This window comes from Neovison vison, chromosome 7 (assembly GCF_020171115.1).
Source record: "Neovison vison isolate M4711 chromosome 7, ASM_NN_V1, whole genome shotgun sequence".
NCBI classification, from domain to species: domain Eukaryota; kingdom Metazoa; phylum Chordata; class Mammalia; order Carnivora; family Mustelidae; genus Neogale; species Neogale vison.
Genome location: NC_058097.1, coordinates 51,126,875 through 51,366,863, shown reverse-complemented (window position 1 = coordinate 51,366,863; position 239,989 = coordinate 51,126,875). Strand labels below are relative to the sequence as shown.

Genomic DNA, 239,989 nt, shown 5'->3' with positions numbered 1-239,989 from the left:
AGATGAAGCGAATAAGAGAAGCTAAGTCACTCGCCAAAAAGCCCACAGCTAGTAAATGTCCGGGCTGGGACTGGAACCCTGGTCCGCCGGACCCAGTTCATGCGAAGTTCTTTTTGGCACTGAATCGGTGCTGAAAATTTTCTGGTGAATGAATTAATGGGGGGCGCCTGGGTGGCTCAATCAGTAGAGCGTGGGACGCTTGATCTCAGGGCCACAAGTCCAAGCCCCAAGTAGAGTGTAGCGCTTAATCTGAAACAAACAAACTAATGAGTGCACACTTTGCTCCCTGCCTGGCGTGCTCGCTGTCCACTCATCCATTCTGTGGTTGTGACCTTTAATTTCCTAAGGGTTTTCCTAACACTTGGATATGACTCTATTGATCAAAACGCTGCTGTCTTCACCTTCACACTCTATCACCCACACAGGAGCTCCTCAACCCTGCCCAAGGGGTCCAGTTGATCCTTCTAGGTTTATCTTTCACATTCTCCCCCACTCCCAACCTGGGTTCCAGACTGACTTCTTTTCTTTTTTTAAGTAAGCTCTGTGCCCGAACTTGGACCTCGAACTCAAGACCCTGGCAGTTCAAGTGGAAAATCTGTTTCCTTGCTTTTCCAGCTTCTGCTGGCACCTGCATCTGCATTCCTGGCCTAATGACCCCTTCCTCCAGCTTCAAAGCCAGCAGCACAGAATTTTCAAATCCCCTGCCCTGTTTTGAGGTCCCTCTGCTTGGGTTGAGTATCCTGCTTTCCTCTCCTTAGGTCTTCTGTAATTGCAACGAGTCCACCACAGAATCCGGGAAAAGCTCCCCATCTCAAGAGCCTTCCCAGTGATACCTGCAAAGTCCGTTTTATTAGGTCAGGTCGCATGGTCATAGATTCCGGTGATTACAGCAGGGACGTCTGGGAGGGAGTGATTACTGTGCCTGCCACAGGTTGTGTCTCTTTCGCCCACTAGAGGGCGGCAGAGAGCAAAGAGGTTGAACCTGGACATCACCCAGCACACGACCAAGTCAAAAGTAAAAATGTTTGCTCAGTGAATATGTGAGTCATGACAGTTAGATCTTTGTTGTCTCCTGCTGAAAACCCTTCCACGTCTTCTCCAAACCGTTGCTGACCCCTCCCCAGCCCCATCTTCCATCCCACTGACCCAACCATGCTGGCCTGTTCTGGGTTCTTAGAACATAACAAAGCACTGCAAGCCGACATGAGAGCAGAGAAAGTATCTCTGTCTCATTTCTGATGTGTCCTCGGGACCTAGAACAAATGAGATGCTCAGTAAATATCCGTGTTCTGCCTGGGAGGACAATCTGTGGAATGACCCCAGAGGCGCTTTCTGGAATTCCTGGCTAGAAGCTGACTGGCACAGGGTCTTCCTCTTTTGCCATGATTTCAACGTCCTCCAAGGTCTGCCTACAGTGTTTCCTGCAAGTTCTGGAAAGTGCTGGTGCCCAAGCTTAGACTGGCTTTGCCACGCTTCCAGCACCATTGTCTTGCTTGTCTCCACAAAGAGAGTAAGAGCTAGGAAGCAGGTGTGTTTCTCAGGTTACAGACCCCACGCCCCGTGGCCACTTGAGCCCAGTGAGGTAGCCCTTGCCAGCAGACATCAAGAGAATATATATTCACTGATGTTCTACCTATAAATTCTACATTGTCTTATGCCCTTTGTTAATCCCTTGGCTCTCACTCCAGGTCCCAGAAAGGCTATCATCTGCTTACCAGCTGGCGGTCCACCCCTAGTTCCTTATCAGACCTTTGGCACACAGGATTCTTGTCCCAGGGCAGTGATTTTCCTAACTTGATTATGAATTAAACACAGCCATCACAGTTCAGTGTTTGTACTGTACCCCACTGAAAGTTTACGTTTTTGAGATTTGGTGTATACATAGTGTGGAGTTAGTTCACCCATTTTTCTTGCTGTGTGGTACCCTGTTGTTAGAATTCACCACCGTTTGCTCATGGGTCCTTCTACTGATGGCTCTTCCCAATTTTGAGCTATCACGGCCAATGTTGCAATAATACATACACCCTCCCAGGCACACATCGGACAGTTTCTCAAGGGTATGTGACTTCTGCCCACAGTGGAAATTGCTGGATCATGAGGCACCCTCCTTTTCTCCTTTACCAGATATTGCAAAATGATTCCTCTGGGTACAGGGACTCGCTGCCAACAATTTTAAGTCATAGCATTTCATCCTGAAACTGTTTAAAAACTTACAAAAATAGTACAGAGAGCTCCCCTTGTACCCGACAGGTAGCGTCCCCCAACCCTGCAACCCACCCTGTGATGATATCTTAGGTAAATATAGTGCATTGTCAAAGCCAGGAACTGACATTGCTACCTTATTTAATCAGCTGGTCTGTTTGTTTTCTTTTTTAATATTTTATTTATTTGAGAGAGAGCACAAGCTAGGGGGCAGGTGGGGGGAGAGGGAGAGGGAGAAGTAGACTCCCTCGCTGAGCAGGGAGCCTGATGCCGGATCCTCAGATCACGACCTGAGCCATAAGCAGTCACTTAACCGACTGAGCCATACAGGAGCCCCTGAAACTCAGACCTTAACTGAATGTCTACAAGGAAAGAGAAGTGCACAGATTTGCCATGAGTGAAGTTGGTCAGCCCTTTGCCAATTGACTTAGAGAATAATCACTTGATATATTTTACATTGTAGACTCTGGAGCTCAGTTAATCCTCTTCAACAGGTAGATGCCATTGTGACTTCAGTTTTCGAACGGGAAGGTGAAACTCTGATAGGGAAACCCTTTGCGCAAAGCAGTACAGCCAGGCAGTGGCAAGGATGACCTGGGACCAGTCAACCTGGCACCTGGGCTCTTAAGAAACAAACAGACTGGTTTCTAAGACTTAACGGTCTTTGGAAACAGCCAGTTTGCACGTCTTCACATCCTGGCTGCGAGCCTTCCAAAAAATGACCATGGCTTTCTGGGATTGTTCCTCCTTCTGTAAACAGCGAGCGACAGAACCCAGTTCGCAGATCTGTGGTGAGAAATTGGAAGGGAGGAAAGTAAAGCACGGAGCTGGGGGCCTGGCCACGACAGGCGTTCTAAAAATATTAGTAATGTTTATATTTGCTATTACTATCTTGCCCCCTCCCCCCCCAACCTAGGCAATTCCTAAGAGTGCCCAGCTTTTGGGGCGAAAGAGTTAGGGGAAGGAGGAAGGGCGCCAGCTCCGAAGGTGACAAGGGAGGAAGCCTCCCCACCCACTCCTGCAGGGCCTGGCTAGCGTGTGGGTAGAGCGTGCAACTCTTGTTGTCGGTGGGGACTTCAACCCCAATGTTGCCCGTAGAGATGCAAAAGGAAAAAAAAATTCACGTGGTTAGAAGTCCCCATCGGCGACTCCTGGAGAATTTCTGGTCCCACCCCCTCATAAAGCAGAGCCAATGGTGAGCTGCTAGATTTAAATAACCTTCTCCTTTGCGTCCGGACTGGAGGGGTGTGCAGGCCTAGTGGCCAATGAGAAGTGGCGTAGGTGCAAGTGGCCGAGAAATAACCACGCCTCCGGATAGGCGGGGCACCAGGTTTTTAAATTCTAGGCGCAGGTGGCAAGACCTTGCGACCCCAGGTTTTGACGATGGCGGTGCGCTGGGGCATCGTGTCAGTCGGTTTTATCTCCAGCGACTTCACGACCGTGCTGCGAACGCTGCCTCGCTCCGAGCACCAGGTCCACCCTCTCTCTGGAATCCTCTGGAAGAGCAGGCTTGGGGACCGGGACTCCTGGGTCTGAGGGAGGAGGGAGCCAGGGTACCCTACTCCTTTCTCCCTACTTCTGTCCCGTGAACTCGACTTTCGTCAAGTTCGGGAGGGGTTTGTTCTGAACTACTGCGAAGAAAACAAATTTAGGTATTAGGGGTTTTAATAACCGCTTGCGCCAGATCTCTCTTTTCCAGGACCCGTGTCCAACCCCCGTCACGTCCTCCCCCGGGACCCCTTCTCTTCGCATCCTGGGGGATGTAATTTTCTTATCCCGGGCCCTTCTCCATCAACCTCCCTCCCATCCACCTGTCGCAGCCTCCCAAGTCTGACCCCTAGCGTCCTTCCAGGTGGTGGCGGTAGCAGCCCGAGACCTGAGCCGGGCGGAGGAGTTTGCGAGGAAACATGACATCCCCAAGGCCTATGGGTCCTATGAGGAGCTGGCCAAAGACCCGAATGTGGGTGAGTGACATATGCAACCGAAGCCACCAGGGCGCTGGCTTTAAGCTGCCCCGTAGGATAAACAAGGCTTTGCGGGATGGCCCAAACCCTGTGTGCTTCTGAAGGGTCTGGGGCTGGGGGGACAGAAGTGTAGGAACGGGTTGGGTCTGCGATTAACAGTCTAGCAAGAAATTGCGTTTGTTAACAAGGTGTCCGTGGTTTGGAAGGGGACTGAATTTGTGAGCCTCTTAAGACTTTTTTTTTCTTTTTAAGATTTTTATTTATTTATTTTATTCATTCACTCATTCACTCATTCATTCATTTGAGAGAGAAAGAGTGTAGCAGAGCTCAAGCAGGGTGAGCTGCAGAGGGAAAGGGAGAAGCAGGCTCCCCACTGAGCGGGGAACCCCATACTGGCTCAATCCCAGAACCCAGGGATCATGACCTGAGCAGAAGGCAGACGCTGAACCCAGGGATCATGACCTGAGCAGAAGGCAGACGCTTAACCAGTTGGGCCACCCAGGCACCCCAGGCACCCCTCCCCTGTTCAGGCTTTTTTTTTTTTTTTTAAGATTTTATTTATTTATTTATTTAAAAATTTTATTTATTCATTTGAGAGACAGAGATCACAATCAGGCAGAGAGGCAGGCACTGGGCGGGGCGGGCAGGGGTGTGGCGGGGTGGAGAAGCAGGATCCTGGCCTAGCAGAAAGCCCGATGCGGCTCTCAATCGCAGGACCCTGGGATCATGACCAGAGCGAAAGGCAGAGGCTTTAACCCACTGAGCCACCCAGGCACCCTTGTTCGGGCTTTAAGTAAGCTGTGTGGCCTGGGCTCCTATATTCTGGAGCGGCCTGGATAGTGGGAGGCAGGACGGTAGAGCTGGACAGCAACCTGACTGGAGTTAGGCTGCCGAAACTGGCATTTTGCTCTTCTGCTTGCCCTTCTCAGTTTCCTCATTTGTAAAACAGGCGAAATAAGAGTATCTGCCTCTTGGTGGTATCGTGACAAATGACTTCATGATCATTTTGGAAGGTTGGAAATAATCTGAAGAAAATGAGTTATAGAAGAGAATGGTTAGCTCCTTCCTAATGGGACACGAGGCTTGACCCCTAGGGTGGGACTGACCGTCCTTGGTTGGTGGGACCCCAGTTCCTAGCTTGCTGGGGTCGGGGCCTCGACATTAGGGGCAGGTCCAGGACGTCTGGGGTGGCCAGGGCTACTAATGTCTCTCCCTCCTTCCTTCCAATCCAGAGGTGGCCTACATCGGCACCCAGCAGGTCCAGCACAAGGCGGCAGTGCTGCTATGTCTGGCAGCGGGCAAGGCCCTTCTGTGCGAGAAGCCCATGGGCACGAACTCTGCAGAAGTTCGCGAAATGGTTGCTGAAGCCCGATCTCGAGGCCTCTTTCTCATGGAGGTGAGGGTGAAGGGGACATTCCAACCTCCCAACAGAGTGCTTCTTGCCATTATTAAACATGGCCGCCAGTGGACTTTTTTGGAGGAGCACAACAGAAGGGTTTGTCAAGAACAAAGACGGCCACAAAGGGAACTGTTGTTGGTGTGTTTTCCAGAATGTAGTTGAGCTGGGCCATGAACTCTACTAGCAACATCTGTCAGGAGGGAGAGCCCTTGCTTAGCAAACATCAGCCCCCTGAGCGGTATTTTGTCAGCTTTTTGGAGAAAAAGTGGCACAGAACAGCAACAGGTTGAGTTTGGGGGAATTTCCAAGGATATTGATCAGAAGGAGCAGGGCACCTCCACCTTACCAACTCTCAAGGTCAACCTGTCTTTGCTTTTGCCCTTATCAGACATGGCTACCTCTATGGGACCTTTGACAGTTTGCAGAGTGCCAGTAATTAAAATGGTTGCCCAATGGCACTAGATAGCACCAGCAGTTAAGATGGCTACCAAATGACCTTTAGGAGCTATTTTCACATTAAGGAATATCCTGGTTCTTAAATGCTGCCTTGCCATAGGTTCTGCCAGTAGTAGCAACAGCTATCTCTTACTTCCCCATGTCCTAGCAAGCTGTCTGGTGCCCACTACTGCTCCCAGTCTTCAAAGTTCTCTATGCACAAGGAGGAGATAGTCCAGATTTACTCTGGTTCCTTGGTGCTTCTGGTTCTCACTGTGGCTCGGCAGTGCCAAAGTGCTGAATTTATTGCTTCCTTGTTTTTTGTTTTGTTTTGTTTTTTATTTTTTTTAAAGATTTTATTTATTTATTTGACAGAGAGAGATCACAAGTAGGCAGAGAGGCAGGCAGAGAGAGAGAGGAGGAAGCAGGCTCCCTGCTGAGCAGAGAGCCCGATGCGGGACTCAATCCCGGGACCCCGAGATCATGACCTGAGCTAAAGGCAGCAGCTTAACCCACTGAGCCACTCAGGCGCCCCGCTTCCTTGTTTTTATTGGCTCCAGTTGTGTTCCAGATCCAACCCTAGGAACTCTGAATTCATAATGGGTTAAGACACAGACTCAGTTTTCAATGAGCTCAAGGTCGGCCATGGTCACAGAAATGGGCTATCACGATGCCCAGTTGCACAGACTTTTGTAGATTCAGTACCAGGCAGTTGACAGAACCCAGAGGCATCAGCCCAGCATGGGGGATAGTCAAGGAAGTTACCCGCGGGTAGGGACTGACCCAAGCCGTAAAGGAAAAGTACAGTGCCCGGGTAAACAGGCCAGAGAGGGAAAGCAGAGTTAAGACTTCCAGAAAATAAGAGTGGGCAGATTTCATGTCTTTAGTTTATTTATTTGACAGAGAGAGATCACAAGTAGGCAGAGAGGCAGGCAGATAGAGAGAGGAGGAAGCAGGCTCCCCGCTGAGCAGAGAGCCCGATGCGGGACTCGATCCCAGGACCCTGAGATCATGACCGGAGCCGAAGGCAGCGGCTTAACCCACTGAGCCACCCAGGCGCCCCAGATTTCATGTCTTTAGTTGAACTTGACCTTGGACAGGCTTTAGAGTCAGAGGAGACTCTAGATTCCATCTCACTGGTTCCTAGCTCTGTGATCTTGGGTGGGGCAAGTAATTTGAGACAGGGCCAACTCGGAGTGGAAAAGCTGCCTCCGGGACCACGTGGAGGGTGGTCTGGAGTGGGGAGACCCTGTGTATTCGGTTGCCAGGGCTGCGATCACAAAGTACCACCAAAGAATGGGGGACTTCAACAACAGAGACTTATTTTCTCCTACTTCTGGAAGCTAGAAGTCTGCGATCAAGGTGCTGGTTTCTCCTAAGGCCTCCGTCCTTGACTTGGAGAGTGCACTCTTCTCCCTGTGTCTCAGGTGGTCCTTCCTCAGTGTCAGTGTCCTCATCTCTTCCTGTTGGATAAGGGCCTGCCACAATGACTTCATTTTAACCTAATTACCTCTTTAAATACCCCATCTCCACACTGGGAGGTCCTGGGCGGAGGGGAGCCAGTTTGGACCTCACCCTGAATTTGGTGGCGACACAATTGAGCCCATAACTTTTGGGAGACTGGGGGAATGGTCCAGCTAGAAAGGACAAGGCCCGAGTTGGGGCCCTGGAAATGGAGAGGAGAGGAGAGGGGCAGAGAGGCTCAGGGACAGGACACAACCTGGGGACTGATGAAGGCTTTGGAAGGGAGAGGGAGGGCTCTTGAGAGGACAGTGGGGAGCAGCAGGGAGTCCCTCATGCTTGGGTTCCACAAGGGAGAGGAACTGTTGGTTAACTCATGGGTTCTGACGTCTTTCCTTCCTTTTCCATTGTCCTGCTTTCTCCCGTCTGTGGTGTGCAGGGCATCTGGACACGCTTCTTTCCTGCTATAGAAGCTCTGAGGTCGGCTGTGTCTCAGGGAACTCTGGGAGATCTCCGGGTGGCTCGGGCAGAATTTGGGAAGGACCTCACCAGCATACCCCGGATCATAGACAAGGCCCAGGCTGGCAGTGCCCTGTTGGACTTTGGTATCTACTGTGTCCAGTTCATCTCCATGGTCTTTAGTGGGCAGAAACCCGAGAAGATTTCAGCCATAGGCAGGCTCTATGAAACAGGTACGGTCTATCCTGGACTGTATGAGCACGATAAGGGTGATCCTCCCTCACTGGGAGCACTGAACTGGGGATGAGCCTCCTAGACCCTAAGAATCGGGTTAGACAGCTGTAGGAACTTCCTACCCAAAGTCAAAGAGGATCAGAGTGGAGAGTGTGGGCAGGCTCTGTCCTGGGATTTGCTGTGTGGTTTTAGCCAAGGCACTTAACATCTCTGAAGCCTAGTTACTGGTAAAATGTCAATAATAAGGTGGTCAGAAGGGAACCGGGCTGGCTCAGTCAGTAGAGCATGTGGGCTCTTGATCTTGGCGTTGAAAGTTTGAGCCCCACATTGGGAGTAAAGAGAGACAAAGAAAGAAAAGGGAACTGAGGTTGTCATAAAGTTAATGAAGTCAATCTCTTTTTTTTTTGGTCTGGCTAGTGTGGCCTCATTCACATGGTGGGCTCAGTTTCAAGTCCAGTAAAAAGCAGGCCCCAGTATGCAAGCTTTTTTCTTTTAAGATTTTATTCATTCATTTGACAAAGGGAGAGATCACAAGCAAGCAGAGCAGGAGGGAAAGGGAGAAGCAGATTTTCCGCTGAGCAGGGAACCCAGTGAGGGACCTGATATCAGGAACCTGGGGTCATGACCTGAGCCGAAGGCAGATGCCTAACCGACTGAGCCACCCAGGTGCACCCCCCTTTTTTTTCAGCATACATTGATTTTGGTAACAGCTTTACTGAGATATAATTCACATACTGTACAGTTTATTTATTCAAAGTGTACAATCCCATGGCCTGAAATTATTCTCCCATTTCCCAAACCCCTGAGCCCTCCACAGCCACACTCATCTCTTCTCTGGCTCTGGGGATTTGCCAGATATGAGACACTTCACACAAGCGGCATTCGACAATACGCAGCCTTTCCGGTCTGCTTCTTTCACTTAGCATATGTGTTTTTTTGTGATTGTTGTTGTTTTAAAAAATTTTTAAATATTTATTTATTTTGGGGGGGAGGGAGAGAGCATGTATTATGGGGGGAGGAGCAGAGGGAAAGGAAGAGGGAGAGAAGCTGATTCCCTGCTGAGTAGGGAGTCTGACTTTGGGTTCGATTTCAGGATCCTGGGATCGCAACCTGAGCCGAAACCAAGAGTCCAACACACAACCGGCTGAGCCAGGTGTCCAGCATGTGTGTTTTTAGTGCCTCATTCTTTTTTCACTGTTGTGTTAGAGGTGAGGTCTCCTTTTTTTTTTTTTTTTTTAGATTTTTAAAATTTATTTGTCAGAGAGAGAGCGAGAGCACAAGCAGGCAGAGTGGCAAGGAGAGGCAGAGAGAGAAGCAGGCTTCCCGCCGAGCAAGGAGCCTGATATGGGACTCAATCCCAGGATCCTGGGATCGTGACCCAAGCTGAAGGGAGAGGCCCAACCCACTGAACCACTCAGGTGCCCTCCCCTTTTTTAAAGATTTTATTTATTTGACAGAGAGACACAGTGAGAGAGAGAACATAAGCAGGGGGAGTGGGAGAGGATGAAGCAGACTTCCCGCCAAGCAGGGAGCCCGATGCGGGGCTCAATCCCAGGACCCCGGGATCATGACCTGAGTCAAAAGACAGACGCCCAATGATTGAGCCACCTAGGTGCCCCAGTGTTCTATAGGCGGGATTTGAGACCAGGACTTCTCCTGTCCTGTGCCTTCCCCAGGTGTGGATGATACGGTCACCGTGCTCCTCCAGTACCCAGGAGAGCTCCAGGCCAGCTTTACCTGCAGCATCTGTGCTCTGCTCTCCAATACGGCCTCAGTGAGTGGCACCAAGGGCATGGCCCAGGTGAGATGCGACTGACCAAGCTGGGAACTGGGGCCCCTCCCAACAGGAGTGGGCCAGTTGTGGTTGCTGGACCCAACTGGGGGCTGAATCAGCCTCTTCCCCAGCATTGCTAAGGAAGGCATCCTCGACCACCAGGCCATGGGATGGGTTTGGACCTCTAGGCTCCTTCCTGAAGGTGAATTTCCTGGCCTGTCAAAAATCCTTGAGACTGAGGAGAAACTAGTTCTTATCAACCACGCTTAGAGGGCTGATGTGGCCTGTGGAATTGCTTCCAGGATTGGGTCCAGGCATTACCAAAGATTGGCCTCATTGGGCTTCCTGGGGCTCTGTTGCTAAAAAGAAATTCTGTTCTTAGCAGAAGAATTTGGACCTTGCCTGGGCACATTTCTGTCTCCAGTTTGGCCTAGACTTGGTAATGGGAATATTGTTGGCTTCCCGGGGCTCTGGGGCCAAAAAATCAAGTCTCCTAGTAAATAAGAAGATGCTGGATTGTCTAAGTCTCCTCCTTGCAAAGGAGAATCACACACATGTGGAGATAAGCCGTCTTCGAGGCCTAAGCATCCTGTTAGAGAGGGGTTTGCCCCTGGGGAGATGAACAGACAGTTTTCTATTGTGACAGTTCTGTGGCTGAGATGCAAATCTCCAGCATTGGGGAAGAGGGGGACAAGCTGAGGGAGGCCCCCTGAATATCCTTAGGCTGGAGCCCACAGTAGCCACCTCTTCTCTCCCCACCAGGTCCTCGAGCCCTGCTGGTGCCCAACAGAGCTGGTGGTGAAGGGAGAGCATAAGGAGTTCCCGCTGCCCCCAACCCCAGGCAAGGAGCTCAATTTTCCAAATGGAGCGGGCATGGTTTATGAGGCCAAGCATGTCCGGGAGTGCTTGCGAAAGGGTAAGGATGTGAAGGATGGGTGAGAGGGTGGCAGGTGGAGGGGCAAACCTGGTAGGAAAAGCAGGCTGCTCCCCAACCCTCAGCTTCTCTAAGTAGCTGTCTAGAACTACAATTCCCAGGATCCCCTGGGGGCATCGGTTGGCCAGTACCATGTATGACTGTGCCTCACAGGATTCAGGGAATGGTAGTTCTTTTGATCTTAAAGGCATGACTCAGAAGGGTCCCTAGGTTTCCTTCCAGGTCTGAAGGAAAGTCCTGTGATGCCCCTAGTGGAAAGTGAACTCCTGGCTGACATCCTTGAAGAAGTGAGGAAGGCCATTGGAGTCAACTTCCCCTAAGACAATTCAGCACACGTCCTGAATAAAAAAGACGTGGCTCCCACAGAGATTGTGGCAATGGTGGTTTGGTGGGAGCTGGAGCAAAGGGGTTGCCAGAGGGGCCACTAGAGAATAAATTGGTAGAAGGATGTGGGGAAGGGGAGGAAGACAGGGTCAGGACCACATTTTTTAAAAAGATTTTATTTCTTTATTTGAGGGAGAGAGAGAGAGAGAGCAATAGGCAGAGGGAGAAGCAGACTCCCTGCTGAGCAGAGAGCCTGATGTAGGACCCAATCCCAGGACCCTGGGATCATTACCTGAGCTGAAGGTGGAAGCTTAACTGACTGAGCCACCCAGGCATCCCAAGACCACATTTTTCACAAGCTCTTAGAGCAGACCCCTGTGGGCAGAGCTTGGTTTGCCTACCATACCCTGTGTGACCTGGGCAAGGACTCGCCTGTGGGTAGGAGGTGTGTCCCTAAGTGCACTCTCCTGCAGCCTCTCCCTGTCCCTGTCTCCTCCTCAGTAAAGAAAAGACACAGTACTGACCACCCTCTGGTGAGGGTTAAATGAGATGGTATATGAACAGCCCCTGGAGGCAGGGTAGATTCTCAACAAATGTTAACTGATGGCCCTTTGCTTTGAGATCAGGCTTCTTCCAAACCAGTGTCTAGAAACTCCAGGCCTCCATTATGTTACAAAAAGTCATTTTAACAGGAAAGAAGGGATTTACCTTCCATTTCTTCCTTTTTATTTTTTTTTTAAGAACATGAGAGAGAGCACAAGCAGGGAGGAAGCAGGAGAGGGAGAGGCAGGCTCCCTGCTCAGCATGGGGGTTGGTAGCCCAGGACCCCAGGATCATGAACTGAGCCAAACACAGACGCTTAACTGACTGAGCCACCCAGGTGCCCCTTGCCTTCAGTTTCAGTGGCCTTATTGGCAAAGCCTGGGTCATAGGCCCCTCTGTGTAGCAGGTTTAGGATGTCCGTCCTACTAACATTACAAGCAGTTGGTCGGGGGCTATGTGTGGGTGGCTGATCAGCCAATTAGGGTTAACTCTGTGCTCTAAGCAAGGTCTAACTTTCCTATTTTTCTGTAATAGTTTGTGTCAGTTCGGTGATGTTGCAGTAACACCTCCCAGATCTCAACTTAGTAAACAGGTGTATGTCTCACTGGTGTTATGTATTAGCTGAGGGTTCTGGTCTGTATACGTCTGGTATCTAGGCTAACAGGACCGCTAGCATCTGGAATCCCGCCAGTCACTGTGGCCAAGGAAAGAAAGTTCTGGAGGCTTTGGTACCAAAATTTAAATGCCCTAACACATAAACAACATACATAACCTCTTGTAATTCATTGGCAAAAGCTAGTCACACGACCTTGACAAGCCAGAGAGAGCCCAGGAAGTCCAACTCTACCAGGCTCTAGAAGATGGAGGTGGATACCTTGGGTTTACACTAGCAATTCCAACTTGGAGCAAATAAGAGAGACCAGACATCAATCAAATGAGTTTTCTATTATTTTCTATTCCAAGTCCCCTTATACATTGTTCAGCTATCACTACACTGGTTTCAGCCCTCTGCTTGCTTGGTTTCCATCTTTTGTGTGGCAAACATGGCTAACATCACTGTAATCCCTCACTTAGATGATGGGAAAGTATTCGCTGGACATATGGCTGCTGGGCTAAAGACTACATTTCCCAGGATCCCTTGCAACTAGGTCTTGCCACATGGGTAGGTGCTGGCCAATGGGATGTATGCAGCGTCTGAGTTCCAGCCTTTTTTAAGCAAAGAGGATGGTCTCCCTTTCAACCTCTCCCTGATACTGGAGTAGAGATGTGTTGTTGGGCATTGGTGTGTCAGTCTTACACCATAAGACAGAAGCCACGTTTGCAGGTGGTGGAGCCACAAGCTAGAAAGCTAGAAGAAAGACACACAATAGAAGTGGTCAGGTCCTGAGGCTGCAGCGAGAGCTGGCAAGCCAGAGACCCAGGGGAATTGATGTTTAAGTTCCAGTATCAAGTCCAAAGGCTGGAATACCAGGTGCACGTCTCCTCAGGAGGCCTGCAGCTTGAGATGCAAGAAGAACTGATGTTTCAGCGTGAGCCCGAAGGCAGGAGGAAGGCTGGTGTCCCAGTTCAGAGGCAGTCAGGCAGAAAGAATTCTTTCTTACTCTGAGGAGGGTCTGCCTTTTGGTTCTAGTCAGGCCTTCTCCTGATTGGATGGTCTCACCCACAGGAAGGAACTTTTAGTTTGCTTTACTAAGTCACCAATGTAAATGTTAATGTCACCCAAAATACCCTCACAGAAACACCCCGAAAATATAAGGCCAGATTTCTGGATATTCTGTGGCCCAGCCAAGCAGATAGAAAGTTAAACACACACTCCCTGACCTTGGAACTTCCCTCCCTATGTTCATATAACATGGGATGGCATCTTCTTGGACTTCCCATGAGAGGTCGATAAGCTTCATTGATGTTTAAGTCACTGTCACATTAGCCTTTCCTAAAGCTGAATTAGTGGGCTGCCTTGCATTTTCCTGAGGTCTCTCCTGTCCCACTCATTTCCCCTCTCGCTGGAGTTCCTCTTGTTCCTCTTCCCTTGAAACTGAATGTGCTCATGACTCAGCCATAGTCACCGCAACATGGCAGAAAGTCAACCCCCACAACTTGTGCAGTTGTCAGGAAAGGCCATGCAACATCTTCCTTGCGAGCTGAAATGCTCTTGAAACCTTCAGCCATAATGCCCGAAGCCCAGCCATCCTGAAGCCACCAAGCCACGACAAAGCCCGAACTAACCCACACAGAAACCATGCAGAAAGCCTGGAGACTCCGTGAGGAAGGAGATTCTCAGCCAGTGGGTTCCAGCTGCCACGGACTCTACTGTTCTAGCCCCACTGTTGCCTGACTAAAAACACTGAGTGGCCCCAAGCTGGAACTTCCCAGCTAAGCCTTTCCTGATTCCATCACCCACGGGCCTATGCAAGATAATAAGATGATTCCTGCGGTCTGAAGCGAAGCTCTGGGATGATTTGTCATGCAGCAGTAGCTGACCGGAACACCTGATACCACAGCTTTTAGAACATGAGAGATGGATTCATTTTCAGTACGTCGAAGCAAAACAGAACCCCCAAATCCTACCCAGTAGTCCCCACCCTGCAAAATTTCCTAGGTCAGCCACCAGGGCCCACTGCTCCTGAATAACTTTGCACCCACAACATAAAGGGCTCCTCATCTCCCGGTGCTGGTTTCTATGGTAGATTTCAGTGACCTCTACTTCCTGGTCTTATGTCCTTGTGTCTCCCCCTCCTGTGGGTGTGCTGGATCTAGTGATCTGCTAAAGGCCAGGGGGGGTGGGATGTCCCTTCTGAGACTAAGTGATAGTAGATGGACGTCAACCCTCCTTACACTCCTGTTTGCTCACTGTGATGCCGTGTTGTGAAGAGGTCCCATGACAAGGAAATAAGGATAGTCTGTGGCCAGCAGCCAGCAAGGAATGGAGGCCTCAGCCCAACCTATCTCCAGGAACTGAGTCTTCCCAATAACCATGCAAGCATGGTTGGAAATGGGGGTGCCTGGGTGGCTTAATTTTTTTTTTTTTTTTTTTTAGATTTTATTTATTTATTTGACAGAGAGAGATCACAGTAGACAGAGAGGCAGGCAGAGAGAGAGGAAGGGAAGCAGACCCCCCGCTGAGCAGAGAGCCCGATGCGGGACTCGATCCCAGGACCCTGAGATCATGACCTGAGCCGAAGGCAGCGGCTTAACCCACTGAGCCACCCAGGCACCCACCTGGGTGGCTTAATTGGTTGGGCATCTGCCTTTGGCTCGAATCATGATCCCGAGACTCTGGAATTGAGCCCCACATTAGGCTCCCTGCTCAGAGGGGAGTCTGCTTCTGCTTCTCCGTCTCCCACTCCCCTTGCTCATATTCTCTCTCTCTTAAATAAGTCCATACAATCTTTAAAAAAAAAAAATAGTTGGATATGGATCCTTCCCCAGCTGAAACTTTGGATGAGACCAGAACCCCAGCTGACCCCTGTTTGATAGCCTTGGGAGATAATGTGAAGCAGGGGCCCCAGGGAAGCCACACCCAGATTCCACCTATCATTTATGTCTTGTAATATAAATCTATAACTTTAAAATATCTGTACATTAGGGACACCTGGGTGGCTCAGTTGGTTAAGCAGCTGCCTTCGGCTCAGGTCATGATCCCAGCGTCCTGGGATCGAGTCCCACATCGGGCTCCTTGCTCGGCAGGGAGCCTGCTTCTCCCTCTGCCTCTGCCTGCCTGCCATTCTGTCTGCCTGTGCTCGCTCTCTCCCCCTCTCTCTCTCTGATAAATAAATAAAATAAAAAAATTAAAAAAAAATATCTGTACATTATATTTTTCTTTGTTAGAAAAGTCTTAAAATACCAGTTTCTCTCCTCTTTGGATGTACTGTAAGTAACAGATCCTATTAGCTTCATTGTCCTTTTTTTTGTTTTATTAATTGAGAAAGAGCAGGGGTGGGAGAGGCAGAAGGAGAGGGAGAAACAGACACCCCGCTGAGCAGGGAGCCCCCACCCAGGGCTCAATCCCAGGATGCCAGAATAATGACCCACGCCAAAGGCAGATGCTTAAACCACTGAACCACCCAGGTGCCCCAGCTTCATTGCCTTGTAATAACGTGTAAGAGAGGGGCACCTGGGTGGCTCAGTCAGTTAAGCAGCTAACTCTTAGTTTCAACTCAGGTCATGATATCAGGGTTCTGGGATGGAGCCCTGTGTTGGATTCCCTGCTCAGTGAGGCATCTGCTTGAAGATTCTCCCTCTCCCTCCCTCTGCCCATGCTATTTCTCTCTCCCCCTCTCTCCGAAATAAATAAATAAATATTTTTAAAAAAAACATGTAAGAGATTTTTCATTACCAGGGAGCCATGGGAGGGCTGCGAGCAAGGGAAGGCCATGGTCAGCTCTGGGTATATAGTAAGACCCTTCGAAGTCCATGTGGGGGATGCACTAGAGGGGAAGGACTGGAGGCTGGGAGGACATGGAAGAGGCTGGGTAAGAAAGCTCTTGTCCAAATGACACAGCTGTCAAGCTGAACACCTGAGAGCACCCACGAGAACTCCTGTGCAACCCTAGAAAGTTCAGCTCCGGGCGCCTGGGTGGCTCAGTGGGTTAAGCCGCTGCCTTTGGCTCAGGTCATGATCTCAGGGTCCTGGGATCGAGTCCCGCATCGGGCTCTCTGCTCAGCAGGAACCTGCTTCCCTTCCTCTCTCTCTGCCTGCTTCTCTGCCTACTTGTGATCTCTCTCTGTCAAATAAATAAAATCTTTAAAAAAAAAAAAAAAAAAGAAAGTTCAGCTCCTTCTCTGGGGCTCAGTTTCCTCATCTGTAAATAGGCCTTTGTTGTCCGAGATGACTTAGTCATCTATCACTGTGAAATGAATCACTCCCAAACGTTCAGGCTTAAAAGAGCAATAAATATTATCTCACACCATTCCTGGAGGTTGGAAATCCACACGTGCCTTAGCTGGGTGCTTCAGGTTCAGGGTCTCAATCAGGACACTGGTAAGGGGAGAGAAGGGAACAGAAGAACACTGGCTGAGTGCAAAGCAGAAGCCAACACCCTGCAACCCCGCCACCCCTCTCACCCTCCACTCCCCCCACCCTCCTCCCCCCCCATCCCCTACTTCTCCACCCCTTACAATCCCACCTCACCCTCACCCCTACCCCTCCCACCCCCCCACCCATCCCTACCCTTCCCCCCTCCACCCCCCCCCCCCCCGCCCCGCTGTGGGACACGTGTGACACTCTTCCAGGAATCTCCCAACGATCTTAATGTTAATGCCTTGTTAGAGGGAAAAACAACCTGAACTTGACAGTGGCAAGGGCTCAAGTTGCTTGTAGGTCCTCTTTAGCATATGAAAGTTCTTTTGAAAACTCCTTTTTTCCTACTTCCCCCTCCCAACTTGTAGGTTTATAACGGGCCACCCCTCGTGACTCTAGTGGAGTACTTTCTCCCCAGGGGTGTTCTCTGCTTGCTGGTGACCTTTTTGCACCAAAGATGTCTCAAGAACTCTTTTTGGGCCATCGGCTTCCAACCCTAACCCTAAGGTCTAACAACATTCGGCAACCATGAAGGGACTTCGAGCTTCAGTGCAAACTTGGTGAGTACTTTCTCTCCTCTTCCTTCAATCTCATTTCAGGGGTCTTTAAAGGAGTACGGTCTTACTGGAACGTTTCCCTGCCAGTTGCTTAGGTCGCTATCCTCTAGCCTGTGGCTTCTGTACGGGGAGGAGAAAGTCTGCCTTTTGGCTGGAAGTTAGTACGCTGGCCGGGACGGTAATAAGACCCAGCAACTTGATGCCCTTTCTTCATTCCTGTCCTTAATACAAAGTCGTCTGTCCAGGGCATGGGACAGCCACCTGAGTCATTAGGACAGCTGCCAGTGTTAAGACTCCCACATGAGGTTTCCTCCCGACTGATCTAATGCAATCCCCTCCATGTCCCTGGTCCAGCGGCTTCTGGCGGAGCGATGGTCACTGGAATCCTGCCAAAACCAGTGCCCGATGGAATTAAAACCCAACCAGGGACCATTTCCTAGGGAAGTTGGCTGGAAGGACAGCGTATGTTGGAATTTCGCTTAGACCATGGTGGATGTCCATCTTTACTGTTTTCTGTCAATGTTCTCTACTAACTACTTAAAACAACTAAATTGGGTCATTTCCCCTTGTAAAACTTCTCTAGTATTTTCCATGGGTTAAAATGGCAGGGCAGTATGCAGCCTCCAGGGACACACGATAGCAGGGCACGGGTGTTTATGTCCCTTCACCAGGCCTCCATAAGCAGCCTGGGATACTGGCATCCCTCCTATGGGCCTTTTAGGGCGGAATGCCTTCATGGGAAAGCCAGATTGTGATTAATAGTGATGTCTTGTTTGAGGGATGCCTCAGGTCGCTTTTGACACACGGGAACTTCTGACATAACCCTGCGTAGGAGGGGGGTGGGGGGAATGTGGTAATGGACATTCTTTATTTTTCTGGAAGCATGGTCTCTGTAGGCTTCTCCTTTGGTTCCCAAGAACTTTCCCTTGGGGAGTCTTTAACACACTGGAAACAATTCGGATTGCAAAACTGAGGAAAGGACAGGGCTCCTATAACACCACATGGTCTCAGTGGGATCTGTCAGAGAGATCTCTTTTGTAGGAAATAGGGCAGAACGGGTCGGCTAGTAAACTCCCTCCTGACATATCGGGTGATAATTATCCAACCTCCTCCAAATAAACCCAGGCTGCTGGAGGGAGAGTGGGAGAGGGAGAAGCAGGCTCCCCGCTGAGTGGGGCTCAATGTGGGAGTCGATCCCAGGACCCCGGAATCATGACCCGAGTCGAAGACAGATGCTTAACTGAGCCACCCAGGCGTCCCCGGGTTGCTGGAGGGAAACACAGACCCTCTCTAGCAAAGGAGACCCTGACTCTCCTCCTCTCTGTTCCTCCTAACAGATGTGGGGGCTTCTCCCTCACTCATTCCCTGGTTAATGGCGAAAACAGGAGCCAGGTATGTTTAGTCTCCCTCGGGACGGGGACTTCAAGGAATATTCCCAGGCAGCTACTGAAACTCCCTTCGTTTTGGGAAATTCCCTGTGTTCTCCGGCCAGACATGGACTGCCTGTTCCCCACTTGTTGGCAGCGAAACATGGCATCTGCTTCTCTGTTGGAGCTGAGGAGCTCTAGGACGGGGAACACTTCTCTCTGCCTTCTGCCAGCACTTTGCCTCTTCTCCCACTGTTTCTGTACCACCTTGGGTGTGGCCTGTAAACCTGGGTTCACGACCATCCTCGATGCTTCCAGCACTGTGGGCTCCTCCTCTTACCCTCACTGTCCAGAAGTGAGAAGAGCACTTCCTGGACTTAACACGGCCTAGTCCAGATTTCCCCACCCACGTCTCAGCTAAAAACTGACAGGGAGGATAATTCAGTATTTAAACTAAGTTAAGTTGGTTGTTTTAATTAAGATAGACATGTCTCGGGGCACCTGGGTGGCTCAGTGGGTTAAGCCTCTGCCTTCGGCTCAGGTCATGATCCCAGGGTCCTGGCATCGAGCCCCGAATCAGGCTCTCTGCTCAGCGGGGAGCATGCCCCCCACCCCCCTGCCTGCCTCTTTGCCTGCTTGTGATCTCTGTCAAATAAATACATAAAATCTTAAAAAAAAAAAAAAAAGATAGACAACGTCTCAGGTTACCAGCAGTAAACGTGAAACTCTTACTCTGTCAAAGTTTACTGAAGGTCAGAAACTCGTGTTATCTCTGTTGCCAGTTGTTAGTAAAAAGATGACTTGAGGGTGCCTGGGTGGCTCAGTGGGTTAAGCCGCTGCCTTCGGCTCAGGTCATGATCTCAGAGTCCTGGGATCGAGTCCCGCATCGGGCTCTCTGCTCAGCAGGGAGCCTGCTTCCTCCTCCCTCTCTCTCTGCCTGCCTCTCTGCCTACTTGTGATCTCTCTCTGTCAAATAAATAAATAAAATCTTTAAAAAAAAATGACTTGAAATGATGAATTGTCTGTCTCATCGTAGTTTTCATGGTTAATTGCTACAATATATTTCAGAGGCTTTGGTATCCTGAAACTTGAAAGTTTTGCTTGGATGATAAATGGGATGAAACTCTTTGGACATCTGGGCCTTTTCCAAATCGGATAAAGTGCTAAATCATTGATACCTGGTCATAGGTTTTGTGCTTTTGACTTCTTACGGCAAAGAAACTTGAGGACGTTTAAATCTGTTGGTAAACACGTTTGTGCTTAATTTTGCCATCCAAAGAACACTGTTTTAACAGGTCACAACTGGTGACTACTTGGTCATCATTGGGGACTACCATGTTTGTAAGAGTGCAAAATTCTGCTAAGTGTGATTAAGACTTACGGAAATAAGGGAAACAACTCTAGAATAAAGTAGAAGATATGTAAGAAAGATACAAGGAATGGGAATGCATTTTTGTTGATGGTAAAAGAAGGTACTTTTGTCCTAAATGAGATTGGTTGTTTGGAAAGAAATGACGTTGGACAAAATCTGATTGCAAAGGAAAGTTGTAGGACATTTAGGAAAGGAAAACTTCAGAACAGAATTTTAGGTGTGGTCAGGACAGATTAAGATCGAAATGAATGGATTTTAAAAGTACATTGGTGGGCGCCTGGGTGGCTCAGTGGGTTAAGCCGCTGCCTTCGGCTCAGGTCATGATCTCAGAGTCCTGGGATCGAGTTCCACATCAGGCTCTCTGCTCAGCGGGGAGCCTGCTTCCCCCTCCCCTCTCTCTGCCTCTCCATCTACTTGTGATTTCTCTCTGTCAAATAAATAAATAAAATCTTTAAAAAAAAAATAAAAGTACACTGGTATAACACTGAAAAGTCTGCTTTTTCTCGGTTCAAACAGTTTTTTCTCCAATTGTTGGTACGCTCTTGATTAAGAAAATGTAAATAATTGTTTCCTTTTTGCCCGCCCAGAAAAATACAGTTTCTGTGTTTTGCCTTTATCAGATCTTCAATATCCTGAATCCCATTTAGGCATGTGCTTTAAAAGTTTCTGAGGGTTTTGTTTAAAGATTTTATTTATTTCAGGCAGAGAGAAAGAGAGAAAGGGCAAGGGAGAGGGGCAGAGAAACAGGCTCTCCACTGGGCAGGGGCCAATCCCAGGACTCTGGGATCACGACCCGAGCCAAGGCAGACGCTCAGCCGACTGAAACTCCCAGGTGCCCCACAAAGTTCTAACGTTTCAGCAAACTTCCCCAAGATTTAAATCATGAACAAAGTCTTGTTGATTGATGAGGCTTATTTGTGTGATATGTTACCTTCTCGTTCTGGTTATTGAGTGTTAAGTGTCAGAATAACTTGAGTTTCCTTGTCAGTCATATCATAGTGAACTCTGATATCAGAATCATTAACACTGTCCGTTTTGGGGTTTTTTGGTTTTGTTTGTCATTTGTAATTGTTCTTACTATCTTGCAAAATGAGTTTCATCTTCAGGGAGGTTCATATAAAAGACTTAGGACAATACAGGCATTCAGTATCTTTAAGATCAGAACTGAAATGAGTAAGAATTTCCAGAACTAACCAAAAGCTGCATTCGAACTGAACAAGAATCAGTGACATGGGACTAAATGAACTAAAAAGATGATTATAATTCTTGTGGCTCTTGTCTGAAACATTGCTGGTTTTCTAATGTTCACTCTTCCAGATTAAGAATTCTTTTTCTTAAGATAACTGTGACTCAATAAAAACGTGTTCAAGTATTCATTTGTAAACAGATCTCTACCTGTACCCTCTAAGATTCAAAAGGTCTCAGTAAGTATTCTTTCCTCCATGGCAGTCATATTCATTTCTTAAGTTCCGTAAGAATCTGTTCTCCTTATAAGAGGACACTATTGGAAACATTGGTTATTTTACCAAGACTTTGGCTGGAATGTCGTATTTGAGAAGGATGTCCATAGACTCCGAAAGGACCAGACAGCTTAAGGTGGAGCCATAAAGCCCCTTGGAAACATTGGACTGGTACTTTGCTTACAGAGTTCCCAGCAGCCCGAATGTCCCTTCCTGGCAGGTACAGGACCCTCAAGACACCTTGGGGACCTCGTGAAGAGGAATTCATCCAAATCTACAGATAACTGCCAACATGCCTGGTAGTAAGCGCTTGGCTTGGCTTCTGGGCCTAGAGAGGCTACTAAAAGTTTAACCTAGAGATTCCTTACAAAAAATTCTGACGGGCACCTGGGTGGCTCAGTGGTTAAGCCTCTGCCTTTGGCTCTCAGGTCATGATCCCAGGGTCCTGGGATCAAGCCCAATATCAGGCTCTCTGTTTGGCGGGGAGCCTGCTTCCCCCTTTCTCTCTGCCTGCCTCTCTGCCTACTTGTGATCTCTCTCTGTCAAATAAATACAAATTTAAAAAAATTTTCCAGCAAATCAGATGCTAAAAGAGCTATATGACCACTCACTGTTCTTGCTGAGTGTATATAAATAATTAGGCCAAGTTTGTTAAAATTGGACTCGTTTTGCAAACAAATTAGTCCTAATTCGGCTATCTCTGGAAGTGAGGGTTATTTTAGAGAAAGGAATTGTTTAAATAACCCACTTTGTGGATGTTAAATTCTAGACCTTGACTGTCTTCAAATGTTTGTCATTTGCCTTAGCTAGACAGCTTGAGGGAAACTTAAGAGAAAAGCACAATAGCTCGTTTAGACAATCTTCCTGCTTTCTCTTCTGTGGGGATAATAACAGCCCCTCATGGGCACACGATTACTTAAACAACTGGAGAATGGGATAGATTCCCCAACAATTGTACTGCTCAGCTATGACTTTGGCCAGTTCCCCATGGCTGGGATGACAAAAATCCTTTCCTAAAAGCCAGAGTATGCCCCACTCCATGGGGTTAACTGTGGACTTACCGGAGATAACGGATGACTCCACTTTCTTTACGATCGGATTGCATAATGTGCTTGGGAATGCCCTTATCTCTTAGTTAAGTCTTCCCCCATTTGCCAGTGATTCCTTGTATTTAGGATATTAACACTTTACCCCAAAGAGGTCTTCTTTATAGTCGTATTTATCCTAGAAGCCACCTCTCTTGCAAGAAGAGTTGCAAGCAAAGGTGTTAGCCAAGTACATACAAAAGAGCCTCAAAGCTCACTATGGGACGGTCCGTGACTGTAATGACTTCACATCAGGTCCAGAGTGTCTTTGAAACCAAAGGCCACCAACGGATGATGGAGGCAGACTTATGCTTTTTTTTTTTTAAGATTTTATTTATTTGATACGGAGAGAGAGATCACAAGCAGGCAGAGAGGCAGGCAGAGAGAGAAAGCAGGCTCCCTGCCAAGCAGAGAGCCCGATGCGGGGCTCGATCCCAGAACCCTGGGATCATGACCTGAGCCAAAGGCAGAGGCTTTAACCCACTGATCCACCCAGGTGCCCCCAGACTTATGCTTTATATAGATCCCCCTGAAATAATCCTTGACCTGTCAGACTTTAAACCCAGCTACCCATGCTTGGACCTGACCATCGTCCTTCTGTAGAGCATAACTGTTAAGAGGTTATTCATCTTGCTGATGCTAGTCAGCCAGATTTTAAAGATGCCCACATTGAAAAGACAGATGACCCTTGGTTTACTGATGTCAGTAGTTTTATGGAAAAGAGACTAAGAAAAGCTGCGTATGTGTGCTGCCTACTTTATGGTTTTAGGGTATGTGTGGTGCTTTGCAATTGCCAAAGCCTTAAAAATTAATACTAATACTAACTCTAGATGTGCTTTCCTAGTCCTACATGTCTGTGGAGCAGTTTGGAAGAAAGGGGGGTTATTATCAAGCTGTAACTCCCCAATCAAATAGGGGCTGGAAATATTACTCTTCTTTTTTTTTTTTTAATATATATATATATTTATTTATTTATTTGATAGAGAGAGAGATCACAAGTAGGCAGAAGGCAGGCAGAGAGAGAGGGGGAAGCAGGCTCCCCGCTGAGCAGAGAGCCCAATGTGGGGCTCGATCCCAGAACCCTAAGATCATGAACTGAGCTGAAGGCAGAGGCTTAAACCACTGAGCCACCCAGGCGCCCCGGAAATATTACTCTTCTTAAGGCTGGTACACACCTGCCTAAGGAGATAGCTGTAATTCACTGCAAAGGACATCAAAGGATATGACCTTGGGGTGCCTGGGTGGCTCAGTAGGTTAAGCCTCTGCCGTTGGTTCAGGTCATGATCTCAGGGTCCTGGGATCGAGCCCTGCATTGGGCTCTCTGCTTGGCAGGGAGCCTGCTTTCTCCTCTCTCTCTCTCTCTCTGCCTGCCTCTCTGCCTACTTGTGATCTCTCTGTCAAATAAATAAATTTTTTTTTTTTAAAAAGGATATGACCTTAGGAATCAGTGGAAAGGAATACAGGGTTTTACACCAGGCCACTGATGTGGGTAAAAGGCCTTAGAGGTGACAGAAACTTAGCAAAGAAAAACTGTCCCTATATTTGGACTCCCTTCATCCGTACAAAGTAACAGCAGACTGCCTTTTATTATACATTCAAAAGATGGCTCTCCAAAACTCAACAGTCCTAGATGTCTTGGCTGTAGTTCCAGAAACCCAGAACTACAGGACTGTCTTCTAACAGGACCCAGTGGCTCTGTAGCCCTAACTTGTGTCCATAGCTTTCCCCAAGCTAGACAGGCCACTGTATTCTGGGTTTTGCCTGGACGCACAGACGCATTATTAAAACCATCACCAACCCAGCCAGCCTTGCAAATACAAAACAATGGTGGACACGGTTTGTATTACGTTAGTATAGCCTCCGAGCGGCCATCTTTGTTCCCTGTTTGAGACCTGAAGATGTTGCTTGGTTCATGGAAGTTCTTAAGTACATAGGAAAGGCCCTGAACGATCCCCACGATAGCATTTGTCTGCTACACGCTGAGATGACACAAATGTGTAAAGCTAGTTCTGCAAAATAGAATGGCATTAGATGTTTCAACTGTTACACAAGGTGAAACTTGGGCTAGCATAAAAACAGAATGCTGTGGGAGCGCCTGGGTGGCTCTCATTGGGTTAATAGCCTCTGCCTTCGGCTCAGGTTGTGATGGCAGAGTCCTGGGATCAAGCTGCTTCCTCCTCTCGCTCTGCCAGCCTTTCTGCCTACTTGTGATCTCTGCCTGTCAAATAAATAAATAAAATCTTAAAAAAAATGCTGTGTATTCAGTCTAGATAACCACAAAATACTTCTGGGTTTCTCCCTGATGTAAATACTAAAATTGGCACTTTAAATAATCCCTCTCTTTCCTTTAATGATTGATTAAATACCTGGACTGGGAAGGATTTTTGTCAACTACCAAAGAACTCTTATTTGAGCATCTTTCTTTATTTTTTAAAGATTTTTATTTATTTATTTGATAGAGATTACAAGTAGGCAGAGAGGCAGGCAGAGGTGTGGGGGGGAAGCAGTCCTCCTGCTCAGCAGATAGCCTGATGTGGGGCTAATCCCAGGACCCTGGGACCATGACCTGAGCCAGAGGCAGAGGCTTTAACCCACTAAGCCACCCAGGCACCCCTTATTTGAGCATCTTTTTCTTTTTGTTTCACTAACCACGTTTTGCCATTTTCTCCCATGTCTTTCCACTGGATATTGACTGCTTTGCTGACATAACGTCACGTCAACTGATGAGCCTTTCCACTCATCAGTTTCCTTGAGTAGTTTCCCTGGACTCAGCTGCCTCTGCCTTTTGCAGCTCCCCTGTACATTCCCCTGGACTCAGCTGCCTCTGCCTTTTGCAACTCCCCTGTACATTCCCCTGGACTCAGCTGCCTCTGCCTTTTGCAGCTCCCCTGTACATTCCCCAGCTAACCAGTATTGATGCATAGAGAGGGACTTCTCTAGGCCCCTATTCAGCAGGAAGAAATTACAGAAGATGAGACCTTCCACCTACAACAAACTTAAAGGCTGAAGGATCAAAATTTTCAAGGGGGGAAATAATGAGGCTACAGAAGGCTGGCTGAAGACGGAGCAGAAGTTCACACCACGTGATCCCATCCTGCTACTGGGTGGGCCCCGGGTGACACTCTTCAGGAAACTCCCAACTATCTTTCTTCTTCTTTTTTTAATGTTTATTTATTTATTTATTAAAAAATATTTTTATTTATTTATTTGACAGAGATCACAAGCAGCAGAGAGACCGGCAGAGAGAGAGGAGAAAGCAGGCTCCCTGCTGAGCAGAGAGCCCGATGCAGGGCTCCATCCCAAGACCCTGGGATCATGACCTGAGCCAAAGGCAGAGGTTTTAACCCATTGAGCCACCCAGGCGCCCCATCTTCTTCTTCTTTTTTTTTTTTAAATTAACATTTAATGTGTTATTGCCCCGGGGGTACAGGTCTGCAAATCATCAGGCTTACACATTTCACAGCACTCACCTTATCACATACCCTCCCGAGTGTCCATAACCCTACCACCCTCTCCCTACCTCCCTCCCCCCAGCAACCCTCAGTTTGTTTTGTGAGATTAAGAGTCTCTTACAGTTTGTCTTTCTCCTGATCCCATCTTGTTTCATTTTTTCCTTCCTTACCCCCCCAACAGCCACCTGCCTGCCTCTCAAATTCCTCCTACCAGAGAGATTATATGATAATTGTCTTTCTGTGATTGACTAATTTTGCTCAGCACAATACCCTCTAGTTCCATCTGCATCATTGCAAATGGCAAGATTTCATTTCTTCTGATGGCTGCATAGTATTCCGTTGTATATATATACCACACCTTCTCTATCCATTCATCTGTGGATGGACATGTAGGTTCTTTCCATAGTTTGGCTCTTATGGACATTGCTGCTATGAACATTCGGGTGCACGAGTCCCTTTGGATCACTGTATTTGTATCTTTAGGGTAAATACTGAGTAGTGTGATTGCTGGGTCATAGGGTAGCTCTATTTTCAGCTTTTTGAGGAAACTCCATGCTGTTTTCCAGAGTGGCTGCACCATCTTGCATTCCCACCAACACTGTAGGAGGGTTCCCCTTTGTCCGCACCCTCCCCAACATCTGTCATTTGCTGACTGGTTAATTTTAACCATTCTGACTGCTGTGAGGTGGTATCTCAGTGTGAGTTTGATTTGTATTTCCAGGATGCCAAGAGATGTAGGAATCTCCCAACTATCTTAACGTTAATGCCTTGCTAGAGGGGAAACACAACCTCAACTTGACAGTGGCAAGGCCTCCAGTATCTTGTAGGTCCTCTTTAGCATATGAAAGTTCTTTTGAAACCTTCGTTTTTCCTTACCTTCCCCCCCAACTTGTAGGAGCCCCTATCAGGCTCCCTGCTCGACAGGAAGCCTTATTCTCAAACTAACACTCCCCCTGCCCCCTGCTTGTGTTCCCGCTCTGTCAGGTAAAATCTTTAAAAAATAATAATAAATTGAGTGATCTGAGAGAGAGCACGACAGAAGTTGCAGTAACTTTTATGACCTAACTTTGGAAGTCACACTCTGTTATTTCCACAGTATCATACTGATCACGTTGCTCAGCCCTATTCAGTGTGGGAGGGGACCGAACGGGACGTGAATACCTGGGGAGTAAAATCATCAGGAGCTATCTTGGAGGTGGGCTTCAAAGTTCCAGTGTGGCATCTTCATTGTTACTTCAGAACTAAGAAGTTTTCTCCCCACTACTCAATGGCTGTACTGTTCAGTGGTCTGTAGCTACTTTGTTAAGGAAAAGGGAAGGCTAATTTACTGGGCTGGAATAATAGGCACAGATAACATTAGCTTCAAATAGGAAACACTATTTCCTCCAAGGATATGCTGTCATTCAGGAGACTTTGTTCCCTAAAATCATAAAGTATTGAAATTTTTATCAGTAAAAATGAAACATCCCACTTTTCCCTGTAGTCATTTGAAACAAAGTAGCAGCCTAGATTTCCAGTCTAGGTGCAGAGCTTCACATAAAGGGTTTCTGGACCCAGTACTCCACATCTGGATTGACCTTGTAGTTTCCAGGGGGTAGAAGACCCTGGTTCCATTTCACAGTTTGTGCCTGATGTTGACCCTGCCTTGAGCCCATCATTTAGTTGTCACCTAAGTTCTACCCTTCTGGCAAGTCCTGTAGTAACTCTACCATTTCCTTTGTCAAGATGCTCCATGGTTTCTCTCTGTGTGATCTCCGTCATCACAGTGGGTCAGTAAACTTGACTTTGTCAGGCTGTGTTCTGGTGGTGGTGGTAGGCTGATGTATTCAGATTCTTACGATCTTACTGCTATGGCTCCCACCCACCTTAGGACCTAGATACCTTCTCTTATATGCTCCAACGTTCATTATCTGACCCCAGTCTATTTTCTAATGTTTTTCTTCTTTGTCAAAGGAGATACAATTTCCATGTGGTAAAGTGCACATTTCGTATGTGCAGCTCCCTGAATTTTTCAGCATGTTTACCCAAGTAATCATCACCTAGATCAAGATAAAGCTCATTTTTCAGGTCCCCCCAGGTGCCTGACTTGGGGTCCTTCCCCTTTCATACCCTTCCAGTCCCTCTGCATAGATTAGTTTTGCCACTTTTTGAACTTCACATTCCTTTTGTTTTCACAAAAACAACTCAGAATCATCTGAAACGTCCTGCTTCAGAGGATGATAACTTTGGCCTCCGGTGTTCTTCTGTTCTGGCGAGAGCTCAGATCCCACCTGAAACTTCCAAAAATACTGCAAAGAGGAATGAATGAAAGTTCACAGCTGCCTTGGAACAGGTGGCCGGTAGAACAGCGCCACCGGCAGTTCCTATAGGGAAGTGAGGATTTCGCGGTCACGTGATCGGGGCCCGCGCTCCCCCAGCAGGTGAGGCAGGTGTGTTCACGTGACCGGACGGGCCTGCGGGGCGCAGAGCGTGGCCGCCATTTTGCGGGGCGATCACGTGAGGAGGCACGCTCAGCGGGGCGGTCACGTGACCAGGGGCGTGCTGCGGCCGCCCGGGCGGACCCGGCGAGAGGCGGCGGCGGGAGCGGCGGTGATGGACGGGTCCGGGGAGCAACCCAGAGGCGGGGGTGAGGCAGGAGGCAGACGGGCGGGAGGAGGGCGAGCCCCCTCGCTGGCTGGCCCCAGGATCCCTCCTGCCGGTCTGGGGCCGTGCGATCTCCAAGCACTCCGGGGCAGAAACTCCCGGATCGGGCGCTGCCAGCGTCCAACCCCCTCCCTTCCCGGGGGTTCCCGGCTCTCTGGCCTCTGTACCCCGATTCCTTCCTGCCTGGTGCTCTCGGACTCCCGAGAAGCTGGAGACCCCAAAATCCAAGCCCCTGGGGCAGGCCCGGGCTTGTCGCCGGCACCACTTCCTGGTGGGAGGGGCGGGTTTCTCCTCTGCCCCTTCAGGCCAGGGGTCTGGATGCATGAAGCGTTCCCTCAGCCGCCTCCACCGGAAGAACGTAGGATACAGGCCTAGGCTCCCAGCCTTTTTCTCCATCAGGGACTCAGTTGTCCGGGCCCCTAAGTACGGTATCTACTAGGAACCCAGAAGTACAGGACCTCCTAGTGTTGTCCTCCCTCAGAGATCATAAGCTACCCTAGTCCCTGGATCCCCTAGAATCCAGCAGTCCAGGCACCTCTTCCCTCCTTTCTCCTCTAGGGCCCACCAGCTCTGAGCAGATCATGAAGACAGGGGCCCTTTTGCTTCAGGGGTGAGTTTGAGGTGTGATTATTGCTGAGCGGATTTGAGGAGTGATGCCCCATTCTGATTTTGCACCCCCCAAACTCCATTCCCACTCTAGTTTCATCCAAGATCGAGCAGGGCGAATGGGGGGAGAGACACCCGAGCTGGCCCTTGAGCAGGCGCCACAAGATGCATCCACCAAGAAGCTGAGCGAGTGTCTCAAGCGCATCGGAGATGAACTGGACAGTAACATGGAGTTACAGAGGTGTGGCCCCGGGGGCCCCAGGAGTCCAGCCACTGGTCCTCTTCTCCCTCAGAACCCTGGAGTCCTGGCTCTCAGGCCCCCCTTCTCCTAGGAGTCTGGAGTTCAGACCGGCAGCCTCCTATTCTCTCAGACCCAGGGGCCCAGCCCCCCTCCCCACACCTTCTAGCACCCTGGACACTCAGCCATTCCCTCTTTCAGAATATTGAAACCCTCCCTCAGTCATTTTCCCCACAGTCCTAAGTGTCTGTCTCATTCCTTTCCCCCATGTTGGCCCCTTCTTTTTCACATCAGCTTGGCTTGAGCCTCAGTGTCCTTGTCTTTGGTATGAGGTGGATGTCAGGGTCTCTACACTATGCCTGATCTTTTCTCCCCAGCTCTGGCTTTCCTTTTTCCCTGCAGGATGATCGCAGCTGTGGACACAGACTCCCCCCGCGAGGTCTTTTTCCGAGTGGCAGCTGAAATGTTTTCTGATGGCAACTTCAACTGGGGTCGGGTCGTTGCCCTCTTCTACTTTGCCAGCAAACTGGTGCTCAAGGTGGGCGGCTGCAGGGCATGAGCCCCGGGAAGCTCCACTCAGACCTAGGAGGACCTGGGGGTTCTGAGGGCAACAAGCCCTGGGAAGCCCGTTTACCAGAGGGAATGGAGAGAGCTATGGGCTGGTTGTTTGCACCTTCATTTATTCATAGAGCAAACATTTCTTGGGCCTACTATGTGCCTGACCTGTACTCGGCACCCGAGCTGCAGTGCCAAACAGAACAGGCTAGGTCCCTGCTCTCTTGGAGCTCACATTGTCCAATGGGGCCAAAAGAAGTAAGCGAGGATGATGTAATGCAAAGTGGTTGGAACATTCTAAGAGCGACTGACATTAAAGCCAAAGTTGTGGTGATCTAAGAAGATCGGGGGCGGGGGAGGCATCCTGGGGCCACAGCAAGCGCAAAGGTCGTGAGGCAGGCCAAGGGGCTGATGCATTGAGGGAAGACTTGAAGGGGTCTTGTGAGGGCCCTCATAGTCGATGTTAAAGATGTTAACTTTGCTGTAAGCAAAAGGGGAGGGACTGGCTGGTTTTGAAACAGGAGAGTGAGGTGACCTGGTTTGTAAATTTCAAGGATTGTTCTAGCAAGCAAAATGGTAATTGTACAATCTCAGCGGCAGGTATATGGCTGTTCACTGTGAAATCCTTTTAACTTCAAGATATATCGGGAGTGGAAGCCCAACAATTTTGGGGGGCTGTTTTGGGTAGAAGAGAGTATGGGGTAAAAGCTGGAAAGCTGTGAGGGGGGTACCTGTAGTAATCCTGGTTGATGACTGACTGACCTGGCATCCACTGGTAGCAGTGGAGGTAGGGAGTAGATTTCTTAATGTGTTTGCCAGATTCAGCTGGTAGGGCTTGAATGTTGGAGGTGAGGGGGAGAGCGGTCAAAATGTTGATGGAGCTGTGTAAGGTATTGTGGGGACAATAGGGAGGAAGCAGCCAGATACATAAAGGGTGGGAAGGGGAAAGTTCAGGGAGTTAGAAAGTCATCGGCAGGTATGTCTGGTCCTACCTAGTTTGAAGGTCAGGAAAGCTCTCTCTAGAGAAGTGACATTAGACCTGACATGAGAGCTTTGAGGGAGGAGTAAAAATTTGCTTGGTTGAAGCCTATTTAGATAGAAGAATCAGCATGTGCAAAGGTCCTGAGGCAGGGAAGAGTTGGTGGGAACGAAGATATGGGAGAAGGTAAATGACACAGAAAAGAAGTCAAGTCAGAGCCTTCATACTGGCCGTGTGGGCTGAGGGAGGCATTTTGGTCTTTACTGTCTGGGAAGCCACGGAAGGTGTGTGAGCAGTTAACTGATAACAAGATCCAGTTGACAATTCATGAGGCTCATTCTGAGTAGGAGTGGAAGTAGACTGCAGCAGGGTACGAGGGGAGGCAGAGGTGAGAAAGGAGGCTTGGGGCCATTGTTCCCATACAGTGGGGACAAGGCTCAGTCCCTAAGGCCCACCCTACTTCCTGTAGGCCCTGTGTACCAAGGTGCCCGAGTTGATCAGGACCATCATGGGCTGGACACTGGACTTCCTTCGAGAGCGACTGCTGGGCTGGATCCAGGACCAGGGTGGTTGGGTGAGGCCCCCTAACCCCCTCCCCAACTCCTCGGGTCTTCCCAAGCCTACTAGTGTTGCTCTCTCTGACTCTGGGTCATCAAACGGGGTCTGTAATGCCTTTCCTCACAGGTCTGATCAACTCCTCTAATTTGTCTGGTATCCACTGACCTGTTGGTAATCCCTGACCTCCATATGACCTCTGACCTATCAGTGACCTCTGACCTCACTAGTACCTTCTGTCCTTCCTGGTGCCTCCACTTCCTGTGGCTTCCCTCTAGTTTTTTGATGACCCTTTGACCCCATTATCCATTCATCTTAGGCTTTTGCCCCCACTCATGCCCTATGACCACCTCCCTCCCTGATTCCTCATGTGCTGGCCCAAGGGCTGCTCCTTGACCCAGCTGCTGAAGTGACTGATGTCCCTGTCCACAGGATGGCCTCCTCTCCTACTTTGGGACACCTACGTGGCAGACAGTGACCATCTTTGTGGCTGGAGTGCTCACTGCATCACTCACCATCTGGAAAAAGATGGGCTGAGGCCACCAGCTGCCTTGGACTGTGTCTTTTCTGCATAAATTATGGCATTTTTCCGGGAGGGGTGGGATTGGGGGTCATGGGCATTTTTCTTACTTTTGTAATTATTGGGGTGGGGGGCATGGGGAGGAGTGGTCTGGGGGGGCAATAAACCTCTTTCAGGCCACACTTTGGAGTCTGAATCACTGAGCCCACTTGCTGTCTAAGGAGACCTGTGTGCTGACAAACCTTTTTTGAAGGAGCCTGGTGCCCTCTGGGTTAGTGATGAGTTAGTCTCAGCTCTGCCCTCCAGGAGCTTGGGGTCCTGAGGGAATTGAAGATGACTTGTGTGGAAGCCTAGGGTGTTGTGCTGGAGGCAGCAGTGGGCAAGGCCAAGCCAGGCAGTGGAGCCTGAGGCTTTAGGAAAAGAGAACAGGGCAAGAGGCCCTGGAGAACTAGGGCATGGAAGCTTCTGCCATATGGATGGGAGGAAGTTGCACTTAACTGAGGTGGAGAATTGGGGCGGGGGTGGGGGGGGCAGTGGAGAGGCCTTGGGAGGAGGACTTACTGGAGCAGGAGAGGGCTCTAGAGCCCTGTGGAGAAGCTAAGTGGTTGGAATGCTGGAATCAGGTTCTGAGAGAGACAGGACAAGGCCTGCACCTGTGGTGTGTGGTCCAAGGGGACGGGCTGGCCCAGTACCTGGGTGGGGCCCTCCAGGAGAGCTGCCTTGTAGATTAGACACGGAAAAAGATAACAGAGATAAAGATCACTTGGTCATAGGGTCTGTTGTACCTTCTCTCTGGGTCTCTTCTCCAATCTCTCGGTCTTCCCTCTGTCTCTCTGGGCCTCTTGTTTTCCCCCCTCCAGTGATCTACCCCTCACCCCACCCTCAAGATCTCAGTCCTTCAGATCATCTTTGTCTCCAAACTTACTCTCTCTCCACCAGTGAGCACTTCTGAAGCCAGCTCACGGTAGGTGGGGGCCTGCTGGAGGCTAAAGGTCTTTAGGCTGAGGTATGAAATTTGGTGAATGAGTAACTCAGGCCCCATTGTGACTGTGTGCCTGGGGCAACTGCCCCTCCCCCAGAGACTCTCCCCAGAGACACCAGGTCAGGGGAGAGCTGTAGGATGAGACAGCCATGAGGGGAGACTGAGTCAACTGCCCATAAAGAGGGGACACTATGACCACAGGCAGGAGCCCAGGAAAAACATCAAGGCAGCTAAAAAGACTATAAGATTCGGAGACCAAGCACACTCGCCTCTTGGGAGAGTGGGCCAGACCTGGTTCCCAGCCAGGCCTAGTTCTCAGGGTCCCAGCCACTTTGCAGTCTGCCGCGGACATGAGGTCAGTCAGTGGCCCCACCCCGCCTCTGCCCGAGACCCTTCCCGCTGAGTTCAGCATGACTCAGCACTGCTGCTTCCCTGGCCACTGGCCCAGGCACCCCTTGAGGACCCCAGATAACAGCCTGGTCCAGCATCCTCTAGGTCAGGAAACACCCCCTCTGCCTGGGCTGTTTGGGGTCCCCCGCCCCACCACCTGCAAAGCAGGCCTCAAGGGCTTCAGCTCCCCTGCCCAACCTGCTGGCTACCCCTTAGGGCACTGAAAACAGGGTCAAGTTCCTGTCTGTCTCCTTTCCCCCCTCTACGACATGGGGAATTTTTTCAGGGCAGGGTCCTGGTTTGAGCCAGCTTTGCTTCCCAGACACCAGCCCGCAACTGATAGACTTAAAAAAATGTACACTGGTTAGAGACCCATCCCATCCACAGGTCCCTAGACCTTGTTTCCCCAGGACCCAGGGCTTCTCTTTGAGACCTTCGAGAAGCATGTGTTAGGGCAAGACAGAGACTGCTTCAGAGCCAAAGAGAATTGCAAGTCTCGCTGCCCTCAGAATAGTGTCCAGGAAAAGTAACCTCAGAGAGACCCTAAAGCTTGAGTGTCACTTCACCCTACACGTGGCAGCTTCCGGAAAAACAACAGGCCCCTGAAATAGCCCCAGGGTATTCCAAATGCCCCAATCTTTCAAAGGCTCCAAAGACCTCCTACCACTTAGAAAAGCCCCTAGGAGGCTTCCAGAAATATCCCCTATGGGGGGGGGGGGGCACAGGAGGACCCCCAAGGCTCTAGAACTGTTCTTTTAATGTTGAAGATCACTTCATGAGTCTAAAGACACACACCACCACCACCCCTCTCCCAGGGGAAGATTCCAGAAAATAAGGACTTCATCGTGAACTCGAGTGCTACAGAAATTCCCAATCTTTGAGTGAACCCCAGGGCTCCAGGTCCCCCCTTTCAATCCATCTATCAGATCCCAAAGATTGCAGAAATACCTCACCGCACCGCCTTCCAAACTTCTTAATGATCCAGGGACCCCTTATCTTCCAGAGCAAACCCCAGTCATCTGGAGGTCTCCACACCTCTGAGAAACTTCCAGGGCGCCAGAAAGGTCCATGCACTAAGAGACAACCCAGAATCCAACCTACTTTCCTGAGACACCCCCAAGACCCCAAAGTCATAATTTTCCAGGGCTCCCAGTGTCCTCATTAACCTTTCACCTACCAGGGAGATCCCCACAACTCCCTGAGGTCCCAGAATCAGCCCCAGGACCCTTGCACCCCGCAACCCACCCCCACCTCCGCTTCTCCGTTTCACAACAGCCTCGCGCTACTGGCGCGTGACTTCCCCACTTCTGGGCGGGGGGCCTGGGATTGCTATCAGCTCAGATTGGTCAATAGGGGCCCTAAGCCCCGCCTCCCAGCACCGCGGATTGGCCGATCGCTTTCCCTGAACGCCCCACCTCCGAGGGCCCGCGCGCTATAAAAGAAGCCGCCTTGGCCGCAGCCTCTCGCAGTGCGCCCGGCGGTCCTGCGGATCTGTCTCTTGCTTCAACAGTGTTTGGACGGAACAGACCCAGGGACGCCCCTGCAACCAGCCAACGACCACCCTCCAACCTCTTTTCCAGTCGCAACTTTGGGAGCCATCTTCTTGGCCGCCCGCTGCCTCCGGGACCAGCCCACAGCCAATTTCGGGCTTACCTCCTGATCTTCAATCAACCATGAGCTCCCAGATTCGTCAGAATTATTCCACCGAGGTGGAGGCCGCCGTCAACCGTCTGGTCAACATGCATCTGCGGGCCTCCTACACCTACCTCTCTCTGGTGAGGGTCCCTAGGACGCCCCCAGTCCCAAGTTTCCCCCAAGTGCGCAGGCGCTGGCTGCCTTTGTCCCGTAGGGTAGTCGGAGGGCGGAGTCCGGGCTTCTGGCCGGCCTTTCTTCCCGCTAACCATTTTTCGCGCCTCCCTTCCCGCAGGGCTTCTATTTCGACCGTGACGATGTGGCTCTGGAAGGTGTGGGGCACTTCTTCCGCGAGTTGGCTGAGGAGAAGCGCGAGGGTGCCGAGCGTCTCTTGAAGATGCAAAACCAGCGCGGCGGCCGCGCCCTCTTCCAGGACGTCCAGGTAAATAGTGTGTGGGCCTCGGACTACATGTCCCAGTAGCCCTTGCGCGCGCCGAGCGCCTTGATTGTAGCTCTGTAGGCCCCGCGCGGGCATCTGGACGATTGTGTTCACTCTTGGGCGGCGCAAAATGGAGGCGCGCGCCCTTCCGCGAAGACACTGCAACGGGGTCTCCTGGGACGGGTGATTGTCGGAGCCTGGAGGTGATTGATGCAAGCTCTTAGACATTTTAGCGGACGATGTATCTAGTCCTGAGCGCTCTGCCCTCTCTACAGAAGCCCTCCCAAGATGAGTGGGGGAAAACCCTGGACGCCATGGAAGCTGCCCTGGTTCTGGAGAAGAGCCTGAACCAGGCTCTTCTGGATCTGCACGCCCTGGGTTCTGCCCGCACAGACCCACATGTAAGTATCCCCTTCATCCACATTTAATTGGGCACATTTCCCTTTGAGCCGGGTTTCTCCGTCTGTCACACTGTCGATGGATAAGTGGCAATGTGGTTTCTCCTGTCGCTCAGCTCTGTGACTTCCTGGAGAACCACTTCCTGGATGAGGAGGTGAAGCTCATCAAGAAGATGGGCGACCACCTGACGAACCTCCGCAGGCTGGCCGGCCCCCAGGCTGGGCTGGGCGAGTATCTCTTCGAGAGGCTCACCCTCAAGCACGACTAGGAGCTCCGGAGACCAGCAGCATCCTTTGAGGGGGCCTCGCTGACATCCGTGCCTCCGCCTCTCCCTGCAGCTAGAGGCAGCTTTGTAACCACCCTGGAGCCCTCTCCCAAGCCCTGGACCAAATGGAAACAATAAAGCTTTTTGCAGCAGCTGGCGCTTTGGGTTGTGTTGGTGTTGCGCTTGTGTGTGTGGTGTGGGAACTGAGGGGGGATTCACTTCCACAAGGCTTACAGCTGGACTGCCCTGGCGGGGAGACAGGTATTGGCCCTGCAGACGATCTCTGGGGTTCTCTAAACCTTTAGTCTTAATTTAGGGGTGGGGTGGGGTGGAGTAGCAGATTCCCTGCTGGGCCAGGCTGTTCAGCTACCCCCTTGCAAGGCAGAGAGGAAACTCCCAAGGAGAGTCCAGTAGGACCTAGCTTGGTGGCTGGAAGCAGGCACTGTTAAAAATAACAAACTGTAACCAGAAATGGGCTCTGATGAGTAACTTTGTAAAGCAAGAGCGCGTGACAAGAGACGCTGAGCTAGGGGTTTGGGATGCAGCACAGAAACAGGATGTGAAACTTGGGAACTAGGTTCTCCAAATGGGAACTGAAGGGTTAGCAGGCAGCTGCTGGGCCCAAGCTATGAAACTGAACTCTGACCCCCTGCACCCTCTGGTTTTGGTCAAAGAATCTAGGAGGAAGTGGTTCCTGGACACCCAGCACCTGCTGTTTTCACCACACTTTGGTGGCCATTCAGGGTTCTGGAGGGGAGGTGTGTCCATCACTAACAGTTAACAGGGATGGTCACACATGCAAATCCAGTTTTCTGTTCCCCTGAAACATTATTGGTTTGGGGACGCACTCTAGAACTGAAAAGAGGCGCCTGGGTGGCTCAGTGAAGCATCTACCTTCAGCTCAGGTCATGATCCCAGGCTCCTGAGCTCGAGCTCTGCATCAGGCTGACTGCTTCTCCCTCTCCCACTCCCCCTGCTTGTGTTCCCTCTCTTGCTCTGTCTCTGTCAAAATCTTTAAAAAAAAAGTTTCCCTGGAAAACAGCTATTCAGGACACGGTAGGGCTAAAGTCCAGAGGCCAGTGTCCTCGAAACATGTTCTAAGCTAGTGTTGTCCAATAGAACTTTTTGCAATGATGAAAATATTCCCGGGGCGCCTGAGTGGCTCAGCCAGTTAAGCTGCCCACTGCTCAGGTCATGATCCCGGGGTCCTGGGGTCCAGTCCCCGCTGCTGGCTTCCCGCTCAACGGGGAGTCTGCTTCACCCTCTGCCCCTCCCCCTCAAGCGCTCTCTCAAATAACATCTTAAGAAAATAAATATGTATTTGCGCTGTTCAGTTGTGTACCTATAAGCTTCATGTGGCTACAAGTGGCTATAGGTCGTTTGCCTGTGTCTAGAGCTACTGAGGAATCTGGTTCATTTAAATTTAAATAGCCTCACCCAGCTGTGGCTAAGGTTTTGTTTTGTTTTCAGGTGACAAAGCCCCTTTCTGCCAAAGAGGCTGAGCCCACTCTTTCGCCTGCTTGCAAGTCCCAACTAAACAGGGGTGCCTTCTCTTGAAATAAAACTAGAATCGAGAACAGCAATCCAAGTTGCTCAGAGACATCAGGGTATCAGGGACTCCAGGGTAGGCAGAGGAGAGGGGGAAGAATACAGGAGGTAAAGAGGTAGAGAAGCCAAGGGGAGGGAGGGGCCAGGAGCAAGGCCCAGCAAGCCCTCACAGTGGACCAAACCTGAGATTCTTAAATATAGATGTATTTTTCATCTCTGGACACACATCAATCACACCCCCTCTCCCCTCCCCTTCTCAACTGCAAACCGAGTGGATCAGACACAGCACAGCACACACAGAAGGGCCCCTCCCTTTCACCAAAGCTGGGGGCAGGGCAGTTTAAGGATGGAAGAGCCTCGAGGTAAATATGAAAAGTTCTAGAACCTAGAGTTCTGGGTTCAGTTCTAGACCAGGGGGAAGGGACCAGGAAGCGGCACAGTGGTAAGGTTCTGGATTGTAGCCAGGACCTAGAACCCAGTGGTTTTGTGGTGGGCCTAGGGCTTGGGGCTTGTGGCAGGGGAAGACAGGTCCAAGACATTCAGGTCCTCGGCTGGGGGAGTCCCTGGAGGGAACAGGAATCTCAACATAGGGAGGAGAGATTAGACTCAGGGAACAAAAGGAGGTTCTGGTTCAGAAATGGCCAGAAAAGCATCTAGACCAAGACTGCATATTCTCCAACAGGAATGAGAAGCCAAGTGGTTCTGCACCACCACCACCACCACCCCCCATTGGCCAAAGGACAGAGAAAGAGAACACCAGGGGTGGACGGGCCCTCCAGGCAGAGCCAAACACCCCAGGAAGGGCCAGATCAGAGTAAACAGGGGAGAGCCCTGGTCTGGAGCCTGAGTCCTGGAGTTGAAATGGAGGACGTTCTGCATTCAGTTAAGTCCCTGAAAGTGCCCCAGCTTTGGACTTGATTGTCCCATTAGCAGGGAAACCACATGGTTTCCAGAGCCTGCTGGCCCTCAGGCCAGGTCTGAGCATGGCATGGCCTGTGGGCTATAAAAAGGGCTCTAGGAGCCCCTGCCTGGAAGGCAACAGACCAGGTTTCCTAGAACCTCCTGCACCACTGCAGGGAAATGGCAGGTTCCTGGCCCCTGGCCCCCAGGCCAGGTCCGAAGGATTCCAGGGCACAAAGTATGCATTCTGGAACCCAGGAAAGGCACGGCGTTGTGGATTCTGGAGTGTCGGGGATTCCAAGAGCGGAGCTAGAGGGGCTGGAGTGTATGGCGGAGGGGGCAGGGCTGTGGACCCCCAAGAGGATTAGGGATCTGGAGTGGGATTTAAGAACAGCGCCATTCTGGTCTCGTCCACCCTCTAGACAAGGGCTACAGGATGGACCGAGAGTGTGGGGCACGGGACTTAGTTGCGCTCCTCGCCCAGAGAGCTGGCAGGGCTGAGGGGCTCGCTGGGAGTGCTGAGCGAGCTGGAAGGCGCTGTGTCCACCGAGCTGCGCTTGCTCCCGCTGGTGGAAGAGGCGCAGGAGGCGCGGCGCGGCCAATCAGGGGCGCGGATGTTGCGCCGGTCCTTGGCTGCCTCCTCGTCCTCGTCGTAGCGCTCCCCGTCTACATCCGGCAGCCCGTCCCGGGGCTCGTCCTCGTCCTCACTCTGGTGCGGGCTCGAGTGTCGCGACAGTGAGGGCGATGGTGGCACGGAGGCCGGCCGTGGGTAGCGGTAGCCCTGAGCCTGCGTTCCGGGGTGTGTGGGCACAAACCCGAGAGTAAGCAGAGGCCCCTACGGTCCTCCCCTCACCCCCGGTCCCCGCCTGGCCCTTCTCACTCCAGACGCGCCCCCACCCCAGCCCTCTAGCTCCAAGCCCATCAGAGAGATCGGAGTCCACTCACCGCGTCAGCCTCGTGGGGCTCATAGGTGAAGTGCTCTGGAAAGGCCTTGGCCAGCGCCATGTGGCGTGCAGACATATAGTACTTGGGGAAAAGAACGGGACCGGGTGTCAAGGGACGGGAGCCAGACCCCGCCCCCGGCAGAGGTAGAAGGGGGCGGACCCCAACCACGCTCCTTACGCTGCTGAGCACACCCCGGCGCCTTCCGGACGGCCCCTGCTCCAATCATCCATCTTTCTGGCTCCACTCCCTAAATAGATAGTTACCTCTTCCGCCACACTGCGGTCTACCTGCAAAAGCTGGTTAATTTCTTAAAGGGACCGCGGCTGTTTACAAGTGGAAAGCTGCTGTCTTCCGCACCAGCCTTGGAAGCTGAGGAATCAGAGACCCCGGGCCGGAAACGGCCGATTCACCAGCAGAGGACGTGGGAGGGAGTCCTACCCGGCCTAGGTATTTCCAGTCCAGAAGGTCTGAGAGGCGCTCCGTGCGGTTTCGCTGGATGATGCGCTGCCGCCGGCTCTGCTGGCAGAAGCTGTAGAGGAAGGAGGTGAGCTGCGAGCAGGAATCATCCAGACTGCGGAACCGCCGGTCCAGAATGTAGATGCCTGTGGAGGCCAGGACGGGGGCTCAGAAATCAGACTAAGGAAACTTTCATTCTTCCAGGGACTCTCCGGCGCCAGGACGATGCCGCCTCCTCCCCCGGGGACCCAGGAGCCCACCCCTTCCTGGGCACCGACCGTAAGCTGAGGGGTCTGCAATGTGTTCCTCCATGAAGCAGCCGAAGCCGGAGAGGTTGGTGGAGATACTGGGGATGCCCATAACCGTGCACTCAGCTGCAGGAAGGCGTGAGAAGGGCGGACCACTTAGCTTTTGCCTTTGCAGCCTCTTACATCGCAATAAAGCCCCAACAGCGCCCTCTACTGACACCTTGAGCAAATCACTGAGCCCACAAAACCAGGCTGTCCATTAGACTCTCATAGTGTCTCAGAGGGGAAGCTAGGAGGCTTGGAAAAGGAAATTCACTTCTCTCAAGGCTTCAGGATGACGAAGAGTCTACAGTCAGGCGATAGGATGCTGAATTATTAAGTACGGACTCTGTGCCAATGTCTACCGTTTTACTTAATCCACACAACCTGGAAGATAGTTTCTAGTCCCAGAGTGTGCTGGTTAATCATAGCTTTGGTCGTTTTTTTTTTCTTAAGATTTTATTTATTTATTTGACAGACAGAGATCACAAGCAGGCAAGAGGTGGACAGAGAGAAAGGGAAGCAGGCTCCCCTCCGAGCAGAGCCCAAGGCCGGGCTAGATCCCAGGACCCTGGGATTATGACCTGAGCAGAAGGCAGAGGCTTTAACCCACTGAGCCACCCAAGTGCCCCTGGTCTGTTTTTTGTTTTTTTTTTGTTTAAGATTTATATATTTACTTAGGGGGCTGCAGTGGTGAGGGATAGTGGAAGAGGGAGAAAGAGTCCCACACAGACTCTGCACTAGGTGCAAAGCCTGATGCCGGGCTTGATCTCACGACCCTGCGATCAGGGCTGGAGATGAAACCAAGTTGGTCAAGTAACCGACTCAGCCATCCAGGTGCCCCAGCTTCAGTCTATTTTGACAGGAGGTAAGAGAAGGGCTCTCACTACTGCCTCGTTTGATACCCTAAATAAGCCTGAGAAATGCTTCAAGCAGTTTGTTATAATTCAAATGTAAGTGTTCCTAAAAAACCACATAACCTGCAAACACAGGCTCCAGAGGTAACAGGGCTTATGGGGAAAAACAGGGTTGGGGCCAAGCACACAAAACCTCAGCATCACTGAAACCACGACAGAAATAAAGCTAGTAAAATCATCATCCTAATTCTCATGCAAGCATGGTTTGAGAGATTTGTTAAATTACTCATAAATTAATAAATACTACAGCAAATGTGATTATTTCCTTAGCTTGAAAAACACGAAGGTAGCTTGATTGAAAAGTTACGAGGCAGGGTTGAGTTTGGGGCTACACCAGAATGTCCAGAAGTGAGGGAGAACTGCAAATAAGGTCTAAGTTCAAGACCGTGTCTCTAGGGGTTCCTGGGTGGCTCAGTGTGTTAAAGCCTCTGCTTTCGGCTCAGGTCGTGATCCCAGGGTTCTGGGATCGAGCCCCGCATCGGACTCTCTGCTTGGTGGGGAGCCTGCTTTCCCCACCCCCCCGCCTGCCTCTCTGCCTACTTGTGATCTCCGTCTGTCAAATAAATAAATAAATAATCTTAAAAAAAAAAAAAAAAGACCGTGTCTCTAAACGGAGCCAACCCCTACCTCAAGGTGGAAGGTGAAGCTGACCGGCCCTGGAGTCAGGGCCTCTTCCTCTCTCAGGGAGAGCCCTGACCACATTCCATGGGTGAACTATGCATTCAGCTGTTGCTTTCTGGGGGGCCAAACATCAGCCAATGTAGGGAGATCACATGTGACCTCTAATTACGTATCACATGAGCTACTGTGTCCCCAAAACACATTCTGTAGCTTAAGAGACTGTTACTATTGTCCCTGTTTTGCACAGAATGGGGCAAGTACCTCCATCATTCATGCCTGATCGGACCAGAAGCCCACCAGCATGCCACACTCACCCGGTGTGTAGCCCCAAGGCTCATAGTAGGAGGGGAAGACCCCAAGATGGCAGCCACGGACAAATTCCTCATAATCCACGGGGAGCAGGGGGCTCGTGGAGGAGAGGAACTCTGGGTGGAAAATCACCTACCAGCGAGAAAAGAAGAGCTCAGCCCAAGTGCCTTACTTGGCTGCTTCCTGGGATCCTGGAGTGGCCCGGAGAGTGAAAAACTTGTCTAAAGTCACACAAGTCAGTGGGATGACAAAGCTCTGAATCTAAGTGTGTCTGCTTAAAGAGCTAAGGTCCTTTCTAAATACAGCAATCCTTGGACAAACTAGGGGAAAGGGGGAATGGGAGGTCCAGGCTCCCCTATCCCCACCCCACCCCACCATGCTTAACCCACCCTGACCATTGCCCTTACCTTGACCCTGTCGGCACTACTATTGAAGAGCCCGATTCGGCGGATGGTGGTCAGGATAGGGTCTGAAGAGTCGTCCAGCATGTTGTGGGTGCACACAGGGGGGAAAGACTGCCGCTGCAGGGACCACAAGTGGGATGGGGGTCAGAGAAGGGACGGGGGCTCCCAAGGTTCCTATGAGCCATGCTGACCCTGGGGAGACCACAGTTCCCGCCAGGCTGTGGGAACCACAAGGCCAAGGAATGAGGAGTCGTAGATTTCCTATCTGGCCCTATCTGCAAAGGTCTGCTTTTCCCTTTAATCACCATAAGCTGGAAATAAACTAAAACTACCAGCTGCCTTTGGGGCGAAGTCAGCGTTCACACGCCTCACGGACTGTGGGAGTTGTAGTTACTCTGTCCTGCACTGTCATCAAAGAAACCCAAAGGCAGTAAAACTCCCAAGACTTTGCCAATATGGTAACAAGCTCCAGGGGCTGCTGGAAGTTGCAGGGGTTTTTTGTTTTGGTTTTGTTTGTTTTGAGAGAGAGAGAAAGAGGGAGAGAGTGTGTGTCTCAAGCAGGCTCCATGCCCACCACAGAGCCCGATGCAGGGCTCAATCTCACAACCCTGAGATCGTGACCTGAGCTGGAATCAAGACACACAACTGACTGAGGCATCCAGGCACCTTTCGTTATAGTTTTGTTGTGAAAATCTGGCTCACCTTCTCTCCAAGTTCTCTTTACTCTCTATCCTGTACTTCCCTCCATCCCCACTCCCAACCGAGGCCCAGAAAAACCACAATTCCAGAGTCACTGGGAGAGGCCAGAGCGAGGAACTTCCATGGGGTACTGGTACAGATAGTTATGGGTCTCTCTTCCATCTCATGAAAAGTTCTACTCACCTTCAGTTGTCCTCCAGAGGCTGCAAGAAACTATGACTCCCAGCAGCCCCACGGCATATACATCCTCAGGGAGGCCAACTGCCTTAGGACTATTGGAAACTATAGTCTGGCCAAAAGCACATGACACCGTATTTTGGCTTACCTAGGTTTTCATTCCCCAGGAAATGGTTCACCAACCCTGAGCGCAGGTACCAAAGATTCTTGACTCCAGAGAAGAAAAGAACTCTACCTCCCCAAAGCCTCTGGGGCTAGGGAAGACTCTATGAAGAAGGGGCTGCTGGGAGTTGTAGTTCTCATTCTGTTCCCTGGTACATTCTACTACTGTTTCACATTTGCCTAATTGCATTAACCTCAGGAATCTAAAGAAGAAAGAACTCCCAGTCTGGGGACAAAGACACAGCCAGTGGGATGAGAAAAGCAGGGGATGCTGAGAGCTTTCAGTGTTCTCCCAGTAATGACAAGCATTTTAGCCAGACTGTCGGGCTCTAATGGGTATGCCACTGGAGTGCCCAAGACGCGGGGACAGCAGGAACTTGTAGTTCTCCTTCTGTGGCTGGGTTGGCTTATCCTTTGACCCCAGGGACTCAAAGAAAGTAAAACTCAAAAAAAGAAAGCAAAACAAAATCCAAAACCAAAAAAAAAAAAAAGGAGAGAGAGAGAAAGGAAGGAAAGAAGGATGGAAAGAAGGAAGAGGGGCATCTGGGTGGCTCAGTGGGTTAAACCTCTGCCTTCGACTCAGGTCATGATCTCAGGGTCCTGGGATCGAGCCCCGTATCAGGCTCTCTGTTCGGCAGGGAGCCTGCTTCCCCCTCTCTCTCTGCCCACCTCTCTGCCTACTTGTAATCTCTCTCTCTGTCAAGTAAATAAATTAAATTAAATAAATAAAATAAAATAAAATAAATAAATAGAAAGAAAGAAAGAAAACTTCAAATCCCAGAACTGTAGCAGAGTAAGCCATGAGAAAACAGGCTGCCCTCAGGAAACTGAAGGCCTACCAGTTAGCTCCCACCTTCGGTGGACTTGAGAATGGATTCCCCCAACAGGGCTGCCAGCTCTGGGTTGAGGGGTCCCAACCATACCTGCGTGGCAAAGATGGCTCTCTTCATCATGGTGAAGTCCTCCTTGTCCAGCATCTTGTTCATGTCTGGGAGGCTCCCCCTACAAGGTGAGCAGCACATGCATCTGGGAATCAGGGCTGAGGAGGGCAGTTGAGAGCCCAGAGGATGCAGGGCTGGGGGTGGGGCACTCACACCAGCAAGGATTCGTAAAGCTTCCTTCCAAACTTCTCTTTCACGGTGTTGGCCGTATCCCTGGAAGGAGCAAAGCCACAGCGTCACATGCGCACATATCAGCTGCTTATGTTGTTAGGTCTCTGGGGCGGCTGGAAAACCAAGGTCTGAGCAGAGAGGCCCTGGGGATTCTGACTGGAGGATGGGGGGCTGGGAAACGGGCCCTGGATGGCTTGAATCCCTTGTGCCTTCCATCAGCTGTGTGGCCAGGGACAGGTGGCCTTCCCTCTCTGACTTTAGTGACTCAGACCGGGATAAAAATAGAACCAACCTCATAGGTTTGCAGTGAAAACTTGATGAACTCATGACAAAAAGCACACAGTGCCTGGCACATGGTGAGCCTTCCAGAAATGTCAGCTATTTTTAGGACTTGCACTAGTCCAGGCGGTGGTAATGCTAAGCCCCATTTTATAAAGTGGGAAAATAATGTTCTGAGAGAGGAAACCTGAGGTACACGAGGGAAGCTAGCAATTAATGACACCTTACAGCCTCACACATTCCTCGGCTCCTAATCCTCTCATAGCTCAGGCCTCATTTCCTACCCCATCTCCCTACAGCACACTGCTCTAGCGCCACTGGTCTCCTTGTGGTTTCTCAAATACACCACAGGGCCTTTGTATCTGCTATTCCTCTGCCTGAAATGCTATTCCCCAAACACACGCAGGGCTCCCTCCCTCATTTCCTATTGGTCTCTACCCAATGGCACTTTGTCAGTGTGGCCTGTCCTGACAACTCCGTGTGCTGTCTCATATTCCAGTCCTGCTTTATTTTCTTGCCAGAGTACTTTTTTTTTTTTACTCCCACTTTTCTTTTTGAAAGATTTTAAGTTATCTCTACACCTCATATGGGGTTTTAACTCACAACCCCAAGATCGAGTCACATGCTCTAGTGACTGAGCCAGCCAGGCACCCCAGGGCACTTTCTATAGAACTTTCTAGAATGTGAGCTTGGTGGCGAGGACAGGCATTTGTATCTTTCGTATTCTTCTCTTTCTCATCCAAGCTGTGTCCCCAGGGCCTGGAACAGTACCTGGTACGTGGTAGGTGTGCAACGAATACCTGATGGCCGATGAATGGGTTTTGCACTTCAGGAAACTGAGGCTGGGAGAGGCAAAATTATTTGCCTAAAGTCACAAGGCCAGCAAAGGGCAGTGGCACAAGGGGGACCTTGCCAGAGCCCTGGTTGTGTGGTCACACTCGTCCTCCCTGAAACTCCTTACTGGCCCTGAACTGGGGGCCTCTCAAGCAAGCGGCTTTCCTAAGAACTGGTGAGGTGAGCTGCTCGTGCTCCAAAGAACAAAACTGAGCTTCCTGAAGCACAAAACTGGGAGTGGAAATGGCAGGGCTCCTGGGCCCAGGGCTGCTGACCAGAGTTGCTTGCGCACAGCCTGGCCCTTGAGGGTTTCCACATTGAAATTGTTGGTCCGAGCCGGCATGATGAAGAAGGCGACCACTGTCTGCTCGCTGCCATTCACCTGGGCAGAGGAAAAGTAGGGGTAGGGGAAGGGGGTCAGGATCACCTGGGAGAAGGCTGAGGCCACCTATCCTTTACCTACCCCATCAAGACCACTCTGGCCCCACCATGCCCCTTCCTGTCCAGGAACCTGAAGTTACCATCCCCAAGGGGACTCCGGTCTGCCCTCTGGGTCTTGACACTTCCCCTCCATACATGGGTTTCTCCCGTCCCCCCAACCAGTTATGTCCTGATTTCCTCGTCCTCTTTCCGTGTCCTCACACACAGCCCAGGCCTTACTCTGAGCAGATAGTTGAGTCGGGCCAAGGCCTCTAGGAAGATGTCGGCCCCCTTATTAGAGAATTCATAGCGGCCAGCAATAAAGAAATACAAGGTCTTGTCCAAGTTGAAGTCCAGGTGCCTAAAAAAGCCACAAGGCAGGGTGAAGCCAAAGGTGGGGACCCTCTAGCCCTGACCTTAAAACTACAAACCCCAGCAGCTACAGGGGCAAAGAGCCTCTTAGTCAGAACAGAGGCATCGGGGCGCCTGGGTGGCTCAGTGGGTTAAAGCCTCTGCCTTCAGCTCAGGTCATGATCCCAGGGTTCTGGGATCGAGCCCCACATCAGGCTCTCTGCTCAGGGGGGAGCCTGCTTCCTCCTCTCTCTCTGCCTGCCTCTCTGCCTACTTGTGATCTCTGCCTGTCAAATAAATAAATAAAATCTTTAAAAAAAAAAAAAAAAAAAGAACAGAGGCATCATGGGGATTCCTGAGAATTGTGGTTCTCCTCTGCTTGGATGGGGGCCAATCCCTCAATACTTAGCCACTGTTCTAGAGCTCAGGAGCTCAAGAGGCTGATCCGCCAGCTGTACACTCAGGATATGGGCTCCCAACCCTCTCCTCTCTCAAGACCTGGGTATCTGGTCCACATACCCATAAAAATGGCCCCGCACAAACTCCTGGATCCGAGCCTTGCTCTGAGCATGGAGGTTCTGGAACTCATGCATGGCGGAGAACTTCTTCACATTCAGCCCATTGGGCGTCACAATATCTGGGGTGAGGGGAGAAGGTCCACGTTTTAGATCTTCATTTATTCATTCTGATCAGCTGGCTGAATCAATAAACAAAGGAAAGACTCCTTTTCCTGAACAATGTCTCTGCTTTAGTAGCTCCTCTGGGAGCTCCCATGGTGACCCAGCTGCCCTGCCACTTGGGATGGCTTCTTGCCCAAAGTTACTTGCATAGGTTCACAAGCACAACTACAAATCCCAGCAATCCCCTGCAAATGGCTAAGACCCCACAGAGAAATGATCCACCTTGGGGTCTCTGGGAGTTGTAGTAATTTTGTTGCCCCTAGTCCACCCTGCTCTGAGAATGATTTAAACATTCCCATTCCTACTTCTCCAGAACATATCTTCAACCTTCAAGCCTTTCTTAGGGTCCCAACCATTTCCTATCCTCATAGAAATTAAAGCATGTCAATGAAAAATTATAACCTCCACCTGCTCCTGGTGCAAAATTTCAGAAGGCTCAGGAGCTGACTAGCCTAGTGCCTTCTGAGAATTGTAGTTCTCACAATACACCCATTGAGAATGGGTACCATAACTCAGGAAGATTAACTGGTCCCAACACTGCTATTCTCAAAATCCAAACCCAGTGAAACCCCCTTCCCTGTCAGAAGACTGATATCTACATTAGCCAATAAAACAACTTTACCATTTTGAAATTCATGTCAAAGAAACAACACCTCCCATTAATCTCTAGGGCGTTGGGTGAGGCAGCTTCATACTCGGGTTACCAATTTAGTGTCCTCTGGGAGGTGTAGTTCTTTGCTCTCTACAGTTAAGAAAAATTGGTCCAGGCCTTAGCACAGACCACCTCATTCATGTCTAGGGACCCCAGCCTATACCCTACCTGGTTTCCTCTTGAGTAGGTGCTGAGCCTCGATGGCGGTAATCTGGGACACAGTAGTAAAGACGTGGGCACAGTGGGCCGCTGCCCGCTCCATGCAGTAGCGGTGATAGATCTGCCTCTCACCTGCTTCCTTGTCCACATTGAACTAGATGGGAAGGGAGGGCAGTGAGGGCACAAGAACTGGGGAGAAGACTGGAGGTTAGACTCTGGGGTAGTTGAGGCCAGAAGGTGAACTCCTCCTGGGTCTGAGGGGGGTCGGGGCTGAGGACTCGGACTCCAGAAAGGAGTCCCCCTGGACTCCTTGATCCCCCTGGGCCGTCCTGAAACACTGGGAGCCCCCTTGTGCCACAGTCCCGGCTCACGTTCTCCAGGTTGTTGTAGAAGTCCACGGCACCCGCACACAGGTATCGTCCCAGGAGCGTGGCGTGGGTGGTGAAGATTGTCGCCACAGGCAGCCGCCGGGCCCGGCACAGGCAGAGTCCGATGCCTGCCAGCCACTCGTGGAAGTGTGCAACCACATGTGGCTTCTCCTCGTTCTGGGCCAGGAACTATGGGGCAACAGGAACGGGGCCACTGTGTCTCCATATGTGCCATGTAGGCAATTGACAATCCCCCAAGGTGGACGAGGAAGCAGGGGAGAGCTATCACCACTCCTGCACAGGATGGATGGTCACCCACTGCCATCCCCCTAGAATAAGGAACTGTAAATCCTTGAGACAGACCAGCTGACCCCATCCCCAAAGGCTGAAGGGAGTTTGGGGTGGGGGTTGGCCAACCTTCTAAGTCCCAGCAGGGCTGAATTGGAAAGCAGCCCCAAGTCCTGGATGCAATTCCTGGACTCTTTATCTCAGTCAAGAGTAGAACTGTACCCAGTAAGGACTAAAGGACTACAACTCCCAGAATCCCAGAATGCCCTAGGAGTAACCAGTTCCTAGACTTTTTACCCTGGGGCATGAGAAGTGAAGTTTCTGGAGCCTTTTAAAACCTAAAACGGGGGGTGCCTGGGTGGCTCCGTGGGTTAAAGCCTCTGCCTTCGGCTCAGGTCATGGTCCCGGGGTCCTGGGATCAAGCCCCGCGTTGGGCTCTCTGCTCAGTGGGGAGCCTGCTTCCTCCTCTCTCTGACTGCCTCTCTGCCTACTTGTGATCTCTGTCTGTCAAATAAATAAATAAAAATCTTAAAAAAAAAAAAAAAACACCTAAAACGGGGTCAGAACCAGCATTCCTGGTTCTCATATAGGCTGGAGATCCCCCAAAACATCCAGGGTCCCATCTGAGAGCTAAGTGCAGCCACTATCAGACTAGAACTACAACTCCCAGAATTCCCTGGTAAAAACCCTCTAGAGGGACCCAACGGGGACCCCCTAAAGCTAACAGCTCAAAAAAATCCCGCACCCAGGCACCCCCTGGCCAGGGGCTGATGACCATTGTAGTCTGGGGCCAGAGTCAGAAGGAGTGACTTGGGGACAGGAAATGGGACCTACCTCACCCAGGAACCAGGTGGTGAGGAAGCCAAAAAGGACAGCATCGTTGGCCTCCCGGTCGTACCAGGGCACCCCAATGTTGCAGGTGTCCCAGAGCTCCCCCTTCCAGCGCTCCAGGGCCCAGGCTGAGGCCCCCACATCCAGGAGCACCACCAGGGGGCTCCCCTCGATCAGCCAGCGACCGAAGTACACCTGGGGGTGGGATGGGGGGTGGGGGTAGGGGTCAAGGGAAGGCTCAGAGCTGCGGCCAGAGGTCACTGGGCTCAGCACCTGTGGCTCTCCCATCCACAGCTCCTCCACCCTGTCTCTGTATCTGCTGCTGATTTCTAACCCGCTGCCTCATTTCTGTATGTGCTTAGTTACTCCCACCATGATTTTCCATCTGTTACACTTACCCTGTTCCTTGCTTAGTTTCTATAACCACTACCCTGCTCCTATCCACTGCCACCTTTCTCTACCTACAACCGTGCATTTTACACCTCCTTCCTCTGTGCCTCCACTGCCTTGTTTTTCCACTTTTATTATGTCTCCAACCTGCTGCCTTGTTTCCATGTTTCCTGACACTTCTCTCTTGCCTCCCCTCACATTGCTCTCTCCCGTGATCTTTTTCTTCGGCTGCAAATTCCTTCCACTGGATGCTTCTTTTCCTGTCCTCCCCACCCTCTTTCTTCCGCCCGCTGCCTGGCATCTGAGCCTGTCACCCTAAGCTTGTCACCTGCTGCCTCCTTACTCTGCCCTGAGGCCTGTTTCGTACTCTGCCAGCCGCCCTTTCTAACATCAGGTGCCCTCTTTCCTCCCCCAGGGGCTGCATTTTTCTACCCACTGCCTTGTTTCCAAACTATGCCATCAGTTTTGTTCTGCCCCCGCCAGGCTGCTCAGGTCGGCGGCTGCTTTTCCTCCCGAGATGACGGCCTAGGTTCTGGGCCTGCTGCCATGGCCCTGTGCAGGCCAGCAAGCAGTCAGATACCTCCCCAACCTGGCTTTTCCCAGCCTGGGGAGCCGGACTCTGATGCCCTGCACCTCCCCCTGCCAGCTGTTGCCTGCCCTTTCACTGGGGTGGGGGGGCTATTCTTAGGCCCCCAGCACGTGGGGAGCAGCTGCCATGGGGGATGGCTAGGCTGTCCTAGGGTTCCTTAGGGACACGGCCCGGCCTGACTGGACTCCAGACCCCACCCCAAGCCAGAGGCTGCGAATGAATGCAGGCACCACTGTACTTCTTCCCTCCCACACTCCAACCTGTCATGAGATTGAGACCGGCTATGTCTTGGGCATCTCTGCGGAAGGCGGCCATCTCCCTGTGCTCATTCTTCAGTCCTCATCCAGGATGCTGGGAAGAGATCTCCCCTCCTAGCTTTAATTCCTGGCTTTGCCCCCTCTGAATTGGCTGCCCCGCCTCTACCCTCCTGGGTCTGCTCACCTAGCTCTCTTTTCTCTTTGCTAGTATTCCATCTTCTTTTCCCTTCCAAGTCCTTCTCCCTGAACCGTCCACGGGCTGTTTTTCTTCTTCTTTCTCCTTATTGCTCTAGCCCCTGGCGCTATCACCACCTTTTGGGACGCTCAGTCTCTCTCCCTTGGTCCACCTCTCCACCTCATCGCAAGTTTGACTGTTTATAGTAATAATGACAATGACAACGATCGTCTCGATCACAGTATCTCATAACACAGAAGCCAGGAACTGGCCTGAAGACTCTATTAACTACTGCATCCTCCCCAAAACCGTACAAGGTAGGTGCTATTAGCATGTTTATTAGCCAAGGTCACGGAGGCAGAGGGTAGAGAACGTGACTTTGAACTTCAGGCTCCCCTACTCTGGCACTCCTGCCTCACCCCACGCCCACCTGCCCTGGGTTCTACCTGACCAGCTGTCTTTCTACCTGGCTCTTTTTCTCTCTGTGGGTCTGATGATCTTGGCCTCTAGGAACTGTCTCTCAGTCTATCTTGTACCTGCTGTCTGTCTGTCCGTTCACCAATGTCTTATAGTTTGGAGCTCACCAAGCCATTTCACAGCATCCTGCATCTGTCTGAGTGTCTGTTAACCTTCCCTTCTTTATGTCTTCCTGAGAAAGTACTGGGTCATCCTTGTTTCTGTCCATGCCTCTCTCTCCCCCGATCAGGGGCGATCCTCCCTCCCCAGCCATCCCTTCACCATCCACAGCGCCTGCCCTAACTCTGGGTGCCCACCTCCCTACCCTTAGCCAGGCCATGTCCTACCTTGCAGCCCTTGCTGTTCATGGAGTCCAGTGTCCTCTTCAGGGCCAGGGTTGGGGGGTCAAGCAGCTCCACCTGGGTCCTCACGCCCTGCTCCGTGTAAGGTCCCACCAGGTAGTAGTTGTCACCCCACTCGTCCCCCGTCACCTTCGCCTTCGTCTGCAGCACCGTGTAGATGCCACCCACTGTGGGCCCAAGTGTGTGAAGACCCAGCCGAGGTCCACAAGTCTGGGACCTGGGGTGGGGGACATGGGGCGTGCTGGGGCCCCGGACTTCCTTAGAGACTTAGAGAGAGGAAGGGACTAGAAGCCCATATTTCTGAGTCAGAGAGAATGCGATAGGAGTTCGAGGGCAGTACTCCCGGGCTGAAGGGAGAACGGGGCTCAGGCCATACTTCTGAGTCAGACAGGAAAGGGCTAGGGACCCGGGCTCCTGGGTCCTGAGGTAATTAGGGGCTGGGGTCCCAAGGATGACAGGAGCTGACAAGGATTAGCAAGACCCAGGTTCCCGAGTTCCCAGCTTACAGGAGCTGGATTTAAATTCTCAAGTCAGTCTCTAGGTCACAGCAGGGGAGACTCTCTCTTCATGACCCTATTCAGATTCCCACAGTTGCCTAAAAGAAGGCTGAATTGTCATTCCGTGCCCCCCAGGGGGGGCTCTGCTGACCTGTCCCCCAGTCTTCTCTCCCCAACTGAGGACACGCATGCAGGGCTCTGCGCCTCCCATGACCACTCCAGACCCAAGAGCCTGGGCCCTGGTGATACATGGCTCCCAGTTTGAGGGCTGCCTGCCATGGTGTAAGACCAGGTCCCATTCTCTCCCAAGACGGGACAAAGCCAAACCCTAGCTTCCTCCAGCCCAGCTGGTTTTCCAAACTCAGAACTTCAGGCCCTGCAGAAATCTAGGCCCCCAGCCACTCCCATCCTTGGGCCCAGCCCCTGACCAACTTAGGACTTCCCAGCCTTCCCTCATCCCAGTACGCATGTGTCTGAGGCCCCAGGCTCCTCTACTCACACCCTATAGCTCACACCCTCTGCTCCCTTCAGAGCCTAGGCATTCAGACCCCAACACTCTCCCACCCTAAAACCTAAGAATTAGAGTCTGTAGCCCCTCTCATCTTTACTCTCAAGTGCCACCAGGCCTCCTGCATCCGATCTGCCAGTTGGCTCTCTCTCAAATCCAGAGTTATACCCCCAGACTCCTCTCCCCCGGGACGCGGGTCTGAAACCCAGCCACCTCCCCGGTTTGCACTAGGAAGTGCCAACCAGCACCCCACCCCCATCTCCTTCCCTGTTCAGGACCCAGATATTTCCCTCCAGGATCTAGGAATCTTTCATTTTAGCCCCCTCTTCCCTAGGACCCTTTCGTTTTAACAGTGAGGCGGCACATCCCTACCCCGCCAGGGTCCAGAAGACATACCCCGGCCTCTCCCCAAGGGCACAGGAGTCATAGGCTCCAGAACCCAGAACCCAGAGTCGTGCCATGTAGTCTTGTTCCCCTATTACTCAAGAGTTTCAGCCACCATCCCCGACTGCCACGACCCACCGCCTGGCGTGCTCACCCTTGTTGGCCACCTCCCAGGCCACCTCGAAGAGCACTGTGTTCTCCAGGTCGAATTCATCTTCCCAATCTTCCAGTCCTGGCAGGGAGGACATGGACAAAGTGCGACTTAGAGGCATGGCTGACGCGTGAAGGGGGCTCCAGGGGCCACAGGTGGGGGCTCCAGAGGTGTCTGGGAAATGCAAAGGGCAGGGCGCGGGGCCAGGTTGCTACTGCCCAACGGGAAGATTGCAACGCCCTCGGCTTCCTATTGCACGACCGCACCCCCGCCCGGGAGCTCACGGCCCTAGGGAGGAGGCGGCCGCAGCGTCACTGAGGCTGATGGGGCCCCTGCAGTGAAATCTTGCGGCCGCGAGGAGGCGGGGCCCGCCCCCGGGCCAGAACCATTGGCCCGTGTCTGGGGGAGGGGGCTGCCACGTCTCCTCATTGGTGAACAAGGCAGGGTTTGCTCTGCCCCGCCACCTTAGCGGCCAATGAGAGCCTGGGGGGCGTGGCTGCCCGCCGCGCTTGCCGACTGGCCCTCAACTCTGTCAATCCTAATCTTGAGGCCCCAGAGTTAGCAGGGAGAAAAGAGGGTGTAATAGGGAGCAAAAGGAGCGTGGGGGACGTGTGGTGGCCCAAAGAAGTCTTAAGAATTTTGCAATCAGCCTCAGCAAAGAAGCCTGGGTAAAGGGAGGGGCCAGGAGGCGTTGGGAACCGACCCAGTAGTTCCGGGAAACCCTTTACCATCTCAGTCTGCAGAGGAGCGGGGCCTAAAAAGTGACGCCACACCCCCACAAGGAGAGTTTGCATATTTATGAGGAAACGTCGAGATCTTTGGAGGACCTAGCCATCTAGAAGGACCAGAACGCCTCGTTTCTAGCGCGTTTCCGTTTCCGCTAGGATATTGGCGGTTGGTGAGCATCATGGCAACCGTGGTAAGTACCGGCGTGGGGATTGCTGAGGAGCGAACCCTCACTCCCGAGTCTGAGCGGGAACGGTGCTGGGGACCCGGGCCCCTGGGTCTGAGGGAGAAGGCCTAAGGTCCAGGATTCCCAGTTATGAGGGAGGAGAAGGTCTGGGGGCCAGGACTCCCGGGTCTGAGGGAGGACAGAACTCCCGGGTCTGGAAGAGGAGAGGGCATGGGAGCCAGCACCCTTGTCTGAGGAAGGAGGTGGCTGGAGGTCTGGACTCCTGGGTCTGAGGGAGGAGGGGGCTGGGGGCCTGGGCTCCTGCATCTGAGGGAGGTAGAGTCTGGGGCCTGCACCCCTGGGTCTGAGGGAGGTGGAGGAGCTGTGGGCAGGACTTCTGAGTCTGAGGGAGAAGGCTGCTGGGGCCTGGGCTCCTGTGTGAGGGAGGAGGAGGCTGGGGCCTGGGCTCCTGTGTCTGAGGGAGGAGGAGGCTGGGGCCAGGACTCCCGGGTCTGAGAGAGGAGAGGGCCTGGGGCGCCAGGACTCCCAGGTCTGGGGAAGGAGAGGCCCTGGGAGCCAGCACTCTCTTGTCTGAGGAAGAAGGTGACTGGGGGTCTGGACTCCTGGGTCTGAGCGAGGAGGGGGCTGGGGACCTGAGCTCCTGCATCTGAGGGAGGAGGAGGCTGGGGGCCTGCATCCCTGGGTCTGAGGGAGGAGGAGGAGCTGGGGTCAGGACTCCTGGGTCTGAGGGAGGTGGAGGAGCTGTGGGCAGGACTTCTGAGTCTGAGGGAGAAGGCTGCTGGGGCCTGGGCTCCTGTGTCTGAGGTAGGAGGAGTCTGGGGGCCAGGACTCCTGGGTCTGAGGAGGAGTAAGGGGGTGGTATCCTAGAATCCTGGATTCAAGTGTTATTCAAGGTCTCAGTGGTCCGATCTGACCCTGTCATGTTATGGGAACTCCCAACTTCTAGTCCTCTGGGTGCAATCAGCAGATAGTTCTGCAAACTTTGCCCTAAAGTTTGATGAGGGTTGTAGTATCTTGGGCTTCAAGCCATTCAGAAGCCTTGGGTTGTTGATGGTATGAATGGCACCTGAGTACAGGAGGAGGCTCAGGTGGGGACTTGTCCTGTGTGCTTAAGAGTGAGGAGTTGCGGGGCGCCTGGGTGGCTCAGTGGGTTAGGCCTCTGCCTTCGGCTCAGGTCATGATCCCAGAGTCCTGGGATCGAGCCCCGCATCGGGCTCTCTGCTCAGCAGGGAGCCTGCTTCCTCCTCTCTCTGACTGCTTCTCTGCCTACTTGTGATCTCTCCCTCTCTGTCAAATAAATAAATAAAATTTAAAAAAAAAATGAGGAGTTGCTTAACCTTGAGCCACAAGAATGTTGAGGACCTGGAGGGTATCCGTGGGGAAGGGGACACAGCTGGGGGTGCAGAGGCTGGGGATCTTGTCATGGGATTGTGTGGGCCATTTTCATATTTCGGCACCTCATACTCGGGGCTGATGCTCAGTAGGTTATCACTTGAAAAATTTTTTTTTAAATTTTATTTATTTGACAGAGAGAGGGAGAGATGGAACACAAGCAGGGGGAGTGGGAGAGGGAGAAGCAGGCTTCCTGCAAAGCAGGGAGCCCGATGCGGGCTCGACCCCAGGACCCCAAGATCATGACCCGAGCCAAAGGCAGAGGCCTAACGACTGAGCCACCCAGGCGCCCCTCACTTGAATTTTTTTAAAAGATTTTATTTATTCATTTGCAAGAGAGCCAAAAAGGGCACAGTCAGGGGGCGAGGGAAAAGGAGAAGCAGACTCCCGGCTGAGCTGGAATCCTGAGGCAGGGCTTGATCCCAGGACCTGGAGATCATGACCTGAGCCGAAGGCAGATGCTTAACCATCTGAGTCACCCAGGTGCCCCTCCAGGGGCTCTTGAATTGTCCCAGGGGGCACTTACTCATCTCTCTCCCCTATAGAGAAGGAATGGTGGCTGGGGGCTCTTTTCAGAGAGCTGGAGACACCAGAGGACCCAGTACCTGCTTGTCAAATCAGCTCAGACTTTAGTATATCATTAATCCAAACCCCAAGGGTTGAACCCCAAGTGAACAAGCAAGATGTGGGCTGTGCCCTTCATGGGACTCCCATCCGCTGGAGCCAAGAACATTGATTGGACAGTCTCCCTTCTAAATGTGAGATTACACAGGGAGATTGGGCTCCCAAGGGAGACCTCACATTCTGCCCAGACATCTGGAGACCCTGGAACAAGTTAGGCTGGGGCAGAGGTCGGGGAGGGCCTCCTTTCATTCACTACATCTAATTCACTGGGGGAGCTGGGGAGAGCAGGCTGGACCCTGGGACTTGTGCGTGCAAAGGCCTGGTGACAGATTTGGGTAGCAAGGTACAAAGGGGCTGGGCGATCGACCCAGCTTGCTACTCCATTTGGTGTCTGTCCTTCTGGTTGTGGGAGTGGAGAAAACTTCTTCCTTCACCATAACATTCCAGGACACCACGTACTGTGCCAGGTCCTGGGGACAGAGCTATGAATGAGACAGACACGGTCCTTATTGTTCTGGGACTTGGTGTACTGGGGTCAACCAACCAGCATTTGTTGGTGACAGACGAGAAGGGTGGGAGTGACAGATGTTGGGGCTGTTGGCCTGCCCTACGTAGGGAAGAGGAATGAAAAGGACTGCCTCCTGGATGCGGGCGGGAGGGACGGAGGAGGTAGTGAAAACTGGGATCATCTGACTCTTCAGACGTGTCTTCCTCTGCTCCCAGACGGCCACAACCAAGGTCCCAGAGATCCGAGATGTGACGAGGATTGAGCGTATCGGTGAGTGAGCATAGCCACCCGTGCCTGCCCCCTGAGACAGAGCCAGCCTGCCCAGGGACCCTGAGAGGGAAGTGGGCTGAGTGCCAGAGTGGACTCAGATGGCACAGGGGCACCGTGCTGGGAACCACTTCCATTGCAAGAGGCTGATTGCTCTCGGCCTCAGTGTCCTTATCTGCAGAACGGAGCAGAGGTAGTTCCCCTCTTCAACAGATAGAAGATTCCATAAGGTCAGGCACATAGAGCCCTTAATGTGCAGGGGCCAACATTGTTTCAGCTCTTAGAGGGCCAGGCGCTGTTGGAGCAAAAGACCCAGTACCTTCTCCACAGGGTGCTTACAATCTGGGGCTGGGGTCAGCAAATCTTTTCTTAAAGAGCCAGATATAACTCTCTTCTCTTTGGCAAATATTCAGTTCTCCTGCTGCAGTGCAAAAGCAGCCACAGGCCCTGTGTAAGGGAACGGCCGTGGTGCTGTGCCAATAAAACTTTATTTACAAAAACAAGAAGCCTGGTCCACAGGCTCTAGCTTGTGCAGCCTTGGTCCAGTGTGAAACATTGAAATCCCACATCTGTGTCTCTCACTGGGCTGTGTGGTCTTGGCCAAGGGGACTAACCTTTCTGGGCTCCTTCCTTAACTTCATGGTGGTGAGGGCCTGAGGAGGTTGTTGAACCCCAGAAGCACTCTGGGGTGGTAGTAGCTGTGACTCTGTTTCTCAGGGTTATGTGGAATGAGATAAGAATCTGTAGGGCCACTTAGGGTATAAATGTAATGTAATTGTGATCGTCAGCCATTCCAGTTAGAGTGTGATCTGATGGTGTGGTAAGCCAGGTCTTGGTGATTCTGGCCCACTGTGCTGTAGCTTAAGGGCAGTTCTAGTTTATTAAGCCTTTACCCCGAGCAGCTCTCCTCCCCGTGAGGTAGAGACTCAGACCCCCCTATCTGACCAAGGAGGAAACCAGGGCTCAGAGACGAAGACCCTTTTCTCAGGCCATACATTATCCCGAGCTGACTGGTGACTGTGTCTTCTGGTTCTTTTCCCTGATGCAGGTGCACACTCGCACATCCGGGGGCTGGGGCTGGATGATGCCTTGGAGCCACGGCAGGTAGAGCTGAGGGTGGTGAGGTGGGGAGGCTGATCCCTGGAGGTCCCAGGCACGGGGGGTCTCCCTGTTAGGGTCTCCCAGACCTCTGGCCACCTATCTATAAAATGTAGCCACGTGTAGAGTTCTATTAATTTTTAAAAATTGGGGTGGAAAAGGTTTTTTCAGATTTTTCCCGAAGTCCTAGCCAACAGCATGCCCTTTTGTCTCCCTGGCCTGGAGGTGGTGGAAATGGGGTGGCAGCCCAGTGGGAAGTCACCTGGTGTGCTCTTGCCTTCCACCCCATAGGCTTCCCAGGGCATGGTGGGGCAACTGGCAGCCCGGCGGGCGGCTGGCGTTGTGCTGGAGATGATCAGGGAAGGGAAGATCGCCGGGCGGGCAGTGCTCATTGCTGGCCAGCCGGGCACCGGGAAGACGGCCATTGCCATGGGTAAGAATGCTCTCAGGGCAGGAGCTCTTCGGGTCTCTGCCAAATAATCCTTACTGTATAAATCCGGCTTGGCTTCAGCCACATTTAACAGGCCGCCCAAAATGGCAGGAACGTAAACACTCTGGCTCATTCTCTCACGTAGAAGAATCTGCCTTCCCACCTCAACATCCTCTGTACTTGCTTCCGTGTCAGGGTCACCTCCTGTTCCAAGAGGGTTGCCTAAGCTCCAGCTTTCCCATCCATACTTCCACATAGGAGGAAGAAGAAAGAGATCTTGCAGTGATTATGTACCTCCCTCCCTTTAAAGGTAGCTCCCTTTAAGCAGCTGTCTTGCGACTCCCACACGGTTTTACTTACATCTTATTGACCAGAACTTAATCATATCATCACATTTACTGCGACATGATGAGACATGAGCACATCTCTTGTTTTAATGTGGACCATTGCTTCCTTAGTAAAGTGGGGGTCCTGGGCCAGACACTGGGGACACTTAGATGAGGAAGGGCAAAGCCTTGACTTTAGGGAGTTTCTGGTCTTGGGGACACAGTTCCTTCCAGGGTGATGGATGCTGTAATGGACAGAGGCAAGTCCTGACCCTAATGAGGGAGCAGGGAAGGACGCGGTGGCAGTTACCAGGAGAGCCTTCCCAGAGAAGTCAGACCCTGAGCCAAGACTTGCAGAGTGTCTGGACAGTAAAGAACAGGATAGCCAGGCACAGAGTGTGGCACATCTCTGAAAAGGGGACCAGGAAGGGTCCCCACCTCCCACTGGTGAGAAGGGTTCAGTGACTTCCTGACTTTGGAACTCAGCGTGGTGCTTGGAGTGACTGCAAGATCAGCCCCACTGGCCACCAGCCAACCCCAGGCCAGAGAGAAGACCTGTTCCCCGGCTTGTCCCCGGTCATGTGATGGGTTCATGGTTGGACACCAGTGCCCAACTGTCGCCCCCAGGTCGCTTTTCTGCAGGGTGCCTTCCCTACTAGTGGTCCCTGTTCTACAGAGAGGCAAACAGGCTCGAAGCAGACAAGACTACTCAGGATCACGTGGTGCTAAGCGATCGGGCCAGGATTCAACCTAGGCAGTCTGGCTCCAGAGCCATTACCCTTAACTGTTTCACCCTCTTTGGGCCTCTACTCCTGTGCATTGCCCCTGAGCCTGGAGGCTAAACAGCTCCTAGAGGTTGAGAGATGGGCTTGGCAAGAAGATAAGGTCATGAAGTTGGCCCTCTGGTCAGCATCGGGTTCAAACCATGCCTCCGTGTGCAGCCTGCCGTCCCTGGCTTTCTCCATGTCTCCCTGTCTGCCCCCGGCGCTGAGCCCGTCTCAACTATGCTCCTTCCTGAGCATGGAGAGAGCTGGTTTGACACAAGGTAGGTGGTGCCTGCTGCTAGGTTGCACCCCCCCTACCCAGACCACCTCTTTCTTAGGCATGGCACAGGCCCTGGGTCCTGACACCCCGTTCACAGCCATCGCGGGCAGCGAGATCTTCTCCCTGGAAATGAGCAAGACAGAGGCGCTGACGCAGGCCTTTCGGAGGTCTATTGGTGTTCGCATCAAGTAAGCACAGGACCCAGGGCTGGGGATGGAGCCAGCTCGCAGAGCCTCGGGATGACCCTGTCCTGTTCGACTTGTTCTGTGCCCAAGGGCTCGTGGGAGTTAGCCATTCCCAAGGGCCCAGGCATTGAGCTCTCTGCTCATACCGGTTCTCTGCCTAGGGAAGAGACCGAGATCATCGAAGGGGAGGTGGTGGAGATCCAGATTGACCGGCCAGCGACAGGGACGGTGAGTTTGCTATCAGCCTAGGCCACCTCCAGGGATGGAGGGTGGGGCGACGGAATCCATAGAATGTTTGATCTGCAGGTTGGAGCCCTCTCCGGGTGCCTACGGTTGGGGGTCAGTTTATCCCCTGGTGAGCAGCACCGTGAGCAGTTAATACCAAATAGTGTCATGACAGAGAAAGTCTGGAAGTTTCTCATAGTTAATTTTTTTTTTTTAAGTTTTATTTATTGAAGTAATCTCTACCCCCAACATGGGGCTCGAACTCACAACTCCAAGACCAAGAGTTGCGTGCTCTTTTGACTGAACCAGCTGGGGGGCCTTCTCATAGTTTGTTTGTTTTTTTTGTTTTTTGTTTTTTGTTTTTTTTGGTGCAAAATGGTGGTTTTCTCAAAGGACGGGGACAGGACCTGTGGGCAGAAGGAGCTGCTGCACTCTCTCATGACTGATTCTTTATTTATTTATTTGTTTGTTTGTTTGTTTGACAGGCAGAGATTACAAGTAGGCTGAGAGGCAGGCAGAGAGAGAGAAGGAAGAAGCAGGCAGAGGCTTTAACCCACTGAACCACCCAGGCGCCCCTCTCATGATTGATTCTTAATGGTCAGGCTTAAGAACCTGTTCTTTGAGATTTTATGCAGCTTAGCACTTGAAAGCATTTCCTATCCAGGTTGTTGTGATTCCCTCCCTTTTTTTTTATTTTTTTTTTTTAAAGTTGAGAATGATAACGTTATTGTTGTAAAATGAAACACGTAAGGAAGCACATAAAGTAATCATGTGGTTAGTAAGTTATTATAAAGCAAATCCCCTTAGGACCACCAGCAAGATAAGAAACTAGAACTTCAGGGCGCCTGGGTGGCTCAGTGGTTTAAGCCTCTGCCTTTGCCTTGGGTCATGATCTCGGGGTCCTGGGATCAAGCCCTGCATCAGGCTCTCTGCTCAGTGGGGAGCCTGCTTCCCCCTCTCTCTCTACCTGCCTCTCTGTCTACTTGTGATCTCTCTCTCTATCAAATAAATAAATCACATCTTTAAAGAAAAAACCTAGAACTTTGCTGGCTCCCGACCCCTGGCAGCCATGGATCCACTTCTGGTCTCTGTGGATTTGCCAGTTTGGGGCCGTTCTTACACACAGGGTCCTGTGGCAGGTGACTTGCCATGGCTGGCTTCTCTTCCTCTGTCTGTAATTCTCTCGTACATGTTCAGTTGTAGTTGCTGGTAACATGCCAAATGGAAAGTTTAGACATGCTTCAGGCCTCTTGACCTCGCACCGAGTCACCTTCCGTTCCTGTGTCTTGTCCCGTGGACACTGTACTCTTCTTTCATTTGCTCGTCGTTCTTAGTCGTTCTCAGTGGAAATAGGTTTCAGAAGCACAATTCCATTGACTTGCAATTTCTTTTTTTTTTTCTTTTTTTAAAGATTTTATTTATTTATTTGACAGAGAGAGACAAAGCAAGAGAGGGAACATAAGCAAGGGTAGTGGGAGAGGGAGAAGCAGGCTCCCTGCTGAGCAGGGAGCCCAATGTAGGACTGGATCCCAGGACCTGAGCTGAAGGCAGATACCTAATGACTGAGACACCCAGGCACCCTGCAATTTCTTTTTTTAAAAAGATTTTATTCCTTTATTTGAGAGAAAGAATGAGCAAGGGGAGCGACAGAGGGAGAGGGAGAAGCTGACACTCCGTAGAGAAGGGAGCCCGACACCGGGCTTGATCCCAGGACCCTAGGATCATGACCTGAGTGGGAGGTAGATACCCAACTAACTGAGCCCCTCAGGTGCCCCTCAACTTGCATATTTAACCCCTGTTTCTAACTCCCTAGTTAGTCTCATCCATTGGCAATTACCTTTTGAATTTTAAAGATTTTATTTATTTATTTGACAGAGATCACAAGTAGGCAGAGAGGCAGGCAGAGAGAGGGGGAAGCAGGTTCTCTGCTGAGCAGAGAGCCCACAGTGGGGCTCCATTCCAGGACCCTGAGATCATGATCTGAGCTGAAGGCAGAGGCTCAACCCACTGAGCCACCCAGGTGCCCCTACCTTTTGAATTTTAAAAATGTGGCAGGGGGGGCGCCTGGGTGGCTCAGTGGGTTAAAGCCGCTGCTTTCGGCTCAGGTCATGATCCCAGGGTCCTGGGATCGAGCCCTGAATCGGGCTCTCTGCTGCGTGGGGAGCCTGCTTCCTCCTCTCTCTCTGCCTGCCTCTCTGCCTACTTGTGATCTCTGTCTGTCAGATAAATAAATAAAAAATCTTAAAAATGTGGTAGGAGAATATTTAAACAGAAAGAAAGCCATCCCCAAGATAGTTCTTCTATTTAGTTTTTAATTTTTAAAATTTTTTATTTTTTTAAAAGATTTTATTTATTGTTTATTTGACAGAGGGAGACACAGTGAGAGAAAAAGCACAAGCAGGGGGAGTGGGAGAAAGAGAAGCAGGCTTCCTGCCGAACAGGGAGGCTTATGCGAGGCTCAATCCCAGGATCTGGGATCATCACCTGAGCCAAAGGCAAACAATTAACCAGCTGAGCCACCCATGCACCCCTTGTTTTTATTTATTTTTTTATTTTAAAGTAAACTCTACCCCCAACATGGGGCTGGAACTCAACAGCCCTCAAATCAGGAGTCTCATGCTCCCCCGACTGAGTCAGTCAGGTGTCCACCCCCCACAAAATGTTTTTATTTTATTTTTATTTATCTTTTGATTAGTAAGGATCCACGCCCAACCTGGAGCCCAGTGGGGGTCTTGAACTCACAACCCTGAGATCAAAACCTGAGCTGAGATCAAAAGTCAGACACATAACTGACTGAGCCACCCAGGTGCCCCACAAAATAGTTCTTTAAGTTAGATTTTTGTCACAGAAGACATTCATGGATGCACCCTCCCTTTAAAAATGTAAAACTGGGGCGCCTGGGTGGCTCAGTGGGTTAAGCCACTGCCTTCGGCTCAGATCATGATCTCAGGGTCCTGGGATCGAGTCCCGCATCGGGCTCTCTGCTCAGAGGGGAGCCTGCTTCCTCCTCTCTCTCTCTCTGCCTGCCTCTTTGCCTGCTTGTGATCTCTCTCTGTCAAATAAATAAATAAAATCTTTAAAAAAAAAAAAATGTAAAACTGGAGGCGCCTGGCTGACTCAGGCAGTAGAGTGTGTGACTTGCTTTCTGAGGTCATGAGTTCGAGCTTCATGGTGGGTATAGAGATGCTTAAATAAATATTTTGGGGCGCCTGGGTGGCTCAGTGTGTTAAGCCTCTGCCTTCGGCTCGGGTTGTGATCTCAGGGTCCTGGGATTGAGCCCCACATTGAGTCCCATATCGGGCTCTCTGCTCAGCAGGGAGCCTGCTTCCTCCTCTCTCTCTGCCTGCCTCTCTGCCTACTTGTGATCTTTGTCTGTCAAATAAATAAATAAAATCTTAAAAAAAAAAAAATGTAAAGCCAAAACCATCTTTCTCTCCCTTCCAAATCTTGGCTCTTTCTTTCCGCCACCTGTCCCTACAGAAAGAACCGCTCCCTAGAAACAAGACTGACAGCTATGCACTGATCTGCTTACCTTATGGGAGGGAGAGTGGCATTTTTGTTTTCTTAGCTGTGTTTAGCTTAGCTCTGGGTCATTTGGGTTTGTGAACGGTAAAAAAGTTACCTGGATAGAAAATGAAGAATGTGGGATTGGATCCCACCCCTGCCATGTCATGGACTGCTAATCCGTGTTGCTGTTCTTAAAAACTTAACCTTTGGGGCACCTGGGTGGCTCAGTGGGTTAAAGCTCTGCCTTCAGCTCTGGTCATGATCCCAGTGTCCTGGGATTGAGCCCCACATCAGGCTTTCTGCTCCGCGGCGAGCCTGCTTCCCTTCCTCTCTCTGCCTGCCTCTCTGCCTACTTGTGATCTCTGTTAAAATAAATAATAAATTGGGGTGCCTGGGTGGCTCAGTGGGTTAGGCCGCTGCCTTCGGCTCAGGTCATGATCTCAGGGTCCTGGGATCGAGTCCCGCATCGGGCTCTCTGCTCAGCAGGGAGCCTGCTTCCCTCTCTCTCTCTCTCTGCCTGCCTCTCCGTCTGCTTGTGATTTCTCTCTGTCAAATAAATACATAAAATCTTTTTAAAAAAAAAAATAAATAAATAATAAATTTAAAAAAAATTTTTAACCTTTTAGGCAAGTTATTGTTTGCTTGCTCTGGTTTTAGTAATCAGTTAGTTAAGAAGTTGACAAACAATAAGCTGTATATGTTGAAGGTTGACATACGTGTGAGGCCGTCACCATGGTCGTGACAGTGAATATATCCATGAGCCTCTAAGGCATCCCTGTGTCATGCCCATTTCAAAGCCTTGTTGGGGAGATAGCGGGCCCGCTCTGAACTGCTTGCCTGGCATGTCACCCCTTTCAGGGCTCTAAGGTAGGCAAGCTGACCCTCAAGACCACAGAGATGGAGACCATCTACGACCTGGGCACCAAGATGATTGAGTCCCTGACCAAAGACAAGGTCCAGGCCGGGTGAGTGGCAGGGGGCCACACTGGGTGGCCAGGGTGGGGGATCTTGGGCCCTTTTTTGTCCTCACTCCCACCCTCCTTCCCCCACTCCCCCACAGGGATGTGATCACCATTGACAAGGCCACGGGCAAGATCTCCAAGCTGGGCCGCTCCTTCACACGCGCTCGTGACTATGACGCTATGGGCTCCCAGGTGGGCCAGGGCTCTGGTGGTCCCCTTGCTCCAGACACCAGGATGTTTGTGTCTCCACCAACACCTCCATGGCCCAGAGGGTCTGGGTCCTCCAGTCACCCCAGCCCTGGCACTCTTGGTTTTTCCCTGTTACCTCTAGGGCAGCCAAGACCTTTTATCTTGGCCCTTGCTGGTGGTTTCCAAGGTCCTCCGGGAACTCCCCATCCTTCAGTGCTCTTGAATCCCCTAGTGGTGACTACTCTTGGACCTGGGTTTTCCAGATTCTCAGCTCTGTTCTGAGGAGTCCGGAGTCCGAACTCCCCCTGCACAGGCCCCTCTGAGCCTCCTTTCTTGCTCTTCTCTGCCGATGTCTCTCCCTCCCCTTCCCTGGACCCTATAGACCAAGTTCGTGCAGTGTCCAGACGGGGAGCTCCAGAAACGCAAGGAGGTGGTCCACACCGTGTCCCTGCATGAAATTGACGTCATCAACTCCCGCACCCAGGGCTTCCTCGCTCTCTTCTCAGGTGGGGCGCCTTAGACTGGCCCTGCTCTGTGCAACCCCCCTTCCCCACCCTCCAGCATATTCCCCTGGTTTGTCCATCCCACCCTGTTGCCGTCTGTCCCTCTCTTGGGTGGTCCAGTGGGAGCTTGCGTGTCCTGCCCTCTCTTCTTCGCAGGTTCTCTGTCTCCGGTCCTCCTCCTCTCTGGGACATTTAGAACTCCCACGCCTTCTGTCCCTTTGCCACTCCAGTTTTGGCCTGTCTTCCCTCTGTCCTTGGTGTCCCGTCCTTCTCTGTCTTCATCCACCCTCCGGCTCTGGGTCCCTGTCTCCTCTCTGACCCTCCCCGCACTACCCCTGCCTCCCAAGGTGACACAGGGGAGATCAAGTCAGAAGTCCGAGAACAGATCAATGCCAAGGTAGCTGAGTGGCGTGAGGAAGGCAAGGCAGAGATCATCCCCGGGGTGAGTATCGGGGCCCAGCCAGGGCAGGCGGCTTGCGGTGGTGGGAAATGGGAGGAGAGAGGCTTGGGTGGTGGATTTGACATACCTCCCAACGGCTCCCAGGTGCTGTTTATCGACGAGGTCCACATGCTGGACATTGAAAGCTTCTCCTTTCTTAATCGGGCCCTGGAGAGTGACATGGCGCCAGTCCTCATCATGGCCACCAACCGTGGCATCACCCGGTGAGCCAGCTGCTGGCCCCCTCAAAGGCCTCTGGGAGAAGGGGGTGCTCCAGGCAGTGGGTATAGGCCCAGGGTAAGCAGAGCACGTTTGCTGAGCTTGGAACGAGACCCCACAAGTACCAGGTCCCAGATGGAAAGATGTGCTTCCCTCAGACAAGGGAGGCAGGTACTCTGCTCTGCTTCACAAGGAAGCTGAGGGACCACGTTCTTTCTGTCTTTGTTCCTGTAGCCCTTGAGGCTGCAGTTCTCAAACAGTGTGCCGAGGCATCCCAGGGTGCTACAGAACACACACAGAGGGCTGTGGGATGGCTTAAGTCTCTGAGGGGTGCATAGAGATGTGTGTTGGAAACTGCGTAAATCACTATGCTTAGCTCACTTTGCCCTGACCACTTTACAGAACAGAGCTGGACATTACTTTTGGCCTGGGAAACCTTCCTGAGCCATGAATACCCCAGGTTCTGGAAAAGCTTGAGAACCTCTGCCCTAGGGTGTTGCCTGCACCGCTCACTCTGTCGTCCCAGCTGGCCGCCTTCTCTGCCTCATCTGTATTGGCGGACAGGGAGGTGGAAGCAGGGGGTAAACGGCCCCCAGGAAGCTGGGACCCCATCATCGCTGCTGGGGACAAATGGGCAGATTGTCCCTGGCTTGTGTCCCTGGTGAACTGCTTGGACCCTAAAGCTGGGGAGGAAGGGAGTGCCTGGGTGGCTCAGTGGGTTAAGCCTCTGCCTTCAGCTCAGGTCATGATTTCGGGGTCCTGGGATCGAGCCCCGAGTTGGGCTTTCTGCTCAGCAGGGAGCCTGCTTCCCCCTCTCTCTCTGCCTGCCTCTCTCTGTCTGTCTATTAGATAGATAAGATCTTTAAAAAAAAAAAAGAAGAAGCTCAGGAGGTGGATATTGTCTCAGCCCCACATTACAGGTGAGGACAGCAAGGCCCCGTGACGGATCCTGAGGTCACAGGGAGAAGGGGTCAGGGCCAGAGCCAATCTCTGAACAGGGATGGGAGGAGACTGGCCAAGAGCAGGGCGCCAACCCAAGTCCCTCATTTTTCTGCACATTGTGTATTTGGGAGTCCGCATCCTCTCACTAACATTGATTTGTCCCCACCCCCCACACCAGTACCTGTGACACTCCAGTGCCCTGGGGCAGATGTGCGTAGAGAGGCCACACATTTGAGTCGCTCTCTAGGGATGCTCCAAACCAAGCTCCAACAGGGTGCCACCCTGCCTGCCTTCTGGTTTCGGCTCACCTGCCCCAAAAGCATGTCCTTTTCCTGAATGGCTCAGCGCCGCATTTGCTGCATTTTATGCTTTTTATGGGGATTTCATGTCTAAAGGGGCCTGTCACTTCCCAGTGTCCCCAACCACAAGGCTGGAGTGCATGCATCTCATAGAGAGAGTCTGTGTGTGTTGGGTGAGCTCCATTCGGGCCTGATGGAAAGTGTTAGCCGTTAGCCGTGAGTTCAAGGGCAGTGGGGTGATGACATATGTTACAAAAGATGTCTTTAAACAGAAGCACAGGGGCGCCTGGGTGGCTCAGTGGGTTAAGCCGCTGCCTTCGGCTCAGGTCATGATCTCAGGGTCCTGGGATCGAGTCCCGCATCGGGCTCTCTGCTCAGCAGGGAGCCTGCTTCCCTCTCTCTCTCTCTGCCTGCCTCTCCGTCTGCTTGTGATTTCTCTCTGTCAAATAAATAAATAAAATCTTTAAAAAAAAAGAAAAAACAGAAGCACACAGAACCAGGTTATATGTCAGTCGGTTGACAGCAATATTGTGACCAGAGGTTCACAAGAACCTAACCACGTGCGTCCCCAAGAAGCAGCGGTGTGACACTTGCCACTGAGCATTCGCCCCATTTTACAGAATATAGCTCCCATGAGTAACAGGAACCCACAGTGTCTCCTGGGCCCTATGCTGGGCCTGGTACAGCAGGGAGTAGGACCGGCCATCTCTTCCCTGTGGAGCTCTACGTCACGCAGAGGAGTGGGACCTTGACTCAGTAATCCCGGATAAAGATACCTAGCTAAAATCAGCCCATCCCTGAGGAGGGGGGGACTCAGCTGGGGGCCAGCTGCACCTTCGGTGGTGACAGCAGCCAGGAGCTGAAGGTTAAGTGGTATTTGCCCAGTGAGTGGGCTGTAGTGGCGTTGGGGAAAGGGGGGGGCGGTATTCCAAGGAGAGGAAATGGAGAGCCGGGTCCTAGGAGCGTAGCCCTGACAGCCCTCCCTTCCCCCTCCTCCCCAGGATCCGGGGTACCAGCTACCAGAGCCCCCACGGCATCCCCATCGACCTACTGGACCGACTGCTCATCGTCTCCACCTCTCCCTACAGTGAGAAGGACACGAAGCAGATCCTCCGCATCCGGTATGGGCCAGGCCACCTGCTGTCCCGGGTTGGGGCTAGGCTGTAAGCTTGAACAGCATGGCAGCACCCATCATGCTTGGCAAGTGGGGGCAGGGAGGTGTAAGGGGGAAGGTGGCTGGGCCTGCAGGAGGTAGGGCAGGGCTGGGCTGGGCATCCAAGCAGTGGCCTCCGATCTGGGGGTAGGGAAGGAGCGGAAGGGCGGGGCTTGATTGGGGGGTCGAGGGGGGATCCCAGGCTGCAGGCCCAGCCGTGCCTCTGAGGCTCTTCTTGCTACACGTTCTGTGGTTCTGAGATCAACTCTGCACATCCCCCAGGATGTCCCACAGCGCCCGTGGGGGATGGGCTGGCTGGGGGGCGGGCATTCACTGCAGTTGGAACCCGGGCCCTGGCTCACCACCCCCACCACCACCTGCCCACAGGTGTGAGGAGGAAGACGTAGAAATGAGTGAGGACGCCTACACGGTGCTGACGCGCATCGGGCTGGAGACCTCGCTGCGCTACGCCATCCAGCTCATCACGGCGGCCAGTCTCGTGTGCCGGAAGCGCAAGGTCAGGCCAACAGTAAGCCCCCTGGGGCCGGCCTGATGGCTGGTGAGGCCCCGCTTGCCTCTCCAAGGGCTTGGTGTGCATTTTTGGATTTAGTTCTGAACCAGGGTTTTTCAAAGGCCGGAAACATGGGTCTGTGGAGTTCGTACCTGTATCTCCCAGCCTGACACAGAGCAGGTGCTCGCGGATGTCTGGGAGCTCCAAGTTAACACCGTCAAGTCCATCTTCCAGATGAAGCCACCCAGGAAGGGAGGGTTTGGGCCCACCGCTGGGCGGGATTTGAACCCAGACCCCAGAGTTTTCACCCTGACCTGCCAGGGCCCCCACTGAGGTGTTGCCGTCCCCCGGCAGGGCACGGAAGTGCAGGTAGATGACATCAAACGGGTCTACTCTCTCTTTCTGGATGAGTCGCGCTCCACACAGTACATGAAGGAATACCAGGACGCCTTTCTCTTCAACGAGCTTAGTGAGTGTCCCCTGCTATGCCTGTCCCCAGGGTCACCCGCCAGAGGGCAGGCGGGTATCTGATCTGGAGACCTCAGTGCCCGCTCCCAGCCCACACTGACCACCTGGCCTTCCTTCTCCCCACAGAAGGCGAAACCATGGACACCTCCTGAGCTGATGTCACCCTCGCCCTTTCCGCCCCAGCCCACCCTGTTTTCTACTAGAGTTCTGACACTGTTACTTTGTATAAAATGGATCTGAAACTGGACCTATTCCCCCCTCTCTCTTTTTTTTTTTTTTTTTTTTAGAGAGAGAGCTCATGGGGCAGGGGGTGGCAGTGGGGCAGAAGGTGAGTGAAAGAGAGATTTAAGATTTTAAGATTTTTAAAATTTATTTGACTGAGACATAGTGAGAGAGGGAACACAAGCAGAGGGAGTGGGAGAGGGAGAAGCAGGCCTCCCACCTAGCAGGGAGCCCAATGCAGGGCTCGATCCCGGGACCCTGGGATCATGACCTGAGTTGAAGGCAGACCCTTAACCCACTGAGCCACCCAGGCGCCCCCGAGAGAGAGACTCTTAAGCAGACTCCAGGATACCCAGTGTGAAGTCCATTGTGGGGCTCCTTCCCATGACCTTGATATCATTACCTGAGCTGAAATCAAGAATCAGACACTCAACCAGCAGCCACCCAGCTGCCCTGAAACTGAACCCATTTTGAGTGTGTGTGTGTTTACACACGTACATGCACCCTGAGTCTGACAAAAGACAACCTGAGTGCAGTTTGAGAAGCCTTTATTAGGAGGGGAGGAAAGAAGCATCTGCTGGCTTCAGGAGTTGGGGTAGGGGGGGATCCTTAGAGGAACAGGAGGCCTGGGAGCGAGGGGCGGTCACAGGCCAAGGGCTGGGCCCTGGGACCCCCACAGTCGGAGCTGCTGAGGCGGCAGGGCCCGCAGCGACAGCTGAGGGCCACGGGGAAGGAGACCGTGGGGTCCACTCCAGGTGGGCATCCGGGAAGCTGGATGGAGGCAAAGCGCAGCTCGTGGTAGGTGCACACTGGCTGGGGCATAGGTGGCAGGATGGCTGGCAGCACTCGAACCTGTAGGCCGGGGTAGGGGGTGGGGGCATGGTCCACCTCTGGTCAGACTCTTCCCTGAGCTCCCCGGCTGCCCCCCACAGGTCTCAGACTCAGGTGTCCAGCAGACCCCCTGTGCTGTCACTCCCACGTGCCCAGCTTGCCCTCCCAATTCCCCAGCCCCTGCCCAGGGGGCAGGCCACCCTTCCATCCCCAATCCAGCAGGGCTGGCCCCGGGCACACCCCCCCCGCCCCCTGCTGCTCACCATGCTGGGGCAGTAGCCGGCACAGATGCTGGTGGTGAAGGTGACGCAGACCGGGCAGGCCTCGTTCTCAGCAGCCAGGGTGGCATTGATGGGCCGGCAGAGTGGCCGTAGTGGCCCCCTGGATGCCCACACCCCACCCACGTTCAGCAGCAGCCACAGCAGCAGCCCCTGGGACAAGGCCAGTGTCTCAGAGCCAGCTGGACCCCTCTACCCTGAGCCCTTACCTTCCCATCCCCTACCTGGCATCTTCTATTCGGGACCCAACCCTCCCACTGTGATTCCCCGTTCCATACTTGGGAACCCCAGATACTCCCCAACTTCTCATATTCCCCCCTTCAGGCCATGGTTCACCTGCTTCCCTCCTGGTGGGAAGCCTGTTGGCCATCCACACCCTTCTAGAAGGAAGCCTCCTTCATCGGGTCACAGAACTCTCCCTCTTTGTACCAGCTATGGCCGGTTGGACCTGCAGGCCGGTTGGACTTGCAAGGTGCCCAGGGGCTCTGCAGTCTTACCTGGAGCGTCTCCATTCTCAGTGCCTTCCCTGTGAGGTTTACCTGGTCTTATATTTGGAGGCTGTGGAGGCGGCAAGGCCACTGGGGGTGGCGGCATGATGGGGTAACCTGGACACTAATCTTTCCGGGGGCGAGAAGCAGAAAAGGTCAGGGAGGTGTGCAGGAGTGGTTCCTTGGAGTACCCCTTCCCCCCGCTCCCTGAGTGGCTCCCACACGAAGAAGAAGCGGGACACGCCCACGGGGAAGCTGACTTCACGGCCTCAATCCTCCGGGGCTGGCAAAGTCCTGTACGGGTCCTAGGTAATAGGCCAGAGGGAGCACTTGGCCTTGCCCCCGGCGGTGTAGCCTGGCCTGTGCCCCTTATGGTGGGCACCAAGGCAGGCTGAAGGTCAGCCCCTTCCAAGGGCCCTCAACTGGCTGAGACGTCAGCCCCTCTCCACCTGCCATAGACTGAAAGCCATTCCTGTACCACCGTCTAAACCCTAAGAGGGGCGTGGCTTCAGTATTGGATTCTGTGGCCACCCGCAGGCAGATGCGCCTTCCTTCCGCAAGGGATTCAGCTGGAGCCCCGTTTCCCCACAAACCCAGGCTCCCAGAGCCGACACCAGCAATGGGCATGGTTTAGGCTATTTAACTCTGTAGTTGACTAAGAAGCTCCGCCCCCTCTGTCGCAGAGGGCGTGTCCCGCCCGCGAGCCTACAGCCCCAAAGTTCATTTTTCTCGCTCAGCTCCCACCTCCCTGCCCCGTCTCCCCAGCCCCCGTCAGCAGTGTGGTCAAGTGTAGACAGTCGCCCCGCCCACAACTCAGTGGGCGGGTCCTGGTCTCACTCCCACGTAATGGGCGGGGTTCCCGATATTAGCCCCGCCTAATATGCTACCAGTCGCGGTCCTTTAGCTCCGCGCTCGGGGAGGGGGGGCGTGTCCAGGGCGGGGCTGGCGCTGTGGGCTCAGACCCCGGCTGGCTTCATGCTGCCGTAGGTGGAGTTCTCAGTGCGGTAGGCTTGCGGCAGGCTGTAGATCCCCGACATTGGCTTCCAGTGGGGGCCGCCCCAGGGCAGCTCCAGCGAGCAGAAACGGTCGAGCCCGAGGAGGGGGTGCAGTGGGGGTCTGTAGGACTCCTGAGCCAGAGACAACGCCCCGCGATGTGGCACTACAGTCGTCACCGTGTGGACGTGGGGCACGCGGATCCCTGGCGGCCGAGAGGGGCGCGGACAGGGTGGCCTCTGTGGGTCATGGCCCCAGGCCTGAGGCGTCTTGTCAAAGCTCCAGGAGGTCAGCGAGTCCTTGCCGGGATATCTAGATAACTCCTTCCTGTTGGTGAGAGAGGCAGGAGAGGGAAGGCACAGTTGGTTCCTAGGGACAAAGCTGAGGTTCAGACCTCGCGTTCTGCGGAACCTGTAGACCTGAACTCCTGTGCTTCGAGGCAAGGACACATTTGTAGGATTCGGGGACCCCTCAGGAAGGATAGGGGCTGGGGACCTCCAGCCTGGATTCCTGGGTCCTGGAGGTCCTTAAGGGCCTGGGATCTGGAGTTTTCGAATCCAAGGGAAGGAGTATCTGGGAACCAAAACAGGCCCCGCCCTGGACCCTCAGGGTCCCGCCCCTGGTCCCGAACCCCTTCTTGGGCAAGTGGCAGGTTTCGTATTCCTGAGAGTTGACACTAAGGAAACCAGGGCGCTAAAAAAGATAGGGGCTGGGGTCTGAACTTCGGTTTCTTGAGCGTGCGGGAGCTGAAGTCTGAGGCACCTGAGTCGGACAAGGGGGAGCTGACACACGGATTCGGCGTCCCGCCGGCCCACGCTGGGGGGCGGCGCAGAGCGAGGACCCAGGCTCACTTCGGGTAGGTCCGGAAGTCCTTGGCCGAGGTGGTCAGATAGAGCTGACGGCGGTCCAAGATGCCCTGGTCAGACACTGTGAAAGGCCGGCCGGCCAGCTCGGGGTTCTTTGTCCAAGGGATTAAAGCCTGAGGAGGATCCAGGGAGGAGGGATGAACAAGAAAGGTTTCATACCGCATTCAAGGCCCTGGGTCGCTAGACTCAGGATTCCGCTTCGACCCAACAGACCCTCACACCCGCCCCGAGAATCCTCCTTCCTGACCAATCGCAAGCTAGCGCACTTTAGCTTCGCTTATTAGGGTTACTCCAAAATCCAAACACTTGCGGGTCATCGAACACAAAGCCCAGGCCCCAACCACAAAAAAACCTTCCCAGCTCCGCCCCCAGACTCCTGGCTTCCACCTCCCGCCACTGGAATTCAGCCGCACCTCGGGCCACCTTTCCTCAGTGCAGGTCGGCTCCGGGAAAGGCTAGCCCCGCCTCCCGACCTTGGCTCGGAAAGTTCAAGACCCGCCCCCACGTACCGTCCGCCTCCGCGCCCGGACCCTGCGCCTCCAAACTCCCTGCTAGACAAGCCCCCGCCCACTCGGGATTTACTTGCGGTGGCCTCAGCCTCAGAGCTGGGATTTCGGTCTCCAGGCCCCTCCTCCTCCTGACCCTACCTCAAAAGGTCCAAGCTACACACCCATACTCTGTAACCTGATTCCGTTCCAGACCTTTTGCCCACGACCCCAGACTCAAAATTCTCCACCCCAGGGTCTGCTAGCCTGGTCCCCAGCCGCAGAACCCCTCCGACCCCGCCCCAGGCGCTACAAGCTCTTTCCCGCGGTGGCAACGGGTGTTCTCCTTTACCTGGGAAGGGCCTCCGCGAAGGTGCTCCGCAAGCTCCAGGGGCTGGGGCCCGACGTAGAAGGTGGGGCGCTGCTGATCCGGGTCGGGCCAGCCCGTGTACTGCGCCCGCATCTCACTGCACTGGTGCTTCGTGATCAGCGGGAGGCGCCAGCCACGGTGTCTGAGCTGCGGGAAGGCGACGCGGAGATCCAACGTGAGGGTGCGCGGTATTCCAGTGCCATCCCCAGCCCTGTCCCCTGGGACCTCTGCATCCCAGAACGTTACCTTTTCGTCTAAATCCTTGATCCCCACAGTTCTCGTGGGGTCCGAAGGCTCTGGGGCCCTGGGCTGTGCGTAGGGCCCGCCGTGCTGCTTAGGCACGTAAGCCGAGCCAGAGGTTGTCTCCCATCTGCTGATGACCTCATCAAAATCCCAGATGTGCAAATCCTGCTTGGCGGCCGGCGGCAGGGGCTCCGCTACCGTGTACTGGGAAGAAGGACGTCAGCTAAAAGAGTTCAAGTCCGGCCCGCGAGCCCTGACCTCTCCTAGTCGGTCCCCAACCCTTTCCTCCCCCCAGTCCCAGGCATCCAGGTTCCCTGGACCCTCTTTTAAATTTTTTTTTTAATTTTAAGATTTTATTTATTTATTTGACAGAGAGAAATCACAAGTAGATGGAGAGGCAGGCAGAGAGAGAGAGGGAAGCAGGCTCCCTGCTGAGCAGAGAGCCCGATGTGGGACTCGAACCCAGGACCCTGAGATCATGACCTGAGCCGAAAGCAGCAGCTTAACCCACTGAGCCACCCAGGCGCCCCCTCTGGACCCTCTTTTTTCAGATCCAGGACTCGGGGACACTCCTGCTTCAGTCAGAGAGGAGCTCACGCCCCCAATCCCCTTTTCTCTCGGCAGGTGTCTGGACCCCCAGACCTCTCCTTCAGACACAGGAACCTGGGTCTCCGGTCTCCTGGCCAGGAACCTAGGGTCCTCTCACCTGCACAGTGGGCGGGGGAAAGGAAACAGGCGGGATAACGTGGTGGGCGACACCACTGCTGGTGAGATGCCAGTTGGGCCAGGATCCAGGCACCTCGGTCCCAGAGATTGGGGACCATGGGGGACCGTAGCGCAGAGCTAGGGTCCGACCAGCCATGGTCCCACCCCTGCGGGGGAGCCACGCCAGGGCAGGCTTGTTGTTCCTGTTGCCCCAGGTAACAGAACCCGCCCACCCTGAGCTCAGCCAATGGAAGGCCTGCAGGTGTGTAAATGGTTGGACGGAGTTAGAAAGAGACCCAGGCTCAGAGCGACTGGGACTTTGAGGGAAGGGCACAGAAACTCAGAGAAATGGGGGAGGGGAGTTCCAGAGAGAGAGTGAAGGGTTGAAAGGGGGAGGAGGAAGGAAGGGGGAATAGCTCAAATTGTAGGGAATTTTAGAGACACAGAGAACCCGGCCTGGGGGAGACGGAGACCCGGAGGGGGAGGAGGACGGAGACCACCCACTGCCATCAGGGAATCCATGAGAAGCAGTCCCCTTTCCTACGGGGTCCCAACTCTCTCAGCCCCCTCCTCCCTCTGCCAGGCCTGCCTACCTCAGGGGTAACGATTTCCAGACTTCCCCAGGGCTCTCCCTCCCTCCCTGTGTGTGCTGGAGGCGTCAGCCCAGGGCTTGGCCTTCGTCTGCCCTGCCTGCCTTTGATTTTGTTGAAAACTTCCACCTGGATATGGGGGTGGGTGACGAGAGAGAGACCCACAGACACAGACACAGGGAAATACTTAGCAAGAAGAGAGGGGAGAGGATGTGGAAAGAACTTTGATGAGAAAGAAACACAGGCAAGAATGGATGAGAAACAGTGAATGAGAAACAGAGACAGAGAGCTACTGACCCAGACAAAAGAGACAGAGAGGGAGGTGACAAAAAGGAGACTGGGAACCACAGACCTAGAAACACAGAGATGTAGAAATAGAGGCAGCCGGAACCGCTCACCCTTACCCTTCCCAGGGGCCCAGTCTGTGTTGGCGGAGGAATGGGGGGGGGTGTCTATGGTCTCAGTCCTTAGCCTAAAGCTGGTTCTAAAAGATTGTGTGTGTGTGTTGGCAACAGGCTTAAGGTATGGACTGGTGATACATGAAGGGGGTATCCTGAAGGTGTGGGGTCTACTCCTGACTTCCCTTGTCACTTCCTCACTTTAAAGACCTTTTGGTCAAGGGCTCTGGCTTCTCAGCTCCCAGTAGCTCATCCCACTAACCCATTCTTCAGATGGGGAAAACTGAGGCTATCTTCTGCAACCTGACCCCAGGTCCCAATGAACCCCTCGTTCAGGCCCCTGAGGCTACTTCTTCTTTTGGATTTTATTGGACCACTCGAAGCCTACCACTGTCCACATGACCCCTGATCCTAGCCAGGAGTCAGGTCAATTGGTCCAAATTTTATACCATACTCAAGCTAGATTATTCAAAGGTCTATTTCTTTCCCAAGATGGGGTAAAAGTTCGGACAGAAACTCCCCAACAGGGTTAAACTCTCCAGCATCCTGACCTCTTATCATTCAACCTTGCTTGTGCTCCTACTGGGATGGCTAGCTTACTGCCTTAAGACAGAACATTCTAAGCCAACACTCTCCCCATGTGACCAAGTAAGATTTCTCATTCAAGCCCCAGCTCCCAGCTGGTTGCTTATGTGCCCGCTTTTATACTCCCCCACCATTTCTGGTTGTGTCACTTCCTTGTCACTCTCTCCAGGGTGAGCAAGATGTCCTCCGAGATCAAGCAGTTAGCAACTTAGAAGCTGAGGTTCCTCCGATGGTTAAATCCACCAGAGTTGATCTGACAAATTGTGTATTAGCACTGATAAACGGTAGACACTCAGAAAGTATTGGATATCATCATCATCATCATCATCACCCTCAAGTTCATCCAGAAGAACTCCTCTTCATCCTTCAAAACCCCATTTGGTTTCACTGTCTTGCATGGCTTGAGCTCTCCAACTCGGAAAGCTGTGATTTTGTGACCATTTCACAAGTTCCCAAACTGAGGCCCAGAGCAGTCAGGCCATCCCTGAGGTCCCTCAGCATCCAGCTATCTTCTTCCTCTGCCTGCCCAATTCCTGAGCAGGGGCCTCAGGCCCGACCAGTCCGGCTGAGGAGTGTGCAGACGCAGGCAGTGTCAATTCGAATCCATCGCCAGCCTACACGGCCCTGGGCATCAGCGGTCAATGCCCGCACATAGGACTGCTTGGCCTTACACTCAGACACCCAGTGCCTCCGGTCCACACCCCGGCAGCCTCCCCCACCCCCACCAGGGCCACTTTCCTCAGCAGTGCTGTCAGCCTTGCAGCGGGTCTCAAAGAAGTACTGGCGGAGAGGGCTGCCTCCAGCCGCAGGAACCTCGCCCAGCACCTCCACCTCACGCCCACGCAGGTCCACGGCTGTCCGGCGGTCCGTCACCCAGCCGCTGACCGCATCACACACAGCCAGCTCTCCCCGGCGACTTGCTGGTGCTGTCTCGCTCACCCCTCGCCTACTGCGGTTGGCGGGGCTGCCTGCTGACTCCCCAAAGGCCCCGGCCTCCAGCAGGAATAGCAGAGGGGGTCCAGCGGGGGTGCCCCTGGACAGGACTACTCGGGGGGACAGGAGGTCCCATTCAGGGGCTAGAAATGGGGGCAGTGGTAAGGGTGGAGGATGGGACTCCATTGGGACACTGGGGAGGAGGAAAAGGAGGAGGATGGGGAGGGAGCAGGAGGGGCTGGGGAGCATCTCGCTGAGCACCTGAGGATAGAGAGGGAAGCTGGGGTTAGAGATGAGGATAAAAACTTAGTGGGGGAGGGGGTAGAGGTTGGGAACTCCAGGGGTACCTGAATGCCAGAACTATGGGAAGCTCTTGTTCTAGAACCTTGGGAGGACCTTATATTCTAGGACTTAGATAAAACCCAACTTCTGGATTAATCATAATTATTCTACTACTATTGCCAATAATAGCCAACAAATCAGCAAATGGAGAAATACAGGCTCAGAGAGGTGAGTGACTGATACCAGATCACACAGCCAGCAAACGCCAGAAGTAGGAGCCCCATCAGAGCAACTCTGCCCTGAATCCTACCCTTACCTACAGCCTTGTGGGACCCTAAGTCCTGCAGCCTAGAGGAAGTTTGAGGTTCCAAATTCTAAGAAAAACCATGTTCTGGGATCCTAGTAAGACCCAAGTTCAGCTCAACATTGCCACTGAGAAGGTAAGACATTTCCTCTCCCGTGTGGGGCCTCAGTTTCCCTATCCAAGAAATGAACCGGGGGAACACCTGAGTGGCTCAGTTGGTTAAGCATCTGCCTTTGGCTCAGATCATGATCCCAAGGTCCTGGGATCAACTCAGGCTCCTTGCTCAGTGGGAGCCTGCTTCTCCCTCTGCCTGCCGCTCTCCCTGCTTGTGTGAGCTCTCTCTCTGACAAGTAAATAAAATCTTAAAAAAAAAAAAAAAGAGGAAGGAAGGAAGGAACCAGGGGCTGGGAGATAGGGGTGAGGGCGTGGACCCTACAGTTTCTCTGCAATATTCTGGAAGTCTGTGGTTCTGGGAAAGTGGTGTGGAGAGAAGTAGGAAGCAGCAGGTGGTTACCAGACCTGTCAGCACCTCGTCCACCTCCAGGCTCCAGTGCTGGGGGCCCCCAGGCTCTGGGGGGCCCCTGTAGGGGACACAGGTGGTCCCCTCTTTCCTGACATCTCAGGAGAGGGAAGGGGCAGCCACCTAGGGGAAGAAGGGAACAGGCAGGTTGTGTGAGCAAGTGGGGGAGGAGGCCTGAGCACTCCCCTTCCCAGCGTTCCTCTTAAAGTGCAGGGTACCCAAGAGTCAATGCCGCGCCCCCTTCCCAGAGGCCCCTTCCCTGACCAGGTGATGGCTCCTGGCTGGGATGGGAAGCAGATGGGGGAGGTGAGGGGAGAGGCGGGGGTTGGGAGGGTGGGGGCGGAGGGGGGAGGATAGAGGAGGCTGGAAAAGATTACATCTTCCACGGCCCATTCATCTCCCAGACAGGGCGGGGGTGGCGCTGGTCTGGACACCCGGGTCCCTGAGGCCCACACTCAAGAAGCCCTGGGTTCCTGAGGCTGCTTCCTGGAATGTTCTATCCTCACAGGACAGGCCGGGGCCCGTCCAAGACGTCTACCGCACATACCTGGAGTGGCTGCCTGCCTTGGCTCCGAGATGGGGAAATGGAAAGAAGGGTGTGAAGAGACCCAACGATGCCGATCCAACCAGCACCAGAAGTCAGCTACCTCCTCACTCAGACCAGAAGTCCCAGTTCCCGGCCGCCACCTCACTCAGACCCGAAAGTCCTGGTTCCCCGCCTCCTCCTCCTTCAGGAGTCTAGATATCCAGCTCCCTCTCTCACGTGCTGGCGTCCAGGAGCCCAGCACCCTCCTCCCTGAAAGCCCGAGCAGTCCAGACCTCCAGCGCCCTCCTCCCTCAGACCTGGGAGCTCTGGAGTTCAGGGCTCTCTTCCCCAGGTATCCAGAATTACGTACTCCCAAAGCCCTCCTCCCAAAGAAGATCTGAGCTGGGGGAATGGTCTCCTGAGACCCCTCTGGGGGTAACCGGCGGCATATCTGGAGGACTTTGCTCCTGCCTCAGTTTCCTCCGCCAAGCCCCGCCCCCTCTGGCCCCGCCCCCGTCCCTCCCTACCCGGGGGCAGGGCGACCCAGCCGCCGGAATCCCGGGGGAGGAGGCGCGGAGGCTCTTACCTGGGGCGCCCTCTTCGGCTTCTCCGCTGCCCCTAGCGCGGCGCGGCTCCTCCTCCCGCTCGTCGGCTGCAGGGACGCCCGCTCGCCCGCCGGCTCCTCGCCGCACACTCTCCCGCTGGCCCGGACGGGGGCAGGGGCGGGGGCGGGGGCGGGGCGGGGCCCGACGGCGGAGGAGGGGCCGGGGGATCCCGCCTTCCAGACGCGTGCCGGCACCTCGGAAGGCCGGCCTGGCTCGCTCAGCAACTGGCCCGTCTCAGCTCCGGGAGGCCAGGCGCCAGCCCCCTGCTCCCTCAGACCCAGGAGTTCTGACCCCCAGCCCCTCCTCCCTCAGACCCAGGAGTTCTCATCCCCAGCCCCTCCTCCCTCAGAATCAGGAGTCTGGGCACCCCAGTCCCTTCCTCCTTCAGACCCAGGAGTCGGGATCCCCAGTCCCCTCCTCCCTCAGACCCTGGAGTCAGGATCCGACCCCAGCCCCTCCTTCTTCAGACTCCGGAGTTCTCACCCCAAGCCCCTCCTCCCTCAGACCCAGGAGTTTGCTTCCCGCCCCAACCCTCTCCTCCCTCAGACCCTGGAGTCCTTACCAGGCCCTCCTCCCTCAGACCCAGGAGTCAGGACCCCCAACCCCCTCCTCCCTCAGACCCAGGAGTCCTGACAGCAGCTCCCTCTTTTCCTTAGAGCCGGGAGTCTGGGCCTGAGATTTCTTTGCGTTCTGTTGCCAATTAAGTGTCAATCTCTGGGCAGATTCCCACCCTCTGCTCTCATCCCCACTTTCCCAGGAGCTCTAGGCCAGACATTAACCAGCTGGACTTGGGCAGCGATAAGGCCCCAGGCCTGGGAGACAGTGGATATGGTGTTGGGGGTGTTCTCCGACAGAGTCCCCTCTGCTGGAATTTCCTGGGTGGGGACTGGGGAGAGGGTCTGTCCTGAACTCAGATAAGAGAAGTTCAAGGTATTATAGGACTCAGAGATAGACAAGGATTTGATGTGGGAACACAACGACCTGCTTGGAGGAAAAAAAAAAAAAATGAGTGACAAAGGGAGATGGGAAAGGCACAGAAATGGAGAGAAAGGGGGGGACAAAAACCTAGAGAGAGGAAAGACACTTGACACTCGAGAGAAGGGGACACAATCCCAGAAGGGGGACAGAGACCCCGTGAGAAGAGAGAGATCCTCAGACAGACTGAGGTCAGATGGAATTAGAGTCCCAGGCCCTCCACCCCTCCCCCAGAGCTATTTTAGGAGGAAAGCTGATATCCATCTTGGGAGGGGCAGGGGTCATCCCATACCCCTCCATCAGCCTAAATATAGCATGGCAAGGTGGCAGGAAGGGTGTCCCCGGATTAGGGTGTTCCCCTCTCCTTTTCCCAATCCCTGCCAAGGCAACGTAGGAGGCTGTGGAAGGTAGCTGTGGGTTGTTTACTGAGGGTGGAGGAGGGGCACTTCCCAGTCTGAGTGTCCCCTGGGGTTACTTCCCTGACCTCTCCACACTTCCCCCCCACCCCATCCCTAAGCACCCAACAGGTCCCACTCCCTACCGAGACACTCTATGTGACTTCTGGTCTCTGATGGGGTCACACAGGTAAGTTTTCAAAGAAAAGTAGACCAGTCTCTGTCCCCTCTCCCTCTCTGTCTGGGCCTCTAGCCCCGCTCCCTCTCTCTGGATCTCTGACCTCTCCTCTCTGGTTGGCTTCCCAGCTTCTGTGGATCTCTGGAGGAGGTCTCTGACTCCCTCCTCCTAGGTCACTGCCCTCCTGCTCTCCCTTTGCCCCTTCAGTGTCATCTCTCCAGGTCTTGGTCCCTCTCTGCATGTGTCTCCTCCTCTTCGGGTCTCTGCTGGGACCCAGACTCTGCCTTGTGTCTGTCACCGTGAGGGGGTCTATCTCCATTTCTGTCTCCAGATGTGACTTTCCATTTCAGAGGGAAGGGACCACCTACAGATTCTATGGCTTTCAACCTTGATCAAACTCTTCCCACCATCTGTCCCTTCTACCGTCACTCTGTATAAAAAAGGGAGTTGGATTAAATCACGGGTTTCCAGACTGAATTCCGTAGCTGAATTCTGAGTCACCAAGAAGGACTCCATGGACGTGTGTGTCCCTCAGACCAGGTCCCCTCTGAGGAACCACACCGCATCAAAGTGAGATTTCACTGGACCCAAAAAGGGAGGGGCCAATAGCTGAAAATAAAAACACCACCACTCTGTAAACCACTGGTTTTAATAAATTAATAAAAGTAAAGGACTTCAGATGATGTTTTGGCACGTAGGAAGCCCTATATGTGTTCGTGATTGAGGCATCCTCCTCTCCTCCTCCAAATGCCCTTTTGGTAACTGAAAGCCGTCTGAAAACGTTTGGCTTCCTGCCTTGGATCCCACCCTCCCCTCTGAGCCTCAGTTTCTTGGTTCTAGAGAAACTCAGCTGGAGGACACCTGCAGGCTGATGGGACAGGGGGAGTCGGACAGCCTGCCATAAACCCCAGCTCCTGGGAAGTGCCATGAGACCCAAGGAAGCTACTCCCGTGCCCTAAGACTCTAGTTTCTCCCCTGGAAAATAGAGCTCCCAAGTTTACCTGACATTCTTCCTGAGCTGTGGGGGGGGGGGTTCCCTGATTTGGGATCCCTTTGTGATTCATTCGGTGGAAGAAAGACTCTGTATATCTCTTGGGTTCAGAGGCACAGATTTTTTCTCTCTATTCCTTTTTTGGTTCTCTTTCTTGGGGGTGCACTGGTTTGGCTCCAGCTCTGGTGCCTGTCCCTCTCCAGGTGTCTGACACACACACCCCCATTTCCATGTCCCACTCTTGGTCTCTATCTCTCTTTCTCCTTGGAGTTTCTGACCCCCCTCCTCTGGGTCTCCATCTCCCCATCACTTTGGGTCTTTGTCCTTGTTTCCTTCTCCCTAAATTTCTCATCCTCCCTCTTTGGGTCTTTGCTCCCTCTCTTCTGGGTTTCTATCTCTCTCTTTCTCTGAGTCTTTATCACTTCCAGGTCTCTGTCCCCTCATTTGGGTTTTTGTCCCCTTCTCTTCCATCATGCCTGTACAAAGTACAGATTCTTCCCCTTTCCCCTTCCCTTGCGGCTCTGAGCTCCATGGTTAGAAGAAAAACTGTAGGGGAGGACAGATAGAGAGGGTATGAATGGCAAAATGAAGCGGGTGTAGAGTAAATGGAAGGACTGTCTACATCTTCCTAGCTCACCCGGAGGCCCTCTGCACAAACAACTAAATCTGGGGGTTCAGCACTCAGCCCCACCCCTTACAGTAAATGACACTGGGCAAGTCAGTTGTTTGTCTTGCAGAGTCCCTAACGCCACACTTTCTCCCTGATACATGATTCTTCCCCAGTGTTGTTATTCTTGGGTCCTGGTGCTACCACTAAATGCAAAACAAACCAACATGGCCCAGTGGAGCCCATACGCACAGTCCAGTTCAACCTAACATTCCTACAGGACTCACAATGACACAACCTGGGGTAATTCACTTCAGCATACCCCTATGAGACTCATATGGTTATATAGTTTGATATCATTCAGCTCAGTGTAGCCCGCCAAAACTTCCAGCTACATTACTCTACACAATTCAACCCAACAGAACCCTGAAAGACTCAGACCATCATACATTCCAACACAGCTTACCCTAACATGACCTAGAAAGCTCACATTCAATCACTTGACTCTTTGTATTTCTACGTGACTCACAAGTTCACAGAACCTAAAAAAACATCGCCCTAGAAGAATCACAAAGCCACACAATTTCCAACATGTCTCAACTCAACTCCACAACACCATGCATGAACACGCACTCAGTCCCAACAATGCCGTGGGTGACCACCTAACTTGATCCAAAATGGCCCTAGGGGACTCATAAAACTACAGAATCCTGCACAATGCAATTGGACAAGACTCACCCAACTCAACAACACAGCCCAGCCCAACAAGGACCTAAAAAACAAAACTATGTGACCAAATCTGTCTCAACACTTACCACGAAAGGCTCCGTAAGTCTTGCACAACCCAATGTAGTACAAACCAAAGGAGCCTCCCCATTAACTCATTATAACTCATGGCCATTCACCGTCAATTAAGGAAGTACCCACGGGAGCTACCAAACCACAGCTCAAGACCCAACAAGACTCAGTGTTCCCCAACTCATTACCACTTAACCTAGTTCTTCCTAAACCCAACCCCCTCCCCCTAACCTTCCCTTCTACCCCTCCCTCCCTCCCTCCAAGGAAACGTGAGGTCCTGCAGACCTCAACTGTCCCTCACACTTCAGTGACCAAGTGTTTCCCAGGGGGGGCCCAGAGTGGAGGTGGTAGCTCAGGCATCTCCCCATCCATCAACCCCCCATTGACCTTGCCGTCCAGTGGGCCACACGGCTGCGTGTCCACATGGCTGTACATCCCAGCCTCTTCACCCTCTGTCTCCCGGTGGTAAAAGTAGCTGAAGTTGGAGACAATGACCGGCACGGGAAGGGAAATGGTCAACACTCCAGCGATGGCGCACAGGGAGCCCACTATTTTGCCACCCACAGTGACGGGTGCCATGTCTCCATAGCCAACTGTGGTCATGGTGACCACCGCCCACCAAAAGGACTCGGGGATGCTGGTGAAATGGGAGTCTTCCCGGTCGACCTCAGCGAAGTAGACTGCGCTGGAGAAGAGGACCACACCGATGAAGAGGAAGAAGATGAGGAGACCCAGCTCACGCATGGAGGCCCGTAGTGTCTGGCCCAAGATCTGCAGGCCCTTTGAGTGCCGGGACAACTTGAAGATTCGGAAGACACGTACTAGACGGATGACTCGTAGGATGGCCAGGGACATGGCCGGCTGGCCTACACCCCGCTGCCTGGCTAGCTCGGTGCCTAGTGCCACAAAGTAGGGTAGGATGGCCACAAAATCGATGAGGTTCATCACGTTCTTGAAAAAGGCCGCCTTGCTCGGGCAGGCCACCAGGCGCACCAGTAGCTCGAAGGAGAACCAACAGATACACAATGTCTCCACCACAAAGAACGGGTCATCGAAGGGCATGCGAGACAGGGGTCCGGGCACTGGGCTGGAGCCATTCAGCCGAGCGGGGAACTGCAGGGAGGAAGGGGTTCAGAGAGGACCACACCAGGGCTGGGACACACAGGAACAGCCACATTTGTGATTTAAATGTGCAACTACTTCCGTACAAATTGGTCAGCAGTCATTGCCCCCAGACCTCCAGTGACCCAGCTGTCCTAGATACCTTTCCAGAGCTCTAGGGATCATGCCTGTGCGGCTGACCTTATATGGTCCCTGATCCTTCACTGGGGGGGGGGGGGGCTCCTGAAAGTGAGGTCTCCTGAGTGAGGCTCCATCCAAAGTCCCATCCCCAGCTTTGATTTTCCAGATGGGGAGGGTCACCACCCAGGTCATGCTTCCTTGTGCTCTGCCCTCCCTAACGAGGCCCTAGAAGCCCAGACTACAATGGCTAAACACCTTGTTTGCACACCAAGCCCTGGGGCCCTGGCTCTCAGGGCCCTCTCAGCCCCACTTTGTGACTGATTCCTCGCACCTGGGTCCTCTGTCTCCACTCCCTCAAGCTCCACTCTCACCACCTCCAGCCCATCTTTCTATTGGTTACTGCCAGCCGCACAGACCCCTGATTTTTAGGTCTCTCAGCCCTCAGCTTCATTTCTTAATGTAGGGGTCTTCCTGCCCTCCCGCCCGTGTCTCAACCCTGCCCTGTGATTGGCAGGTTCGCCTGCTTAGATCCTCGGGCCCCGCCCCCATGAGGCTATCCCTTCCCCGCCCCCAGCCCGCCTTTAAAAGATTGATTCCTCTGGTCAGGCCCTGTCCCTGGGTTGCACACCTCTCGAGCCCCTCGCCCCACCCATCACGGTCAGGTATAGTGACAAGCCCCTCGGTGCCCGCCCACCCACAGTGGGGCCCCCTCCTTCCCCCGCCTCCCCGTACCCCACCGCGGCTCGGCTCCTCCCAAGCTCCGCCTTTCCCCACCCAGGCCCCGCCCCCTCACCGGGCCGGCAGCCGCTACCGCAGCGAGCCCCGGGTTGTAGCGGTCATCGCGGAAGTCGGGCAGCGTCTCGAGGCAAAAGACGACGATGGAGACGAGGATGACTAGCACGGAGACGACGGCGAGAACGCGCGCGGCCTGCGAACTCTCGGGGAACTCGAAGAGCAGCCAGAGCTGGCGCGCGAAGGCGCGGCGGGGCAGGGGGCGCTCTGGCTGCATGGGGCAGCCCTCGTCCTCACGCAGGCGCGCCAGCGCCGCGGTGCCCAGCCCGTAAAAGGCCACCTCCTCCAGGAAGACGTCGAGCGGCACGTGCGCGGGCCGCCGCAGCCTCCCGCCCGACTGGTAATAGTAGAGCACGGCGTCGAAGCTGGGCCGGTGCCGGTCAAAGAAGTACTCGCGGCGCGCGCCGTCGTAGAAGCGGCCGCGGCGCGCCGGGTCCCCTAGCAGCGTGTCCGGGAAGCGGCCCAGGGTGCGTGCCCGCGTCTCGAAACGCATCCCGGCCACGTTGAGCACCACCCGCTCGCAGCAGCCGCACGGCGGCGGGCAACGCGGCTCCATGGCGCGCGCAGCCCCGGCGACCCGCGGACGGACGTGTGGCCCCGACGCCCGACCCGGCCCGGCCCGGCCCCGCCTCGGCCGCCGCCGCCGCCGCCCCAGTCTGGTGTCCGGTGTCCACGCGTAAAAATAGCCCGGCCGTCCGGCCAGGGCGCGGGGGAGGGGGCGCCTGACCCCGGCGGGGCAGAGGGCGGCTGCGCGCCCTCTGCCGGGGTGCCCTCCCCTTCCCCCCAGCCGCAGTTCCCCGCGCCCATCAGGCTCTCCAGTCCCCTTTCCCTTGGCCCCGCGTCTTTCCGGGTTTCCCATGTGTCTCTCGTGTCTTTTTTACGAATATCTGAGCCCCTCTGTTGGAGTCACAAACTTCCACGTCTTTCTAGTCATCTTGTATGTCTCTGCGGCTGTCTATGTCTTCATTTTGAGTCTCTGTCAAGGGCTGTTTCTCTGGGTTATCTCTATCTGTCAGTTATCTCTGAGTTTTGCCATTCTAGAGGACTCCCTATTGGGGGGGTGTGTGTCTCTGTCAGTTGTCTGTGCCTTGGTCCCTGGATCTCCGCCTTTGACTCTTTCTTAGGGGCTTATCTCAGTTTATCTGTCTCCCTTGGTCTCTATCTCTCCCCTCTGCCGGGATCTCTTTTCATTATCTCTTAGCACTCTGTGGCTCTGTCCCTGGGTTTCCCTGAGGCTCCCCTTGGGTCTCTTTCCCTGTATTCCTGAAGTATTGCGAGTTTCTCTCTCAGAGGCGCTGGAAGACTCAGGGTCTCTCGAGTTGTATCTCTGGATCTCTTTCTGACCGTAACTGTAGGTGGCTCTGCCACTGCCCTGGTGGTTGTCCCGTCCTGGAGACCCCACAGCAGCTGCAAGCCATGATCATGTGTGCCCCACACCCCGTTCCCTCGCCAAGGTCTTGTCCACCTGTATTCTCGGTAAGAATTCGGAGACCCAGCGAAGCCTGAGCTAGAGCCCTGGGTAGCGGAGAAGGAGGCCGGGCCTGCCAGGAACAGGTGGGGGTGGGGTGGGCTGGGGAGATGACGCAGGGTCACTCGAAGGGACCAAAGGACAGACAGACGATGGCCTTCCAGCCACCGGTGTCCTATGACACCGCGCAAAAATAGCCCCATCTGATGGGCTTGGGGGGTAGTGGTGGGGATTAACGGTTACCGGGACTCAAAGGAATGGGGGGCCCGAGCGCCCTCTGCTGGGCAAGTGCAGAGAAACACGAAGGTTATGACTCCCTGTGAATGCTGGCACTCTTTCTCTTCCATCTGCAATTTCTGGGAAGCTGTGTCACCATCCCTCTGGATTTCTGAGTCCCTTTCTCTGGGTCTCGCTCCTCCCTTTGTCAATGTCTATGTTTCTGTCATTCTCAGAGACCACAGAGAGACCCCTCTCCTTGTGGGTCTCTGAACTCTGTGTGAACTGGTCCCTCCTTCTTGCTGCCTTGTCTTACACCCTCCTATCTGCAATGGCTGCTCCTCCTTGCCACTTCCAGACCATCCATTCTTCCTCCCTTAGCAACTCTGACTTTTTTTTTTTTTTAATTAAGTAAGCTCTACGCCCAAAGTTGCATGCTCTACGGCGCCCCATCCCTCAGCTCTTTTGAAGCTCAAGCTACCCACGCACACTTCCCCTCCTTCCCTACTGAATTTACCCCTTTCCCTCTGGCCACTCCTGCTCTTTCATGGAAGATTTTAGATCCAGGCTCTCTATCCTTCATTCTAAAGCTACTGTCCTAATCCCTAGTAATTTCTTTTTTCTTTTCTTTTTTTTTTTTTTTAAGATTTTATTTATTCACCTGACAGACAGATCACAAGCAGGCAGAGAGGCAGGCAGAGAGAGAGGAAGGGAAGCAAGCTCCCTGCTGAGCCTGATGTGGGGCTCGATCCCAGGACCCTGGGATCATGACCTGAGCTGAAGGCAGAGGCTTTAACCCACTGAGCCACCCAGGCTCCCCCAAATTTGTAGTAATTTGTTACAGCAACAACGGGAAACAGTTTCTCCCATTCCTCTGTATCATTCCTTTCATTCCCATGTTGTAACAACATCTTCATTTGTCACTTTAAAAAAAAAAGTTTTGGGGACGCCCCTCTGTTGGGGTGAGGAGGGGCAGAGGGAAGGGAGAAGCAGACTCCTCACTGAGCAGGGAGACCAATGCGGGGCTCAATCCTAGGACCCCAGGATCATGACCTGAGCCAAAGGTACACGCTTAACTGTCTGAACCCCCCCAGGCGCCCCACAACCTCAGCATTTTTGAAGAATTCTGGTCATTTATGTTGTAGACTGCACCTCTGTTTATCTGGTGTTTTATCTTGACTAGAGATTATAGAGGTTTTTTTTTTTTTTTGGAGTGGAGGATACCACAGAGGTGAAATTCCCTTCTCATCCTGTCATATGGGAGGCATGTGATACGTCTCACTGCAGGCAATGGAAACTTGGATCACTTGGTTAGGGTAGTGTCTGCTGGGTTTCTCCACTGTAGAGTTATTGTCTGCCTATAATTAATGAACATTTGGGGGAGCCAACTTTCTTGTTCTGTCACATTTATTGAGCTTGAGTTGACACACAATAAAATTTACCCTTCATGGGGTACACTTCTGCGTTCCGGCCAACATCTACATGGTCACATCACTGTGAGTGCAAATCAAAACATAGGAAAGTTCTAGCACTCCTTGAAAGTTGCCTCCCGCCCTTCGTAGTCAACTGCTTCCCTTCTTCCAGCTCCTGGAAACCACTGCTCTCTTTTCTACTCCCACCCCCGTCCCTGCAGTTTTACTTTTCCTAAAATGTCAAATAAATGAAATCACCCAGTCCGGAGTCTGTCACTTAGCATAATGCATTGAAGGTTCATTCTTACTGTGTTGGTGGGTACTATTCCAAGCCATGGACCGATGGTCATTTGTTGTTCCGTTCATTTGAGTTCTATTTCATTTTTTGGTGATTATGAATAAAGCTGTAATAAAAATCCATGTACAGGGGCGCCTGGATGGCTCAGTGGGTTAAAGCCTCTGCCTTCGGCTCAGGTCATGATCCCAGCGTCCTGGGATCGAGCCCCGCATCGGGCTCTCTGCTCTGTGGGGAGCCTGCTTCCTCCTCTCTCTCTGCCTGCCTCTCTGCCTACTTGTGATCTCTGTCTGTCAAAAAAAAAAAAAATCCATGTACATGGTTTTGTATGAACATGTTTTCAGTTTTCCTAAATAATTAGCTAAGAATGGGCTTGGTGGGTTGTGTGATAAGTGGATGGGTGGAAGGGTGTCCTTTTTTTTTTTTCCATCAGGAGACAATTGTGTCAGAAGACTCTTTACTTTAATATCTTTTTTTAAAAGATTTTATTTATTTGGGGGTGCCTAGGTGGCTCAGAGGGTTAAGTCTCTGCCTTCAGCTCAGGTCATGATCTCAGGGTCCTGGGATCGAGCCCAGGATCTGGCTCTCTGCTCAGCAGGGAGCCTGCTCCCCACCCCCCTCGCCTGCCTCTCTGCCTGCTTGTGATCTCTTTTTTTATTTAAAAGATTTTATTTATTTATTTGACAGAGAGAGATTACTCTCTGATTACTCCTGAGCAGGGAGCCCGATGCAGGACTGGATCCCAGGACCCCAGGATCATGACCTGAGCTGAAGGCAGACACTTAACTGAGTCACCCAAGCATCCCTAGCAAAGCCATAATTTTGAATGTATCCGAATTTCCAGTTCATATACTCAGCAAGGTCACAAGCTGATTTGCATAATGTGGCTTTCTAGACAATCATCTCAAAAATATTTATTGAAACAGAGCCACTGTTCTTTATGGAGCCATAATTTTGACCAAACAACAAATAAGTAATTGTTTTCACAGGAGAACATTTTAAAAAAGATTTTATTTATTCATATGAGAGAGAGAGACAGCACAAGCAGGGGGAGAGGCAGAGAGAGAGAGAGAGAAGCAGACTCCCCAGTGAGCTGGGATCCTGACTTGGGGCTTGATCCCAGGACCTGGAGATCGTGACCTGAGCCGAAGGCAGACACTTAACCGACTGAGCCACCCAGGTGCCCAAGTGTCTTTCTTTCTTTCTTTTTAAATTTTATTTATTTATTTGACACACAGAGAGAGCGATCACAAGCGGGCAGAGAGGCAGGCAGAGAGAGAGAGGGAAGCAGGCCCCCCGCTGAGCAGAGAGCCCGATGCGGGGCTCGATCCCAGGACTCTGGGATGATGACCTGAGCCAAAGGCAGACGCTTAACCCACTGAGCCACCCAGGCGCCCCGTGTCTTTCTTTTTAACAACATTTTCTAATTTCAGTTATTGGCGAAGAGTTCTGGCATCAGTTAATGGCAGCAACACTGTGGCGAGCATCTGCATTGTGCCGAGACGGTAGATCAGGACTTAATCCTTTATTTAATAATAAGCGAATGTTAAAATGTTCAAATGTGGCATTTTTAACTAATTTCAGACTTACAGAAAAGTTGCAAATATTGCACAGAGTCCTCATATATCCTTCACAAAAATCTGCAAAAGTCTTTTTCCATAACCATAGTACCATTATTTGTTAGGAAATTAACACTGATACAATACTATTAACCAATCATCCCACAAACTTTAGTTGAATTTCACAGATTTTACACGACTGTTCTTTTTCTGCTTCGTTGTCTAATCCAGGATCCCATGTTGCATTTATTCGTCTCCTTAATTTACTCTAGGAGTTTTTTGGTTTGGTTTCTTTTGTTTTCTTAAGTAAGCTGTATACCTAAGGTGGGGCTTGAACTCACCATCTGAAAATCAAGTCTCATGCTCTAGCAATTGAGACAGTCCAGTGTCCCATCTGGGAGTTATTTTTTTTTTAAGATTTTATTATTGGGGCCCCTGGGTGGCTCAGTGGGTTATAGCCTCTATCTTCAGCTCAGGTCATGATCCCAGGGTTCTGGGATTGAGCCCCACATTGGTCCCTCTGCTCAGCAGGGAGCCTGCTTCCCTTCCTCTCTCTCTGCCTGCCTCTCTGCCTACTTGTGATCTCTGTTAAATAAATAAATAAGTAAATCTTAAATTAAAAAATTTTATTATTTATTTGAGAGAGAGAGAGAGAGAGAGAAAGGAGGGGAGGGGGAGGGGGGAGGGAGAGGAAGAGAGAAAGAATCAAGCAGACTGTGCTGAGCAGGGAGCCTGATGTGGGGCTCAATTCCACAACCCAAGTTGATGACGTGAGCCCAAACCAGGAGTCAGATACTCAATTGACTGAGCCACCCAGGTGACCTTAGGAGTTATTTTTACTGGGTGAGCTCCACCTTCACAATATATCCCTAATCCCAACACTTCTTTCCACCCCACTGCTACCATCTCAGTCCAAAACACCATCCCTTCCCTGGAAAATGCAGCCTCCTAACCATCTCCCTGTTTTTCTTCAGTCCTTTCCCTACATTCTTTCTGTCCATAGCCCATGAAGCAATCTCTTAAAAATGTTTTTAAAATGTTTGTCCTCCTGATCAAAACCCTTTAATTACTTCCTCTTTCATTTTTTTAAAATATTTTATTCATTTATTTATTTGACACACAGATCACAAGTAGGCAGAGAGGCAGGCAGAGAGAGAGGAGGAAGCAGGCTTCCCACTGAGCAGAGAGCCCAATGCGGTGCTTGATCCCAGGACCCTGAGATCATGACCTGAGCTGAAGGCAGAGGCTTTAACCCACTGAGCCACCCAGGTACCCCTCCTCTTTCATTTCAAATAAAATCTGCCTCTCTCATGTAGTACTCAGCTGCAGGCAAGGATGACCAATGGCTAGTGAGACAGGCTGGGGAACAGAGTGTTTGCATGGTGGCAAAGTTTTACCACCCAGATTACCAAGGGAACAATGTACCCTTAGAAAGAGAGATCTGGTAGTTAGGTCCTTGACCAAGTGGCCAAACTCAGCATCAGAACAGTGGGACCATCTCATGTTTTGGACCTTCAAGTGTGATGCAAGATAAAGTTCACAGAATTACTAGGGAAATGTTCTTGACAAAAATGCTTAACTTCAACCTATTCAAAACTTCAGATTCAATTTCCATTTTACAGGCGAAACAGGGTTAGTGGAACAAACTAAACACCATGAGGAGACAATGAGACAAATCCAGAATGTGGGACATTCTACTGAAAACCGGTCCAGACTCTGGGAAAACCCAAGAACAACAACAAAAAAGGTGTCTCTGTGTGTGCGTGTGTGTATCCAATATTAAAAGAGAGCAATGCGAATATTCTTGGGTCATTTGGTAAAATCTGAATATGGGCTGGAAAATTTCCTAGCCGTTAAAATAATTTTGTGGTTATGCAGAAGATCCTTATTCTTAGGAGGCACCCACTGACACATTCAGAGGTAATGTGCCACAGTAATTCCTTGCGCATGGTACGGGGGAAAAATACATAAAAATAAAGCAGGCTTAGCTTCATTTTCCTTAAACTTTTTGTTTTGAAATAATTTTAGAATCACAGAAAAGATCCAAAAAATATGGCAGCGTTCCACATACGTACATAAATAAATGTCAAGATATTTTTAAAGTATGTGCTTTCATGTTACATGTTTCTTGAACTATGAAATTAGTTAAATTTTGTAATAACTGCCATAGTTTTATTTTTTAAATTTATTTAACAGACAGAGATCACAAGTAGGCAGAGAGGCAGGTAGAGAGAGCAGGCTCCCTGCTGAGCAGAGAGCCCGATGTGGGGCTCGATCCCAGGATCCTGACATCATGACCTGAGCCGAAGGCAGAGGCTTAACCCTCTGAGCCACCCAGGCGCCCCTGCCGTAGTTTTATTAAACAAGCCATTGCATCTATCTGAAAAACTTCTACAACACTTAACTCCTTACTGGTCTACAGGGTCCCAAGTAACACGGCTGCCAGCTCTCAGATCTCACGGCCAACAACTTGGGATTCCTGCCAACTGTCCCAAATCAGGGCCTTTGCACTTGCTGCTCACTCGTCTAGATCTCCCTTCCATCCGAATCGGATTTCACCTCTCCAGACGAACCTTCCATTATCTCCTTTCTAAAACAGTCCCACTCTCACTGCCCAAGCCCCTCTCCGAAATTCATTCCTTTTAAATGCTTTATCGTCTCCCCCAGTAAAATGTAAGCTCCAAGAGGAAAAAGACCGCCTTAGTCACGTACTACATCTGCACAGCCCAAACAGTGCCCAGCATACACTAGCCGCCGGAAGACCAGTTACTGATTTAGCAGGTTGGACTTAAACGTCATGACACCATTCACATAGGGACTCTTTGCCAGGCGGCGGAGGGGTATTTTACCGTACAAGACAACACAGACATGCGTACAAGATCCGGGAAGTGTGTTAGGTGAAAGGGGCGGAGCATCGAGGAGTCTCGCGCTTAGAGGCGGTTGGAGCCGTGAGCACAAGATGGACAGTGCTCCTGCTGGGTGCGCTACCCGCGTGCGCACTGCAGCCTGCAGCCCTCCGGGGTACAGGAGTTTAAGGCGCCCGGGGGGGGGGGCGGGGAAGTGACCCGGCGCGTGCGCAGTACCCGCGCCGGCGCCAGGTTCCTGTGTGTGTGGGTTGTACTTAATCGAGCGGCGCGTGCGCAGCGCGGACGGCGGAGGGATTTCCACCCCTTGCTCCTGTCGCCAGCCGAGGCCGCGCGGGCTCGTGAGCAGCGGCCTGGTGCGCGCGCTGGGCGGGCGACGGAGGTAGACGGACGCGGACGCCGGTGGAGTCGAAGCCAGAGCAGGAGTCTCTGCTGCTGAGGGGCCGCCGCAGCCGCCGCGAGCCCCCGGACCGTCGCCAGGCCGAGGAGGGCGCCGCGCGGCGGGTGAGTGTGACTGAGTGGCCTCATCGGGTGCGGAGCCGCTACCCACAACTCCCTGCGGTGGGCCCCAGTCTTCTCCCCGCGGCCGGGCCTCTTTCCCGCGCCACCGCACCTTTCTGCACCTCTTACCCAGAGTCCTCTGGGCACCTGGGCCCTCTTCCCGCAGCTCTCCCGCGGTCCCTTACCCACAGGCCCTTGCGGCGTGTTGCCTTTTTCTCCCTCTCCTCTTCGGCAGCCTGGACCCTTACCCACAATTCCTTTCGTCTGTGGGGGGGCCTGGATCTATTACCCACAAGCCCCTGGCTCGAGGGGCTTGTTGCCTCTGAGCCTCTTCCTAGACCTGGGATTCCTGCGATTCCCGCCCCCATAACCTGTTCTCCAGGGTGGGGAGGGGGCCCTCCCTTGTAAGGATCCTTGATCCTCCCCCGCCCCGGCACGCTCACAGGGAACCTCTCAGCCTCACGGCCCCTTGCTCGGGGCTCTTGATACTTAACTCCTCAGAAACTCTTTTTCAGTCTTTGTTTCCATGAGCGGCTTTACCCCGCCTTCACACAGCTTTCCCCACCCCCCCCCCCAACCTGGTTTCTTTTTCAGACTGGGCCTTAGGATCACTCCCGTGTTCTTACAAAACCTTTTTTATACTGAGACCTTGCTCCTGGATCTCTCTTTTCTTGGGAGTCAGGGGACGGTAGGGACCTCATCAGTACCGGGTCACCCTAACTTAAGCCTGTCCTGCTTCTGCTCTCAGACTTGGCAAGATGACCCAGTTCCTGCCACCCAACCTTCTGGCCCTCTTTGCTCCCCGTGACCCTATCCCATACCTGCCACCCTTGGAGAAACTGCCACATGAAAAACACCACAACCAACCTTACTGTGGCATTGCGCCCTACATTCGAGAGTTTGAGGTGAGTTCACTGAGCAGACTTGGAATGGTTTGGGTTCAGGGGGCTGCAGAGCTGGATTTGGGAGTCCGGTTTCTGGCCATTTTCTAGCCGTGCGATTTAGGCAGGGGACTCACTTTTTCCAATCCTGTCTTAAATAGTGTTGATACTGTATTCCTTGTAGGGTTTGTTTTGTTTCTGTTTTTTTTTTTGTTTTGTTTTGTTTTGTTTTTGAAAATTCAGGAACTAGCAGTTGAGGATTCAGGCTTTGGAGTCAGGCCATCTTCGGCTCACACGATTTATCAGTTGTGTGACCTTGGGCGAGTGGTATGTTCTCTTAGTTGATGTCTTCATTTTTAGGAAGGGGTAGTAATATTTTTCTCACAATATTGGCAGGGAGTTAACTGCAAAACTTGGTACAGGGCTTGACTTCAAGTAGTCAGCAATCATCGATGTTACCATGGTCACCAGTTTTATTATTAATAGAATGATGTTCATATGGGCTTGAGATTTTCAGCTCTGCAACTGCAGGGTAAACACAAATACGTGGCTTGGGCTTCTGGGCCTCCTTCCCGTCTTTTCATTTGTAAACTGCGGGTGACAACATCAGAGGTGGGTCAGAGCACACGTGAGAAGGGCTGGCACACAGCCAGAAGTCAGAGGAGGCCAGTTCTGGTGTCAAGTAAGAACGGGCCGCTGAAGGTAGAGGAGAGAGAACAGGAGACTGGTTCTTCAGTAGGATTTGCCACCCTTGGTGAACCGGTCCTAGGGAAATGTTGTTTTTTTTTTTAAAGATTTTTTATTTATTTGACAGACAGAGATCACAAGCAGGCAGAGAGGCAGGCAGAGAGTGAGGAGGAGGCAGGCTCCCTGCTGAGCAGAGAGCCCGATGCGGGGCTCGATCCCAGGATCCTGAGATCATGACCTGAGCCGAAGGCAGCGGCTCAACCCACTGAGCCACCCAGGTGCCCCCTAGGGAAATGTTATTAGCTAATTAAACTAATTTAGTGGCTGCAGGCCTGTGGCACCCTAGATGACGTAGGTTATGTGGCAGAGTTTAATGAGCAGTTGGTGAGCCCTTCGAGAACTACCCTGACCATCAGAAGGTGTCCAGGTATTGCTTCTGGACTGCACTGTCAGCTCCTTTTGCTTGGACCCTGGTCCTGATCGCCTTCTGTGATAAAGGACAAATCTTTTGCAGGGTGATGTTTATGTTTACAATGGAATGATTTTGATTTTCCTGTACCTTTAAAGAAAGACTACAGAATAAAAGATAGAAAAAATTTTTTTTAAAGATTTATTTATTTATTTGACAGACAGAGATCACAAGTAGGCAGAGCGGCAGGCGGGGGGGGGGGGGAAGCAGGCTCCCCTCTGAACAGAGAGCCCGATACAGGGCTCGATCCCAGGACCTTGGGATCATGACCTGAGCCAAAGGCAGAGGCTTTAACCCACTGAGCCAGCCAGGCGCCCCAAAAGATCAAATTTTTATTAAGCTCGGTGGGTATAAAGCTGCTCTATCTGGTTACTGTAGAAGTTTCTGAATTCTTCCAGTTTCTGTACTTCTCTTGTCACAGACCAGCAGAGTTTTGTGGATAGCATTTGTCCACAGACCCGTGTTTTTGATCTTTGCCACCCCCTCACTTCCACTGGCCTGGGAACTGTCCCATGTTTGCTTGTGTGGAGGGGGCAGTGAGTGGCTGAGGTGTCTATTGTTTTCTGGATCGGTGTCCCTTGCAACCTCTGTCCCTCCCACCCTGTCACCTCTCTTCTTGTTCCCAGGACCCTCGAGATGCTCCTCCCCCGACTCGAGCAGAAACTCGGGAGGAACGCATGGAGAGAAAGGTAGGTCATTTTGGCCTGTTGTCCCCACATCTTTTTTTCCTACTTTCTCCAGGATGTTTCCTGACATCAGGGCACTTCTGTCTGCATTCATTTGTCCCCCTTTCTCCTGACAGAGACGAGAAAAGATTGAGCGGCGACAGCAGGAAGTGGAGACAGAGCTAAAAATGTGTAAGTGTCTCTTTCTCTCCCATCTCTTCTTCAAACGCTCTTGCATTTGTCTCCCACTGATCCACCCCAGGACTCTAATACGGGAAGGTGGGATGGTTCACTTTTTTAGTTCACAAAGTTGGCCAAACACTGGTTTAGTATGGGGTCTGGGTTGGCAGGAAGGGAGCCTTGAGACCTTGGGCTGGGCTCCCTCAACTGGGGAGTGCACATGGAGGGGCTGCCACGGTGTCATGGGCTGAAGCAGTGAGGCAGTTACAGCCCCACTTCTGGTCCTTGACTGTGGGAGTTTTCCATCCCTTGCAGGTATAGGAGGAATTGGGACACAGAACCAGATACACTGTAGCCATTAACCAGACTTCACAAGAAGGGCACATCAGCATCAGATGGTTCTGTCAGAGAAGGGCCTTACAGTCAGAAGACTTGGGCTTTCCTTCTACACCTGTGAGGCTGGTGAAGCATGTCTCTTTGGACCTTATTTCCTTATGTTTCTTCATGGCAATTATGCAGATGCCTAACTTTTTTTTTTGTAAGATTTTGTTTATTTGGGGCGCCTGGGTAGCTCAGTGGGTTAAGCTTCAGCCTTTGGTTCAGGTCATGATCTTGGGGTCCTAGGATCAAGCCCTGCATTGGGTTCTCTGCTCAGCAGGGAGCCTGCTTCCCCCTCTCTCTCTGCCTGACTCTCTATGATCTCTCTCTCTCTCTCTCTCTCTCTCTCGCTGTGTCCAAAAAAAGGTTTACTTAGAGAGAGCATAAGCAGGGGGAGCAGCAGGCAGAGGAAGAAACAGGTTCCCTGCTGAGCAAGGAGCCCAATGTGGGACTTGATCCTAGGACCCTAGGATCACGACCCGAGCCAAAGGCAGCGTCTTAACCCACTGAGCCACCCAGTCGCCCATCCTCCAACTTAAAAAATATATATATATTTAATTTTAGAGAGAGAGCGGGTATGAACTGAGGGGAGGGGCAAAGTGAGAGAATTGAAAGCAGAACCCAGCTGAGCATAGAGCCTCACGCAGGGCTCAATTTCACAACCCCGAGATATGCCCTGAGCTGAAACCAAGAGTCGCACGCCTAACCTACTGAGCTCCCCCAGAGGCCTAACATCTGTAGACATGGATATCGGCTGAGCACACTCTGAGCTGTGACTCACTGCAGTTTCTTTCTTGCCATTCTCAGACGCCTCGAAGGTATCTAAGACTCAGTGTCCAAACCGCATTCAGATTTTCCTCCTCCCACCCACCTGGTCTCCTTGGATGTTTTCTTCAATGGAACATGGCTGTGTGGCCTTGCAAGTCATGATTTCTTTTGTGGGTCGCCCATTGCTTTTAATACTTTTTTTTCCTCCTTTCCCCACCCTGTCACTGCAGCTTGTCCCTGTTGCTCTCTGTCTCACATCTGACCCTTCTCTCCATGTCTGCTACCACCCAAGTGCCCTCCTGTCCACACACCCAGTAACAGTCTAACTGGTTTCCCTACATCTCTGTCTCCACCAGGTTCTTTGGGTCTTTTAAGTATGACTCTGCTTTTTTCTTTTCTTTTTTTAAGATTTTATTTATTTAGAGAGAGACAGAGTGCAAGCACAAGCAGGCAAACTGGCAGGCAGAGGCAGAGAGAGAAGAAGGCTCCTTGCTGAGCAGGGATTCCCAGTGCGGAGGTCGATCCCAGGATGCTGGGATCATGACCTGAGCTGAAGGCAATGGCTTAACCCACTGAGCCACCTAGGTGTCCATTCTCTACCTTTTTCTAACAGTTTCCTTTTGCTCTTGGTATAAAGACCAAAGTCTCTCCTGCCCACTGTTTCAGACACGTTGGGTACCATGCTCCCCTCGGGCTCTAGCCATAGCTGCCTCTTCTTTGCCTCATTCTTGCTGGAAGGGCTTGGGCTTTTTTTGCCCAGACTCTTCCCCCAGTCTGTAATGTCACTATGGTTTATTTGTAGCAGCCTTTGGTATCCCTGTTCAGCTATGACTTCCTCAAGGAAGCCTTCCGTGACTTCCTTGCTCAGGTGGAGTCCCTGTGTGTGCTGAAAGCCCCAAGACCCACCGCAGGTTGGTCACTTTGTTCTGCGTGGGGGATTTGAAGGGGATCTTTCTTCACCGGAGTTGCCCTACTGCCCCAAGAGAGCAGGGTTCGGATGGGATTTGCTCACTTCCATGGCCCCAGCCTGGCACAGGACCTGGCACACGGAACTGTTGGCCCCAGTTAGTCTGGGAGTCTTTTCGCTCAATTGTTAAGGCATAGGCCTTGCAGTCTAACCCACTGCGCTTTAACCCCAATTCTGTCCCTTGCAGCCAAGTGACCTTGGGTAAATCACTTGTCCCCCTGGAAGTTATTTTCCCCCCTTTAAGAATGGGATCTTGTTGTGTTAAATGACACCACCACCACAGAGGTGCAGTCAGCCAAATTCAGATTGTGTGAAATTATAGACAACAAACTTGTAACACAGTTTCTTTAACCAGTTAAATGACAAGGGAGCCTGGCAGGGAGCCAGACCCTATGGATTAAGGAATCAAAAGCTCTGTCAGCCATGTGGTGTGGGTGGAACTTGTTTGGATCTGGATTTAAATGAGCTAACTCTAAAAATCCAGTATTGAAACAATTGGCATTTGAGTACTGGGTCTTCAGTTAAGGAAGTAACGGGTTAAGGTGCCGCAACAGTGTGGTGGTTCTGGTTTCTTAAAAGTCTCTGTTAGAGGCAGAAATGGTATATCTGGGGTTTGATTTAAAATACTAAAGTGAGGGGCGCCTGGGTGGCTCAGTGGTAAGCCGCTGCCTTCGGCTCAGGTCATGATCCTCAGGGTCCTGGGATCGAGTCCCGCATCTGGCTCTCTGCTCAGCAGGGAGCCTGCTTCCCTCTCTCTCTCTCTGCCTGCCTCTCCGTCTACTTGTGATTTCTCTCTGTCAAATAAATAAATAAAATCTTTAAAAAAATAAAATACTTCAGTGAGGGGTGTCTGGGTGGCTCAGTGGGTTGGTTAAGCGTCTGCCTTTGGCTCAGGTCATGATCCCAGGGTTCTGGGATCAAGCCCCGCATCAAGCTTCCTGCTCGACAGGAAGCCTGCTTCTCCCTCTCCCACTTCTCCTACTTGTGTTCCTTCTCTCCCTGTGTCTCTGTCAAATAATAAAAACCCCTTTTTTAAAAAAATAAATACCTCAGTGGGATTGGGGTGCACTTGAAACGGATAGCCAAGGTTGATAATTGAAGCTGATTTCTATGGTTCGTTGTATCGTTTTCTGCAGTCCTACATGTTTGGACTTTTGCATAATTGAAAAGAAAAAAGCATGCATCAAGTACATTCAGGTTTTTATGCGTCTCTCTGAGAGCCTCTGTTCCCACTGCTGAAGCATGCTGTGTCTCATCGCAGTAAACGGCTGCCCTTCAAGGGGACCTTGTCCTTTCTAAAGCAGTTGGTCTGCGTTCTATGATTGATTTCTCACAGCTTCAAGGCGTGGCAGAGGTTATTACTCATATTTTTAAGACAAAGAAAATCGAGGATTGTTGAGGCCTAGTATGCTTACTGAGAGTTCTTTTTTTTTTTTTTTTTAAGATTTTATTTATTTATTTGACAGATCACAAGTAGGCAGAGAGAGAGGGGGAAGCAGGCTCCCCGCTGAGCAGAGAGCCCAATTCAGGGCTCGATCCCAGGACCCTGAGATCATGACCTGAGCTGAAGGCAGAGGATTAACCCACTGAGCCACCCAGGCGCCCCCTTACTGTAGTTCTGAAATACTCCCCCACCCCCAACCCAAAAGTCTCATGAGGTTTCCCCACCACACAGTACAGTTCTTTGAGCCCCTGCTCAAGGTTCTACCTCGATCAGCCCTTTAGCCAAGGATTTCCCAAAGGCAGAATTTCTCTGCCAGCATGATGGAGCGCTCACTGGTGACCTGCTGACCAGCTCTAGTTCTCTGCCACGGTCATTGTGCTGACATGTTCTTTTTTCAGGTATAGGGGTGCTCTTGGCTGGCTGCACTAGCTTTTGCCTTTAGTCACATTCATGGGCCCCTAGCTGAAGCAGGAACCACAGAGCCTGCCGCAGTGTACCTGTGGTGCTGCTGGGCACTTCCACGCTGCCCGCCGGGAATTCCACTCCCCCAGGCAGCAGTCGGCCGTCCGTCCCTCTGCTGCATTCCTTCTGCACCTGTTCGACCACCTACTGCCTGGTGTTGGCAGATGCATTTCTTGTTGCTGCCCTGAGACTTCCAGGTCTTCGGTCAGGTGCCTCATCCCACTGAGGTCTTTCCTGATTTTCCACTTAAAGCTCTCCTGCCTGGGTCTGTCACTGTCTGATAGAACTAAATAGTTGCCTTACCTTGTTGATGGTCAGCCTCCCTGCATTTGTGTCTGATCTCCAAGACGGCACAGCTCTCTTGGTCTGGTTTGCTGTGAAATCCTGGACACTTAACGACGGCTCCAGGCAGTCACTAGTCCTTAATGGGTACCTGTTAAATGAGTGGATGAGAGCGTCGTGGTGCAGACCTAGAGACCAGGGCACAGAAAATGACAGCGCAGAGGGGTGACATAGGGTGAGCAGCTTAAGGGGGCAGGCGCAAAGATGGGGTTGTCTTCAAAGTCTGCCATCAGTTTCTAGGTAGTTATTCCTTTAAAATGTGGGCTCAGTCTGTTGGTTTTTAGTAAATTCTCTGAAGTCACCTTGCACTTTGCAGTATAGCCGTCTCACAGGAAACAGATCTGGAACTTTATTTCACTGGTTTTTGCAACACCTGGACTATCTTCCTGAGAAGCCGGTGTCTGGACATTCATCGTGGAGCCTGGTAGTTAGAACCCCCGGCCTGTGATGTCAGGCTGAGGTGTAAAGCCGGGCTTGGCCTCTTCGCTGCTCTGATGCTTCTTCCTCTTCCACGCATCAGGGGTTGGCTTTGTTTCCATTTGCCAGGTGACGAATCCTCAGCATTCAGCACAGTGTCGGGGCCTGATTATATGTGCAATGAATTATTAATGTTTCTTTTCTCCTGTTCCCCTACAACATGGCAGGTTGTTCCTGAGGGTGGTACCGTGTCATGGAGGAACCGCCTCCGCTGGGCACTGGGCAGGGTGCCTCTGGGGCCCTGGCGGGAGTCGAGGGCCGTCGTGGGGGGTTGGATTACCATAGTCTGAAAAGGATTTCTTCCCGGGCCTGAGCCTTCAGAATCCCTTCCGGAATGTAGTAGATTTTGGCTCCTGTCTGCAGAGATGGTTATTCCTCCGTGGCCTTGTGGGCGGAGAATCTGATCAGCATCTTGTGCCCTGGCTTTCTCCCTGAGGCACAGAGGCACAGAGGCCAAAGCTCATAGGGAAGAAAGCAAGGCTCTGCCTCTCTGGGGCCCTCTCCTGGCCTTTGAGCTAAGGTTTTCCCACGGGCTGTAGTTGCAAGCTGTGCCATCGGGTGGCAGTGGGGCCCTGCATGTGAGGGAGGAAAGCTCCCCCGCTTCCCCCTCCACACACACCAGTGGCTATCTGGCTGCCTCCACAGAGGTGCCCCGTCTAACCCTGGAAGGGACTGGAGCCTTCGCATGTATAGGTCTGAATGGCACTTAGGGTGGTCCTGCCCAGTCAGCTTGAGGTCAGCCTCCCTCCTTCCCCTGTCAGCCTAAACTGACTACTCACAGAAAGGCCACCGTGCTCTAAGGCAGCTGGAGAGAGGAGCATGCCCAAGGTCTCCAGGTCACCAGCGGTTTTCCTCTATCTAACGGGCCTCTGCCCATCTGTGTGTGTCTGTCTTGCTGGGTGAGGCTGTGGACACTCAGTCCTTACACATTGTGTTCTTCTCACGCAGGGGACCCTCACAATGATCCCAATGCTCAGGGTGATGCCTTCAAGACTCTCTTTGTGGCTAGAGTGGTGAGTCCCCAGCTCCCCGCCCCTGGAGTGCCAGAGGAGCCTAGATCCCTGGGCCTCTAAGAGCTTGAGTGTGGGACAAAGGACAATAGACTAAGTCCTGGAATGCTCTGAGGGCGTTGGGATGGTTCACTTCTCTGTCTTAACGTTGTGTCTGTCTCCCGATAGAACTATGACACGACAGAGTCGAAGCTCCGGAGAGAGTTTGAGGTGTACGGACCCATCAAAAGAGTGAGTGAACTGGGGCTTTGGCTAGTAGATTTTGAATTGGGGCGCGATTCGGGGAGGGAGAAGGCCGGCTCCCGGCCCCAAGGATGCGTCCCGTTATTTTGGGGCTTCAGAGGCCGTGGCCTACGTTCACATTCTGAGTGCACTAACACGCAGCTGGCTTTGGGTAGCAGAAAGGGCGGCTTTCTGTTGATTTAGGGTATGAGTAGGCAAACTACAAACTTACTGTTTGTAAATATAGGCTTGTTGGTGACCAGCCGAGCCCATTTATTCACTTTTGTCTGTGGCTGCTGTTTCTGAAGGCAGAGTCCGGTAGTCAGACCCTGAGGCCCTCAGCTGAAGTACCTGCTGTCTGGCCCTTCAGAGAAAAAGTGGAAATGTGTGTGCTGGCTCCTGTTTCAGAAGAAGGCTTTATGTTTAACCAATGTGTCTTAAATTCACTGAAAAGTCCCATGAGCGCTCTGGGCCGTAGCGAGGGCTAGGGATTATTGCGCACGTACTGCCAAGCCCGGCGCTGTGAGAGCCACAGTCATTCTGGGCTCCTGAGGACAGGGAGAGAGGGTCTGAGGCCTCTGTCGCTGGCAGCACCCAGCCCAGGGCCTTGCACACAGGCTGATGATTGAAGGGGTGGGATTTCCTAGTCTGAGAACTGATTTCTACCTGCGGCCCCGCCCAGATACACATGGTCTACAGTAAGCGGTCAGGAAAGCCCCGAGGCTACGCCTTCATCGAGTACGAACATGAGCGAGACATGCACTGTGAGTACCTCCCGGCCTGAGCCCTGCGCTCTGACCCTCTCTCTCCTCTGCTGCCCAGCCCCTTCCCGTCGTCTGTCCCCACCCCCCACCCTGCCAAACCTGACATTAGCGATGTCTCTCCTCCTCCTCCCTCTGTTTCTGATATATCTTTTTTTTTTTTATATACGTGTTTTTTAAAAAACAAAAACCAAAATCCCCCACAACGTGTGTGTGTGTGTGAACCTGGGGAGGTAAGTGTCACACGTTGAACCTCAGGGGCAAGGAGGGAACTGGGTGGGGGCTGGGGCCAGCTGGAGGTGGGGGAGGGGTCGGATGTTTGGGGAGCCTCTCCCCATTCCCCCCACCAGCATTGGGGGCCGGCCAGGATGGAATGAGGACTGGCCTTTGAACCTGCCCTCTCTTTCCCTCAGCAGCGCTGGGGCTGGGCCACCCGACCCTCCGCCTCCCCACCCCTGGCCCCCCACCCTGTTCCTCAGCGGGCAGTGGGTTGGTAGGCGTGCTTAGCGCCTGCCCCCACCTCTCCAAAGCCCCCTTTGAGGCTGCGGCGGCGTCCACACGGGCAGGGATGGGTGGTGGGGGGTGGGCAGGGCTGCGGCGTGTCCAGGGGCCGCCGTATTAATTGACTGTTCTTATTGTCACTGCAGCCACCACGCAGCTGGCTTGCAGCTGATGCTTACGCTCCCCTTACAACACCTCAGTGTATGGTTGGTATAAGGGTTTGTATCATGGGTAAGATCACTCAGCACCGCACACCAGCCCAGCTTAGCCAGGCAGCTCAGGAGCAGTGAGGCATCCCTCCTCCCATTCCCAGTCGCTCCCTCAGCCTCCCCGCACCCAGAACCCTTTCCTTGTTTGGGTGCCCTTTGTCCCTCCTGCCGACCCTTCCCCCAGTCCGTATATGCTCTCTGATAGTCTTGCTGATCCCAGGAAGGGAAGGATGAGCCCTGATGGGAAAGGCAGCTAGCCTCTCCGGTTGGGCTCCACTCAACCCCCGACTTAAACTGGCTTCATGGCGTCAGCGGCAGGGTTACAGGAATACTGCAGACAGGGCACACTAGGGCGAGGGCTCCGTGGGGAACCCTTCAACCCTTTGCTCCTGGCCCCTGTGCTTTTGTGGGGCTGTCACTGTGGTGGCCCTGGAGAATCTTTTTGGTTGCTAGACTCAGGGTGCTGTGCCCCTTTTCTGTCTGCCTTATCATGGTTGAGGCTTGCCAAAGGGCTGTGGTGGCCAGCGGCTCTGCAGAGTGCATGGAATTGGGGGTTGGGGTGTGGGAGGGACCGAGTGACAGGCTGCAAGCAGCTGAAGGTGTTGCAGATTTTACTTAAGACCCTTCCACTGTCTAGAGACCTAAGAGAGGGAGAGAAAGAGAAGCCTAGAAGTACACATGTCACATGGTTTCTTTGTTGGTACTCTTGGGTTGGGCCTTTTCTGGGGTTTGGGATACTGAACCAGAGCAGGGTTCCTTTGCTTGACTGTGTTCCCAGTCCTTAAATCCCTTCTCCCCCACTACCCTCCTCTGGGTTTGGGGGCCAAATGGCCCCTCTTCCTCAAATCACGGGCAGCACTCCATCTCCTGGACCCCCCAGGCTGTCTCCTTGTGTGCCAGCCTTTTGAGTGGCAGGTGGTGGGAGGGAGTGTGGAATTTGAGGTGGAAAAGTCCTTCTATGTGCTGCGAGGGGGTGGGGCGTGTGCTTAGTTTAGTGTGGACTTTACTGGGAAAAGCTAAGGGCGGACAGGTTCGCTAAGGTCTCCCCAGCCTTCTTTTTAAAAATTCAACAAGCTAGTCCCCGGGCTTTACCAGCTCCTAGACTTGACGTTAACCCTTGTCTCCCCCGTCTTTCAAGGCCTCCATGAGGTTTCTTTGGGGTCCACCACTTCCTCTGCCTGTCTCCAGGTGGTGCAGGAGATGTGGTTCCTCTCCTTCTTTGTGGCTCCCTAGAACCCCCCCACTTCCCTTCCCTGTAGCTTTAGCTGACCCCATGGTGGTGGGTGTGGGGTCTGTGCGCGTGCTCAGGTAAGCTTGGGGGCTCCAGGTAAGCGGTCCCGTGTCCCCCCCCGGGAAGCCCGCCTCCTCGCCAGGCCCCCAGGAGTTGCCGAGCCCCCCCCATCCCGCTCGGTTTGGACACCCGCAAGGCCGGCATCGGTAAATGGCACCTTTTTCTCTTCCTCTGGTTGTTATTTGGGGGGGAGAGGGCTGGGGCGGGGCAGGGTATTGTGGTTGGTTGAGGACAACTCCCTAGGCCAGGGCTGGGGGTGGGAAAGAGACCTTTTTGGCCTTCCCGACGCCCCGTGTGAGACAGGCCCGGGATCAGGCCTGCCCATCACTGTGCCCTGCCCAAGAGCAGGAACGTGCCTCTCCCTGAATCTCCCCCTCTACTCCTCACCCATCCCGAGAGGCTCCGGCTGGGGTTGGCCTCCCAGCATGTGTTGAGCTGGGGGTGTGGAGGGAGAGATGGGATGGGGGCTGGGATTGGGTGGCAGTCAGTCGGCTCAGGTAAGGCAGGAATTGTCGGTAGCACCGCACGCCTCCCATGCCTCCCTCCACTTTCCCTCTCCCCCAGCTGCTGTAGGGGGCCCCTCCAGGCCCCCTGGGAGCACCATAACCCACCCTTCTGGTCCCTACCATCTCCTAAAGATTTCTCCCACCCTTTTCTGGTTCATTTTCTGTTCTGATGTCTGTTCCCCCCACACTCACCTCCGCCCCCCCACCCCAAAAAACACAAACAAAAAGGAAAACCGGTGTGAACTGGGGTGCAGAGCGGCCCAGCTGGGCCTCCTGCCCCAGCATGATGGTTTAGGGTGCATGCCTGGGGTTGTGGAGGAGCCCTCCCCCACAGCAGAGTCCAGCCTTAAGTTAACCTCCAGTTTCTTTGCAGCAACTTTGGCCGCCTGGGCAGGAGGGGGCTGCTCTGTCAAATGGGAGTAGGAGGGGCCTGGGTGCTCAGGGGCGTGGTGGTTGGGGTGGTCTTGCTCCCCCCCAGTAGCGATTGGGGGGTGATTAACAGGTGCCGAGATGGAGCAGGCCCCTCCTGGTTTGGGAGAGGGTTGGTCTGGCTGTCAGTTGCCTGGCTGTCTGGTGGGCGTGTGTGTGTGTGCGCAAGCGCACAGAGTGCATTGATGGGGATGTGCGGGTGGGGATGCCACAGAGCTGGGCCCTGTCCTGACTAGAGGACCCTCTGGGGACTCCTCCCCCTCCCCCCCTCCCCACGTCTGTTGCAGCCGCTTACAAGCACGCAGACGGCAAGAAGATTGATGGCAGGAGAGTCCTTGTGGATGTGGAGAGGGGCCGAACTGTGAAGGGCTGGCGGCCCCGGCGGCTAGGTGAGCACTTCCTGCCGGGACTGCACCCCGGTGGGCCTGACCCCCTTCTGCATCCCTCTGCTGCTTCCTGTCTTCCCTTCCTCTTTCGCCTTGCCTGGCTGCTCATCATACCCTCCCCCCCCTCCGGCTTCTCTTGTCACCATCATCCTTCCTGGTGGCTGTCTTCTCATTCTGGGTCATTGATGAGCAGGAGCACTGGCTTGGAGAGGCGAGTCTCGGACCAGATGTCTGCTTGTGCACTTACTAATTGGTGCATTTGCCCTTCTTCCTGCCTCATTTCCCTTGATCCTGGAAAGTCGGGGTAACTGCAGAGTTCACTGAGCTCAGCACAGGATGCCCAGTTTGGCAGTTGGCCCACGGTAGGGCTCATGAAGGTCTCGCTGTCACCCTTACAGTCTTAGCTCTCACTCCTTTGTTTATTCATCGGTTACCAGCTGTGTACTGTCAGTCCGGAGCAAGATGTGGACAGCCTCTGTCCTATCTCTGATTGTTACTCAGCCTGTCGGTCAAGGTCAGTTTGGTTGCAAGTATTAAAAGCACATTTGAGGTTTTTAAAGCACAAAGGAGCCTTGTTGGGAAAGAATCCTGGGAGTCCCTTGGAGCCCAGACATGTGTGATGGTCCTCCCGTACACCTGGCAGCTGGGCCTTAGAGCTGCCCAGAGCTGCCCCTGGCGTCCCTGCAGCCCGTGTCCACCTTGCCTGCTGTCCCCGCAGACTGGTCTCTTCTGTGCTTCCCTGCACAGGCCCCTTGCCTGCTCTGCCGTTTCCGCTTTACCCCTAGTCCTGGGTGCGTCTCTCTGCTCTGAGGTGCTTGGATCTCAGGGGCTCAGCGTGGGGCCTAGACCTGGGGCTGCCGGTCCTGCCATCCTCTCAGGCCTGTGAAGGACCTGCTCCTGTGAGGGTGAGTGACGGCTCTCCGAGAGAGGTGCCCACCTCATCCACCGCCCTGGCTGACACCTCAGGCGGGTGCAGGACTACTGCTCTTCTCTCACCTCCCTGTCATTCTTCCCATCCTGGCCTGGCCAGGGTAGCCCAGACCACGCATGCACCTGCTGAGCCTCAGACAGAAGAGAGCTTCTTACCTTCCCTCATTTCTCTGGGGTGGCGTGAGTTTTACAGAGTGTGCTGTTTGCACTTGTAGGATTCTGGAATCTCAGAGTCTTCTAGTTCAGCTGGCATTCAGACTTGGTGATAGCAGTACATCCTGACCCAATATATATCTGGAAAAATAGCATCCAGAACAAAAGTTCTGTGAACAATAATAATCTTTTTTACAGGGAATATGTACTAGTATTTTATGTTCTGTTGTTTTATTATGTTTTCTTAATATATTGGTTGCAAGCCATCCGATAGATGATGGGATCCATAGCTGGATTGTGACCTGAAAAGGGGAGACAGTAGCCCGTGCTACACCCTGCCTGTGATGTTCCAGATGCTTGGCAGTGGTCTCTCCCGCCTAGAATGGTTGCTCTTCAAGCGGTCTTTCTCCTTTTTCACTGGCATTGCTAGAAGCCATTTCCTTATATGGAACTCGGGCCTGCCTCACGGAATCTTTCTTCCAGTCCGAGTGGTGCAGAGAGGGGCACGAGAGGGGAAGTTCTGAAGTTGGCTGGGAGCCCGAGCCCGGTTCTGCACCTTCGTTGCCAAGGCCCTGTGCAAGTGACTTTGTTTTCCTGTCTGCATAAGATGCTCTCCTGCTCCTTGGAGTCGTTGGGTCAATCACCTGACTTAAGCACTAGACTTTAATCTTCTGGCTGCTCTATCACGTGCTGGTTACGGTGAGCAGAGCCAGTCAGTCCCAACCTTGACTTGATGGTGCTGAGAGTCTGCCGGGAAGTGCAGGCGCCCCTCAACTCGCACGGGTGTGTAAATGTGAGCTCCCTGAAGTTTCAGGAGGCTCATATGGCCTGTGAGTGTATGGTGGAGGGCAGCTGAGTCCGGTAGGTCAGGGCAGGCCTGAGGAAGTGCCGTTCCGGCTAAGATGGGAAGGGTGAGTAAGTTAGCTCCCCAGGGAGGGTGAGATTCTAGGGAGAGATGAGTGTTCGCAGACAGGAGACAGAGGCTGTGAGGAGATTGAAACTACCCAGAACGTAAAGAACCGGGGGCCCCCGGTTGAAAGGTGGGCAGTGCGAAGCCATTGGAGGATTTGAGGCAGGTCAGTTCAGAGGGTCACTGACTTGGGGCGCTTGGATGGCTCAGTTGGTTGAGTGTCTGCTTCGACTCAGGGCGTGATCTCTGGGTCCTGGGGTTGAGCCCCTTCCCTGCTCAGTGGGGAGTCTTATTTCTCCCTCTCTGCCCCACCCCCACTCGTGCTCTCTATCAAATAATTAAATCTTTTAAAAAAAAGAGTTACTGGCTTAGGGCGGTGTGAGGCGGCCGCTGTGTGGGAAGGGTGTGCAAGGCTCTGCGGTATCTGGAGGCTGGGGCATGCGCTTTGGAGTCTGAGTGCAGGTGTTTCCCAGCTGGCACCTTGTGAAAGTCCTCACGTGTCTGTAAAGCTTGGCTCTTGTAGTGTGGCTGCAGTCCGTCCTTTCGCTCTTCGGTGCCCATTTCCCTTTCCTCCACGCCCTGCCCAGACTGACCCTCTCTCACCTGCTCCCACCCTAGGAGGTGGCCTTGGTGGGACCAGAAGAGGCGGGGCCGACGTGAACATCCGGCATTCCGGCCGGGACGATACTTCCCGCTATGATGAGAGGTAAGATTGGGCAGCCGGTTTCCTGGGATGGGGGTGGTCACGTGGGGGAGCCCTGCCACAAACCTCTGCCCACCTCATCCAGGCCCGGCCCCTCCCCGCTGCCCCACAGGGACCGGGACCGGGACCGCGAGCGGGAGCGCAGGGAACGAAGTCGCGAGCGAGACAAGGAGCGAGAACGGCGACGCTCCCGCTCTCGGGACCGGCGGCGGCGCTCACGGAGTCGCGACAAGGAGGAGCGGAGGCGCTCCAGGGAGCGTAGCAAGGACAAGGACCGGGAACGGAAGCGGCGAAGTAGCCGGAGCCGGGAGCGGGCACGACGAGAGCGAGAGCGCAAGGAGGAGCTGCGTGGTGGTGGAGGTGGTGGTGACATGGCAGAGCCCTCTGAGGCTGGCGATGCGCCTCCTGACGATGGGCCTCCTGGGGAGCTGGGTCCTGACGGCCCTGATGGTCCAGAAGAGAAGGGCCGAGATCGTGACCGGGAACGACGTCGGAGCCACCGGAGCGAGCGGGAGCGGCGACGGGACCGTGACCGAGACCGGGATCGCGAGCACAAGCGGGGGGAGCGGGGTGGCGAACGGGGCAGGGATGAGGCCCGAGGTGGGGGTGGTGGCGGCCAGGACAACGGGCTGGAGGGTCTGGGCAATGAAAGCCGAGACATGTACATGGAATCTGAGGGAGGTGATGGGTATCTTGCTCCGGAGAACGGGTATTTGATGGAAGCCGCACCAGAGTGATGAGGGCCTCCCCCTGTTTTGTTTTGGACGTGTTCCTACCCACCCCCTGCTGTCATCCTCTCCCCTGACCTTGGCCACCACCTAAGTTTGCCAGCCAAGGGTAGGAGTCTCCTTATTTGTTCAGGCCCCTCAGATTTAAAAATAAAATTAATTTCCTGTTGATAATGAACACCTTGGTTTTTTCACTGCTCTTCCTGTCTTTCCCCCACCAAGGTCGTCACCTGACTGTTAATAGCCCCACTTTGGTTTGTGTCAGGCCCTGGGCTTTGTGATGACCTAAGGCTGGACCTACCCACACTACACCAGACCTGCTTAAAATGGGATAAGGAGGTGTTCTCTAAGGGCTCCCTCCATTAGGATTTTTGGTCCCTTTGTGATTTCCTTCCTCCTCTTTTTTTAATGTCTGCCACATATTCCCTTTGGGGCCATCCCTGTCCTCATCTTGGTGGCCAGGTGGGGCTGCAGACACTATTGCTCAGTGGGAGCTGCAGGTTTGCATGAAAGGGAAGCTGTCGTCGTAGTTGGGAAAGCAGGGAAAGGCTGAGGAAATGAACCAGGAGCATAAGCTGCAGAGGGAGAAGATGGGGTGCCACAGAGCAGTTGCACAAGGTGGGGAGTACAAAGGGCCTGTGGTTAACGATAGCAAGTTCATGAGTATTTTTACTTCTGGCTTCCAGTGCCAGTGGAGGATTAACAAGAGTCCAGCAGAGCTTCCATCAGCAGTTGAGATTGTGGCCATTTCCAGAGGGTGAGGACACGTCAGGCTGGTGACCCCTTGAGAAGGAAGCCGGTGAATCTCACAGAACCCCAGAGGGGCTTGAGACCACAGCTGCAAATACAAGTGTAGCAGACTCCAGAATCAATGCCTAGAACGGCTGTCCTCCATTTCAGCCCTTGGGATGCCTAGGAGCTGGACATTTCCTGCGTAGGCAAATACAGGACCTATTTTTGTGTCTGAGGATTTTCTGTCTATAGGTAAACTTGGCCTGATAACCCAGAGGCAGCCTGTCCGCTAGATCTGACTGACACAAGGATTATGCTTTTTAACTGCCTCATTCTACCTAAGCATGCAAAAATGACAGCCAATGGAGAAAATCCTGCAGCAGGAGACCACAAGCTAAATGAAAAAACTGGTTCTGGAAGGAAGAATTTAGGGACTAAAAGAGAACTCCGTGCCTCTAGTTAGTATACGCTCATAGATATCCCAGATACTGTACCTGCGCTTCTGGAATTGGCTGTGAAGAGCAGGGTTTGGGGCTAGCATGGCACAGGCAGGTTACACGAAGCCCGGACAAAATCTGCGGAAGGTACTGGGGAGCTTGGCTGGAGGGTGACGCCTAAGAAAAGGAAAGCACACAGGTGAACCTGTTAGCTCTCCCGTGCTCCCCGAGGGCATTTGCCACTTGAGCCTAGGGGAATAGACTCAGAAAGTGGCAGTCCGCTGAGTTGAATTCACACAGGTTAGACCGCACAGGTTGGACTTCAGGGCAGAATTTCCAGATGGGCCGCTGAGCCCCCAGTTCCATGGGCAGCCTTCCCTCAAGACATTTGCCAGCTGCTAAACTGCTTGCTGTCTGTGTAAGACCTGCCCACAAAGGGCTCATCAGAAAGCAGTAGCTGGATGCTAGCGAGCTGAGCAGAGGTGGTAGCAGCCACTTGCACACTTGCACTTGCGGTGGCCATGCAGGGCATCTCTGTGGAGATCTGAAACTGGACCCATTGGGATTACAGGTGATCTCCTTGCTGGGAGAGGACTTAGCCCTCTGGGGGAAGATCTAATTCAAGAGCCTCTGTGATTTCTAGTACACAATGCTCAGCATTTACTCAAAACCATTAGGTTTTCTAGAAAGAAGACCTGAGTTGCTGAAAACCAAGGGAGAAGTAGCCAACAGACCCAGGCATTCTGCTGTTTGGAGTTACCAGAGAGTGAAATAACACAGGTTCATGAAACAAGGAAAGGATGGAGAGCTTTGAGGAGATCTGCCATCTTTAAAAGAAATTTTTTTTCAAACTTTAGAACTGAAAATAACAAATTAAGAATTTAGGTGCATTTTGCAGTTCATATACTACATAACCCAAAATGTTTCTGTTAACAACACATTAGAAATTCTAACGGGGAAAAGAGACAAACTTTCTTGAAAGTAAGAGGAACCTCACAATCTCTTAAGGAAGTTAATGATAACATGTCACCAAAACAAAGGGTTTACAGGAGAGGAAACAGGATCCATTTCAGAGCAGTGAGGGGAAAAAACACCAGGATAGCAGTTTCTAGAGAGCGGTTAGTCCAGGCTGGAGTCAGTGCTCTGACTCAGGTTCACAAGGACTTTCAGAATAAAGAAGGTTCAGTCGCTGAATGGGTGGCATTTATCATTTCACAAGGTACATAAACCAAGCCATCGTGCTGTACGCACCCCTTAACCTGCTGCAGTGATGCATGTCAATTCCTCTGTAAACCCGGCTAAAAAGGACTGAATAAAATATGCAGTGATGGAAAGTTTGAAAAGTTGGGAATGTCGTGGAAGAAAAGCAGACTGTAATAAGCTGTTCAGGAAAGGAAATGTCATCACAGAACACTCCTAGGCCCTCTCGTAAACAGTCAGTACTTACCATGTGAGCACTTTATTGATTTTCCTAAAAACTGGTAGCATAAAACTACCATGGGAAGAGAGCGGAAAGGTTGTAAGAGCAGAAAATCAATACGTAATATATTACTAACACCTAGAATTGAGAAACAGGTTACTTAGATATATAAGCAAAACATAAGTTGTTGCCTCTTGCAGCGGGGACACTTAGGACATGCTTTTTTTTTTTTTTTAAAGATTTATTTATTTATTTATTTGACAGATCACAAGTAGACAGAGAGGCAGGCAGAGAGGGAGAGAGAGAGGGAAGCAGGCTCCCTGCTGAGCAGAGAGCCCAACGCGGGACTCGATCCCAGGACCCCGAGGTCATGACCTGAGCCGAAGGCAGTGGCTTAACCCACTGAGCCACCCAGGCACCCAGGACATACTTTTCGATATTAGCCCTTCTGTGTTTGATTTTGTTTTCATTAAACTTGTTAAAACGAGAGAAAGATACTACGGAGAGGGATAGACATAGCTGCTCTAGTCCTCTCACTTGGCAAAAGTCCTTTTCAGGATTCCATTTCCCCATCCAGCTAATCCTGCTGATAGGCAACAGTCAGCCTTCTCCACAATCTTCTCCACCTTTCCTACATTTCTCTGGCCTCTCTAGCGTATGTGATACCACTGCCCACTTCTTTTTTGAAAGCACTCTATTAACAGTTCCTCCCACCTGGTTTTCCTCCCACTTTCCTGCTATTCTTTGTCTTTTTCCTAACTTTGAAATGGTAGAAGTTTCAGGAACTCAGCCCTAGGTTCTCTTTGTTGTATATTACCTTGCCGCCAGCTAATGAACACAGCCGATCACTAAGACAGGGCCAGACATTTCCAAATCTGTCCAGCTGTCCTCCTTCCTGTCTCCTGACCTCCTCCAAGTCATCACAGGATTGCTGGGGGAGCCTTACTCGCTGGTCCCCCTGCTTCCTCTGTTGCTGCCATCCAATCCAGTCCCTACACTCTGGCTACACGGATCTTAAAATATGCATTTGAATATCACATTTAACTCTTAGGAGTTACCATGAAGTCCAAGGTCGTCATGTGTATGCTAAAAACAAGGTCGTGTATAACCTGGATCCCGCCTACCTTCTCACCCTCACAAGCCACTCTAGTTTTTACTTCGCGGGCTCTTTCTGCTGGAAAATGATTCGCGCCCCACGTCCCGATGATCTTCCCTCCAAGGACTAGTCAGTGGCCCTAGAACACCTCCTCACTCCTGATTTCTCATCATAGCCGTAGTTGGTAGTCTACCTCCCCTCCTCATAGACTAAATTCCTTAAGGGGAGTGGGCTTGTCTGCCCTGCTCACCATCGTATCCAGATGTTTAACAACGTTTGTTCGATGAACGTGGTAAAAAGAGAAAGCGGAGAGACAGGTGTGGAGGGCAGGGCAGTGAAACGGAAGGAGGTACATACAAGCTGCAAGAGGAGGGGTCGCAAAGCGGACAGAAGGTTGGCAACCGTGGGCTGGGCCGCCAGACAGGCGTGGCAGCAGGTGGGGCGGCCGCGGCGCCGGGATCCGAGCGCAAGTAGGGCCGCGCCCCCGCAGGGGGCGCCCGCCGTCTGGGGCGTGGCCTCGAGCAGCCCCGCCCTCCTCGCCGGAGACCGGGCGGGCGGGCGGCTCGCGGCGGCGGCGGCGCAGACATGGCTGCGCTGGTGGAGCCGCTGGGGCTGGAGCGGGGTAAGCGCGCCAGGGGGCCCTGCCCACCCGCCGCGGCCCGCGTCCGGGACCCCGGTCCCCGCCCCTCCACCGCGAAGCCCCGGCGGGTGGGCGGGCAGATCGAGCGGGCGTGGGCGGGGCGGGGCGCCGCTGTTTGTGGGTGTGGAAGGGTCCGTGGGCTTAGCGGGCCCAGGAGCGGCGCCCACCGCACAGCCCTTCCTGTGTGCGTTTGGGGGTCCGGGGGCGCAGGACTGCAGCCGCAGTCTCCTTTGCCCCCGGCGACTCTGCGGGTGTCCTACTGGGACTCGGCTGTCTTTCCTGGGATCTGTCAGCGCTCGCCCTTACTCGGTTTCTGGCCGCATCGCTCCGTGCTTATCCGAGTCTCTGACTCTGTCTCTGCGCCCCGCCCCCGCCCCGCAGACGTGTCCCGGGCTGTGGAGCTCCTCGAGCGGCTCCAGCGCAGCGGGGAACTGCCCCCGCAGAAGCTGCAGGCCCTCCAGCGAGTCCTTCAGAGCCGCTTCTGCTCTGCCATCCGGGAGGTGAGAACAGCGCGGCGCCGGACACAAGCGGGCGGCCGCGGTCCCAGTCGTTGCCCAGAGCCCAGGGACTACGCCTCCCAGCAGCGGCTGGGCCGGCCCGCCTTGGGGAGCCCGCGCTTCAGCTCCGGGGTTCTTCGGGAGTTGTAGTTTCCTTGGGCTCCGGGTTGCGGGGGGCGGGGCCGATCCTTGGGTGGGAGGATCTGCGGGTCTGGACTCTGCTGAAGGGAGAAGGGGAGCGAGCCCCCCCCCGGTGGTTCTCTGACACTACGGCGTCTTCACCAGGTGTATGAGCAGCTCTACGACACGTTGGACATCACGGGCAGTGCTGAGATCCGGGCCCACGCCACAGCCAAGGTAGGTGCCCCCTACGCCATCACTCATGGTATCCACCGAACCGCCTGGTCTAGCTTAGTAACTTCCTCAAGTCAGTCATGCCCGTTTCTTCCTACGTGATTTTTGCCAAAGCCGTGTACCAGCTTTTGTTACTATTATTTACTGACATTATAATCCCTTAAGTTGTACTTAAATGTCATTTAAAGGCATCTTTAGCAACTTCAAATGGAAACTATTGCCGCATACCTGACATGAAGATACCTTTTTTTTTTATTTTTAAAGATTTTATTTATTTGACAGAGATCACAAGTAGGCAGAGAGGCAGGTAGAGAGGGAGGAAGGGAAGCAGGCTTCCCGCTGAGCAGAGAGCCCGATGCGGGGCTCAATCCCAGGACCCTAAGATCATGACCTGAGCCGAAGGCAGCGGCTTTAACGCACTGAGCCACCCAGGTGCCCCTGAAGATACCTTTAACACCTACATAATGAAATAGCACGAAACACTGAAATCTTTTTTTTTTTTAAGATTTTATTTATTTATTTGACAGACAGAGATCACAAGCAGGCAGAGAGGCAGGCAAAGAGAGAGGAGGAAGCAGGCTCCCTGCTGAGCAGAGAGCCCGATGCGGGGCTCGATCCCAGGACCCTAAGATCATGACCTGAGCCGAAGGCAGCGGCTTAACCCACTGAGCCACCCAGGTGCCCCGAAACACTGAAATCTTATCAAACTCTAGTTGTATGCTGTTTCTTGCTGCTTCCTGGAGGCTCTCAGCTTCTTCCAGCCCTTGTTTTTCTCTATTAAAAATTGAGATTGGGGGCGCCTGGGTGGCTCAGTGGGTTAAAGCCTCTGCCTTCGGCCCAGGTCATGATCCCAGCGTCCTGAGATCGAGCCCCACATCGGGCTCTTTGCTCGGCAGGGAGCCTGCTTCCTCCTCCGCTCTCTCTCTTTCTGCCTGCCTCTCTGCCTAACTGTGATCTCTGTCAAATAAATTTAAAAAATTTTTTTTTAAAATTGAGATTGGCAAGAGTTGACTACTGAAGGTACACTAACACCAAATGGAGACATTCTCTTCGACATGCCTGAAGCATCCAGACTGCATTAAGAGAGACTCATTACAGTTGCAAGCTTGTTTGAACTGTGGCAGGTGTCCCCTGTGTGGGGAAAGCAATCTGATCCAAATTGCTCTCCCTGGCCCAGATCCTCCCCCCTGACCCGCCTGCCTCCCCCCCCCCCGCCCCCGCTCCAAGCCATGCAATGGCCCTCACCTCCCAATGCTTTCTCTCCCCCAGGCCACAGTGGCTGCCTTCACAGCCAGCGAGGGCCACGCACATCCCAGAGTAGTGGAGCTGCCCAAAACAGATGAGGGCCTGGGCTTCAACATCATGGGGGGCAAGGAGCAGAACTCCCCCATCTACATTTCCCGTGTCATCCCTGGAGGTGTGGCTGACCGCCATGGAGGCCTCAAGCGTGGGGACCAGCTGCTGTCAGTGAATGGTGTGGTGAGTGGGGACTGAGGCTGGGCTCACAGTCTGTTCCAGGTAGCACAGTCCCTGCTTTTCACATTCATTCAACATGCAATGATAGAGTACTGCGTGCTGGGCGCCACTACAGATCCTGAGAGAAGTTTACCTCAGCTCCTATGTTCAAGGACTCCCTTCTTGGTGAGGGAGATTGACTGGAATAGTCCTAATCTGGGGAGATCATAATGAGGAAGCACAAACCATTGCAGAAGCCCAAATGTGGCTCTCACCAGACCAGTGTAGATGAGGGAAGTTTTTGCAGGGAAAGGAACATTTGAGTTGGGTTTTGAAGGATGAGGAGGAGTTCTCCAGGCAAATAAGGTAAGGTAGAGAAGTGTATTAGCAGCTAAGGGTATTGTAGGTAGGCGCTGGGACTCTGCACTCCTCTGAGCTGAACAGAAAGGGCTTAGGTCTAGTGGAGGAGTGGAGCACGTGGTTAATTAAAATCACTGCAGTTGGAAGTAGACGGCAGCACAGCTGGATCAGTAGTGGGGGTCGGCTACGTAGGGCCGGAGGGCCAGCCTGAGAAGCTGGGACTTTGTCTCAAGGGTTCTGGGGAGCCTTGGGAAGGCTGTGAAGAGGAGATGGATAGGCTCAGCTTGGAGGTGTAGAAGGATCCCTTTGGGACTCTACAGGGGACAGATTGAAGGTAGAGACTAGAGGCCAGAAAGTTCTGGGAAGAAGGCTAGGTAAAAGTCGACCAGGGAGAGGAGGAGGCCTGAGCTGGGGCCAGGGTGGTGGGGGCAAAGAAGAGGGAAACAACAAGAGGGAGAGGGCTGGGATTAGCAGGCTTTGGGGATGGAGGGGGATAAAGATGGACCTGGAGTTCTGGCTTAGTGAGGGAGGGCAGATAGGGCTTGTCCCCGACATGACAAGGTTTTGAGGTTGGACACTGAGCCAAAAATAATTACTCTCCCCTGAGGCCACGAGGCCTTGACCTCTTGGGCTGGCACCAGGCCCACCAACAGTAGGTCCCATTTCCAGGGTTGGGGCTGGGGGAGGGTGGTAGGCCCCAGGCCCAGGTGTCTGTGCACTGCCCTGCAGAGCGTTGAGGGTGAGCAGCACGAGAAGGCAGTGGAGCTGCTGAAGGCAGCCCAGGGCTCGGTGAAGCTGGTGGTGCGTTACACGCCTCGCGTGCTGGAGGAGATGGAGGCCCGCTTCGAGAAGATGCGCTCTGCCCGCCGGCGCCAGCAGCACCAGAGCTACTCGTGAGCCCTTTGCCACCACACCCCTGGGGCTTCCGTTGCCTCCTTTATCCCCAGAATCCCAAGCCAGGCCAGTGATTTCGGGGACCTTCATGGCTACCCCCAGCCCTGGCTCCTCTCCCTGGGGTTCTGACCCTTGACCCCGACCCAGGCTCTCACAAGCCATTCTGGCTACATTCCATGGGGACTCCCAGCTCACTGTCATCTCGAGATCTGCAGCCTACTCTCTGGAATTCCTCAGTCCACTTCCCTGGGCCCTTGGCTCTGGAACCCCAGGCCTGGTTCTCTCCCAAGCCTCCCCAGGTCCCCTCCCCTGAGCTTGGCTCCCATCTCTTCACCCTCTTTGCAGGTCCTTGGAGTCTCGAGGCTGAAACCACAGTATTTGGACCCTCACCCCGCCCCCTTCCCTGTACAGTATTTATTGTCACCGGCTCCTTATTTAAAGATCTTTGATCCTCACTGAGTGTCTGTGCATCTGTCCTGCCTCCTGCGGTTAGAGTGTCTTGGGATGTGGGGGAGAGAGAGAAGCTGAAGTCTAGAGCAGGCCCGCAAGAAACGCTTTTGAGTCTGAGAGCAGAGGTAGAGACTTTCCCCCAAGGTCTGAAGCCGGAGGCTGGCCCGCTTCTTAGGCATAAGTCCAAGGCGGAGGCTAGGACCCTGTTCGGGTCCAAGTGCGGGGTCACAACCGAAGACAACGCCCCCTAGCCTTGAAGAGAAGACTGGGCGAAGGCCAAGCGCCTTCTGTAGTTGGTCTGACAGAGGAGTCCTGAGAAGCTGCAGAGCCTGTGGCGGGCTCTGTGTGGGCGGGGCGGAGCAAACCATTAGCTTCGTTCGACAGGGGAGCCCTACAGGCTCATCAGCGTGCGGGGTGGGGGGTGCCGTGTGCAGTTCCCGAGGTGGGCGCAGGGGGTGCAGAAAAAGGTGCACCCGCCAACCCGGCATTCACCCCACTTTCCAGCCTGAGCGCGTGGCTCCGGGAGCCGCCCCCGTCTTAAAATCCAACCTTTACTCCCACTTCACCGCCGGTCCTGCCCTCGCGTCCCGTGTGGCGCTAGGGCCGGCGCACGCCACCTCCGGGATCTAGGGTCGCAACTCGCATTCCACGCCGCGCGCCACTAGCTCCAGGTGACATCATCCCCTGCCGGGCTCCGCCTCCCGCCCCAGCCGCCTCACGCCGCGCACTTATTGGCCGGCGCTCCTTGAGCTCCGCCTTCCGCTCTCCGCCCGCGCGACCCCTCCCAGTCCGCGCGAAGGCGGGGTTTAGCCACCGGCCGGCTCCGACGACGTCTCCCATTGGCCATTCAGAGCCGTCTGTCAGTCTCCTGTTAAAGGGGCCACGACCGCACGGGAGCTGTTGGGGGGGGGGAGGAGGAATTTTTTTGGGGGGGAGGTGGGATTTGGGGGGCGCTGGTGGGCACCCCTGGATCTGGCGGCTGCGGTCTCGCGGGGGGGAGGCTGAACGGTGATAGGGGCAGGGGGCTATTTTAGGGTAGAGGGCTGTGAGACCGTGAGGGGGAGGGGGGGTCCCCAGCGCCCAAGCCGGAGCCAGAGACGCGGAGCCCGCGCGAGCGGCGGAGACAGGGCTCCGGAGCCACAGATCCGGGCCCCGGCCGCCGCCAGGGGCCCCGCCCGGTCCCCCCACCCCACCCCACGTCCCTCCTGCAGCCCAGCTCCGCCCGCAACCGCCGCGGACCAGGTAGGTAAGAGCCCGGCCCAGCCCGCTTGGCAGCACCCACCCCGGGGACCCCTCGCCGACCCTCCCTTTCCTTCCCGAGATCCTGGACTGCCTTCTTTATCCCCGGGGGCTCTGGAGCCCAGATTTCACAGCTCAACCCCAGAGACTCAGGCGTGCCCCTCCCGGCTCTCAGAGTCCCCAACCGAACCCTAGAATCCCAGGCGTACTGCCGCCTGGCGCCTCGTCCAGGGCCCAGGAGCTTGGATTTCCCAGTACAGCCCCGGCAGCCCCCTCTGGACCTACATCCTCCTCCTCGGCCCATTCCCGGGAGCTCCAGACACCTGCTGTGGCATGCCAGACCCCCAGCCAGGGCCAGCTGCCCCCCGTCGGGTGTGCATAGTCCCCTATTCGTGCACCCGGTCTGCCCATCTCCAGCCTCCGGCTTGAACAGCCAGCATCCTCCCTCGGTCCAGGCCGGCTCGGCAGCCGCCCTGGACTCAGGCCCGCTCTGGAGCTGTCCATGGTCAGCGCACTCGGCAGCCTCACCTCCCCCACCTCCTGCTGCTCCTGCTGCCGGGGAGGGGGCGCCTGCGGCGCCGTGGGGAATACCCCCCGCCGCGCCTTTGACCCGGAGATACCCGGGGCCCTCTCCAACCCGGGCGCCCGAGCCTCAGGGTTCTGCTGGCGAGCCTCCCGGCCCGTCCTCAGTACCCCAGGTTTCTGGGACCCCAGCTGCTTCTTAGGAGTCGGGGCTTCTGAATGTTCCTTCCTGGTCCACCTTAGGGACCTTGGCATCCAGGGATCTAGCTCCCACCTGTCTCTGGAAGCCCTGCTTGTGCTCATTCCGTCTAACTGAAGGCCCTAGCTGGTAACCCCCACCTGCTCAGGACCTGGGAATCCCGTTCCCCAGCTCTTGCCCCCTTTAGAGACCCAGTTCAACAGCCTCTGTGCCCCTCAGGCAAATATATCCAGCTTCCCCACATCCCAGTATCTGCCTGGTTAGGGATTCAGGCACCATGACACTCTCCCTTTCAGCGGCTTGGAATGCAATTCTTAATGCAATTCTCTGGCTTCTGCCCACCTTCCCCTTTGGACACCTAGATGCTTTGTCCCTGGTCCTGCATCCCCTCAGGGACCGAGTTCAGAACCCAGCTTATGTATTGCCCACCAAAGCCATCTGCCACAACCCTCCTTCCCAACAAGGACTCAGGCTCCAAGCTTTCACTGTCCTTTATCTCCACAACAATTCAGAATTCCAGGCCCCCACCAAGTATCAGCCCGTTAGCTCTTACTCTTAGGGGACCAGGTCCCCCGTCAACTTGACAACTTTAGTGTCCTTAACAAATCCCTGCCTCATCCCCATATCATCTCAGGCACTGTGCTCCCTGGGCTTTCTCTTCTCTATTCCCAGATATTCTCTCTTCTTGAGATGTTTCCAGCACCCTATCATGATGTTTGTGTCATGTTGTCCCATCCTCTGTGTATATCTTCTCAGGCTGATGAACTAAACATACACGCTTTCCTCTAAATGTGTTCTGTGACCTAGGTTCATTAGATGACCCAGAACCTACCTACTGTCTTCTGTATTTCCAGTTAAACTGTGCCCTTGCAATGTTCTAGGTTCTTTCTTAATCTTAGAATGCTCTCAGTCAGTATCTTCTGTTTTCGCCCACGGTATGTTCTCAATTCTAGGTTAGATGCTAAATTCTAGGCATGCATTTCCCCAGGGGAATTCAAATGTCTTGATAATGTCCCCAAACCAAATTCTGATCCCACCTTCTCTTCACATGTGTTCTGAATGTTTAGAAACCAGCACTTGCTTATTCTCTACTAAAATTCTATTTTAGGTGTGTTCTAGGTTCCAGCCACATCCTTGGCATTGTTCTAGATTCCATTCTCCTCCCAGGGGCAGTCTCCATTCTAGAATATGTGTGTTCCAATTATATGCTCTAGCCTTTCTCCACATTGTGCTATCAGGTTTAAAATGCACTTTCCTATTTTAGATTCCATCCACGTCTACCGTCTTAAATCTAAAGGATTCTCACTGAAATGTTGTACATCTTCCCTTTTCAGGTACTTGGTACTAGGCTTATCCATTCTGACCTTTTCTGTCCGTCTTTTCCCTAACGTGACCTTCGTTTAGAACTTATCTCCTGGAGGACTGTGGGCTTCCTCCTCCATCTGCCACTTTAGCATTCTAAGCATGCTCTAGGCTCATCTCCTCTTTTGGAGTCTTCAGCTAGAAATGTCCTCATTTCCAGAACATCTCTCCCCCTTTCCTTTGCCAGCTCAGTCCTTATGCCAGTAAATTCTCAATTCCCAGCATGCTTCTGAATCTTCCCCCAAACACTTGTAAGTTCCGGGCAAACTCCTTGCGACTTTCTAGGGTTTTTTCCCCCACGCCCAGGGCATATTCTAGAGTCTATCTTCCGCCTTCTATCTGTCATCTAGACACATGATAACACTGAGAGTGTGACCCCTGCTATATTCTTTGTTACACCTGCCTCCCTGATGGGTTCTGAGTTCTAGATGTCTCCTGACTAGGTTTGTCATGCATCTCATTAGATGTGTTCTTAGGTATCATTATGCTCCCCTCTGTGTTTGGGGTTCTTTGGTGACCCAGACCATTCTTTAATTTATTGGATTGCTTTTGACTGGTTCGGGTTCCAGACCTGGGTTCTAGACTATGCCCCTCTAGTTGGCCCTATGTAAGGAATTACCCCAAGCACACTGTACATGTGGATACATATGTCCTTTCTGCACTCTGTACTGTCTTCATGCCAATGGCCTTCTAGATCCTACACCCAGCCTTGCTAAGTTCTATTCCTTCTCAGTGAATTGGAAGTTCTAGAGTGGCTTCTCGGAAACATCTGTGTTGCACCTCCCGAGTAGGTTCTGGGTTTAGATACCATTTGGTTTGACTTGTCTCCTTATAAATATTGTCTTAAATCTGGCCTCTAAGTGCCGACATGCCGGTGTCTAGATTCCCAGGGGCACGCACCTCTTCAAAGATCCAAGGGTACAGGCATCTAGCTGCCTTCACTCCCAGTTTCCAGGGTCCGCCATCCCCTCCTATTCTCACTGAAGTCCAAGACCCCAGTTCCAGGTTTTGGACATAGTCTGCATGCTGGGTGGGGCTGGGAACTATCCACTGTCAGAACCGGTTATGCCGCTGCCTGGAGGGTGAGAAGGAAAGGAGGGAATGGAGTGAAAGTCCCTCCTGCTTTCGACCAGGCCAGCTGGACCCGTCTGACCTGATGTGTGTGGAGGGAGCGGTTCAGGAGACCTCCCTTCATCTCCGCCCACGGCTAATACAGGCAGATTCCTGGGGCCTGGGGGCCTGGACTCCTGGGTTCTGGGCGGGGTGGGGTGGGGGGAAGTGGTCTGCAGGCCAGCCAGGATTTCTGGGTCTGAGGATGGAGGTGGAAAGCTCGGATTCTTGTGTCCCTGTCTGATCCCCAGGACTGGGGAAGAGGCGGCTGGAGGCTCAGACTCCAGGGTCTAGGGGAGAGAAGGGAGCTGGGGACCCAGCCTCCTGTGACTTGAGGTAGGAGGGAGATGGATCTTGGACTCCTGGGTTGTGGGAGATGGCTAGCAAGTGAAGTGTTTTTAAGATTCTTTCTAGGAGAAAGAATTTTTTTTTTTTTTTTTTTTTTAGATATCTGGAGCTGGGGTCCAGATGTCTGGGAAATTGGCGGCAGGAGTTGGGCTGGATAGGTGACGGCCATCCCTGTGACCCTGTACTAGTACCACTGACCTAATTCTGTGGTCCCGGTTCTTTGACTTCCTGAAGGCATGGTTCTCAGCTGTGCTTGTCTTCTCACTCATGCAGTGGGCTCATGGGTATTCCCAGTAGGGTTAGAACAGGTGGACTGATTTTCCCACATTGACTGAGGCAATGGGTCACCTGGCTTTGGCTTCTCCCACGAGAGTGGTCTTAGATTTGCTGCCAGTGCCTGATGGAGTATGACCTCAGTTTCCCCAGATTCTCTCACCCACGTAGCTGGGCCTGATTTCCTGAGAGCAATGGGTTTCAGTTTATCCTGTGTCATGGTCAGAACGGATGGACCCCAGTTTCTTCTGTACAATGCCCGGGTTGCCCCACCTCAGTTTCCACTATGGAGTATCCCAGTGGCCATGCCTCAGTTTTCTCTGCCAGTGCCTCGACAAGGCCGGTCTCTGTTCCCTGCTCCCTCCCCACTCCTGCAGGCCAGCACCGCCGCCATGATGTGCGAGGTGATGCCCACCATCAGCGAGGATGGCCGGCGGGGCTCGGCGCTGGGCCCGGACGAGGCGGGCGGCGAGCTGGAGCGCCTTATGGTCACGATGCTCACGGAGCGCGAGCGCCTGCTGGAGACGCTCCGCGAGGCGCAGGACGGGCTGGCTACGGCGCAGTTGCGGCTGCGCGAGCTGGGCCACGAGAAGGACTCGCTGCAGCGTCAGCTCAGCATCGCTCTGCCCCAGGTCTGGGCGGGACCGGGGCGGGGCCTGCGGGAGGCGGGATCTCGACCGCCGGAGGCGCGGAGGGGGCGGTCCGGAAGGGGCGGGAGTTGGTGCGTGGAAGGGAGGAGTACACGGTGTGGGGGGCGGGGCCCTTGCCGGTGATGGGCGTGGCCTGAGCCGCTGGAAGGGGCGGGATTTAGCAGGGAGGGGCGGGGCCTTCAAACTTCCAGGCCCGTGTAATGAGGGACATGGGGAAAGGATTGATTTAATTGTCCCGATCCTACCCACATCTGGACAGGAGTTTGCGGCTCTGACGAAAGAACTGAACTTATGTCGGGAGCAGCTGCTGGAGCGGGAGGAAGAGATTGCAGAGCTGAAGGCGGAGCGCAACAACACGCGGGTGAGGGGTGTGGGGGCGGGGCCTAAATGGGGTGGGCGGGGCCACAAAGGTGTTGCTGCCTAATCCGTCTTTTTTTTAACCCATCTTGCTTTCCCGTCTTCTCCCTACTCCGACTTCCTGGCTGGTCTCCTCTGGTCCCTCCTTCCCTCACATCTCCTCCCTTACCTCCATAATTGTTCTTTTCCTGCACCACTCCTTCCTGGACCATGCCCCTACCTCTCATATACCTCTTTTATCCTGACTGCTCTCCTTACCTCTTTGCTTGGCTCCCTTCTTCCTCCGTGTGTCCGCCCCACATGTCTGGACTACTCTTGTCCTCGACCCTGCCTCTCTTCCCTTGCCTCTTTTTCTTGGCCCGGTGACCTAACCCTGTAGCTTCTCCTTGAACATCTGGAATGCCTGGTGTCCAGGCACGAGAGGTCACTGCGCATGACCGTGGTAAAGCGCCAGGCCCAGTCCCCCGGTGGGGTCTCTTCCGAGGTGGAGGTGCTCAAGGCTCTAAAATCCCTCTTCGAGCACCACAAGGCCCTGGATGAGAAGGTATGAGAATCCGAAGAGCCTGGATGCAGAACTTAAGCCCATGGTCGGCTGGGGCTGTCCTGGATAGGAGAGATTCCGGCTGTGATTGATTGGGGATATCCTAAGTGGGAAGAATTTTAACTGAGATCGATTGGGACGGGCGACTCAGACTGGGACCCGACTGGTTGAAAAATGAATTTCAGTGGGGGTAACGGGTGGATAGGGCTGCCTTGGTAACTGGTTGGAGCTGCACAACAATTATAGGTGAGGAATGCTAATGTTGCCCTATCAGGCCGTCCCAGGGGTGTTGGGCCTCACAGTCAAATGTCTTAGATTGTGTCTGATCCCCGTTTCACTCGGTCCTGCCCTCATCCCCAGGTCCGGGAGCGACTGCGGATGGCGCTGGAGCGGGTGGCGGTGCTAGAGGAGGAGTTGGAGCTGAGCAATCAGGAGGTGGGGGCGTGGCTAAGGAGGAGGAGGGACTAAGGGGGCTACCAATGGGGTGAAGCTGATTGAGTGGGTTGGGGCTAAGGGAAAGAACCGACTATGGAGGAAATAGTTGGATGGGGAAAATTAGGGATATAGGGGACAGCGCCACAAGGATGCTAGGCGGAAGAGTAACAGTGGACTTATTCAGGCTGAGCAGCTATGGAGATATATAATGAAGGCACAGGGTTTAAAGACGGACTGTGGGATGGGGTGGCTCCCGCAGGACCAGTGCCAGTGGGAATTAGAGCTGCTGGCTCCAGGACTCTCTTCGTCCTGATCTCCGTTTCCTGTTCCCAGACCCTGAGCCTTCGAGAGCAGCTGTCTAGGCGCCGGTCGGGGCTGGAGGAGCCCGGCAAGGATGGGGATGGGCAGGTGAGAGGCGGTAGGCCTTCGCTCCCCTGGCTCTTCAAGGATCCCCATCCCTGTGACCTCCACTCAGCCCCCTGACTTTGTGATCGTCTTTTTAATGTTTGGTGTGATCCTCACTGGCTCTATGACACCTGAAGTCCTAAGACCCTTACTGGTCTTTGACCTCTGATTCAAGTCACCTAGCTAACTTCTGCGACCTCTAGACTGACCTTTGATTAACCCCCCCCAATCCCCCATCCCCTGCATCAACTTTATCCTCGTATTCTCTCTATATCTCTGTGTTCCCCACTCTGTGTTCTGTTCCTTCTTCTCTCACTGTTCCCACTCCAGCCCCTGGCCAATGGCCTTGGTCCTGGCGGGGATTCGAACCGGCGGACCGCGGAGCTGGAGGAGGCCCTGGAGCGGCAGCGTGCGGAGGTGTGCCAGCTGCGAGAGCGCCTGGCGGTGTTGTGCCGCCAGATGAGCCAGCTGGAGGAGGAGCTGGGCACCGCCCACCGGGAGCTGGGTAAGGCCGAGGAAGCTAACGCCAAGCTCCAGCGCGACCTCAAGGAGGTGAGGCCGGAGCCCCTGGTGGGCTGCCCTCTGTCCCTCCCTCCCCCTAACCCTCCCTGTCCCCCTTTGCTCAGAGTCACAGAGCTCATGAATGGTGGAACCTGGAATTGGTCCACAAGCTGTGTGGACTCTCCTCCTCTCTGAGCCTCAGTTTGCTCACCGGTAGAATGGGATTTATGTCCCTTGCCAGGGGGTTGGCGAATGACACCTACATGGTAGGCATTCAGTAACTGGTCTGAGATAGGTTATCATTGGGAAATTCTTTTGCGGATTTTTTTTTTGTCTTTTTTTGTTTTGTTTTGTTTTTAAGATTTTATTTATTGGGCACCTGGGTGGCTCAGCAGTGAAGCGTCTGCCTTCGGCTCAGGTCATGATCTCGGGTCCTGGGATTCAGTCCCATATCCGGCTCCCTGCTCAGTGGAGAACCTGCTTCTCCCCCTCTCCCTCTGCCCCTTCCCCTGCTCGTGCTCTCTCGCTCTATCTCAAATAAATACATACAATATTTATTTATTTATAAAGATTTTATTTATTTATTTGACAGAGCGAGAGAGGGCACAAGTAGGCAGAGTGGCAGGCAGAGGGAGAAGGAGAAGCAGACTCCCCGCTAAGCAGAGGGCCCCGCATAGGGCTCCGTCCCAGGACCCTGAGATCATGACTCAAGCCAAAGGCAGACGCCCAACCGACTGAGCCACCCCGGGCGCCTCCATACAATCTTTTTAAAAAAATAATATTTTATTTATTTATTTGAGAAAGAGAGCATGAACAGGGAGGGATCTGTGGGAAGGGCCATCCCACAACCCCTGGGATCACGACCTGAACCCAAAGCAGACACTTAACCGACTGAGCCACCCAGGCAGCCTACTCTTGTGCTCCTAAGTTGAACTCCTCTGTCTGCGTTTCATCCCATCGTGGCTTAGCCCCCTTCATCCTAACTCCTATGTCCCTGGGACTGCTGGGAAATGTAGGATATGGATGTTGGAAGTCTGTGGATGAGAAAGAAGAGCGAGCACTTTGTTTTTCATCGTCCATTGGACTTTCACCTCAGATTTTAAGCCTGGATGGTCCTGTTGGGGTTCCCAGACAGAAGTCCATCTTCCATGAGACCCTGGAGTCCTGACTTAGGTTTTTCTGAGCCTGTGCTAAAATGGGCCTCTTGGGAGATGTTTGCTCCCACGTGGAAGGGACTTTTGTTTTTCATGAGACCCTAGGACACTTGCTCTGTAATTCTAAAGCTGGGCTGTGCTAGAAGTTGCTGAAAAATCTGTCCTGGATTTGTTTATTTATTTATTGATATGTTTCTTTCTTTCTTATTAGCTTCAGAGGTAGAATTTAGTGATTCATCAGTTGAATATAACTAGAATTGTTTTAAAGGTAGTTTATTATTATTATTATTATTATTAAAGATTTTATTTGCTTTATTTGACAGAGATCACTAGTAGGTAGCGAGGCAGGCAGAGAGGAGGAAGCAGGCTCCCCGCCGGAGCAGAGAGCCCAATGTGGGGCCTGATCCCAGGACTCTGGGATCATGACCTGAGCTGAAGGCAGAGGCTTTAACCCACTGAGCCACCCAGGCGCCCCAGTTTATTACTATTTTGAAGTAAACTCTACCGCTAAGGTGGGGCTTGAACTCAGCACCCCAAGATCGAGAGTCACAGGGCTTTATTGACTGAGCCAGCCAGGCGCCCCTAAGGCCTGGAGTTTTGAGGGGAGTGGGCCAAGGAGAGGGGAGATTTCCGATCCCATGGGCTTCAGGTTATCCATATGGGGAGGGTCTAAGACTGTACATCCTAGACGCTCATGGGAGGTGTGGTACCACCGTTTGAACTCTTGGGTGGTCGGGGTCCTTAAGGTTGGCTATTCCAGTTCTTGGGATGTGTGCTTCCGCCATTCTGATGCCCAGATAGTGGGAGACTTCATTTCCCAGGATACCGTGGGGTGCCTGGTCTGGGGTTCTAAGCCTACACTACCCCCACCCCGGGGCTTGCTGGGAGCTGTCGTCCACGTGACCTTCTGTGGCCTCTGCAGGCGCTTGCGCAGCGGGAGGATATGGAGGAGCGGATCACCACCCTGGAGAAGCGCTACCTGAGTGCCCAGCGAGAGGCCACGTCTCTGCACGATGCCAATGACAAGCTGGAGAATGAGTTGGCCAGCAAGGAGTCGCTGTACCGGCAGGTAGGGGCACGGCCAGGGAGGGGACATGGGGACGAGGCCGCGGCCTACGTGACCTGCTTCCTGTCCTTCCTCCTTCACCCCCCACCCCCATGTCTGCCCTCCCTCAGAGTGAGGAGAAGAGCCGTCAGCTGGCGGAGTGGTTGGACGACGCCAAGCAGAAGCTGCAGCAGACACTGCAGAAGGCGGAGACCTTGCCAGAGATAGAGGCCCAGCTGGCCCAGCGGGTGGCGGCGCTCAACAAAGTGAGGAGAGGTGTGGGGTAGAGGGATGAGGCCGGGCCTTTGGTTTGGAGGGGTAGGAGACTTGCCTCATGGATTCTGGGGAAACGGGCAGGGCCGGGGGTCTAGGAAAGGGAGGGAACTTGGAACAGAGGCAGGACCTGAAGGTTTGTGAGGGGTTGGGGGTTCTCTAGTCCTGACTGACAGGATGGCCTGGAACGCAAAAGGGACAGAACAGACCCCAGAGGAAGGGACAGGGTGAGAATCCTACTGTGGGTCCGGAGTCTCTCAGGGGAGGAGCCTGGGGCTTGGGGGGTGGAGCCTGGCCCCCAGCCTTGGAAGAGGCGGGGCCTGAACCTGACTGGGTCCTAGTGGGGCAAAGTCAGAGCCCTTGGCTTCCTGTCCACTAGGCTGAGGAACGTCACGGGAATTTTGAGGAGCGGCTTCGGCAGCTGGAGGCCCAGCTGGAGGAGAAGAACCAGGAGCTGCAGCGGGTGAGCGGGCGGACGACCGCAGAGGGGCTGGGGCTTTGAAGCTGGGGCTGGAGCTTAGATGAGGGGGTGGAGTTGGGGGCGGGGCTCCGCGCCGGGTGGGCTAGATCGTCCCTGTTTTGTTGTCCTTTGGGCAGGCGCGGCAACGGGAGAAGATGAACGATGACCACAATAAGCGGCTGTCAGAGACGGTAGACAAATTGCTGAGCGAGTCCAACGAACGGTTACAGCTGCACCTCAAGGAGCGCATGGGGGCTCTCGAGGAGAAGGTGTGCCCAGGACTTCAGTAACCTGCAATCCTAGACTGCCTCCTGCCACCATCCCAGGGCCTCAGACCTTTCCCCAAACCCTTAGCTGAAATGTCAAATCTGGGCATCTGGAATTTGAATTCAACAGATTTCTCGGGTCTGTACCTGGTCTAAACACCCCAGCAGCTGGGTGCACCCACCCCCTGAGTTCTTGGCTTTTCCCCAAGCCTCTGACCCTTTGGACCCTCACACTCTGAAGATTATTTATTTATTTTAGAGTGCGGGAGCAGGGGGCGGGGGCAGCGGGGGAGGAAGAGGGAGAGAATGGAAGAGAGGTTGATTTCAGGACCCTGAGATCATGACCACAGCCGAAACCAAGAGTTGGATGCTCAAAGGACTGAGCCACCCAGGCGTCCATGGACCCTCAGACTTTGAATCTTTTTTTTTTTTTTTAAAGATTTTATTTATTTATTTGACAGAGAACACAAGTAGGCAGAGAGGCAGGCAGAGAGAGAGAGAGAGAGAGAGAAGCAGGCTCTGCACTGAGCAGAGAGCCCAATGCGGGGCTCGATCCCAGGACCCTGGGATCATGACCTGGGCTGAAAGCAGAGGCTTTAACCCACTGAGCCACCCACGCGCCCCAGACTTTGAATCTTTATTACACAGGATGCAGGATTCTGGGACTCCCAGGCATTCCCCTCCCCAGATGCATCTTTGGCCCCATAAGCCCCATGCCTTCCAGCTCACTACTTATGCCCACCTCATTCCCCTGGAATCGCCTTTGACCAGTCTCTGGACTCTTAGAGCCCCTTCCAGGCTCCAGCCCCTTACTGCCCCGCACTGTCCTCCACAGAATTCACTGAGCGAGGAGATAGCAAACATGAAGAAGCTTCAGGATGAACTCCTGCTCAACAAGGTAAGGAGGGGGGGAGGAGAGCATATGGGGGCCTAGGACTGCAGACGTGGAGCAGACATTGCTGGCGGGGTTGGGGGGATGTTGGCATCAGCCAGGCTGGGAGGGCAATTCTTCAGGGATGGGGTGGATTCTGACCTGATACCTTCAACTTCCTCTCACCAGGAGCAGCTCTTGGCAGAGATGGAGCGGATGCAGATGGAGATCGACCAGCTTCGGGGGAGGCCACCGTCCTCCTACTCCAGGTGACACTAGTCCTTCTGCCTCACTCCCGCCCATAGGAGCCCCCTTGGCCAAGCTCATCCTTTCTGATCTCCACGTCTTCCCCACCCCCACTCCCTCTCCTCCCATGGCTTTCACTGACTCCTATTATATTTGACACCTGACTTCATGGCCTCTGCCCTCTGACTTTAGATCCCTCTCCCAGTCCTCTGACCCCAGAGCTTTTCCCATGATGCCTGACCTCTCTGCCCCTTTCCTGACCCCTTGGTCTCTCTTCATGCCCACAGGTCTCTCCCTGGAAGTGCCCTGGAGCTCCGTTACTCCCAGGCACCCACACTACCTTCTGGTGCCCACCTGGACCCCTATGGGGCTGGCAGTGGCCGGGCAGGCAAGAGGAGCCGCTGGTCAGGGGTCAAGGATGAGCCCTCCAAGGTCAGCAGCCACTTTTGGGGCCCAGACTGAATAGAGGGTGGGTAGGCAACAGTAGGAAAGAGAGTCTAATAAGCAGGGCTCTGGAAGGGGGCTGGGCTGAGAAGCAGGGTCTCGTGGACCCACGTTGTCTTTTTTCTCCTGGAACTCCATCCTCCCTCTCCACTTGCCTGATGTCTCCACGCGGATATCCTGCTACCTGGTGAGAACCTTAGCGGAATGATGAGGTGGGGAGAGGGGCGGTGAGTGGGGGATGGGCACGGTGTAAAATCCTAGAATGGGGATGCAGGATGAACAAAGGAAGTGACCTGAGTCAAGGGAAAAGGGAAATGGTGGAATCAGGAGACGAGGTAGAGGTAGAGGTTGGGGCAGTTGGTCAAGGAAAGGGACTTGTTAAGAGACAAAGCTGGGGTGGGAAAAGTGTGTGGGCTGGATCATAAGGTGAGGCCAGTCCTTGTCAAGGGACATGGGCAAGGTCATGGAAGGTGGACAAGGTCAGTAGAGGTGAGGGAAGCCCCAACACCTGACATCCTTCTGTCCCCACACAGAGACAGGAGTGGGAGCGGTCTGCCCCTGCGGGGTCCATGCCACCTCCATTCCCTGGGGAGCTGGATGGCTCAGATGAGGAGGAGGCTGAGGGGATGTTTGGGGCTGAGCTGCTCTCCCCCAGTGGACAGGCCGACGTGCAGACACTCGCCATTATGCTTCAGGAGCAGCTGGAAGCCATCAACAAGGAGATCAAGTGAGCGCTGGCCCAGTCCTCCTCCACCCTGCCCGAGCTGACCCCGTAGCTCCTCTGAAAGCCTGAGCGCATCTCCTCTCTTACTATCCTCAAGGAACTCCCCTACTCCAACACTCCCTCTAGTAACTAGGAATCCCTCAGGATATACCCAGCAGCCTCCTCTGTGCTTCCTGTCTATCTGTCCTCTCTCCAGTATTCATAATTTCCCAGCACAGCAAAGACTGCATTCCCAAAATACCCAGGTTCACAAGCCAGTACACCAAGAATCCTTCAGCACACCCTCGATGTCATGGCTTCACACAGCTAGTAGCCAGGGTCTCCCACTGCCTCAAGAATCTCAACACAGGGACGCCTGGGTGGCTCAGTTGGTTAAGCAGCTTCCTTCGGCTCAGGTCATGATCCCAGCGTCCTGGGATCGAGTCCCACATCGGGCTCCTTGCTCGGCAGGGAGCCTGCTTCTCCCTCTGCCTCTGCCTGCCTCTCTGTCTGCCTGTGCTCGCTCTCTCTCCCTCTCTCTCTGACGAATAAATTAAAAAAAAAAAAAAAAAGAATCTCAACACAACATAAGGTCCCCAGTCTCAAACACCAAGAGTCTCACCCTAATACTTCAAGAACCTCAATTCAAGATACCAAGAATTTTTGCTTAATAGAACAAGAATCCTTGATTTATCACGAATCCCCAGGTAGACATAAAGTCTACCCTGGTTTCCCAGAAATTGCCCTACTTGGCAATCCTCTAACAATGCGCTCTCCATGGGCCCCTGCAAATACACCAGCGTGACCACCACTTTCCATCCAAAGTCATTGTGAGTTGAGGCATTGACTCAGATGACTCCATGAACTTCTCAGATCCTAGGTTGACCTCAGAGTCCCTGATCTCCCCCGATCTTATTATGATATTGCTTTTTTTTCCTCCTTAGAATTGGACCTCTTTCCCTTAGTGATTTTTTTTCGTTGTTTGTTTTGTTTTTTGTTGTGTTTTTTTTTTTAAGATTTTATTTATTTATTTGACATAGAGAGAGATCATAAGTAGGCAGAGAAGCAGGCAGAGAGAGGAAGGGAAACAGGCTCCCTGCTGAGCAGAGAGCCCGATGCAGGTCTCAGTCCCAGGACCCTGAGATGATGATCTGAGCCGAAGGCAGAGGTTTAACCCACTGAGCCACCCAGGCGCCCCCCTTAGTGATTTTTTTATGATTTTATAGAACCATGTGGTTATCATCATGGAAGCCTTGATGCAGACCCTGATATTCCTGTTGTCCCTTATACCTCCATGACCTTCTGAGCCTCTCATGACCCCTTGACTGCCCTTGAACCTATGAGGCCATGAAGAATGCACCAAGACCCTCTGACCTCATTATGTATTCCTCAGAAATCTTTCCCCCTTTACCTCCAAGCCTTCCTGGCCTTTTGAAATCCCCAGTTGCTTGCCTCTGTCCCCATTGCTTGCTTCTGTTCTCTCACCCAGTCTGCCCCCTTTTCCTCCTCAGGCTTATCCAAGAGGAGAAGGAGACAACGGAACAAAGGGCAGAGGAGCTAGAGAGCCGGGTGTCTGGCTCTGGCCTTGACTCCCTGGGCCGCTACCGCAGTAGCTGCTCACTGCCCCCCTCCCTTACTACCTCTACCCTTGCCAGCCCCTCCCCTCCCAGCTCTGGCCACTCAACGCCCCGTCTGGCACCACCTAGCCCTGCCCGTGAGGGCACCGACAAAGCCGTGAGTGTTCTAAAGTCTCATTTTGGTGGGGTGGGGGGGGGGTGGTGAGATTGGAGATAAGGCTCCCCAACCAACAGCAGCAAAACCCCCTCACACCAGTGATTTCTCAAAAGCAGCCTTCACTTTCTTTACAAGATCCAACTTAGAGAATGTAGTGGGGAGGCTGAGCCATGGGGTTTCTGAACCCTAACTAGTACTTTAGTCAGATCTGGCCTGCTTTTACCTGTTTTATGCAGTACATGTCTTCTTCTTCTTTTTTTTTTTTTTAAGGTTTCTGTGACTAAACATACATTTGAGAGCTAATACTAGATCCTCAGAATGGATCTTTGAGGAGGAATAGGAAATATTAGTCCCATTTCATTGCCTTGCACCCAGTTTTCTGACTTCCAGAATGTGTAACTCATTAGCTTTCCTTGAGCCTGAGCAGATCCCACTCCTGACATCAGAAGCTGGGATACCTCAAAACCGGCCGGTCAAGCTCCAGGCCGACTCATTGCCTTTATGTTTCTGCAGCTCACCCCACCTGGTCTAGGCTGCTTTAAGAAATGGTACCCCAAACTAGGGGCATCCCGGACACCCCCTCATAGACATCCCAACTAATGAAGAGCCCCAGCATGACTCCTCTAATTTATTTCAGCCTCTCTGCCTTTCTGTCCACAGAATCATGTCCCCAAGGAGGAAGCTGGGGCTCCACGAGGGGAGGGGCCAGCCATCCCAGGAGACACCCCACCTCCCACTCCCCGTTCTGCCCGCCTTGAGAGAATGACACAGGCCTTGGCACTGCAGGCGGGATCCCTGGAAGATGGTGGGCCCTCGCGGGGAAGGTCAGCAGGGACAGTGGATGGGATGAGGGAGGGGCTTGCTTGGGAGGGTGCGTTGGGGGAAGGGGCAAGGACTTCGCAGGGGAGGAGACATCCCAGAGGGGGTGTGCCCTCACTCTGTCCTGTTCACCCAGTGAGGGCACCCCAGATTCCCTGCACAAAGCCCCCAAGAAGAAGAGCATCAAGTCATCCATAGGCCGTCTCTTTGGCAAGAAGGAGAAGGGGCGAATGGGACCACCAGGCCGGGACAGCTCTTCTCTGGGTGAGGACCCTGATGCAAACCCTGTCTCCTTTCCTCTCTCCCTTCTTTACTTCTTCTCTTCCGTCCTTCTTCCTTTTCACAAATTCACTTGACATTCATCTGAGAGTCTTCATTCATTTGGTAGTTCAAAGGATGTGAAAGGGTCAGGACTCGGCAGAGGTAAAGGGAAGGAAGAGGGACAAGGACAGGGCCCTTTGAGGCCTATCTGGGTTACTGGAGGTGGGGAGCTAAATGAATGTTATTATTGCATTTACCTATTTTTTTAAATAGAGAAAGAGAGAGGACCACCTAAAGGCAGGGCAGATGGTGTGCTGGAACCTGCTTGTACTGGCTTGTGAAAGCCAAGAGTTTAATTTTCAGGGGTTTTATGGGCTTGCCTGACCTTACATCGGTAGCCTGAAATTGGTGGGATTCTTTACATCATGGGAATCAGTGAACACCACAAATCGGGGAATATGCCCTCCCTCACTCCCTCCCGGGCAGAGAGTGGTGAAACTGTTACCAGCATCCCTCTGCCCCCTTACCGAGGCCAGCCCAGTGAACCCAGCCCTATGCTGGGCACATCTCCAGTTCCCACCCAGGAGGTGGAATCACTTCTTGCTTGGTATTATCACTCCCCTGGGGCCTCTGCTTCGCTGGCCTCCTTCTCAGCACCCCTGACCTCAGAGAGTCTCTTTCCTATTTGAGACTCTCCAAACTCCGGTCTTTCCCTGCTTTCAGCAGGAACACCCTCAGACGAGACACTGGCCACAGACCCTCTGGGGTTAGCCAAGCTGACGGGCCCAGGAGACAAGGACCGACGGAACAAGAGGAAGTGAGTGTGTGTGTGTAGGGTGGGTTGGGGGTTAGGGGAGGCCACTTACAGAGAGTCACTTTTTTTTTTTCTTTGCCCCGTAAACCTTCCACATTTTCTACCTTTCATAAAAAGTGCTTTGGGGGCTCAGTTTGGCAGCTGCTGTACTAACAGTGGAACGATCCAGAGATTAGCATGGCCTCTGGACCAGGATGCCAGGCAAATTCATGAAGCGTCCCATTGAGAAATAGAACTGTGCTTTGAAAGGGGTTTGTGGGGAAGGGCCCCATCCAGGACAGCTGGTGGGGGGGAGGTGTCTCTGTCCCTGAGAGCTCCTACCCTACTAGGCCTCTGTCCCCAGGCACGAACTTCTGGAAGAGGCCTGCCGCCAGGGCCTGCCCTTTGCTGCTTGGGATGGGCCCACCGTGGTCTCCTGGCTGGAGGTACTGGGACCCGAAATACCCCGACTCTTGATCCCCAACTCCTGTGACAGCCCTGCCACTCAGAGCCACCACGGGCCACCCAGCATCCTCCTCCTGGCCCAGGGAGGGTGGGTGCAGGGGGATGAGGCTCTGAGAGACTTTAGCCTTCCTGTTGATCTGAACGCCTTCCTCCTCCTTGTCCCCCTCCCCCTGCGCCTTTGTCCATGCCCCACTCCGTCCTGCTGTCCTGTTGGCTTTCTCTGTTTGTGTCTCCCCACATCTCTCTCACTGTCTGGGATTCTCTGGGCCTCTCTTCCCATCTGTGTTACTGTCCTTCCCCGCATTTCTTCCCACGTCTCTGGGTCTTTCCGCGTGTTTCTCCCAATGTCTTTGCTCCCTTCCCTCCCCATCCCTCTTTCCCTTCTTTCCCCAACCCCATCTGGGTGACGGTGATTGTGGCTCTGGCGACTCTGACTTACCCTCCCACTCCCCTGCCTCACCCCCCCTTTCCCCGTGTCCCCTTTGATTCCCTCTCTTCTTGTTTGCCTTGCCCCATCTCCATCGCTGCTCACTGACCACTTTCCCGCCTCTTCCATCTCCCTCTCTCCTTTGCTTTCTGTATCTCTCCTGTCTCTCTGGTGTCTCCCCCAATATTGTCTCTGTCTCTCCCTGTGTGTCTTTTCCTTCCTCTCCCTGCCTCCCGCCCTCCTTCTGTCCAGCTGTGGGTAGGCATGCCTGCATGGTATGTGGCCGCCTGCCGGGCCAACGTCAAGAGTGGGGCCATCATGGCCAACCTGTCGGACACGGAGATCCAGCGGGAGATCGGCATCAGCAACCCGCTGCACCGGCTCAAGCTGCGCCTGGCCATCCAGGAGATGGTCTCCCTCACCTCGCCCTCAGCGCCCGCCTCCTCCCGCACGGTGAGCATCCGCGGGCCAATCCCACCCCTTGCCGCCTTGGGGCCCCGCCTCTTGCCCTCAGACCAGCCAATCCTGGGCTCGCGCACTTCGGCCCTGTCTCTCAGACTCTCACCCCCTTGTGTCTCAGCCGGATTGGATTATTTTTGCAGGGCGGGGGCGGGGTGGGGGAGCCCCTTCTCAGGTCTCCCAGCCTCCCCTCTACCTCGGTCTGTCTTACATAGACAGGACCCCATCCCCATCCGGGGGAGAAATCCGAATTCATATGGTTCCTTACAAACTCGTTGATGAGCGCCCCCCACCCTCCCCTTCTCATCCTCGAGGTCTCAGCTCAAATGTCACCGCCTTCAGGAAGCCTCCCTAACTCAACGATTAAACTAGTCACTTGCCCCATCACCCCAGTACATTAACACCTAATTTCCCTCTCTAGTGTTTATGGCCTTCTAATAGTTTATCCTTTTGTTCCGTCCCCAAACATCTGCGTGCCATGCCCAATCCGGCAATTGTTAACTCCTTGCCCGAGTTGCTGTTTGCGCGTGCGCCCCTGCGTGCGTGTGTGTATCTGAGACCCTCCAGTGTAATTTGTGGACACTATTACTGGTTAGCCCGCAAAAATTACTTCATCGGGTCATCTTCGAGCAGTAAGAATGTTCTCCCCCGCAGCTACCGCGCCTTTATACCTAAGAACATGACCATTATTGTCAGTTTCAACTCTTCAGTCCATTTTCAAATTTCCCCGCCTGTGTCCCAGACCCTACAACCGTGCCTGGCTCCCATTAGGAGCTACAGAGGCGTCTGAATCCATGTGTGACATCTGAACTCATGGGGCTGTTGGGGGAAGGTGCTCAGTAAATGCGAATACACAGCCCCTTTACCACCCTCCAAACTTTTGTCCCACTCCACTGCTGTATCTGCCCCCTCGTTCTGAAAGTCACTTTACACACACCTGCGAGAGGTCAGAGAGGTGATGAGCCCAGGGCCACACAGCAAAACACCTGGGCAGGCCCTCAATTCAAACTTGAACTTGCCAGACCTCAAAGCCCATGTTCTTTTGCCTGGTACACAGCGGGTATTCAATAAATGACCATTCCGTTTCTCTTTCACTGCCTGGCCCACAGCAGTGACGGGCCTTTCTGAAGCAGAAAGCAGAATGTATGTAAGCGGACCTGGTCTGGGCCTCTAGGAACATCTCTGCCCCACCCAGAAGCCTTCTCTCAATCCCCATAACACCCCTTGCCCTTCAGTCCACAGGAAACGTGTGGATGACACACGAGGAGATGGAGTCCCTGACGGCCACGACCAAGCCTGTGAGTGACCCCTGCCGGTGGCCTTGGGGGTGGCATTGACTCTCCTGGGGAGGAGTGCGCGGGGGGACGGGCGAATCTCCGTCTGTTCGTCCGTCTGTTCGTTCCTCCCGCCCTCCGCCGGCCCCTTAACCCATCCCTTCTCTCCCCTCTTCCTACTAACGGGTCAGGAGACCAAGGAGATCAGCTGGGAGCAGGTAGGGGGCGCCGGGTGGGACGTGGACGCATGAACAGGCTGTGCACGCTGCATGCGCGCCCCTCTTTCCCGAAGCCCCGCCCCCTCGCCGGAGCGTTCTTCCATCACCGCGGGGGGGCTGCTGCGTGGAGCCGGGCTCTGGACTGTCTCACTGTGGCTTGGTGGGGGTCGGTGGAGAAGCCTGGACTAGTCCATCATTAGCGTGGGGCTCGGGCCATTCCATTATCGTGGGTTGCGGGAGCTCCAGGGGGAGACCTTTTCTCTCTGATCAAGGGGGACTGGGGCTGTTCCAGTGTCCTGAGGCAAAGGGGGGAAGCATCTTGGGGAGGGGCCGCAGGTCAGGCTGAGAAGTTGGCGGGGAAGGAAGAGCTACACTTTGTTCTCAAGAAGGGAGAGGCATGAACTCCCCTGAGGTAGCCAGCTAGGTTGGACCTGGGTCTTCCTTTCCAGTGGGGTGGGGGAAGCGCGGGGATTGTGGGTGAAGGTGTTGATTGCTTCCTTGCGCGGAGTGAAGGACTTTGGGCTGATCCAGAATACTGTCCTGGGGCAGCTATAGCATGAGACTGGTATTTTTGAACAGTGCGAGAGTGATGGATGGATCCATTATCGTGTGTTGTGGGGACAGCAACATTGAAAGAATCGGTTGTTCTTACTGGGGGAGAGGGGGAGAGCGAGGTTGGGCTGATGCATTGTTCGGAGCTGGGACTAGTGCTTCTCCCCCCCCCCCCCCCCACCGCACCGGTAGCCTGAGGCTCTGGTGGGAGAGCAGCTTCTGCTTCCCAGCAGGGGGAGGGTCTGAGATGCTGCAGTGCCGGAAGGTGCACGCACAGGTGATGGTGATCCTGTGGGTCCCAGGCCCACACTCCCAGGAGACAAGGGTCTGCTCTGTTATTAGGAAGGTGTAGGAGACCACTGGATGGGTCCATCGTCCTGAGCAGAGGTTGACCGATGTCCTAAGGTGGGGTGGTGAAAGAACGACCTTGGGTCAGGGGGTTGGAGCGCACTCTCCTACGGACATGGGAAGGGGTCAGAGGGCCTGACCCCTCCCCCCACCTGCCCATGGCCCCAGATCCTGGCATATGGTGACATGAACCACGAGTGGGTGGGGAACGACTGGCTGCCCAGCCTGGGGCTGCCCCAGTACCGCAGCTACTTCATGGAGTCGCTGGTGGACGCCCGCATGTTAGATCATCTTAACAAGAAGGAGCTCCGGGGCCAGCTCAAGATGGTGGACAGCTTCCACAGGTGGGGGCTGCCTGGCCAAGGGGGACAGTCCGAGGGGAGGCCTTCCTCCTAGAGAGTCGTTGGCCGGTGGGACTGGTGACGGGAACTATCTGTGGCCCTTTCACCCGGATTCTCAGGAAATCCCGAGTTCTGTGTCCCTTCCGCCAATAAGGCGGCCTGCTAGGAAAAGTTCACGTCCTCAGACAGCTTGGCTCGTTGACCCCACATCCTGTCCAGGTTATCCAGTAGGAACTTCCTGTTGGAAATACCCCAAGTCCTTGGAGGGTCAGCGATCCCAAAAAACTGACCCAGTAGAATAACTCCCCAACCTTTCCCAGAAGACCACAGCCAGTGGGGAGGGAAGCAGCGGCAGCCGCTGCAGTTGTGAAGGCTCCTCTGTGACCCCGCTTTTCCCTACTGCCCAGGGTGAGTCTGCATTATGGGATCATGTGCCTGAAACGGCTCAATTATGACCGGAAGGACTTGGAGCGGAGGCGGGAAGAGAGTCAGACCCAGATCCGGGGTAAGTAGAAGCATAGGAGTCTCCTCCCCTCCTCTCCCCACACCCCGTGGAGGAGTTTGGAGCAGGTGGGGAAGAGGTGTGATTAAGGGAGGGGGCGGGGCCAGAGTAGGGGGCGGGGTCCGGAAAACGGAAATGGAGGAGACCTGGGGCTTAAATTGGACCAGTCCGGCACTGAGAGTCCCTTCTGTCCCAGACGTGATGGTGTGGTCCAACGAGCGGGTCATGGGTTGGGTGTCCGGGCTGGGACTGAAGGAATTCGCCACAAACCTCACGGAGAGTGGGGTGCACGGGGCGCTGCTCGCCCTGGACGAGACCTTCGACTACTCCGACCTGGCCTTGCTCCTGCAGATCCCCACACAGAATGCGCAGGTGAGCGGCCGCTCGGCCCGGGGCACACGGGGCACCCCTCACCTCGCAGACTGCACACTGCCACGCTTCTTCCATCTCTCGTCCCCAGGCCCGGCAGCTCCTGGAGAAGGAGTTCAGCAACCTCATCTCCTTGGGCACCGACAGGAGGCTGGACGAGGTGGGCGCAGCTGCAGTCCTGAGGCTCAGACCCCGTGGAGGCTCAGCTGCTAGCGACACCTGCGGGGCCTGAGCTGAAGGATCGGGCTAGACCGCACCGGCTGGAGGCGGGGCCAGGGCAGCGGCTGGGCTAAGGGAGAGGTGTAACCCGAGGGGGGCGGAGTCAAAAGAAGGGGCTGAACTGTTGCGGGTTGCTCATCGCCGCTCCGGCCTCTATACCTAGGACAGCGCCAAGTCCTTCAGCCGCTCCCCGTCCTGGAGGAAGATGTTTCGAGAGAAGGACCTCCGAGGCGTAACCCCCGACTCAGCTGAGATGTTGCCCCCCAACTTTCGTTCGGCCGCAGCGGGGGCCCTGGGATCTCCGGGGCTCCCTCTCCGCAAGCTGCAGCCCGAAGGTGGGCGGCTCCCCAGGGCGACGGCCCCTCCTCCCTTCCCCTTGCTCGGGGTGGGAAAAGGACCAACGTTCCAGAAGCCTCCCTCCAGGTTCTGTGAAATGGCCTAGTCCTTTTCGCCCCGACACATGACGAATGGACTGCTCACCCTCCTCCGGGTGTGGAGTGGATTAACCCCCACCCCTCTCCGAAGTGGGAAATGAATCCGCCCACAGTCACCTGGGGCACCTTAGATGAATCCGCAGCTTCGGGAAGGGGAGGGAAACCGGCGGGGAGCTGGGTGTTTGTCGTCATCGCGGGAAGGGAAATCCAAGAGAGGACGCTTGGGGTTGAGGATCAGAGAAACCCTACCGTGTGTGTGTGTGTGTGTGTGTGTGTGTGTGTGTGTGTGTGTGAGTGAGAGAGAGAGAGAGAGAGAGGGAGATTGAGAGAGCGAGACACGCGTGCGCACCAGACCAAACCACTGCTCGCTCTCCCTCTAGGCCAGACTTCTGGGAGCTCCCGGGCAGACGGCGTTTCGGTCCGGACCTACTCCTGCTAGTGTAGGCCTCCAGGTGAGGACTGTCCTGGGCGATCTTGGGGGGTCGGGGCGGCACTATGGATCTTCACGGCTCCACGTACTGCCCCCGGCGTCAATGCAGGTGACCTCACTCGGATGGAAGAATCTTCCAGAGGCTGGGCTGTTCCCCCTCCTGCCCAGAGTATGGTCTCGCCGGGGAGAGCGAGCTGGGGAGCTCGCGCCGCGGACTGGACCATCTGTACAGACGAGCGGGGAGCGCGAGTCCCCGCCTCACAAAAGGACTGGGCCTGGACCAAACCACACGAACTGGACTGAGAGGGGGAACGAAGAGGGCAGGAAGAAATCCCGCCCCAAACTTCCGCCTCCCTTTTCTCTAATTTGTAATTTATTGATCAGTTTCCGATGGGAGATGGGTGCCCTTTCCCCGCGGGAAGGGAGCGGGGCTTCCCTCCCAGGCCGCATGCTAGGAGAGGCTGCCCGCTCCCCTTTCTCCTCCCCAGTCGCGGGGCCCAAGTCTTCCTTCTTCGTCCGAAAGGAGAGGAGGGGGGACTCGCTGCTACAAGCCTCGCCCCATGTGCCACTCATCCCCGCCCCCCCGCGTCAGGTCGCCGGTGCCTGGGGTCAGCTGCGGGTGGAGTCCCTTCTTCCTCCCCAGTGTCTCGTGTCCCCGGGGCCTCTCCGCCCCCGTGCTGTGGCCGTGTCCGTGCCCCGGGGGTAGGGGGTGCAGAACTGCGCTCCCGGTTCCCCTCCGGCTCCGGGGTTTGCATGGGAGAATCCTCTTTCCACGATGCCACTGGGCGACGTGGCGTGGGGGGAGGGAGGACGGTGGAGGAGCCCTCGCCCGAGACTCTTGGTCGGCCTCCCTGCCCCAGCCGTCACTCAGTGATCACGGGTAAAGAGAACTGTTTCAAAAAGCTCCCGTGTTGCCTGATTTATTTGTCAGGACCTTAGGAAAACCGACCTCCTCAGGAAACCGGGAGGCCGGACCGCCCCTCCCTCCCACCCATGAGTATAAGTCCCAAGTCTCCACCCGCGCCTTCACTGGTGCCCCGAGATCCGGACTCCACGCCTGACGACGAGGTTTCGGGGAGCATGTTTATTCATACTGCAATTCAATAAATACGGCTCATGGGAAGGGGTCGGAGGACCAGGCCGGTGCGTCTGCGCCGCGGCCGGATGGTCAGGGTTCCGGAGTTTCCAGCATGTTCGCCAGGGCTCTGGAGAGGAGGACTTGAGGTTAGCCCAAGTGCCCAAAGCTCGCCCCAGGCGCTTCGATGGGGATGTTAACCTGCCCATTTTTACCAACAGGGCAATGGAGTCCCAGGGTCGTCCAATCACTCAGCGGGACTGCGCCTCTCTAAACAGGGCCCTCAGACTGCCCCCCTCCACACACTTACTGGTACAGGGAGGAGGAGAAATAGTCGACGTAGCTTCCTGTGGGAGAAATGATAAGAGGCTTGAGCTGTACACCACAGGCGAAATTAGAGGAACCTGGAATCCAGACTAGCTCTGCCCCCCCACCCCTGCTCCCCCTTGTCCTAATTCCTTCCCTAAATTGAATTCCTTCTGTTGGGACTCCTTTCAAGGTCCTGCGCCTCTCTCCTTGCTCCTAATGTTCCCATTCTCCTGAAGCCCCTTTTTTTCCAGTTCTACCTGCTTTCGCAGGCCCATCCCCCAACCTGCCTGCCACCTCTAGCCTAAGTAGGCCTCACTATCTAGCCCCACCCCTCCCTCGGCCCAGGCCCCGCCTCTCCGCGCGCGCCCCGCCCCGCCCGCGGACTCCCAGCCTTGGCCACGCCTCCGCGCCTAGCCACGCCCTGCAGCCTCCCAGGCCTGCCTGTTGGACTGGGCTCTGCCTCCACGGAGTTTGCCTGGCTTACCCGGCGTGCAGACGGTTTCGCAGACCAGCGGGCAGAGGTAGCAGAACTGGCAGTGCTGGGGGCGGGGATGGGGAGAGACGCAAGTGTAAGACATGGTCTGGGTGGAGCCGGGTTGGGGGCGGGTGCCGGACAGGGGCCCTAGTCGGAGGTTAGAGGTGGGATCGAGTCAAGGTAGCACCAGGGATGGGGATAGAGGGTTGGGTCAGTCTGAAGGCAGCGGTGAGGATTTGGGACTGTGGGTGTCCAGGGGGCCCCCGGCCGTCCTGGGGCCTGGTGGAACCTGGGTCCCGGGAAAGTGTCACCTGGCACTGGTCGCAGTGCTCCCCCATGTTCTCCTCGTCGCAGTGACAGTTCTCACATTCAGTGCATCTCTGAGGACGGTAGGATTCAGGTTTGGGGATACCATTTAAGAGCCACCCGCCAGCCCTTCACCCTGCCCCCTGGACATTTCTCCAGCTCTCCACACTCATTACCTCCCACACTGAGCTCAGCAGCTTCCCCCCTGTTCCCCTCTTACGAGGTCCCCCTGTCGCTGTGGGCTAGACCTGTGGGTGTTTTCTTCATGCCTTCTCCCTGTTCTCCCCACAGCCTGCCAGGCCCCAGTCCCATTTCACCCACCCTCGACTCCGCCACAGACCCTCCCCTCCATCCCTGAGTTGGCAGGTACAGCTCAGGCCCCACTTCCTCCCAGACCCTTGCCCCAGCCTCCTTCTCAGCTTCCCCGCCTCCAGTCTGCCTGCTGCATGGCCCCAGAAGCATCCTTCTTCACCTGGCACTGCCCCCAGGCACCTTAGAGCCCCGGGACAAATTCCAGGGACAGCCTGGAAGATGGACGTGGGCTGGGCACTCACATTGCAGAAGGAGCAGTAGCCGCACAGGGACCCAGGCTGGTAGTTGCTGTACTCCTGGGCCCCCTGCAGATCTGTGGGGACAGGAGAGCAGCAGTGAAGCACGCTGACTCCGCTCCTCCCTGCCCCCACCTGGCCAGACCACTTACCCGCCTCCTCGCCACTCTGTTCCTCACTGGAGCCACCCCCGGCCACCTCCCTCCTGGCCATCGGGTTTGGGATGATGGTGAAGGGGAGCTCCTCTTCCTCCAGCCCATCCTCCTCCTCTTCCCCCTCCCGGTGGTCTTGGCTCAGTGGGGTCTGAACCTCAGCCCTCCCTTCCCTCTTCTCTTCCTCCTCCTCTTCCTCCTCCTCCTCCTGGCTCAGGCTGAGGCCATAACCTTCCTCCTCATCTTCTTCATCCTGCTTATCTAGGCTGCCATGGCTGGTGCCTTCTTCTCCCCGTTCTGAGCTTTCATCGTCTTCCTCGTGGGAGCTCCGGTCTTCCTCCTTTTCTCCCTCCTCAGAATCTCTCTCCCTCAAATGGCTTCTATCCTTGACCCCCATGTGTTCCAGGGGCTGGTGGCTAATCTCATCTTCCGCAGACCCTCTGTGGCCAGGCCCTTCATCTTGGTGGCCTTGTTGCTTGTGGCTGGGAGCCTGTTGACCAAGCTTGTCAGAGATGTCCTCATCTTCGTCCTTGGGGACTCCGTGGGCAGGGGCTACTGACTTATATTCATCTGGAAAGTCGTCCTCCTCCGTGCTCTCGGGGCCCGGGTGTTGGGAGCTTGCAACGTGGTGGCTGAACATGACTGTGACCTCCTCTTCCTCTTCCTCCTCGTCTCCAAGGTGAGTATGTCTGGGAATCTGGTGCCAGTGTTCGGTAGACTCATCCTCATCCCCATCTTCGTCTCCATCGCCTTGGTGTCCGTGGCTGGGGATATGGTGATGGTGTTCATCTGAGATGTCTTCGTCTTCTTCTCTCCCATGGCCTCGGTGCCTGTGGGCCTGGTGTCCATCCTCAGTGGACATGTCCTCTTCCTCATCTTCTCTGTGGCCTTGGTGTTCGTGACTGGGGCTATGATCATTGTGTTCATCTGAGAGGTCTTCATCCTCTTCCTTCCTGTGGCCTCGGTGCCTGTGGGCCTGGTGTCCGTACTCGGTGGAGATGACATCATCATCATCATCACCTTCTTCTCCATGGCCTCGGTGCCCATGGCTGGGGACATGATGGGGATGTTCATCTGAGAGGTCTTCATCCTCTTCCCTCTCATGGCCTTGGTGCCTATGGGCCTGGTGTCCGTACTCAGTGGAGACATCATCATCATCCTCATGGCCTCGGTGTCCGTGGCTGGGGATATGATGGGGATGTTCATCAGAAGCCTCTTCATCCTTTTCCCTTCCGTGGCCTCCGTGCCCATGGGCCTGGTGTCCATACTCAGTGGAGACCACCCCTTCCTCCTCATCTTCATCATCCTCTTCTCCGTGGCCTCTATGAACGTGCTTGATGGTATGATGGTGATCCTTGCTGGACTCAGTTTCATCCTCATCCTCGTCTTGGTGGCTGTGGCTTTTGTGGCTGAGGAAGTGGGGCCCGGGCTCATCTAAATCATCCACATCTTCGCTCCTGTGGCCTTTGTGCCCATCAGCCTGCCGAGCATGTTCGGTGAAGACTTCCTCATCCGGGATGTTCTCTTCTCTGACCTCGTGGACTTGGTACCTGTGGTCTCCGTGACTGTACTCCCTGGAGACATCCTCATTCTCATCTCTGTGGCCTCTGTGGCTGTGCATGGAGTGGCCAAAGTCACCAGACATGTCCTCTGAGGGCCCCACGACTCCCGCATTGTTGTTCCAGTTGCTGGGGCCCGGCCCAGCCCCTCTCAGCTGCTGGGTCATGGCGGGGGGGAGGAGCAGGCTGGCCACGGCCACCCAGAGGAGAGAAGTGTGCAGCCATGGCCCCTGGTGGCCCATGGGGACAGACAGGCAGCAGAGCTTCTCCCAGCGCTGGCTCCAGCTGCCTCTGTGGTTCTGTGGACGAATGTTGCGTTCCTTGCCCCTTTTTGGGTCCTTCTGGTTCTTTCTGCCTGTGTCTTTCCTTTGCTATGTCCCCTGTTGCCTCTGCCTGTCTGCCTTCCTTCTGGCCCTCACTGCTGGACCCCCCCTCGAGCCTGTCTCAGGAGCCCCCTCACCCCCCTCTCAGGCCCTCCCTCCCCACCTCCCAGCCAATAGGGTCTCTCTCCTCCCCTCTCTGTGGCTAAATTTACTTTCTGCCCTGAGTTATTCTGGGTCAGTCCCCGTCTGCCCCTCCCCTCCTGCTCCTCCTCCTCCCAGAGCTGGGGAAGGGGCAGGTGAAGGGGTCTTAGCCTGGTCAGGACTGGGGGCCAAGGGCTTGACTTGGCTGCCAACAAGTTCATGTTTGGTAGCAGCAAAGATAATGGGTAGACTTTTAGTGGGCCAAGTTGTGGGGAGCCTAAGACAACTGTGGGGGCTGGAGGGACCCATCCGAGAGGAGAGACCTCTGCCACGGAAGAATTGGGGATTGGATTCTGGGGAGTTTCTGGCCAGAGAGGGAGCCTTTGCCAAGAGTGTGGATGACAATATGGAGGCCCTGGACAGGGGTGGAAGGAGCTCACTCCAGCACACACACCTGTGACCTGCTGTCCCTGGAGCCAAGGGCAGGAGACCAGGCCAGGCCAGCACTATAAATACAGCGAGGGGGGGTGGGGGGCTCAGGTTACCCAGCTAGGCCGCAGCTGTCCCTGTCAAAGCTAGCAGGAGACACGTGGCCCTGCCTGTCTGTGGGTCACTATCTCCCACTCCTCACCCTGTAGTGCCCTGGCCCTCTGGGTCCCCAGCCCTCTTTATGGGACTCCCTCTCTCATTTCTGCCACCCACTGTTCCCCAGCCACAGGATTCCACTATCTTCCTGTCTGCTCTCCACCCAACTCTTTGTTTTTCTCTCTCTGAGACAGTGTACCCCCCATCTCTGTTCACCCCCTTTCTGATTCTCTGCCCCCTACCTAAGTTTTTGTGCCACCCCCCCACCATGGATTAATGTACCCCCTTCCCTACCTTTGGCATTCCATCTTGGGTCTCTGTTTCCCCCCCCCCCCCCAAACTCCGTTTCTCTCTCTCCTGTCTCTGACATTCCTTTTCTGGGTCCTGTCCTCTTCTCTCTGGTTCCTTTTCCCTCTCCCAGTTTCTTGTCCCTCCTTCTCTGGCTCTCTGGCCCCCTCTTTCTGGCTCTCTGGCCCCCTCTGGGTCTTCGACTGGCCCTTGCGACTGCCCCTTTGCCCCGCCTCTCGTTTTCGCATCCGCAGGACTCCCCGCCCCACCCCCCAGACCTGGCCCCGCCCCGGCTGGGAAGTGGCGGATCCGGTTTGTCCTGGGCGGGTCTGGAATCGGGGTTGGTGGAGGGAATGTGGGGAGCCGGGTAGGTTGCGGCGGCTGCGGCAGCATGGTGGGTCCAGAGAAGGAGCAGGTACGGCGGCCTGACTCCCGGGCTTGGCCTCCGGGTTCCCAGCGAGGGGGGTGCTGAAGACCCAGATTCTTGGTTTAGACGAAGGAAGGGGTTGGGGTGCGGGATCCCGGAGGTTAGGGGGCTCTGGACTCCTGGGTCCTTGGGGACAGATAGGAGTGGGGGGCTAGGGGAGTCCTGAGGCTGGGAGAGGAAGGCGCTAGGGTCCCAGACTCCTGGGAACGGGGAACGGTGCGGGATGGGGGACTCGTATCCATAGGACTGAGCTGGAGCCCTCCCACCCCTTGTTCTTGTCCCCAGAGCTGGATCCCCAAGATCTTCAAGAAGAAGACGTGCACGACATTCATCGTTGACCCCACAGATGCGGGGTGAGGAGTTCGCCCCTGGGATCGACCCCGGAGCGTCCCCGGCCCGCTACCCCGCCCACCTTCGCTTCCCCCGCCCTCCTGTCACTGCGGTCACTTCCAAGGGCGTGCCCTGGTGGCGCTCTCCCCAGTGGGAGGGTTTGGGGAGGGTTTGGGTCCGTGCAGACTCTTCCAATTTCCCTTTGGGCAGGGTCAGTGTTAAAGCCCCAGGCTTGGTTCTGTTTCTTTCCTTCCCTGTGTCTCTTCTCTGCGTCTTCTTACGTCACTTTCTTTTTCTTTAGGCTGTTTGTTTCATTCATTCATTCGTTTGTTCGTTCATTCATTCATTCATCCAATAAGCCTGCATTCAGTGCTCCCAAGGGAGCGTAATTATCAGGAGCACAGGCCCTGGCAGGGTTCAGATGTCACCCGGGACTAGTGCTGTGTGGCTTTGGGTAAATCCTTTCATCTCCCTGGGCCTCATCTGTCACCTGCACATAAAGCCAGGCCTTACGTCTTGAGTGGGCATTTATTATGAGGATTTAAACAAGTACCTGCTTGTGAATTTCTGGAACGGGGCCCAGCACGTGGTTGATGCTGGAAAATGCCCGCGATGACCCCTGGAAGGTAGCAGTTACTTCTGGGGGAGGCCCCGTGCTTGGGCTTGGTGGCTGGGGACACTTGCATGAGGCCCGTGCAGCATTTGCCTATCTCAGGGAGCCCCTGGCTTTCAGGGACGGTCTCTCCAGTGGATTCTGGCTTTGAAGTTGTTTTCAAGACCATCGTTGGGGGCATGGGAGATGTCACCATTCCTCACTTAGTGAGTCCTGGGAACATAGTAGTTCAGTAAGGCTTGCAATGATGCCCAAATAAACAGACGGACGTTATTGGGGGCGAGTGCTCCAGACCTTTTTACTGGTGGGGAGTGTGGCCAAGGCAGTGTAGGGACCTCTGGTCTGGTGGGACGAGGACTAAGGCAGAGAGACGGGAGCTCGGAATGACAAGCAGCTGGGCCCTCTCTGGTCTGGCTGTGGCTGAGGAGGGCACACAGGGTGTCAGAGGTGGCTTCTGGAGGAGGAGGGGCCGGTGAGGCGTCTGAAGGATGAGCTGGCAGCAGGGAGAGGAGAGCATGCATTTAAAGGCGTGAGAAGAACATGTGCAAAGTTCAAGGTGCAGGAGGTCTCCATGGAGGAGGGCAGGCCAGATGTCACTGGGCCTCAAGAACCTGGACCTTGGCCTGGGGTGCTGGGGAGCAGTGGGAGGGGCGGGATCAGCACTGAGTGTGGAAAGAGCCTCTGGGGATTGTGTGAGGATGAAGAGGAGTTCGAGAAGCCACAGGAGAGGCTGGGATGGGAAGAGGCCTGAGCCAGGCCTACCCCTGTGGGGACACAGGATGGGGATGGGGACAGGAGCTTGGGGACTGCTGGATTTGAGGAGTAAGAGGAGGGGAGGATGGGTCCTCTACATCTAGTCTGCGACCCGGGAGACAGTGGGGTTGTTCCCAGGATGGGGAATCCAGGAGGATGAGTGGGTCTGGGGAGTATTTCCAAGCTCAGCGTGGATCTTCACGTGTCAGGGGCCTTGGAGGGGACTAGGGGACACCGCAGACCTGGGTCTGTGACTTCTGTCCAGCATTCAAGAAGTCTTAGCTGAAGATGGTAACTGAAACTGTAGAAGGTGAAACATTGGGGGAGGAATATGTGCAAAGTTGGGGAAGGTGTGCTAGCAACTCTATAGCCTTTTTTTTTTTTTTTGCACAGAAGAGAACTTTTGTTTTTTGTTTTTTTATTTTTAAAGATTTTATTTATTTACTTGAGAGAGAGCGAGAGAGCACAAGCAGGGGGAGCAGCAGAGGCAGAGGGAGAAGCAGGCTCCCTACTGAGCAGGGCACAGGGCTCAATCCTAGACTTAGAGATCATGCCCCGAGCCAGAGGCAGATGCTAAGCTGACTGAGTCACCCGGGCACTCCCCCACCTGATGCTTCTTTCCCCTAAATTACTTTCTTGGCCCCTGGGGCATCAACTTTGAGATCCATGCAGGGGAGCAGGCGAGCCCTGCCAAGGGACAGAAAAGGTTTCTTAGAATCAATCTTTGACCTGTGACCAGTGCCATTTTATGATTGTCACACGAGACCTGAATAGAGGCCGTTGTGTTTGGGGATATGCTGGTCCTTGCTGATGTTATCAAGAACAGTGTCATCTTCAGCGGCCACATAGAAAAAGAGGGGTAGGAGGTGAGAAGTGCAGAGTGGGGATTCTGCCAGTTCTGTCCACCAGAACTTTCTGCAATGGGGGAAATGTTCTATATCCATGTCCAGTATGGCAGCCACTGGCCCCATGTGGCTCCCAAGCACTTGAAATGTGGCCAGAGTGACCTAGCAACTGTATTCTTAATTGTATTTAACTTTAATTTATTTAAATGTAATGAGCCACATGTGGCTAAAGTCAACTAGACTAGACAGCTTAAGTTCTGGAACATTCCATGCAGAAGTTTTATCTACAAGGACTAGTGGGAAATAGATGGAAGGTAATGAATGGGTCTAGGGATGGGACCGAGATAGGTGAAAGGACCAAGAGGGTCACCTGAGGCATGCTGGGTCCCTGGAGATGGACTCAGAAATGAGAAAGTATGTGTCCTTCACTGTACACACTGCGCCAAGAGCCGGGCTGTGCTCCGTCCATCCCAGGTGTAGATTGATAGCCGTTGTTTCAGCGTCTTTACAGCTTTTAACAGATCCGTGTACCCCCAGTGGTATTCTGTGAAATTGGTCCTTAAGTCAAAGCTCACTCTGCTTTTGTAGATTGGGGTCTCCTCTGCTATCTGCAGTCCCGTCTGGAATCAGGACCAAAGAGATGTAGATACATTTTCAGCTGAATTCTTCATTCCCCAAACCTATGTTGCTTGCTCTTGAAAACTCTGAGGCCCATCGCTTGTCCACTTATTTAAGGGACGCAAGGACTACTTGTGCATTTAAGGGAAACATTAGTTTCGTCTCTGATAACCATAAATGAAAAAACTTCCATTTGCTGCAAAGAGAAAGAAAGAAGCCACAGAAGACCATCACGATGAGAAGCAAATGAAAGTATTTTCCTTCTAACTGGATGGTGTTGGCAGACCAATTTTCGGAGACTTCTCTCTGTTTAAAAAAAAAAAAAAAAAGGTGGAAGCAGGGCAGCAGGGCTCCTGGCTGGCTCAGTTGGTGGGAGCAGGCAGCTCTGGATCTCTAGGCTGTGGGTTCAAGCCCCATGTCGGGTGTAGAGAGTACTTAAATAAGTAAACTTAAAAAACAAAAACAACTCAGAACAGACAAAAGAGTAGCGAAGGGTTAGGCCTTGCAGACATTCTAGCATCCGGGAAGCCTCCCCCCTGGACAGTGATGCGGCACCAATAAGGCAAGGTTGTGTGAAGCTCCGCCCCCCTTGGGGTCAGTGGTTTCTCCACGCAGCCTTCTGTTTAGTTCGCACTGTGTGATTTCACCGCCTTACTGTTGTCTGGATCTGAGGAGGAAATGGGGGCTCAGGGAGGTGAACCCTAATGTCCCACAGCTGCCCCCGCCTCTGAGTGCTCTCTGAAACCTCTGGCTTTTCTTTCTCGAGGGTTCTCTCTTGTTTGGATTGGGGGCAGCAGGCTGGCCCCTGATGGTTTGTGGTGCTGGGGCAGTGCAGCACGGTGAGGGGGGCCGGGGTGCCTCCCCGCTCAGCTTCCTTGAGCCCCTGTGGCTCCCTTCTGCTGGCCTGTTTGGCTCTGGCTGTACTTTGTCCCCAGCGCTGGGCAGCGCCAGAGTCTGCACGGACTATGCGTCTACCTGTGGGGAGGGGGGCGCTTCTACAGGATCCTTAGAGTCAGGGGTGCTGAGGGACACCTCTGGGGTTCATGCTCCCCTTCCCCCTCCTCCCCAGAGGAGACTTGTGCCAGTGCGGGCGTCCCCGGAGCGCCCACCCGTCCGTGGCTGTGGAGGATGCCTTCGGGGCAGCCGTGGTGACCGTGTGGGACAGTGACTTGCACACCACAGAGAAGCCGACCGATGCCTACGGGGACCTGGATTTCCTGGGCGCCGGCCGCAAGGCCAGCAATGTGAGGCCTGCATGTTTGGGCAGGGCCGGGGTCCGCCAGCCGGGCTGCATACCCCCCACACCCCCGTCAGAGTCTGGGGTTGCTGCTGCTGAATGCTCTCCCTGTTTGCCCATCCCTGTCTTCCCTCTCCCCGAATCTCGCTCCCTCCACCCCTGTCTTTTCTAAGTCTGTTGCCTTCTCTCTGGGTCTCTGTCCTTTCCTCCTGGGTTACTGTTCCCCTCATTCTTCTCTGTCTGGATCTCTGTTCTCTGCGTCTCTGTCCCCTTCTCTGTCGGTGTCCCTTTCCCCATGTCCCTTCCTCCTGTGTGTCCGCAGTTCCTCCGGCTCTCCGACCGCACGGATCCAGCTACCGTGTATAATCTGGTCACCCGCACATGGGGCTTCCCGGCCCCGAACCTGGTGGTGTCAGTGTTGGGGGGGTCAGGGGGCCCCATCCTCCAGACCTGGCTGCAGGACCTGCTGCGTCGCGGGCTGGTGCGGGCTGCCCAGAGCACAGGTGACTGAGGCTGGGGGCTGGCTGTGCCCCCTGAGTCTGGGGCCCCTGCCCCCTACTTCTCTGGGGTGGATGCGGTCTCCCCCCAGCTGTGAGGCTATTTTGGTCTTCCTCTCTCTTCCCTCTTTCTGTCCCTGCACACCCGTGTCTCTGGACCTCACTGTCACTCTCTGGGTCTCTGTGCAGGGGCCTGGATTGTCACCGGGGGTCTGCACAGGGGCATCGGCCGGCACGTTGGTGTGGCTGTGCGCGACCACCAGACGGCCAGCACCGGGGGTACCAAGGTGGTAGCCATGGGTGTGGCCCCCTGGGGAGTGGTTCGGAATAGAGATGCCCTCACTAACCCCAAGGTGGGACCCAGAGTCTTGGAAAAGGAGGGGGTGGGAATCCTGAGTCTGTGGGAGGAAGTGGCTGGGGGCCTGGATCCCTGGATCCAAGGGAGGAGGGGTTGGGGGCCGGACCCCTGGGTCTGAGGGAGGAGGGGCTAAGGGCCTAGATCCCTGGGTCTGAGGGAGGAGGGTCTGGGGCCTCTGACCGGAGTCTGAGGGAGGAGGGGCTCCTGTCTGTCCTGGTCCTGATGGAAAAACTCTTTGGTCTGGCCAATTGTCACCCAGGGCTCATTTCCTGCGAGGTACCCGTGGCGTGGCGATCGCGAGGATGGGGTCCAGTTTCCGCTTGACTACAACTACTCGGCGTTCTTCCTGGTGGACGACGGCACCCATGGCCGCCTGGGCGGCGAGAACCGCTTTCGCCTCCGATTCGAGTCCTACGTCGCGCAGCAGAAGACTGGCGTGGGTGGTGAGTGGCTTCCTCCACAGGGGACCACGGTGTGAGGCTCAGGGTCCCCGTGGTCCAGTCTGGTTGAGGTTTGGGGATCAAGGGGCTGAGGAGTTACCTTCGGTCTAGTACCTTCTCCCACTATTTGCTCTGTTTTTAAAAAAATATTTGCCTCGAAATCTAAACGACACGAAAGCAGATGGCTCGGTAAAGTTTTAAGAAACTGAACCCATGTGTGAAACCACCACCCAGATCAAGAAACCTATCGCCGGCCCCAAGAAGCCTTTTCCTTCTGGCCACGAGGGTCCCCCCCCCGCCCTCTGGTAGCACAGGGAGGGGTTCTGGCCGCGCCTCCATGTGCGTGGACAGAATCCTACAGCACCTGCACATTCTCTAGTCTAGCTTGTTGTAGTCTGTGTTATTTCTGTGAGATTCGTTGCACAAGTTGTGGTCAGTAAATAACTCACGGGTCAAAAAAGAAAAAAAAAGCAAGAAAATATTTTGAACTGGATGGTAAGAAATGTATGACCTACAGAGCCTGTTAGGGATGCAGCCAAAGTGGTATCTAGAGGGAAATTTGTAGATTTAAATGCATATATCAAAAGGGGGGGGTGCTTAGGTGGCTCAGTGGGTTAAGCCTCTGCCTTCAGTTCAGGTCATGATCTCAGGGTCCTGGGATCAAGTCCCCCATCGGACTCTCTGCTCAGCAGGGAGCCTGCTTCACCCCTCAACCCCACCTCCCTCTCTTCCTACTTGTGATCTCTCTCTCTGTCAAATAAATAAATGGGAAAATAAATAAATAAATAATATCTTTTAAAAAAAAGAAGAAAGTCTGAAAGCCAATGTTTTATTTTTTTTTTTAAAGATTTTATTTATTTATTTGAGAGAGAGAGAGAGACAGTGAGAGAGAGCACGAGCGAGGAGAAGGTCAGAGAGCGAAGCAGACTCCCCATGGAGCTGGGAGCCCGATGCGGGACTCGATCCCGGGACTCCAGGATCACGCCCTGAGCCGAAGGCAGTCGTCCAACCAACTGAGCCACCCAGGCGTCCCTGAAAGTCAATGTTTTAACCCTCCAATTAAAAACAAAACAAAACAGGGGCACCTGGGTGGCTCAGTGGGTTAAGCCTCTGCCATCAGAGAGCCTGCTTCTCCCTCTCCCTCTGCCTGCCACTCTGCCTACTTGTGCTCTCCATCTCTCTGTCAAATAAATAAACAAAATACTAAAAAAAAAAAAAAGACCTGAGGGGCACGGGGTGCCTGGCTGGTTCAGTCAGTGGAGCCTTGGAGTCTTGATCCTGGGGTTGTGAGTTCAAGCCCCATGGGGTATAGAAATTACTTAAAAAAGGAAAAAAAAATCTTGGAAAGAAAGAGGAGCACTTGTGTGGTTCAGTTAGTTAAGCGACTGCCTTCAGCTCAGACCATGATCTCGGGGTCCTGGGATGGAGTCCCACCTAGGACTCTGCGCTGAGCAGGGAGCCTGTTTCTCCCTCCCCCCCTGCCTCTCACACTGCTTGTGCTCTCTCTCTCTCACATGCTATCCTTCTCTCTCAAATAAATAAATTAAAAAAGAAAGAAAGAAAAAAGGGAAAACACCTCCACACGCGTTTTACGCCCCCCCCCTTTCCCCAAGCTGCATTGAATTTTATGTCACTTTTTGATATTTTAACGTGGTGTTTGTTTTCCCCTTTATTTAAGCCTGGTCCTTAAGTAAGGTTTGTCAGTTTCCTCATAAAAATCTCATACCTTTCTGGATGAATTAATTCCCAGGTAATTTATCATTTTTATGAAAACATGAATAAGGGACATTATTAGTTTGGAGAAAAGTTTTTGATTTTTGTGTATTTTTTTGGTATCAATCCTCTTACCAAATTATCTTACTAATATTTATTTATCCCCCCGTATTTATTTATATTATTTTTATTATTTTTAAAATTTTTTATTTCTTTTCAGCGTAACAGTATTCATTGTTTTTGCACCACACCCAGAATATTTATTTATTTTGAGTGCAGTTTCTCCAATTTTCTGAGAATCTAAGTCAGGTTTTCTTCCAATAGATAACTTTGTATCTTCCAGCTTTCTGATTTTACTTCCTTGCGTCATTCCATTAGCTCAAAACTCCTGGATGAGTGTGAAAAGAAGTAACATTTATTTGTTATTTTACTGGGAATAGAATTAGTAGTAAACTGTCTTACATGATTTTGTTGTTAGGCTTTAGAAATGTATTATATTTAGATAGTTTATTCTTTCTTTCATTTAAAGATTTTATTTAGTTGTTTTTGAGAGAGAGAGAGCGAGCGAGAGAGAGCAGGAGGGGAGAGGGGTAAGGGGCAGAGGGAGAAGCAGGCTCCCTGCCGAGCAGGGCATCTGATGCGGGGCTCAAAGTGAGGGCTTGATGTGGGACTCAATCCCAGGACCCTGGGATCTTGGCCTGAGCCGAAGGCAGATGCTTAACCGACTTAGCCACCCAGGCACCCTCTTTCTTTTATTTTATTTTTAAGTAATCTCTACACCCAATATGGGGCCCAAACTCACAATCCCCCTCTAGAGTCATGTGCTCTACCAACGGAGCCAGCCAGGTGCCCCTAGAGCTTTCTATTTCTTATTTCCTTCGTTTCTGTTTAAACTTCCATCCTTTCTTGGCTCCTGGGCTGTTAACCAATTACAGGAGTGACTTATGCCATAAATACCTGCCTCATTTGGGAACCTAGGAGTGCAGGCCCCCAGCCCCTCCCTTCCCTGGGAAGTCAAGTATTGCTGTTCAAAATCTGGTCCTGCCTAACCTGCTTAAAGATATGACGATTCCCATGGGGCACCTGGGTGGCTCAGTGGGTTAAGCCTCTGCCTTTGACTCAGGTCATGATCCCAGGGTCCTGGGATCGAGCCCCACATCAGGCTTTCTGCTCATCGGGGAGCCTGCTTCCCTTCTTCTCTCTCTCTGCCTGCCTCTCTACTTACTTGTGATCTCTGTCATCAAATAAACAAATAACATCTTTAAAAAAATATATGATGATTCCCGTGGGCCCCAGGACACAGGATTAGGCAGGAGTCAAGTTTGTCCCAGGGACTCATGGGAAATGTGGTTCTTTCCCATCCCTGGCAAGGACTGATGGGAGGTGACGAAGCCCCCTGCTCTTTTCTCCTCAGGGACTGGAATTGACATCCCTGTCCTCCTCCTCTTGATCGATGGTGATGAGAAGATGTTAAAGGTATAGAGTCTAAGTGGAGAGACAGCTGGAGGCCCTGACTCCTGGCTTCTGAGTCTCAGGGGAGGACAGGGCTGGGGATCTGGGCTCTGGGTGCGATGAACACCTTCCTTCCCTGATCAGACTGCCCTTTTTGTCCTGTAGCGGATAGAGAATGCTACCCAGGCTCAGCTCCCCTGCCTCCTGGTGGCTGGGTCTGGGGGAGCTGCAGACTGCCTGGCAGAGATCTTGGAGGACACTGTGGCTTCAGGGAGAGGGGAGAGCAGGCGAGGTGAAGCCCGGGATCGGATTAAGTGTTTCTTCCCCAAAGGGGACCCTGAGGTCCTGCAGGCCCAGGTATGAAATTGGGGGCCCAGCTCTGAATCCTGAGATGGGAGGGAGCTAGGGACCCAGGTCCCTGGGTCTTGAGGGATGAGGATACTGAGGACTTGGGAGTTCTGGATCCCAGGGAAAAGGAGAATGGAGGCCCAGACTCAGTGATTTGAGGGTGGAGAGGCCTAGGGGCCCAGATTCCCAGGCTTTGGGAGTAGGGGGTGCTGGGGATCTAGATTACTAGGTCCTGGAGGGAATGGTCTCCTGTGACTCTGTGGAGAGGGACAGGTGGCATTGGGCAGGTGGGTACAGAACGTGGTGTTCTGCAGGTGGAGAGGATCATGACCCGGAAGGAGCTGCTGACAGTCTATTCATCTGAGGACGGCCCTGAGGAATTTGAGACCATCGTCTTGAAGGCCCTTGTCAAGGGTAAGTCTTGAACCCGCAAATTCTCCTCCTCTCTCAGCTCAACTTTGGACACCTTTCCCGGTCTGGGGACTTTATCTTCTCTAATCTAAAGTTGGACTCCTTTTTATCTCTTTCCTTTTTCTTATTTCCCTTGGAAGCATTTCTTGGTGATTTGCATGGTGCTATTTGGACAGCTTTCCCAAGATACTTTCATTATATTCCAAATTGTTTTCTTCCTGTTGGATTTATGTATGCACCTTCCATCTGTCTGTACGGTGCTCTTTCCATCTACCCGTTGTTCCACTCATCCTTCATTCTTCTCTCCGGCCAATCATCCTTCCGTCTTGCCTTCCGCTCATCCTTCCACCTGTCTGTCCACATATCCATTGACAGTTCCAACCACTCATTCTTCCATCCTCCCATTTTTGACCCATCCTTCCATCCATCCATCCATCCATCTGTCCACCCATCCATCCATCCATCCTTTCATCTATCTACCCACACTGCCCTTTCTTCCTTTCCTACATGGCTCCCATATGCTAGGCACTAAGGGGTAGGGGAGTCAGAGATGAACCAAAGTACTGTCTCCCATGGAGGAACTTCTGATATTTTACTACAGGAATGGCTGATGAAAACCAAAGTAGGCAGCAGAATGGCCACCTGGTAGAGGTTGGGGATGGGGATTATTTATCCATTTAACAAACATCACCCTAGGCTCCAGAGACTAAAGCAGGCCCATTTCTTGCTCTGAAGGACCACAGATCCTACCAGAGTTTTTTGGAAACAACCTTAAGTAAAATGGAAGACCAAAGCATGGTGAGGAAAACTGTTGTCAGTAAAGAGACAAGGACGAGGAGCTATTTATTTATTTATTTATTTTTAAAGAGTTTATTTATTTATTTGACAGACAGAGATCACAAGTAGGCAGAGACAGACAGAGAGAGGGGGAGGCAGGCTCCTTGCTGAGCAGGGAGCCTGATGTGGGGCTTGAACCCAGGACCCTGGGATCATGACCCGAGCCGAAGGCAGAGGCTTTAACCCACTAAGCCACCCAGGTGCCCCATGAGGAGCTGTTTAAATGGGTTCTGAAGAGCTAAGAATCCAGACTTAGTGAGATGGGAAGGTAGGGTAAATAAATGGTAAGGACAATTCCTAGAACTCTGTGGGGCTGAGGTGTGGGGGGAGGGGCATTTTACATGGAGTTTTTCATGGAAAACATCCACTTGGGTAAAAACTCCACGTCCCATAAAGGGCGAATGGCAGTCAGTGAGCAAACCTGATTCACTTCACAGCAGCCAACTCACCAGGCTCTTGGGAGAACAGAGGGAGGCCCTGGAAAAGGCATGGATAGTGTTATCAGTCTATTGCCTGCAGAAGTAGAAGTGATCCCGTTCCACTGGGGATATTGGAGCCGACTGGGCAGGCTCAGTGATAGCAGAGTTGACTGGGTGGGGTTTCGGCAGGTGAGGAAGGAAGTGGGGAAGGGGTGCGTGCTCCCTGTGGCATGAGCCCAGGCATGGTGCCGAGCAGTTGGCAGACCTTTGGCCCATAATCTTCCATTCCTGCTTGCAGGGTTGTGTAGGGCAGAGAGGGTTTGGGGAGGGGCTAGAGGTATGGGACTTGGGGATTGATGAGCTAGGGGATGTGAAGGAAAGGAGGGAGGGGCAGAGATGGCACGGGGAGCTGGGTGGGGGGCTGTCTCATTGACTGGGTGGACAAAGGGGCCAACCCTAAGATGCAGAACACAGGGAGGGTCGGTGCTGAGCTCCATGTGGGGCATGGTGAGCATGAAGGGTTGGGGGGAGGTCTAGGTGATAAATGGAGAGATGTGTTAAGACAGAATAGAAATGAGATATAATTTTTTTTTTCTTGTCTTGAAACTGTGAGGAAAGTCAGGGAGATCTACAGAACCTTAGAAAATCCCACCGTGAATTCACTTCTCTGGGTTTTGAAAAGAAATATAGGGGCACCTGGATGGCTCAGTCGGTTAAATGTCTGACTCTTCTCAGCTTAGGTCTCGATCTCAGGGTTGTGAGTTCAAGCCCTGCACTGGGCTCCACACCCAGCATGGAGCCTACTTATAAAATATGTATATAAAGTTATGTTGTCCTAGGCATGTGACTGCCTCTCTCTTGACCTGTCTCCTCAACCCCTTCGAGTTTCCACTGGCCCAGTGGCAGATTCCTCTCTGAAATTCCATCCCACAGTTATCACTATTAACAGTGCTGCCAAGTGGGGACCATGATTATTCCCATTTTATAGATGAGGGAGCAGAGGCTCCCAAGGTCCAGTGGCTTTCCTGAAGATGCTCACTGGTGTTGTTGGAGCTGGGATTGGAACCCAGGTCTGCCTGCCTCAGTGCCCATTGCGCATCTGCACTCCACTAGATTGCGTAGTCCCGCCATTCCAGTTTTTGGAACAACCAAAATGGCGCTCCTTTGTTTCGGAAATTGATGTGGAGCAAGTGGACACAGAAAGAAAAACTAACTCCATGGCACAGGTGCTCTGGGCGCCAGCAGTGCCTAGACTTTGCTTGACTTCTCCTTGGAACCTTTGCTGGATGCTTCCAATTTTTCTGGTCCCTTGTTGGCCATACATGTTTGGATGTGTTAATTGTTGCGTCAAAGTTTTAAAGGCCTTTGGTTTTCCTCGTTCTTCTTAATGACCTCCAGGGCCTTCCAGAGCACCGCTGAGGCTCTGATTTTTTCCCACCTCCTTTTCTGCTGCTCATTTCTCTGTCTTCTCACAAATACCCATATGTTTCTAGGAAATCAGAGTGACTCACGTTTGCTGTCCCTTCCTGCGCTTGCCTGCATGCAGACCTTAGCTCAGGCTTCTCCTGTTTCCTTGAAGTTTCTTTTCTCATCTTAGATGTGCACCTCCAAATCCCACCCATCTTTCAAAAGCCCTACCTGCATGCCGTCCTCTAGGAGGCGCCCTTGGATCACGCCACAACCCTGTGAGTGCCATCTCCCCTCATCATATTCTGTGCCCACCTGCAAGGGCACCAGTCCCCCTGGAGGGTAGTTATGTAGTTCCTGGACACACTTCTCTGGAAAGACCTCCTTCAAGGCAAGGCCTGTATCCAGTTTCTTTCTCCATCCCTCCCATTGCCTGGTCCATAATCTACATCAGTAAGTGTGAAATGGATACATGATTCCCTTTCCTTCTTCTTGAGGACTCTAGAGTGCTGGTCTGCTTTGTGCCAAGCTTAACGATCTTATGCTTGCAACAGCCTGACTTCTTAAAGACCCCAGACGCTACCCAACAACATCCCCTTCATTTGGGGTTTAATGTCACGTAATCTCCCACTGAAGCAAAGCAGACATTCATCTGAAGTTCATGCCTCCCACCCCCGACTTCTTGCCCCCTCTCCCTCTCACTCTTTCAGCTTGTGGGAGCTCAGAGGCTTCAGCTTACCTGGACGAGTTGCGTTTGGCTGTGGCTTGGAATCGTGTGGACATTGCGCAAAGTGAACTCTTCCGGGGGGACATTGAATGGCGGGTGAGGGGGCAGGCCTGGGGGGCTGTGGGTCCTGACAAGGGGAACGCACTCTCCTCCCTGTCTGACTTCTTCTGCATCTGGCTCTGTCTTCCATTATTGTTCAGCCTTCTCTTAATTGTCCATCTGTTCCCATCTTTCCTCCCATCCATTCATCCATCCATACGTTCATCCATCCATCCATCCACCCACGCACCTGTCACTCATAGCTCTGTACCCCATCTCTTGTCCTTAATGTCTGACAAGCATTCCATCTGTGTGCTCACCTCTTTCCCAATCCATCCCACTCCTGCCAGTCCATCCACTTGGAAGCCTCCCTTATGGATGCCCTCCTGAATGACCGGCCCGAGTTCGTGCGTCTGCTCATCTCCCATGGCCTCAGTGTGGGCCATTTCCTGACCCCGGCACGCCTGACCCAGCTGTACAGCGCAGCACCCCCCAACTCGCTCATCCGCAGCCTTTTGGACCAGGCGTCCCACGGCACAGGCACCAAAAGCCCAGTCTTTAAATCCTCTGTGGATCCCCGACCCCCTGACGTGGGGCAGGTGTTGCGAATGTTGCTGGGGGAGACGTGTGCACCGAGGTACAGCGCAGGGGGCGCCGGGGATCCCCACCAGGGACAATGCTGCAGGGAGAGCGTAAGGACAAGGCCCGCGAGCCTGGGGGTGGGGAGTGGGGGGGGGAGGCACTGAAGGATCTGGGGGTATGCCCCTGGATGAGGGTGGAGCTGGTGGTTGGGCAGAGTCAGGGGCTGGTCCTCACCACGCCTCCCTTGCCTGCAGGTAGGTCTGCTGTCGGACAGGGCCCCCTCTGAGCTCATGCTGGACGCCATCCTCGGGCAGGCCCCCTGGAGTGACCTGCTCCTCTGGGCGCTGCTACTAAACAGAGCTCAGATGGCCATGTACTTCTGGGAGATGGTGAGTGCTGCTTTGGTCTCGAATTCTCCTTTCTTCTGTATTCCTGTCCTTTATCCCTGCTGGACCCCAGGGCCTGAGCAGTAAGAGTCCCCGACCTCCAGCATCACTCTGGCCCCCATCCCAGCCTCCCCTCCCTGCCGATCTGTGACTCCACCTGCTACTTCTCCTTTTCACCCCCCAATATCGTGCAGTTCTCCTAACTTGTGTTTTCCGCTAGCAATGCAAATTGCGTTTCCCCTTGTTCATACCTGAGAATCAGTCACGTTCTCTCGGAATGGTTCCCTGTATGGGGAAGTTTGACGGTATCCCGGAGCTGATGGGGAGTCATTTAAACGTAGTTACACTTGCACACTAGAGGCAAGGACACCAGCTAAGAAGGTAGATCTGGAAGCTTCCAGGAAGCCAAGGTGGGGGCCTGGACTAAAAACAGATGGGATGGAGGCATTGGGACACATTTGGGAAGTTTGAGAGGAAGAAAGGTCATAGGATTTGATTGGAATTTAAGAGAGAGCCTATTTTTATGCTGTAGAACTGTCTTGATGGGGGGGATCTGGGGGATTCAGTCAGTTAAGCGTCTGCCTCCAGCTTAGGTCATGATCCCAGAGTCCTGGGATCAAGCCCCGCATCGGGCTCCCTGCTCAGTGGGGAGCCTGCTTTTCCCTCTGCCCCTCCCCCTGCTTGAGCTCTCTCTCTCTCTCCCCTGGCCTCTCAAATAAATAAAATTTAAAAAAAAGAAAAAGAAATATCTTGACAGGACTTCTTCAGCTTTGGGTTTTTTTTTTTTTTTTAAAGATTTTATTTATTTATTTGACAGAGAGAAATCACAAGTAGGCAGAGAGGCAGGCAGAGAGAGAGAGAGGGAAGCAGGCTCCCTGCCGAGCAGAGAGCCCGATGCGGGACTCGATCCCAGGACCCTGAGATCATGACCTGAGCCGAAGGCAGCGGCTTAACCCACTGAGCCACCCAGGCGCCCCAGCTTTGGGTTGTTTTTAAACCCTCAAGTCATGGGTTAAATATAGATTATCTTTCACTGAGGTAAAATTCATATAACATAAAATTCACCATTTGAACCACTTAAAATTGTACGATTCAGTAGTAGCCTTTAGCACACTCAGTGTTGTGCCATGTCTGTCTAGTTCCAGAACATTTTCGTCATCCCAAAAGGAAACCTCATATCCAATTAGCACTCAGTCCCCATTGCCTCCTCCCCCGGCCCCTGGCAATGACTAAGCTGCTCCCTCCCTATCCCTATGGACTTTGGAGTTGCCTCTTCTGGATGTTTATAGATCGGAACCTTCTCGTAGGTGGCCCTTTGCTCTTGATTTCTTATGCTCAGCATAGTGTTTCCACGGGTCATCCAAGTTGCAGGGCATATCTGTGCCTCATTCCGTTTTGTTACTGAAAATATTCCATTTGTCAACGTGTGACGTTTTGTTTCTCCCTTCACCTCTTGATGGTCGCATGGCTTGTTTGGGCTTTCCGGTTATTGTGAATAACAGTGCGAGGAACATCGGTGTGCAGGTATCTGAGTCCTTGCTTTCAGCTGTTTTAAGGACACATCGAGGAATGGGGGTGCCGGATCAGATAATAATTTTAGGTTTAAGCTGTAATGGAAACACCATACTGTCTTCCACTGTATGTGTACGTACATACAGTGTACATACTGTATGTAAAAGGCCGCACCCTTTTACATTCCCACCAGCGAGGCACAGGGGTTCCAATTTCTTCACATCTCCGCCAACACTTGGTATTTTTGGTTTTTTGTAATTGCCGTCCTCATGTGGCTTTGACCTGTTTCCTTAATGATTGGTGACATGGAGCAACTTTTCATGTGCTTATGGACCATCTGCATATCTTTTGAGGAATGTTTGTTTCAGTCCTTTGGGGGCCCTCCCCTTTTTTTGAGAGAGAGAAAGTGAGTGGGGAGGGAGAGAGGGGGAGTCTTTTTTAAGATTTTTTAAAAATTTATTTGACAGAGAGAGATCACAAGTAGGCAGAGAAGCAGGCAGAGAGAGAGGGGGAAGCAGGCTCCCTGCCGAACAGAGAGCCCAACGTGGGGCTTGATCCCAGGGCTTTGAGGCCATGACCTGAGCCAAAGGCAGAGGCTTTAACCCACTGAGCCACCCAGGTACCCCAGAGAGAGGGAATCTTAAGCAGGCTCCACACCCAGCATGAAGCCCAATGAGGGGCTCAAGCTCATGACCCTGAGATCATGACTAGAGCTGAAATCAAGAGTCAGATGTTTGACTGAGCCACTCCTGCCCCCTGCTTTGCCCATTTTAAAAATTGGTTTGTTTGTCTTATTTTCTGTGGTTGCGTTGTAGAGTTCTTTAAATGCTCTGGATATTAATCCCTTATCAGTATATGATATCAGTATATGATATCTGTATATGATGCAGATCTCTTTTCCTTTGCTGTGAGTTGTCTTTTAACTCAGTTCATAGTGTCTTTTGATTCACAAAAGTTTTAAATTTTGATCAAGTTCAACTTGTCTGTGTTTTTGTTTTTGCTTTTGGTGTCATGTCTAAGTAACCATTGCCAAATCCAAGGTCATGAAGTTTTATTCCCGTGTTATCTTCTGAGGGCTTTATAATTTTAAAATTATATATATTATCATTATTTAATCCTACTTGTTAATCTTTTTTTTTTTTTTTTTTTTGAGCACAACAGTCTACTTGTTAATCTTACTGAGATTTCTTATGTGTGATGAGTCACTTCTCTTTGGCTGGTTTCAAGATTCTCTCTTTGTTTTTGGCTTTTGACAATTTTTTAAAAAAAGATTTTGTTTATTTGACAGAGAGAAACACAGCCAGAGAGGGAGCACAAGCAGAAGGAACAGGAGAAGGAGAAGTAGGCTCCTCACTGAGCAGGGAGCCTGATGCGGGGCTTGAACCCAGGACCTTGGGGTCATGACCTGAGCCAAAGGCAGATGCTTAACAGCTGAGCCACCCAGGCACCCCCAGCTTTTGACAATTTGATGATAATGTCTATCTATCTTTCTTTTAAAGATTTTATTTATTTGTTTGACAGAGACACACACAGTGAGAGAGGGAACACAAGCAGGGGGAGTGGAAGAGGGAGAAGCAGGCTTCCTGCCAAGCAGGGAGCCCGATGTGGGATCCAAGCATGGTCCTGGGATCATGACCCAAGCTGAAGGCAGACGCTTAACAACTGAGCCACCCAGGCGCCCTGATGATAATGTTTTTCCAGTGTGAATCTCTTTGAAAATTTATCCTGCTTTGTTTTCTTTGCTGTTGGATGTGCAGATTCATGTCTTTCATCAAAACTTGGGGAGTTTTAGTCCCCAAAACTCAGAATATCTTTATATTTTGAAATATTTTTAAAATCTCAAAATATTCTTTTCTAGCCCTTTCTCCCTGTCTTCTTCTTTGGGACTCCCATTATGCATATATTGGTATGGTTTATGGTGCCCCACACGTTTCTTCAGATCTGTGTATTTTTCTTTATTCTTGGTTTTTATTTTTTTGCACCGAAACCAGATAATCTCAACTGATCTGTCTTCAACTTCATGTGTTCTTTGTTATGCCTCCTCAGAGCTGCTATTGAGGCCTGTTAGTGAATTTTTCATTTCAGTTATTGTACTTTTCACCTCCAGAATTTCTACTTGATTCCTTTTTGATAATTTCTTTCTCTCTGTTCCTATTCTTTGTTTAGTAAGCATCCTTCTCCTGGCTTTCTTTCATTTTTGTCCATGATTTCCTTCAGCTCTTTGAGCATTTGTGAAGCAATTGATTTAAAATCTTTATGCAGTTAAGTCCAAAGTCTGAGCTTGACAGAGACAGTTTCTATTGATTTTTTCTTTTCTTTTCCTTCTTTCTTTTATCTATTATTATTGTTATTATTATTATTAATTTATTCCTGGGAATATGCCATAATTTCTTGTTTCTTTGCAAGCCTTATAGTTTTTTGTTGAAAACTGGACATTTTGAATATTATAATGTGGCACCTCTGGAAACCAGCTTACCCTTTCCTCTGGGATTTGTTGTAGCTTGCTATGAGCTATTTATTGGTGGTGGCGTTTGCTTAGTGACTTTTTTGCGCTATTTGTGTAAAGGCTTTGCTTTCGTGTATGCTTTGTCATGTGTGGCCACTGAAGTCCCTGTTCTGTTAGCTAGGTAGCCAGCTAGTGACTCATCAGAGAATTCCTTAAGTGCCTAGGCTGGGTTTGGGGAGCAAAACACTGCTGGGTTGCAGACAGGCTCCAAGTCGGAGCTGTATTTCAATACTCAGGCAGGCTGTTTACAGTTCTGTCTTAGCCTTCACTTCCTGCTTTTGCTGGGGTGAAAGTTCAGCAAGAGGTAAAAGCTCAGGGTTTTCTTTGGACTTTTCTGAGCCTGCACCCAGTCTTGGTCATGCAGGTGGCCTTTCCCTGATTCACGTAGGAGCTCTTCAAGCCCCTTATTCCTCGGAGTAGCTCCTTCCTCAGCTACTTCCCTCCCCACTATCCAGTTTTTGCTGAATCTTGACTGTTATTCTTGGCTTCAGTCAGCTGAGGCTAATGCATTTGTCTCGAAATGCTTTCAAACACCATCTGGGGAGCCATTTCTGCTTGGGGAAAAGCCCCCAAAACAGTGAAATGAAGACAAACCCTTGAGCTGACCCTCCAGGGACAGCTAAGTCCACATGGGCAACCACAGTGATTTGAGAGTCAGATATGATTTGCCCCTTCTGGTAGCAACAGCTTGCACTGAGAGTGTGGGCTGTTGCCCTCCAGGCTGCCCTGGAGCTGTGGACTTGACAGCAGTAGTTCACATGTCACAGGGCTCTTTTGCTGAAACTTGTGTTTTCTCTCTTCATTGAGCTTTCTCCTATTTGTTGTAAGTTTTATGTTCTGTTCTGGAGCTCTGAGAAAGTTGCCTCTGACAGCTTTTGGCAGTTTATCTGTTGCTTTTGTGGAGAGACACAGTCTTGAAGTTCTCTATTCTGCCATTTTAGGTGATATCACCAGCCACTTCCTGACCTGTCTCTAACCTCTGATGTCATTCTAACCCTGTCTCAGCCCTTGGTCCCTGAACAACCTGCTGTGGACATTTTTCACCCGATGACCACCAGCTTCTTCCAGATTCATATACAAACACTACCTCATCCTTGGCCACTGATGACCCTGGTTAATTTCTGACTTCTGGTTCTTTCCTTTTCCTGTGATCACAGGTTTGCCCCCCTCCCCTTCCCCTTCTGTGACCCCTCTCTCTGCCTCTCCAGAGCTCTAACGCTGTGGCCTCAGCTCTTGGGGCCTGTTTGCTGCTCCGAGTGCTGGCACGCCTGGAGTCTGAGGCTGAGGAGGCAGCACGGAGGAAAGACCTAGCGGCCAAGTTTGAGGGTCTGGGTGTTGGTGAGTAAGGCATGGGGGTTGGGGGGGCGGGGGACAGGGAGCTGCCATGCAGGGGGTTGTGCATCTCCCCACTCCTCTTCTCCCAACCCTGCTCCTTCCTCCTCAATCCACTCATCTTTCCTCTCACACCATGTCCTCACTCCCTTTCTTCCCTCCCACATAAATCTCCCGGCGCCAGACCTTTTCGGTGAGTGCTACCGCAGCAGCGAGAAACGGGCCGCTCGCCTGCTCCTCCGCCGCTGCCCACTCTGGGGGGATGCCACTTGCCTCCAGCTGGCCATGCAGGCTGATGCCCGTGCCTTCTTTGCCCAGGATGGGGTACAGGTAAGCACCTGAGGCGCCAACACCCCACACAGTTCCCACCTGGAAACTTTGGGAAGTATGGAGGAGAAGCCCCTATCATCGTGGGCAGTGAATGGTCTGGACTAGCCTCCGCTCTTCCTGGAGACCACCTGTCCTCCAGAAACTCTCCCAGAAGGGCTGCGCTTCCCAGAAGAAGCCCCACCCCCTGCCACAGGAAAGCCAACCTTCCCACAGCAAAGCCCACTCTCCTAAAAAGTTCTATTCCTGAACAGAAATTCCTGGTGACCACCGGAAGTCCCATCCGTCACACAGGAAGTCCTCTCACTCCCATAGGAAATCCCATTTCTCCCAAAGGAAGCCCTAGTCATCTATAGGAAGTCCCTCCCACTTCCTTAAGGGTCCTCCCTTCCAGGTCTTGACAATTAGAATGACCTCACTGAACAATTACCTAGTGTTTTAGGCATAGACAAACTTGGCTTAGGAAGCCCACCTTTCCCATAGGAAATCCTCTCCTTCAGGAAGCCCTGCTTGCCCCCACGTCTCTCCCATCATGTCCATCCTGAAATTTAAAACTCTTCTCCATATCCTTAATGTAAATCTAATAAGGGTGTGACACTGGCTGGCTCAGTGAGTAACAGCCCACCACTGGATCTCAGGGTTCAGGTCCCACACTGGGTGTAAAGCTTAGTTAAAAAAAAAAAGAAAATAAAAAAATCTGATGGGCTCAGAGTCCCACCCTCAGTACAGGAAGTCCACTTACCCTAACAGGAAGCCCCATCCTCACTTGTCAGAATGATTTGGCTGGCATTTCACCTACTTACCCAGAGCTCTTTGTTCGAATAGTGGTTAAACTCGTGGATTCCAGCCTGGGCCTCTTGCTTAACCTCCCCGTATGCCATCCGTGAAAAGAGGAAATATCATTACTAGTTCTGGGAGTGTGGTGAGGGGGATGTGGGCTAACCTATGTGAAGGGCTAAGCCCAGTATCTAGCATGTTGTGTTAATAAATGGTGGCTGTTTAACTCTACCAGCTAAAACCTTGGGCAGGTCATCCTCACCTTTGACCTCCTGCCCCCCATCCCCAGTAGTTCTAGTTGCCTGAGCGCTTGCACTGATGCTGCAGCTGTGGCCCAGTTCTGGCTTGGGGTCTTTAGAAAGGGGCTGTGGGGTAGATTCAGGCTCCTAATCCTCCTCACACCCCACAGTCTCTGCTGACACAGAAGTGGTGGGGGGAGATGGACAGCACCACTCCCATCTGGGCCCTGGTTCTCGCCTTCTTTTGCCCCCCACTCATCTACACCAACCTCATCACCTTCAGGTCAGTCCCCTGGGATTAGAATGGCAGGAGGGGGGCACTCGGTTTCTCCTTCCTGCGTACTGCTGGCTGCCTTCCTACTTGGTCTGTCCAGTGCTTCCCCTCCCTGTTTGCTCTCTTTCCCTCCCCCAGGCTGGGGGTGTGTCTGGGAGGTGAGCTCCTGGGGGGGCTCTTTGCAGTGCCTCTGGGGAACAGTTTCTCTGCCCTCTGGCCATGGCTTTGGGAGAAGGTCTCTTTGGGCTGACTCTGGAAAGTGCCTCACTCTCTCCCTGCCAGGCCTCTGGGTGAAGAGGTTTGGGTGTCTTTCTGGAGAATTCCTCTTCCACTCACCCCTGCCCCCATTCCTCACTCTGTGCTTTTCTCCATGCCAGGAAGTCAGAGGAGGAGTCTGTACAGAAGGACGTGGCATTTGACATGGATCGGGGCCTCAACGGGGAAGGCCCTGTTGGGTGAGTGAGGTGGGGTGAAGTGAGGTGGGGCACCCTGGGCAGCTTCAGGAGCACCAGGTGCTGGCAACAAAGCCAGAGGGGAGAAGTGGAGCTTCGGGGGGTGATGGCTTCATGAAACCACTGAAGAAACCAAGGAAGTTTCCCAAATGTCAAGCTCAAGGCTTGGGTCCAGGTTTGGTTCTGCCACGAAGGAGATCCTCATTGTAAACTTGTTTACTTCATGTTACACGTTCTTCCATCTCAATGTGGCAAGTGGAATCAGGCGGATTTGCTTCATTTAGAGATCATCCATCTTTTTTTTTTTTTTTTCCTGACTCCAAGGGTCTTTGCTCTTAAATCTCTATGCTGGGGTACCCAGGCCTAAGCAGGTATCTATCAAAAGTCTGATAAGGCTGCAGAGTGGAGGTGCTGAGGGACTTGGCTATGAGCCGAACAGACCTGGGTTCAAATCTTAACTTTGACCTTAGAAGTGACCCCAAGCCTCAGGATTCTTCTCTGTAAAATGGATGTGTGTGGAAAGCTGTGCCTCTGTCAGATAGGTTGGGCAGGGTGCAAAGGAGAACAGCTAGGAGCACCTGAGCAGTGCAGTCAGTTGAGCGTCTGACTCTGGGTTTCGGCTCAGGTGATCTCAGTGTTGTGAGATCCCGCCCTGCATCGGGCCCCACGCCCCAGGTGGAGTCTGCTTGCGATTCTCTTTCTCCCTCTCTCTGCCCCTCCCACTTGTGCTCTCTCTCTCTCTCTCTAAAATAGGTAAATAAATCTGAAAAAGAAAAAGCATCCTACACTCTCAGTGACTGTCAACAACGAAGGCTTACTCCTCCTGCCCCATTTTTGGGTTGTCTGTGTCTTGGCTCCGTTCTGGTTTCCACTTTGGGATGAGGGAGCCCCTCCGAGCTGGGATGTGGCTGGTCTCATAGCAGAGGGAAAAGAGAAATGGCAAACCAGGTACTTACTCTTATAGCCTCATGTGGAAGGGACACACGTCACTTGTGCCCACATCTCATGGGCAGAAGTGAGGCATATGGTAATCCCTTGGCTCCTGGACCTCTCACCGAGAGGGAACCAGAATATTCTGTGTGGAGTAACTCAGTGTGCCCAGCGCCTGGGGGAGCAGCTGAGAGAGAATGCGGAGAATGCATCATGGCGTCTGGCATGTAGTAAGTAGTCAGTTAATGGAGTTTCTTATTGATCCATGTCTCAGTTATCTTGCTGAGTGGTGGGTATGAGCATCAGTGTCTGAAACTCTGGTAGTGGAGAAAGTGGGGAGAGGCCCCCGTTTATGTTCCTCCTTGTACCTTCCTACTTTAGTGATGTAGTAAGAAAAGGAAAGGACCCTGGCCCCCAATATTCCAGAAGAAAAATGTTTCAGGTAACTATTCAAATCGTGGTCAGAAGCCAGAAGTCTCTAAGACCCACTACATGCTTTGAGAAGCAGTCAAATTGAGATACATATATGCAAACATGTTTTTCTGAGACAACGCACAATGAATACAATATGTTTGTCAGGACAGAAGAGAAAACTGAGAAAGGAGTTGGGACCACTGAAAAAGGTTGGCTAGAAGTCCCCAGTGTCAGGACCAATCATGATGTCCCTGCCCAGGGAGTTCCCAACTTTTACATCATGATGATGATGATGACAGTGACGGTGACGACAGCCGATGCTATAGAACACTTACAGAGGGTAGCCAGTGTGCTAAATCCTTTTGAAAAACAGCTTATTTAATTTTCTCAACAACCCTATGCAGTAGAGTCTATTATCATCCCCATTTCACAGTTGAAATCACGAAGGCACTAAGTCATTTGCCTCAGCTCATGTGACTGGTAGGTGGTAGAGTTGGGATTTGAACCCAGATCTTGTTCCTGAAGCTGTGCTCTTAGCTGCTGGGGAGCGCCACCTCCATGGTGAGCTTTGTAAAAGGACAAGTTCCTGGATCCTTCCAGGATCCAGGCTGAGAGGCTGAGAGGCTGAGAGGCTCAAGATGGGCCCCGGAGTCTGTGAGGCCTGGTTGTGCCTGATTCAAGATGGCAGATGGCAGGAAGTTTTCTGACCTCACGTTCTTGTTTACAGGGCCCTGCAGAGGGTGAAACGTAAAATACCAGGTCTGTTTTCCCTCAATGTTAGGGAACTCTCTGTCCTCTCTGCATCGCACTTTCTTTAGCTTTTATAATACTCTCCTCTTGTTTTCCTGAGAACAGCTTTACTGAGATAAAATCCACATATTATTCAGTTCACCCATTTAAGGTGTTACAATTCAGTGGTTTTTAGTATATGCACAGAACTGTGCAGTTGTCACCACAATCCATCTTAACACATTTTTGTCACCATCACAAGAACCTCTGTACCCCTTCATGGTCACTCCGTATTCCTCCCCTCCCCCCGCCCTCAGTGGCCAATAACTTCTGTTAGGGAGAGTTTCGTCTCAATGAATTTCCCTGTTCCTGACGTGGAACGTATGAACGTATGAACGGAGCCACACACCGTGTGGTCCTCTATGATGGGTCTCATTAAACTAGCATCTTGCTTTCAGGATTGCTCCAAGTTGTGGCTCGCATTGGTGCGCCCTTCCTTTTCAGCGCTAAATAATATTCCGCTGAATGGATAGACCACATTTCATGGACCCATTTGGGCTGATGCACCTTTGATCAGTTGATGCAGATTTGGGTTTCCACGTTGGGGTTGTTATCTTTCTGCTTGGTTTATGAGAAGAAGATGCCTCCCCAAGCCAGTTTACTTTTCCCGTTAGCTGGTTGAGTTTGTTAACGTGTGTATTATTTATTTTGGCGTTTGAGGTCCGAATGAAGAGTCAGGATGAAATTGGGACAGAGGGTAAGAGCTTGGACAAGAAGGGTCAGAGAGGGGAGCGGACTAAGAAGGTCAGAATCCAGAAGCCAAATATGGCTGCTCGTTCTGAGATCATACAGGGAGCCTGGGCGGGACGATCTGACATCAGAATCTGTGGGGCGACGTTAATACTCAGGCAGGGGCTTTCAAACCCGAGGAGCTGAGCTCATGAAAGTGAGGGGGTCAGAGGTCGGGTGGACGGTCCAAGGTCAGATGTAGAGTCAGAGGTTGTGAAGGTGAAAGAAGAGGGGTTCGAGGGCACCTGGGTGGCTCAGTGGGTTAAGCCGCTGCCTTTGGCTCAGGTCATGATCTCAGGGTCCTGGGATCGAGTCCTGCATCGGGCTCTCTGCTCAGCGGGGAGCCTGCTTCCTCCTCTCTCTCTCTTCCTGCCTCTCTGCCTATTTGTGATCTCTCTCTGTCAAATAAATAAATAAAATCTTTAAAAAAAAAAAAAAAAAAGAAGAGGGGTTCGAAGTCAGAAGCCAGACCAGGGTCAGAGGTTATTCCAAGGCCCCAGAGTTCGGAGGGTGGAGAAGGTCAGAGGTGGAAGGTCAGCAGTCTTGCCTGAAGGAGATCTTAGAGGGCAAAGGTTAGATATAGTGGGTCAAACGTCAAGGAGATGGTTGACCCTGGATTTGGTTTCAGGTATAGGCAGGGTTAGAGGTCAGATGTGAAAGGTGAGAGGTCTTGGTGATAGTGAAGAGGGGCTCAGAGGTCAGACTGAGCCTCCTCCCTTCCCCCTCCCCCCAGGCTGGCAGAGCCCCGGGAGAAGAAGGCCGTGCGGGTGCTGGGACAGTCCAGGCGCGGCGGCTGCTGCGGGGGGTGCCCACCACGCCTGCGCCGCTGGCCGCAGTTCTGGGGGGCGCCGGTGACTGCCTTCATGGGCAACGTGGTCAGCTACCTCCTCTTCCTGCTGCTCTTCGCCTGGGTGCTGCTCGTCGACTTCCAGCCTGGCGCGCCCGGCGCCCTGGAGCTGCTGCTCTACTTCTGGGCCTTCACCCTGCTCTGCGAGGAGTTCCGCCAGGGCCTGGGCGGCGGCTGGGGCAGCCTAGCCACCAGGGGGCCCGGGCCCGGCCCCCAGCAGGCCCCGCTGCGCCGCCGGCTGAGCCTCTACCTCGCCGACACCTGGAACCAGTGCGACCTGGTGGCCCTCACCTGCTTCCTCCTGGGCGTGGGCTGTCGGTGAGTGTCCCCGCCCCCTGCCGCCCCCGCCCCCTGCTGGGCTGGAGCCAACCCTGCTTTTCCATCCCGAAACACAAACCAAAGTCCCTTCTTCATCGACAGCATCGCCTCCGGGGGGTCGACGAGCAGTTCGCTCACACCTGGGTACCGGGCTTTAGGGCCGCGGCTGCTGTTTTTCTAGATCTGCAGGTTGGCGGACTTTTCTCTGGTCCCCAGACCTGGCCCCGCGGTGGCACCCACAGAGCACAGTCTTCCCCCAGACTCCCGGCCAGGCGGGGGTGCCAGACTCAACCTTCCCCGTTCTGCCCCAGCCTCTGTCCCCGTCTCCCGCCAGGCCCTCCGCCCAGCCTCCAGGATGCCTCTGGCCTCCAGTCTGTCCTCACCAGGCTCCTTCTACTCTGAGCTGCCCGGCCTGCCTCCCAGGGCTGCCCCGCACCCCCGCACCGAGTCCTGGGGGCGCTGCCCAGTGGCGGCCTGCCCAGCTCTGCAGGCCCGCGCCGAACTCCTTTCCCTGCATCCAGGCTCCAGCTCCTCGGAGCGGATTGCAGTAATAATCCGGGTTATCCTCGTAATCATAACACTGTGACCCGACCTTTACCAGTGGGATGAGCTCTTAACCAAGGGAGGGGTTCCCAGTTTCCCCAAACTTTTTTTTTTTTTAAAGATTTTTATTGATTTATCTGACAGAGAGAGATCACAAGCAGGCAGAGAGGCAGGCAGAGAGAGAGAGGAGGAAGCAGGCTCCCTGCTGAGCAGAGAGCCCGATGCGGGACTCGATCCCAGGATCCTGAGATCATGACCTGAGCCGAAGGCAGCGGCTTAAACCACTGAGCCACCCAGGCGCCCTCCCCAAACTTCTTGAACCAGTTTTATCCCAGGGCAATGAAACTCATTTCAGTCATTTTCAGTTTGTTTTTAAAATTATTTCAACTTTGTTAATTATTATTTGGGGTAAATTGAACAACAAATATTTGGCTCTTCATTGGTGTTGTCTGTATTGAATTTTGCCAAAATCTAGGTTCTGTGTTTGCGAATTTTACATTGTGGCTTTAATGTCATTCGGGTCGTCTTCCTGGGTCAAATTTTATAGATTCACATTTTTTAAATTTTTAATATTTATTTATTTATTTTTAAAATTTATTTATTTATTTGACAGAGAGAGAGATCACAAGTAGGCAGAGAGGCAGGCAGAGAGAGAGGAGGAAACAGGCTCCCTGCTGAGCAGCGAGCCCCATACAGGGCTCGATCCCAGGATCCTGGGATCATGACCTGAGCTGAAGGTAGAGGCCTTAACCCACTGAGCCACCCAGGAGCCCCTAGATTCACATTTTTTTTAAGACTTAAAAAATCTTTTCAATCATCTCTACCCCCAAAGTGGGGCGAGACCTCACAACTATGAGATCTGGAGTTGCCAGGCTTTGCCCAGGCGGCCGCCAGGCGCTCCTACAGATTCAGGTGTCACCAGGGAAGCTTGAATGTTTTCACCTTTTAGTTCATAAAAACCTTGACTGTTTCTGCTTACTTCTTAGCTAATTTATAAAAAACAAATTGTCAGGAATTCACCTCAGATATTTCCTGTTGCCAAGATGGGGCTGTGTCATGTTAGTTCATTTCATCCGTGGCTTCCAGATCATACTGTGTGGTGCCCAGAGAGAGGGCAAAGGGCACGTCAAAACAACCTTGGAAACATGGATGTTTTGGGTCTTGGCATTCATGTCTTCGGGTCTTGCGCATGCTGTTCCCCCTTCTTGAAACACTTTTCCCCCTTCTCCTTGACCAAGCCAATACCTACACTTCCTTGAGGCCTCCGCTTTGCTGCCTCCATCTCTGGAAGTCCTCCCTTATCCTCTCCTGACTCGTGGTCCTTCCCAAATGATGCTCTCAGTACGGCTTGTGCAGTCTCTTTCCTCGAGAAAGATTCTAAACTCCTCAAGACACATCTGTCTCGGGGCACCTGAGGGCTCAGTCCATTAAGCCTCTGCCTTCGAGTCAGGTCATGATCCTGGGGTCCTGGGGTCGAGCCCCGCATTGGGCTCCCTGCTCAGCGGGGAGCCTGCTTCTCCCTCTGCCTGCTGCTCCCCCTCCTTGTGCTCTCTCTTTGACAAATAAATCACTCTTAAGAAAAAAAAGATACTTAGCTCATCTCCCAGCAACAGAAAATATCTTTGAAATATAGCCTATTACCAAAGAAATGCAGAAGTATGTCCTCAGTGAACACGATTAAAGAAATGAGGAACATACAACGGAAACCACATCTCTCCAAGACTCCCTACTTTGTCCTTTGGTGCTGAATTTGGTGCATTTTCTGCTTGTTCTTTTTCTGTGTTTTTACATGGACAGATACACATACTTTTGTAAATGAAGGACATTATATTTCATGTATTTTTCTGCAACTTTTTCCTTTTTATTTTTTTAAAGATTTTATTTATTTATTTGACACATGGAGATCACAAATAGGCAGAGAAGCAGGCAGAGAGAGGAGGAAGCAGGCTCCCTGATGAGCAGAGAGCCCAATGTGGGGCTCGATCCCAGGACCCTGGGATTATCACCTGAGCTGAAGGCAGAAGCTTTAACCCACTGAGCCACCCAGGCGCCCCTCTTTTTCCTTTTTAATATGTCCTGACGTGCTTTCCATATCAGTATTTGCAAAGATACCTTAGTCTTTGAAAATCTGGCATCAAATTCCAGAAGAAGGGGTTTCAACCATTGTTGGCTAAAGATCAGACAAGACAGACTTCTTGCCAGAATGAAAGGAATGAATGAATTCTTTTCATAAGGCAGTGAGACAAAAATTCTAAACTTCAAGAGGTAGAAATCAAGCCAAAAGTCTGTCCACAAAGTCTCATTTTCTACTCAAGGTAACATGACATTATAATCAGATACCAGCTGATGAAGTTTCTTTTCCTTTTATTTATTAACAACTATTATTATTTTTTAAAGTCCTAGCAGTTAGGACACTGTTCCTGTGAAGAGAGAAGACGAAGAGATTTGTGGACACAACCCAGTGACTATTTCCAAGGACGGAAGGGACCTGATACCCCGTTTTATAATCTGGATCATTAACAGCAGTGACTCCCTCCCTACCTGTCTCCCCTGACAGAGTCTTGCTTCCTCTGCGCTGTTAGAGATGCTACAAAGTAACTCAGCATGAATAATTTATTCCAAGAGCAAGATAAGAAAGTTTTGCAGGACGCTATGTTTCTGTTTCTCTTATATATTTTTTAAAGATTTTATTTATTTATTTGACAGACAGAGATCACAAGTAGGCAGAGAGGCAGGCAGAGAGAGAGAGAGAGAGGAGGAAACAGGCTCCCCGCTGAGCAGAGAGCCCAATGCAGGGCTCAAGCCCAGGACCCTGGGATCATGACCCGAGCCAAAGGCAGAGGCTTTAACCCACTGAGCCACCCAGGCGCCCCTGTTTCTCTTATATTTTGATTAAAGTATCTTTTGAGGGGCGCCTGGGTGGCTCAGTGGGTTAAGCCTCTGCCTTCGGCTCAGGTCATGATCTCGGGGTCCTGGGATCGAGCCCCACATTGGGCTCTCTGTTTGGCAGGGAGCCTGCTTCCCCCTCTCTCTCTGCCTGTCTCTCTTTCTTTAAAAAGAAAAAGTATCTTTTGAGATGAAAGAGCCATGTGCTATCATGCTTTAGGAATACCAGTGATATTTTATTTTATTTTTAAGATATTTATTTATTTATTTGACAGAGAGAGACAGAGCGAGAGAGGGAACACAGCAGGGGGAGTAGGAGAGGAGGGAGCAGGCTTCCTGCCAAGCAGAGAGCCTGATGTGGGGCTCGATTCCAGAACCCTGGGATCACAACCTGAGCCAAAGGCAGAGGCTTAACCCACTGAGCCACCCAGATGCCCCAAGGGTACATATATTCTTGACATGGATAGGTTTCCTTGTAGAATAGCTTCGCCCACATCCACGCCCATCATCAGGGTAAGAGGGTGCCCCTTGAGGACTCACCTGACAGACAATACCAGGTATTTTCAATCTTTAAAATTTTGTAGCTCTCAATTTAACCTTTAGATCTTTTTCTGTCTTTTTTCCATTCTGACAGGTAAAAATGACTTCTCGTTTTAAAACTTATGCGTCTCTGACTACTAGTTAGCTTGGACATCTGTTCATAGCAAATGGCCACTTGTCCCTCTGTCAATGTCTTTTCATAGGCTTGCCGCCATTTTAGAAAATACATGTTCATTTGTGTTTGTTGATCTCTTGTGTATGTGTATGGATGGGTCGGTGCTTTCTCCTAACCCTTGGTGGTTTTTTTTTTTTCTTTTTAAGATTTTATTTTTAAGTAATGTCTACATTTAACATGGGGCTCAAACTCACAACCCTGAGATCAAGAGTCACACACTCTGCCCCCTGAGCCAGTCAGGCACCCTAACCTCTTGGTGGTTTTATTTATTTATTTATTTATTTATTTATTTTAAAAAAGATTTTACTTATTTGACAGACAGAGATCACAAGTAGGCAGAGAGGTAGGTGGGGTAGGGGGGGAAGAAGGCTCCCTGCCAAGCAAAGCCCAATGCGGGGCTTGATCCCAGGATTCTGGGGATCATGACCTGAGCCGAAGGCAGAGGCTTAACCCACTGAGCCACCCAGTCGCCCCCCTTTTGGTGGCTTTGTTTTAAATACCTTCTCATTGTCTGCAGCTCATCTTTTGTATATTATCTTAAACATTTAAACTTTTGGGCGCCTGGGTGGCTCAGTGGGTTAGGCCGCTGCCTTCGGCTCAGGTCATGATCTCAGGGTCCTGGGATCGAGTCCTGCATCGGGGTCTCTGCTCAGCAGGGAGCCTGCTTCCTCCTCTCTCTCTCTCTGTCTGCCTCTCTGCCTACTTGTGATCTCTCTCAGTCAAATAAATGAATAAAATCTTTAAAAAAAAACATTTAAACTTTTGTATATTATCTTAAACATTCTTTTATTCTTTTCATTTGCATCCTGAAATAACCAGAGACTTATAAAAAATGTGGCAAAAACAGTACAAAGAATTCCTTTATACTGTTCACCCAGATCCTCAGATGTCAACATCTTCCCTTATTAAAACCAAGAGATCTTAAATTTTACCAGTTGTTCCACCAATGTCCTTTTTCTACCCTAGGAGCCAACCCAGTTCCTCGATCCTTCTTCAGTTTTATGATCTTAACACTTTTGAACAGGCCAGCCCCGTTATTTTGTAGGACTTGCCTCTGTTTGAGTCTATCTCAGGTTCCCTTGTGATCAAATTTAGGTCGTGTGTTTTTGGCAGATAGTTTTGCCTTTCTCTGTTTATCGTATTTATGTTATCTCTTGACAGACGGAAATTTTATCTTTCAGACTAGTCAAACTCATCAGTCTTTCCCTATGTTGTGGTTTTACACATTACTTGCGTAGAAGGTTTTGTTGTCTTGTGACCTCTCATCCAGTCAAGCTCATGAAGAAATTCTGTATTTTCAGATTTTCATGTTTTGCCTTTTACTCTAGGTTTTTTTTTTTTTTTAAGTACCCTTATTTTTTATTTATTTTTGAGAGAAAGAGTTGGGGGAAGGAGGGGGAGAGAGAGAAGCTTAAGCATGTGCCGCACTCAGCACAGAGCCAAAGGCGGGTGTCTTCTCAGGACCCTGAGATCATGGCCTAACCCCTACTGAGCACCCAGGCGCCCCTTGCCGTTCACTCTAGGTTTTTAATCCACTCAGGGTTCAAGTACATGATGATGCAAATAGGGATACAGTTTTATTTTCCCCATAGGGGTCACTGGTGCTGTTGGCCATCCGACCTCCCTCTGTGAACTGTGTTCTCGTTATCCACTCTCCCCGTGAGGTCATCTGTCTTCTGCTTACTCACTTGCTGGAACTCTATTTTGCCCCTTTATAGGTTGGACAAATATTCCAGCAGGTTTTCCGACTTGATTGTTACAGGGGCCTCCCCAATCTTTGCCGAGACCCTGATTTATGTAGTCATTCCTAAGCGGGTGCCAGTGAAATCTGGGTAAACCCGGGGTGAATCAGCAGGTCCTGGCTGCGGCCCCTCCGGGGTCACCCTAAGCCTGGTGTTGGGAAGACCTGGGTTTTCCTTTGCACCCCGTGACCCCTAAGTGAGCCCTGCCGCATCTCCCCGCACCGCAGGCTGACCCCCGGCCTGTATGACCTGGGCCGCACCGTCCTCTGCCTCGACTTCATGGTCTTCACGCTGCGGCTGCTGCACATCTTCACGGTCAACAAACAACTCGGGCCCAAGATCGTGATCGTGAACAAGATGGTGCGGGGGGCAGGGTCGGGTGGGCGGGTCCAGAGGAGGGAAGGGGCGGGGCATGGAGGTGTGGGCATGGGTGGGGTTAGGGGCAGGGTCATTCCAGGGGGCGGGTCCAGACTTGGTCTCTTTCCACCCCGCAGATGAAGGATGTGTTCTTCTTCCTCTTCTTCCTGGGTGTGTGGCTGGTTGCCTACGGCGTGGCCACGGAGGGCCTCCTCAGACCCCAGGATCGTGACCTCCCGAATGTCCTGCGCCGCGTCTTCTACCGGCCCTATCTGCAGATCTTTGGGCAGATCCCCCAGGAGGACATGGACGGTATGGAGGGATGAGAGGATCTGATGCCGTCCCTTCGAGTTCCCCCTCCTAAGTCTCAGCCCCCCTCTCTCTCTAGGTCTCTGAGTAGCCCCTACCCCCTTCATCTCTATGGGACTCTGTCCTCCTTTCTCTTCATATCTCTGTTCCCTGTCTCTGGGTCTCTGACACCTCCTCTGTCTCTCTCTGGGATTCTGTCTCCCTCTCTCTGGGTCTCTTTCCCCCACACACAGAAATTCAGAGAATTTCTGTTTTTCTCTGGTCTCTGTCTCCCTGGCCCATCTCTGAGTGTCTCCCTTCACAGTGGCCCTCATGGAGCATGTCAACTGCTCGTCGGAGCAGGGCTTCTGGGCTCGCCCGCCGGGGGCTCAGGCAGGCTCCTGCGTCTCGCTCTATGCCAACTGGCTAGTGGTTCTCCTCCTCATCATCTTCCTGCTGGTGGCCAACATCCTGCTGCTCAATTTGCTCATCGCCATGTTCAGGTGAGGCCCAACTACTCTCTGACCTGACCTCACCCAGCGTGACCCTTGACCTCAGTGTGACTTCCTGTCCCAGCTTGACCCAGACCCAGGCCTAATCAGTTCCGTCTTTAGTCCCAGAGTTCAGACACTGCCCGGACCTGGACTATAAACTCTGATCCTCTCTCTGAGCCCAGGCAGAACATGAAAAAAAAATGTTTTTTTTGTGGCAAAATACCTATAATTTGCCAATTTGAAGTGTACCCATTCAGTGCCATTAATTAAATTCATAATGTTTTCCAACCATTACCACTATGTACTTCCAAAAAATGTTATCACTCCAGACACACAGTGTGTACCCAATGAGCCAGTGGCAACTTCCTGCTCCCCACTGACCCGCCTGGCCCCCTGGAGCCCACTTTTTGTCTTTAGGAATTTGCTTATTCTAGAGGTTTCATATACGTGGATTCATACCATGTATATGAATACGTACGCCCCCCTAAGTCTCAGCCCCCCCTTGTTGTATGTTGATTCATACAACATTTATCGTTTTCTGTCTGGCTTATTTCACTTAGCATAAAGTTTTCAGTGTTTATCCAAGTTGCAGCACGGACCAGTACTCTTTTCATGGCTGAATAATATTCCATTGTACGAGTCTATCCCATTGTACGAGTCTATCCCGTTCCCTCATCCGTTCATCTGTTCATGGAAACTCGCTTGTTTCCATCCGTTCGCTCTTTCAAATGATGCTGCACTGAACGTTAGTGTTCATGTACCTGTTCGAGTCTGTTTTTATTTCTTTTAGATGTATTCCTAAAGTAGGATGCTGGGCACGCTGTGGCAATTCTCTTTAACTTTTTGAAACTGAACGGTTTTTGACAGCAGCAGCACCATTTTCTGTTCTCATTAGTGATGTAGGAGAGTTCGGATTTCCCCACAGCCTTGCCATGAGTTATTATTTTCCTTTTCAAAACAACGCTGCAGTCCTAGCTAGTGGGTGAACTGGTGTTTGATTTTTTTAAGAATTTTTTTCATCTTTTTTTTTTTTTTTTAAAGATTTCATTTATTTGATAGACAGAGATCACATGTAGGCAGAGAGGCAGGCAGAGAGAGAGGAGGAAGCAGGCTCCCCACTGAGCAGAGAGCCAGACGTGGGGCTTGATCCCAGGACCCCGAGACCATGACCTGAGCCGAAGGCAGGGGCTTTAACCCACTGAGCCACCCAGGCGCCCCTTTTTAAGATTTTTTTTTAAAGATTTTATTTTATTTATTTGACAGAGACCACAAGTAGGCAGAGAGGCAGGCAGAGAGAGAAGGAAGCAGGCTCCCTGCTGAGCAGAGAGCCCGATGCGGGGCTCGATCCCAGGACCCTGGGATCATGACCTGAGCCGAAGGCAGAGGCTTAACCCACTGAGCCACCCAGGTTCTCCTATCCCATTCTGTTGGTTGTCTTTTCCTGTTCTTTTTTTAAATATATTTTTATTTGACAGAGAGAAATCACAAGTAGGCAGAGAGGCAGGCAGAGAGAGAGAGGAGGAAGCAGGCTCCTCACTGAGCAGAGAGCCTGATGCAGGGCTTGATCCCAGAACACTGGGATCATGACCCGAGTAAAAGGCAGAGGCTTTAACCCACTGAACCACCCAGGTGCCCCTTTCCTGTTCTTGATAATCCCCTTTGATGCACAAAAATTTAAAAGTTTTTTATTTGGGGGCGCCTGGGTGGCTGGGCAGGGAGCCTGCTTCCTCTCTCTTCTCTCTCTACCTGCCTCTCTGCCTACTTGTGATCTCTCTCTGTCAAATAAATAAATAAAATCTTTAAAAAAAAAGTTTTTTATTTGTACTATTGGTGTCGTATCTAAGGACCCATCTCCCAATCCAAGGTAATATTCACTTCTATGTTTTATGGTTTTAGCTCTTTTTAAAGATTTTATTTTTTTTTATTTATTTGAGAGAGAGACAGTGAGAGAGAGCACGAGCGAGGAGAAGGTCAGAGAGCAAAGCAGACTCCCCATGGAGCTGGGAGCCTGATGTGGGACTCGATCCCGGGACTCCAGGATCACGCCCTGAGCTGAAGGCAGTCGTCCAACCAACTGCGCCACCCAGGCATCCCGGTTTTAGCTCTTATATTAAGTTTCTTGGTCTGTTTGACTTAATTTTGGTATATGGATGTGATGTGGGGTCCAACTTTGTTCTTTTTGCACACCGAAATCTTATTGTTCCAGGTCTCTGTGTCTAAGAGACTGTTTTATTTTTCCATATCGAATGGACTTGTCACCCAGGGACACCTGGGTGGCTCAGTTGGCTAAATGTCTGCCTTTGGCTCAGGTCATGATCCCTGGGTCCTGGGATCAAGTCCTGCATTGAGCGCCTTGCTCAGAGGGAGCCTGTTTCTCCCTCTGCCTTCTGCTCTCCCTGCTTGTGCGCACTCTCTCTCTCTCTGACAAATAAATAAATAAAATCTTAAAAAAAAATTAGTTGGCCATTAGACATTGTATTAGTTTCCTGGGGCTTCCCTAACAAAGTAACAAAAAGTGGATGGTGTTAAGTAACAGAAACTTTTCCGTTGCAGTTCTGGATGCTGTAAGTCCAAAACCAAAGTATGGGTAGGATTGGTTCCTTCTAAGGGCTGTGAAGGAGACTCTGTTCCCTGCTGGCAGACTGCTGGCAGTCCTTGGCTGGCAGACGTGGCAGTGTTCACTGCGGGTGTAGAGAAACACAACTGATTTTTGGTTGGTCATCTGGTGCCCTGCAACTTTGCTGAATTTGCTCTAGTAACTTTCTTGGGATTCTCTGGTTGGGCCGCTGCCTTTGGCTCGGGTCATGATCTCAGGGTCCTGGGATCAAGGCCCGCGTGGGGCTCTCTGCTCAGCGGGGAGCCTGCTTCCTCCTCTCTCTCTCTGCCTGCCTCTCTGCCTGCTTGTGATCTCTGTCTGTCAAATAAATAAATAAAATCTTTGAAAAAAAAAAAGAGATTTTTGATATATAGGATCGTGTCATTTGTGAGTAGAAATAGTTCTATGTCTTCCTTTCCAATTTGGATGCCTTTTATTTCTTGTTCCTGTTTAATTGCTTTGGCTAGAACTTTCAGTACAACAACAAAGAGCTGTGGTAAGAGTGGGCATCCTTGTCTTCTTCCTTATTTTAGCTGAAAGCTTTTAGTCTTTCTTCATTGAGTATGATGTTAGCCATAGGTTTTTCATAAGTACCCTCTACCCATGTTGAGGAATTTTCCTTTTAATCCTATCTGATTTTTTTTCTTTTAAACCATAAAGCATGTTGGGTTTTGTCGAATGCCTTTTTGTATCTCTGCCACTTGAGAGGATCATGTAGTTTTTTTTTTTCTTTTTGTTCTATTAAGGTGGTGTATTATATTCATTTTTGCATGTTGAGGCAACTTTGCATTACTGGGATAAGTCCCACTTGGTCATGGTATATGATCCTTTTACTATGCAGCCGAAGTAGGTCTGTTGGAATTTTGTTGGGGATATTTGCGTGTGTATCCATAAAAACTATTGGTCTGTAATTTTGTTTCCTTGTGTTACCATTATCTGGGTTGGTAATGCTGCTGGCCTCACAGAATGAGTCACAAACTGTTCTCTCCTCTTTTTTTGGAGTTTTTTGGGAGAATTTGAGAAGGATTGGTGTTATTTACTTATTTAATGTTTTGTAGAACTCATCAACAACATCTAGGCCTGGGATTTTGTTGTTGTTGGGACATTTTTAACAATTTTTTTTTTTTTTAAAGATTTTATTTATTTATTTGACAGAGAGAAATCACAAGTAGATGAAGAGGCAGGCAGAGAGAGAGAGAGAGAGGGAAGCAGGCTCCCCGCTGAGCAGAGAGCCTGATGCGGGACTCGATCCCAGGACCCTGAGATCATGACCCGAGCCGAAGGCAGCGGTTCAACCCACTGAGCCACCCAGGCGCCCAGTTGTTGGGACATTTTTGATGAGTGATTTAATCTCTTGTTATAGGTCTTTGGAGATTTTCTATTTCTTCTTGAGTCGGGTAATTTGTATGTTTCTAGGAATCTGTCCATTTATTTCATTTAGGTTATCTAATTTGTTGGTGTACAGTTGGGATAGTGTTCTCTTATAATCCTTTTTATTTCTGTAAGGTTCATAGTGATGTCTCCATTTTCATTTCTGATTTTAGCTATTTGTGTTCAGCTGACTTTTGAGCCTGTCTATAACCTCTACCCTAATTCCTGACACTATCTCCCCTTGACGCCAGACATCTCTTTGCCCCTCCTAATCCAGCTCCTAGTAAGTGCATCCTGTAATACCTCTGACCTAAATGATTCTGACATTTGCCTGCTGCCTTGGACTTAAAACATATTGTCTAATATCTAACCTTCATCTGCCCTCTTTGACCTCTGGTGACCCTTGACCTCTCCTCCCCACAGCGACACCTTCGGCAAAGTACAAGGAAACAGCGACCTCTATTGGAAGGCTCAGCGCTACAGCCTCATCCGGGAATTTCACTCTCGGCCGGCGCTGGCCCCGCCCCTTATCATCATCTCTCACGTGCGCCTCCTCATCCGGCACCTACGCAGGCGATGGTCCCGCTTGCCGCCCTCCCCGGTCATGGAACATTTTCGTGAGAGCGGGGTTTGATGCGAAAGGGAAAAGCACAGGGGTCCGGCCCTGGAGAGAAGGAAGAGCACGGACAGGCCGCGGGAAGATGTCCGGGAGCACTGAGTGGTTGGGGATTAGGTGTTGGGGGGGGGCAGGTGTTAAGTATTAGGGTGGGGCCTAGACCTGCACAGGGCGTGGTCTGAGCGGGCTCGCACGCCGGAGGCCTTGGTGGGGCTGGGCCGAGGAGGGGGCAGGCCCTCTGACTCTGCCCTCACACCCCCTCCCAGGGGTTTACCTCTCCAAGGAAGGAGAGCGGAGGCTGCTGACCTGGGAGTCGGTGCAGAAGGAGAATTTCCTGCTGGCTCGCGCGCGGGACAAGCGGGAGAGCGACTCCGAGCGTCTGAAACGCACGTCGCAAAAGTAAGGGCGGGGCTTCCTGGGGGAGAGGCGGGAAGAGGAGGGAGGAGCCAGGCTCCAAGTGGAGCCCGAGTGGGGCGGAGCCAGAGTGTTGGGGAGGAAGGCGGGCCGGCGGGCCTGCGGGCTTGGGGCTTCCGAGGTGGGCGGGGCTAGCGGGCTTCAGGAATGGGCCTGATGCCCTTGGTGGTTGTGGTTGCAGGGTGGATACAGCCTTGAAGCAGTTGAGGCGGATTCGGGAGTATGAGCAGCGTCTGAAAGGGCTGGAGCAGGAGGTGAGGACTCCCGGGCCAGGCAGGGGTGTGTGTGGCCAGGGTAGGGGGGGTGGTCTCTTACCCTCTGTCCCTCCCGCTCCCCAGGTGCAGCACTGTAGCCGCGTCCTGGGCTGGGTGGCTGACGCCCTGAGCCGCTCTGCATTGTTGCCTCCAGGGGGGCCGCCGCCACCAGCCCCGTCTTGGCCTAAAGGTCAGTACTGTGGGGTCCGTCTGTGCCTATCGCTGGCCTCTGTGGTCACCACCCCACATTCTGGGGCTTTGCTCCTCTATCTCTGAGTGATTTTCTCCCGCGCGCTGCCTTTCCCTTGTCCTGGGGTGCACTCTGTTTCCTTTGGGCTTTTCGTGCTTCCTTCTTTTTGCCAGCCGCCCATGTTTTGCGGTCTTCTCCATCCCACCACCTGTTCTCTCTTCCCTCCAGACTGAGCCCTGCTGGCAGACTTCAAGGAGTCGTCCCCACAAGGAGTGTTTGCTCCTAAAGTCCTAGCTGGTCCTTGACCCTTGCACCTCGTGGCCTTGTCTTGCACGTGGGCCCACGCTGGCGGAGGACCACGCGAGCTGCTGTCGGGACCCCCTCAGGGAGTGTTGATCCACCCGAACCATCCAGGCCCAGCTCCTCCCAGAACCGGTTCCGACTCCGGGAGGCTCAGCCTCGAGCCCAGGCACTGCTCTTCTGAAGGTGCTGCCACAGCCCGCTGGGCGGGAGAAGGCTGTGGGGTTCTGGGGTTCAGGGATCAGAGATCTCACCTGCAGCCCCCCCACACTGGGGAAATAAAGCCATTTGAGAGGAGTGAGTCCAGTGCTTGATTCCTTGAGGAAATGGTGGGTATCTAGATCCTTTTGCCACGGGGCTACATTTGAGGTCTTTGGTCAGTCTTTTGCCGTATTTTAGATAATCTCCAGGTCTGTTCTGCGCTCCCAGGTCCACTCTGCCTGTCTGATTCGGCCCAGCACCTTTCGTGTGCGCTGTTTTGGTGGTTCTCACTTCAGTGGGACAGAAATCCCAGCCGTCTGCACCCCCCGTTCCTACTTTCCAGTGGAGAAAGAACTCAGTGATAATAAGCAAATTATTTCCTGGAGTGGGGGTGGGTGGGAGCTGTGTACATCTGCTTTGGCAAGAGGGGAACAGATGATGCAGATTTGAGTAGATAACTGCAGAAATGTCTTTAAAGAGTCTAATTAGTGGGAAATTGCAGGCCACGCGCACATGGAATTGAGGCAAATGTGCATCATTATCCATGCAGTTTAACTAAACCCATAACAAAGTAAACCGGTAATGACAAGACTGAACTGACAGCAGTTATTAGTTAAATAGCAAGACAACCACCAACAACCACCACATCCAGAAATCACAACCAAAACATCCTTCCTCCAAATTGGAGGAATTCCAATTATCTGCCACTTCGGGTGCAGAGGAGGTCTGAAATACCGCCAAGCGTTGTGTGGCATCCAGATTTCTCTGGAAGATGCCGAATTAATTCTCTAACCCAAGTCATAGTAATAATAATATAAGTGACAATGGTGGCAATATTAATACTGTTTGACATTTAAAAAATTTGATTGCTTACTGCTAGTATACAGAAATACCGCTGATCTCTTACTTACTGACGTGTTCTGACTTTGCTAGACTCTATTAGTTCTAGTACAATTTTTGCAGAGTGGGGTCTTCTCTGGATACAGTCATGCTGTCCGTAAGTAGAGGCAATTTTATTTCATTGTTTCCAGTTTGTATTTTTTAAAATCATGGTAAAATATACAGGATATAAAATTCACCATTTTAATCTGTTAGAAGCATGCGAGTCCGTAGCATTTGGTACTTTCACAAAGTTGATCCGTTATGACCTCCAGGTTCCACATGGGAACCTTGTACCCACTAAGCACTCATTGCTGCTGCTTCTCTCCCCTCAACGCTGGCCTGGACCACCATTCTGTTCTCTAGCTCTCTGGATTTGACTTTTCTGGGTATTTCAAATAGATCGAATCATCACGCGTGGTCCCTTGTGTTTGACTTCTTCACTTAACAGAATGTTTTTAAGATTTATCCATGTTGTATGAGAACTTCCCTCCTGCCTAGGACTGAACACTACCCTTAGTATGGATACATCACTTTTATTTTATCCATTCATCTGTCGATGGATGTTTGGGTGGCTTCTACTTTCTGGCAATTGCGAATAATGCTGCTGTAAACGTTCACGTACAAGTTTTTGTTTGAACACTGGTTTCAGTTCTTTTGCGTCTAGACCTAGAGTGGAAATTGAGGAGCTGCCAAGCTGATTTTCACAGCGAGTGCAACATTTCATGTTCCCACCAGTGACGCAGGAGTTTCCAGTTTCCTCAAATCCTCCACAAAACTTGTTACTTTGCATTCTCTTTGGTTATCAGTATCCTGGTGGGTGTGAAGTGGTGTTTCATTTTGGGCTTGATTTACATTTCCCTAATGACTGAAGACACCGAGCTGCTTTTCCTGTGCTTCGTCCGCCATTTGTACATCTCTGGAAGGAATGATGTGTCAGTAATGGCCTCTGTCTAATCAGTCAGGTAGGAATGGGTGGGCCTTGAGGGAAGATGAAGATGAAGGCCCTGCTACCCAAGTCACCATCTGAGGACTGCCTGGGCTCAAACAGACGTTTCATAGTTTAGGAAAAACACATGGTTGGTCCCGAAGCTTCTAACTATAAAGAAGGTCCAGCACGGACCAGCCTTCATGGCCCTTACATGCGTCGCAGGTGGAAAATTTTGCTGAAGCTGATGCTTCATGACTCAAGGATGTTAGACTTCTAGGTCCATGTTCCCCAGAAGGAAAGCGCACACCTGACTTCACTGATGGAGCACACAGTGGGGGAAGGAAGTCCAAGTGACCCTGTTTGGTGGGGCCTTTGGGCTAATGCGATGTGCTGTTTTGGCTTCTTCTATTAAGTGTATAATTGTTATTTCGTGTGTCCATACTGTGAATGTCCTCCAAGTGACAGGGGATTCTCCCAGAGACTGGAGCATGCGTGGTTCTCTCTAGAACAGCGTAAAGAAACAACAGGTTCCCAAAAGGAGAAAGAAGAAACCGTTTTCCTGACTTCACGGCCACCGCAGGACCCAGGGAGGCCAGTTCCCAGTACCACAGCGCCACCTGCCGACACAACCGCCGCGAACGCCGCTTTTGCGGGAAGGCAGCTGTTGATTTCCTCTTAAGCACTCAGATAGAGGAGGCTCGACACGTGGAGGTCTCTTAAATCTCTAGCCTTACATCTTAATTTTAGGGTCCGTCAACCTGAACTTGACAAACAGTAAGGTCTGAAATGGTTAAATGTAAATGGAAGATTCGAGAGCAGAGCTACCCTGATCCTTGTGTTAATCCCTTTTGGAATCGAAAGTGACAGGAGCCTACCAGAAGGAACTGTCTCCCCCCCCCGCCCCCCCCCGCCCGCCACCAGCTCCAGGGGGCCTCCATTTACAAAGGTTCCCCTAAACGATGGCCTAGTTCGCTGTTGGGGCAAAGTTAAAGGCTGCTCATATCCACTGGGCTCCGGCCACCACCCAGCCCCAACGCCAACCCTGGAAGACAGACTGACGTTTAGGGACTTTCTATTTTCCCTACTCTCCACATGCATCTGGTATTATCGACGATCAGGTCCTCAAAAATCCACTCAGAATACATTTCTGACTATTTCTGACAACCTTTCTCACGTCCTGGTCCACACACCTTGGGCAGGAGTTTTGGTCAGCGAGTCTGGGTGTTTCCAGAGCAGCTTCATCTGGTCATTAGACTGAGGCCGAAGGGAGCAGGGAATTGCAAAGACTTATTTTGAAAATTAAGGATTCAGGCCCCTGCCAATTCTTGGGTCACCCTTCTTTCTGCTGGACTGCCTGGGTGGCAGCCTTGCCCGATGTGGCCAACTAGGGAGTCCAAACTGAATTCTGCCTTAGCCACCGGCATTTTCTTGTTGGCCTGACGTGGCCCCAGACCAGGTGTTGGCAAACCATAGCCCTTAAGAGCCTCTGACCCTTGAGCTAAGAATGACTTCTACATCTTTAAAGAGTTATAAAAAAAATAACAAAGAATATACAATAGAGACCCTGTGTCCTGCAAAGCCAAGAATACCATCTGGCCCCTTACAGGAAAGTCTGCTGACTCTGGTGTAAGCTGCAGCTACTTGCCGGCTACCCAAGCGGCTTACCTAAGCCAATGGAACGGCCATTCCAGCCAAGGTATGCGTGACCTCATTGCAGGGGGTCGGGAGGCTTCCACTCCACATCCGCCAAGACGACCAACCTCCCCCCACACAGAGGTCGCTTCAAATGTCCTTGTTTTCCTCTCCAGGCTTGTGGAAGCACCTCAGATTGGGGAATGGAGGTCACATGCCAGCACCGTAGCCACAGGGGCCAAGAAGTGGTTAACCTGGTACAGAAACGAGAAAGAAAAGGATCCCAGACTAGCAACCAGAAGACCTCAACTCTATTTCTACCTTAGTCGCGGACTGGTTATCTCAGGGCCTTTCTCTCTCTCCTCAAGCCTCCTGCGGTATCCACTCCCCAGCGGCTGAAGGAGCCCAGCAAAGGGCCTGTCTGTGCCTTGTCTAAGTGTTAACCAAGGCAAGGGGGCGGCTTGCAGCCCCTGGGACAGTGTCGCGCATGCCAGGACTCCCCACCCCTCCAACCTCACACAAAAACAATGACCTTAGAGCTAGAGCCCTGCGTGGTTTAAGACACATCATCTCGGACGCCTGGGTGGCGCAGTTGGTTAAACGACTGCCTCCGGCTCAGGGCGTGATCCTGGAGTCACGGGATCGAGTCCCACATCAGGCTCCCAGCTCCATGGGGAGTCTGCTTCTCCCTCTGACCTTCTCCTCGCTCATGCTCTCTCTCACTGTCTCTCTCTCTCAAATAAATAAAATAAAATCTTAAAAAAAAAAAAAAAAAAAAGACACATCATCTCCACTGGTCCGCAGCTCACCCGGCCAGGCTCTTCCCATACCTGGTTCAGGGCGGCCCGTCCTGCCTCTGAGAGGGAAAGTGACACAGAGGTGAGGGAGGGGAGACCAGGCCCTCTCCCTGCAGCTGGTTTCCGGAGCCCCGTCATCCCAGACCCAGCATCCCTGGAGAGTAAGGTGGAGGCAGGAAGCCAGGAGGTGCGAGCCTCAGACACGCGAAGGGCCTGCGAGCTTCTGTCTGTGACATTTTCGGGGCTCTCCAGATTGGGTTGTAGAAGCCATTACACTGGGGATGCAGGAAGAAACATTTAGAATTTCTACTTATAGCTAAACTTTTAACGGAAATAAGCAAAACGAATTAAGCTTTATGGAGATGATGTAGAACGACAGTCGTTCACGAGTAGATTTTCTACACATGTTGGGAATATTTTCTCAAAAAATTGTCACCGATAAGGGAGTGTGATAAGCAATGTTTAGAGACCTCGGAGGTAAATAAAAGGCGTGAATGGGCAGGCAGAAATTTGGGAGGTGATTTGGAGCCAGAGTGGGTGGTGATGGGAGCTGGCATTGATTCTCAAGGTCATGGTCTTTGGGGATGGGGAGTTACCCAGGAAGATACAAAGAGATGTGGCTTCTAGAAGGTGCCTCCATCTCCTCAGCTGCCTTAACTCCATTTGGTGTTTGAAGAGGCAGGGTAGTGTTACCTATTCCCGCAGACAACCCTAAGAAGCTCTGAGTTCTCTAAGACTCCTTGGTCCTGAGCCCACAGAAACCACATGACCTACCTCCCAATGCCCAAGTGGGTGAGCGACTCTACCCCAAGTCAGAATGAAACATGATAGCTAGAGGGGACCTACCCACCTGATGCAGCTCCAGGCATGCTCCCCTCTTGGCAGGAGAAGTGAGATGATAACAACGGGACACATTCAGTAGTATGGTCCCCGAACCATGTTAGATTTAAGGGTTAACACACTTTCTGGATTGAGTAATACAGATTGCTGCAAAGTTCCCCAAAGTCTTGTCTCAACTCCAGAACAAGGAGGAACATAGAAACTCCATAAACTGTGTCCCAAAGGGAGAAAGAGATTGGAGTCACCAGACCGGATTCTCAGTTCACTAGAGGTTGCTGATTTGGAGGGTATATGGGTAGGAGGAGGTTGACAGAAAGAACACGGTGCCACAGCCTGTGCATGGGGTCTCAGTGGATCAATTTATTGACTTAGCATTATTATCCCAGCCCACTCTGAGAGGGTAGCCCTGGAGAAATCAGCCCCCCCACCCCGAGATCCAGTTTGGTGGTGGAGTTTGGGGTTTGGAGGGAACACTGTCTATCTCCATGATAACTGGAAAGGCTGGGTCCTGGCCAGTGCCATGAAGCCCATCCTCATTGTGCCAACACGGTACTCCCCACTCACACGGAGAAAGGAGGAACTAGGTCCAGCTCTGCGAACGGCTGAGTTGACTTCTTGGTCTGAATTCTTTGACCTCAGAGCAGAATGTTCCACTTAGCAGAACTGGTATTATTCCAGGAGAGGAAAGAGCTCCTGAGTTGTCCATTTCTTCCCAAGGCCAAATGAGCGGTTGATGGGCATGAGTCCCATGTACCCCTCCCCCTCCTTTCCGGCAGAACCCATTATTTCTGTAGCAAAATGGGCGCTCATGCCGCCAGCTGTTGGACAGATTCACTGTCTTGGAAAGGGGGGTGGCGTCACCAGTTACCGAACAGAGTTCCCCTGCTGGTTTTCGTCGCTGGTCTTCACGTGCTGGTCACTGTTGTCTATGGGTGTTAAGGCCGGGCTCACCTGCCTTGAGACCGGAAGGCTGAAACTCCTCGTGGACAGTGTGGACAGCGAGTTCATGACAGGCAGGCTGAACCAGGAAGAGCTCTGGCTGCTCAAGGGCAAGCTGAACCGCCGCCACGAGTTCAGGTTCAGCCCCCTAGTCAAGGACAGGCTGCGCCTCTTGGAGGAGCTGTCTTTGTTTCCCTCCTGGGATTTCATGCTGTGCTTAGGCCAGGGCTTGGGGGGCACCAAAGGCATCTTTTTGGACTGTAGCTTTTCAAAGGGGTCAGAAGCAATGTGGTCCTGGAGGTACCACCAGTGTTGAAGCGGGTAGATGGGGATCGGCAGGAAGGCGAGGACGCTGAGGAAGGTGACCCAGCTCAGGGTGCCCTGCAGGTAGGGCTGTTTCACCTCCTGGCTCTGCAGGCAGAGAGAAGGGAGCGAGGTGGAGGAGGAGGGGGCTGTTAGGGGATTTCAATCCGTGTGACGCTGGCGATCAGGTTCCCTAGGGGCTGGGAAGCTGGCTAAAGGGTCCTTGGGGACGGAAGGAGCCCAGACCTAGGACGCTATGGAATGGGAGATCAGAGGAGGGGTGCCCAGAGTGGGGGCAGGAGGCCAGGGAGGGGGATCTCACCATACTGCTGTTCCAGGCAATGTAGTAGGGGGGTTCCGTCTGGTAGAGCTGCATGAGGCTGATGGTGGTCAGGGCCAGCAGCCCAGGCAGGGTCACATAGCACCACAGGACAGTGAGGAAGGACCACAGCAGGCGGCCCAGATCACCGAATATTTCTTCCCTGACCCTGGGGTGGGGGACATGGGCACAGATGTCTAGAAGGATCCCTCCTTTGGCCACCAGGGCCTAGAGCTCTGGGTCTGCCAGACCTCTGGTTCTCTCACAAGTTCTCAGCTCACAGGGGCTACCAGGTCCTGCTGGGCCCTCCCTGAGGCTGGGCCCTGGATCTGGTCTCCTCATGGGAGCCCCCTGACCCAAGTGCCAGGCTTTGGCCCTCTGCCTTCAGACTATCCCATGTGGCCCATGGTAGGGGAAATTGAGTCTCCTGCTTTCTGACTACTCTTAATGTCAGCACCCACGTGGTTGCCCTCAGATCACTCCCTCCTGCCCCCCATGCTATTAGCTAGACCCCCCCCCTTCCTATGGGACAGACAGAGCAGACCATGCCCCGCCCCCGCCCCATCCTCAGAGACCTGGGATGGGCCCCTGGCTGGGTAGATCCCAGGACTTGGACATCACCTCCTAGCTCCATAGATCCAGGCCAGGGCCACATTCTGGAAGGCCACAATGATGATGAGGGTGAGCGGGACCAGGCAATCATCAAACAAGGACATTACGTAGCTGCCAGCGTGACTGGTGAAGATGAGGCTTCCCAGAAAACCTCCCAAGCAGACAAACACTGTGGCAAAGGCAGGTTTGGCCACACTGAGGTCTATGTGCAGGGGTGGGCCAGGGGTCAAAATGAGCCCAGGAGATTGGGATGGCCTGGGGAGAAGGGTGAGAATCCATATACCTGATAGCAGCTTGGGATACCTCCTGAAGATGGAGATGGAGTTCTGGAGGGGATAAGTAATGCTTTCCAAGATCCTTATCAAGGTGTTCAGCCCTGTGATGACCAGGATCAAGAAGAAGAGGATGGCCCAGAAAGAGGCACCAGGGAACAAGGAGACGGCTTGGGAGAAGGCTGCGAATGCCAGGCCGGGGCCCTCCATGAACTGTGGAGGAGAAGGGCGCTCAGTCAGTGGTGGGTCTGGATGGGGGGAATGGTGCAGTGATCGATTAGCAATGTCTGTGTTGGGTGGGCGGACGGCAGAATGCTGAGTGTTTGCTGGGCTGTGTGAGCTTTACCTCCTAGGGCCTCAGTCTCCTCCTCTAACAGACTGGGATCCTAGGGTTGATGTGAGAATTAGAGTCAAGTGACCACTTAGCAAAGACCCTGGTACATACGCAGTGGTGGTGGAGACATGACTCTGTTGCCTGCCTTGGGCGATGCATGGGGTGGCCCCCAGAGGGCACTGGGGAAGGACACGTTTGAAAGTACCCTCCTGCCTCTGCAAACACACCTTTCCCTTCTGCGTCTTGATGCTGCAGGACGGGGAGAAGCGGATGATCTGGTTCTGGAGGTGCTGAGGGAGGTGGCTGATCCACTCCAGGTAGTCCAGGGGGGGCAGGAGCAGGATGTCCTCTGGGGGCTTGGCATCCTGAGGCAGGACGCCCCTTTTTATCAGTTTCATCATCTTTGAGACGCTCCTGAAAAGTAGCAGAGGCCAGGAAAGATGGTGACCAGGCTGCCCCCAATTGCTCTGCGCAAACTGGGGCAGCTGGGGACCGGAGAGGAAAGCGAGCGGCCCGAGGTGAGCGCAGCTGGTTAACAAGGGTCTGGAAACTCACCACGTGGACGTGGGGTGAACTGCCCTGGTTGTCCCCCTAAGGGATAGAAGCCCCTTCTGTAGTAGCTAAGATTCCTCAGTGTAACTCAGTGTTATGGGTTGAAAACTGTTCCCCTGCCCCAGCTACATTCTTATGTTCAAGACCTAACACTGTCCCACCCCCACTGCCGCTACCTGAAAATGTGAAATTACTTGGAAATAGGTTGTTACAGAAGTAATTAAAGATGAGATCATCCTGGGTGGCCCCAGATCCACTATGACTGGTGCACTTATAAAAAGGGGGAAAGTGGGGCACAAATGCACAGGGAGAAGCCACGTGCGGATGAAGGCAGACACCTACAAGCTAAGGAACACCAGATTGCCCGCAAAGCACCAGAAGAGGCACAGGACAGATTCTCCACCATCATCCTCACAAAGAACCAACTCTGCCAATACATTGATCTCAGACTTCTGCCTCAGAGCTGCAAGAGGACAGATTTTGGTTTTGGCCACGCAGTCTGTGCGACTTTGTGATGACAGCCCTAGGAAGGAATACACTCAGAATCTCTCTTTTTGGACCGCAGGTTTGGAATGCTGCGATAATCAAACCCCCTCACAATCATTCTCCTCAACCAGCAGAGAAATGTCTGTTTAAAATTTCCCTCCAAGTCTGAATTTCACTCTTTCTTTCATGTCTTCAGCTACTCTCATGTGTTTGACTAAAAACATTAAATATGGATATTTCTTTGTAAAAAAAGAAATATATGGGTTTTTATTTTAAACAACATGTGGCCTTCTTCCAATGGGTGGGAGTATAGATTTTTCTTTCCCTTTTTTTTTTTTTTAAAGATTTTATTTATTTATTTGACAGACAGAGATCACAAGCAGGCAGAGAGGCAGACAGAGAGAGAGGAAGGGAAGCAGGCTCCCTGCTGGACAGAGAGCCCAATGCGGGGCTCGATCCCAGGATCCCGGGATCATGACCCAAGCTGAAGGCAGAGACTTTAACCCACTGAGCCACCCAGGCACCCCAATATATGGGTTTAAAAAATATTTTATTTACTTATATGACAGAGAGAGAAAACACAAGGAGGGGGTGAGGCCGACAGAGAAGCATGTTCCTTGTTGAGCAGGGAGCCTGATGCAGGGACTCTATCCCAGGACCCTGGGCTCGTGACCTGAGCCGAAGGCAGATGCTCACCTGCCTGAGCCCCCAAAAATGTATGTTTTGTGTGTCATCACTTGAGTGTCACTGTGTTTTTGTTTTCTGTTTCTTACTTTTCTTCCCTCAGTTTTTCTGGCAACATCTCTATATTGCTGAGTATATGTCTGGTTTGTTGTTTCTGACTGCTGCCCTCTGCTGCATTTGCAACCTGCATTTTATACTCTATTTCCCAAATAATGACCCCACTCCCTGAGATGACAAATTGCCACAATAACCATCCATTAGGGCTTGTGTAAGGACTTCTCTAGGATACACACTTGGGAATGGGGATCACGGGGCCATAAATACTGTGCTTGCTTAATTTAAGGAAATGCTAACAGATCCTCAGCTGTCCTCTGTTCTCCTTATTAGAAAACACTAATAAAGCCTACCTCCACCCTTCCTTACCTAAAGAGAGAGTAACCTATAGTCTTGCTCCTCTAAGTAGAAGCTCTGTGGAGGGGCAGCATCACCTGGGAACTTGTTAGAAATGCAGAATCTTGGGGCGCCTGGGTGGCTCAGTCATTAAGTGGCTGCCTTTGGCTCAGGTCATGATCCCAGGGTCCTGGAATCAAGCCCCACGTCGGGCTCTCTGCTCTGCAGGGAGCCTGCTTCCTCCTCTTTCTCTCTCTGCCTGCCTCTCTGCCTACTTGTGATTTCTCTCTCTCTGTCAAATAAACAAAATCTTTAAAAAAAATCTTCAAAAAAATGCAGAATCTTGGGTTCATCCCAGACTTACTGACTTATCTAATACTAATTCATAATACTCATTGCAGTTTGACAAGCTCTATATAATGAAGGGCGAGGGGCTCATGTGGTAGTTCTTCTAGGGCTGCACTAACACAATAGCCACTAGGCACATATGGCCATGTCAACTAAAGCTAATAAAGATGATAAAAATGAGAGGGCATCTTGGTGCACCTTGGTGGCTCACCAGTTAAGCATCTGCCATCAGCTCAGGTCATGGTCCCAGGGTCCTGGGATTGACCACTGCATCAGGCTCCCTGCATGGCAGGGAGTCTGCTTCTTCCTCTCCCCCTCTCCCCACTGTGTGGTCTCTCTCAAATGGATAGGTAAAAATTTTAAAAATGATATAAATTGAAAAATTCAGGTCTTTGGTCACATTTGCATTTTTTGGCCACGTTCACCACATTTCGAGTGCTCTGGCTACTTGTGGCTGGTGTCTACAACACTGGATAGTGCAGGTATAGGAAGTTTCTGGCACCACAAAGAGTTCTACTGGACAGTGCTGCCTGAGGAGGTAATGGTTCTCATTGGAATCAACCAGAAGCTTTTTAAAAAACCAACTCAGTTCTTATTGAGCTATATCAGAGACAATAAAAAGCACAAATATTAAATATTCACTTCAGTGAGTATTGAGAAGTCACCCAGTCGAGATATAGAGTATTTCCATCACTCCACAGAATTACTTTGGGCCCCTTTCCAGGGCATTCGCTCCATTCCAGAGGCCACTACGGATTTTCATCACTGCACATTCATTTTGCCTACTCCTAGATTTCATATAGATTTATACAGTGTGTACTCTTTTCTGTCTGGCTTGTTACATTCAGTATAATGTCTGACATTCATCCATTCATCCATGTTGGTGTGTGCATCAACAGTTCATTCATTTTTATTTGTAGATAGTACTCCATTTGTTGAATGAATGTACTAAGGATTGTTATCTGCTCATCTCCCGACAGATATTTGGGTTGCCTGGAGCTGTAGCCATTACAAATAAAGCTGAAGATTTCCTGCCCTAATTCTCTCTCTTCTCCTCACCTCCTGCAACTCCAATTATACATCTATTAGTCCTCTGGGTACTCTGGGTCTATTAGTCCTCTGGGTCCTCTCTTAGTCACTGGGTCACTTCAGTTTTTCTCATTCTTCTTGTCCTTTCTGTCCTTCACTTTGTAGAACTTCTATTAACCCGGTTCTCAAATTAACTCATCCTTTATTCTGCTGGTTCCAATCTAAACTAAATACATCCAGCGAAACCTTGTCTTCATCTACTTTTGACTTCTAGAATTTCCATGTAATCCTTTTCTAGATTTTCTGTATCTTCCCTAAAATATCTCCATGGCTTCCATTGTATTCATCTTTTCTCTTAAATTCCTCAACATATTTATAATGGCTGTTTTAATGTTCTTGTCTGCTGATTCTAATGTCTGGATGGTCTTTGGGTCTTCTTTTTTCTCTTGGCTATGGATTGTATTTTCCTGGGCTTGGGAATGTCTTGAGGGTTTTAATTCCATGTTGGACACTGCATAGAGAACAACATGTTATTTGTTTTATTTTGTGTAGTCTCAATACATTTAAGCCTTTTATTCCAGGAGGCAGCTAGATGAGGGCTATTTATTTAGAGTTTTCTAAGTACTGAGGCGAGCTGGGGTGTGGGGGCAGTTTTAATTAGTTGAGTTTTTTCTCTGCCTTCAAATGGGATCAAGGAGGTCTCACTTTGCCCTCGAGCCATCCCTCCAACTTTCTGCATGACCTCCTCCTCCTGGCGAGGACTTATTTCTTTAATTTCATTATTTGGATTAGATTGGGCTGGATTGTTAGCTGTAGATGTTTTTGGTTTATCTATGCATTCAGCTCCAGTGGGCCCACAGATAGGAGCACCATGAGACCATGGATAGCTCATCTGCTTGCTAGCCCTGTCTCTGTTGCAGCTTCTGCCACTTCTCCAAAACAATTCCTAGGTATAGAGAGGAAAACTACTGGGTCAAGCAATTTATTTGTTGGGGGCTCGTTGTGATTCCAAGAACTACTGACAGTGCATACTGTGATAAAAATGCTTGCCTGATTTCTTATCTGTGCAAAGTCTCGACATCCATGACAGGCCTGTGCCCCCAGCCACGTGCCCCCAGGTCAGGCGTTTACCCCAAGGTATAAACACATTCATGGCTCTTTGCTCACTTATGATAAACTCATCACTCTCCAGTATTTAGTTCATTAAAGCTCCTTTGTGTCCACTGCTCTTCAGTAATGTTACAAGGAAAGTATTAGTGTGTTTTTTTTTTCTCATTTTTAACATTGCTGTATCAAGCTGTATCAAAGGCTTTTGCAGCCTTCAACATCCTAACTGGAAGAGAAACTCCACCTTGAGATTAAAAAAAAAAAAAAATCCCGGTGCCTGAATGTACCCCAGATCAAGTAAATCAGAATCTCTGGAAGTGAGACTCAGGTATATAAGTGTTTTCTAAGGCTCCCCAAATGAGTCCAACATGCAGCTCAGGCCAGTAACCACTGACTGTGGCTCAGAATTCTGTAACAATCTCCTTTGTGAGTTAAATAATTGATTTTGAAATCTTCTTTACACCATTTGCAATTTATGGAAGCCTTTGGACAGTCTTGCTCTGGGACTATTTTCTTACCTATAAAGTGCTGGCTATTGGAATATTATAATTTGCCAGTTTTCTCTGAGAATATGTTATTATTACAACTATCATGGTTGTTGTTGTTATCATTATTATTGGATAGGTCTGAGTCTGAAGGCCCATGAAGCTGGGGGATCGCTAAGGGAAGGAGACCCCCTGTTGGACCTACAAGGTTGTAATTACTCACTTTTCAACACAGGTGGGACCACTGGTGGTGGCCCAGAACCCCAGCACAATAAAGATGATGGATGTGACCAGCAATGAGGTCCCCAGATTGACCAGGGCCATCAAGGAGGCCACCTGGATATAGTTGTCTTCTCCAGCCTTGTAGGAGGAGAAGTTGATGGTGGTGCCCATGCCGAGGCCCAAGGAATAGAGCACATGGCCTCCGGCCTGACGCCACAGGTCCAGCGAGGCCCAGGCTGAGAGCTGTGGATGGGGATGAGAGAGAGAGAGAGAGACGTTTGGGGTTGAGCTTCGGAGTGAACCCATTGGTGAACTGGAAGAGGGATGAGCTGGGGTAAAGAGCAGAGGGATGAGGAACAGGCTGGGGGCAGAAAGGAAGATGTCAGAGAAGGAGAGTCATTGAAGGACTGGGGAGTTGGGGGAGGGACAGGGTTTGGAGACCCCAGCCTTACCTCTGTGGTCACCATATGTCTGAGGCTGGCAATGGCACCCTCCAAGAAGAGACTTTGGATGAGGAAGCAGAGGAGGATGATGCAGGGAAGGAACACCGTGAAAACCAGGATCTGGCCAGGTGGGTCAGGACAGAAACCGGAAGTCAGGAGAAGGGGTGATGGGGGTGGTTCAGAGGCAAGCATTAACAGGGAACACAGGTCAGCAGGAGGAGAGATGGGCATGAGCTGGCTTAAGGTGGTCTGGTGGAACAGGAGGGAGCTGTAGGAGGATTATTCTAGGGAGACAACCGTGTTGTTGGGGGGGAACATCCGCCAATGAGCTGCTCCAAAGTGAGGGATGAGACCCCAAGTAAAAATGGTTTTGAGTGGTGGGGCGGCTGGATGTCATTCACTCGTTGGCCTGGGTTTTCGGTCTGTGCCTGAGTTAGGGCTGCATGAAACAGCGTTGTAGGTGATGGGGGAGGAACCCCAGCTGAGCAGAGATTTTCACGCACTGAAATGAATTTTCCACGTAAGGAGAATATGATGCAGGTGCCAGGGGCACGGGCTGGAAGTATGGATTGGAAGAAAATAAATGGGAAATTCTGGACAGGAGCTGGTGCCAATCAGCTCTTTCAGGGATTAACAGGCGCTGTCAACGCGCAGGCAGGTGCGGGATGCAAGGCTCACGGGGAGAGGCCCCGGTCTGCTTTGGAAGGTGCCCACTGCTATGCCTTGGGGGTGTGGGATCGTGAGGAGCGAGCTGGGTCAGTACAAAGTCCCGTTCCGGCCACGGGCCAGAGGGAAGTAGTTCTTTGTGAGACGACTGGTGGCTGCCACAGCCTGGGGAGAGTACGGCACCTTCCTCAGGACCTGGGTGGCGAAGCCCATCATCTAGGAGTGGGGGAGGGTCATGGGGATTGGAGAAGAGGGGTCAACAGGAAGGAGTTGGACAGCGTCGGGGCAGGAAGCCGGATACTTGGATTTGCGAATGTGAAGGGGTAGAGGAGTCCGTGGTCAAGGTGGCTCACCAGCATTGAAGTCTTTAGCCCTGTGATCATGATTAAGAAGAGGATGCACCAGGCTGCAAAGATGCCCAGGGTGAGCTGCAGGACGAGGGCCTCGACCCCTTCCTCAATATGGCCTGAGGCACTCAGGGTGCTGTGGTACCAGAAGTACTGGTGGGACACCGTCCGGAGGCAAGAGAGGTCTGGGGAGCATGCAGGCGTTTAGGCACCACCTCACTCAGTGTCTTGGCCCTGCTCTTCGCTCCCTCCCTTTGGACTCTCATTCCCCGTCTCTTGCTCCCTGGTGCCCTTGCCTCCCATGGCCCTGCCGGCCTTTTCTCTCCCTCTCCTCACCAGTGACATTGATGGTCTTCCCTGGTGGGCACTGGTTCCAGGGCAGGGAGTTATCGAAGGAGTTGCCCAGGTAGGAAATGCTCCATGTGATGATGACACTGTGATACAAGCTTATCAAGATGCATACCTAGGGGTGGACACAGTGGGCCTGAGGGACAGGATGGACAGAGACGGGGGAGCTGGACACCACAAGGGCTGAGTGGGGATGCCGGTTGGCTGGGCCCCTCATTCACCAATATGCTAGCGTATCCTATGCCGCCCAGCCAGGGGACGAGCTGCTTCCAGACCCGGATGTTGTCCACACGCAGCCAATGCCCCATGATCATCTCCATGTACAAGAGGGGAATCCCGAACAAGCAGAGCATGAAGAAGTACATCAGGATAAAGTTGCCTGAAGGAGGGAGCCAGGAGCTGTGATCAGGCAGCCAGGAGTCCCGGCCCCCCTCCTCTTCATCCCCTAGAACTCTCTCCCCCACCACCCAGGACCCAGGAGTCTGGGCTCCAAGCCTTAACACTCCTTCCCCAAACTCAAGATCCGGGCCCGTGGCCTCACCTCCTCCATTCCGATGACACAGGTAGGGGAAGCGCCATACACTGCCCAGCCCAATGGAGAAGGCCATCTGCATCAAGATGTTCTTGGTTCGTTTTGTCTGAGCAAAGTAGTTTTGGGTCTTGGTGGCCAGAATCTCCCTGGCTGTGAGCTTCCAGGACGGTAATGAGGAATTTCTGGGTTGTGTGTAAGTCTTTTCTTCTGAGAGTTCAATAGACCCCATGACTTTCTTCTTACAGGCCAGCCAACTCCTGAGGGAATCTTGGGGTCACCAAGAAGAACAGACTTTAAGGTCTTTGTCTCAGAGACCAGCCTGTAAAAGTTCAGGACAGCAGGGTTTTAGAGCAAACAAAGGGCCAGAATTTAATTCTTGGTCCTTCTCACTGGTTGAACAAATAACTTCATCTCTGAGACTCAGGTTAGTTTTGTTTTTTTTCCTCATCTAACAAATAGATGAATTTCAAAATGTTTAATAACTGTTACAGTGTAAGCATCAGTCAGAAGGACATTCCAGCACTCAGGTTCCTCTCCTTTCTCTTTCTGGTCTATTTGGCCCAGCTAATGCACACAGGGCTCTGGGCCAGCAGTTCTCAAACCCATCATAACCACAAAACCTCAAAACACAGACTCCTGTCTTTCTATCTGCCAGCCTCACTCTTCCAGACTGATTCAGTAGATCTAAGGTGGGGTCTAGAGGATTAGTAGAATTCGAAAGCTTCCTTGGGGTTCCATTTCAGGACTGGCAGCATAAAGGCTCTGTGGAACCATGCCTCTGTGACCATGGCCAAGAAAGAAACATTTAAGGTCTTTGGAAATTGTCCTAAGGGCATGTAGCCAATGAAGAAACATTTATTCAAGAAAATCTGGTAAAACTCATTAAGAACAGTGAAGCGTCAGATGGCATTGGACCCGCAGCCTGCTCCCCCCCTCCTCCCTCCTGGCCTAGTGTTATGGAAACTCCACAGGGCTCCCCCTCTCCCCAGGTCACACTCAGAGGCTACAGCATTTTCCCAGAAAGGGCAGACCACCAGCATTTCGCATTTCTTTTTGGCGATGTGTTGCAGACACTAAATTTCAGGCAAGTGTGGTATAAGTAAAAGTCAGGAGCGCCCTTTTACTCTGCCCTCATTTCTGGAATGACATAACTGGGAATATGGGGGCCTTGGTCTCCCCTGACCCCAGCTCATTGGTGAGGTGGAGGTTATATGGTAAGAGGGGCAAGTCATAAGACCAGAGATTAACGCTCCACATGGCATCCTGCTCCAAAAGCACTCAGAAAGAAGCAGGCCACTGTTCCAATCCAGCTCGGAAGACCTTGTCCATGGGAGAGAGACAGGCCTTCGGAACACATGAGCCCAGAAATGTTTCCCAGAAGAACTAACTTCATTTGAAGCAGAATCTGAGGAAGTTGGAGCCTAAGGGCTAAGGGCACGCTCAAAATCAGCAGAGGTTTTGGTGGTAGCAATTGAGAGGAGGCTGGTAACTTCATGAAGACACAAGATAAACGGTTACATATGAGACAGAACTAAGAAAAGAGACAGGTAAGAAGATCCATTCTGGGGTCAGAACAAACCTCAAACATTGAGTTCAAATACTACTAGAAAGTAGACCGAATTTTTTTTTTTAATTTTTATTTATTTATTTTTATTTATTTATTTGAGAGAGAGAGACAGTGAGAGAGAGCATGAGCAAGGAGAAGGTCAGAGAACGAAGCAGACTCCCCATGGAGCTGGGAGCCTGATGTGGGACTCGATCCCGGGACTCCAGGATCACGCCCTGAGCCAAAGGCAGTCGTCCAACCAACTGCGCCACCCAGGCGTCCCGAAAGTAGACCGAATTTAATTGCATCAGATTGTGGAACAATTTGTGCATCAGATCATTGTCAAAAACAATAGAGCCATTGGCTGGAAATTCATGGGTCCTAAAAATGAAGATGCAATAAAGACAGAGTTTTGTCATCAGAAGCCCTGTGGCACAGGAAATACTACAGTGGATTCATTCCTCTGTAAGAGGGGACATTATCCTAGATGGAAGGTTAGATGTGCAGAAAGGAATCGACAGTAATGAAAATGTAAGTCTGTGGATAAAATGGAGACTTCACAGAACACAAACAGTAACATCTTGGTTTTAATTAAGTAAAGAATAAGAATTACATGACATCAAAGATTCAGAGGGTGGCAAATAGAAGAGAATTGCAAGTACTTTGTGTTTTCCAGGAAGAGGATAAAAGTACTGCAAGTAGGGATACAAGCCCCCGCTGACCCCACAATCCAGACATAGGGCTCTGAGGGGCTTCTGACCAGAGTCACAGGGCCCTTAGCTACTGTTGAAGGAACTTGTAAAACTGTCTCAGGAAGTTATCTCTTCAAGTTATCAAGTTATCTCTTGAAAAGTCTGTGGGATGCTGTTCTGCCTGAGATAACAAATCTCACGGGTGGTGTTTGCAAGAAAATACAATAATTTGCAGCTTGGCAGTAACCACAGGATGTAAAACTTCTGTCTTTGTACTCTAGAGATGACGTCACTAATGCAGTCTGCCCAGAGTGGTTTCCAGTTCCGGGGCCCTAAAGCAGAGTAACCGCGGCACAACAGCTACACTGAAACCAGACAGGAACATGCCAGAAGGGACAGGATAGTCAAGGAAGGGAATAGAGGGGCATCTGGGTGGCTCAGTCGGTTAAACATCTGCCTTCAGCTCAGGTAATGATCCCTGGGGTCCAGGGATTGAGCCCCACATCAGGCTCCCTGCTCAGAAGAAAGCCTGCTTCTCCCTCTCCCTCCTGCTCTGCCTACTTGTGCTCTCTCTCAATCTCTCTGTCAAATAAATAGATAAAATCTTTTTAAAAAAGATTTTATCTATTTATTTGACAGGCAGAGATCACAAGCAGGCAGAGAGGCAGTCAGAGAGAGAGAGGAGGAAACAGGCTCTCTGCAGAGCAGTGAGCCCGATGTGGGGATTGATCCCAGGACCCTGCGATCATGACCTGAGCCAAAGGCAGAGTGTTTAACCCACTGAGCCACCCAGGTGCCCCAATAGATAAAATCCTAAAAAAAAAAAAAAAAAAAAAAAAAAAGAAAGAAAGGGAATAGAGCTAACCCAATCTTTAATTAATCATCATGATCCAAGACCCTGAATTTTCATCCTTTAAAAACCCTTGCTTGCAATGACATCAGATAAAGGCCTAGTACCTGAAATCTATAAAGAACTTATCAAACTCAACACCCAAAGAATAATCCAATCAAGAAATGGGCAGAAGACATGAACAGATATTTCTGCAAAGATGACAGCCAAATGGCCAACAGACACATGAAAAGTACTCAACATCACTCCGCATCAGGGAAATACAAATCAAAACCCCAGGGAGATACCACCTCACACCAGTCAGCATGGATAAAATTAACAAGTCAGGAATCGACAGATGCTGGCAAGGATGCGGAGAAAGGGGAACCCTCCTACACTGTTGGTGGGAATGCAAGCTGGTGCAGCCACTCTGGAAAACAGCATGGAGGTTCCTCAGAAAGTTGAAAATAGAACTACCCTACGACCCAGCCACTGCATTACTGAGTATTTACCCTACAGATACAAATATATTGATCTAAAGGGGCACATGGACCCCAATGTTCATAGCAGCAATGTCCACAAGAGCCAAACTATGGAAAGAACCTAGATATTCATGAACAGATGAATGGATAAAGAAGATGTGGTATATATATACAATGGAATACTATGCAGCCATCAACCCCCCCCAAATCTTGCCATTTGCAACAAAATGGATGGAACTAGAGGCCATTATGCTAAGTAAAATAAGCCAATCAGAGAAAGATAATTATCATATGATCCCACTGATATGAGGCATTTGAGAAACAAGACAGTATCATAGGAGAAGGGAGGGAAAATGGAAACAACAAAACCAGAGAGGGAGACAAACCATAAGAGACTCTTAATTTTAGGAACAAATTGAGGGTTCCTGGAGGGGAGGGGTTTGGAGGGATGGGGTGGCTGGATGATGGACATTGGGGAAGGTATGTGCTATGGTGAATGTTGTGAATTGTGTAAGATGAATTGCAGACCTGTATCCCTGAAACAAGCAATACATTATATGTTAATTTAAAAAAAAAAAACCTGCTTGCAAGCTATTGGGGAGTTTGGGACTTTTCACCATTAGCTCCTGGTTCTCCTGGGTGGCACCACACCAGGAAATTCTTGGTGCCAGTTTTTATTGGCTTGTTTAGCATCAGGTGGACAAACTCTCATTTGTTTCGCTTACAGTACCAATAAACATTACCTGATAAAATGTATGCATAATTATTATCTAGGGGAACCCTTAAAAGAATAACAAAAATGTTGGGGCACCTGGGTGGCTCAGTGGTCTAAGCCTCTGCCTTCGGCTTGGGTCATGATCTCAGCGTCCTGGGATCGAGTCCCGCATTGGGCTCTCTGCTCATCAGGGAGTCTGCTTCCCCCTCTCTTTCTGCCTGCCTCTCTGCCTACTTGTGATCTCTCTGTCAAATAAATAAATAAAATCTTAAAACAAAACAAAACAAAGTTCCTATGTTTGGATATTAAAAACCACATTTAAAAATAACCAATGGTTAAAGAATTTATCATAATGGACACCAGAAAATATTTTGATGATAATGAAAATACTACATACCAAAACATGGGGGGGGGACCTCACTGGCTCAGTGGATGGAGTGAGCAACTCTTGATCTGGGGCCTACACTGGGTGTAGAGATTGCTAAAAATAAATAAATAAACAAACTTTAAAAAATGGGATGCAACTAAAGCCATATATTAGAAATTTTAAAAATATTAAAATTAGCGGAGACTCCATCCCTGGAAATTAGAAAATAATAGCAAAATAAACCCCAAAATGAAGAAGGCAGGAAATAATAAAGTTAACAGGAGAAATTAACAAGACGGAGGACAACATACAATAGAGAAGATCAACAAAATCAAAGGTTGGTTCTTTATTTTTTTAAGATTCAATTTATTTGAGAAAGAGTATGTAAGCGGGGGGGGGAGCAGAGGGAGAGGAAGAGAATCTTAAGCAGACTCCGTGCTGAGCACAAAGCCCGATGTGGCTGAATTGAAACCGAGAGTCAGAGGCTTAACTGACTGAGCCACCTACAGACCCCAAAGGTCTGTTCTTTGTGTCTTTAAGACAAATAAATTTGATAAAAATCTCTAATAGGACTTAATAAATAAAGAGAGAAAGCACAAACAACCATTGTTGGAATAAAAAAGCATCATCATCATAAATACTGTAGGTATTGAAAACATAATCAAACACTCCAGTAAAGAATTCTATGCCTGTAAGTTTTGGGAAAAATAATACTTATGCATGGAACCAGAAGAGACCACAAATCACTAAGGAAATGCTGAAAAACAAAAATAAAACTGGGGGCATCACGTTACCTGATTTCAAGCTTTACTACAAAGCTGTGATCACCAAGACAGCATGGTACTGGCATAAAAACAGACACATAGACCAGTGGAACAGAGTAGAGAACCCAGATATGGACCCTCAACTCTATGGTCAAATAATCTTTGACAAAACAGGAAAAAATATACAGTGGAAAAAAGACAGTCTCTTCAATAAATGGTGCTGGGAAAACTGGACAGCTATATCTAGAAGAATAAAACTCGACCATTCTCTTACACCGTACACAAAGATAAACTCGAAATGGATAAAAGACCTCAACGTGAGACAGGAATCCATCAGAACCCTAGAGGAGAATATAGGCAGTAACCTCTTCGATATCAGCCACAGCAACTTCTTTTAAGATATGTCTCCAGGGACGCCTGGGTGGCTCAGTTGGTTGGACGACTGCCTTCGGCTCAGGGCGTGATCCTGGAGTCCCGGGATCGAGTCCCGCATCGGGCTCCCAGCTCCATGGGGAGTCTGCTTCGCTCTCTGACCTTCTCCTCGCTCGTGCTCTCTCTCACTGTCTCTCTCTCTCAAATAAATAAATAAAATCTTTAAAAAAAAAAAAAAGATATGTCTCCAAAGGCAAAGGAAAAAAAAGCAAAAATAAACTTTTGGGACTTCATAAAAATCAAAAACAAGAAGAAATAGAAATTCTGAATTGTTCTATAGATTTTATTTAAAAAATTTTTATTTTTAAAAATATTTAGTTATTTAAGAAATCTCTCTGCCCAACATGGGGCTCGAACTCACTACCCTGAGATCAAGAGTCGCATGGCCCTATGACTAAACCAGCCAGCTGCCCCTGTTCTATAAATTTTTAATAAACTACTTCTGTAATTAGTTACTTTCCTCCAAAGAAAATTTCAGGGGCGAATGATTTCACTCATGAATTGTACTAAACATTTAAGAAATAAATACTACTAATCTTGCATAAAACCTTCCAGGATAGAAAAATTGGGGAGACCAGCATAACCTTAATACCAAAATCTAGCCAAGGGAATAATGAAAAAGAAAATCACATATCAGCGTCAATCATGAACACTGATAAAAATGTCTCAAATACTGGCAAGTCAAATCCACCAATGTATAAAGACAATTTCACAACACAACTGTGTTGAGTTTATTCCAGTAATATGGGCGGGGGGGGGTTAGAAGTAAAAAATTAATCAACGATAACATAATATAGGATAAAAATAATACAATCATTCATTTGTGGAAATATTTTACAAAACCTAGTAATAACTTTTTTCTTTTATTTAAAAGAAAAAAACAACTTGAGGAAACTAGGACTAGAAAGGAACATCTTTAATTTCATAGAGGATATTTACCAAAAAAGCTTACAGCATCCACTGTACTTAAGGATAAAATGTTAAAGGCTTTCCCTTGGAGTTTGGGAATAAGACAAGGATGCTCACTCTGGTCCCTTCTAGTCACACTGGATTTAAAGTTTAGGCTGATTGGGTGCCTGGGGAGCTCAGTTGTTAAGCCTGCCTACAGTTCAGGTCATGATCCCAGCATCCTGGGATCAAGCCTCCCAGCTCGGCAGGAAGCCTGCTTCTCCCTCTCCCAATCCCCCTGCTTATGTTCCCTCTCTCTCTCTATCAAATAAATAAAATCTTAAAAGAAAATAAATAAAGTATGGGGCACCTGGGTGGTTCAGTGGGTTAAGCCTCTGCCTTTGGCTCAGGTCATGATCTCAGGGTCCTGGGATCGAGCCCTGCATTGGGCTTCTGCTCAGTGGGGAGCCCACTTCCCCCCTCTCTCTGCCTACTTGTGATCTCTCTGTCAAATAAATAAATAAAATCTTTAAAAAAATAAAGTTTAGGTTGATTGATAGCATTCATGGTTCCAAATCTTCCGTTTTCCCTATACCCATCCCCTTTGCAATGTGATTCTGCAGTTCCTCTCACTAATGAGACCATCATCTACTTTCCTACCCTTGAATCAGGGTTGCTATTCAGAGCCTAGCCTGCAAAAGACCTTTCTTGCTGCTGCCCACTCTCTTACACTTTTGCTAACCCTATGAGGATATATCTACGCTAATTTGCTGGAAAACGAGACACGTAAATCCGAGCTGAGCTGAATCACTCCAGTGGTCCCAGCACAAGCTCGCCTAGACCAGTCAACAGCCAGCCAACTCCCTCACATACTAGTTGAGCCCAGCTTAATGGCGCTTTGAGGTATAATAATGACTCATGAGGTATAAAAATAAATTCCTGTTGTTTTAAGTCACTGGATTTTGAGGTGGCTTGTAATGCAGCATTTTGGTGGCAACAGATAATTGGTACAAGGTCCTAGCAAGTGAAATAAGATTTTTTCAAGTGTAAAGTTTGGAAAATAAGAATTAAAAATGTCATTATTTACAGATACAGTTGTGTATGTAAAAAATAAAATAGAATCTCTAAATACATTTTTAGGACTAATAAATGAGTTTAGCAAGGTAGCTGGTACCAGAGTTAATGGAATAGAATAACATTTCCAGATACTAGCAAGAAATAAATAGATAATGAAAAAAATTTAAGGTAACATTTATAATAACATTAAGATATTTCAAGTGCTCAGGATTAAATCTAACAGAAAGATGAGACTTCTATACCAAAACCTGTAAAGGATTATTACAGAGAAGAAAAAGTGTTTTAAGAGAAGTAACAGTTTTAAATAAATGGAGAGATATTTCATGTCAACTGAGAGTATTATGAAAATTACAGTGTTAAATAACTAGGATGGGCAACTGTATTTTCATATGAAAACAATGAAATTTGATCATTATCTCACATTGTACAAAAATTAATTCATGAGATTTAAAAAAGAAAGGCATATTCATAAAGCTTCTAAAGAGGTTAATAGGAGCGAGTATCTTCATGGTCTGCAGGTTAGGAAAGATATCAGAAACAGGACTTAGAAAACACTAACCATAAATGAAACAACAGGTAAACATTAGAATTCAGGACACCTGTTCATCAAGAGGCAGCATTAAAAAAGTCAAAAGCCACAGAGCAAAAAAATTTGCCACACATATAGCTAATAGACGGTTTGTATTGTTTCAAATCCAGAATCTATAAAAAGCTCCTACAAATTAGTAAGAAAAGTATAAATAACCCAGTAGAAAAATGCTCAGAAAATGTAAAGTGCAAAAAAGTGGTTCTTTCAGCAAAGTGGTTCTCCAAATGGCCAGTGAATATCTGAAAGGGTTCGAGCTATTTAAACAGAAGAGAAATGGTGATTAAAACTGCACTGAGGGGTCACTCCTCCATACCAGTCAGGCTGGCTAGAACGAAAAGACCAAGAACAGCAAATATTGACAAGAATGAGGAGCCATGGGGAATAGTACCCACTGCTGATAGGGATGGAAACTGACAAAGTTATTTTTTTGAGAGATGGGCTGGCGATTTTCTATTAAGATTAAAAGTATATCTATCCCAACAACAGCAATTTCAGTCCCAGGCATAATTGCAACAAAACTGTGTTTGCATGTGCAGCAAAGTACACATACAGGAATTTCCTTAACAGCACTGTCTGCAACAACCCTAAAAGGAAACCATCAGGAAGTCCAAATACACACACACACCACACATGCAGTGATATAAACAGTATGAAAGAATACTACACAGGGGGGTGCCTGGGTGGCTCAGTGGGTTGAGCCTCTGCCTTCAGCTTGGGTTGTGGTCTCAGGGTCCTGGGATGGAGCCCCGCATTGGGCTGTCTGCTCAGCGGGGAGCCTGCTTCCCCCTCTCTCTCTGCCTGCCTCTCTGCCTGCTTGTGATCTCTGTCTGTCAAATAAATAAATAAAATCTTTTTAAAAAATAAATAAAAAATAAAAAAAGATTACTACACAGCAAAGGGGGAAAAAAGCGAGCTACAGCTACACTTAACAACATGGATGAGTCCCCAAAACTTAATATTCAGCCAAAGAAAATATATCCTAAAGAATACGTGTCATAGGATTCTATTTATATCAAAATCCAAAAAAAAAAAAAAAAAAAGAGGCAAAACTAAAGCGTTTAGGATCACACATGGAGGTGGTAAAACCACAAATAAAAACAAAGAAGGGACAACCTTAAGTGTTAAGAGTGGGGATTCCCACCTGAGGGGCAGGAGGGGTTGGAAGAGCTGATGTTCTTTTTCTGATTAGGATAGTTGGGATGTTTGCTTTATAAGTCATTGAGTAGAGCATTTCAGTTTTATATACTTTTGTGAATATGTATAATATTTTATAATAAAAAAGAAAGGTATTTAGGTGTGCAAGAACATAATAAAGTCTCTTAAACCTACTTGTAGGTGAAAAGTCACAGAATGTCAAACGTATGATACCATTTGTATCATGTAAAAAAAAATCCATATAAAGAAAATGACACTGGGGCACCTGGGTGGCTCAGTGGGTTAAGCCGCTGCCTTCGGCTCAGGTCATGATCTCAGGGTCCTGGGATTGAGTCCCGAATTGGGCTCTCTGCTCAGCAGGGAGCCTGCTTCCCTCTCTCTCTCTCTCTGCCTGCCTGTCTACTGTGATCTCTCTCTGTCAAATAAATAAATAAAATCTTAAAAAAAAAAAAAGAAAAGAAAATGACACATTCTAAGTATTCATACATATGAACGTAAATGCATAGAGAACTCTTTCTGGGTTTTCCTTCTCACACAACATCCCCCTTCTGCCCCTTCCCATCCTCCCTCACCCAGATAACTTTTACTCATCACTGGTGTCTCCTCTCAGATCTCACGTCCTCCAGGAAGACAACCTTGATCACCTTTGCCACTTTCCTGCTGTGCTGCCCACTATGTAGCTGGAACTCCCCAGAGGTGTCTTGAGGTTTTAATACACCTTATACATAAAAACACCCTTTTGCATGTCTAGTCCAATCCCCCCAGTAGCCCCTTCTGGGGATGTCCTGATTAAAATGATTCCACGAACCCCAGGCTTTTTCTGTCACTAGAACAGCCTTTCTTTGTCAGGTACCCAGTTTCCAATTATGGGTTGGGAAATGTGTGGCCCCTCTCACAGCCCACTGCCCAGACTCCAGCCAGGGGGGCAGTCAGTTACCCTGCCCTGCAAATGCCTTCCTGTGTGGGCAGTCCTGGCACCAGCATCAGCTTCTGTACCAAAGCAGCACACGCTCCAGCTCAGTTCAGCCTGATGACTTGAGAAGAAGGCTTAGGGTCGACGCTATTCGTAAGGAAGGCCATTTGGCCTCTCCTTAAGTTTTGAGGTTTTAGTTGCAAATTCAGGTGCAAAATTTACGCAATTTTAAAAAGACACCATGATCTAAAGTGTTTGCTGTCTTTAGTCTTTCTTTCTTTTTGCTGGGATTCCCTTTAGGTTTTGGAAGGAGGCACAGCCAATTCTATAAATTGGGTATTATCATAGTATATGTATATATGAGTATTTTACACACATGTATTTCTTACAAACTGGATATTACTAATATATATTATGTACTGGATAATGTTAGCTATATATATATTAATAGATTCTCAATGAACATATGTTTAGGTATTACTTACAAATTGCAGATAAGGCATTACTTACAAATTGGGGATTATATGTAATCATATAATCATATGCAAGCAATAGATTACATATAATCTCCAATATGTCAAGAGTGTTTTCCTATGTGATAGTCTTTAAAAATATGATCTTTAGTGGGTACTTAATATTCCAGCATCACTGTATAAACCCAACCAAGTCTATCATTGGCTCAGATCTTCCTGAGGGAACTCAGCCCTGTCTAGCTTCACATCCACGGCCCTTCCTCAAGGGTGGCTCCTTCCCGCTCTTCCCAATCCCACTCTACCTGCAGCTGTGGTCATCCACTTGTCACTCTATCAAGGCTTTGTACCTGCAACTCACTCTATTGCCAATGCTCCTTCTGCCTCCACCCCCCAAAAGTGTCAGCCCAGGGACAGCACTTGCCTGGGATTAATTGTCACCAGTCCAGCCACGCCTGGATATGCACACCCAGTCTTTCTCGCCTTCTGGGCCCCCTGCACTCTCTACTCTCCGCTGGGCTCTCAGAGCATCAAAGGAGCAACAACCTGTTTGAAGACCAGCCCAGAAACTCTTTGATCCAGATGGGAGAGTCCCAGGAGTCCACGTCCAGAGCCAGTCAGTGAAGGAAGCACCTACAGCATCCCAACCCCACAAACCAGCCCAGGTGACCTGCTGGGGAAAGTTGGTGTCTCCAGGGTGGGCCCATCAGCGACCTAAGTAAGGAGAGAGAAAGGGGGAGGAGAGGGGAGCTGGGATGGGAAGTGAGGAAGGGGCAAGGTGTGCCAGCAGACTTTGGTTATACCAGCTGGTGTTTATTACCCTGCCCCTCGGCGTCAGGAGTCTAACTGGCCCCTTCCAGAGTCAGGGCATCCTGGATTCCTAAATTCCTGGAGAGAAAGGGAGATGGGAGGGGAAGCTCAGTGGTCTAAGTCCAAAGGTGGGGGTGGGTGCCTGGGGGTAACAGATGCCTGGCTCCCCGAGAGATCAGGAGCTGGGGGCAGGGACCACTGCACCCCCCACTTTACCCGCCACTGATGCGCGAGTCTGGAGAAGACCGGTCGCTTCTGCGGGCGTGATGGGGGTGGGGGGAGAGTGGCCTGGGCACGCGAGGGTCCGAAGGTCTGTGGGAACCACCGCTATTGGAGCCAGAGGCGATTTTAATATTTCGCTGCAGCCGGAAGGTGATTTAGGCAATTCACCCTGGAGATGCTCACACCCGGGCCCAGCCCGTAGGCGTGCGCACGTTGATCCATTCGTCTGGGCTCCAGATCCACAGCCCATAGACTACTGCCGACGTCTTGGCCCCATCTTCTGTAGGATGCCGTCTGCTCTGAGGTTCCCAAGGTCAGAAATCTGACCATCTGCGTGCTTAAGTGTGAAGCAAGCACCGTTCAGTTTTCCCCACCCCACCCCCATCCCTTACTGCGTGGAGCGTCTTCTCTCCGAGTTTATTCTTCCGGGAATAATCTTCTTTTCCGGGAAGATGCTGGGCTACCTGCCGGATTGGGTGGGCCGAGGTAGGTCACTGGTTGCCATGCAAATTTAGTCTGGTTGGTAGACTTCATGGTTAACACATTTTGTGGACTGAGAGAAGGGGAGAACCTAGCTGGATAGGAACACAGGGCGCCTGTTTCAGAGTTCATGCTCTTAGCCACTGTGCTATTCAACATAGAGATTCAACACAGTGTAAAGCTCCAGTATCTAAAAGGGTGGTTCTGGAGCAGACTTGCAAGTAAATTAATGGCAAAGAATACAAAGTCTAGAGGACCTGGCTACTGATGGAAATCAGGATGTGACAAAATGGGATTTAAAATTGATGGACAAAACAGGAATTATTCAGTGACTGGGTTGAAACAGTTGGCACCTGGGATAGATTATGCTCCTTACATCATAATACATTTCAGATGGGTCAAGGATCACAATGTAAAAAGTGAAAACATAATTCAGCAGGAATAAAGATAGGTGAACATTTCTATAATCTTGGCACAGGGAAGGGCTTTCAAAGAATAGCATAAAAACAAGAATCCATAAAGGAAAAGTTTGATTAAGTTCAACTATATAAAAACAAAACTTCTGTAGGGCAAAATTATAAGAAAATAAAATAGGTTAAAAGGCATCAAAGTCATAAAAATTCATTTATAACAAAGAGCTTAATTTCCCTAATATGCCAAGAACTTTTAAAATTCCACAAAAGGATCAACAACCCAATAGACAAATGGGCATACAAAATGAAGAGACAGTTCAAAAATAAAATACGGACTATCTTATGATCCAGAAACCCACCTCTGGACATATATCAAAGGGAATGAAATCATTCTCTCAAAAAGATACCCAGACACTGCTGCATTATTTGCAATAGCCAAGGTATGGAGACAACTTAAGGGTGCACCTATGGATGAATAAATAAAGAAAATATTATATGTAGACTAATGGAATGTTACTCAGCCAAGAGAAAGAAGGAAATCCTGCCATTTGTGAAAATACGGATGGACCCTGAGGGCACTATCTAAGTGAAATAATTCAGAGAAAGATAAATACTGTTGATCTCATATGTGGAATCTAAACAGATTTATCTCATAGAAATACAGTAGAATGGTGGTTACCAGGTGCTAGGGAGTAAAGGAAATCGTGAGATGTCGGTAAAAGGGTACAAACTTCCAGTATATAACATGGCCACCTCAACACACCATATTACATACTTGAAAGCTGCTAGAATAGATCTTACATGTCCTCACCACATAAAAAAAAAAAAGGTAATTATGTGAGGGGATGAAAAGTGTAAACTAACTCTATTATGGTAATCATTTTGCAATAGATCTGTATATCTAATCATCACATTACACACCTTAAATTGACATGTTATACGCCAATTATACCTCAGTAAAGCTGAAGAAATACAGTACTGGCATATGAACAACAGTGGGCCCCAAAGCAAAGAGAATAGATGGACAAGAGGCAAAAAGCAAACTAATACTAGAAATTAACATTCTCCTAAAGAAAAATCCATTTTTACAAATTTAAAGGCTTCACTGAGTTCCAGGAAGTTTTGATGAGAAAAAAATATATCTGGGCATATCCTGGTGAAATCTGTAAACTCCAGAAATTAAGAGAAAAATCTTATAGGCTTCTAGACAGAAAAAACAAATTACAAAGGAAAAAGGATCAGATTGGCATTGGCCTTCTCAGCTTTATCAGTAGAAGGCTGAAGAGTATGAGACAGCATCTACAGAGATAATAAAAGAAACTGCAACCCAAGGAACCTTTGCCCAGCCAAGATATCATGAACTCTCAGGGTGGGGGGATCTGTTTTTTAACAGGCTCTCTTGATGATTCTTAGGCATACTAAATTTAGAGAACCATTGGCTTAAACCACAGAAGAAGATGGAGAGCTCCTTATTTTACTTTATGAAGTAAAGCATCACATTTTTAAAAAGACTTTATTTATTTACTTGACAGAGAGATCACAAGTAGGCAGAGAGAGAGAGAAAGAGAAGCAGGCTCCCCGTTGAACAGAGAGAGCCCGATGCGGTGCTTGATCCCAAGACTCTGAGATCATGATCTGAGCCCAAGACAGAGGCTTAACCCACTGGGCCACCCAGGCGCCCCTAAAGCACCACTTTAATACCAAAATTTAGAAGAAGTCAGTAGGGGAAAAACCATCTGCATCAACAAGGTGAACAAACTAAATAAACACTAGCAAACGGAACCCAGCAAGTTATGGAAAGGAGGATACATCATGACTAAGAAGGACTGGCTCCACAGCACTGGTTCAGTAGGAAAAAAAAAATCAACAAGATGAAAATGCACTTGGCAAAATCCAGCAGCTCTATGAATACACTATAAAATACCGAACTGCAAAGAAGTGGCATTGTGCAAAAAGAAAATAGGCGAACTGTATGGCGTACAGATTGTATCTCGATAAAGCTATTGTAAAAGAAAATTTTAGGTCTCTGTACAAAAGGAAGCTTGGCAGGCAAACGTAGATAGCCGAGGGAATTAATGACTGGGTTTGGGGTACTCTGTGAAAAGAGGGCAGACAAAGGAGATGGGGGCATCCAACTCCTGATTCACTGTACTGCTGAGAGGTGAAGCCGGGAGGAGGAGCAGTGGGCAGGGCAAGAAAGGAGGGAAACCCAGTGGGTATCAGCAAGTAGAAGCACACCCTCCAAGTGAGCAGAAATTTTGAACTCCTCCATAACTGACCTCCTCTTACCAGCAAGAGCGAGTGAAGAAATCCAGATAAAATGGCCCCTTATACCACAGTTCTTTTCTGACGAACCACCCCAAACTTCCAATTATCACCCACCGTCCCACAACCGTCTCAAGGGAAACCCACTTGGAATTTTTAGGCAATCAGAAACCCCAGATCTCCAGGCAGAAGCTACCACTTCTTTATGTTTATTCAAAAATTTTGAGGCTGAAAGTTGTTCATTCAATTCTCTTACTGACTTTTTGGAATCTCTGCTGCATTTGTAAAAACCAGATTTTTGGGAGTTTATAGTTTTCCAGGAATGCATCCATTTCATCTAGGTTGCTTAGCTTATTGGCATATAACTGTTGATAATAACTTCTGATGATTCTTTCACCCCCAAACTACTAGAACTCATACAACAATTCAGCAACGTGGCAGGATACAAAGTCACTGTACAGAAATCAGTGGCTTTCTTATACACTAACAATGAAAATACAGAAAGTGAAATTAGAGAATTGATTCCATTTACTATAGCACCAATTGATTACATTTACTATAGCACCAAGAACCATAAGATACCTGGGAATAAACCTAACCAAAGAGGTAAAGGATCTGTACTTGAGGAATTACAGAACACTCATGAAAGAAATTGAAGAAGACACAAAAAGATGGAAGACCATTCCATGCTCTTGGATTGGAAGAATAAACATTGTTAAAATGTCTATACTGCCTAGAGCAATCTATACTTTTAATGCCATTCTGATCAAAATTCCACCGGTATTTTTCAAAGAGCTGGAGCAGATAATCCAAATATTTGTATGGAATCAGAAGAGACCCCAAATCGCTAAGGAAATTTTGAAAAACAAAAATAAAACTGGGGGCATCATGTTATCTGATTTCAAGCTTTACTACAAAGCTGTGATCACCAAGACAGCATGGTACTGGCATAAAAACAGACACATAGACCAGCGGAACAGAGTAGAGAGCCCAGATATGGACCCTCATCTCTATGGTCAAATAATCTTTGACAAAACAGGAAAAAATATACAGTGGAAAAAAGACAGTATCTTCAATAAATGGTGCTGGAAAAACTGGACAGCTATATGTAGAAGAATGAAACTCAACCATTCTCTTACACCATACACAAAGATAAACCCAAAATGGATAAAAGACCTCAACGTGAGACAGGAATCCATCAGAACCCTAGAGGAGAATATAGGCAGTAACCTCTTCGATATCAGCCACAGCAACTTCTTTCAAGATATGTCTCCAAAGGCAAAAGAAACAAAAGCGAAGATGAACTTTTGGGACTTTATCAAGATCAAAAGCTTCTGCACAGCAAAGGAAACAGTCAACAAAACAAAGAGGCAACCCACGGAATGGGAGAAGATATTTGCAAATGACAGTACAGACAAAAGGTTGATATCCAGGATCTATAAAGAACTCCTGAAACTGAACACACACAAAACAGACAATCATATAAAAAATGGGCAGAAGATATGAACAGACACTTTTCCAATGAAGACATACAAATGGCTATCAGACACATGAAAAAATGTTCGTCATCACTAGCCATCAGGGAGAGTCAAATTAAAACTACATTGAGGGGGGTTGGGAGAAGGGGGGTAGGGTTATGGACATTGGGGAGGGTATGTGCTTTTGGGTAAATTGGAAGGGGTGGTGAACCATGAGAGACAATGGACTCTGAAAAACAATCTGAGGGGTTTGAAGTGGCGGAGGGGTGGGAGGTACCAGGTGGTGGGTATTATAGAGGGCACGGCCTGCAAGGAGCACTGGGTGTGGTGAAAAAATAATGAATACTGTTTTTCTGAAAATAAATAAATTGGAAAAAAAAAACAAAACAAAACAAACAAACAAAAAAACCACATTGAGATACCACCTTACACCAGTTAGAATGGCCAAAATTAACAAGACAGGAAACAACATGTGTTGGAGAGGATGTGGAGAAAGGGGAACCCTCTTACATTGTTGGTGGGAATGCAAGTTGGTGCAACCACTTTGGAGAACAGTGTGGAGATTCCTCAAGAAATTAAAAAGAGAGCTTCCCTATGACCCTGCAATTGCACTACTGGGTATTTACCCCAAAGATACAGATGTAGTGAAAAGAAGGGCCATATGTACCCCAATGTTTATAGCAGCAATGGTCATGGTCGCCAAACTGTGGAAAGAACCAAGATGCCCTCCAACAGACGAATGGATAAGGAAGATGTGGTCCATATACACTATGGAGTATTATGCCTCCATCAGAAACAATGAATGCCCAACTTTTGTAGCAACATGGACAGGACTGGAAGAGATTATGCTGAGTGAAATAAGTCAAGCAGAGAGAGTCAATTATCATATGGTTTCACTTATTTGTGGAGCATAACCAATAGCATGGAGGATAAGGGAGTTGAGGGAAATTGGAAGGGGAGGTGAACCATGAGAGACTATGGACTCTGAAAAGCAATCTGAGGGTTTTGAAGGGATGTGCGGTGGGAGGTTGGGGGAACCAGGTGGTGTGTATTAGAGAGGGCACAGATTGCATGGAGCACTGGGTGTGGCACAAAAATAATGAATACTGTTATGCTGAAAAATAAATAAATTAATTAAAAAAAAAACAAAACCAGATTTTTGTTTTTTGAGACTCAGCTTTTGAGTTTGTCCATCCTGTTTTCTTTTGCGGGGGGGTTGTCAGTGCTGAAACCTGGGAATGAAAATTCTATTTTCTGTATCAGTATTTCTGTATCAGTAATTTCTGCTGCTTATTTTTTCCTTTTACTTTAGATTTATTGGTCTTTTTCCACCTTCTTAAATTGGATGTTTTAGCTAATCAATTTTCAGCCTTCTTTTCTAATAATTTGAAATTAATTTACCAATTTAGTGCATCCGTTTCTCCCACCAAGACTCACACAATGCAGATTTCTCCTAAATGGAAAATAGGTTTGGATGTAGGACAGGCCAAACACACACACACATGCTTACCAAATTAGCTCCCTTCCATCATTTTGATATACAGTTCTTATTGCTTACTTTTATGCAGTTTCTAATTTCTATTATGATGTAGTCCCTTACCCACAAATTTGTTTTTAAAGAGACTTTGCGTGGCTCAGTTGGTTGAACAACTGCCTTTGGCTCAGGTCATGATCCCAGGGTCCTGGGATTGAGTCCTGCATCGGGCTCCCTGTTCCATGGGGAGTCTGTTTCTCCCTCTGACCTTCTCCCCTCTCATGTTCTGTTTCTCCCTCAAAAAAATAAAATCTTTAAATAAAATAAAATAAGGAGACTTTGCTGTTTTGTTTTTAAGATTTTATTTATTCAGTTGAGAAAGAGAGAGATAGTATGGGGGAAGGGGTAGAAGGAGAGGTAGAAGCAGACTCCCCACCGAGCAGGGAGCCCTGAGATCATGATCTCAGCTAGGGGCAGATGTTTAATTGACTGAGCCACCCAGGCGCCCTGACCCATGAATTTTTTTAATGTGATTTTTAAAATGTCTAATTATATGACTTCCTTCTGTTGTATTTTCATTGTTCATATCTGACTTGGTTACATTGTGGTCATAGTACACGGTCTGTATAATGATTTGCAGTTTGTCAAGGCTTGTATTACGGGTTACTATGTGATCAATTTTATATTCTGTGTGCTTCAGAAGATACGTATTCTCTAATTATTGAATATAGTGTTCAACATATATGTCCATTATGTCAAACTTGTTAACTGTGTTCAAATGTACATAATTGGGGCACTTGGGTGGCTCAGTCATTAAGCCTCTGCATTTGGCTCAGGTCATGATCCCAATGTCCGGGGATAGAGCCCCCGCATCAGGCTCCCTGCTCAGCAGGAAGCCTGCTTCTCCCTCTCACATGCCCCTTGCCTGTGTTCCCTCTCTCGCTGCCTCTCTCCATGTCAAATAAATAAATAAAATTTTAAAACCTACATACTTACTGTTTTTCTTCTAAAATTGTGTCAGTTTTCAACAAAAATGTTGAATTTGTCAATTTCTCCTTACGGTTCCATCAGTTTTATACATTTGAACCTGTATTATTAGGTCCATGCAATTTATAACCTTTGTATCCTTCTCATAAATGTAACCTTGCAACCTCTTTATCTCAAAAAATATTTTATTGCCATAATGATTTTGTCTTTTGGTTAGTATTTGGCAGGTATGGATTCCTCCTTCCTTTTACTCTAAAATCTTACTGTGTCCTAATGTTACAGATGTGTCTCACGTCAGTTGCAGAGAGCTGGATTTAAAACGGTTCAGTCTTCAATGTTTGCCTTTTAACTAGTGTATTTAGTCCATTTGTAAATAATTGTAATACCTATTATTAGTATATGTGGATTTATAATACTTTATCTTCTTATTGTCCAACTTTTTTTACACTAATATTTTATATTTTGTTTCACATTCTCTTGATTTTTCCTTGATTTTTTTTCCCCTCTGCTGATCTGTGAATGTAGCAGAAACCACTAGTGCTTTCTAATAACTGTTCTCTGTTCTTCCAGCCTTTTTACTCTGGCCAGTGGGATGTGGACAGAAGTCATGTACTCCACTTTCAGATCTGGCTTATAACTCATTCTCTTTCCCTGTCCACCAGATCGCTGGCAAAAACTCCAAAATCTAGAGAAGGGAAGAGCACCAAGGTGAGAGAAGTCTGGATCTTTAATGACTAAATGTAGGGCACTCCCACCCTTGTTCCAACCTACACTGTAGAATATTCTGATGCCTGGTTGTATGAAGTCACTGAGATTTTGTACTGAAACTGTTAGAGAAACTATTATTATTTACCATAACTAATACATAAATTATAGATTGTTTCTGGAAAGTGTTCAGCTTTTTTCTCTTTGCAAATTGCCTCTCCCTTATTCTTCCAATGATCTCTTTCTGGAGCTCCTATTACACATATGCTGGACTTTCTCCTACTACTCTCCATGTCTCATAAACATTTAAACATTTTTAATTCAACTATAGTTAACATATGGTGTTATATTAGTTTCAGGTGTATAATATAATGATTCAAAAATTCTACACAATCCTCATCAAGGTAAGTGTAATACTGGGGCTCCTTAGTGGTACAGTCAGTTAGGCATCTGACTCTGGGTTTCAGCTCAGGTCATGATCTCAGGGTTGTGAGATCAGGCTCCGAGTTGGGCTCCATGCTCAGTGCAGAGTCTGCTTGAGATTCTCTATCTCTGCCTCTTCTCCAGCTCATGTTCCTTCTCTCCCAAATAAATAAGTAAAATCTTAAAAAAAAAAAAAAAAGATAAGTACACTCTTTTTTTTAAAAGATTTTATTTATTTATGTGACAGACAGAGATCACAAGCAGGCGGAGAGGCAGGCAGAGAGAGGGGAGGAAGCAGGCTCCCTGCTGAGCAGAGAGCCCAATGCGGGGCTCGATCCCAGGACTCTGAGATCATGACCCGAGCCGAAGGCAGCAGCTTAACCCACTGAGCCACCCAGGCGCCCCGATAAGTACACTCTTGATCCCCTTCATTTCACCCATCACCCCACTGATCTCCCTTTGGCAACCACCAGTTTCCTATCTGTATTTAAGTCTATTTTTTTGTCTGTCTGTTCATTTGTTTCTTAAATTTCACATTGGTTAATCTCATATTTTTAATACTGTAGTTTGTGCTCTATTCTGGGTAATTTTTTGGATTTTCTCTTCCTAGTTCTGTAATTGGTTGTTTAACCCATCCATTAACAAAAATAATCTTTGTTATTTTTTTTTTCATTTCTAAGAGTTCTTTTTGGTTCCTTTACGAATACCCTGATCATTTCTGAGAGGGAACACAGGAGGATTGGGAGAGGAAGAAGCAGGGTTCCAGCTACGCAGGGAGTCCAACACGGGACTCCATCCCAGGACCCCAGGATCATGACCCAAACCAAAGGCAGATGCTTAACAACTGAGCCACCCAAGCACCCCTGTCTTTAATATATATTAAACATATGTTAGCTTATATTATGCATCCGATAATTCCAGCACGTTAGGTCCTTGCAGCCGTGATTCTTGCTATTTGTTGTTTCTGCGAATCCTCCCTTGGGGTACCTTTTGCCTTACACATTTTATAATTTCTTTTTCTGAGCTCATATTCATGGAGTTCTATGAGGTTTGGCAGAGAGGTTCTGTTTCCCCCAGAGATTATTTATATTTACTAATGACCGGTGCTGGGGGGCAAACTGCTATCCACCAAGCACCTTTTATATTAATCTCAACTTGGGGTTTTCAGACTATGCATGTTGTGTGAATCTGAACCAAAATCCCACAAGAGAGTGGGGTTTGGGTACAAATTCTCAAAAAAAAAAAAAAAGAAAGAAAAAAGAAAAGAAAAGACATTAGTTGCTTGCTATTAGAGGAAGAACCAAGACATACATTTTATTGCCATCTAACCCTTTCATGGAGAGTATAACCCTTCAGGTCAATTATCCCAAAGCAATTACTAGCTTTAACACTAGCTGAATTCAAGCTTAATTAAGTTTAATTTTTGGCCTCTTAAAGATTTCCCTTAATTTCTTCAAAGTTCATCTACGCATTTACAGAGGATTGTTGAAATATATTTTATGGTATGTTTTAGGTGTCTTTTACTACCGTGTGTCTTGTTCGTCTCATTTTGTTGTCACCTTGCCCTAAATGAAGTATTCCATGGGTCTTCAAACCCTGCAGCTAACCTCTATTCTCTCTCATTCCCTGCCAAATATCCTTCCATCAGGCTCCTAGACCAACAGAGTAAAAATATATAATGTGTAAAGTTTTAAGTCCCTTGGTAGACTTGGTACAAGTAATCAACTATTCCAAGAATTTAAGAGATACATGAGGAAGTCACCAGTTATTAACTGCTTTGCCATAATTAGTGAATCTACTGCATTCTGAGAAAACTGTCTCTATCTGGTTAGGAAGGACCAGGCAGAGAGGGTCTGGGATTCCAGCATTTGAATTGAACAATTAATGGAAACCAAGAATGGGAGTTACACATTTTTTTATGACAAAAGCAAAGTTCCACTGATGCAGTTACCAGCACCATTTTTACCTTTGTTTCATAGGGATAAGACCTGCCACAGACCAGTTTCAAGAGGAAGGCCGCCTAGGAGAAGTAGGGTCAGCAGTCACCATCAACCAAATACTGGAAGTCAAAGAACACCATCATTATGTGTCTGGTGAAGGCAAGTATAGGAGATGGAGAGAATGACTGCTGTGTTAACCTCCACTGGGCCAGAAAAAACTTTCCCAATCCAGGAAAACAAAATGTCTTGGGTCCACTTACATTAGCAAGTGCACTTTTACCTCTTCGAATGTCAAGTTGCCAGCCAGGGAGTTCCACTTTGAAAAAGAAGTATTTCGCCAAATAAACCAAGTCCTTATTTCCTAGATGAATTACTCACACGGCAGAGAGGTTTTTCTGTTATTTATTCAACATATTAACCTTCTTTTGGTTTTTCCTCACCTGAAGCCATGGTTGGGACTTCAGTGAGTTCCCTTTAGCTTCCGGTGTGAAGATATCTGTTGCCCTACTGTGAATCATGGAGACTGTGAAATCCACACCAATGAGTGTGTACAAGAAGTAGGCAGGGACAGGCAAGATGGTAATGGCGATGAGGATGATGAGCAAGACTTTAGCCCATGATGGATAAACTCGGATCACCTCATTGGACTGTGGAGAAAGGGAAGATTTAGAATACCCAGGTTCTCTGAAATGGAAGGCTGTAGAGGTTCGGGGTAGGTCATGAACCAAGGCCAGAGACTAGATAAATGAATCTCTAAGGGAACCAGGGAATAAGGTGACAGAGTCCTAGAGACCAGAGCAGATTGGAACGTCCTCACCCACTCCCTAGGGGGCTCTGGGGTCTTAGACGGAGGCTCACAATGCTCGAATCCCAGGCCAAGTAGGTGATGTTCTTCAGAAGCAGATGAATCAGGGTGCTTACAAACAGGACTAGCAGGACAAACGGAGACAGAAAACACCACAGCCAACGATAGATGGGGGATATGGGGCGGCCCAACATGGTAATCAAGTCTGCAAGGAACCTGAGAGGAAGGGCCACAAGATCTTGGGGGACCTTTTCAGGCTTTATCCAGCCTTGGGGAGGGGTCAATCCAAACCCAGCCCGGGAGACAAAGTTTCGCATTTCTTAAACCTTTCTGTTCACCTCTACAACCAGTTTTCTTGCCTCTTAATTCATCACCTTTCAGTCTGATTAATGTCCCAGTCCCAAGATTTTTTAAAAAACAAAACCCCTAAACATTTCTCTCTTCCATAACCTTTAGAATCAAAGTCAATACATCTGGTTTCTAAATGTAGTTTCTTCAAGTTCACATATCTAGCTTTCTTTGGTACACCTTCTTAGCCCCAACATGGATGCACATCGGGTTTCTTTTGCCTAGAATGTCCTCCTTTCTTTCCCTTGACAAACTCCCCTTCCTGTCTAGATTCTGTTCAAGCACCCCCTCCTTGCCTTCTTTAGATAATCATTTGTGTTCCCAGAGTGCCCTTGGCTGTCTCTATCATAGGCTTACTATCCTGCCCCCAAATCTACCTAATGTTTTCTTCTTTCAACTCTGAGAGCAGAAAACTCAATGTAATTTATCCCAGTATCCTCAGCGCTCACAAGGCCTGCCTGGTGTGCCTGCTTGGGCACACCTGGGTAATATGTGAGAGTGAGTGTAGAGTCAGCAAACTGATGCCAAGAGCCACTATCGCCTAGAAACACCGCCACATTTGGATTACATGCTGTTTCTCAAATGTTAGTGTGCATACTATTTACTTGGGGGTCTTATTAAAATGCAGATACAGATTTAAAGGTTTTGGGCATAGCCTGAGGGTCTGCTTTTAAACTCCCAGGTGATGCCAATGCTACTGTTCCAGAGCACACTTAGAGAAGCAAGGGATTACATGCCCACACTACCCTGGTTAAAATTAAGGTTCAGGAGCCACTAGGACTTGATATGGACTGTCCACCACTTTTTCATTCTCCACCTGTTTTCTCCAGGAATTAGCCCATGCTTTCTCCTTCCCACCCCTGGGGGCTCTCCAAAAGCCTGGGTCAGAGGCCTGACAGTGAGAGCAGGAGGGCAGTACTCCCTAGGGGCTGTCGCTGTGTGGAGGCGTGACTGCAGATCCAGGGCTTGGGGCATCACCTCCTGGCCCCATAGATCCAGGCCATGGCTATGTTCTCCAAGATGATAATGAAGAAGAGGGGCAGAGATACCCAGTAATCATCCAGCAGGTTCACATAGTAGCTGCCCGAAGGCCTCACGAAAATGAGGCTGCCCAGGAACATAGGCACACAGACGCCCACTGAGGGAAAACATCAGATTTGGATCAAGTTCAGAATTCAAACTAGGTTGTGTAAGAGTCCCAGTAGGGTTAAGCTCAACAATGGTGTTAGGTGGGAGTGGGGTCATAGATTAGAGTACCTGTGAGCAGTTTTGTATATTTCCTGAGGGAAGAGAAAGTGTCCTGGAGTGGGGTAATGATGCCCTGCGTGATTCCGGTCATGGTGCTCAGCCCCAGGCTCACCAGCAACACGAAGGTGGTGATGGCCCAGAAGGTAGACCCGGAAAACACACGGATGATATCAGTAAATGCCACAATGGCCACACCGGGACCCTCCATAACCTGTGAGTGAAGGGAGGAAGAGCGAGGGCTCTGAGCTCATTCTGTAGAATCCTAACTGCTTTCCTGCCCCCTCTCCTAGGAAACCATCTGTAGCTCTGTTAATAGACATTGTTGAACTCATCTGGCCTTGAGGCATGAGGACTTCATCCGGCAACAGCTGCTGGTCTGGCAACTCTTTGGGATGGTATGAACAGGCTTATGTGAGCTCCAGTGCTTGGTGCTACAGAGGCTACAACTGCCTTACTGCAATAGCGTACGGTAAACCTCTGTCCTGGTTGTCCGGGATGCTGCCAAGAATTGTCTTTCTGGATTCTAGAGACATCTCTGCAGAGCTTAAGTTTCTGGTGCACTGGGGAGGGGGTTTGAAGGGAACATGAGGACCCCATCCCCAGCCCTTACCTACCTCCTTCAATTCTTGAGCTATGCTGCAAGTGGACATATAGGGTAGGACCATGTCTTTGAGTCGTTGAGGGAGGCTCTTGAGCCACCTGGAGTAGATGGAGCTTGGATGAAGATATATACTCTCTGGAGGGCTGGCCTCGACAGGCAGCACCCTGGAAGCTATCAGACCCAGCACTGTCTCAGCATTCCTGGGGACAGAGGTAGAATCACATAAAACCATTATGGCCCTTTAAGATAACTTCGCTTCTCTTCTACATGAGAAGGAAAACCGCTAGTCTAGAGTTTCTGAACTGCACTGCAACCTAGGTCTCCAGGGTCCTAGTGCTACCTGTCGGACACCTACTTTCATAAGGCGTCTGCTGAGGCCAGAGAGTTTTTCTGACTCACGTGGGGCCCTGGAGCTGGTCTTTCATACATTGTCATGGAGGGCTTTAGGACGTGTATCTCCTACTAGACAATCTCAGGACAATGTTAAATCTTCTCTACTTTCCTGACCAGCTGGCCTCTCTAGTCTCCTAAAGTATAACTCTTCACTTTCTCTACTTCGGCCACACTCAACTATTTGAGCTGCTGCAACCAGCCATGCTCTCCAGCATGCCCAGATCTTTGGCACATGACATTATCTCTGCCTAGAACCACCCACACTCTGCTCCTGCTCAGTCTCCCCCAATTCTACCACTATACTGTTCTCCATATGCAAATTCCTACAAACGCTCACTCAACTCCCTGGACTCCATTTATTGCCATGGAAAGCTATTCAAGATCTATTTCCATAAGGGCAATTCAACAAGCTGCAGGAAAGTAGTATGGTTTCATCCAGTTTTTTCAATGACATGTTTCATAGAGAAACACTTGAAAGACTACTAGTTGTGGTTATCTGTCAGGAGACACACTGAACTCGGGAGTGCCTCCAGGAGGAAGTCTTCTCTGACTGCCCCAGGTTGTTAACAGCTTGCTCTTGTGCATTTCTTATCACCCCTACTAACAGTTCTCATCTCCTTGTCATTATCTATTTAGTATCTCCTTCTTCAAAAGACTGATTTTCCTGAGGGCAGGGATAATGGTCTGCTTCACCACTGGTTGTGTTCCCAGAACCCAATACAAACACAGGGTTGCCAGACAGATGTTTTATAAATGTCTGATGAGTATGTTAGAATGAATCTCACAGGAGAAGAAAATCAGGAATGGGTTAAGGGGACTCTGGTGGGGCAGTAGCTCCTTTATTATTTTTTCTTATCTAATGATTCCACTGAAGCCATTCTCCCAATTTTCCATGGAAGACCCCAGTTAAGAATGGGGTGAACACAACTTTGAAAACCTCCAAGTTTGAGGGCTTCCCTAGTTTAGAAAGGCAGATCTGAAAGAGATAGAGTTGGAGTGATTCAGGTGTTTCAAAGCTTCAGGAGGCTCCTGTCTGAGGGTCCCATATTGACTGAGCCAATAGCCCTGAAGGATGGGGGCCTAGACTGGAATTTCTTGAGCTATTTCTCAGACTTTGGTCTTTTTGATGATCTCCTCATGAAAGATTGGTCTCACCTCATGTAACATCTTTCGGTGTTCTCTGTGGCCAAGTGGCCCATTATGGCAAATACAAATACAGTGGCAGTTAGCGAGGCAGTCAAGTTGAGAAGAGCCACAACAAAGGCATCCATGACACAGTTGTTGGCCCGAGGGATGTATGAGCTGATTGCAGTGAAGCTGCCAAAGCCAGGGCCCATGGATAAAAAGAGCTGGTTCCCTGTCCGGCGCCACACTTCCACAGAGTACAGGGCTGGCAACTGGGGAGAAGTACTGTGTGAACTGGGATATAAAGGGAAGTAAACCATGAAGGGAAGTAAACCATGGGGTAAACCATGATGCGATGGAGGATGAGAAGGCACTGAAGGAGGGAGCCTGGAGGGCCTCTATCAGAAAAACAACAATTCTGTCCCTGACATCCCCATGTGGATAAGAGGATCAAAGGGCAGGGAACACCTCACCTTGGCAGCCAACAAATTCTTGAGACCAAAATGTGCACCTTCCAGCATGAGACTCCGGATTAGGAGACAGAAAAGGATGAAGTACGGAAGGAGTACTGAGACATACAGCATCTGAGTAGGAAGTATGATTCAGAAATAGAGGTCAGCAAAGGCAGAAGCTGGGACAGTGGGATCCAAGACTACTGAGAGTCAAAGTTCATACTAGAAGGAGTTAGAAGTTGGGAGACCTACAGGCATCAAGTTAGGAGAATATAAGGGGGTCTCAGAAAGAAAGGAGTCTATCAGATTTTAAGTTAGAGGATGGCTCACCTTTCCAGTGGACTTTGGTCCCTTGATCATGGAGACGCAGATAATAAACCAGGTAACAAAGAGAGAGACACTGAGGTGCACAATGGGTAGCCCACCCACTTCAATTTCATCTGTGGCCTTCAATACATTCCGGTACCAAAAGTATGTGGTAGACGTTGTCCGCTCACATTCAGGATCTGAGGTGAACTCGCCATGGAGGAAAATGCAAGACCACAAGCCTCCCTCTTCCAGTCCTCCTCCACCCCCTCCCTCAATCTCCATCATCTTCCTGCTCATGCCTAGTCTCTCAGTGATCCTCTTCCTTCTTCATTGCTCTAACCTTTTACAGCCCTCCCACTTGCCCTTCTCTTCCCTCTCTTCTCACCAAAAGAACTGGAGTTCTTCAGTAAGGGGCACATTGACCAAGGCAGTGGAGACTGGAAAGACTGAACCAAATAGAAGAGATTCCAAGCCATGAGCACACTGTAGTACGAGCCCACGATGCAGCACACCTAGGGACCATGAAGAATTCTGGAGACAGGAGAAGAAAGGAAGGCCAGCAGAAGGGAGGGGATTTGACCAGAGGACTGTGGGACTGAAGAGACTTGACCCACAGAAGTGAAGTCATGGAACCCCTCCCAGGACAAGGAACTGTTGGGGTCGGAGTGGGGCATTAAGGGTAGGCCTGGGCAGCCCAAGACTCCTTACCATGAAGCTGCTGTACCCCACACCACCCATCCAGGGGCTGATGACCTTCCATACACCAATGCTGCCCTGACGCATCCTCTGACCGGCCGCCATCTCCAGGAATAGAAGAGGAACCCCGATCAAGTACAGCATGAGGATGTAGATGATGAGAAAACTGCCTGTGCAGGGAGTCAGGAGGGCCTCTGAGAACCACCCGGCTCCTCAGTGCCTGGACTTCCTTGGGGACTGGGAAAACACCTCCCCCCCCCCACAGTGACCTCCCTCAGAGCCACCAGCATCAGGGCTCAACTGTTTCCACATCCCTCATAGTCTCAAGTGTCCCTTGAGTCCCCAGTTCCTGGAAGACCAGATGCCCAGTTTCCACTCCCTCCCTCAATCTCAGCCTTCAGCCCCACCATCCTCACGAGCCTAAGTGTTCCAATATCCTGCTCACACCCACCTAACACGCTAGGTGTTCAGGTACCTGGCTCCAGCATTGGTGGTACAGTGGTGAGCACAGCTGCCATCCAGGTACCTGGTTTCTGCCCTAGTCAGGTTCCCAAATCCCCCCACCTCTACATATTTCAGAGACCCCAGGGTAGCTAGGATAGTCGTCTGGCTCCCCACCCCCTTCTGGGTCCATGATTACTAGTCCCCAGGCTCACCACCTCCATTGTGAAAACACAGATAAGGAAAGCGCCAGATGGTGCTCAGTCCCACAGAAAAGCCCACGTGGGCCAGCAGGTACTCAATTTTATTGGCCCAGGATGGTCGATTGGTGGGGGGTTCCTCCTTTGGCTCATCCTTGTTTATGGTCTCCAGTATTTCATCATTATCTTCATCAGACCAAATGTATGATGACACCGTGTCACACTTCTGTTCCTCTGCCATCAGTTCCTCAATAGCCAAATCAGACTTTAAGAGCTGGGAAGCTGAGGTAGTAGCAATCAGGGATTTGGGATCCGAAGGTCTAGAAATCTGGGATTTCTCATCTTGGGTCTCCGTGTTTTCACTAACAGATGTCATCCTGGGTGGACTCTAGTTCCTGCTTCTGCAGGGATGGGGCTTCCTTCTTTGTTGACCTTAAGGACATCAAGAACTACAGACTTCAGACACATGAGCTAAGGAAAGACAAGACTCATCCCATAAGAACCCCTGAGGCCTCCCAAACCCTTTCATCCTTATGTGAGAAGAACATGAAGTCTCTACTTCTGAAAACATACCAAGGACATGCATGACTCTGGAAGGTAATAATCTTAAAACAATACTATCTACAATAATACCAAAAGACATAAAATGTCTAGGAATAATTTTAACAAAAGATGAGCAAGGTCTTTAGACACACACACACACAAGTGCACACACTAAAATATTACTGAAAGAAAATAAAATGAAGAGATAGAGCATGTTTGCGAAATGGAAGTATAACAATGTCAGTTATCCCCAATTTGATCTATAAATTCAATGCAATTCTTATTGAAATCACATCAGGGTTTGGGGGAAATTGACAAGCTGACTCTAAAATATACATGAAAAGCAAAAGCCCTAGAATAGTTAATACAATCTTGACAAAAGAGAACCCAATGTAAAGACTAATTATAAAACTATAATAATTAAGAGAGTATGGTATTGGCACAGGGATCTATGGCACAAATAGGTCCATAAATCAATATCCTATACTGTTTAATACAGTAGTTACTAGGCACATATGGTTATTTAAATTAGTTAAAATTAAGTAACTTTAACAAGTTAGTTCCTCAGTCATACTAGCCATATATCAAGTGCTCAGTAGCTGTATGGCTACCTGTATGTATATCAAGTGCTCAGTAGCTGTATGGCTACCACATCGGAAGGACAGATATCAGGCATTTCCATTACCACAGAAAGTTCTGTGGATACCTCTGGGAGAGAGTTCAGAAACACACAAATATGGACACCTGATTTACAATAAAGATGGCACTGCAAAGCTGTAGAGAAAGGGCATTCTTTTCAATGAACACTGGTCATTAGAGCACTTGGAAATCTACATAGAGATAAACGAATCCTGCCCTCCCCAACTTCACATATTAAATAAAAATATATTCAGAGATTGAAGTTCTAAATGTGAAAGGTAAAACAGTAACACTTCCAGATAAAAAACTTGGAAGAATATCAAAAAGGACATAAGGGGCACCTGGGTAGCTCAGTGGGTTAAGCCGCTGTCTTCGGCTCCGGTCATGATCTCAGGGTCCTGGATCAAGCCTCATGTTAGGCTCTCTGCTCAGCAGGGAGCCTGCTTCCTCCTCTCTCTCTACCTGCCTACTTGTGTTCTCTCTCTGTCAAATAAATAAATAAAATCTTAATAAAAAAAAGAAAAGAAAACAACTGTGCTAACAAATGAAAACCAAAAATAATTTTAAAAGGACATAAAAAGCACCAATCATAAAGGAAAAGTTTGACACCGTGGATTAAATTAAAAGGAGAAAATTCTTCAATGAAAACTTTGCATTAAGTAAGTAAACAGGGGCGCCTGGGTGGCTCAGTTGGTTAAGCATCTGACTTCACTTCAGGTCAAGATCTCAGGGTCCTGGGATTGAGCCCTGTGTCAGGCTCCCTGCTCCACAGGGGGCCTGCTTCTCCCTCTCCTCCTGACTCGTGCTCTCTCTCGAAATCTCTGTCTCTCAAATAAATAAATAAATAAATAAATAAATAAAATCTTTAAAAAAAAAATAAGGGAGTAAACAGACAATCCCTGGGGCAGAGGAAGATATTTACAACGTATGTGGTAGACAGAACAATGTCCTTCTCCAAGATATCCACATCCTAATCCCTAGAACCTGTGAATATGTTACCTTGCGTGAGGAACACTTTTTAAATGTGGTTAAGTGACAGATCTTGAAATGAGATGATCCTGGATTATCTATGATGAGTGCAATGTAATTTATAGAGTCCTTTTATGGGAAAAGGGGGTAGGAGAGTAAGAATCCAAGGAGAAAATGAGATGGCAGGAGCAGAAGTTAAGTGATGCACCTTGAATGTGGAAGAAGGGGACATGACTCAAGGAATGCTAGCTGGAAAAGGCTAGGAAATAGATTTTCCCCTGGATCCTATTTAAGGAATACAAGCATGCTAATACCTTGCTTTTAGCCCAGTGAAACAGATTTCAGATTTTTTACCTCCAGAACAATACAATAATACACTTACGTTGTTTTATTTTTTAAAAAAGATTTATTTATTTATTTGACAGAGAGAGAGACAGCGAGAGAGGGAACACAGCAGGGGGAGTGGGAGAGGGAGAAGCAGGTTTCCCGCTGAGCAGGGAGCCCGACTCGGGGCTGGATCCCAGAACCCTGGGATCATGACCTGAGCGGAAGGCAGGTGTTTAATGACTGAGCCACCCTGGCATCCCACATTTATGTTGTTTTAAGTCACTAAGTTTGTAGTTATTATGAGAGCAAAAGTAGGAAACTAACAAAATATATAACCAAAAAAGGGCTGTTTCCTAAACAATATCTGTAACAAAGAAATACGTACAAATAAATAAGAAAAAGTAGACAAGTTAAAAAGTGGAGGGAAGGGCACCTGGGTGGCTCAGTGGGTTAAAGCCTCTGTCTTCAGCTCAGGTCATGATCCCAGGGTCCTGGGATGGAGCCCCACGACCCACCTGCTCTCCGCTCAGCAGGAGCCTTCTTCCCCGCCCCTCTCTGCCTGCCTCTCTGCCTACTTGTGATCTCTGTCTGTCAAATAAATGAATTTTTTAAATTAAATTAAATTAAAAAATTTTTTTAAAAGTGGAAGAGAAAGCTTGGACAAGCTTACTCATATACTAAAGAAGATATACAAATTGATAACCATTGGAAATGGTGGTCATTACTTTATAAATCTTCCAACTTTCCTGTATGCTGATTTTTTCGTAATAAAATGTTGGGAGGAAACCACAATGAGACCACTATATACCCCTAGATGAGTTAATATTTAAAAGTCTGATTAAACCAAATGATGGCACATTTGGAAACTTCTGGAATTCATACACACAGTTGGTAGAAGCATAGATTGGTATTACTTCAGAAAACTAGTTGAACAAAACTATATACCTTAAATATTTTCTTGTTTTATAATTCACTCCAAAGTGATCATCTAAGAGAAGTGTATATCTAAGTACAACAAAACCCATGTCCAAGAATGCTGACAGTTGTGCTATTAGTAACGGTCCGAATCTGGAAACGACACAGATCTCCTTCAACAGCAGAACGGACCGGAGACAGTACATTCATATAATGGGTATACAACAATGGAAAGAGTGAAATGCCGATATGCACAACAACCTGGATTAATCTCAGAAATATTACTTTGAATGAAAGAAGCTATATGAAGTTCAAGAACAGGCAAGACAAACTCATGGTATCAGAACCCAGGATAGTATACTTACACTGTGATAATTTATCTACTTATAATTATGATTTGAACATACTTCAAATGTGATACTTTAATGGCAGCTTATCTTAGGGGCGCCTGGCTGGCTCAGTTGGTAGAACATCCAACTCTTGATCTCTGGGTTGTAAGCTTAGTTAAAAGAAAGTTTATCTTAAAAATGAACATTGGGGGCACCTGGGTGGCTCAGTCAGTTAAGCGTCTGCCTTTGGCTCAGGTCACGATCCCAAGGTCCTGGGATGGAGCCCAGCTTTGGCTCCCTGCTCAGCGGGAAGCCTGCTTCTCCCTACCCCTCTGCTGCTCCCCCTGCTTGTGGGCTCACAATGTCAAAAAAATAAAATCTTAAAAAAAAAAAAAAAAGAAAGAAAGAAACACTGGAAAACAAACCAACAAAAACCCCTGGATTTCTATATAGTAATAATAAACAGAAAGAAGATTTTAAAAAAGAAAGATAGCACTCACACAGCAACAAAAACTCTATGGTATCAAGAAATAAACTGGGGCGCCTGAGTGGCTCAGTGGGTTAGGGCCTCTGCCTTCGGCTCAGGTCATGATCCCAGGTCCTGGGATCGAGCCCCACATTGGGCTCTCTGCTCAACCAGAGGCCTGCTTCCTCCTCTCTCTCTGCCTGCCTCTCTGCCTATTTGTGATCTCTGTCTGTCAAATAAACAAATAAAATCTTAAAAAAAAAAAAAGAAAGAAAGAAACTGAAACATTAAACCAAGACCTCAAATACGCAGAAAGAGTCCATGTTCATGAATATACTCAATACTGTAAAAGGATAGAATTTCTCCCCAAAATTGATTTGTAGATTCATTTGATGAATTTATAGATTGATATGATGAACTGATTGTAGATTAATGCAATTCCAATCAAAATCTCAACATAATTTTTCATGAAAGCTAACAAGATTTTACAATTTATATAGAAGAATAATGTGCTGAAAATAATGAAGAGATTGCCACTAAGTTCTCTGTCACTGGCCAAGATGGAATAACATAGTGATACACAACTAGTCTCTTCACCAATAACAGCTAAAACAGAATATAAGAAACAACAACCTGAGAGCTTTGAAAAGCAAACTGGAGAAAAAAAAAAAAGGCAGATTGGGGAATTAAGTTACAGCCTTAATAATGACTTACAAGGTGGGGGGTGAGTTTCGTATTTCTTTCCCCTCTTTTTTCCTGATACAAGAATAAGCCAAACCACATAACTGTGCAACAAGCACCAACAGCAGAAACTCCAGGAGAAGTCTCCTATTTCCAAAGGACCAGGAAAAGTAAGCTTCTATGCACCAGAGAGTGGGGGGTGGGGGAAAATACCAATTTTCCCTTCTCACCTCAGAGGCTCACCCTGAACTACACAAGCAGAACAGATGTGAAGAAGTGCAACAAGGTTGTGACAACTGAACAATATAAACCACTGCCCGAGTCATAGACTGACTCCAGGGCGGCACATGCTAATACAAAAAGCACAGCAAAGGATTTGAAGATTGAACTAACATTGTTACCAGCACCCACAGAAGATATGACAAAACCTGCTCTCTGAACCTACCCAGGCTGATTGCCTCCTAAAACAAATAAAGCAAACAAAACTCAACATCTCCACAGGATTTTTTTTTTTTTTTTTTACATTTTATTTATTTGACAGACAGAGATCACAAGCAGGCAGAGAGGCAGGCAGAAAGAGCGGAAGGGAAGCAGGCTCCCTGTTGAGCAGAGAGCCCAACTCAAGGCTCCATCCCAGGACCCCAGGATCATGACCTGAGCCAAAGGCAGAGGCTTTAACCCACTGAGACACCCAAGATGCCCCATCTCCACAGGATTTAAAAAAATTTTTTTTTCTCCACAGGATATTAACATGATCCTGAGTTCACAACATAATATTAAAAATTCCCAGGATAAAATCCAGAATTACTCATCACTTACACACACAGAACAATCTGACCATTTCTCAAGGGAAAAGACAATTAACAGATGTCAACTCTAAGATGACCCAGACGGTGGAATTTATTATTTTTAAAGACTTTATTATTTTTAGAACTGCATATATTTTTCCAGCTTCATTGAGGTATTATACACAAGAATGTATATATTTAAGGCATAATATGTAATGTTTTGATATATGTATACAGTGAGATATGTCACCCCATGAAGTTAATTAATTTATCCCTTACCTCACAGCTATTATTTGTGTGTGTGTGTTAAGAACATTTAAGATCTACTCTCCTAGCAATTTTCAATTAGACAATACATTATTATTAACTACAGTCATCATGTTACACATCAGGTCTCCAGAACTCATTCAGCTTATAATGGAAAGTTAGTACCCTCTGACCAACAGACATCTCTGCATTTTCTCCCTCCCCCCATCTCCTGGTAACCATTCTTCTACCCTGTTTCTAGGAGTTTGACTTTTTAAAAATTTCACATATAATTGAGATTAGCAGTATTTATTTGTCTTTCTGTACCTGGCTTATTTTACTTAGTATAATGTCCTTGAGGTTCACCCATGTTGTCGGAAATGGCAGGATTTCCTTCTTTTCTAAGGCTAAATAATATTCCATTGTATGTATATATACATCACATTTTCTTTATCCAATCATCTGTTGATGGGACACTTAGGTTGTTTTCAAATCTTGGCTATGGTGAATAATGCTACAATGAACATGGGAGTGCTGGTATCTCCTCAAGATACTGATGTCATTTCCTTTGGCCGTGGACTCAGAAGTGAGATTTCTGGATTATACGGTAGTTCTGTTTTTAATTATTTGAGGAACCACCATCCTGCTTTCCATAATGGTTGTACTGATTTATATTCCATTTACATTACAGTGTGTAAGTGTTCCCTGTTCTGAATACCCTTGCCAACGCTTGTTATCTTTTGACTCTTTGGTAACAGCCATCTTAAGAGTATGAGACTCATGTGGTTTTGATTTTGCATTTCGCTGATGGTTAGTGATGTTCAGCACTTTTTCATACACCTATTGGCCATTTGTATGTTTCCTTTCGAAAAAGGTCTATTTAGGTGCTTTGCTCTTTTTTTTTTTTCTTTTGCCATAGAGTAGTATGAGTTCTTTATGTATTTTGGCTGTTAATACCTTACAGCTTGTAAATATTTTCTCATTCTATAGGATGCCTTTTCATTTTGTTGACTCACTTTCTGTGCAAAAACTGTTTTTTTTAAGATTCGTTTATTTGACAGAGAGAGAGACAGCAAGAGAGGGAACACAAGCAGTGGGGTGGGAGAGGTAGAAGCAGGCTTCTCGCCAAGCAGGGAGCCCGAAAGGGGTTGGGGCGGGGGGTGTTTCCATCTCAGGACCCTGGGATCATGACCTGAGCGGAAGGCAGATGTTTAATGACTGAGCCACCCAGGCACCCCTGTGCAGAAGTTTTTTAATTTGATGCAGCCCCTCCTGTTTAATTTTTCCTTTGGTGCCTGTGCTCTTTTGGTGTAGTGAGGACCTATTTAGAAATTGTCCCTGCTCCCCTTCCCCCAGGGGATTTACAGGTAACAAAGTCCAGATACAAAGGTGGGTCAGGCCAGGTGGAGACATCCAATCAGTGGGGGGCATGCATACTGTCTCCCTGGTTACCAAGGAGTATGGGCCCCGCCCTTTGGGAGCCCCTTTGGCGCCAATCCCAATCAAGGTGCAAATGTCTGGTTCAAATGTCTACTAGGGTAAATTGTAACTCAACTGGTCACCTAGCATCACTGTGGAGTTTCCTGTGTGTGTTACAATCTCATTGGCCACCTGTGCATGGCCAGGCCAGACCGCATGACCTTTGCCCTTAAAAGCTAACCTGTGAAACCGAGAAGGGTCGCCCTCTCTTGTAAGAGGTGCGGCCCCGAACGTTCGGTTAGATTCCTGATGCTTGGCGCGAAATAAAGCTTTGCTTGACCTTCGTTTTGTATCAGTCTCGCTCCTTTAATCACGGACCCATTATTGGGGCATAACAGTGTCATAACCCAAAAAAACCATTGTCGAGACTAATGTCAAGAAACTTTTCCCATGTGTTTTTCTAGGAGTTTTAGAATTTCAGGTCTTACATTTAAGACTTTAACCAATTTTGAGTTGATTTTTGTGTATGGCATGAGACAAAGTTCCAATTTCTCTCTTTCACCTGTGAAAATCCAGTTTTCCCAACATATTTATTGAAGAGAATATCCTTTTCCCCATTGTGTATTCTTGGCACCTTAGTTGACTGAACATGTGTGGGTTTATTTCTTGGCTCTCTGTTCTGTTCCATTGATCCCTGTGTCTGTTTTTATGCCAGTACCATACTGGTTTGATTACTGTAGCTTTGTAGTATGATTTAAAATCAGGAAGTAAGATGCCTCTGACTTTTTTCTTCTTGCTCAGTATTGCTGTAGTTACTTGGGATCTTTTGTGACTCCATATGAATTTTAGGATTTTTTTGTTTCTCTGAAAAATTGTCATTGGAAATATAATCCCTATAAAAATAGGCACTGCATTGAATCTGTAGACTGTGTAGGGTTATACTGACATATTGACACATACTATTTGTTATTAATTCTCCAGTCCATGAACACAGTATTAATTATTTGTGTCTTCTTCAATTTCTTTCACCAACATTTCATACATTTCAGTGTACAGATCTTTTACCTCTTTGGTTGAATTTATTCCTAAGTATTTTCTTCTATTTGATGTAAATGGAATTGTCTTCTTAATTTCTTTTTCAGATGGTTGTTAGTGTATGGAAATGCAACTGATTTTTGCATGTTGATTTTGTATCCTGCAGCTTGACTGAATATGTTTATTAGTTCGAACAGTTTTTTTGAGGAGTCATCTGCACACAGAGACAATTTTACTTCTCCTTTTCCAAATTGGATACCTTCTTTCTCTTGCTTAATTTTTCTGGCTCAGACTTCCAGTACTATATTGAATAACAGTAGTGAGAGGTAGCATCCTTATCTTGTTCCTGATTTCAGAGGAAAACATTTAAATTTTTCACCCTTTAGTATGATGTTAGCTGTGGGCATGTCCCATATGGCCTTTGCTGAGGTACATCCTTTATACCTAATTTGTTGAGAGATTTTATCATAAAATAATGTTGAATTCTGTTAAATACTTTTTCTGCATCTATCAAGATGATCATATGGCTTTTATCCTTTATTCTGTTAATGTGGTATATAATGTTTATTGATATGAATAAGTTGAATCATGCTTGCATCCCTGGGATAAATATTACTTGATCATGGTATATGATCCCTTTAATGGGCTGTTGAATTCAATTTGCTAAGATTTTGTTGAGGATATCTGCATCTACGTTCATCAGAAAATTTGGCCTATAATTATCCTTTCTTATAGTCTCCTTGGCTGGCTTTGGTATCAGGTAATGCTGGCCTCATAAAATGAGTCCCCAGTCAAGTCCATAGACAGCAGG

General features: G+C 50.9%; 16 protein-coding genes and 1 pseudogene across 34 annotated transcripts; 9 read left to right on the top strand and 8 right to left on the bottom strand.

Annotated features, from left to right (window-relative positions):
• The first annotated feature begins 3,577 nt into the window (after positions 1 to 3,577).
• On the top strand, positions 3,578 to 25,836 carry DHDH (dihydrodiol dehydrogenase). 7 transcript variants are annotated; one of them, XR_006385514.1, is made up of 9 exons: positions 3,578 to 3,675; positions 4,055 to 4,166; positions 5,399 to 5,562; positions 7,901 to 8,153; positions 9,248 to 9,307; positions 9,831 to 9,955; positions 10,691 to 10,844; positions 17,118 to 17,309; positions 25,805 to 25,836. XR_006385514.1 is itself a non-coding variant. In XM_044256931.1 (8 exons), the coding sequence occupies exons 1-8, from the start codon at positions 3,586 to 3,588 to the stop codon at positions 12,388 to 12,390; spliced, it is 963 nt and encodes a 320-aa protein (XP_044112866.1). In that variant the 5' UTR covers positions 3,578 to 3,585; the 3' UTR covers positions 12,391 to 14,170. The 7 variants fall into 7 exon arrangements, 5 of the variants coding, with proteins under 5 accessions (XP_044112866.1, XP_044112863.1, XP_044112862.1 ...); XR_006385513.1 differs by lacking the exon at positions 25,805 to 25,836 and adding an exon at positions 18,644 to 19,199; XM_044256931.1 differs by lacking the exons at positions 17,118 to 17,309; positions 25,805 to 25,836 and adding an exon at positions 12,386 to 14,170.
• A 2,738-nt stretch (positions 25,837 to 28,574) lies between these two features.
• Positions 28,575 to 32,320, top strand: BAX (BCL2 associated X, apoptosis regulator). Its single transcript, XM_044256926.1, has 6 exons — positions 28,575 to 28,668; positions 29,244 to 29,295; positions 29,386 to 29,532; positions 29,932 to 30,067; positions 31,533 to 31,637; positions 32,051 to 32,320. Exons 1-6 carry the CDS (start codon positions 28,635 to 28,637, stop codon positions 32,153 to 32,155), a joined length of 579 nt encoding a protein of 192 aa, XP_044112861.1. The 5' UTR covers positions 28,575 to 28,634; the 3' UTR covers positions 32,156 to 32,320.
• Positions 32,321 to 34,955: 2,635 nt separating this feature from the next.
• Positions 34,956 to 36,397, top strand: FTL (ferritin light chain). Its single transcript, XM_044256925.1, has 4 exons — positions 34,956 to 35,285; positions 35,438 to 35,584; positions 35,857 to 35,982; positions 36,096 to 36,397. The coding sequence occupies exons 1-4, from the start codon at positions 35,184 to 35,186 to the stop codon at positions 36,246 to 36,248; spliced, it is 528 nt and encodes a 175-aa protein (XP_044112860.1). The 5' UTR covers positions 34,956 to 35,183; the 3' UTR covers positions 36,249 to 36,397.
• A 1,579-nt stretch (positions 36,398 to 37,976) lies between these two features.
• Positions 37,977 to 53,740, bottom strand: GYS1 (glycogen synthase 1). Of its 2 annotated transcripts, XM_044256921.1 has the most exons (16): positions 53,417 to 53,740; positions 51,859 to 52,040; positions 49,648 to 49,839; positions 48,529 to 48,714; positions 48,167 to 48,311; positions 47,186 to 47,303; positions 46,556 to 46,676; positions 46,171 to 46,277; positions 44,765 to 44,824; positions 44,594 to 44,672; positions 42,636 to 42,749; positions 42,234 to 42,360; positions 40,373 to 40,468; positions 40,077 to 40,240; positions 39,639 to 39,719; positions 37,977 to 39,480 (listed from the first exon to the last, which is right to left on the bottom strand). In XM_044256921.1, the coding sequence occupies exons 1-16, from the start codon at positions 53,532 to 53,534 to the stop codon at positions 39,157 to 39,159; spliced, it is 2,214 nt and encodes a 737-aa protein (XP_044112856.1). In that variant the 5' UTR covers positions 53,535 to 53,740; the 3' UTR covers positions 37,977 to 39,156. The 2 variants fall into 2 exon arrangements, with proteins under 2 accessions (XP_044112856.1, XP_044112857.1); XM_044256922.1 differs by lacking the exon at positions 51,859 to 52,040 and having other exon boundaries at positions 53,417 to 53,476.
• A 208-nt stretch (positions 53,741 to 53,948) lies between these two features.
• On the top strand, positions 53,949 to 69,864 carry RUVBL2 (RuvB like AAA ATPase 2). Of its 2 annotated transcripts, none has more exons than XM_044256923.1 (15): positions 53,949 to 54,332; positions 57,066 to 57,120; positions 58,166 to 58,221; positions 58,507 to 58,648; positions 60,074 to 60,203; positions 60,362 to 60,428; positions 64,791 to 64,897; positions 64,993 to 65,086; positions 65,466 to 65,589; positions 65,934 to 66,028; positions 66,131 to 66,249; positions 68,487 to 68,606; positions 69,026 to 69,155; positions 69,504 to 69,618; positions 69,744 to 69,864. In XM_044256923.1, the coding sequence occupies exons 1-15, from the start codon at positions 54,321 to 54,323 to the stop codon at positions 69,767 to 69,769; spliced, it is 1,392 nt and encodes a 463-aa protein (XP_044112858.1). In that variant the 5' UTR covers positions 53,949 to 54,320; the 3' UTR covers positions 69,770 to 69,864. The 2 variants fall into 2 exon arrangements, with proteins under 2 accessions (XP_044112858.1, XP_044112859.1); XM_044256924.1 differs by having other exon boundaries at positions 57,044 to 57,120.
• Positions 69,865 to 70,380: 516 nt separating this feature from the next.
• On the bottom strand, positions 70,381 to 71,542 carry LHB (luteinizing hormone subunit beta). Its single transcript, XM_044260109.1, has 3 exons — positions 71,488 to 71,542; positions 70,934 to 71,130; positions 70,381 to 70,691 (listed from the first exon to the last, which is right to left on the bottom strand). The coding sequence occupies exons 1-3, from the start codon at positions 71,540 to 71,542 to the stop codon at positions 70,449 to 70,451; spliced, it is 495 nt and encodes a 164-aa protein (XP_044116044.1). The 3' UTR covers positions 70,381 to 70,448.
• On the bottom strand, positions 71,078 to 76,633 carry LOC122911838. Its single transcript, XM_044256916.1, has 5 exons — positions 75,100 to 76,633; positions 74,397 to 74,597; positions 74,133 to 74,297; positions 73,281 to 73,408; positions 71,078 to 72,756 (listed from the first exon to the last, which is right to left on the bottom strand). Exons 1-5 carry the CDS (start codon positions 75,253 to 75,255, stop codon positions 72,393 to 72,395), a joined length of 1,014 nt encoding a protein of 337 aa, XP_044112851.1. The 5' UTR covers positions 75,256 to 76,633; the 3' UTR covers positions 71,078 to 72,392.
• A 259-nt stretch (positions 76,634 to 76,892) lies between these two features.
• On the bottom strand, positions 76,893 to 79,942 carry NTF4 (neurotrophin 4). 3 transcript variants are annotated; one of them, XM_044256917.1, is made up of 3 exons: positions 79,823 to 79,942; positions 78,710 to 78,833; positions 76,893 to 77,865 (listed from the first exon to the last, which is right to left on the bottom strand). In XM_044256917.1, exon 3 carries the CDS (start codon positions 77,851 to 77,853, stop codon positions 77,218 to 77,220), a length of 636 nt encoding a protein of 211 aa, XP_044112852.1. In that variant the 5' UTR covers positions 77,854 to 77,865; positions 78,710 to 78,833; positions 79,823 to 79,942; the 3' UTR covers positions 76,893 to 77,217. The 3 variants fall into 3 exon arrangements, with proteins under 3 accessions (XP_044112852.1, XP_044112855.1, XP_044112853.1); XM_044256920.1 differs by lacking the exon at positions 79,823 to 79,942 and adding an exon at positions 79,258 to 79,721; XM_044256918.1 differs by lacking the exon at positions 79,823 to 79,942 and having other exon boundaries at positions 78,710 to 79,025.
• A 4,140-nt stretch (positions 79,943 to 84,082) lies between these two features.
• KCNA7 (potassium voltage-gated channel subfamily A member 7) lies at positions 84,083 to 86,390 on the bottom strand. Its single transcript, XM_044260516.1, has 2 exons — positions 85,821 to 86,390; positions 84,083 to 84,898 (listed from the first exon to the last, which is right to left on the bottom strand). Exons 1-2 carry the CDS (start codon positions 86,373 to 86,375, stop codon positions 84,083 to 84,085), a joined length of 1,371 nt encoding a protein of 456 aa, XP_044116451.1. The 5' UTR covers positions 86,376 to 86,390.
• Positions 86,391 to 93,941: 7,551 nt separating this feature from the next.
• Positions 93,942 to 110,771, top strand: SNRNP70 (small nuclear ribonucleoprotein U1 subunit 70). 3 transcript variants are annotated; one of them, XM_044256914.1, is made up of 10 exons: positions 93,942 to 94,137; positions 94,883 to 95,039; positions 96,798 to 96,860; positions 96,974 to 97,028; positions 102,803 to 102,867; positions 103,033 to 103,095; positions 103,769 to 103,850; positions 107,071 to 107,172; positions 109,781 to 109,868; positions 109,978 to 110,771. In XM_044256914.1, the coding sequence occupies exons 2-10, from the start codon at positions 94,893 to 94,895 to the stop codon at positions 110,600 to 110,602; spliced, it is 1,290 nt and encodes a 429-aa protein (XP_044112849.1). In that variant the 5' UTR covers positions 93,942 to 94,137; positions 94,883 to 94,892; the 3' UTR covers positions 110,603 to 110,771. The 3 variants fall into 3 exon arrangements, with proteins under 3 accessions (XP_044112849.1, XP_044112848.1, XP_044112850.1); XM_044256913.1 differs by having other exon boundaries at positions 109,951 to 110,771; XM_044256915.1 differs by lacking the exon at positions 93,942 to 94,137 and having other exon boundaries at positions 94,861 to 95,039; positions 109,951 to 110,771.
• A 4,087-nt stretch (positions 110,772 to 114,858) lies between these two features.
• LIN7B (lin-7 homolog B, crumbs cell polarity complex component) lies at positions 114,859 to 118,933 on the top strand. The gene is made up of 6 exons (XM_044256912.1): positions 114,859 to 114,900; positions 115,300 to 115,418; positions 115,701 to 115,772; positions 117,039 to 117,248; positions 118,314 to 118,477; positions 118,824 to 118,933. The coding sequence occupies exons 1-6, from the start codon at positions 114,864 to 114,866 to the stop codon at positions 118,843 to 118,845; spliced, it is 624 nt and encodes a 207-aa protein (XP_044112847.1). The 5' UTR covers positions 114,859 to 114,863; the 3' UTR covers positions 118,846 to 118,933.
• Positions 118,934 to 124,358: 5,425 nt separating this feature from the next.
• Positions 124,359 to 142,879, top strand: PPFIA3 (PTPRF interacting protein alpha 3). Of its 2 annotated transcripts, none has more exons than XM_044256910.1 (29): positions 124,359 to 124,613; positions 124,891 to 124,992; positions 125,368 to 125,532; positions 125,890 to 125,964; positions 126,298 to 126,372; positions 126,700 to 126,921; positions 128,947 to 129,093; positions 129,201 to 129,335; positions 129,722 to 129,805; positions 129,940 to 130,071; positions 130,904 to 130,966; positions 131,129 to 131,208; positions 131,473 to 131,617; positions 132,163 to 132,356; positions 133,844 to 134,066; positions 134,727 to 134,890; positions 135,022 to 135,149; positions 135,870 to 135,963; positions 136,304 to 136,385; positions 137,084 to 137,284; positions 138,526 to 138,588; positions 138,756 to 138,782; positions 139,851 to 140,026; positions 140,431 to 140,528; positions 140,722 to 140,897; positions 140,986 to 141,054; positions 141,277 to 141,448; positions 141,928 to 141,999; positions 142,087 to 142,879. In XM_044256910.1, exons 1-28 carry the CDS (start codon positions 124,374 to 124,376, stop codon positions 141,984 to 141,986), a joined length of 3,591 nt encoding a protein of 1,196 aa, XP_044112845.1. In that variant the 5' UTR covers positions 124,359 to 124,373; the 3' UTR covers positions 141,987 to 141,999; positions 142,087 to 142,879. The 2 variants fall into 2 exon arrangements, with proteins under 2 accessions (XP_044112845.1, XP_044112846.1); XM_044256911.1 differs by having other exon boundaries at positions 124,374 to 124,613; positions 132,169 to 132,356.
• Positions 136,091 to 136,189, top strand: LOC122914846 (annotated as a pseudogene).
• A 167-nt stretch (positions 142,880 to 143,046) lies between the features above and the next one.
• Positions 143,047 to 146,863, bottom strand: HRC (histidine rich calcium binding protein). Of its 4 annotated transcripts, XM_044256909.1 has the most exons (6): positions 144,843 to 146,863; positions 144,697 to 144,767; positions 144,148 to 144,216; positions 143,846 to 143,900; positions 143,363 to 143,399; positions 143,047 to 143,182 (listed from the first exon to the last, which is right to left on the bottom strand). In XM_044256909.1, the coding sequence occupies exons 1-6, from the start codon at positions 146,641 to 146,643 to the stop codon at positions 143,146 to 143,148; spliced, it is 2,070 nt and encodes a 689-aa protein (XP_044112844.1). In that variant the 5' UTR covers positions 146,644 to 146,863; the 3' UTR covers positions 143,047 to 143,145. The 4 variants fall into 4 exon arrangements, with proteins under 4 accessions (XP_044112844.1, XP_044112842.1, XP_044112843.1 ...); XM_044256907.1 differs by having other exon boundaries at positions 144,697 to 146,863; XM_044256908.1 differs by lacking the exons at positions 143,047 to 143,182; positions 143,363 to 143,399; positions 143,846 to 143,900 and having other exon boundaries at positions 143,924 to 144,216.
• Positions 146,864 to 148,094: 1,231 nt separating this feature from the next.
• TRPM4 (transient receptor potential cation channel subfamily M member 4) lies at positions 148,095 to 186,690 on the top strand. Of its 3 annotated transcripts, XM_044256902.1 has the most exons (25): positions 148,095 to 148,153; positions 148,451 to 148,518; positions 152,394 to 152,568; positions 152,884 to 153,064; positions 153,248 to 153,411; positions 153,676 to 153,859; positions 156,984 to 157,045; positions 157,187 to 157,378; positions 157,684 to 157,783; positions 161,154 to 161,266; positions 161,560 to 161,901; positions 162,046 to 162,180; positions 167,404 to 167,533; positions 167,712 to 167,857; positions 169,041 to 169,153; positions 169,522 to 169,599; positions 173,192 to 173,623; positions 179,737 to 179,869; positions 180,004 to 180,178; positions 180,480 to 180,657; positions 185,039 to 185,232; positions 185,498 to 185,630; positions 185,827 to 185,899; positions 185,984 to 186,089; positions 186,318 to 186,690. In XM_044256902.1, the coding sequence occupies exons 1-25, from the start codon at positions 148,130 to 148,132 to the stop codon at positions 186,320 to 186,322; spliced, it is 3,636 nt and encodes a 1,211-aa protein (XP_044112837.1). In that variant the 5' UTR covers positions 148,095 to 148,129; the 3' UTR covers positions 186,323 to 186,690. The 3 variants fall into 3 exon arrangements, with proteins under 3 accessions (XP_044112837.1, XP_044112838.1, XP_044112839.1); XM_044256903.1 differs by lacking the exons at positions 148,095 to 148,153; positions 152,394 to 152,568; positions 152,884 to 153,064 and having other exon boundaries at positions 148,497 to 148,518; XM_044256904.1 differs by lacking the exons at positions 148,095 to 148,153; positions 148,451 to 148,518; positions 152,394 to 152,568; ... (4 more) ...; positions 157,187 to 157,378; positions 161,154 to 161,266 and having other exon boundaries at positions 157,700 to 157,783.
• Positions 186,691 to 192,533: 5,843 nt separating this feature from the next.
• Positions 192,534 to 202,316, bottom strand: LOC122913358 (orphan sodium- and chloride-dependent neurotransmitter transporter NTT5-like). The gene is made up of 11 exons (XM_044260108.1): positions 202,097 to 202,316; positions 201,777 to 201,934; positions 201,544 to 201,670; positions 201,214 to 201,392; positions 200,204 to 200,314; positions 199,753 to 199,994; positions 194,676 to 194,862; positions 194,126 to 194,327; positions 193,852 to 194,011; positions 193,234 to 193,399; positions 192,534 to 193,019 (listed from the first exon to the last, which is right to left on the bottom strand). Exons 1-11 carry the CDS (start codon positions 202,314 to 202,316, stop codon positions 192,534 to 192,536), a joined length of 2,238 nt encoding a protein of 745 aa, XP_044116043.1.
• A 17,763-nt stretch (positions 202,317 to 220,079) lies between these two features.
• On the bottom strand, positions 220,080 to 231,241 carry LOC122913877 (orphan sodium- and chloride-dependent neurotransmitter transporter NTT5-like). Its single transcript, XM_044260515.1, has 12 exons — positions 230,837 to 231,241; positions 230,193 to 230,350; positions 229,870 to 229,996; positions 229,506 to 229,681; positions 229,197 to 229,307; positions 228,754 to 228,995; positions 227,219 to 227,405; positions 226,614 to 226,815; positions 226,335 to 226,494; positions 225,062 to 225,224; positions 224,644 to 224,850; positions 220,080 to 220,127 (listed from the first exon to the last, which is right to left on the bottom strand). The coding sequence occupies exons 1-12, from the start codon at positions 231,195 to 231,197 to the stop codon at positions 220,080 to 220,082; spliced, it is 2,142 nt and encodes a 713-aa protein (XP_044116450.1). The 5' UTR covers positions 231,198 to 231,241.
• Positions 231,242 to 239,989: the final 8,748 nt, after the last annotated feature.

Coding starts and splice junctions, on each gene's coding strand:
- DHDH (XM_044256927.1), top strand. CDS start 3,586: ATGGCGGTGCGCTGGGGCATCGTGTCAGTCGGTTTTATCTCCAGCGAC. Junction 4,167..5,398: donor GGCCAAAGACCCGAATGTGG/GTGAGTGACATA, acceptor CTTCCAATCCAG/AGGTGGCCTACATCGGCACC. Junction 10,845..11,072: donor CCGGGAGTGCTTGCGAAAGG/GTAAGGATGTGA, acceptor AAGGGTCCCTAG/GTTTCCTTCCAGGTCTGAAG.
- BAX (XM_044256926.1), top strand. CDS start 28,635: ATGGACGGGTCCGGGGAGCAACCCAGAGGCGGGG. Junction 28,669..29,243: donor GGAGCAACCCAGAGGCGGGG/GTGAGGCAGGAG, acceptor TTTCTCCTCTAG/GGCCCACCAGCTCTGAGCAG. Junction 29,533..29,931: donor AGTAACATGGAGTTACAGAG/GTGTGGCCCCGG, acceptor TTTTCCCTGCAG/GATGATCGCAGCTGTGGACA.
- FTL (XM_044256925.1), top strand. CDS start 35,184: ATGAGCTCCCAGATTCGTCAGAATTATTCCACCGAGGTGGAGGCCGCC. Junction 35,585..35,856: donor CCCTCTTCCAGGACGTCCAG/GTAAATAGTGTG, acceptor CCCTCTCTACAG/AAGCCCTCCCAAGATGAGTG. Junction 35,983..36,095: donor CTGCCCGCACAGACCCACAT/GTAAGTATCCCC, acceptor CCTGTCGCTCAG/CTCTGTGACTTCCTGGAGAA.
- GYS1 (XM_044256921.1), bottom strand. CDS start 53,534: ATGCCTCTAAGTCGCACTTTGTCCATGTCCTCCCTGCCAGGACTGGAA. Junction 48,715..49,647: donor CCACCTGGTTCCTGGGTGAG/GTAGGTCCCATT, acceptor GTTGCCCCATAG/TTCCTGGCCCAGAACGAGGA. Junction 40,469..42,233: donor GCCTTGGGGCTACACACCGG/GTGAGTGTGGCA, acceptor GCCTTCCTGCAG/CTGAGTGCACGGTTATGGGC.
- RUVBL2 (XM_044256923.1), top strand. Junction 60,204..60,361: donor TCTATTGGTGTTCGCATCAA/GTAAGCACAGGA, acceptor TTCTCTGCCTAG/GGAAGAGACCGAGATCATCG. Junction 68,607..69,025: donor AAGCAGATCCTCCGCATCCG/GTATGGGCCAGG, acceptor ACCTGCCCACAG/GTGTGAGGAGGAAGACGTAG.
- LHB (XM_044260109.1), bottom strand. CDS start 71,542: ATGCCGCCACCCCCAGTGGCCTTGCCGCCTCCACAGCCTCCAAATATA. Junction 71,131..71,487: donor GCCTCCAAATATAAGACCAG/GTAAACCTCACA, acceptor AGAGGGGTCCAG/CTGGCTCTGAGACACTGGCC. Junction 70,692..70,933: donor CCGGCTACTGCCCCAGCATG/GTGAGCAGCAGG, acceptor CCCGGCCTACAG/GTTCGAGTGCTGCCAGCCAT.
- LOC122911838 (XM_044256916.1), bottom strand. CDS start 75,255: ATGGCTGGTCGGACCCTAGCTCTGCGCTACGGTCCCCCATGGTCCCCA. Junction 73,409..74,132: donor TTCGCGGAGGCCCTTCCCAG/GTAAAGGAGAAC, acceptor GATCCTCCTCAG/GCTTTAATCCCTTGGACAAA. Junction 72,757..73,280: donor GACTTCCGGACCTACCCGAA/GTGAGCCTGGGT, acceptor TCTCACCAACAG/GAAGGAGTTATCTAGATATC.
- NTF4 (XM_044256917.1), bottom strand. CDS start 77,853: ATGCTCCCCAGCCCCTCCTGCTCCCTCCCCATCCTCCTCCTTTTCCTC.
- KCNA7 (XM_044260516.1), bottom strand. CDS start 86,375: ATGGAGCCGCGTTGCCCGCCGCCGTGCGGCTGCTGCGAGCGGGTGGTG. Junction 84,899..85,820: donor CGGTAGCGGCTGCCGGCCCG/GTGAGGGGGCGG, acceptor TCCTCCCTGCAG/TTCCCCGCTCGGCTGAATGG.
- SNRNP70 (XM_044256913.1), top strand. CDS start 94,893: ATGACCCAGTTCCTGCCACCCAACCTTCTGGCCCTCTTTGCTCCCCGT. Junction 97,029..102,802: donor GGAGACAGAGCTAAAAATGT/GTAAGTGTCTCT, acceptor CTTCTCACGCAG/GGGACCCTCACAATGATCCC. Junction 107,173..109,780: donor CTGGCGGCCCCGGCGGCTAG/GTGAGCACTTCC, acceptor CTCCCACCCTAG/GAGGTGGCCTTGGTGGGACC.
- LIN7B (XM_044256912.1), top strand. CDS start 114,864: ATGGCTGCGCTGGTGGAGCCGCTGGGGCTGGAGCGGG. Junction 114,901..115,299: donor GCCGCTGGGGCTGGAGCGGG/GTAAGCGCGCCA, acceptor CCCGCCCCGCAG/ACGTGTCCCGGGCTGTGGAG. Junction 115,419..115,700: donor TCTGCTCTGCCATCCGGGAG/GTGAGAACAGCG, acceptor CGTCTTCACCAG/GTGTATGAGCAGCTCTACGA.
- PPFIA3 (XM_044256910.1), top strand. CDS start 124,374: ATGATGTGCGAGGTGATGCCCACCATCAGCGAGGATGGCCGGCGGGGC. Junction 134,067..134,726: donor GTGAGGGCACCGACAAAGCC/GTGAGTGTTCTA, acceptor TTCTGTCCACAG/AATCATGTCCCCAAGGAGGA. Junction 135,964..136,303: donor GACCGACGGAACAAGAGGAA/GTGAGTGTGTGT, acceptor CTCTGTCCCCAG/GCACGAACTTCTGGAAGAGG.
- HRC (XM_044256905.1), bottom strand. CDS start 146,643: ATGGGCCACCAGGGGCCATGGCTGCACACTTCTCTCCTCTGGGTGGCC. Junction 144,217..144,696: donor GCTACTGCTCCTTCTGCAAT/GTGAGTGCCCAG, acceptor TACCGTCCTCAG/AGATGCACTGAATGTGAGAA.
- TRPM4 (XM_044256902.1), top strand. CDS start 148,130: ATGGTGGGTCCAGAGAAGGAGCAG. Junction 180,658..185,038: donor TTGCTCATCGCCATGTTCAG/GTGAGGCCCAAC, acceptor TCCTCCCCACAG/CGACACCTTCGGCAAAGTAC. Junction 185,233..185,497: donor CCCGGTCATGGAACATTTTC/GTGAGAGCGGGG, acceptor ACCCCCTCCCAG/GGGTTTACCTCTCCAAGGAA.
- LOC122913358 (XM_044260108.1), bottom strand. CDS start 202,316: ATGGGGTCTATTGAACTCTCAGAAGAAAAGACTTACACACAACCCAGA. Junction 194,863..199,752: donor GGTCCCACCTGTGTTGAAAA/GTGAGTAATTAC, acceptor GCTACTTTTCAG/GAGCGTCTCAAAGATGATGA. Junction 194,328..194,675: donor TCAAGACGCAGAAGGGAAAG/GTGTGTTTGCAG, acceptor TCTCCTCCACAG/TTCATGGAGGGCCCCGGCCT.
- LOC122913877 (XM_044260515.1), bottom strand. CDS start 231,197: ATGACATCTGTTAGTGAAAACACGGAGACCCAAGATGAGAAATCCCAG. Junction 229,997..230,192: donor TGGGGTACAGCAGCTTCATG/GTAAGGAGTCTT, acceptor CATGGTCCCTAG/GTGTGCTGCATCGTGGGCTC. Junction 228,996..229,196: donor AGAATTTGTTGGCTGCCAAG/GTGAGGTGTTCC, acceptor ACTTCTCCCCAG/TTGCCAGCCCTGTACTCTGT.